This window comes from Pleurodeles waltl, chromosome 4_1 (genome assembly GCF_031143425.1).
Source record: "Pleurodeles waltl isolate 20211129_DDA chromosome 4_1, aPleWal1.hap1.20221129, whole genome shotgun sequence".
In the NCBI taxonomy this organism is placed as follows: Eukaryota; Metazoa; Chordata; class Amphibia; order Caudata; family Salamandridae; genus Pleurodeles; species Pleurodeles waltl.
Genome location: NC_090442.1, coordinates 839,916,478 through 840,204,835, shown reverse-complemented (window position 1 = coordinate 840,204,835; position 288,358 = coordinate 839,916,478). Strand labels below are relative to the sequence as shown.

General features: G+C 45.6%; 1 protein-coding gene across 2 annotated transcripts; it reads right to left on the bottom strand.

Moving 5' to 3' along the window:
- Window positions 1-124,260: 124,260 nt before the first annotated feature.
- Window positions 124,261-269,304, bottom strand: LOC138288215 (lysozyme C-like). 2 transcript variants are annotated; one of them, XM_069229594.1, is made up of 4 exons: window positions 268,995-269,304; window positions 214,744-214,908; window positions 176,705-176,780; window positions 124,261-124,659 (listed from the first exon to the last, which is right to left on the bottom strand). In XM_069229594.1, exons 1-4 carry the CDS (start codon window positions 269,287-269,289, stop codon window positions 124,593-124,595), a joined length of 603 nt encoding a protein of 200 aa, XP_069085695.1. In that variant the 5' UTR covers window positions 269,290-269,304; the 3' UTR covers window positions 124,261-124,592. The 2 variants fall into 2 exon arrangements, with proteins under 2 accessions (XP_069085695.1, XP_069085697.1); XM_069229596.1 differs by lacking the exon at window positions 176,705-176,780.
- Window positions 269,305-288,358: the final 19,054 nt, after the last annotated feature.

Sequence of the window (288,358 nt, the reverse complement as noted above, 5' to 3'; positions counted from 1 at the left end):
TCTGCCATCTTTTCAAATGTCCAAGCTGACAGTGCCTAGAAAGAACAACAGCGACCACAGAGTCAACAAAATCCCAGGTATGTACCCACAGATACACAGAACACGAGACCAAAGACAAAAATCTTCCTGTATGTGTGTCGAGTGTTGGCCCAGGTATGTGGGACGCAGTTGCAAATTAAGCCATGTGGGCCCCTGAAATGGCGGCTGCCTGACCTCTAAACTGGGACAGTGGGATGTGAGGTAACAGCGCTGGCGTTGTACACCGTCACGGTAGGCGGTCGTAGACCACGGCGCAATGCTGCATTGGTTAACATTGGACCCTATGGGTCCCAGGAGCCAATGATGAAGTGCGCCGGCGGTGATGATACGCACCGCCGCGGACGTCACCGCCGCGGATGTGACCGCCATTTTCTCTCCGTTCAATCACTTGATACCTGATCTTCGACAGGAGAGGACCTACACTGCAAATGCTGCTGTGACCTCAGTCTGGAAGAGACAATGGCTGCTGCGTCTGGGGAAAGGGCCCCTGCCTTCACTGCTCAGGAGTTGGAGAAGCTTGTGGATGGGGTCCTCCCCCAGTACACTCTACTCTACGGTCCTCCAGACCAACAGGTAAGTACCAAGGGAGCACGTTGTATGGGCTATGTCTGGGTGGAGAGGGCTGGTTGTAAGAGGGAAGGGGGCAGAGTGCAGTGAACATGAAGGACTGTGAATGCATGTGCCACATGGCAAGGGCAGGGATGGGGGCCACTCACTTCGACGGTGCTCTTGCTAATGACTTCTCTTCTTCCCCTGTGGATGTCATGTAGGTCAGCGCCCACCAGAAGAAGGACATTTGGCGTGCCATCGCCAAGGACGTCCGGACCCTGGGGGTCCACTAGAGACGGGGCACCCACTGTCGTAAGAGATGGGAGGACATTCGCCGCTGGAGCAAGAAGACGGCGGAGGCTCAGCTGGGGATGGCCTCCCAACATGGGAGGGGTGCCCGTCGCCCCATGACCCCCCTCATGTTCCGGATCCTGGCGGTGGCCTACCCTGAGTTGGATGGACGCTTGAGAGCATCACAGCAGACACAAGGGGGTGAGTACACAATCATTCTGGGGACTTTGCGCGCTGTTGAGGGGTCTAGGTGTGGGAAGAGGGCTGTGGGTTTCCCTAGGCCAGGGCGACTTCCATAGGCTAGGCCCCTCCGTAATGCAGGCCATGTGGCACTCCACCCCACCGCAGTAGAGTGCCAAGTACAGGTATACATGCCCCTGTGGCATCCATGTGTGCAGATGTCCACCATAGCGATGTAGGCAATATCCCAGGAATTGCATCTGTAGAGGCCAGGAGCATGGCGTAGTGAAGGGGGCTGCTGTGTCTGTATTGTCCGCCAACGGTAGCGGTATGCCATGCCCTCAATCTGTCTTTCTTCTGTCGTCCCCCCCCCCCTTTTTCTGCTCTCCATGTTCTTTTGTGCATCAGCATCATCAGGCGAAGGTACAGTGGCACCGGAGCACGAGGGAGCTGCATCCCACATGGCAATGCACCAGTGGGACGGAGGGCGAGGGGAGCTTCACGTCGGGCACCGGATCACCAAACAGCGACACGGACTCGTCCGCCGATGGGAGCTCCCTTGTGGTGGCGGCACCATCTGTGCCCCACACTTCTACAGGTACAGCCGCCACCTCCCCTACCAGCACCGCCCTCCCAGCAGCCCCTCAGCGTTCGCCCCGTGCCGGCTCACCCAGGAGGGTGGGCATCACCTTCGCCCCAGGCACCTCAGCCCCTGCCCCTGTCACCCCTGCTGCCCTCATTGAGGAGGCCATTGACCTCCTCGGGTCACTCACTGCTGGGCAGTCTACCATTGTAAATGCCATCCAGGGTGTAGAAAGGGAGTTGCAACACTGTAATGCATTCCTGGAGGGCATTCATTCTGGTCAGGCTGCCCTTCATCGAACACTGCAATCTTTGGCCTCAGCACTGATGGCAGCCATTGTCCCTGTGTCTAGCCTCCCCCCTCCAACTTCCTCCACCCAGACCCAAGCCCCTGTACCCCAGCCTATCCCAAGCACACCAACAGACAAGCATGCACACACCTCAACACACAAAAGTAGCTCAGGCAAACATAGGCACCACACATCCCACAGGCACCCACGCAAGCATCAGACACACACAGACACAGCAACATCCACTGTGTCCCCCTCCTCATCGTCTCCCTCCTCCCTCCCAGTGTCTTCTACACTCGCACCTGCATGCACCACATCTACAGGCACTAGGACTCGCACCAGAACACCCAGCACCACACCCCGCTCACCTGCACTCACCACCCCCACTCCCATTTACACGTCCCCTCTCCCAGTGTGTCTGTGACGCCCCCTCCCAAAGTACACAAACGCGGGCACCCACACACCTAACATCCATCTACCTCACAACAACCTCCACTACCTGCACCTGCACCCAAAACACCTAAAGTGACACCTCCTACAACCACCTCCTCTTCCTCCACTCCCAGACCCCCTCCAGCTACCCATCCCAGTGTTCGTCAGAAACTGTCCCTCAGCAACGTTGACCTCTTTGCCCCCACCCCTCCAATTCATCAGTCCCGTAGTAGCGCCTCAGCCAAAAAGACTCCAGTTCCAGTGGTGCGTGTTACAGGTGTGTGGAGTGCACCGGCCACCAGGGCAGGCAGTGTCACACGGAGCCAAGGCACTGCCAGTCCACCCCCTGTAAAGCATCTAAAGTTGGCAAGTGGCCGACGGGACCGGGTGAAGACTCCTGGAGGCAAAACTACTCACAAGAATCCCAGGGGGATTGCAGAGTCAGCTGTGACTCCTCCAAAGGTGGTGAAGTGCCAGAAGAAGTCTGCACAACCTCGTGAGAGCAGCACGGCAGAGAAGGGCGGCATCCTCCCCGGCGGCCGGGACGCCACCGCCAGCACCGTCGTCACTGGTCCGGAGACCACCGCCAGAGTCAGTGCCCTGGAGGGCCCAAGTATCGTCACTGGTCAGGAGACCACCGCCAGAGTCAGTGCCCAGGAGGGCCCAAGTATCGTCACTGGTCAGGAGACCACCGCCAGAGTCAGTGCCCAGGAGGGCCCAAGTATCGTCACTGGTCAGGAGATCACCACCAGAGTCAGTGCCCAGGAGGGCCCAAGTATCGTCACTGGTCGGGAGACCACCGCCGGAGTCAGTGCCCAGGAGGGCCTCGGCTGCCACAGCCCCGCTGGGCAATGAGGGGCCACCTTGCCACACACCAATGCACAGGTCAGAGACCGCCATGGCAAAGCACCGCTGAACAGGGCAAGTACCGCTGAACAGGTCAGAGACCGCCATGGCAAAGCACCGCTAAACAGGGCAAGCACCGCTGAACAGCCCAGAGACTGCCATGGCAAAGCACCGCTGAACAGGGCAAGCACCGCTGAACAGCCCAGAGACCGCCATGGCAAAGCACCGCTGAACAGGGCAAGCACCGCTGAACAGGGCAAGCACCACTGAACAGGTCAGAGACCGCCATGGCAAAGCACTGCTGAACAGGGCAAGCACCGCTGAACAGCCCAGAGACCGCCATGGCAAAGCACCGCTGAACAGGGCAAGCACTGCTGAACAGGGCAAGCACAGCTGAACAGCCCAGAGACCGCCATGGCAAAGCACCACTGAACAGGGCAAGCACCACTGAACAGGGCAGAGCACCGCTGCAGAAGGAAAAGACTGCCACATCAAGCATCGTTATCCCATGTACAGCTGGGACAGTGACGGCACAGGAACTGTCACGGGGAGCCTAATCCAGTCTAGGCACCATTCCCCCTCCAGAACCAGTGGAGAGATCCATCCACTACCTCTGTCCTCCACAGGATGAAGCACTCTGGGCACCAGTCCCCCCCTCCAGAACCAGTGGAGGCTGATATCGACTTGAGAGACTGTGGCTTTGCACTCCCCAGGATATGGCAGTGGGCAACCCACCCACTGTAGAGACTTGAGAGACTGTGGCTTTGCACTCCCCAGGATATGGCAGTGGGCAACCCACCCACTGTAGAGACTTGAGAGACTGTGGCTTTGCACTCCCCAGGATACGTCAATGGGCATGGAGCCCCGTCATGGATATGGCGTGGTGCAGTAATCCGGCTGAGGTGCCCCCCCCTTCCCTTCCCCCTGAGGTGCCTGTTGTATTTCTATCTGATGCACCAGCAGTGTTCTCTCCGTTTGTGGACGGGTATCTTGTGTGGGCCTCGCCCATGCATTTTTGGCCCAGTGGTGCACGGACATTGAGATGTGCATATCTGCACTACTTCTCGTAATGTATATACTTTTGAATGAGTTTATATATATCTGTATATATTTGAAACATGTATTTTGATACATTACAATGTTTGAACTGATTTCGTTTTGTCTTTGCATTCTTCCGGGGGGGTTGTAGGTTGTTACAGTGATGTTTGGAAATGCATTGGTGTGTGTGTTGTAATGTGCGAGGGTGGGGGCGGGGGTGGGGATGTTGGGTATGTGTCCCCCTGACTTTTGCCTCCCCTCTCCCCTATGTCGTAGGTGCAGTACTCACCGTTGTCTTAGCTGCCGCCAGCACTGGTGTTCGTAGATGAGTAGGAAGACAAGGGCAGGTAGGATTTGTAATTCCGGCTCCATGGTGGCCTCCTTCCTCGTGGAGTGTGTTAAGGTGAGCGTTTTCCCATTGCAAAAGCTGTTTCCGCTGTGTTTTAATCCACTGTGAAACCGCCCCGGAAAAGGTGGCGGATTGGCGGGATGTGATACTGTGGGCGGTAAATTGTCTTCCGCCTGTCTGTTGGCGGTGACCGCCGCGCTGCTTGTCTGTACCGCCGTGGCGGGCGGAGTGCTAAAGTGGCTGTCTTTGTTGGCGGTTTCCGCCACGGTCATAATTCCCTTTTTTTGTCCGCCGCCCTGTTTGCGGTATTACCGCACCTTTAACACCGTCCGCCAGGGTTGTAATGACCCCCAAAATGCCAAAACTTCCCATCCAGACACCCACATCCCCTATCCAAAGGCAATGCTCTCTGGATCAATTGGTCAGGGATATTTGCTTACGCTTTTCCCCCTCTCTCACGCCTTCCATTTCTGGTCAACAAGTTGCGTCAAACTCCACTCAACATGATACTCATAGCACCGACATGGGCACGTCAGCCATGGTACACAACACTACTAGATCTATCTGTAGTACCGCACTCCAAACTACCATGCAGACCAGATCTGTTAACACAAAACAAAGGTCAAATCAGACATCCAAACCCCAATGCTCTCAATCTAGCAATCTGGCTCCTGAAGTCGTAGAATTTGGATATTTAAAACTTCCATCAGAATGTATGGCGGTTATTAAACAAGCAAGATAACCCACTACTAGACAGTGCTGCGCAAACAAATGGAAAAGATTAGTCTATTATTGTCAATCTAAAAACATAGATCCTCTTATAGCATCAATACAAGATATTGTATGCTATTTACTTCATTTGCAAAAATCTAATTTAGCATTTTCCTCAATAAAAATACACCTTACTGCTATATCTGCATATTGCAAACTATTCAACATAGCTCTTTATTTAGAGTTCCTGTCATTAAAGCTTATATGGAAGGCTTAAAACGCATCATTCCACCAAGAACGCCACCAGTTCAATCTTGGAATCTAAATTTAGTGCTTACAACACTTATGGGACCACCTTTTGAACCCATGCACGCTTGCCAGTTTCAATTTCTAACATGGAAAGTTGCCTTCCTAGTAGCAGTTACTTCTTTAAGAAGAGTAAGTGAAATACAAGCTTTTACTCTTGAAGAACCTTTCTTCCAAGTACACAAACACAATGTTGTACTAAGAACAAATCCAAAATTTCTCCCAAAAGTAGTCTCACCTTTTCATATCAATCAAACAGTTGAACTGCCAGTATTCTTCCCACAGCCAGATTCTCTAGCAGAAAGAGATCTACATACTTTAGACCTCAAAGGAGCTCTAATGTACTACATAGACAGAACTAAACAATTTAGAAAGACAAAACAACTTTTTGTAGCTTTCCAACAACCACATACAGGCAATCCTATATCAAAACAAGGTTTAGCAAGATGGATTGTAAGGTGCATACAAACATGCTATATGAAAGCAAAAAGACAACTTGTAATCACCCCCTAAAGCACATTCTACACAAAAGAAAGGTGCAACAATGTTTTTTTAGGAAATATACCAATGGCTGAAATATGTAAAGCAGCTACATGGTCAACACCTCATAGATTAACTAAACACTGCTGTGTGGATGTATTATCACACAAGCCACAGTAGGACAAGCTGTTCTAAGAACATTATTTCAAACAACTTCAACTCCTACGGGCTAGCCATCGCTATTTTGGGAGGACAAACTGCTTTGTAGTCTATGCATAGCATGTGTATCTGCAGCTACACATGCCATTGAACGGAAAATATCACTTACCCAGTGTACATCTGTTCGTGGCATGTTGTGCTGCAGATCCACACATGCACCCTCCCTTCCTCCCCTGAAGCCTGTAGTCGTTTAAGTTAATGCATTTGTACATATGTATATACATTTACATGGACATCTCTTTTTTCACTTATATACTCTATCACTCCTTCCTTTACCCTCTGCGGGAAAACAGTCTAACAATGGAGTCAATGACCATGAGCAGTGGAACTGAAGAGGAGGAGTCACTCGATCCCATGACTCGAAAAGACTTCTTCGAAGAAAAACAACTTGTAGCATTCCGAGCCCAACACTAGATGTCGGAATCGATATGCATAGTATGTGAATCTGCAGCACAACATGCCATGAACAGATGTACACTGGGTAAGTGACCGGCACGTCTTATTTTTCTCACACTGACTACCAGCACTTCTCTGCTGCCAAGTAGAGTACTGGTACTCATGAGCTGTAGGCTCATTAGCTGGTGCTGGTGAGCACTAGGTTGTCAGAGTTGAACATGCCTCTGACAGCTAAGGTGCTTCTGTAGCCCTAAACTGACCCCCGCTGAGCTATTCAGCAGGCATTAAGTGCCTAATGTCTGGGTATTCACCATCACGCTGTGTTTGACAGAACAGGCTCCATTCAGGCCCTGTGCTGTCAATCACATTTACACTATCGTATGCATTTGTGCAAACACAGAATAGAGGCAGCCCCGCTGACGATGACAACTAAGAAAGCCATGGGAGGAAGGAAGTTTGCAATGGTATTAATCCCACCCTTGACTTTAGAACGAGGGTCTGCTTATGTATGTGTGTTTGCCTGCTTGTATGTGCGTGTTTTTGTGTGAGAGAAAAGTGCATGAAAGAGGGAGAGAATCGGAATACTTTAAGGAGGACGGTGTGGAATGCTTTGTGTGTGCATGTTTGCTTGTTTCTTTCTGTGTGTGTGCACGTTCAAGAATATGTAGTATTGCAAAACACGATAGCAAATAACAGTATGGCATTAAGAAGCTGCAAATAGTACAGAACAAAAGAAATGTTAAAATATCATTGTGTTTCGCTTTCATTTTGTGTAACGAGTTAACTTGTTTTGTTTATTTAAACACATTTCTTATGGGACTTTGGTATGTGCTGCAACTGGTATACAAGTCAAAGTATCCTCATGTCTTGCTCTTAGCCCCACCCACCACACTAGTTCATGTTATTGAGTACCTGCACGTTTTTTATCTTATTTAAAGCACTGTATGTGTGTGTGTGTGTGTGTATATATATGTGTATGTCTATATATATATATATATATATATATATGTCTGTATATATATATATATATATATATATATATATATATATGTATATATATATATATATATATATATATGTTCGATGGCATGTGTAGCTGCATATACACATGCTGTGCATTATCCTGCAATCTAGTGTTGGGCTCGGAGTGTTACAAGTTATTTTTCTTCGAAAAGTCTTTTTGAGTCACGAGACCGAGGGACTCCTCCCTTTCGGCTTCATTGCGCATGGGCGTCGATTCCATCATAGATTGTTTTCTTTCCGCCATCGGGTTCAGACATGTTCCTCTTCGCTCCATATTTCGAATCGGGAAAGTTAGCTAGTTAGCGGAAAATTTGACGGTATTGTTCGTGCTTGGTACGGTTTAGTGTTAGCACATCGACACCAAAAAAAAGAAGCGCTCCGGCGGCCCTTCGGGGCTTCCACTCTTCAGCGGGGCCTGGTCGTCCCGACTGCGTCCATCTCCAAACCTCATGGACCGGACCCCCTTCCGTTTCTGCCCGAATTGCCACGCAAAGTATCCTTATACAGACCAACACTTGGTCTGTAATCTGTGTCTATCACCGGAACACAGGGAGGATACTTGCGAGGCCTGTCGGGCATTTCGATCGAAGAAGACACTACGCGATCGAAGAGCTAGAAGACTCCAGATGGCGTCGACACCGGCCGAACAGATCGACGTCGAGGAAGAGGAGAGATTCTCCATTCAAGATTCGGACTCGGACGAGTCCGAAAGTGAGCAACCGAAGACGCAGCAACAAACTGTGAGTAGATCAGCCCCGTCAAAGGCTCACTCGAACATTATTAAGGCCAAGGCGATGCCATCGCAAACAGGCCATGGCTTAACCCGAAAACACAGTGACCAAACATCGGCACCGAAAAAGGCCTCCCAGCAGCCGAAGACATCCGACTCCGGTCGAGATACCGGCTCCGAACCATCTCGGCACTGAGAGTTCGAAACCCCCAAAGTCAAAAAGGTTTCCTCAGAGCCGAAAAAGACCGTACCAAAACCTTTGGTGCCGAAACATGCAGCCTCGGAGCCGAAAACAGGCTCCTATACAGAAGAGTACGGCCTTTTCAGCCAAATGCAAGGGCACAGATTTGAGCAGGAACTAGGCATGGGAGAGCCAGACCATACCCAAAGGAGGCTGCACATACAGAAAGAGACGGGGAAAATCCAAACTCTTTGAAGCGAAAGCTAGCATTCCAGGAAGTGGAAATGCAGCCAAGGGCAAAGGTGGCAAGAGACAAGACACCACCAAGGGTTTCGCCACAGCCTTCACCATTGCATTTACCACACCTGTCCCCGGTAGCAACACCCCCAATGCAGTCGCCAATACACACGGGGATGACACAAGATGACCCGGATGCATGGGACTTATATGATGCACCGGTCTCAGACAATAGTCCCGATTGCTACCCGGCAAGGCCGTCACCACCTGAAGACAGCACTGCATATATGCAGGTGGTATCAAGGGCAGCTACTTTCCATAATGTATCAATGCATGCGGAGCCCATAGAAGACGACTTTTTATTTAACACCTTGGCATCCACTCACAGCTCTTACCAAAGTTTGCCAAGGCTTCCAGGCATGCTAAAACACGCCAAACAAGTGTTCCAGGACCCAGTTAAAGGGAGGGGCCATCACGCCTAGGGTGGAGAAGAAATATAAACCTCCCCCAACAGATCCTGTGTTTATAACACAGCAACTAACACCAGATTCAGTGGTAGTGGGAACAGCCAGAAAGAGGGCAAACTCCCAATCCTCAGGAGACGCACCACCGCCTGACAAGGAAAGTCGGAAATTCGATGCAGCAGGCAAAAGGGTAGCAGCACAGGCAGCCAATCAATGGCGGATTGCCAGTTCTCAGGCTCTACTGGCTCGCTATGACAGGGCACACTGGGACGAGATGCAAGATATCATTCAACACTTGCCCAAGGAATACCAAAAACGTGCCCAACAGGTTGTTGAGGAAGGACAAACTATTTCAAACAACCAAATAAGGTCTGCGATGGACTCGGCAGACACAGCAGCAAGGACAGTGAACCCTGCAGTAACCATTCGTAGGCACGCATGGTTACGGAGCTCGGGTTTTAAACCAGAAATCCAGCAAGCTGTGCTAAATATACCGTTCAACCAAGAACAGTTGTTTGGGCTGGAGGTGGATACGGCAATCGAAAAGCCCAAAAAGGACCCTGACACGGGCAAAGCCATGGGTGCGCTCTACTCCCCACAGAACCGAGGCACTTTTAGAAAGCCGCAATTTAGAGGGGGGTTTCGTTCCCAAACCACATAGCCTTCCACCTCACAAGTCAGACCCACATATCAGGGCCAGTACCAAAGAGGAGGTTTTCGAGGAACATACTGGGGTGGACAGTTTCCAAAGGCAAGAGGGAAATTCCAGAGCCCAAAAAACCCTCAAACCAAACAGTGACTTCAATGTCACAAACCCCCACCACTCAACACCAGTGGGGGGGAGACTTAAAGCATACTACCACAACTGGGAAAACATAACTACGGACGCAGGGGTCCTAGCCATTATCCAACATGGTTATTGCATAGAATTCCTACAATTGCCACCAGATGTGCCCACAAGAGCACACAATATGTCCAAACAACACTTAGACCTGTTACAACTAGAAGTCCAAGCATTGTTACAAAAACAAGCAATAGAACTAGTACCCAACCATCAAAAAGGAACAGGTGTCTACTCCTTGTATTTCCTAATTCCAAAGAAGGACAAAACGCTGAGACCCATATTAGACCTCAGAACACTGAGGCCCTCATTACAACATTGGTGGTATAAGGCGCTTACCGCCGTGCAGAAGACCGCCAATACACCGTCCCGCGGCCGCGGTAGACCGCCACAGCTATTATGACACACATCTTGGAATCCGCCGAAATTCAGACACCCACACAATACCGCCACACCAAAGGTCAGCGATAAACATGCGGAAACAAATCCTCCACCTCCACGCCAACAGAAACACACCCATGCCATTACGACCCACAAATCCATGCGGCGGTCTTTCAACTGCGGTATTCCATTGGCGGTACACACCGCCGCGCTCAAAATACACACATCTCCAAAACATAGCCACATTGGCCAATTACAAATACACACACCTGATACACATACAAACACCACTCCCACACACCCAACACAATATAAAATACACACCCACATCACCCACAAACCCCTACAACCAGAAATTCTGAGAGAAGGCGAGAGAGAGAGCACAGCCATTGACAACCCCATCACACAGAGGCACACAACATCATCACCCACACAACATCCAAGCACAAAACACCACATACCACTACACTCACCACACTCATCAATACATACACCACCCCACACATCACCCACACCACCCCATGTCACGCCAAAGACACCCCCGCTTCTCCGAGGAGGAGCTCAGGGTCATGGTGGAGGAAATCCTACGGGTAGAGCCACAGCTATTTGGCTCACAGGTACAGCACACATCAATAGCCAGGAAGATGGAGCTATGGCGCAGAATAGTGGACAGGGTGAACGCCGTGGGACAGCACCCAAGAAATAGGGAGGACATCAGGAAGAGATGGAACGGCCTACGGGGGAAGGTGCGTTCCACGGTCTCCAGGCACTGAGGGCTTTGGGGGAGTCGTTGGAGGAACGGACACTAGTAAGTCAAATCTTAACCATCACATCCCCCACCCTCCCTGCATGCTATCACACCCCCCACCCTCACCCCCTCCCCTAGCACAAAAACTCCTCTCTAATGTACCCATGACACCAACCACCCATCCCAACCCCAAGCCCTGCATGTCACAACTAAGCATGGACACCCATCACTAAAGCATGCCCACTGCACATACCCAGAACACCTGCCCAACCATCAGTACACAAGCCCCCACACAGGAATGCCTGCACTGGGGTTCACGCACACCCAACCATTGCACACCATGAAACACACACATGCAATAATCATGTTCTTATACCCCCGCAGGAACCCGCAGGAACCCGAAGGAACGTCACCACACCAGAGGGTTCAGACAACACCACTCCACCCCCAGAAGAGGCCCACAGTGACGATAGCAGCTCTGCCCTACTGGATCTTGATGACCAGCCCGGACCATCGTGGGCCTCAGGACAGTCGGTTCCCCTTGCCCAGCCATAGCCCAACACCGAACTTCCACCCTCTGGTAACACCAGCACAGCACCCACCCAGCGGGCCCAAACCTCCCTACCCAGGACAGGTCAATCAGCGGTGTATCCACCACTACAGGGCACCCAGGCTAACCCACCAACCCAACAACAACAGGGACCTGGGGGCAGTGGTAGTGGGCACACGGTCCAGGGGATGGAGGCCCAGGAACATAGGGGAACTGGGAGGGCTGCTGTGCGACAGAGGGAGGACAGGCCAAGGGAACCAACTCTCCACGAGGCCCTCTCCTCCATCATGGGAGCCTACCACCACTCCCAGGAGACGATGGCAACGGTCCTGGACAACTTGCAGGAGACCCTGCGTCTGCAGGAGGAGCAGTATTTGGGGTTCAGGGAGGAGCTCAGGACCATCGGCTCCGCCCTGGGCACCATCGTAGGGGTGCTGACGGACATTCAAAAGATCTTGAGGGACACCGTGGCACTCCAAGGGGCCCCTGAGACTAGCCACAACGATGAACTGCCCACCACCTCCGCAGGCGCTAGTGGACAGGACGCCCCGCCACTGGACCACCACAGCAGCACCCCACTCCCTGCAGACGGACAACCACCACGCAAGCGGTCCCTGAGATCCAGGAACAGGACAGCGCAAGATGGCAAGACCCCCGCCAGGAAATAAGACCACCCTGATTGTCCCCCCACTGTCCCACTTTGTTACCCTGTCCAAATAGGAACTGCCCCAGCTCCACTTCCAATGGCCAAATGTGCAGTGTACCTGTGAGTCTAATAGACTGGACTCTGCCATGGACATTCCTCCACCATCACCCATCCCCATTTTACAACCCCCCATCATTTTTTAGCACTTAAATAAACACCCTTGAAACACTAAAAAAACTGGAGTCAGTCTATGATTTGGAACTTTGTATTATCAATTACAGTGTCATAATGGGTTACCCATTGGAAGGCTAACATACCAATGTCACACATCACAAGCCCTTCAAGGATGCAAGCAGTTGACACGTAGGTTACCACACTTGTTAAACTGAAATGGAAGGGGACAACTCAGTTAACAAATAGTGAGTGAAATGTAGGTACAGGATAGAGGTAGACGTGTGAAAGTTAATGTAATGTTAAACCTGAAAATGTACTCACCTGTGTTTCACTGGAAAAATTGCTGTATGACTGACTCCCTGTTGTCGTTTTCTTCTTCCTCAGCTTCATCCTCATCACTGTCCACAGGCTCCACAGACTCCACAGCTGCTACAACACCGTCATCTGGATCATCCTCTTGCAGAAAAGGTACTTGGCGTCGCAATACCAAATTATGGAGCATGGAGCAGGCGATGATGATGTCGCACACCTTCTTCAGTGAGTAGAATAGGGATCCACCTGTCATATGGAGGCACCTGAACCTGGCCTTAAGAAGGCAGAAGGTGCATTCGATAACCCTCCTAGTCCACCCATGGGCATCATTGTACCGTTCCTCTGCCCTGGTCCTGGGATTCCTCACTGGGGTCAAAAGCCAGGAAAGGTTGGGGTAACCAGAGTCCCCCAATAGCCATACACGGTGCCTCTGGAGTTGACCCATCATATCAGGGATGCTGCTATTCCGCAGGATGTAGGCGTCATGCACTGAGCCAGGGAACATTGCATTTACCTGCGAGATGTACTGGTCTGCCAAACAGACCATCTGGACATTCATTGAATGATAATTCTTCCTGTTCCTGTACACCTGTTCACTCCTGTGGGTGGGGACCAGAGCTACATGGGTCCCATCAATAGCACCTATGACGTTCGGGATATGTCCAAGGGCATAGAAGTCACCTTTCACTGTAGGCAATTCCTCCACCTCAGGGAAAATGATGTATCGCCTTACGTGTTTCAGCAGGACAGACAACACTCTGGACAACACGTTGGAAAACATAGGCTGGGACATCCCTGATGCCATGGCCACAGTTGTCTGAAAAGACCCTCTTGCAAGGAAATGGAGCACTGACAGCACCTGCACGTCAGGGGGGATTCCAGTCGGATGGCGGATCGGTGACATCCGGTCTGGCTCCAACTGGGTACATAGTTCCTGGATTGTGGCACGGTCAAACCTGTAGGTGACGATTAAATGTCTTTCTTCCATTGTCAACAGGTCCACCAGCGGTCGGTACACCGGAGGATTTCGCCATCTTCTCATATGTCCCAGCTGACGGTGCCTAAGAAGGACAACAGCGAAGAACCAGTCACTATTCCCACAGTTACACACAAGACTACACCAGACAAAACCCCTTCCTGTATGTGTGTTGAGTATAAGCCTAGCTATGTGTGACGCAGTAGTAAATGAAGCCATGTGGGCCCCTAAAATGGCGGCTGCCTGACCTCTAAACTGGGACAATGGGATTGTGGGGTAACTGCGCTGGCGTTGCACACCGTCGCGGTAGGCGGTCGTAGACCGCGGCGCAATGCTGCATTGGTTAACATTGGACCCTATGGGTCCAAGGAGCCAATGAACAGGTGCTCTGGTGGTGATGATGCGCACCACCCGGGACGTCACCGCCGCGGACGTCACAGCCATTTTCTATCTCTTCAATCACTAGATATCTGACCTTCGACAGGAGAGGACCTACACTGCTAGTGCTGCTGTGACCTCGGTCTGGAAGCGATGATGGCTGCTGCGTCTGGGGATAGGGCCCCTGCCTTCACTGCACAGGAGTGGGAGAAACTTGTGGATGGGGTCCTCCCCCAGTACATGCTACTCTACGGTCCTCCAGTCCAACAGGTTAGTACACAGGGAGCACGTTGTATGGGCTAGGCCTGGGTGGAGAGGGCTGGGTGGAAGAGGGAAGGGGGCAGAGTTCATAGAACATTAATGCATGGGAATGAATGGACCACATGGCCAGAGTAGGGAGGGGGCCACTCACATTGACGGTGCAGTTGGTAATGACTGTTCCTCTTTCCTTGTGTATGTCATGTAGGTCAGCATCCACCGGAAGAGGGACATTTGGCGTGCCATCGCCAAGGAAGTCCGGACCCTGGGGGCCCACCAGAGACGGGGCACCCACTGCCGTAAGAGTTGGGAGGACATTCGCCGCTGCAGCAAGAAGACAGCGGAGGCTCAGCTGGGGATGGCCTCCCAACGTGGGAGGGGTGCCCGTCGCACCATGACCCCCCTGATATTCCGGATCCTGGTGGTGGCCTACCCGGAGTTGGATGGGCGCTTGAGGACATCACAGCAGACACAAGGGGGTGAGTACAACCTCATTCTGCGGACTTTGCGCGCATTAGAGGGGTCTGGGTGGGGGAGGAGGCCTGTGGGTGTCCCTAGGCCAGGGCGAGTTAGGTAGGCAAGGCCCCTCCGTCATGTAGGCCATGTGGCACTCAACCCCACCTCAGCAGAGTGCCAAATTGAGGTATAGTTGCCCCTGTGTCATCCATGTGCACAGATTTCCACCATTGCCATGTAGGCCATGTCCCAGAAATTGCATGTGGAGAGGTCAGGAGCAAGGCGTAATGCAGGGGGCTGCTGCGTCTGTCTTGTCCGCCAACGGTAGCGGAATGCCATGCACTAAAACTCTCTTTCTTCTGTCTCCCCCCCTTTTCCTGCTCTCCCTGTCCTTTTGTAGATCACCATCAACAGGCGGAGGTACAGTGGCACCGGAGCACGAGGGAGCTGCATCCCACATGGCCATGGAGGGCCACACCATAGACTCTGAATGCACCAGTGGGACGGAGGACGAGGGGAGCTTCACGTCGGCCACCGGATCACCAACCAGCGACACGGACTCGTCCGCCGATGGGAGCTCCCCTGTGGTGGCGGCACCATCTGTGCGCCCCACTTCTACAGGTACAGCCACCACCCCCCCTAACAGCACCGCCCTCCCAGCAGCCCCTCAGCGTTCGCCCCGTGCCCGCTCACCCAGGAGGGTGGGCATCACCTTCGCCCCAGGCACCTCAGGCCCTGCCCCAGTCATCCCTGCTGCCCTCAGTGAGGAGGCCATTGACCTCCTCAGGTCACTCACTGTTGGGCAGTCTACCATTGTGAATGCCATCCAGGGTGTAGAAAGGGAGTTGCAACACGGTAATGCATTCCTGGAGGGCATTCATTCTGGTCAGGCTGTCCTTCAGCGAACCCTGCAATCTCTGGCCTCAGCACTGATGGCAGCCATTGTCCCTGTGTCTAGCCTCCCCCCTCCAACTTCCTCCACCCAGACCCAATCTCCTGTACCCCAGCCCATCCCAAGCACACCTACAGACCAGCATGCACACAAGTCAACACACACAAGTAGCTCAGGCAAACATAGGCACCACACACACCACAGGCACTCACGCAAGCCTCACCCAGAAACAGACACAGCAACATCTACTGCCTCCACTGTGTCCCCCTCCTCCTCTTCTCCCTCCTCCCTCCCAGTGTCGTCTACACACACACCTGCATGCACCACATCTACAGGCACTAGGACTCGCACCAGGACACCCAGCACTACAAGCCGCTCACCTGCACTCACCACCTCCACTGCCATTTACACATCCCCTGTGTCCTCTCCCAGTGTGTCTGTGATGCCCCCTCCTAAAGTACACAAACGCCGGCAATCACTCACCCAAACTCCATCCACCTCACAACAGCCTCCAGTACCTGCACCTGCACCCAAAACAGCTAAAGTGACACCTCCTACAACCACCTCCTCTTCCTCCACTCCCAGACCCCCTCCAGCTACCCATACCAGTGTTCGTCAGAAACTGTCCCTCTGTCAAATTGACCTTTTTGCCCCCACCCCCTCTCCAATTCATCAGTCCCATCGTAGCGCCTCAGCCAAAAAGCCTCCAGTACCAGTGGTGCGTGTTCCAGGTTTTTGGAGTGCACCGTCCACCGGGGCAGGCAGTAGGACCCGGAGCCAAGGCACTGGCAGCCCACCCCCTGTAAAGGCTCTTAAATGGAGAGTGGACGACGGGACCGTCTTAAGACCCCTGGTGGGACAACAAGTGACATGGGATCGAAGGGGATTGGTGAGTCATATGTAACTCCAACAAAGGTGGGGAAGGTCCAGAGGAAGTCTGCCCAGCCTGTTGTGAGTGTCACGGCGGAGAAGTGCGCCATCATGTCCGGCGGTCCAGACACAACCGTCAGCACCGTCGTCACTGGTCAGGAGACCACCGCCAGAGTCACAGCCCAGAAGGGCACAAGTATCGAGACTGGCCCAGAAACCACCGCCGGAGTCACAGCCGAGGAGGGCCCAAGTATCGTCACTGGTCCAGAGACCACCGCCAGAGTCACAGCCCAGCAGGGCCCAAGTATCGTCACTGGTCCAGAGACCACCGCCGGAGTCACAGCCCAGGAGGGCACAAGTATCGTCACTGGTCCAGAAACCACCGCCGGAGTCACAGCCCAGGAGGGCACAAGTATTGTCACTGGTCCAGAGACCACCGCCGGAGTTACAGCCCAGGAGGGGCCAGGATGCCACAGCCCCGCTGGGCAATGATGGAACGTCATGCCACACACCAACGCCCAGTGTAGAGATTGTCATGCCACCCACCAATGTCCAGTGTGGAGATCGTCATGCCACACACCAATGTCCAGTGTGGAGATCGTCATGCCACACACCAATGTCCAGTGTGGAGATCGTCATGCCACCCACCAATGTCCAGTGTGGAGATCGTCATGCCACACACCAATGTCCAGTGTGGAGATCGTCATGCCACACACCAATGTCCAGTGTGGAGATCGTCATGCCACACACCAATGTCCGTATCAGAACCGCCATGGCGAAGCACCGCTAAACAGTCCTGAACCGCCATGTCAAAGCACCGCTAAACAGTCCAGAACCACCATGTCAAAGCACAGCTGAACTGTCCAGAACCGCCATGTCAAAGTACTGCTGAACTGTCCAGAACCGCCATGTCAAAGCACCACTGAACAGGGCAAAGACCGCCATTTTCAAAGCACTGCTGAACAGGGCAAAGACCGCCATGGAAAAGCACTGCTGAACTGTCCAGAACCGCCATGGCAAAGCACCGCTGAACAGGGCAAAGACCGCCATGGCAAAGCACCGCTGAACTGTCCAGAACCGCCATGGCAAAGCACCGCTGAACAGGGCAAAGACCGCCATGTCAAAGCACCGCTGAACAGGGCAAAGACCACCATGGCAAAGCACCGCTGAACTGTCCAGAACCGCCATGGCAAAGCACAGCTGAACAGGGCAAAGACCGCTATGGCAAAGCACCGCTGAACTGTCCAGAACCGCCATGGCAAAGCACCACTGAACAGGGCAAAGACTGCCATGGCAAAGCACCGCTGAACAGGGCATGCACCGTGTAGGAATGAAAAGGCCGCCACATCAGGCATCCTTATCCCATGTGCAGCTGGGACAGTGACAGGACAGGTACTTTCACGTGGAGATTCATCCAGTCTGGGCACCAGTCCCCCTCCAGAACCAGTGGAGACCTGCATGTACTTGAGAGACTGTGGCTTTGCACTCCCCAGGATGGCACAGTGGGCAACCCACCCACTGTAGAGACTTGAGAGACTGTGGCTTTGCACTCCCCAGGATGGCACAGTGGGCAACCCACCCACTGTAGAGACTTGAGAGACTGTGGCTTTGCACTCCCCAGGATGGCACAGTGGGCAACCCACCCACTGTAGAGACTTGAGAGACTGGGCCTTTGCACTCCCCAGGATACATCAATGGACATGGAGCCCCGTTGTGGATCTGGCTTCGCATTCATCTGGCTGAGGTGCCCTACCTTCCCTTCCCCCAGAGGTGCCTGTTTTATTTCCATCTGATGCCCTGGCAGTGTTGTCTCCGATTTTGGTCAGGTATCTATTGTGGGCCTCGCCCATGCATTTTTGGACTGTTGGTGCACAGATATTGTTGTGTACAAACAAGGGGGGGCACTACTTCGCGGATTGTATGTGTAAATAAGAGTGATTTTTAGATATATATATCTGTATATTTTTTTATGACATTTTGCTTTGTGTTTTCATTCTTCCGGGGGGATTGTGGGTTGTTACTGTGATTTTTGATAATGCATTGGTGTGTATGTTGTATAATGCGAGGGTGGGGGTGGGGTTGTTTGGTGGGTGTCCCCCTAACTTTTGCCTCCCCCTTCCACCCGTCTCGTAGGTGCAGTACTCACCGGTATCTTCTGCGCCTACGTAGCTGTTGGTCGTAAAGGAGCAGAACAACAAGCGCAGGGAGTATTTGGAGTTCGGGCTTCATGGTGTCCTCGTGGGATGTGTTCAGGTGAGCGTTTTCCCATTCCAAAAGCTGTTTCCGCCGTGTTTTTATCCGCGGTGCATCCGCCCCGGAAAAGGTGGCGGATTGGCGGGTTGTAATAGTGTGGGCGGTACATTGTCTCCTGTCTGTCTGTTGGCAGTAACCGGCGCGCTGCTTGTCTGTACCGCCGTGGCGGGCGGTGTGTTAAAGTGGCTGTCTTTGTTGGCGGTTTCCGCCAGGGTCATGATTCCCTTTTTTTGTCCGCCGGCCTGTTTGTGGTATTACCGCACCTTTAACACCCTCCGCCAGGGTTGTATTGACTCCCTGAATCTTTACATCAAATCAGATCACTTTCACATGGTAAAACTTCAAGACGTGATTCCCTTGCTCAAAAAACAGGACTACACGTGAACATTAAATCTCAAGGATGCATATTTCCACATACCCAAACATCCTTCCCACAGGAAATACTTAAGGTTTGTAATCCAAGGCGTGCATTACCAATTCAAGGTGTTACCATTCGGGATAACAACAGCCCCAAGAGTATTCGCAAAATGCCTTGCAGTAGTAGCCGCTCACATCAGGAGACAGCACATGCACGTATTCCCTTACTTGGACGATTGGTTAATAAAAACCAGCACTCAGCAACAGTGTCTTCTACACACACAATACGTGATAGAAACTCTACACAAACTAGGGTTCTCTATAAATTATTAAAAATCACATCTACAACCATCCCAAATACAACAATACTTGGGAGCAACACTCAATACACAAAAGGCAATTGTGTCCACAAAGGGTACAGGCGTTCCGTAATACAATATTAAACATACAGCCAAACCAACACTACCAAGTGATATTTGTAATGAAACTTCTAGGCATGATGTCTTCATGCATAGCCATCGTCCCAAACACAAGACTACAAATGCGGCCCTTACAACAGTGTCTAGCAACACAATGGACACAGGCACAGGGTCAACTCCAAGATCTAGTGTTGATAGACCGCCAAACACACCTCTCGCTTCAATGGTAGAACCCTATAAATTTAAACCAAGGGCCCCCATTCCAAGACCCAGTGCCTCAATATGTGATCACAACAGATGCTTCCATTATGGGGTGGGGAGCACACCTCAACCAGCACAATATACAGGGACAATGGAACATTTAACAAAAACAACTGCACATAAATCACTTAGAACTGTTGGCAGTGTTTCTAGCATTGAAAGCATTTCAACCACTGGTAGCCCACAAACACATTCTTGTCAAAACAGACAACATGACAACAATGTATTACCTCAACAAACAGGGAGGGACACACTCCTCACAACTGTGTCTCTTAGCACAAAAAATTTGGCATTGGGCAATTCACAATCACATTTGCCTAATAGCACAATACATCCCAGGTATTCAAAACCAGTTGGCCGACAATCTCAGTCGAGCTCACCAACAAACACACGAATGGGAAATTCATCCCCAGGTCCTACAAACTTACTTTCTACGCTGGGGAACACCACAAATAGACCTATTCGCAACAAAAGAAAACGCAAAATGCCAAAACTTTGCGTCCAGGTATCCACACCCTCTGTCCAAGGGCAATGCGTTATGGATGAGTTGGTCAGGGATATTTGCTTACGCTTTTCCCCCCCCTCTCCCACTCCTTCCTTATCTGGTAAACAAATTGAGTCAAAAACAGACTCAAACTAATACTCATAGCACCAACCTGGGCTCGCCAACCTTGGTACACAACACTGCTGGACCTGTCAGTAGTACCTCATATCAAACTACCAAACAGACCAGATCTGTTAACTCAACACAAACAACAGATCAAACACCCCAATCCAGCATCGCTCAATCTAGCAATCTGGCTCCTGAAGTCTTAGAATTTGGACATTTAGACCTTACACAAGAATGTATGGAGGTCATTAAACAAGCTAGAAAACCTACTACAAGACATTGTTATGCAAACAAATGGAAAAGATTTGTTTATTACTGCCATAATAATCTAATTCAACCACTACATGCTTCCGCAAAGAACATTGTAAGCTACTTATTACACTTACAAAAATCTAAACTAGCATTCTCTTCTATTAAAATACATCTCACAGCAATATCTGCCTATCTGCAGATTACACATTCAACATCACTTTTTAGAATCCCAGTCATCAAAGCATTTATGGAGGGATTAAAAAGAATCATACCCCCGAGAACACCACAAGTCCCCTCATGGAATCTCAATATTGTGTTAACACAGCTCATGGGACAACCATTTGAACCCATGCACTCTTGTGAGTTGCAATACTTAACTTGGAAAGTAGCCTTCCTGATAGCTATCACTTCTCTTAGAAGAGTAAGTGAAATACAGGCATTTATTATACAAGAACCCTTCATACAGATACATAAACATAAAGTAGTTCTCCGTACAAATCCCAAATTCTTACCAAAAGTTATATCACCATTCCACCTAAACCAAACAGTGGAACTCCCAGTCTTTTTTCCACAACCAGACTCAGTAGCCGAAAGAGCCTTACATACGTTAGACATTAAAAGAGCACTAATGTATTACATTGATAGAACAAAACAGTTTCGCAAAACAAAACAATTGTTTGTAGCCTTCCAAAAACCTCATGCAGGAAATCCAATATCCAAACAAGGCATTGCCGGATGGATAGTGAAATGTATTCAGACCTGCTATATCAAAGCAAAAAGAGATCTACCTATTACACCAAAGGCGCACTCCACTAGGAAAAAAGGCGCAACAATGGCTATTCTAGGGAATATACCCATGACAGAAATCTGTAAGGCAGCCACATGGTCTACGCCTCATACATTCTCAAAACATTACTGTGTAGATGTGTTAACAACACAACAAGCCACAGTTGGACAGGCTGTATTACGAACATTATTTCAAACAACTTCAACTCCTACAGGCTAAGCCACCGCTTTTTGGGAGATTACTGCTTACTAGTCTATGCACAGCATGTGTATCTGCAGCTACACATGCCATCAAACGGAAAATGTCACTTACCCAGTGTACATCTGTTCGTGGCATGAGATGCTGCAGATTCACATGCGCCCTCCCACCTCCCCGGGAGCCTGTAGCCGTTATAAGTTGAATGAAAACTGTAAAACTTGTAAATTTGTAAATAAATATTTTTTAAACACATTATGTACATACATACTTACTCCATTGCATGGGCACAATTACTATATTCACAACTCCTACCTCACCCTCTGCGGGGAAAACAAGATGGAGTCGATGCCCATGCGCAATGGAGCCGAAAGGGAGGAGTCCCTCGGTCTCGTGACTCGAAAAGACTTCTTCGAAGAAAAACAACTTCTAACACTCCGAGCCCAACACTCCTCCCTTTCGGCTCCATTGCGCATGGGTGTCAACTCCATCTTAGATTGTTTTCTTTCCGCCATCAGGTTCGGACGTGTTCCTCTTCGCTCCGTATTTAGAATCGGGAAAGTTAGCTAAACATCGAAAATTCTACGGTATTGTTATAGTTCGGTACCGGGTTACTGTTATTGTATCGGCACCAACATCAAGAACGCTCCGGTGGCCCTTCGGGGCTTCCGTTCTTCAGCGGGGCCTGGTCGGCCCGACCACATCCATCGTCGAAGACTGTTGGACCGGACCCCCTTTTGCTTCTGTCCGAAGTGCTACTCGAAGTATCCCTATACAGACCAGCACCTGGTCTGTAATCTGTGTCTATCACCAGAACACAGGGAGGATACTTGCGAGGCCTGTCGAGCGTTTCGATCTAAAAAGACCCTACGTGATCGACGAGCGAGAAGACTGCAAATGGCGTCGACACCGAGAGAGCAACTCGAAGTCGGAGAGGAGGAAAGAATTTCCATCCAGGGATCGGACTTGGACGAATCCGAAAGTGAACGAACCTCAACCGTGCAGCGAACAGTGAGTAAACCTGCCCCGTCCAAAACTCACACAAAGATTTTTGAGGCCAAGGGGATGCCACCGCCAGCAGGCCATAGCTTAACCCATCGAAAAGAAGGTGACCAAACATCGGCACCGAAAATGGCCAGAGATTTGCCAAAGACTTCCGACTCCAGTCGAGATTCCAGCACCAAACGATCTTGAGAGTTCGACTCACCCAAAGTGAGGAAAATATCATCGGAACCGAAAAAGACATTTTCTGAAAAATCGGTACAGAGAAAAGCGGCTTCGGAGACGAAAAGAAGCTCTTACACAGAAGAGCAAGGACTTTCCAGCCAACTGAAAGAAAAACATAGGTTTGAGCAGGAAATAAGTATGGACGAACTGGACCATACACAAAGGAGGTTGCATATCCAGAAAGAGACTGGAAAAATACAAACTCTCCCGCCCATTAAGACCAAAAGAAAACTAGCATTTCAGGAGACAGAAATGCAGCCGAAGGCAAAGGTGGCTAGAGAAAAATCCCCACCACCAAGCTTTTCACCATAACCTTCCCCATCACACTCACCACAACTGTCTCCAGTGGGAACACCTCCAATGCAGTCACCCACACATACAGGGATGACACACGATGATCCTGACGCATGGGACTTATATGATGCACCAGTATCGGATAACAGTCCGGATTGTTACCCAACAAAGCTGTCCCCTCCAGAGGACAGTACTGCATATACGCAGATACTATCCAGGGCAGCTACGTTCCACAATGTAGCAATGCATTCTGAGCCAATAGAGGATGATTTCCTGTTCAACATCTTGGCATCCACCCACGCTTCCTACCAAAGTCTGCCAATGCTCCCGGGTATGCTCAAACATGCAAAACAGGTATTTGAGGAGCCAGTTAAAGGAAGGGCTATCATGCCTAGGGTGAAAAAGAAGTACAAGCCTCCCCCAACGGATCCTGTGTTCATAACACAACAACTTACACCGGAATCTGTGGTTGTAGGAGCAGCAAGAAAGAGAGCAAACTTTCAATCGTCAGGAGACGCTCCACCGCCTGACAAAGAGAGTAGAAAGTTTGACGCAGCGGGCAAACGAGTGGCAGCACAGGCAGCCAATCAATGGCGGATCGCTAATTCGCAAGCTCTACTTGCTCGCTGCGACAGGGCACACTGCGACGAGATGCAACACATTATAGAACACTTGCCCAAAGAACACCAGAAACGTGCCCAACAGGTTGTGGAAGAAGGACAAGCAATATCCAACAACCAAATAAGCTCCGCACTAGACTCAGCAGACACGGTAGCACGAACGGTCAACACTGCGGTAACCATTCGCAGGCATGCATGATTAAGAAGCTCTAGATTCAAGCCAGAAATCCAACAAGCGGTGTTGAACATGCCATTTAACCAAGAACAATTGTTTGGGCCGGAAGTGGACACAGCAATTGAAAAGTTAAAAAAAGACACGGACACGGCCAAAGCCATGGGCGCGCTCTACTCCCCACAAGTCAGAGGCACATTTAGAAAGCCACAATTTAGAGGAGGTTTTCGAATGCAAACACCAGAGCCTTCCACCTCTCCAACCAGACCCACCTATCAGGCACAATACCAAAGGGGAGGGTTTTGTGGCTCCTATAGAGGGGTACAATTCCCAAAAGGAAGGGGAAGTTCCAAACACCCCAAACAAGCCAGACCAAACAGTGACTTCAATGTCACAAAACCCCAACACTTATCACCAGTGGGGGGGGGACTCACCGATTACTATCAAAACTGGACACACATTACCACAGACGCATGGGTCCTAGCCATTATCCAACATGGTTATAGCATAGAATTCACAAATTTCCCGCCAGATGTGCCACCAAGAGCACACAATCTGTCCAAACAACACTTACACCTATTACAAATAGAAGTACAAGCACTATTACAAAAACAAGCAATAGAGCTAGTACCCAACCATCAGAAAGGAACAGGCATCTACTCACTATGGGCCATGTGTACGAAAGCTTTTTCCCATAGACACAGAATGGGTAAAATCCTTTCGTACATCTGGACTTATATTTCCTAATTCCAAAAAAGGATAAAACGTTAAGACCTATCTTAGATCTCAGAACACTGAATCTCTTCATCAAATCAGACCACTTCCACATGGTAACACTTCAAGACGTGGTTCCCTTACTAAAAAAGGAGGACTACATGTCAACATTGGATCTCAAGGATGCGTACTTTCACATACCCATCCATCCTTCTCACAGAAAATACTTAAGGTTTGTAATACACGGAGTACACTATCAATTCAAAGTGTTACCGTTCGGGATAACAACGGCCCCAAGGGTATTCACAAAATGCCTAGCAATAGTAGCCACTCACATAAGGAGACAGCACATGCACGTATTCCCATACTTAGATGACTGGCTAATAAAAACCAACACTCAACAACAGTGTCTTCTTCACACGCAATACGTCATAGAAACTCTACACAAACTAGGGTTCTCTATAAATGACCAGAAATCACATCTGCAACCATCCCAAATACAACAATACTTGGGAGCAACACTCAACACACAAAAGGCAATTGCCACTCCAAGCCCACAAAGGGTCCAAGCGTTCCAAAATATAACATCAAGCATACAGTCAAACCAACACTACCCAGTAAGGTTTGTAATGAAACTTCTAGGCATGATGTCTTCATGCATAGCCATTGTCCCAAATGCAAGATTACACATGCGACCCTTACAACAGTGCCTAGCAAAACAATGGACACAAGCACAGGGTCAACTTCAAGATCTAGTGTTGATAGACCGCCAAACACACTTCTCGCTTCAATGGTGGAACCCTATAAATTTAAACAGAGGGCTGCCATTCCAAGACCCAGTGCCTCAAGCTGTTATCACAACAGATGCTTCCATGATGGGGTGGGGAGCACACCTCAACAAGCACAGCATACAGGGTCAATGGGACAATCAGCAAAAATAACTTCACATAAATCATTTGGAACTGCTAGCGGTGCTTCTAGCATTAGAAGCATTTCAACCACTGGTAGCCCACAAACACATCCTTGTCAAAACCGACAACATGACAACAATGTATTATCTCAACAAACAAGGGGGGGAACACTCGTCACAACTGTGTCTCTTAGCACAAAAGATTTGGCATTGGGCAATTCACAATCACGTTCACCTGATAGCACAATACATACCAGGCATTCAGAATCAGTTAGCCGACAATCTCAGTCGAAATCACCAGCAAACTCACGAATGGGAAATTCATCCCCAGATCCTACAGGATCACTTCCTCCGCTGGAGAACACCAAACATAGACCTATTCGCAACAAAAGAAAACGCAAAATGCCAAAGCTTCACGTCCAGGTACCCACACCCTCAATCCAAGGGCAGTGCACTATGGATCAGTTGGTCAGGGATATTTGCTTACGCTTTCCCCCTCTCCCACTCATTCCTTATCTGGTCAACAAACTAAGTCAAAACAAACTCAAACTAATACTCATAGCACCAACCTGGGCTCGCCAACCGTGGTACACAACACTGTTGGACTTATCAGTAGTACCCCACATCAAATTACCAAACATTCCAGATCTTTTAACACAACACAAACAACAGATCAGACACCCCAATCCAGCATCGCTCAATCTAGCAATCTGGCTCCTGAAGTCTTAGAATTCGGACATCTAAACCTTACACAAGAGTGTATGGAGGTCATTAAACAAGCTAGAAAACCTACAACAAGACATTGTTACGCAAACAAATGGAAAAGATTTGTTTGCTACTGCCACGCTAATCACATTCAACCACTACATGCCTCCACAAAGGACATTGTAAGTTACTTATTACACTTACAAAAGTCTAATCTAGCATTCTCTTCCATTAAAATACATCTCACTGCAATATCTGCCGATCTGCAGATAACACATGCAACATCGCTTTTTAGAATCCCAGTCATTAAAGCATTTATGAAGGGACTAAAAAAGAATCATACCCCCAAGGACACCACCAGTACCTTTGTGGAACCTTAATATTGTATTAACACGACTCATGGGACCACCATTCGAACCCATGCACTCTCGTGAAATGCAATACTTGACTTGGAAAGTAGCCTTTCTCATAGCTATCACATCACTTAGAAGAGTAAGTGAGATACAAGCATTTACTATTCAAGAACCCTTTATACAAATACATAAACATAAAGTGGTTCTCCGTACAAATCCCAATTTCTTACCAAAGGTCATATCACCATTCCACCTAATCCAAACTCTGGAACTCCCAGTCTTCTTTCCGCAACCAGACTCAGTAGCGGAAAGAGCCTTACATACATTAGACATAAAAAGAGCACTAATGTATTACATTGACAGAACAAAACAATTTCGTAAAACAGAACAATTGTTTGTAGCCTTCCAAAAACCTCATGCAGGTAATCCTATATCCAAACAAGGCATCGCCAGATGGATAGTCAAATGCATTCAAACTTGCTATATTAAAGCAAAAAGAGATCTACCTATTACACCAAAGGCGCACTCCACTAGGAAAAAAGGCGCCACAATGGCTTTTCTTGGGAATATACCCATGACAGAAATCTGTAAGGCAGCCACATGGTTTATGCCTCATACGTTCACAAAACATTACTGTGTAGATGTGTTAACAACACAACAAGCCACAGTTGGACAGGCTGTATTACGAACATTATTTCAAACAACTTTAACTCCTACAGGCTAAGCCACCGTTTTTTGGGGAGATTACTGCTTACTAGTCTATGCACAGCATGTGTATCTGCAGCTACACATGCCACTGAACGTAAAATGTCACTTACCCAGTGTACATCTGTTCGTGGCATGAGACGCTGCAGATTCACATGCGCCCTCCCACTTCCCCGGGAGCCTGCAGCTGTTATTAGTTGAATGAAAATTGTAAATTTTTAAATAAATATTCTTTACACATTATGTATATATATACCTACTCCATTGCATGGGCACATCTAGTATATTCACAACTCCTACCTCACCCTCTGCGGGGAAAACAATCTAAGATGGTGTAGACGCCCATGCGCAATGGAGCCGAAAGGGAGGAGTCCCTCGGTCTCGTGACTCGAAAAGACTTCTTCGAAGAAAAACAACTTGTAACACTCCGAGGCCAACACTAGATGGCAGGATAATGCGCAGCATGTGAATCTGCAGCGTCTCATGCCACGAACAGATGTACACTGGGTAAGTGACATTTTCCATATATATACCATTTTAACCTTGTGGACCATTTACTATCAGATTTGAACATTTTCCCTGTGGAGCATGTTTTAAAGGAAGAACTACTGGACATCAGAGAAAATTTCTGGATGTACCGTTTAAAATCTCTGCATCCAGATGGACTGAACATCACTGACAATACCACTTGATTTCTGCATATCTGAAGAGTTCTCAGGACTGCATTGATTCCACATTCCAATTGGAATCTTCACTCATGATGCTTTTTGAAAATCCACCAGTGTCAGCTGTGCAGCCACTGAGAAAACCATCTTGTACTACCTGAGGAAGGCGGAAGCTGAAACGTTGTAGTAGAAATATATTTTTGTTCTTTAATGAGATCATCTGTTTGAGTCACTTCTTTCTTGGATATTACATTTTCTTGTGGCTCTTTGTATCCTTTGGGATCCAGATTTTTGCCCTGGCTGGCTGTTGTTTTCTTGTGATCCTGCATCTTCCAGTATATATATATATATATATATATATATATATATATATATATGCACACACACACATATATTTATATATTTCCTTTAAAAAAAAGGTTGTAGGCACGTTTTAGTAAAATTCTGAATTTACTTTTACAAAGCCATAGAAATTCAGCAGTTATAGTTAGTTTTTTCAAGTAACTGTAACTCGCGCCATAAGGTAACTCTCACTCGCGATCCTGCCATGCACAGTGTTTTCTTCAATAATTTGACTGCTAATGTTTCACTGATATTTTTATTGACATTATAAAAGTTGTCGTTGGTCCTGTAATATCTGGGGTAATTACCAGTGCATGGCGAGTTATAGTTACCTTAGGGCATGAGTTACAGTTACTTGAAATAACTCTTAACTATAACTGCTGAATTTCTATGGTTTTGTATGAGTAAATTCAGAACCTAACTATAACGTCCCTGTAACCTTTGGTGTTTTTAAGTGAATTTCTTTGTTGTTTTTTTTTAAATTCTATTTCCTAACAATAAAGCCCCTGTAAACTTTGGCTTTTTTTTTTGGGGGGTAATTTTCTGTTTTTTAACATAAATTTGAATTACTATACGTTAACCCAACCACCTCCACGCACGGCCTTTGGCCATGTGCGGCAGGGGTCGGCCAATACCCTATAACCACCCAACCCAGCGCCGCACACAGCCTGCAGCCAGGCCCTGTGGCAAACCCCTATAACCACCCAACCCCGCACAGTCTGTCTCTGGGAGTACGAATGGGTGTGAGAGGGGCTGTGAAAGTGTCTGGGTGTGAGGGTGGGAGCCTGGGGGTCTGAATGGTTCTATGAGTGGATGTGTGGCGGTTTGAGTAGATCAGTGAGTGGGTGCATCAGTGTCTGAGTGTGTGCATGAGGGTCTGAATGGGTGCATGAGTGGCTGAGTGCTTTTATGAGTGAATGATTTAGTGTATGAATGTGTCTGTGAATGTTTTTTTCACAGATATTCGTGAATATTGGATGTAGTGAAAAGCAAAACATTTTAGTGTCATAATTTGACCCTAAAAGACCCCTACCTCCAGGTACCTCCACCCTGACCCCTTATACTGCTTTCATGAAAAACCAACACTGGATGCACTTTTATTTTGATAGGTTTCATGCACTAAAAGGTCCCAATAAATCAAATATGTTGTGTTTGTTTGCTTTTATTGCACATCATTCAGTGGCACAATAAACCATATTCCACAGGAGCTTGTGAAATATGGAATATATTTCATGGTGTTCTGTGAAATATTGATTTTGTCGACATGATGATAGACCCAAAAACACTCTACAGAACTTTACCATTATAAGGGGTACTAAGACTATGTGGCATGGAGGACCAAATTCTGTGGCAAGTGTATCTAAATTATGTGGCACATTCTCTTGCGGTATTCTTTTCATCTATTTTAGCAACAACATGTGAAATCTACAAAATTATGCTAATTATGTGGTAAATAATATTTATGCTTTAAACTCTGCAACAACAGAATCCTAGAACTTCTCTGGTCTTAACCACTGTCCTTTGTTTTATAGACCACTTATGCATGAAATATAAACATCTAAATATTCTAATTCCAAGCAATGTCTGCTGTTAGCTGCACTTTGAAGAAAACTGCATTGCAGGCTTATAACCCCCAAAAATGTAATATTACAAAAAATAAATAACAGATAACACATGTAATATGGCCCCATGTTCCCATTCTGGGTTTTGATGATATTTTCAAATAATTTTGCCTTCTGCCTTGTGGTTTATAAACCAACCAAACCTCTCAATGACATATTGGACCATATTATATTCTTACTTGTAAGGGGGCATTTATTGCACTAAATACAATAGTATCAAAACATATTTCACAAAGAACCGTAAATGATGGAAATATTTCCTAGTTCCTTGTGAAATATAAAATTCATCATCATATCAACGCTCCCCAAACCAATCTGCAGAACTTCACTGCTGTCATCAGAGTTACTAGGATTATGCAGTATTGAAGAGATAATTATGAAGTAAGGGTATCTGAATTGTGTGGCAGACATTGCAAATTATGCAGCACATCTTTTGGATGTGTTATTTTCTTCTTTTGGAACTAGAAACTGCATTTGTGTGTAATCTGCCACACAATTGTGTAGTAAATGCCACAGCCACACAGTTGCATAAATCCACTGGCCCTTACCTTGTGCTTCAGTTTCATGAGAGGTAAATATAATCTTTAATCTAATTCCAATCTATTCCTTCTGTTGGCTGCACATTGAGGAAAACTTTTTTTTTTATTTTAACCCCTCGGGTGCCCTGGATGAGGTGGTTACTTCCTCGGTAGTGGTGCTCGTCCTGCTTCCGGCTCATGTCATGAGCGCTAGCTCTCCCTCCATGAGCCTCCCACCCACTGCCCCAAGTCCACCCCTTGGGGCAGATCGGCCTATTTTTGTAAGGCCTATCTGCCCCCAAGGGTGGCAGAAAGCCTAGCAGAGACTGGGAAGATTTTTTTCAAAAAAAGAGGGTGGGGGTAATGCCATACCCCCACCCCAAAAAAATGGGGACAAAGTTGTTCTGCCCACCGGTGGATCAATAGGGCAATTACCCCCGATCCACTCCCCAGGGGTGCAGAAAGCCTACTAGATCTCAGGGAATTAAAAAAAAAAAGAAAAAAAAGTGGGACGGTGGCGGCTACCAACCAGTATGCCCCGACCCCAACTAAGGGGGGTGATAGTCTTTCAGCTCTCCTACTGCACACTAAAAGATCTTATCCCTACAGCAAGCAAGAGGACATTTGATTATTTTGGGTTTTGTTTTTACATTTGGGCCTTGAGAGCTTGTCTTAACTCTCAAAATAGTCCCACTTGGAATGGTGAGGACTGCACTTTTTTCACTTTGGGACGCTAACATGTAGAAAAATCTACGAGACCTAGACACATCTAAAAACTAAAATCTGGGTGAGTCTAGGGTGGGGTGCTTCACATGCACCCCGCACCATATTCCTACCCACAACGCCCTGCAAATCTCCAACTTTGCTTGAAATCACACATTTTCCCCACATTTTTGGATTAGAACCTTCCGGAATCTGCACAAATCCACAACAGTTCTACAACCCATCTATACCGATTAAAAATTCTGCCCCACTTGTCAGCCTGAATTTTTTTTTTTCAAACTGCCCTTTTGGACCCGCTTTGGTTACCCTTCAATTTCAACATGTTTTTGTCTCTTCCCTGTCACAGGCACTTGGCCCACCTACACAAGTGAGGTATTATTTTTATCAAGAGATTGAGGGGGAACACTGGGTGGTAGGAGATTTGTGTGCTGGTGCAGTGATTCCCGCCCTCCAGCCAAAACAGGTAGTTTTGTATTTGATCATTTTGATGTGTCCATGTAGTGTTTTGGGGCATTTCCTGTCACGGGCACTAGGCCTACCTACACATGTGAATTGTCTTTTTTTATCTGGAGACCTGGGAGAAGGCTGGGTAGAAGAAGGTTTTTTGCTCCCCTCAGATTCCAGAACTTTCTGTCACCGAAATGTGAGGAAAAAGTGTTTTTTCCCCCAAATATTGAGGTTTGTAACTGATGCCGGGTAACAGAACCTGGTGAGAGCTCCACAAGTCACCCTATTCTGTATTCCCCTAGGTGTCTAGTTTGAAAAATGCACAGGTTTGGTAGGTTTCCCTAGGTGCTGGCTGAGCTAGAGGCCAAAATCCACAACTAGGCACTTTCCAAAAAACACATCAGATTTCAATGTGAAAACGTGATGTGTCCATTTTGCATTTCCTGTCCCCGGCACTAGGCCTCCCCACACAAGTGAGGTACCATTTTTATCGGGAGACTTGGGGGAAACACAGAATAGCAGAACAAGTGTTATTACCCCTTGTCTTTCTGTAAATTTTTTCCTTCCAAAAGTAAGTGTGTAAAAAAAAATCTATTTGAGAAATGCCCTGTAATTCACATGCTAGTATGGGGACCCCAGAATTCAGAGATGTGCAAATAACCACTGCTTCTCAACACCTTATCTTGTGCCCATTTTGGAAATACAAAGGTTTCCTTGATACCTATTTTTCACTCTTTATATTTCACCAAATGAATTGCTGTATACCCAGTATACAATGAAAACCCATTGCAAGGTGCAACTTCTTTATTGTTTCTGGGTACCTAGGGTTCTTGAGGAACCTACAAGCCCTATATATCACCGCAACCAGGAGAATCCATTAGACGTAACAGTATATTGCTTTCAAAAATCTGCCATAGCTGGAAAAAAGTTATAGAAGAAAACGTGGACAGAAATGGCTCTTTTTTTCACCTCAATTTCAATATTTTCTTTTTTAGCTATTAATTTCTGTAGGAAAACCTCAAAGGATCTACACAAATAATCCCTTGCTAAATTTAGAATTTTGTCTACTTTTCAGAAATGTTTAGCTGTCCAGGATCCAGCATTGGTTTCACACCCATTTCTGGCACTAACTGGAAGAAGGCTGAGAGCACAAAAAATAGGAAAAATGGCGCATGTCCCAGTAAAATGCCAAAATTATGTTGAAAAATGTGGTTTTCAGATTCAAGTTTCTCTGTTCCCGAAAGCTGGGAAGATGGTGATTTTAGCACCAGAAACTTTTTGTTGATGCCATTTTCAGCGAAAAAAACACCACAAGCTTTCTTCTGCAGCCCTTTTTCCTTTTGTTTTTTTAATAAAACGTCTTGCTGTATTATGGCTAATTTCTTGGTCTCCTCGAGGGGAACCCACAAACTCTGGGTACCTCTAGAATCCATAGGATGTTGGAAAAAAGGACGCAAATTTGGCGTGGGTAGCTTATGTGGACAAAAAGTTATGAAGGCCTAAGCGTAAACTGCCCCAAATAGCCAAAAAAGACCTGGCACCTGAGGGGGGAAAGACGTGGCAGTGAAGGGGTTAAAAATCTAACACCTAACATGATATACGGTCCACTTTTGCTATTGTCGCCAGCTTGGTGTTCTGGTGACACATACAAACCACTCTGCCCTTTGACCTTGTGGTTTATGATGTCATCAGAACGCTTGATAGCAATATTACACCATATTGGTTTCTCATTATATACCCCCCTTTCTGATAAATGTAAATATTTAAATAATTAAACAGTGTCACAACACATTATGCTTGTGATGCAGCTGAGTTATATACTGTATATTACTTGCTCATCTGATTTAGGATGTGAATCTGTGAAAGATTCATTGCTGGAAACGAACCACGTTTCTGTCCTGTAGGTACAACTGGCTAGCATTGGGACCTTTCATAGATTCTCTTGTGACCATCCTTCCTCCCCCAACGGAGTCTATTTCTTTTTGTATTTTTTTAACACTAGTCCTGTGGAAATCTGACCAGTAGAATCCTCTAGGTGAGTGGAGATCAGTGCACCCTGTACTCATTACCTCAAGAGAAAGTATCTTCTTATGAGTTAATTGTGTTACTAAAGTTGGACGTTGTTTCTAAAGGAATTTGTTTGTACTGCTATGACAAAGTTACTGTGGGACTCCCAGCATGACGACTGGGAATGAGTCAAGCATGTGCCTAAATATATCCATTTTACTGACTTCCTAAGATTTGAGAAACACAAACTCTGGCGTGCTGGGATATGAGAGTGACTTGTAGGTGACAAACTGTGCAAACAGTTTCAGACGCATTTTAAAAATGTATAATAAGATGAAACGTTAAGTATTCACGCCAGTACTGCTTCGTTCTCTCTTGATTATACTAGAAACCTTGAGCAAGAATTGCATCCAGAACATTGGCATATATTTTAAATTAACCGGATCTGCAAATATACTAGACGCTGAGCTTTGACTTTGGTAACTAGGAAAAATATGTTTTGTTCTACAGCACCTTATAGAGAGGCAAACGGGTTCGCATAGCCAAGCTTAGCAACATTTTAACTTCCAAACATTGGTTTAAAAGGTGCCCCTTGATGTGGCGTCTGCATTTTTTAAAACTGCACTGCCTTTTTAAATACATTATTTTTAAACTTAAATTGGTGTTTGTGATGCATAGAGACGTGGTAGTTATCCATATTCATAGACTTCTAGCATTTAAAGCTGAAGAAATGTGCAACACACTTGCGTAGTGATTAATAACGAATCTTGGTGAATTGAGTACCGAGCATGCAACAGCTCAATTGCATTTCATAATTCTGTAAGTTCAAAGGTTCTTGTTTGTATCACACTGTTCTAAATCGGAAGGCTGCTGCTTGCGCAGATATTGTACAGTGATATAATTGCAATCTATATTAGAAGGATGAATGCTCCCTCACTAGTTTAATTTCACAGCTGGTTTTGATTATATTGCGCAGTTCACAAAATGTTAAACAGAGAATTGTCCATAGTCTCTTTATGCATTTAGCTGATGTTCCCACAAATGTAATATTTTTGTTTAATAAATCCACATTTGCATTATATTTAATAGTTCTTGATTGCCAACAGGTATGCAGAATCTGTGTGAGCAAAGCACTATCACACTTCAGCCAAACAGAATAAAGGAATTGAAGAACTCTTCCTTGACCTTTGCAAAAGTAGGTATATGTTGTGTGTTTTCGTAACTTGCTTTTTATTGAAATTCAAAAAAACATTATCTGTACTCCAGTATCCACGGAAAATGGTGATGAAGATGAGCTAGGGGGTCCAATGCATAAACAGAAAGAATGGGAAAGGACACAACTTGAAAAGTGAGAGAAAAGAATTTGAGGAAAATGACAGTGCTATGCTTGATGCAGTTTGTACATAGGGACAGGTCTGCAGGAACATGGACAGTACAACAAGCAGAAGAGTTACATTATGACTTCTCAGAAGAATAGATAGTCTAAAGCCCTAGGAGAAAAAACATGATCAAAACGGTGGAGGTGAAGGGGCAACTGACACCATGGTGCAGCTGTGCTGTGGATCACTAGGGGATGGGCATAGTATCCTACTCCAGTTAAGGCAGAAATGAGATGACTGCAGGAAAGCTACCAAGAGAAGTGTTCAGCTGAACAATTTAAGTTGATAAAAATAGAACATTTATACATCTGAAGTTTGAGATGCCTGGGAAATTCCAGTTTAAAACCAAGATTCTTGATATCTTCTGCAGGTACAGCACATACGCCATTATGCCATTACAAAAGGGCAGGTCTCCAAGGCCTTTACAGTCAACGCCTTGAGTTTAATATGAGCCATTGGCTGTCTGTTCATTCCCATAACCCCCCTCATTCTGTGCTGAAATACTTGAATAATAATAATGGTCTCAACACACCCTGATCCCCATTCTAGTGTGAGAAGAAACTGTGGCATTTGTGTACACCTAGGAACACAGGAGAGGCAAGCCAGAATTTCAACATAAATGTTAAAACGGCAGAGAGAAAACAGCTACTCAGTCAGTATTTCTAGTGGGATCATGGCAGTAACCAATGTAACCAGCTTAGCCACTTTGATTCTGGCTGACCATTTTAGTTGTTATGCTCTCTGAAAAACAGTTACTGAATTCAACCCTCTATCTCCCTGAGCCCGAAATTCATACAGCAATGCAGAGTTAAATCTGCCACTCCTCTAGTGGGGATCAATACTTGTGTCGTATCTTAACAGAATGGTCTTGGAAAAGTGAGCTGGATAATTTTTGGGGTTGAAATATATAATTGATAACTTGTTAACTTGTTTAAAGTGCCAGGGAATTTGACAGAATGAGTTGGAGGATATCGCAAAAGGAAACAAACGAACCTAAATGGCCACAAATCTGTCCATCACAGCTTAAGGTGAGGCATACTATTAGTCCTATTTAAACTGGAAACATCTCATGGGCTTAATTTCATGTGCCCCCCCCCATTTTTTTCCTTTCTTTTAAACGTTTTCAGACCAGTAAATATGCATGCCATTTGTACATTTTTTTTTTAACTCGGCTACATCAAAGTTAAACTTTTCCCAGCCCATTAAATGAGTCGGACATTATTTTCCTGCACAGACCTTTTTGTCTGGGTCAGCTCTATCTTTATGCACTAATTAACGATGATGCAATTGAAGAATACTTGCAAGTAAGCTGAAAAGGATACCGAATAACATTTCTGCTCTCCAATTAAATATCAGTATTAAAGATACTTGACAGTTGTGCCTTCGATGTCCTCTACTTTTTCATTTGTCTTTATCTTTGGAACACCTTGTAGAAAAATTACATAAAGGGAGATCAAGTAGGGGCACAATAATGCAAATACGCTTGTGACTTTCACTGATACCCTAATTTGTCTGCATTCATTTTTGGAACTATTTACACAAAATTGGCGAATTTTCAGGCTATTTAATTATTTGGTCTAAATAAAAAAAGAATGTCCATTTCAAGAATGCTCGATAATAAGATACAATATTCCATTTCATTAGGACTCTCGACACTAAGGGGGTCATTCTGACCGTGGCGGTCTTGGACGGCCAGGGTCAAGAATGACGGAAGCACCGCCAACAGGCTGGCGGTGCTTCAAATGCCATTCTGACTGCTGCGGTAAAGCCGCGGTCGCCCCGCCAGGGCCGGCGGTTTTCCGCCGCTTTTGCCCCGGCTGGGAGAATCCGCCAGGGCAGCGCTGCCCTGGGGATTCTGACCCCCTTACCGCCAGCCTGTTTCTGGCGGTTTTCACTGCCAGGAAGAGGCTGGCGGTAAGGGGTGTTCTGGGGCCCCTGGGGGCCCCTGCACTGCCCATGCCACTGGCATGGGCGGTGCAGGGGCCCCCTAACAGGGCCCTGGCCAGCTTTTCACTGTCTGCCTAGCAGACAGTGAAAAGAGCGACGGGTGCAACTGCACCCGTTGCACGGCCGCAACACCGACGGCTCCATTCGGAGCCGGCTCCTGTGTTGCGGCCCTCATTCCCGCTGGGCCGGCAGGGGCTAACTTGGTTAGCGCCCGCCGGCCCAGCAGGAATGTCAGAATGGGGGCCGCGGAATTTTGGCCGCATGGCGGCCACGCCCGCCAAGGTTGGAATGACCCCCTAAATATTGGAGATAATGTTCTCCAGTGTAATTTAATGATAATTTAATATCATTTAACTAGATTTCCAGACCAAAATGGTCTAGATATAGCTAGATGGCATGAGCTGGTCCTCAGGCGTTGCACCAGAGTCAATATAGTAAAAATGTATCTGCTGCACAGAATTTATTTTTATGTACTGAACTCTTTATATTTTGCCTTATAAATTTGTGTACAGGGCATAGGAGTAGTTACTTTTAAGTTTTTGTTAGTGGTCCAGAAGTTAAGCAGTCCTTCTCATGTAGCAAACTTAAAATCCCAGCTGCTAAGGGTGGATATAGTTTCCCTGGTATTAGGAATTACCATTGGAACTTTATTCTGCTAATTTCTGTCTACACTAGACTCTGAAAAACATAAATGGATGCACATAGCACCAACAACCATTCATTTTAATAGTCAACTTATTCAAAATCACTCCTCTGTTACCTTCTGTTAGATAAATGATACTTGTGGCCTACGAATGAGTTGTACACTTACAGTGTCTACACTGAGCAGTAGTGTCATTAATTTAGTAAAATGTCATACTGCTAAGCCGAAAAACCTACTGTACTGTTAAACTTTAACAACGTTTACTGCATAATTTACTAAGCTTTACAGATATAATTCGGATGATAACTTGCAGTCTTCACAAATCTAAAAGTGATTAAGAAAAAGAACGTGAATTGGAACTAACAAGATATTTGGTTGAGTGAGTAATAGGAGAAGAATTCTAAATGATAGCACAAATAACAGTTACCTCTGAAGATATCAATTCTTGGATTAAAAGTATACTCACATTGTTGGAGATAAACATCACACCATGCAAATCTGTCTCACATGTTGTCGAAGTGTAAAGTGTCTGCCAATCTTTGCAGACTGTACTGGAGAGCATTGCATGTGCTCACGTAGTCCCCTCTCCCCAAACTCTACCCGTCTACAGTCCCAACCGATGCTAGCATCAACTACCACTTTAGGACAAACCTCAGTTGTGTTTGGAGTTCATTCAATACTTGTCTCTGCTGTTCTCCCTCAGTGCATTGGCTATGTTTCCTGGGATTGTAACTCTTGATCTGTAGCCTTCTGCTGCTCTTCCTCCTTCTTATTGTCCTTGTGAAATGGCATCTTATCGTAGATAAAGATTTAAACCGAAACTAAACAAAGTTAGTCTCAGCATTTTCAATCTCCAAGTATGGGACTAATTGTTTTCACATATTACTCTTCCGTAGAGTTCATGATTTGACATAAGGAGTGAGTATCGTTAAATTAGTTACTCTGTTTTCCGGCAATACATCCCAGCACTGGCTGGAGATCCTTGTTTATTTGTCTCATTGATACTTGCCCAAGTTGAGATATCCTATGTTCCTTGACTCCTGAAAGGGGTGTCTTCAGCTCGTAGATTGAGAAGCTTTCACAACTTTCACTGCAGCAGTTTTAGCATCAACAATCAACATGAATCGGAACCCCCCTTAAGGGACATACATTTGCTGTTCTAAAGTTATTTTTAAGTCTCTCCAGACAAATATCCTAAAATAATTGCTTTTTCATTATGCAGCAGTTTCATGAGACTTTGAGTCACCTTGCGCAGAGTGTACCAGGCAGGTCAGACAGTGTTGTCTCATCTGCGCTCCTCTCCCCAGTATTAATCAGTGACTCGTACCCCATAGAGGCTCAGTAGAGTCACCTGAACCCTGTACTTCAGGCATCAGCAACCATCACTCGGTCTCATCTTAGAGCCTCGCCTCACAATATTTACTAGTTCTGAATATACTTATTATTTTGGGGTGTTTTAAGGGCTCATATGTGCTTCACAGGCGATTGTTCAGAAACAGCCTGCATTGCACAATAGTCTTAGGATGGAAGAAACTACAGTTTTCTCCGATAATGTCCTTTTAGATTGAGCCTAGATGGGGCCACTAAAGAATGAAACTGTTGTTTTAAGAGATAATCTACCAGATCAGTCCATTATGGTCTTCATTGTTAGTTTAGTAATACCAATTACTTCTTGTCTTGAAAAAAGGAAAGGTAAGGGATTCATGTCCAAACAAGGAATGCTAAAGTCAAAATCACCCACATGGCTCCTTTTGAAGGTGTGCCTCAAGTTAGCAGATCTCGGTTTGAGCTTGAGGAACCCAGGTGAATATGGCAGTTTCAACCAATAGAATAATCACTGTGTATGCATTATCCTTGTGTCTTGGAACAGATGGAAAGAATACAGATAGGCAGCTATCTTCTATTGGCGCAAAGGACTTCACAGGGTCTCAGAGGGCATTGGATAAATTCAATATGCAGCTGCTGCCTTCTTGATTTCTGACATTCTTCCTCTTTGAAGCCATAAAAACATCTATCGTAACTAGTAGTGATGTCCCTATGAAACCGAGTTTAACTTATCCTGTGATTGCTCTTACTTTGGTGGTGTATTTTGCTAGCTAGTGCTCTTGGCCCCTTAAAAGAAAAATGAAGCTCCTGAATCAGAAAACGTCATTGGTGGGCCTATCCACTTTAGGCCCTATGGAAATGCACTGTATTTACTTCTTTTCAGAAGTATTGCAGTATTTCAATCCGGACCTTTTTTCCTCTAAATATTGGTTTCCAGACCAAAATGGCACCACCAAAGTAAGAGCAATCACAGGATAATATTGGTTTTGTTGTTGTTGACTTTTGTCATTTGTATAGATTTCCTCAATGTGGCTATGCAACACTGTAGCCTTGATTTTTTAATTGCTACCGGGAACTCACATCCCTTGTCCCCTTGTTTGTATGAAGGAGATCCCTGCCTTGTTCGGTGTAGTTTTACATCAAATGCAGCTACGAGACCATTGATAAAACCACCCAGTTTCTCTTCAATGGCTTGTAGGCGAGTTACTATAGGGTGTAGTTTCTTTGAAAACTCATCTTTGATATGTTCTATTATATAATCAGCTGCTGAACGATCGTCAATAGATGCTTGAGCTAGTATGTGATCCTTATTCCGAGATAGTGCGCCAAGATTGGGGCCATGATTAGGGGAGCTCAAAATGCGGGCCCGTTTGTTCTTTTAATTTACCTCACCTCGTTTTCTTTTACCCTTTGTGATATGCTCTGGTTTGGGTACGGACCTGTCTAAGGGCGGCTGTGTCAATTCTGGTGGCTGGGTAGCATTGTCCTGGATCTCCACAATAGACTCTTGGGTAATTGGAGGTGAGATAGGCAGAGGAAGCTGTAAATCGGATGGGTAAAGGGGTTGTGTTGGAATTTGCAGTGGGGATAAAGACAGACGATTAGCTACCATCAGTGGCGGGGCAGTTAAACGGCGCTCCACCATTTCAATTTCCTTTTCTAATGCTCCAACCGCTTTTTGGAGAAATCCATCTAAGGTCTTATTATTACCGGCCTTCTCCAAGGGTGCCCCCCCTTCCGTCTGCCCATCTTGTCTCTTTGGATTTCTTTTAGGCAGCAGGTGGTTCTTTCCCTTTTTTTTGGCTCCTTGGACAGCCTTTTACTATAGGCACTTGCTTCCCCTGTTCCCACCCTAATTCCACCCACTGGGGCCTTACTGGGAGGACTGGAACGTCAAACAGTACAAATACGGAACGTCAAAAAGTGCAAATACGGCTCACCTATAGCAGTGTATTGGCCTCACGTCTGCGGTAGGTTCAAGCTACTCAGGTTAAACTGTGCAGTTTATTTAGGTGACAGCTAGGCTCTTTGCTGCAGACGAAAGAGGGGGGGCCCAGCCCAGCCTCCTCCGGGCTCTGACGGGCACAGGATGGGCCCGCCCTTGGCCAGGGCTTTGCCCGGGCGCATCCCGCAAAGCAGGAGCGCTAGTTGAAATTTAAAGGGCTCCTGCCCTTGAAGGTGCTGGCGCTGGCTTCCTCTGCCCACAGGCGTCACGATCGGCGCTTCCCGTGAAGCGGGAGCGCTAGTTGAAATTTAAAGGGCTCCTGGTCTTGAGGGTGCTGGTGCTGGCGTTGGCTCCCTCTGCCCCCACGCGTCACAATCGGTGCTTCCCGCGAAGCGGGAGCGCTAGTTGAAATTTAAAGGGCTCCTGCCATTGAGGGTGCTGGTGCTGGCGCTGGCGCCGGCGCTGGCACTGGCTCCCTCTGCCCCCAGGCATCACGAGCAGCTCTTCCCCAGTTGTAAACTTACTAGTTGCCAAGAAATGCAAAGGAGCAGGGCTGTACCTGCAGACACATTTAGCTTGTGATGCAAACACCTCTCAAATCTCTTCCCTTTGGATTGTGAGGCACCTCTAGTATTTGCTTTGAACACGGGGTTCCCACTTGATAGCCCCTAAAACTCTCTCCATTGAGAATCATTTGTTGCCACTTATTCGTTATAGAATAAAATCCTCCCTTAAAGAGTATGTTTGTCTGTATCTTTCAGTCTTGGTAGGAAGATGTGTATTCTTAAAGTTCCCATAACCACCCAAATTCTGAACAGTGGCTGCTTTGAATATTGTTTTTTTTTTCTCCAATTTTTGACCTATTAATCAACTGCAGGCATATGTTCAACTAACGTTTGCTGCAAGGGGTACAAGACATTCTAACATTTGGATATAGTTGAGTGTGAGATATAAACTGTGTAAGCTACTTTATATAGAGCATTTAATTAAACAAAAAGTTATGTTTAAGGTTAAAAAAGTATTGTATACAATTTGATATTTAGAGCTAATAGCATTGACTGAAACCTTAAAATGTTCTTGCAAATTTGGCATTGCTGATTCTGTCCTGTACTAAAGCGGTAACTGTTAAATCAGACTATATTAATTTTACTTTGACTTTTTTCTAGCCTTGGCTAGCCTAACATTATATGCTACAAACTGACACATTACCTTTGTCACTTGTTAGTTAACCCATCCAAAACCACTCTTCTTGGGGTTTTTTGGTGGGTTTTTGTTTTCTTTCTTGTTTTTTTACAGGCCACGTTTTATACTAGGGCCTTATGATTCAGTGATCCGGCCTATTAATTAAGCACACTGTGCTACTCTGTTTATCTGCCTGACTAACTAGAGCAAGGCAAATATTGTGACTGTATGAGAAGGGTCCTCCACCAATGAATGGGAAAGATGTCTACCGGGGTCTTGCACAGAAAACTGAGAGGTGAAGACCTTCAACAGACCCAAGCACCTTCCCTGGGTAAACAAAGTGGAAGACGAAGCAGATGAGTGGACTTGCTGAAGGTGAATACCTCTGAAGGGGGCTTCTTGAAGAGGTGTAGCGGAGACCTGAAGCAGACGGAGTTGCTTGTGTGCGACGGGTGCAGTTGCACCCGTCGCGATTTTCAGTGTCTGCCAAGCAGACACTGAAAATCTCAATGGGGCCCTGTTAGGGGGCCCCACGACACCCGTTACCGCCATCCTGTTCTGGCGGTGAAAACCGCCAGAAACAGGATGGCGGTAAGGGGGTCGGAATCCCCATGGCGGCGCTGCTTGCAGCGCCGCCGTGGAGGATTCCCTGGGGCAGCGGGAAACCGGTGGGAAACCGCCAGTTTCCCTTTTCTGACCGCGGCTTTACCGCCACGGTCAGAATGGCCCCAGAAGCACCGCCAGCCTGTTGGCGGTGCTTCCGCGGTCGTTGGCCCTGGCGGTCCATGACCGCCAGGGTCAGAATGACCCCAAGAGTGTCTTGCTGTGTTTTGTTTTGTGAGACAAACACAGCACACTAACGTACACAGTGGCTTGGGACGTTGCATTTGTAGTTTCATGTTACCAATCGGATTACCTTAATTGAAATGCCTTGGTAAATGTGACTTTGTTTCCAGTATGTTAAAAACAATTTGTTATTTGGCTGCAGTATTTCATCACATCACACTCTTAATTATGGACTGATAGAAATGGGGTCTTTGGTTGACAGTCAGGTTACCCCCTGTTCAAGCAAGGACCCTCACTCTAGTCAGGGTAAAAGAGAATCACCCTCAGCTAACCCCTGCTTACCCCCTTGGTAGCTTGGCAGAGCAGTAGGCTTAACTTCAGAGCGCTAGGTGTAAAGTATTTGTGCCAACACACACAGTAACTTAATGAAAACACTACAAAATGACACAACACCGGTTTAGAAAAATAGGAAATATTTATCTAAACAAAACAAGACCACAACTACAAAAATCCGACATACACAAGGCAAGTTATGAATTTTTAAAGACTAAACTAAAAAAAAGCGCTTAGAAACAAAAATGCTTCGATGAGATGTTAACACGGCGTCGTGACGGAGTCATTCCCAACAAGCCGGCACCAGCGGCGCTGGACACGGAGTCGTGTAGACCCCCAAGTACAGTACCTTTGGTGAAGAGTGAAAACAAGCCAATGCGCAAAGTCGGGGATCGCAGCATCTGAGCGAAACGTTGAATCTGTGCACTTCGAGCGGCGTCAGTCACGACGTGGTGCGGCGACTTCCACGGAGTCGCGGACTTCAGCGGGGCTGCTGCGGCGTCGGGCCTGCGAAGAGCATCGCGTTCCAGCGAAGGTCACGGCGTCGGGTGCAGGCGGCGTTACCAGATTCAGCAGCGGCGTCGGTCTGGAGTTGTCCGAAGTCGATTTCCTTGGATTTCCACCAGCTTTCCTTTCAAGGGCCCAGGTACTGGATAGGGCACCACTTGTCAGAGCAGGAGTCTCTCCAGAGACTCCAGGTGCTGGCAGAGAGAAGTCTTTGCTGTCTCTGAGACTTCAAACAACAGGAGGCAAGCTCTAAATCAAGCCCTTGGAGATTTCTTCACAAGATGGAAGGCACACAAAGTCCAGTCTTTGCCCTCTTACTCTGGCAGAAGCAGCACTGCAGGAAAGCTCCACAAAGCACAGTCACAGGTAGGGCAGCAGTTCTTCCTCAGCTATCAGCTCTTCTCCAGGCAGAGGTTCCTCTTGGTTCCAGAAGTGTTTCTAAAGTCTGTAGATTTGGGTGCCCTTCTTATACCCATTTTAGTCTTTGAAGTCACCTTTCTTCAAAGGGGACTCACACCTACTTGTGAAATCATGCCTTGCCCAGGCAAGGCCTCAGACACACACCAGGGTGTTGGAGCCGGCATTGTCAGAGGCAGGCACAGTCCTTTCAGATGAGAGTGACCACTCCACCCCTCCCTCCTAGCAGAGATGGCTAATCAGGAAATGCAGGTTACACCCCAGTCCCCTTTGTGTCACTGTCTAGTGCGAGGTGAAAAACAACCCAACTGTCAAACTGACCCAGACAGGGAATCCACAAACAAGGCAGAGTCACAGAATGGTTTAAGCAAGAAAATGCTCACTTTCTAAAAGTGGCATTTTCAAACGCACAATCTCAAAATCAACTTTACTAAAAGATGTATTTTTAAATTGTGAGTTCAGGGATCCCAAACTCCACATGTCCATCTACTCACTAGGAGGATCTACACTTTAATCATATTTAAAGGTAGCCCCCATGTTATCCTATGAGAGAGACAGGCCTTGCAACAGTGAAAAACGAAGTTGGCAGTATTTCACTGTCAGGACATATAAACCACATTACTATGGGCCTCATTCCGACCCTTGCGGTCCTTGACCGCCAGGGCCGGGGTCGGCGGGAGCACCGCCAACAGGCTGGCGGTGCTCCTAAGGGCATTCTGACCGCGGCGGTTTGGCTGCGGTCAGACACGGAAAACTGGCGGTCTCCCGCCGGTTTTCCGCTGCCCTGAGGAATCCCCCATGGCGGTGCAGCTTGCTGCGCCGCCATGGGGGATTCCGACCCCCTCACCGCCATACTGTTCCTGGCAGTTTTGACCGCCAGGAACAGGATGGCGGTGAGGGGTGTCGTGGGGCCCCCGTAAGAGGGCCCCACTGAGAATTTCAGTGTCTGCATAGCAGACACTGAAATTCGCGACGGGTGCTACTGCACCCGTCGCACACTTCCCACTCCGCCGGCTCCATTCGGAACCGGCTTCCTTGTGGGAAGGGGTTTCCCGCTGGGCTGGCGGGCGGCCTTCTGGCGGTCGCCCGCCAGCCCAGCGGGAAACACAGAATAACCGCGGCGGTCTTCTGACTGCGCAGCGGTATTCTGGCGGCTCCCGCCGGCACCGCGGTTACCGCGGCCGGCGGGAGTCGGAATGACCCCCTATATGTCCTACCTTATCCATACACTGCACCCTGCTCTTGGGGCTACCTAGGGCCTACCTTAGGGGTGCCTTACATGTAAGAAATGATATTCAACAGATATCAAATAGCACACCAATATTAGACTCTCACCTACAAATGGTCATACTTAAGGGACAACCTAGACAGAAAGTGCTTATCATTATGCACGGTTCCAAAGCCCCTTAGCTGACTAATCTACAGCAGTAGTGTGACATAAAAAAGTAAAGACACAGACAAGCAAATCTACTAAAACTTACCCCACCATCATGCAAATAATATCGCATCATACACACTCTTACGAAGGATACTTCTTACTGCGGATTTCTCATCTTGTGATTATTCACCCCCTCAAGTGTCTGACTGGATCAGTAAACTCAAAAGCAGTAGTTCTGATTGCTGGTAGGTGGTGTTGTGTGGCTTAGCTTTGATATATTTTGGCTCCAGAAGTGACGAGTGAGAAGACTGCATATAAGCACCATCTAAGTGCGCTGAAGTCTGTTCTTTTCTTTCCTCACCTTCAGACGAGGACCTGGAGCTGTACTCACTTCTCTGATAAGTTATTTTTTTCAAAATGTATCTTTTCTTTCCAGTCTGCAAGGGAAATAGGACTTCTCACAAAACAGGGTTTAAACTCTGTAGGAACTGTTGCAAACAACTGTCTGTGACAGACTCCCAGGAGGTATGCCTGTGGTACCTGGGGTTGTCACACAACTCCAGGGCCTGCGACAGCTGCGCCCAGTTAAATCCAAAGGCCTACCTGAACTGTGAAGGTAACATCAGAAGATTCTGCACTGCAGTATGTCACTGTCAAAAGTTGGGTCCTGCTCTTGCTCCTCAATTTATCCCAGGAATAGATCCTTGTGGTTGACGTTTTCTGGTCAGTCAAATAAAAAGCTCAAGAAATCGGGGGGAAGTTGCACCTTACTGCTTGAAGGCCAGAGAGCACAAGGGGATCAACATGACATACTGTCTTGCTTCCAAACTTCTGAAGAGCTGATTCGGAGTTTGGTCCCGGTGCAACCCAAGTTTACAAGTCCATCAGTGACGTTGCTGCAAATCGAGGCCCCAATGATCTGCAGAGTCCTCCAGTTGGTGTCCAGCTGGCAGGTTGGCCATCCATGCCATCTGTGCCTCTTGGACGTGCTTTGGGTTCTGAACTGGCTTTGGTTTCAGCTTCAGTTCCCTGGGCCACTTCCCTAACCAGTTCCATTAACATCGATGTTGAAAGTGGATCAACAGCCTATAGAGGTTTACGGCTCTAAGCCAGCCTCATCTCAACATAGGCTGCATTCTGATCCCACCTGAGCACAGCCCAAATCTAACACTTCTGACTCCGGTACACTGCATTAACCACGCATCAGAGCTCATACTTTACCCCAGCTGTTTGTCTTTAACTATTACTGAGACAGACAGATTTGTCCCACAGTATGATGACAATTGGTATGCAGAATTATAGGTTGCCAGTGGTCTAGACACCTCCCCAGAATGTGTACTTGTCTCTTCGTCTGGCCCTGCCTTAGAAGACAGTGTATTTTTTGTCATCGGCATGTGTCCTTGACCTGCATCTCCCTGCCATGAAAGTAAAGACTAATACCCTGATAGAGGCTCTCCAACCTGGCTAGGCATCCACTGAACTTCTGCCATTCAACATGGCCCCTATAGAGTCTGCTTTGAGCAGTAGAGTTGAGGAATCAGCAGTTAGAGTAGCCACAAGAAAGTGCATTACTGAATGTAACTTCTTCATCTGAATTGTGATGCAAAAATTGAAAATGCGATGAACGAGCTGAGCCATGGACAGCTGACCACCCAATATAGAGAAAAGTGGATTAGTTTTTAGTTTTTGTACATATATGCACCCAAAACACCACAATGTGCTTCCAAAATAGAGCTCTCTTTACTATGACAAACTCACACAAACCTTTTCATACATAGTGAACAAAATTGGAGGAGAGGTGCAGGGGGAACAGAGCCTAGCCACCGTGCCTTGAGGCCGCGCATGGCTTGAGCTCATGGTCGACTGCAACCCCTGGCCACTAGCAGCCATTGCGCACCTCCCATTCACCTCACAGCATTGGGCGCGGCACAAGCTGGCAGCCCTGCATTGCTAGCAGGGACGACAAAACAGCCAAACGCGACCTTGCTACAGCTGAATTGTGTCTCCGCCCTGGGCACAACAGAGTATCACCTGATCTGGGCCTTAATTGGGGGGCGGGTCACTTTGTTGGGAAACGACGGAGCCCCGTTTGGGGGTGCGACCTGCTGCAACCAAGATGACCGCACCGCTGGAACTGCGGTGGCCATGAAGACATCAGATGCAACTCCCGAATGAGGCACCATGCCAGATGGAAGCCCCTAGTGAGACAATAGCTGTAAGTACCATCGATGGGGTGCCCCATACCCTTGAGGACTTTGGGAGAGTCGCCGGGGGCCATTTGGCAGCATCTGTGCGCTGGGTGGAGTCCTCTTGCATCCCTAACGTCTCTGCTACAGATTGCTGGTGATAGCACCGGAGACGTGCCCAGGCGCTCTGGCTGTCAGGGGGGGATCAGGAGGATCGGGGGTGTGGGAGAAGCATCTGAAGTATCCTTAGTTATTATGGCCTTCTGGAGAGCAGGCTGTTAATACTAACTTACCTCTACTGGGCTTTGGTCTTTTCCTTCCCACTATTGTTCTGGTAGCGTCTCCAGTTTAACCCCTGCACTGCCTAGGGTCAACCCTTCAGGTTGTTGTAAGTTTGAACTCTGGCATTGCTCTTCACTGTCTTGCTGGTAACTGTTGTTTTGGGGGCAAAAATCGCTTGTTGTGGCCAGCATATACTTTGTGGTTCATGTTGCATGCCTGGTGCTGGGGGTGATAGGGCTGCCGTTGTCCACTGAAGACTGGGGATCGTGGTTGGTGGCCAGGGATACGATCATCTGGCACTCCCAGGTGGCTGTTAGTATCTTGCCGGTAGCCTTTGCTGCTATAGAACCGCTTGCTGTTGGGCAGTGGTGGTCTGACTGCCCTTTATCCTTGTACCCTGCGGCGGCTCTCCTTCCTTCACTTTTGGGGCTACCATGGGTCGTACATAGCAGACTAAGGAGGATGTGTCCACAAGCCCCTCCCAGGAGGGGACCAGGCAGGGTGCCAGTGGTGGTGATTTGTCGCATATTAACAGTAAGTAGACCTAATCTGAGAGAACTCTAGGAAACTATCTGAGAGGATTAATGCACTGGAGGTCACTGTGCTGCAATCGTTGGCACCAGCTGTTCAGTCGGTAGATCTCCACCTTAACAAATTGGAACCTTAAATACATTGGTTGGCCACTTGGCTACATGATCCGGAGGGGAGGGACCACCGGAACACTGTCCTAACTTTGGGCCTCCTGGTGCGTTTTGGGGGTGACTCTGTGCTGGCCTTCTTGGAGGACTGGCTCCAGGAGGTGGTAGTCCTGGACGGGTTCTCCAAATTCTATGCCCTGGAGTGGGCTCACCAGGTGCTGGCACAGCTACCCCGCCCAGGGCTTCACCTGGTGGTTGCCTGCCTTCTGTATTTTCGAGACTTTGTGGTGGATAATGCCAAAGTGTCTCTGTATCCTGATTTTACCCACCAGGTACAGGGTGTTGTTCCTTGCAGATAAGAAAGGATTGTGTGAATTGGATTTGCTGTTCGTGGCCCGACTGAGAGTCAAGATAGATGATCAGATGCACTTCTTCACAGATCAGGCTGTGGGATTTGCTGGAGTTGTATGACAAGGGTACGAAGCAACCGGAACTGACAGAATAGCAGCAGCCTCGTGCAAGATGTGCCTTTGAATTGGATTTTCTTTTTTTCCCCTTTCTCCTTCTTTGTCTGGCAGCTCTATTCCCCCAAACATACCTTTTCAGTATGGAAAAAGTTGGTCTCATCTTGGGATTTAGTCTGCTCCTTGGCGGCCCTGGATTGCTTGTTACTTGGTCAGGATGTTTCTATGTCACAGTCCTGGGGACATGTTAGGGGCTTGCTGTTTGGTTTTGTTTACTTTTCTTTCATATTGTTTTCTTTCAGTGAGGTGAGTATGGCCATACAAGTTCTGTTGTGAAACTAGTGCGAATGGATAGGATCGACTGGGTGGGGCTGTGTGAATGGGACTAGTGGGTCTCTACCTGGTGTGGACTGAATGGCAGCCAAGATTAAACTTATGCCATGGAATGTGTGGGACCTCTCCCCCTCTAAACATTCTAATGTGTTGGCTTATTTAAAGTGTACAGGAGTACAGATTGCATTTTTGCTGGAAACCCACCTTATGGAACCTGATGGCCAGACTTTCTGTAGGCGACGAAGGGGACAGTTGTACAATACTACTTACGCTGACAGAGCGCCCTCATTTGGGTCAGGCCTGGTGTCTTTTAATCTACATAGGTCAGTTATTGACCCAGAGGGTTGTTATGTGTTGGTGCTGGGTCGATTGGATGGTAGAGATGTTGGCCTGCTGCATGTTTATACCCCAAATGTAGACCAATCTGACATTCTCACTAGCTTTTCCCCCTCTCCTTCTGTTGATTCTTCCCTAATTGTGGATAGTGGGAGGCGACTTTACCTGCGCAGCGGACCTGGGTTTAGATAGATTGCACCAACCCTGCATACCGCACCAGCGTTTAGGTTGGCAGAATCTACTCGAGTCTGAGCTGCACAGTGGGACCTTATAGATTGGTGGAGGGCGTGGAACCCAGAAGCCCAGGTGTATTTCTATTGCTCTGGAGTTACAGAGGGCACACCACCCAGCCCCTAGAGACAGTTTGGGGAGGGGGGTGCACGAGGCTGAAGGGACCAGGCAAGCTGGCCATCTCAAGGTCCAGATGTAGCAGTAGCATTTCTACTAGTGCCCTAGCAGGTCCCTGGTCAGCACAACAGGGCAACTAGTGTCCAGTCCTTAGAGTGTCCATCAGTGTCTAAAAATGTGGGGGAAGACCCCTGGTGCTTTTAGTCATTTTGCGCAGCCTCCACATGAGGGGGAGAAGGGGTTCCATCCAGTACTAACTAGTTCCAGGAGTGTCCCCTTTCTCCTCCATTTTTGGCTCCAGACATAGTGTGGAGTACAAAAAGCCCTTAGTGTGAGACCAGGGCACAGCCTTTACAAATGCAGGTGTGCTCCGCCTCTCCCTCTTCTAGCCCAGGAAGACCATTCAATATAGAGATGCACTCTTGTGACACCTCCACCCTCCCTGTGTACAGGCTATCTGAAAGGTATGCACAAAACCTAGCTGACCCTCTGCCCCAGACGTGGTTTGGAGGGAAGCAGCAAAATACCAGAGTCATAAGCACAGAGAAATGATCACTTTCTAAAAGTGGCATTTCTATAATGGTAATAAAAAATTCACCTACACCAGGAAGCAGCATTTCTCACTGCTGTTACAACCATACCAAACATACCTACACCACCCCTCATAGATCAGACAATACCACTTAGACTTATATTAGGGCATTTCCAATGCAGTCTTATGAGAGACAGCACTCACAGTAGTGAGAAATCAAATAGTCTGTCACTACTAGGACATGTAGTACATAAAGACAAATGGCCTTCCTTTTACATACACAGCACCCTGCCCATAGGGCTAGCTAGGGCCTATACTAGGGGTTACTTAAATGTAGTAAAAGTGGAGTTCCAGGTCTGGCAAGTAAATTGAGATGCCAGGTCCCTGTAGCAGTAAACTGCGCATGCAGGCTTTGCAATAGCAGGCCTGATACAGGTTTGAAAGACTACTTCTGTGGGTGGCGCAAGCTGCGCCACAGGCCCAATGGTAGCATTCAATTTACAGACCCTGGGTATGGGGATACCACTGTACAAGGGACATACAGGTAGATGAAATGTGCCAATCAGGTGTAAGCCAGTCATGCCAAGTTCAGGAGGGAAAGCACGTGCACTTTAGCACTGATCAGTAGTGTTTTTATCAGGACAGGTGAGGAATCACTGAGTGGTAGGAATTTTGTGGATCCTAGCATATTCCTGTAGTTTGTGTGACAGAAATGCAAGAAAAATAGTTTGTATTCAACATTTCAGCTTTGCAGGGTATTCTGGATAAGAAAGCTTTGGGGAATCCTCATAAGTCACACCTCTGTGGACTCCCCCCGGATGTCTAGTTTCCAGAAATGTTTGGGTTTAGTATGTTTCCCTATTTGGCCGCCAAGTCCAGGACCAAAAACACAGGTGCCTGCCTTACAAAACCAGTTTGTTTTGTGATAGATAATTTTGATGTCTCCACAATACGATTTGGGCGGTGGAATTTGGTGCTGAACTAAATTGGGGAGCTCCAAGTCTGCGCCATTGTCCTGTCCCTCAGATGCTGTCTCAGTATCTGATCCTATGTCAGAGCTGTCCTCTATAACACGAGTGAGGGCGTCAGCAGCAGTTATCCAACGAGATGCCATCTCTGCTACACGCTAAACTTTTGCTCTAAAACACTAGCCTACGTAGGCAGTCACAAAATTGCTGGTGTGTGTGAGATAAGTGCAACAGTAGAGGTCACCTTACCTGCGCTTCTTCCATCAATCAGCACATTCTTTCAAGACACAATAAACACCTTGTCACATACCATTCGTCGCAGTCTTTAGCACCTTCTGTGCCCAGTCCAACAATCATTATTGGTGCTCCCACTCCCATGTCCTCCTCCTCCGATTCCCTCATTACCACCCATCAAAAGTGCCCTTCATCTTTCCATAGCTGCCCTCCCACCCCCGCACATACATTTCATTTGTATTATAGCGCAGGTAATGGCTGACTTTACTAATGTACTCAGCTATTTACATAAAATACAGATTTGCTCTTTGCAGTAGGCATATAAACCTTCTGCGCTTCTTTATGGCACTAAAACTGCCGCTGTATTGGCCTCAGTTTCTTCTTTTTCAGGCCATCAGCGTGGATCCGGATCCAGATCCCATCAACCATTTTTTTGCCTGCCCTTTTTCAACTTTTCTGTCAAATTCGACCAGTGTGCCTTTTTTTGCACCTGTTTTTTTAAAACTATGTCCCCAAAGAAACTGACTTGTTTCAAGCCTTATGGTGCCTCTCACAAGAAAATGTCTGTGATGGACTTCCACTTAGTATGTCTGTGGTTCCTGGAACGGGACCACAACTCCACGACCTGCGCGAATTGCAGGACCATGAATCTTAAGGCTATCCAGGAGCGGGCCATGAGCTTTTGGTTCCTTGCCATGAGATTCTGCACCTCTCCAAATCCTGTTCATGAGGGTTGTCCCGAGACTGCTCTAAGTCACTGGCGCCCTTCATTGTCACAATCTTGGACTTCTTCAGGTAAATCCATAAGAAGAACTCCAAGAAGTCAAAGCCCTGTTCAACTTCTCCGCGTTGGTCCTGTTCATCAATCAAAATGCAGTAACAACAGCATGAATCCAGCCCCACTACCAGGTCGTCCCTTTGGCGTCTGCGCCAGACACGGGGCCCACTCCACTCTTCCCTGAGTTTCCCAGACTCGGAACAACCCCGACCCAACTCAAAGAATTTTATGAGGCCACTTGGTATGAGGACGTGGCAGAAGTGATCTGGACCCCTCACAAGACGCTTGCCTTCTCTCTCCCACTGCAGTGGTTACGGAGGAGGGGGCTTTCTTTGCAATTGTGATTTGGAGGGCGGCTGACGTCCTAGACCGTCAGCCTCCCAGGGTTGAGGTCAAGAGGTGCTTCAACCTGGGGTGTCCACCTCAGATCAGTTATAAGTATGTAGGTTAGACAGTTTTGACAAATGCTAAATGTTGTTAAATTAGAGTAAATCTCCAGTAAGTAAAATGTTAACAGTGTGGTGAGTTGAAATTTATTGGCATGGTTTAAATTTTGTAGCCTTGAAAATGCCCCATGCCTGCATGGTACACCGGGGCAAGAAACGTGTTGGCTGGCTCATCCGCTTGTGAACATATTTCTTTCTAGAGGTTAACTCTAATCTAACAACTTTAGCATTTGTTAGAACCGTCTACCCTACATACCTCTAACTGGGCTTTCTTCCATGGGCAATAGGGGTATTACTCACTTTTGGGGTATAACAATTCCAATTAAAATTGTGGCAATTGAGGGGTAGCGTTACTTCTGGACTTTATCTCTTGTTCCCCTCTTGAGCCTTTTCCTCCCTTTAATGAAGCCTTTAGTGATGTCCTGCTTGTGGGCCTGGGCCAAGCCCTGCACAGGCACTCCTGTACACAAGGGCTATCTCCTTCCGCCATCGCCTTGTGCCTGGGGACCTTGCCTTCCTCTCCCAGCATCCCACCCCAGCTGTCAACCTCCAGGGTAAATCATGGCATGTTCCCTAGCACACCACTGTAGAGGGGATCCAAGAAGCTGGATACCTTAGAAAAATATTTTTTTCCTTCACCAGCCTAGCACTGTGGTCCATGAACACCTCGTGTTTTTTGAGCTGTTATTCCCATACTGTGTGGGGTACGTTGTGCAAGTGCTGCATATGGTTTCAAGGAAGCCAGAGCCTTTCTCCCCCAAGCTATTGCTGTCTGAAGAGCTGCAGCAAAGTTCACCATCAGATGTGGATTGGATACAATTGACTTGCTGAACAGAGCCATTGCTTCGATGGTGGCTTTCAATGTCACACCTGGCTTTTCAGGGGATGTTCAGGCATCCCTTATGGGCATGCCCTTAAAATGGGGCTTGCTTTTTATGGTGACAAGGTGGATTCAGTGTTAGAGCGATGTAAAGACAACAGGGTCACTCCTTTGTCGTTGTGGATCACCATGGCCCTGCGATAGCTGCATTCCGGCTTCCAACCCTCCTATGGCTACAGTATCCGCCATGTCTCTTCCCCCTAGCCACCAGGCACCAAAGACCTTTTATGGTTGCGGCTTCCGCAAGCTTCAGAGAACCAGAGACAGTGTTGACCCAACTTGTTTCTCCCCCACTCCCCTCCTCCCCCATCCCAGCAGCCCTCCACAGCAGCCTCATACCTCAAAGGCTCTTTAGCTTGCTCTCATACCATCATGGGCACCCAGTTGGTGGCAGGATTGCACACTGCCTGTCCCAATGGTGGGAGATAACTTCGGACAAATAGGTGCTTTAGATTGCTTAGCAAGGCTATTTCCAAAAGACCCCACCACCTTTGCCACCGCCCATTGATCGGCCGACAGAGGACCATCTTTTGCACTTACGACAGGAAGTACTGGCTATTCTAGCCAAAGGAGCTACCAAGATGGTGCCGGAATCAGAAGTAGGCTGTAATTGCTATTCCAAACACTTCCTGGTGCTGAAAAGGATGGAGATCTCCATCCTGTACTCTGTCTGCGTCCTCTCAACTACTTCCTGAAAAAGGAAAATTTAAAGATGATAACTTTGACCTGGGGTACTTTTGGCCTTCGACCTTGGACACTGGATGATAATGCTGGACTTGCAGGATGCTTACTTCCATATCCCTGCCCTGTCTGCCCTCAGGCATTACCTCTGGTTCATGATAGGCCAAGAGCATTATCAGTTCGCTGTCCTTCTCTTTGGCCTTACTGGAGCTGCTCGGGAGCTTACCAAGGTATTGGTGGTGATGCAGCACATATATGAATGTGAGGGATTCCACTCTTCGCCTACCTTGGCAACAGGCTGTTGGAGGCAGAATCCCCCACTCCCACCTGCAGACAGCCTGCATTCGCTAGAGTTCACTATCAAATTGCCGAAGTCGCACTTAATCCCATCTCACTCTCTTTTATTCCAGCTATTCTGGGTATCCGGGCTATGATTCTGTTTTTTCAGCCTGTACCTAGGATTTCTGTGAGACTGGCTCATACCCATTGACATATACGTGCTCTGCAGTGGGATCTGAAGTCCCAGTGAATGCAGCATCAGGGGAATCTCTCCGACCTCGCCCAGATATCAGAGGGAACTGCCAAAGATCTACAGTGATGACTAACAGGCCACAATTGGGTCAGTGGTATACCCCTCTCCCTTCCCCACCCAGAACTTGACAGATGTGTTTCTACTGGGTTGGCACTGCCTTCTTGGAGTGGGGGAGATCAGAAGACTCTGGTCTCTGCCGGAATCACAGCCCCACATCAGTCTGTTGGAACTGCAAGCCAGTCATCTTGAATTTAATGCCTTTCTTTCATCCCTCCAGGGAAGGCTGGTCCAGGTTTTCACACACTACCGGCTTGTGGCATTGCAACAAGCAGAGCAGTGTAGGGTTGTAAGCCCTGTGTGAAGAAGCCCTACATCTATGGACATGGCTGGAACATCAGGACATCTTCCTGATGGTTCAACACCTGTTGGGCTCTCTAAATGCCAGAGCAGGCAAACTCAATCATCGATGCCTTGCAGATCACAAATGGCTGGGGGTTGTTCAGTACAAAACTGTTTGAAATAGTAAGTAAATCTAAGGATAATCCCACTCCTGATTAGAAATATAAGACGGTCTGCATGAAGCTAATATGAATTTATTCAGTGCAGATAGGTCTTCACAATTGGCACACAAACTCCCAGTGAAAAACGGCCAACACGTATTTCGCCCGCTCCTGGCTTGGAAGCCTGGGGCATTTTCAAGGCTGACAACACATAGCACATGTTAAAGCAAAATCCAGGGACACAAAAATACCATATTAAACCATAATCCAAATGTGCACGGTGTAAAGAAAGGAATGAATAAAATAAACAATGAAAATCGGATCCAGATAGAATGTGGAGGACCCAACAGGGAGATAAGAAAGATAAATCTAACACAGAATTTAAACGGCCCATTGTCAAGCAGCATATAAATGTGTTAGGGAGACAGCATGTCAATTACCAGATAAGTACAACACAGTATATAGCTTGTAACTGCAGCACAGAGGTTAACCATATAGTTCAAAGTATTTTGTTGAGCATTTTGTAGTGGCAATGACACCCATCAACATTTGCTCATAAAATCACATGCGTTAATATACCATAGTAATTTGTTCAATGCCAATAAGACACACATTTTCACAAAAGAAAGGTCAAAAGCAACCATAATCCAAATGTTCAGCTATCACTATGTTCCATGATTGAAAGTAATAGCACACAGAATCATAAAGACATGTATTAATATGTAAAGTGTATCATCCTATGATAAATACCGTTCGATGTGAAGCCCAACAACATCAAACGAATGGTAGTGTTTATTGTCCAATCAAAAGGTGGCAAGCAGGAAATGCGTCACGAAAATAGAAAAATACAGAAAGGGATTTTAGTATAATCAAAAGGTCTTGGCGAACGCCAGGCCTGAGAATAAGTGTAAAGTAGAGCTTTCTTGCATACAGAATTAAATCCAGTAATAGGATGACAAGTGCATGGAGGCCAGTGAGTATATTTATCAGTTAGGAGCTGTTTGGTTGACGAGAGAGCACTTAAAATGCAAATGCAGCACTGAAGGAAAAACGGGTTAGGAAGCCATGTTAGTTTGTGAATTAGAAGCATTGCAGTGTGTGTCTTCGTGTACACCTGAGCTGCCACCCCTTATTTTCACAATACCAGGTCCATTTTCCCAACCTCGGAGTCATTTTTGGTAACCCAAGAAGATCTTATCCTATCTACCCATTTCTCGATAAATAATGTAAGGTTTAATATAAAATCTCCGTCTTAGTGCTCCAAACCGATGCTATGAGCACCACCGATCACAGATTTGGTGGTTGTTTTCTCGAGAAGGGCTTTTTGTTGGAGAATTCCAGGCAGTATGCAGCAGCCAATGTAGATAAGCTCGTGTATCCTCCCTTCAAACTGTGTACTGTGATGTGGACTTCTGGAGAGGGGTGGCATTCCAGTATTTCTGATAGTTTAAGGAAATCTGCATGTGCATCGTCTAGAACTGACAGCACAGAACAGAAAGCCTGGGATGCGGGGTACCATGCTACCACCCTGCTTCTGCCTCTCCAGGTATATGAGTTAGACCCTTGGTGCATGCTCCTGGTTTGGCTTCATGGGGTCCCCGTAGGTTTTGCTAAGCAGGTGAAAGGATTTACCTCTAAAGAGACTTCCCTTTTGCCGGTATAATGACGCATGAGGTACGCCTGAGTAAACTACAAAAAGGCTGACCTCCTAGGGTGAGCTTCCCTCATTTTAGGAGTGGGCTGAAGTGGCAAAGAAATGTACTGATTGAAAAGTGGGGGATGTGACCTTTCCAAGACAGTCCCTTTTGATGTTTTCTAATCTTTCATCTCCAATAGTATATCTTCATTGCCTTTCTAAAAGTAGTTTCTAACTGCATTGTTAACCAGTGCAACAATACACTTTTACTTACATTAAATACACGATTCCTCTCTTGCCTCTCCAGTTCTACAACCTTCAATCACGCGGGGCGTTTACTCACTTCAAACTATGATGACGCCGCTTCTGTAAATGATGGAAAATGTAGACCCCCCAAAAATCTTGATCTACAAACACAAGCTTTTTAGCCTTGGACAATGCAGAGTCCTTCTTCACTCAGAATATCGTCTCCACACTGCAAGCTTGCCCCAGAAAACTGGCACGCACATTCAGATTGTGAGAAACGTGAACACGTCTGCCCTAATCACAATTACACTATTGTTTTATCTCTGGTGATGTTTTTTCGTCACAAAACGTTTATTGATTGAAAACTCAGTAGCCTCCCCGGTTTTTGTTCTTCATGGAAATCACTGTTTCATCCTGGCTCAATAGCATCCTAATTCTACTCCAATAAACGCCCCAAGAACAACCCAAAATCGTATAGACCTTTCAGTCTTGTTTATTGCAAATTATATTCCAGACTAATTATGAAGCCCCTTGAAGATTGAGCGGAGGAGCAGAACATGCTTAACCCTGTTGAAGGATGGTTCAAATGAGAGCTAACCCCTCTTGGCCAAACGTTTGTTCTTTTATACATTGTACATAAGTAGAGTACCCCGAAATAAATAGCACTAAACGTGTTTTTTTCAATTTCACCACAGCCTTCCCTCTGACCAAAACTTTCTGACATAAAAAATAATAATCATACAATGATGTATCCGTTGCCTATTTTATGTTTCCTAAAATCTTTTGAAGAACATCCAATATCTTGTCACCTTATGTAAAGCTGAACATCATATTTGCTTTTAGTATGTACACGAAATCATGTCATCACAGTGTTCCATTGGATGTCTGTTTTAATGTCTCCATAATGCCTCCAGCTGATTGGACGGAACCCGATTTCCCTGTCTCCAGGAGCAGTACAGACCATGCGTTTCCTTTCTTCTGAGGTCTGGATTACTGAAATGAGGTCCACCTGGAATTCTGGAATGAGGCTCCTCCTTAAAATTAGCTGTACTCAAAAACCAATTGACTACTCTGTCTTTTAAAACTTTGCTCTTCAGTACACAGGGTTTTCTGTAGTTTGTGAGGGTTGCTTGGGAATATGCCATGAAACCCACTATGGTAGACTGTTTCTCCTAAAGAGAATATTAATAACAAATGACAGCGTTTCTTAACCTTTTGACGTATTTGGACCCCCACTAAATCCTTGCTGGAATCAGGGGACCCCTGCTGAGTCATCATTGGAAGCTAGAGACCTCTGACCCAAACAATTTGAACCTCAAAACAATATACAAAAACATGTATACACCAAATAAAGGGTCAAATATTGAAAAAGTCTATTTAATTCACAATCAAATATAGAAAGGTTTTTCACATACATTTTCAATTCTGCTTCTTTATTTGTGTAAACTTTAATAATTGTAATCTATTAATTTTAGTATTGTTTAATTTTGTAACAGCCACCGACCACTAGGGACCAGAGGTTAAAAACCACTACTATATAATATAATTCTGACATACCTTATTTAAAAAAATATATATTTCATGCTTCACTTAGCCTGCAGAAAAAGGTTGTACATCATTTTACATACAACTCGGTAGCTATGCCCTGCCTGCAAGTGTGGCCAAACCCTTGGTCAACTCCTTCCTAGCTACGTTACATAAGAGGTAAGGTGTGGTAGGTGGTTAAAAGACCATATCAAATGTTGTTCCTATATTATTGTGCTGTTTGTGGTGAGGCCCATTCAGTACATTTATAAAATGTGGTTTACAACAGATATGTTGTGGTCGGATTAATAATATTAAATACTAACTATTAAAAGCTGATATTTTATTCTTCAGGTAATTATTACAAGGTGATTTTACAGTGATCACATTTATGATTTTTAAATAAACTGTCCTAAGCTAACATTTTTCTTATTAAAGAAAAAGTGTAAGAGCCTAAAGGGCACCCTAGTGCAAACAATATGATTTGCTGTGTAAACCTCAGTATGTAACTGACATACAGGCCAGCCACAGAGCAATGAGAAAGGCTTACATCCACTCCTATGCCATGACAATCAAGGAGGCACACCATTCTACTTCTGACATTTTTTCTATTATTAAAATCTTCCTGGACCTTTGGGTAAGGCTCCCTTTATTTCTACATCTGATAGCAGATTTAATGAATTTGCCTTATTCTTCCTGCAAACAATTACTGATATTTATATTACTTTTTCTTGTGAGGCCAGACCGTCGTGGCACCCACAACTGACAAGCCCCTGCCTTTTTCTGTTCTTTGTCCCTATTACCCTGGGTGTTTTTACTACAACAAATAAGTCCATCAAATTTGGCTCCCCACTTGACCCAGCCCCTGTGCATGTGACAGGGAAAAGAGCTCCTATAATCTATCCTGTTCTAGTTGAACTTTTGAATCTGTCCATCTCCTCAGACCCACAATTGTGGGAGCATACTGTAGTCATGCCACTGTTTAAAAAAAAAAAAATACCTTCCTTGGACCCCTCCAAGTTAGAAAATTTCTGTTAAGGAGGATCTGCTGCACTAATTTTTCTTGATCTCAGCACAGCCTTCAACACTGTCTCTCACAGTTCTTCATTGCAGAGACAAAGCGATTGTGATGTATGTAAGGACTGTTAGGCCTTAGGGTGGTCTTCCCCTCAAAGTGTTGCCTGTCTCCCTCCATTTTCAGACCTTGTTTTTGCTGGGTTTAGAACTCTTTGCACTTTACCACTGCTAATCAGTGCTAAATTGCTTGTGCTCTCTCCAATTGGCATATTTAATTTACACAAAAGTCCCTAGTTAGTGCACTACCTGTGCCCACGGCCTGTAAATTAAATGTTACTTGTGGGCCTGCAGTACTGATTGAGCAACCCCCTCAAGTAACCCTCTAACCAGGTCTCAGGCCTGCCATTGCAGAGCCTGTGTGCAGTTTTGCACTGCCATGTCGACCTGGCAAGATAAAACTCTTTATACAATGTCACCCATAAGGTAGACCCTATATGACCCACATAACAGGGTTCAATGCATTTAAAACAAAGGACATGTACTTCTAGGTTTGTACATGCACTCGTAGTAAAAACACTCAAAAAATTCATTTTTCACTACTGCAAGGCCAATATCTCACCACAGGATAACATTGGGATTACCTTATTGGATCTTATAAGTGCAATTCCCAATCTGGAAGAGATGCGTTTGTCAAGTTTGGCGTCTCTGAACTCACTAACAATTTAAAATCACAACTCATAGTAAAATTTGATTTTAAATTGCAGTTCTGAAAATGCCACCTTTAGAAAGTTGGCATTTTCTTACTTTAGCCATTTGGTGCCTACTTCCTGTCTCTAATACACGTCTGGGGTGGGATGGCAGCTGGGGTTGTGCAGTCCCGCTAGGCAGCCACACACCAAGGGAGCTTAGGTGTGACTGATAGGCTATCAGCATCCTGATGGGCTATGCTGGAAAGGATGGTCTGACAGTTACACCTGAGAAGGCAGTGTCCTGCCATACACAAAGAACCGCATACCCCCCTGTAGTGAGTCTGGAGTCAGGACAGGAAGGAATGGCTTCTGTGAACTTCAAAGACCCTTTTCTAAAGTCTCTCCCACTTTAAAAGCACTACCTCTGATACCACCAACTCAGTACACTTCTGGGCCTGTGGATACTCTCCCAGGAAGAAGGACTGTTGTACTGCTATAAGGACTGCAACTCTGCTGAGTTGTTACTCTTCTGGACTCCAGCTTTGCTGAGATTAACTGCCGCCCTCCTGCCTATAAGTGAGAAGGACTGGACCTGCACCTCTCCATCCCAGAACCAAAGGGATTTCAAGGGCTTGCCTCCTGTTTCGTGAAGTCTCAGGGACAAAAAATATTTCCAACACTCATGCTACAGCTCCTAGATTTGTCTTCAACCAGCTGCAGACCCCCAAGATGTGCCCCTCCAGTTCCGTATCCTCTAAGTATTTTTCTTTGGCTCCTAAAATCCAGCTTGTGGGCTCTTTGTGACCACGAATGGGCCTGCTAGCACCGGAACATCGCCGCTCGCAGGAAGGACTGTACCTGACCCACGTTTCATTATGATCGACCTAAACCTTTAGATTTTGCCCCAGATAGCCCCAGTTGGAGCTTTGTACTATTAAGCACTATATTGCATTTTAATTTTCAGAAATTCATATCTCAGCTTCTACTTATTGAATTTTTGTTGTTATGGCCTTCTTTTACTTATAAAATTAAGTTCTATTTTTCTAACCAAGTGTGGTGTCTTTTTGTGTGGTGTTTTCACTGTTTTACTGTTTGAGGTGTTGCACAAATACTTTACTTATTGCCTCTTAAGTTAAGCCTGCCTGCTCTGTGCCCAGCTACCAGAGGGTGAGCAAAGATTAATGTATGGTGTGTATCTGACTTACCATAACTAAGATTTTGAGTCCTGCTTGGACAGGGTGCATAACTCTGCCAACCTGAAACCCAAATTCTAACAAGAACACATTGATTTCTTTTTCTTTCCTCACAGATCGCTCTTTTCAAGTTTCCATTAAGCTGTGTTTCTCTGCTAGGCTCCTGATCTTCTGTGGTGTGGCTCAGTGCATGTCCTTGAGTCCGATGCTATTAAACATTTACTTGCATCTCTGACAGAGATTGAGTCGTTTGGCTTTGATTTAATGACTCATACTGAAGACACACAAGTTGTTAGCTCACTTTCTCAAGAATAAAGTACTAAACCCTCTCAGTTCCACAACTGCCAGACTTCAACTGCTGATTGAATAAGCATGCATTGCCTCAAACTGATCAGCAGCAACTGTCAGGAGGATGGAAAGCAACTTTAGCTTCTGGACTGCTAGTTGGTAGCCAGGCTCCCCTATCCCAAGTCTACAGTGAAAAATATTGGTTTTTGGTTGGATTCTAATCTCACTATCTACCATCGTATCAAGCTGGTCTAATGCCCATTGCTCTTCTGAGATGCCTAAGAAATCTGCCACCATTTTTCCCTCATATAGCATAGAAAATCGTTGTCGGGGTCACTGTTACCCTTTGCCTATACTATAGCAATGTCCTCTAACTGGACATTTCTCAGACTCTTGCGAGGTGTCTCCAAATCATTCAAAACGTGGTAGCCTGCCACCTTCTCCAAATTCAGAGGCACTGTTCCATCTCTATGCACCTTAAAGCCTCAAAGGGCTGCACTGGTTTGCGTTACCTAACGGGCCCTTTGCTTCTACAGTGTTTATTTAATTCATCGCTAAATCAATTCTATCGCTCTTTCGTCCTCCTACCTTTAGTTGGCTACTATTTTGATAATTCGGATGGCCAACTATGGTGATCAACCTTTCAGATACCTGGCTCCTAAACTGTGAAACAGCTTCCTGCCTCATCTCGGATGGAACCCTCCCGAAGATATTTTCAGGAAACATCTGAAAACTTGATTGTTTTAATTTAATTCATCTGGTTGGTGGAATAGGTTCCCTGTGGTTACACAATTTATAAATCCCAATTCATTGATCCATTCATTCATTCAAAACGTTCACTACCCATCTCATGTTGTTTTTCAGCGAAAATACAACTGAATAGTCCAAGTTGCGTATTTTCAGACAAATCGGAGAATTTCCAGAATATGTTCAAATAATGTGTTGGGACAATATATGTTGGCTTCAGAATTTATTTTTATTTAATAAATTAGTTGCCATTTACTCCACATTACGGTCCATGATTATTAGGGTACATTGATGGGGCTCTGCTATGGAATTCATTTAATTCTGATGCCGGGGCATTTCATGGCTGTTTTCTCTGTTGTTTTTGTGCAAACTAGCTATTTTGCCACATTATCAAAGTAATGTAGCCTTTGATTTGTCGTATTTGAGTAGGAGTGCAACTTCATCAAGTGCAAAACCTAAGTCAGTTCCCTGGTTTCTTGTGACTATGATGCACTTAACTGAAGCACATGTCAAAATTCATATGAAGATAATTTTGTCAAAGGGTCAGGAAAAAAAGAATGCTTTCAAGACCTTTGCAAATTTTGTAGCTTCTTCGTAAATCCTTGTAAATCTTACATAATCCTTGCATTGATTGGCCACCAGGACAGTTCAGTTGAATTGCGACTGTTGTCAGTGTAATTGTATTATTTCATGTCAATCTAGAGAGGATCGTCATTCTGAAGGTCTTTAAGAGGTAGTCGATATTATGCAAGCCATCGACTGTGCCAAATCTTCACCCCCTTGAATTAAGTGGTGTTTATATAAGAAAAAGGCAAATTGTTACCCTTGACAAGAAGTTATGATTGCAAGATTGATTTGGAATCGGGTGCACAAACTCCTTGAAGTGGAGTATATTTAACAAATTATTCAGAGACAAAATATCTTAGTATCAAGATGGAAATCTGGCAAATGGGTTAATTATTCCATTAACTTTTCCATATTCTACCCCATTATGTTTTGTTCCCAAGCATGTACAGACTACAGAGCCCACAATAGAATTACAGAGATGATTTGTAACCCTCTGCCATTAATATTGGTTCTATTTGATCAAATTGAAAACTAAGACACTTATGAAGTTAGAACTTAAAGGATTGTACCATGTAGTGTGGGTCCAAGAGGGTGATGTATGTGCATTAAAGTTCTGTATAGTTTTGATAGTTCAAATACCAGCGTATGTCATTTAGCGACTGAAATGTTCCCTCAGCATTTCATGTTTCTATTGACGAGGCAATGAGGGAGTTTTTGGATGTCTTCTGTATTGTCTATTCAGATGATATTTTGATTTAATTTGACACCAGGCAGACTCGAATATCATATGTTAAGGCAGTATTGCAATGGTTAAGAGAACACTGCCTTTTTGCTGAAATATGTGAATGTCTTTTTCATGTCACAACATCATTAGCACTTGAGAACATTATAATGGATGAAAGGAAGGTAGCAGTGGTAGTTCAATGGTCTACACTAACTTTGGTTAAGGCAATTCAGAGTTTTTGGTTTTTCCATTTTTTTTATAGAAGGTTCATTCATCAGTTTTCTGAAATCATAAGACCCATTACCAAGTTACCACTTAAGGGAGTACTTTTTGTTTAGTCAAAAGAAGCAGAACAGGCATTTTTTTGGGGGGGGGAAAAATACTTTCTAGTGCCCCAGCATTGCAGCACTTTGCAATACCCTAATGAAGTATGCCCTTCGGTTGTTGAGACGGGTGATTCTTATCAAGCTATGGGAGACGTAATATTTAATAGAACCCCAAACACTGCTCAGTTTCAACCAGTAGCTTACTTTTCTGACCAGAGCAGAATTAAATTATACAATCAGTGATTGAGAGCTTTTGGCCAATAAAAGGACTTTTAAAGAATGGTGGTGTTATTTGTTGGGCCCGATCACCCTAGAAGAAGTATATACTGATCGGAGAAATCTTCAGCAACTGAAGTCAGATAGTTATATATACATGTTCAATTTCTGCCCAAATTATAAGAGCTTATATATTAGACCAATGGGATTGAGACCTTGCCTGCTCAAACTGGACCTTGGCATACAGTGTAAATTGATTTTATTGTAAAATTCACATAGTAATTATAGTGGTTGTTGGCCATTGAAGATGGGTGATCTTACATACCTACTTGATTTACCCACCTCTGAAGAGTTAGCACAGAGGGCCTGATTCCGACTTTGGCGGGCGGCGGAGGCCGCCCGCCAAAGTCCCGCCGACAAATGACCGCACCGCGGTCAAAAGACCGCAGCGGCCATTCTTACATTTCCGCTGGGCCGGCGGGCACTCTCCAAAAGAGCGCCCGTCGGCCCAGCGGAAATGCCCCTGCAACGAGGATGCCGGCTCCGAATGGAGCCGGCGGAGTTGCAGGGGTGCGACGGGTGCAGTGGCACCCGTCGCGTATTTCAGTGTCTGCATTGCAGACACTGAAATACTTTGTGGGGCCCTCTTACTGTCGCGCCGCGTGGTGCGGCGCGAGCCGAATGTTCGGCACAAGCCGGGCGTTCGGCTGGGGCCGCACAGCGCGTTTCTAAAACGCGGCGCGCCCCCAGCCTTTCATGCACTTTTCGAGGCCCCAGGCATTGCATGGGGCCTCGCTCTAGCGTTTTCCACCGCCTTGCTGGGGTCTCCTGACCCCCCTTACCTGTTCTTCTTTCTTCCTTCTTGTCCTCTTTCTTTTCTTCTTTCTGGGGTCTTTTTGTTGTACTTTTTTTATGTCTTCTTCCCTTCCCAGGTTACCTTTCTCTTCCCAGCATTCATTGTTCCCTATTCTCTATGGTTTCTATTCTGTTTTGTTCTATGTACCTCTCCCTGTCTAATATGGTGTCCTTTTACTTCCTGTGGGTCACTTCCTGTCTTTTGGTATATAAGGGCTGTGTTTTCTTCATTTCCTTGCGCTGCAACACTTTCTGCTCAGTTAGTGTCTTCGCTCCTGATTTCCTCCCCTTTTGGTTCTGGATTTCAGCATTCTGTGTTTCCTGACCTTTGCTCCTTTTGGATTCCTGTTTGTTTGTTCTTGTTTTTTCCAGGAATCTTCCTGTTTGGAGGTTTTTCCCCTTTTCCTAAGGGTTTTTTTCCCTCTGGCGCTATTTTCTGAAGGGCACGGTCTGTTCTTGGCGTCTCCATTGCCTGCAGCACCGTGGCTACCAGAAAGAGTCGCCCCTTTTTGGGCCAAAGTCGAACATTGAAGATCCACGCCACCAGATCTGCAAATTCCAGGCGCAAGCAGCACGTGAGTCGTGACAGATTGCAGCGCCCAACCATTCCGACGTCCTCAAACACCATGGATGACTCAGTGGCGGCTGCTGCAGATCCGGAACAATCTCTTTTGACCACGATTCAGCAACAAGCTCAGGAATTGCAACAACTACGCAATGAAAATGCTGCGTTATGACAGGCTTTGGCTCTCCGCACCAGTGATGTTCCAACTATCTCCGCTTCCACCCCTTGTTTCTCTGGTGAACCAACCAAGCTTCGCGAGTTCCTGGATGCATTAACAGTGTACTTCGCCTTCCGACCTACCCAATTCTCCCACGACAGGACCAAGGTGGGTTATCTTATCAGTGCCTTATCCGGTCCAGCCTTGGCCTGGGCAACCCCGATGGTGTCCTCCAACGACCCGGTATTGTCGGACTATTCCACCTTTGTGAGTCGCTTCAAACAGATGTTTAGCCGTCCTGGATTGGAAGCCTCTGCTGAAGAGGCCCTATGTGACATCCAACAAGGCTCGCAAGACGTCCTGCAATATATGACCCGTTTTCGTCAGCTGGCGGCAGAGACCACTTGGGTGGAACGTACTCTGGTAACTTTATTTCGTAGAGGACTCAAAGAAGAAATAAAGGATGAACTAGTACATTCTACCAGAGCAGAAGAGCTTCGTGGCCTGATGGATCAAGCACTGTCCATCGAATATCGTCTTCAGGAACGGAGATCGGAAAAGAAAAGGAGTAGAGGGTTTTCCCAGCCAAGTAGCTCACGAGCTTGCCTACAGCGTTCCGAGGAACCTCGCACTCCTGCTAGAGACATCGAAGGGGAACCCATGCAGGTGGATACTACCCGAGGTCCGCTCTCTGCTAGTGAACGAGAAGACAGACGCAAGAGAGGGTTGTGCCTGTACTGTGGTTCTGCTGGTCACATGCTTCGTACCTGTCCTGTACGTCCGCCCAGGCCTTCGGGAAACGCCACCTCCCATCCTCTGTAAGAAGGGAGGGGACGGGATCTACAGCTATACCTTCCATCAGCTCCTTTAATGACAATACAACCGCCTTGTTCATTTTTCCTGTCCTGTTACAACTTCCTGACGGTCGTCAAGAAAAGACTATGGCATTACTAGATTGTGGTGCTAGTGGTATATACATGGACAAGACGTGGGCTGCTGCTCACCAAGTTCCTACACAAGCAAAAGAAGTACCCGAACAGGTACACACCATGGATGGATCCTTGATATCCTCGGGTCCTGTAGACACCACTACCCTGATGTTAAGTCTACAGGTGGGAAACCATCAAGAACACATTTCCTTCGATCTTATCACGTCCCCCAACCATACCATCATTCTTGGAATTCCGTGGTTCATCAGACATAACCCGTATATAAATTGGGTAACCCGGACAGTTTCTTTGTCTTCGCAATTTTGTCATGAGAACTGTTTCACTTCCGACAAGTATTGGTCTCCGAAAAGATCTTTAGATACTGAAGGTGCCACTGGTATGTCCATTAATACGGTCCAAGGGGTCCCAGACCACTATTTGGAGTTTCAGGATGTTTTCCAAAAACCGTCGAAACCTGTGCTACCTCCACATCGAGAATATGATTGTGCTATTCCATTGGAACCCGGCACAATTGTTCCTTTTGGGAGGATGTACTCTCTCACGGAACCCGAAAGAGAAGTTCTAAAAGAGTATCTGGACGAAAATATACAGAGTGGTTTTATTGTTCCATCGTCGTCTCCGGCTGGGGCTCCTCTCTTTTTTGTGCCCAAGAAGACAAAGGATCTTCGTCCTTGCCTGGATTTTCGAGGTCTGAATAAAATAACAATTAAAGATCGTTATCCTTTGCCTCTCATCAGGGACATACTAGAAGCTATCAGAGGGGCTCAACGTTTTACTAAATTAGATTTACGAGGAGCTTACCACCTTTTACGCATAAAAGAAGGCGACGAATGGAAGACAGCTTTCAGGACTCCATTTGGCCATTTTGAATATAGGGTTATGCCGTTTGGCCTCACTAACGCCCCCGCAATCTTCCAGAGATTTATGGACTCAGTGTTTTCAGACCTTCTGAATCAGACAGTCGTGATCTACCTAGATGATATTCTTATTTATTCTAGAAATCCTGAACTCCATTCTTCCCATGTGAAACAAGTTCTTCAAAGACTTCGTGCTCATCAACTATTTTGCAAACCAGAAAAATGTGAGTTCGACATGACGGAAGTCAAATATCTGGGCTATCATTTAAGTCCCACTGGCATAGCTATGGATCAAGAAAAGGTACAAGCTATCCTAGAGTGGCCTTCTCCTTCTTCCATAAAAGAAACACAATGTTTCCTAGGGTTAGCAAACTTCTATCGACAATTCATTCTAGACTTTGCCAGACTGACTAGCCACATAACTCACACCTTAAAAAAGGAAAATTTAAAGAAAGGGTTTGTCTGGACTGAGGCGGCTGAAGCAGCCTTTCAAGAATTAAAGAGAGTCTTCACCCAAGCCCCCATCTTGAGACATCCAGATACCACCAAACAATTTATAGTCGTTACTGATGCTTCTGAGAGAGCCATCGGAGCTGTCTTACTCCAACGACAAGAAGATGATGGTCTTGAACATCCTGTTTTCTACTTGTCTCATATCCTTTCCACAGCTGAACAACACTATTCTGTACTGGAAAGGGAATTATTGGCTCTGAAAACAGCCTGCCTTGAGTGGAGACAGTTTCTGATGGGTTCCAAGGAACCATTTGAGGTGAGGACAGACCACCGTAACCTACAATGTTTACGAAATTTTGTATGCCAGAATAGTCGCCAGGCCCGCTGGGCCTTTTTCTTCAGTCAGTACGATTTTTTTATCACATATATTCCTGGATCTCAAAACATTCTGGCTGATGCTCTGTCTCGCCGATATCCAGAGTGTACTCCTTCCTCATCTCAGTATCTTCTGGAACCCCGTAAGATCATTGGAGTGGCTCAGTCTTTCCTGGAAGAAGTACAACTGGAATACGCCAACCTATCGGACCACGACATTGAAGATCTAAGACCATTAATACATAAGAAACAAGGATATTTTTATTATCAAAACCTGATATTCCTCCCCACTAACAAGGTGCAAGAAAAGGCATTACAAATGTGCCATGATTCACCTGTAGCTGGTCATAGAGGCATCAAGGCCACACAAGAACTTCTTTCACGATTTTTCTGGTGGCCTACCTGGAAGCTGGATGTGGAAAGATACGTTCAGGCCTGTCCCATATGTGCCCAAATCAAGATACCCCATACCCGACCGGCAGGATTACTACAGCCTTTGCCTGTTCCACCGGCCCCATGGCATACCATCTCTACTGATTTTATGTGTTCACTCCCACCATCAGCAGGAAACCGGGTCATCATGGTCACGGTGGATTCTTTCACGAAGATGGCTCATTTCACTGCCCTGAAAAGGCTACCCACTTCTCAAGAACTAAGTCAAATATTCATTGATCATATCTTCCGTCTCCATGGACTTCCCCATACCATAATATCTGATAGAGGACCTCAGTACGTTTCCCGATTTTGGAGGCATTTTTGTAAAACACTAAATATTAATAGAGCCCTGTCTTCAGGATTCCATCCTCAGACCAACGGCCAGACCGAGCGTCTGAACCAAGGACTAGAGCAATATCTTCGATGCTTTTGCAATTCTACCCAAAGTAACTGGAACACTTACCTCTCTATAGCAGAATTTTCCTACAATAACTCAGTCCATAGTGCCTCCAAGGTCACTCACTTTTTCTGTTCATATGGTTTTCATCCTACCTCTTTTCCTACTTCTCCACAATCCAACTCTCCTCTACCCGCTATTACCTATTTCTCCAAACGCCTTCTCCAAATCCATAGACTAATTCGATCTAATTTGTTACATACTAAGAGATATACTGTATGAAGAAGGCTGCTGACAAGAGACGTGCTACCAATCCAGACTATCATCCGCAAGATAAAGTCTGTCTCTCCTCCAAATTCTTACCCTCACGTCTTTCTCAAAATAAGTTCACACCTCGTTACTATGGGCCTTTCCGTATTCTTCAGTTGGTCAATCCTGTCACTGTCCGTCTTCACTTACCTCATACATGGAAGATTCATCCGGTCTTTCATGTTTCTCAGCTTAAACCTTATGTGCCTGACCCTTACTCACGTCAGTTTCCTTGTCCACCTCCTGTACTCGTGGATGATGTTCCTGAATATGAAGTACAGGAAATTTGTGACTCTCGTCTTTTTCACAAACGCCTTCAGTATCTGATTCATTGGAAGGGTTATCCTCTCAGTGAATGCTCTTGGGAAGATGCATCTTCTGTTCACGCTCCTCGCCTGATTCAACGCTTTCACCGTTTATTTCCTCTCAAACCTGGCCCTTCGGGAGGGGGACCTACTGTCACGCCGCGTGGTGCGGCGCGAGCCGAATGTTCGGCACAAGCCGGGCGTTCGGCTGGGGCCGCACAGCGCGTTTCTAAAACGTGGCGCGCCCCCAGCCTTTCATGCACTTTTCGAGGCCCCAGGCATTGCATGGGGCCTCGCTCTAGCGTTTTCCACCGCCTTGCTGGGGTCTCCTGACCCCCCTTACCTGTTCTTCTTTCTTCCTTCTTGTCCTCTTTCTTTTCTTCTTTCTGGGGTCTTTTTGTTGTACTTTTTTTATGTCTTCTTCCCTTCCCAGGTTACCTTTCTCTTCCCAGCATTCATTGTTCCCTATTCTCTATGGTTTCTATTCTGTTTTGTTCTATGTACCTCTCCCTGTCTAATATGGTGTCCTTTTACTTCCTGTGGGTCACTTCCTGTCTTTTGGTATATAAGGGCTGTGTTTTCTTCATTTCCTTGCGCTGCAACACTTTCTGCTCAGTTAGTGTCTTCGCTCCTGATTTCCTCCCCTTTTGGTTCTGGATTTCAGCATTCTGTGTTTCCTGACCTTTGCTCCTTTTGGATTCCTGTTTGTTTGTTCTTGTTTTTTCCAGGAATCTTCCTGTTTGGAGGTTTTTCCCCTTTTCCTAAGGGTTTTTTTCCCTCTGGCGCTATTTTCTGAAGGGCACGGTCTGTTCTTGGCGTCTCCATTGCCTACAGCACCGTGGCTACCAGAAAGAGTCGCCCCTTTTTGGGCCAAAGTCGAACATTGAAGATCCACGCCACCAGATCTGCAAATTCCAGGCGCAAGCAGCACGTGAGTCGTGACACTTACGGGGGCCCCTGCAGTGCCCATGCCATTGGCATGGGCAATGCAGGGGCCCTCTTACGGGGGCCCCGCGTCACCCCCTACCGCCATCCTGTTCCTGGCGGGAGACCCGCCAGGAACAGGATGGCGGTAGGGGGTGTCAGAATCCCCATGGCGGCGGAGCGCGCTCCGCCGCCATGGAGGATTCTGTAGGGCAGTGGTAAACCGGCGGGAGACCGCCGGTTTACCCTTTCTGGTCGCGGCTGAACCGCCGCGGTCAGAATGCCCTTGGGAGCACTGCCAGCCTGTTGGCGGTGCTCCCGTGGTCGGTGACCCTGGCGGTCACCGGCCGCCAGGGTCAGAATGACCCCCAGAGTTTTTCATAACCTATAATTTGAGTGTATGTTATTCCATAGATTTTGATTACTGAAAGAGTGCCAATTTTGTTCAAAATTCTGCTACGCCCTATGTAATGAACTAGACATGGAAATTCATCTGTACACTAGTTGTCATTTCTCAGATGGGTGGACAGATTAAAAGTCTAAATCGATGTGTGGCACAATATTTGAAGCCTTGGTACAAGAGGAGGATTGGAGCTAGATGTGATTTACAGGATTAACATGCAGCAATAGGGAGCATTCATCAATTGGAATGTCACCTTTCTTTTGTATGTATGGCCAACATCCTCATTTTTATTTTATTGATAATTTTTTGTATACATTGGTTCCATCTATTCAAGAACACTTAACTGTGTTAATTAACACGCAGAAAGCTGCAAGGAAAGCTTTGGAAAAAACGAAATATATGTATATGTATTACACTGATGATATGTGAATTTCAGAACCTCAGTATCTAATAAGGGAGAGAATTAGTGGTTGCTCATTTGCATTTGAAAACATCTAAGTTGCAACCCAAGTTTGTAGGTCCATTTCTGATGGAACAGATTATGAATATAGTTAGTCTAAGACTCCAATTTCCTTATGCTAAGAAAACCGCCCAGTTTGTCATATATCTTCGTTAAAACCTCTTGAAAAACATGCCCTGCTTCACATCCCCTGCCAGTACTGCTGAACTTCAAAATGCGTGTGTGGTATATAGTATTTTGGATGGATGCAAGAACTGCAAGTAACAGCTTACTATATTCTGTGGATTGCTAGGGCTTAGTCCTAAAGAACAATTACAGGACTCTTCTTCTAATCTCCATACCCCATATTTATTGCAAGACATTTATGCAAGACATCCTGATAAACCAGCAGCCCTATCGCTAAGAAGGCAGATTTTGGTGGGGGGCACTGTCGGGAAATGGGGCTGGTGACACTGCTTACCACTTAGAATGGGTCAAGTGCATGCGAGGATACTTCAAGCCTGCTTGCACTAATTGTGTTTTCAGGGAAGAAAGGGCTGGGTGTCAGTGCTGTCTGGACTGAAGCTGTTATTAAAAAGTAGGCCTTTCTGACACAGGTTAGTAGTTTTTCTTTTGATGATACGGCCCGCTTCTTTCCAGGTCTAGTCTCGTACCTAGAAGAACCAGGACACATAAAGAAGCTTAGAAGCAGAGCAGAGCTAGAAATCAAGAAGGAAATAACTGATACGATGTAAAGACTGAGGGCCTGATTCCGACTTTGGCGGGCGGCGGAGGCCGCCCGCCAAAGTCCCGCCGACAAATGACCGCACCGCGGTCAAAAGACCGCGGCGGCCATTCTTACATTTCCGCTGGGCCGGCGGGCGCTCTCCAAAAGAGCGCCTGCCGGCCCAGCGGAAATGCCCCTGCAACGAGGATGCCGGCTCCGAATGGAGCCAGCGGAGTTGCAGGGGTGCGACGGGTGCAGTGGCACCCGTCGCGTATTTCAGTGTCTGCATTGCAGACACTGAAATACTTTGTGGGGCCCTCTTACGGGGGCCCCTGCAGTGCCCATGCCATTGGCATGGGCACTGCAGGGGCCCCCAGGGGCCCCGCGGCACCCCCTACTGCCATCCTGTTCCTGGCGGGAGACCCGCCAGGAACAGGATGGCGGTAGGGGGTGTCAGAATCCCCATGGAGGATTCTGTAGGGCAGTGGTAAACCGGCGGGAGACCGCCGGTTTACCCTTTCTGACCGCGGCTGAACCGCCGCGGTCAGAATGCCCTTGGGAGCACCGCCAGCCTGTTGGCGGTGCTCCCGTGGTCGGTGACCCTGGCGGTCACCGGCCGCCAGGGTCAGGATGACCCCCTGAGTCTGTTCGATTACTAAGCATGATGAAATAATGGTAACATCAATTGCCTTCACCTCATGAAGATGCTCTTTCTTAATTATTGGAATATAATGGTCTTTTGCCCAATTCATATCCATATATATATTGTAGTCTCCGAAGTCCACCAATACAAGAAGAAAGTAATATTTGCTTAGAAAGATCAGTTTACCTTGTAAAATCAAAAATGCTTGATGATTAGGTCAGCTTTCTGGCAAGGCTACTTGCTTCTCACTGGTCTCTAATCCCTCCACTAGAGCAGCGTTGTTTCCCAGATTCTTCCTTGGGTGATTTGGATGAGCAGGACATGTGACAAGAAACTGTCACTTTAATTTGAAGTATAATCACAGACCCAACCTGCGACGTCTTTCTCTTTCCTCATTAGACAATGGTCCCATATTGAGACCTAATTGCATTGCCTCTTTCTCACTTGCAATTCCTTTGATAATGGGTTTAACAGACGTCTGAATGAGGGATAGGTATTTAATTATTTATTTATTGCGTGCTTTCTTGGCTTCTGTTGTCACTTTGAACTGATAAAGTTACTAAATCGATCAAGGAAGCTGGCCTTAACATCCTTGCAAGTTCATCTTTTATTTCCTCATTCAATCCATTTTGAAATAAAGTGAATGATGCTGAAGGGGGCAAACTGTAATACCCAGTTGAGGTCTTAAAACGACTAACGTAGGATTGCAAGGCCATAGATCCTTGTTTTAAATTCAAAATATTTTTCTGAGCAAGATAAATCTGATCATGTTGGTCACAGTTCTTCTTGAATTCAATTAAGAATGCAGGAACATTTTGAAGTAAAGGACTTGCTTGAGGAACCAAGAAGATGACCCAGGCTAAGGCAATACCGTGGGTATTGTAACTACAAAAGCTACCTTAGCTCAGTCACTGGCATTTATATGGTCTTTGAATGTGAAGCTATGTGTTGTGAAGAAATCATTTGAAACTGTGTGGATTTCTATCAACTATTTGTTTGGTTAAGCCAATCAAGGAAGGATCCAAGGTATCTTACCGTAGTATTGATAAGGACTGCCTTAAGGCAGCGTTTTCAGTTGTAAGATTCTGAACTTGTGTGGTGAGATTTACCTCTTATAGTGAGCCTTCACCTTCAGCCACGCCTGCATCAAGATGCCATTCCAGTCTACCAAGAGCAGGTTTTCTTAGCAGAGCACGCTGACTTGCTGCTTTCTAGGTCCAAAGAACCCTAAAGCAGAGGAAATCTGGATTTCAAGAAGGAAACAAATTATATCCCCATTGGAAAATAAACCCTTGATCAATACGGTCCAGTAAAAAAATAGAGGGCCATATTTATACTTTTCGACGCACAACTGCGCCAACGCAGTTGTGCGTCAAAAAATTTAACGCCGGCTAACGCCATTCTGAAGCGCCATGTGGGCGCCGTATTTATTCAATGACATTATCCGGCATTAGCCGGCGCTGCGGAGTGGTGTGCGTAAAAAAAAATGACACACACCAGGCAGCTCCGGCGTAGGGGAAAATGGAGCTTGGGCGTCAAAAAATGGGGCAAGTCAGGCTGAGGCAAAATTATCGCCTCAACCCGATTTGCGCCATTTTATTTCGACGCCCAGACGCCATTAACATGACTCCTGTCTTAGCAAAGACAGGAGTCATGCCCCCTTGCCCAATGGCCATGCCCAGGGGACTTTTGTCCCCTGGGCATGGTCATTGGGCATAGTGGCATGTAGGGGGGCCCAAATCAGGCCACCCTATGCCACAAAAAAAAAATACTTACCAGCACTTACCTTAATGTCCCAGGGATGGGTCCCTCCATCCTTGGGCGTCCCCCTGGGGTGGGCAAGGGTGGCAGGGGGTGTCCCTGGGGGCATGGGAGGGCACCTCTGGGCTCCTTCCGAGCCCACAGGTCCCTTAACGCCTGCCCTGAGCAGGCGTTAAAAAAATGACGCTGACGCGGGTAGACGTCATTTTTTTTGACCCGCCCACTCCCGGGCGTCATTTTTGCCCGGGAGTGTAAATACGGCGCACATGCCTCGGAGTCATTTATTAGAAGGGAACGCCTACCTTGCATATCATTAACGCAAGGTAGGTGTCCACGCTAAAAAATTACGCAAACTCCATGAACTTTGGCGCTAGACGCGTCTAACGCCAAAGTATAAATATGGATTTAGTTTTGCGTCGAATTTGCGTAAAAAAAAACGACGCAAATCCGGCGCAAACAGAGTATAAATATGGCCCAGAGTTCCTGAAGAACATAGGGACAGCAGCAGCACCGTAGAGTTCCAAAGGAACAGCACATAAGAATTCCACCGAAGCGAGCCAGGAGCTGCATAAACAAGGCTGTGATGCCCAAAAGACTCCATCTATCTTCCTTTTATAGGGTGTAAACGTAATGAACAACCTGGGTGTTCTGAAAAGGAAGATAGAAATCGTTATCTGCTGGCAGCTTAAACCAGGAATTGAGTAAACAGAAAGGTAAAGTTGAGAATATCTTCTAAATTACAAAAAACAGACATTGATTTCAACCTTCTTTTTAGAGCAGGAGTGGACTGTGGAGAGTATAGCCACACCTCTTAGGATGCTTTGTATGCTCTGAACCAGGAATGTGGAGACGGGTGACCAGCATAGGAATTTTCTACCAAACAATGAGAAAGTCTTGTGTCCCAAAACAACAAGCTGACTGCCACAAATGATCCAAATCCATCCTTGAAAGCTAAAGCCCTGCAGTAAATTGTATTGCAAGCAGGAGCTCTGGAAAAGGTAAGCAGGAGTGCGTTTTTCTGTACAGTAGAAACAGGAGCAGGTCTCTGAAAAAAACCTTACTCTGTTTCCTATCATATAAATGCTGTCTTAATCCTAATTTCTTTCCACTCTTGAAAGCTGCACGTGTAAGGCAAACACACTATGCAACAGCTTTTTAACAATTAACTACAATTCCCAGCTACAGTGTCCACCTGGCAAGAAGGCAAATTCTAGACAGTGACAGTAAAGATTCAGGACAAAGAGTCAAAATTCAGGACAAAAGGTAATTTTTATAGAAAGGATTGAAAAAGAGATACAGAAATATGACAGTTAAAGACGAAACAAGCATTTTTTCCGTTGTGCTTCTTAAATGAATTTTTTTTAAATATATGCAACAAGTTGATCAGCAAAACTAAAAGCTACCGGGAAACCTGTCTTTTACTGTGTGAAGTACATTTGTAGCTCCAGCTTACCAACCAGTTGAAGAACTTGCAGGGGTCAACAGCTTGCCGTTGCTTACCTCTGGTTGTCTTTATTATCAGTCTTATTTGCTTGCTTCTTGTTCAATGGCTTTCCTTGTCCCAGCTTGTCTAGCTGGTGCCTGTCCCTGCCTTGGAGTTTAGCCTGCTTACCATCTCTCTCATTAGCTAGCTTCTATTTGTCCACTGATTACTTTCAGAGAACCTTTTTTTCCTTTTGGATTAAGCACTCGATAAGAGTTTCAACTCTTTTCTTCTCACTTCTGTGTGCTTGCCTCATATTCACACCCTTGTGCTGTGTTTCTATCTTCTGTACTTCTCACCCACCCTCCTCACACTCAGTATTGTTCTCACCCTTGGATGCTTCGCTGCCCCAGATGCTGTCACTTTTGGGTGCTTCTCACTTTCTTCCATGCTTTTCCCTTCTGTGTTATTCTCTACTTCACCCCCTGTGTTGCCCTGTGTGCTTCTTCCCCAACTGCCAGTGATGCTCACTCCTGTGTGCAATGCTTCCACTTCCTCAACCCCACTCTCTCCTCTGTTTCCCCAACCATCTGTAATAGGCTCCCTAAAAAGAGTCCCACATTTGCAGATTGCAACCTTTTGTGAACCATTACTTTGTTAGTAACAGGTGATTAATTTGGGAGAGCTTTGTGGTGAATAAAGCCTTTTATAACCTGTAGGCCAGTTATACTCGATAGGACTGAACACTTTCCACTGCACCTAACCTGCTGGCCTACTTACACTCATCTGCAGGACCATGAATCTCACTTTGCATGTGCTCACTCTCAAATCCTTGTGTCTTCTCTCTGGGTCCTGAAGCTCCTGTTCATTCATGGGGTTCCCCATTGTCTACAGTTGTACAGACCCCAAATTGTGATGTTCATCCTTAGGACTGAATTCTATTCACTTTGAAGAACCCAAGACAGTGAGGCTTTTGCTCATCATCAATTAGTCCTAAAGGTACCCACTCATCCGCAGGACCCTAAGTTCATTTCCACTCTCCGGTCCTCTGAGACTCCTGCTCAGAGACACATCCCTGAGCATCCTACTGACACAAAGACCCGAAGAGAGTTCTGCTCAGTTGTATTTGTCTTTGCAATCCAGTTCACTCCATGGTGTTAGTAAATTCTGCTCAACACTAGTTCCTCTCTGTTCACGGTTCCTGTATCTCTTGCTCACTCTTACCTGGAACCTCCTGCTTACCCCTAGGTTAGGAAAGACCATGAGATTCGCCAATGCTTCTGTTTACTTCCGGCTCTCCTGGTGCTCTTCACCCAGAAAGGCCCTGAAGTTCCCACTCACCACTAGATTTCCAAAGTTCCTGTTGATCCCTAATCCTCACAGGCTCACTCTTAGGTCCCCAGCTAATGCTATGCTCAGTATAGGCCCCCAAGGCTCCCGCTTACCTTCAGGCCTCATAACTATGGCCTCAGTCTTAGCTCCCAGAGACTCCTGCTAACCCTAAGTTCCAAAAGGCTCCTGCTCACCCTACTTTACTTTATGTTTTGTAACACCCCTCACTCGAAGGTTCTGAATATTCTTTTCACCTTCAGCCCCTTAGGCTACTGGTCAACTGTGGGTTACTAAAGCTCCTCCTGTTTTTCCAGTCCTTGAACCTCCTGTTCACACTGCAGATTACTGATCTTCCTGGTCACTTACATGTCCACAAACTACATGCTGATGCCATTTACTTAAAGGCTCTACATAGTCTCCAGGGTTACCTTTACTCACTTTCCAGGTATTTAACAAAATGTCACTTCAATGCATGAAAATACCTTCTGCTCATCCTCATGTATAGTAATGTTGCAGGACCTCAGGCTGTTTGTCCCCTGAACATGCTGTGAGATCTGCTAGGTTCTGTCATCAACCCCTTATAATTGGTTGCCTGTAGATGAAAGCGACTCATTTCCAAGTCAGTGGAGTCACTGAGAGTGACCAAGAGTGATACTTGTCATCTTCCCATTTGAAGGTATGCAGCAAACTACAGAAATGCCTACTAATTGCAGTCTGATATACTAGAAAGTGATGAACATCACAGGTCACCCAGAACAGATTAATTATGTTACTGAAAAAACATGGAAAAACCCAAAATAATTTGTGTCTGTTGCAGATGTTTCTGTGCACATTTTAGGTCGTAGTTTGGGCTCTGGCAGGGCCAACTCATCCCTTCAAGACTTAAAATTATTACCACTGAAGAGAGTACTGCCAATTAATATATGAACAAATTAATGATTGTCATTGTTAAGCAGCTGCATGTCATGTAAGACACCTCTAGTTATGCCCCAAAGTGAAACTTCATTAAACCACGTCTCGGAATGCAATGCTCCAGGGGCATAGTAAAAAATACCAGGGCCAACCTCCTGCAGAATGTGGTGAGGGACCCATATTCCACATACATTCACATACCTTGGGCTGAAAAGGAGCCGTCTGAAGGGAGGTGCCCCACAGGAACAGAATGGCCTTGCGTTACTCCCCTGCAATGCTCTATTAGTTGAAAAAACAGATGGACAAAATGAAACCAGGATGGCATGGAGACACATAGCAGCTATGAAAGAGAGTGAAACCCAGTGTGCCCTCTTGCCATCCCTCTTGCTATATCGCCATCATCTTCACCAATCAGTCTCTAGGTAGCACTCTAGAGTAAGATTGTTTTCAGTTATCAAGATGAGTTATCTCAAGAATGAGCCAGATAAGCCTGGTCTTGCTAGCTTAAAGAAGCTCTTCTAACACACATTGGCTCCAATCCTGATTGGCTTGGCTTTGAAAAAAAAAGTAACACAATACAGTGCATAGCACTGCATTGCATTACCTTCTGTCATGTAGGTGTTACATGGGAGGTGCATGGCTGTCCCTCTGCATTCACCCATGCATTTTGATGTAAACCCATATTTACAAAGACTTGTAAAGATAGGTCTATGCCAAAATAGTGCGTCTGTCTGAAGCTGGTGTAACAAGGAGAAATATCTTTATTTTTCCTCGTTACTTTCTCTGTGCATGTTTGCTGCATTTTGCAGCACACATGAGAGAGGAGATGCCCTCAAAGAATAGTTTTCTTTTTCTGCTTCAAAATCTTTACTCGACCACAACTTTTTGGCACTAGGCATCCACAAGTTCAGCAGTGCTAGGAGAGAGCAGAACTGCTCCAGATCTTTAAAAATAGGAAGCTGTTCGGCTCTTCCCATTTCACACAAAACAGCAACTTCACGCGCTCTGCTGTGTTGCATGAAATGTTAGTAAATATGCTCCTCAATGATTTGACACAGGTGTCCTTAAATAAATGTTGTCGTTGACCTTGTACAGCGTTCTGCTACCTTTTGACTGGGGTCACGCTACAGAAATAGCATATACATACAGACAGAAAATCATTGTTTGTCAAGAAAAGGCTATTTTTCAGATAATGAGAAAGAAATCCATCCAAGTCTCCAGCTTGAGACATTTGTCTGGCAGGTGCAGTGTGGCATTAGAAGATTTTGCGATTAGTGCACACTGGTCATATTATATTAGGCATTCCTAATTGTCTTTTTCGTTTTCCATTAACTGTAAATGTTGAAATAAAAACTAGACAGAAACGGATTACAGTTGAATGAAATCCCTCCATTCATAGGCTATGCTTACCTAACAGTCCGTCCCACAATCAGCTCCTGAAGTGCTCTTGCCTTAAGGCCTGGTGCACTGCACAGCTGCAGGAATGATAGTCATGCCCCCTGGCATGGCGGGCTATAGTGCTGGTTTCACCCAGTGCGACAATCTTTGTTAGCACACCCCTCCAACCCCACCAAAGACCTTTTCTCCAAGGATTCCCTCAGTACCACCATTACACAGTGCCCCTCATCTCTCTCCATAGACCCTCTCTCGTGTATTTCATTTCTTTTATAGTGCTGTTCATCTCAATGTACGGTTTCAAGAGCACTTTACATCACACACATATTATTCAGAGACAATGGCATATAAGTGTGGTAATCAATCTATAGGAAATGCTACTTAAAACAATGTGGGTTGCAAAGTGTAGTAGTTACGTCGTGACATTTATACTGGTAGGAATTATATGCAGGGCCACTGGAATTACGCGGCATGGGAGGTCCAATTTACGTGCCAGGGTTGACTAAATTATGCAACATAATGTGGCACATTTATGATGGGATTACTTCATTATTTAATAAAACAATTAGACATGGTAATACCGTCTGGGCAAATATTTCACAGCATTAGTACAAGCTTAACAACTAAATACAGAAATAAGCAACTGAAAGATGACCAGGTAACCTTTGTAAAGGACCTTTCACTGTGTGCGAACACAAGTCATAATTTTTTTGGTAACTTTTGATCCATTTGACCTAGAAACATTTTTTGTCAAAATCTGCAGATTATGCAACAGATGATGGATTATGTGGCAAATGTGACAAATAAAAAACTATGTGAAGAAGCTGCACCACAGAAGTGCATAATTCCAGTGGCCTTGATTATAGGTTAAGAGTGCTTGTTCTGGAGAAATACAAACTCAGGGTTTAAAACATAACATAGTAATTGGGGTGATCCATACTAATAAATATGTATTATTATCCTAAGGAACCCACTGTACTATCCACTTAAAAACACTTCTTTGATCTGCATGTTACACTTTGTACTTTGCAAGCAGCACATTATCCCTCTCCTCTACTTTATGATGAGTCAAAACTTAGACTAAACTCAGACTAAACTCAGATATCTCTCCAAGAGTTACATTGACATTTTTATGATGCCCTGAAAATTCTAAGCAGGCAACGAACTCAGAAATCTTTGCTTTTAGCCCTGTCTGATATTTCAAAATGCAGTACACTCGGAACCTCACACCTCCCCTAAGCATGGCTCCTGTTTCAGGGGCACTGGCCTCTCGACAAGAGCAGGATGCCATGCCCTAGGCCAGTGGTTCCCAACCTGTGGGCCGGGGACCCCTGGGGGTCCGCAAAGCCTCCTCAGGGGGTCCGCAGCTGCTTACAAAATGTAATAATATTAGGTCCCAGCTATCAGTAATGACTCCTTGGGGGTCCCCGTGTTCCAATAATGATTCAGTGGGGGTCCCCGGGCTCCAGTATTGATAAAATGGGGGTCCACAGAAGTCAAAAGGTTGGGAACCACTGCCCTAGGCCATGCAGGAACAGTAGCAGCACACACTATAACTACAGCATGATCTATTGTTGTTCGGTATGTGACAATTGGCCGCAGACAGAATAACAATGGGCCGGTAGGCCGGAGGAGCTGTTGAAGCCTCTTCAGTTCCCAAATGTGCGAGCAGACCCCGACTGTGAGTGCTTTAAAACTCATGAGGCTTCTTGGGGGCGGCACAGATTGCTGCCATCTCCAGAATTACGGGCAAAAGGGGTCCATAAAAGCAATTATGATGGACAACGGATTTGATTTGACACCCCAATAATTAACGGTCTATGAAAATTACAGATGTAATTAATGTGTATTTATGTTGACGAACACTGGGACCACAGGGAAGTATGCAGTGGGCTGCGATAAAAACAAATTCCCTGAGCATTTATACGAACTCTTCCAAAACTGAGGGTTGTTACATTTTACTGGAGTTATTCTGTAATGGGACAGAGTATTTTGTGGAAGATGGATTGACTTCTGTAGAACTGCAAAATAACCAGTACTATTAATATCCTGGTGGTCCCTAAATATAGAAATTATATATGCTTACTTATATGCTTAATACTTTATACGTTACTTTTGTAAATCCAAGATGGTCACTGTCTCTCTGGGACATGTGAGAGTTTGTGGAAATCATAGTTCATAGCAAGTATGCTGCTGCAGAGTGTGTCCTCCCCATTTACACAGCTTCAGTACAAAAAGCATCAGCAATCCATGATGGCGGCCAGCCTCTTCTTCTCTGAATGGAGCCTAGTGTGAGCAGATCTGGAGTTCTGCCTCTAGTCCTGCCTCCTTACAACAGGGAGAAGTACTAGTGTAAATATATCTGCGGTACTCATTCTTTGGGTGTTTAGGTTTCAGGCATTACAAGCTCTACATCAAATTCCAGAGAGCTCCTTACAATAATATTTTACTAAAGTATTTACTCCAACAATTAATTACAGAAACTTCTGTGACAAATTACTTAATATATTCTTGTAGATATCCACTATATCCCTCAGATATCATTGATCAACAGAAGCGACGAGTCAGAGTGGTGGAGTTCAGTGCCTCTGTTGTCTCGCTTATGCCATTTTCTTTTCTTTGTTTCTAACGCTGGCCCTCATATCTCTGTGTAAGTGATCATAGGTGGAGGTGTGAGAGACAGAAAAGTAGATCCCTCTCAATGGGATTCTAGCACAAAGGTTAGGGCACCTTGACAAAGGGTCTTTTAAATTCTTATGTATGCCTGCTTTTGCAAAATAATGTATCTAGAAAGACACCCCAGCCCTGTTAATGTTTTAACTGTTTTTGATCACCAGCATACACCAGAAATCCTTCACAATTTCCAATCAATCAATGCAACTCTTGCTGCCTGGCTGAAAAATCTTTCTGAAACGCCCTTGAATAATCTAACACAGAACCCGTGAGCTGTACAATTTATGGATTTTTAGGATTGCCCATTAGGCAATCATACTATGTACTCAGTTGAAAATGGAGTGGCTGTGTAAATGTGTGGATGAAAGAGGCAAAATCGGATTGCACCCTTTACCTAATGTCTCTATAATCCTACAGTGTGAACCCGAATTAGTGTTATCTCAGTCACACGTGCATCAGTAACTAACTTCCCTTTTGGCTCTGTTGTGAATGGCCACTGAGGAAGATATTAACCACAAGGGGCCCGGAAGGGTGAGCTTCAAATGAGAACCAAGAGATCTTTTTATTGGCTTTTGTTGCAGATAGACAAAAATGTACAAAACAAGTTGTCTGGTCCGGGATCCCATAGGTACAGGGAAATGGTGATGCAAAAAGAGGAAATGGGCAAAGGCAAACAGGAAGGAAAGAGAGTCAAGTGGCACTTAGGTGTAAATGTGTTTGTTAGCGCGCCTGGTCCTTAGTAAGTAAACTTACAAGGGGACGCGTATAAGTCGATGAACCTTTTGGATCGCATGGAATATCCTAATCATGTAGTGACCACTAGTATCAATAATAAGCATAACCAACCATTAATATTTATCGACAACGTCTAAAACCATCTATTCATGAATAACCACAACTCAGTAAAGAGTTATACAATTTTATTTCCCTATTGGTTACAATACTAAATCATCGAGTTAGACCAAACTTTATTCAATCAGCTCAGAATTAATTTATTAATGAACATCAATAACATGATCTAATCAAAACGTAAGAAATCATATGCTTGAATGCTTTAACATAAGCATGTAAATGAATACGCAACATCAATAGCAGAGTTCAGCAAATAGTTTGTCAGTCAATTGTCACTGTCAACGTCACCCCTAGGAACCTAACTAAGATGTGCATTTAGCATGTGGGACTCCATGCAAAAACAATTTAGGAAAACATGAATTTGGAAAACATCTAATTGAAAATCTATAAAACAGCGTACCTAGAAGAAAAGGTACAAGTTAGTCAGTCACATTTTCATAGCTACCTATCCACAGAATGGATCAGCAATAAAGTCAGTCTTCGTCTTCAGGTCATCAATGGATCAGCAATACATCAGGCCCTCAAAGTATGAGCCCAATGACAGAATCTCGAACAGTGTCTCTTGACGTCATCAACATCTCACTCCTAATCTCCCGCATTGGCCTAAATTCTGAAATCTTAGCCCCTTGTCATAACTTTTTATTAGGGTTTCCCAGTCCATCCCCCTAATTCCCAATTGGTCAGTCAGTCAACAGATATGCCTTTAACCTATAATATTAGTTTACTAAATCTATAAATGTTAATATTAGTCCTTTCACAAGACGCTGATTGGTCCACTATATGATGTCCTCATCATCCGGCTCTTCAGGTATCGAAAATGTTGCACATTTCTCTTCAGTCAGTGCTTCTATTGTTCAAGTCCTGGGAAAGTACATTTAGCCTACTCTACACATAATTGTATCAAACTGTCTTCATCATCTCCTGTCCGCCGGTACATTTCAGAAAATTCTAGCTAAGCAACTTTGACATTGGGTGGCTCAAGGACAGGTCATGCATCAGCTTCTCTACAGCGCGTTAGAGATTCAGCCTAACTCTACAAATCAATATAGGACATAGGTTATACATTTCAATATGACATATTACTACAATATTCTTATATATTATCATTAATTCACACATCTTTAGTTGTTTTAGCATAATTTTGTGTAAATGGCTGCCACTTCCCGTGGTCACAATTTCAAAGTGCACTTTATTTTCTCTACAATTAATTTCTCTATTAGCTTTTCATTAATCAAAACGCATAAACATCATTAATAATTTTCTAATTAGCATATTTGCGTCAGCAGTCCCTCCTCTGATGACTAAATATGTCATCACACCTTTCTTTTACCATATTTCATAATTCTGTCTCATTTGTATTTTGTCTTCTTCTCAAATTTCCCCTATAGATTCTTCCCCTGGGTTGTTCTTCCCTCCTCTGATTATTTTTAGATCTCCTCAATTTAAATTGTTGCCATAATTTGCATATACACCCCATAATCCTAATATACAAGCCATCACAGTTAATATTCCCTGTACAATTTTTAATACGTTCCAAATTTGACCAAACCAGTTGCCCACCGAAGAAAATCCTTTTCCAACCCCCCAAACCCCTGGTTCCTTCAATTCCTTCAAATCCTTATTTGAATTAGTTAAGTTACAGAGTAAGTCCCTTATCTCTTTATCATTATTAGGTATGAATAAACAACAATGCCTAGCATTAATCATCCTACAGACTCTGCCGTCTTTCGCTAACATTATGTCTAAAGCAAGCCTATTTTGAAGCGTCATAGCTCTATGCGCAGCTAGTTCAGTTTCTAACAGGAGTATTGCCCCTGTAAAATTTGTCAGTACGTTATCCACAACTTCCTTATCTTGATTGCATTCAAAATAACTCACACAGATGGAATTACTGCACCAAAAATATCTCCCACAGTTGCAGAAGAGGTTTTCATCCTCTGTCGCTTATGATGTAATTCAGTCATTTTCTGAAACTTCTTCAAATCATCTATCTGATCAATTTTAGGGAAAACTATCCCCAAATAGCATGTCCCATACCATCCTCTAGGAAGATGGTAATAAGCATTAAGTCCACAAATATAATAGATCCCAGGAATTGCAGGGTCCTGACCATTCACCATAAAAGTCCATTTACTCTGAAACAAAAACACATGCCTATATTCACTCATTCCCACAAATAAAGTGGCAGTGTGTGATTTTGGCCTATATATACAAAGCTTCCCTACATGTACTGCATCCAGAGCTAATTTCCCTTGGGTTTTAATAGCAGTGTAAGCATAATCATTTTTATAGGTTTGTTTCTCCAATCCTTTCTCTAATTTTTCCTTCAATGCCTTTCTCCTATCATCAGTATGCCCTATAAAGCTCTTTTCTAAAGGTGTAAGCAAGCATGTTAGATTTTTCTTGTGCGTGTATGCGGTTCCAAAAGTTAATGATGGTTCAAAGAAACCTCTAACTAGTACTATATCATGCTCCTTAGTTATTTTACTCAGATATCTAATAATAGGAATAAATGGGGTTGGCGGGAGCACCGCCAACAGGCTGGCGGTGCCCCGCAGGGCATTCTGACCGCGGCGGTTTGGCCGCGGTCAGAAGTGGAAAACCGGCGGTCTCCCGCCGGTTTTCCGCTGCCCAAAAGAATCCTCCATGGCGGCGCAGCTCGCTGCGCCGCCATGGGGATTCTGACACCCCATACCGCCATCCTGTTCTTGGCGCCTCTGCCGCCAGGAACAGGATGGCGGTATGGGGTGTCGTGGGGCCCCTGGGGGCCCCTGCAGTGCCCATGCCAATGGCATGGGCACTGCAGGGGCCCCCGTAAGAGGGCCCCACAAAGAATTTCAGTGTCTGCTCAGCAGACACTGAAATTCGCGACGGGTGCAACTGCACCCGTCGCACCTTCCCACTCGCCGGCTCCATTCACAGCCGGCGTCCTCGTGGGAAGGTTGTTTTCCACTGGGCTGGCGGGCGGCCTTTTGGCGGTCGCCCGCCAGCCCAGTGGAAAACCCAGAATCACCGCAGCGGTCTTACGACCGCGGTGCGGTATTCTGGAGGGGGGAACTCTGGCGGGCGGCCTCCGCCACCCACCAGAGTTAGAATCAACCCCTAAGTCATTGTTCGAATAAAAGTATTGTATATACTCTTGGTTATAGAATCTTGTTAGTAGCAAACTACAGCTTGTGCCATAAGTTAGAGGGAGACTATGGTACGTAACTCCTTCCTCTACTGGTGAAGGAATTTGCATACACACAAGACAATTCCTCGCATCCATCGTCTCAACAGACTCAACAAGCGATAGAAAACATTAGAAGAAAGCTCTCCTTGGGCATTAGTATAATCATGCAAGTATTTCTCATCTAGCTTAAACCTCTCTATAGCTGTTAATGTAGTAGTTTCAGGAGCAGAAGCAATAGTAGCCTTTTTCATATCCTGAATAGACATTCCGACAATCATTACTATAAACATTATTCCACACATAACTGCCACTCAGACACTCAGATATCTACAGTACTTAATATTTCTAACTTGGTTATTTAGCTCAACCAATGTCTGTAAAGAATCAGAAAGCAGAAGTAACTTTTGGATAAGTGCAATAAAAATCAAAAATGAAGAAAAATTATCTTTTCACAGTTCAGTTTCACATCCAGGAACCCCTTTTTTCTTTTGTCAAAATCGATTAGCAGCTTGTCACATCCGGGTTTTCAATTGTCATACCAGGTTTTCAATTGTCATACCAGGTTTTCAATGTCTCTTTCAGTTTTATTTCAACAAACTCTTTATTAAGTTATCAGATCAGCTCAGTGATTCAGTTATTTGATCACCTTCAGATTACATCAAAATACTGACTCGGAACTTCTCTATCAAAACAAAAATACATAAACTCGTGTTGCCATTCAATGGTAGCTGCATATGCCCACTCAGGACCTACATCTCTTCGACTTGCTATTCTCTTTCTTTTCAACCTTCGTTCACCACCCAATTCTCCTTCACTCAGTTCTTCCTTCCTCGTAGTATCCACTTCTTCTTCTATTGTTTTATGACCAATTCCTTTTTCTTCCCAATCTGTGATTCAGACCAATTATCTCCTTTCTGTCAATATTCTTCTCAAGGTTGGATTCTTCTCCTTTTCTTTCTCTATGGTGTTTTCTCTTGATGGACCTGCATCGGGCTCAGGAGGAGTCGAATTACCTTGACTTTGATCCGTCTCAACTCTTTCACCCTCTTGGTCTGGCACTGCTCTGTCTGTTTTTCAGCACCGTCTACTTCTGGGAGAACCTCTGCTGCACTAGACTCTGCTGCTATGTCTGTTGAGATAGGTTCTTGCACGCCCTCCTGTAATTCTTCACTTTCGTCTCTTACGGGGGTGATAGACCCATCTTCCACAAGCTCAGGTTCAATTTCAGGTTCAGTTGGCTCCTGTTCTGGTTCAAGTGTGGCAACCTGTTTCACTGTTGTTGGTGCTCTCAACAACACTTCTTCATGCTCTGGTGGACACACCACTCTCTTTGAATGACTTGCATGTATCCAGTTCGGGAGTCCTGCACACTTCACAGCTGTCGTAGTCATTAGCTGTCACAGTGTCCTTTCCTCGGGATCTGCACGTTGCTGAACAAAAGGCCCTCCTCCTGGCGTCACCAACTCAGAAAGCTATTATAGCAGAGAGTTATGATGAAGCCAGTCGGGGGGAAGGGAATTAGGGTAGGCAACAGCAGGGAGAGAGATCTGAAAAGAAATGGTTAGAGCAAATATGCGGTTACTCATTCATATCAGTATAACTCATCAATAAGCTCTTGACTAAATGCGGCTCCGGGATATCAGATGGAGACCCCTTTTGAAGTGAGGGCAAAGCCCCTTTCTTTGAATCATGGAACAAGAACAAACTACAACCTCAGAACTAAGAGATGACAAGAGCTTTGGACTAGGATCATACTCTGAATATCAATCCTGTAACATCTATGTAACATAAACCTTTGATCATGGGATAGAAAATCTCAAAACATTAAATGTGCTTTTCACGTATTATGCTTTCCAAAAAACAATGAAAACTATAATTTGCTTAGCTCCAAAAATGCCTTTAGAACAAGAGGGGATGACAAGTGGGGTGCATAAAGCGCTGCAAAGTCACGCAGCGCAGTTTTGGGCGGGACCTGCTTTTTGATGACGACCCAGTCTCCGGCTCTCAGATTGTGACCTGGGTCATGGATTGGTGGCAGGGTGGTGGCCTGCACCTGCTGAGAGAAAGAGCGAACCACATCAGCCAGACCCTTGCAGTAGTCCAACACCATATCATCTGTAATATTGACAAGTGCATTGGCTGGAACTGCTGGCAATCTCATTACTCTACTCATGAGTTTTGCGTGGGGCGACAGCCCTGTCTTCCTGTCAGGTGTGTTTCTCATTGACATCAACACCAAAGGTAATGCGTCTGGCCATTTCAGATTTGTAGCGGCACACATCTTGGCAATTCTTGATTTCAAGGTACCATTCATCTGTTCCACTAGTCCTGATGCTTCAGGGTGATAAATACAATGCAATTTGTGCTCAATGTTTAGTGCTGCACATAAGAGTTTTATCACTTCGTTATTGAAGTGAGTTCCCCAATCTGATTCTAAAGAGATCGGAAATCTGAAACGTGGTATTAACGACCTAAGCAACAGCTTTGCTATTGTGAGACTTTCATTTTTTCTTGTGGGGTATGCTTCAGTCCAGTGACTAAAGACACACACAATCACTAATACGTACTTCAAACCTCCACAGGGGGGCATCTCAATGAAATCCAATTGCATTCTGCTGAATGGACCTCCTGCTCTTCCAATGTGGCTCAGATTCACCACTGTCCCTTTTCCCACGTTCAGTTGCTGACAAACTATGTATCGATAACATACTGCCTCTGCTGCTCACCTGAATTTAGGATTAAACCAATCAATCTTGAATAGTATGACCACGGCATCCCTTCTAATATGTGCCTGGCCATGTTAGTACCTGGCTATCTGAGACAATAAACTATTGGGCAAGACCATCTGACCCTCCTCAGAAATCCAAATTTCATCAGGTCCTTAGACACATTTTAATTTAACCCAAAGTCGTTTTTCTTCCTTGTCTGAATTATCTTGCAATGTTTTCAATTCTTCCAAGGTATCAATCACTTTTAATGCAAAACTTGCACAGGTACTATCTTCTTCAGGCATCAATTCCCACTTGTCTTTAAATGATATACAGTTCAATGCGCAAAACCTTGCGACTTGATCTGCATATCCATTTCCTACTGAAATGTAATCCTGTGTCTTTTGATGTGCACTGCATTTTACCATGGCAATTTCTTCAAGTAACTGTATTACATACAACAACTCTTTCATCTTGTCGCCATTTCTCCCTGGTGTACCAGTAGAGCTCAGGAAATCTCTTTGCGACCACAATTGACCAAAATCATGAGCAATTCCAAATCCATATTGGCTGTCTGAATAGATTGTGACTCTCAGTCCCGCAGAAACATGGCATGCCCTAGTAAGAACTACCAATTCCGCCACTTGTGCAGAATATACACCTTGAAGCCAGGAAGCTTCTAATGTGCCTGTGATTGTGCATACCACATATTTCTGCTCTCAGTGTCCCTGTACCATCTCTGAGACATGAACCATCAACAAAGACAATTTGGTAATTTTCCTCCAATTGTGTGTCTCTAATATCAGATCTTGGGTTTGTACACAGTTCAGTTACCTCAAGACAATCATATTCAATCTCTTCCTCTTTTTCAATTTCAACAGTATCACTCGGAAGCAATGTTGCTGGAGTCAACACTGTACATATTTTCAGTGTTACATTTGGAGCACCCGATATGCTCGTCTCATACCTCGTCAGTCTTGCGCCAGTCAAATACTGCGTTTTTGTCCTTGTCAGTAAGATCTCAACAGAGTGTGGTACTGTTATCGTCACAGGGTATCCCATCACTAATCCCTCACATTGAGAAAGACTTTGACCAACTGCGGCTACTGCACGCAGACAACCTGGTAAAGCTGCTGTGATTGGGTCCAAGGTAGCTGAAAAATAGGCTACTGGGCGAAAAGCACCTCCATGGACCTGTGTCAACACAGTCAAAGAACAAGCATGACGTTCACGACAAAACAATGTGAATGGCTTTGTGTAATAAGGCATTCCCAGTGCTGGAGCTCTGCACAAACTCTCTCTCAATTCAGTGAATACTTTCATCTGAGCTTCATCTAGGGTAATGGGGTCTGTAACTTCCTTATGTGTCAATTGGGGTAATGGATTAGCAATCTCAGAAAAATATGGAATCCACTGTCGACAATACCCTACCATTCCCAGAAACATTCTGACATCTCTTTGTGAAGTCGGGGAATTTTTCTGCAAAATCATGGTAATTCTCTCCCTGGAGATTCTCCTTGACCCTTTTTCAATCTGGTGTCCCAGGTAGTTTGCTAATTTCTGACAATACTGCAATTTCAAAGGTGACACCTTATGTTCGAATTTTCCCAAATGATTTAACAGGGCAACCGAGTCGTACTTACACTCATCCCTTGTCTTGGATGCAATCAGCAAATCATCAATGTATTGAACTAGAGTCGATTGGTACGGTAACTCCAATGACTCCAGATTCTTTTTCAGGATCTGATTATACAGTGACAGTGACACCATGTACCATTGTGGAAGCCTGCACCAGCTGTAGACTCTGTCTAGGAATTTGAAACTAAAAGGAAACTGACTATCCTCATGAAGAGGCACAGAAAAGAAAGCTTGTGACAAGTCAACCACTGTGAACCATTCTGCATCTCAAGGGATCTGAAACAGTATCACTGATGGATCTGGCACTACCGGACAACACTTGACCACCATGTTGTTCACTTTCGCAAGTCCTGCACAATGCGCACTTTTCCACATGGCTTCTTTAAGCCCATTATTGGTGAATTACATGGACTACTTAACACCTCTTTAAAAAACCCTTGTTTTAGAAATTCTCCAATTATATGCGCCACTTTAATTAGGACACCCTGTATCATGTTATACTGTGGTAGCTGCGGGAATACTATGTTTGGCTTCAAAGTGATCTTAATCAGTTCTACTCCTTTAATCAAAGCCACTTCTTTTCCTGTCAAGTCCCACACATTTTCCTACACTGTTCCTTGTAGATCTGCATGCAGTTCTTTCACAGTAAACATTGGGAAAAACTTGATCAATGGGTATTCCTCATTAACATTGTTAATCATGGTCTCAGACACCTGTGCTTCTTCATCATCACTATTAGTTTGTACCTGAGCGTGTAGCTCCTGTGTCCACTAAATATGAAACCCTGTAACCCATCACCTTTCCTTTCACAAAGGGTCCTATCTGATCTACTTCTAGGGACGCTGCAAGCATACACAGTCCTTCATCTGAACTGTCACTCATCCATTCTTCGTTTATTTCATCCTCACTATGGAATGGGAATTGGTGTACTGTGTCATTACTTCTGTTTTGTCTCTGACCTGTGACCTGCTGAGTAAGCACCATCTGTTGCTGTTCCATCGGGGCTTGAGGTATCTGCATTTGCTGTATAGGTACCATGGGAACCTGCTGCTGTATTGGTTGTAATTGTGTCAGTTTTGCACGCAGCACTTGCACCTGCTGCATAGCTTGAAAACTCTATACCCAGTTTTGAACATTTGGAATACATCCTCACATTTTTGGGAGTTTCACAGTTTGAAATGTACTGACATCACCAATTTGCTGAACAACACCATCCTGCACCATCAACGGACACTCCCGCTTCCAGTGTCCCACGTTTCCACACAAGTGACACAGTAACATCTTTATCATTCCCTGCATGTCATTCTGAATCACCATGGTACCCAAATCCTGACAACGTGTCATGTCAATTCCACAACCTCTACCTCTCATCTGAGGCTGGAACATAATAGTTCTCTGCTGCTGCGGCATCGGTTGTACTAAAGCCCCTTGCGCTCCTGTCTGAGCTGGATTTATTTGCATCACCATTGCTTTTACCTTCAACTTTTTCTGTTTCAATTCAATCTCATCACTACAGTATTTTGCATGCTGCAACACCTCATCAATCGGCTTCGCTTGCCAACAAATCAAATGACTTCTAATCATCTGCCCTACCTCTGGTCTCAACCCTTCAACAAATCTGAATACAAATCTGAACACAAAATGCAACATGTCTTTCGGCTCAATTGCTTCCTTACCACTGTACTCTTGAAATGCTTTCAGCAATCTCTCATAATAGGTGTGTATCAACTCCTTAGTTTCTTGCACTGCCCTGTCAATTCTCTGCTAATCAATATTTTTAGGCGAAATTCTCATCTTCAGGAATTCAATCACCTTATAATAATGTTTCATCACCTCAGGTGAGGTTGCACCTGTAACTCTATCCCTTTACGGTTCACTTGTCGGCCAATCCACTGCCCTTTTGCATTCGACCCATAAATCAGCCGGAACCACTATTTCCAACAATGTATTCAAGTCTTCCCACAGACATTTAGAGAGTTTCACGAGTCTGTCCCTCTGCTGATACCACTCAACCGGTTTCTCTCTCAGTTTTAGGTAATCATTTGTGAATGACAGTGTATTGCTCCTGTGCCATGGGACAAAAACAAACTGCACTCCTGGAATTTCTCTCATTGGTAACATTTTTACCAGATCCTTTTCGTTCGGAACACTTTCAGACCCTTCTTGTGAGTCTTGTTTCCATTTATCCTTCTTCTTTGCCCATCTACCTTCCCACTTCTCTAATGCTCCCCAGATCTGATCACTCTGCAACAACTCTTTTGAGTGAGGCTTCATTTCTGCCACCTTCATGTGCTCAAAATCCTTTGCCTCGAAATCTAACCTGTAACTTTGTTTCAAATGTTTTGTTTTCTCAATCTCGATATCATGTTTTTCTGCCAGCTCTGCCAATTTCTGATGTATTCTGCTCACTTCCCTTGTAATCCTTAGACTCAAGTACCTCCGCTCTTCTTCTGTGTAGGATCCTAACATGTTCACTCCCATCGTTCCCTCAACTAGCTCTGTTACTTCTGTAGCTAGCCTTACATGATTTATCTGCTCTTCACCTTTGGATTTATTTGGAGGTGTATTTAAACTGTCCAACCATTCACTCAATTGCTGAGCTGTCAATCCCTGTAACAAGATGTTACTTGCATTTGGCACTGGTACCTGTTGCATCGCTGCACCTGGAGTTTGCGGGGTCAAACGTTTCAAACTTTGACTCACACTCAGACCATTTACTGCATCTGGGAGCGCTACAAGTGGACTAAGATCCATTAATGGTCCAGATCCATTAAAGGTCTGACCCATAGATGACACCATCTGCACATGATCACTCACTCCCCTCCTCACAAGGCTTTGTGACATTTCACTCTGATCTCCTACACTCGCTTTCTTTCGTGCAAATAGAGGTACCGCTGGACCAACAGTAATCAGTAACGATATTGCAGCTGGAGCTGCCCTGACACTCGCAACTTTTGGAAAAGTTACCCCCATAGTCTGATTCATCACTGGGGTGACATCTGACTGTGTCCTTGTTATCGGTGTAAACGTCGGCAAACCCTGTGGCTGTGCCAGAGTCAATAACCTTGGAGTCACATAGTCTGAACTAGCATTGGTCTCTGGAGCATTTGCTCCGATGGCACCACTAAGTTCGAGATCGTCTCAAGAATTGGTACATCTGGATAAATTCTCTATCAATGGTGGGTGCATCTGCGCTTGGACCACAGAAATAATCTCTGCATTAGGAGTACTCTGCACTACCTCTTGTACCTGCCCACTGTCTGTCTGCGCTGGTCCCACTGTCCCTGATGCTTGTGCTGGAGCAGTTGGGGCAGAACTAGTACTTGGACCCCTGCATAGGTCGCATATGGCGGAGGTCGATCCCTCTCCTGTGTAATAAGATCCTCAACATCTGATTCTTCTTCTTCTACATAAGTCTTTTTCTTTTTCTTTGTCCCTGAACTCTCATTACCCTTAACAGTGTTTTCCTTATCTGACTCATCTTCTTCCGTAATTGCAGGAAATAATTTAATTCCTTGTAGTGTCTCTGTTCTCCACCTTTTCTGCTCCCAATCCCACCTTGCTTCTGACAAAGATGTTTCCACCTTCTTTATTCTCCTCTGAAATTTTAACTCTTATTGCTTTCTGGCTACCAGCTCCCAAACCACTAATGCCTCAAACTGTGCTGGCCTCGGTAATGGCTTTGTCTCATATAATGTAATTCGCAATTGATCCAAAATTCTCAAATTAAACGTTCCATGCTCTGGAAATGCTAAAGCTTCCTGTTTCTCTGTCGGTATGCACCACTGTTTTAACTAACATGGCGAGACACCTCGCTCTTCCATTACGATATATGCTGGAGAATGTTCCGGTGGGGTTGGCTCCCCCACTGTCGCCTTAATGTAAGAAACACCCTTTATGGCACTTCTAAACGCATTGAAAAACTTCATTTTCTCTATTGTGTTTATTTCAATTCAATAATGAAATTACTTTTACTCTCAAGATTCCTTTCACCAGCTAACTCAACCAATTGCTTCTTGCGGACGGCTGCCAGTCCGCTCGCCACTCTTCTTACTAACCAACCTATCCCAGCGCGGCACACTCTGACGTCACACTCACTGTCGCTGACAAAGTCTTGCGGCTTGTCCTCCTAGACTTCAACTCACACAAAACTAATGCGAAATATTGCGAGCACTAACCAAAAACCAATAACCAATACAAATCAGCTGGTTTACTACAGGAAGGTACACAATCGCTTCAGAGACCTTATGGATTTTCACTAATGGCCCTTTTGCTCATATAGCTATTCCTCTTTCTCGGTCTCCCACATTCGCAAGCAAAATTCGACCCGTGAATTTCACTCTCAACTGGTCAATGGGCCTGTCCTGGTGCACATAGGACTCGCCAAATCTCAGTCGAAAAATTCCTCTTACTCATTTAACTCCCACACCGACTTGTTGACCACGCCCAATCAACCTACTAAACCCGGCAGATTACAATATATAACCAAGTGTCTCTTACACTTGTCAATATACTCCGGAGTCTTAGACCACGCAGGGTCCATACATCACCAACAACCACATGGACAATTTTTTAGCATAAAGCGCCACACACATATGAAGTTCGACGACTTCCCTACTCAGACTGCGGAGTACGCACACTCCTACTAACCTCAACTGGACTACGCAAACTCACTACTTTACCTCACATATATCACAATTCACCGGCGATTTGCTTAAGCGTCTGCAAGCGCAACCTACCACTTTCATACCCATCTTTACTAGCGGGATCCAGGATCTGGGAAAGTCATTTCTGGGCTTAGGGGGACATCATCTTTGCTACAATTGCCATTTCAGAAAAACAAAATTAGAATCTCATAAAATACGAACAACTAATCCTAACTCAAACTACCACCATAACCAGTAACCACCACATAACTAGTTTTCCAAGGAAACTAACCATCAAGCTGCTACAAAAAACTGTTAACGCGCCTGGTCCTTGGTAAGTAAACTTACAAGGGGACGCGTATAGGTCGATGAACCTTTTGGATCGCATGGAATATCCTAATAGTGTAGTGACCACTAGTATCAATAATAAGCATAACCAACCATTAATATTTATCGACAACGTCTAAAACAATCTATTCATGAATAACCACAACTCAGTGAAGAGTTAAACAATTTTATTTCCCTATTGGTTACAATAATAAATCAGCTCAGAATTCATTTATTAATGGACACCAATAACATGATCTAATCAAAACTTAAGGAATCATATGCTCGAATGCTTTAACATAAGCCTGTTAATAAATACGCAACATCAATAGCAGAATTCAGCAATTAGTTCATCAGTCAATTGTCACTGTCAACATCACCCCTAGGAAGCCTACCTAACCAAGATTTGCATTTAGCATGTGGGACTTCATGCAAAAAAAATTAGGAAAACATGAATTTGGAAAACATCTATCTAAGTGAAAATCTATTGAACAGCGCAGTTGGTACCTCGAAGAAAAGGCACAAGTTAGTCAGTCACATTTTCATAGCTACCAAGCCACAGAATGGATCAGCAACAGTCAGTCTTCGTCTTCAGATCATCAGTGGATCAGCAATACATCAGGCCCTCAAAGTATGAGCCCAATGACAGAATCTCGGACAGTGTCTCTTGACGTCATCGTCTCACTCCTATTCTCCCGCATCTGCCTAAATTCTGAAATCTTAGTCCCTTATCATGACTTTTTATTAGGGTCTCCCAGTCCATCCCCCTAATTCCCAATTGGTCAGTCAGTCAGCAGATATGACTTTAACCTATAATATTAGTTTACTAAATCTATAGATTTTAATATTAGTCCTTTCACAAGATGCGGATTGGTCCACTATACGATGTCTGATACTTTCCATGACCACCCTCTTTCAACCCCTCATTGTTAGGCTGTAAATTAAAACCCACTTCTTTCCTCTTGATATAACGATTACAGCACACACATACCGTTTTTGAATGTTGGGACATATGTAAGATATGCATGTATTATCCTTTGCTGTGCATTAATCTGAAAGTGAGGCTGAAAGAATGAATAGATGGATCTAACTAAATAGCAAATATGCAGCTTTTATATGGCATGGTAGGTAATCAGTTTGAGCAAGTGGCTTTCCCTTCACTCGATCACTTCACTACAAGCCTAGTATTGCACACAGATGTGTATACATTTAGAAAAGGTTTTGCATGGTTAGCCTCCCTACTTTGCAGGCAGCAGGTAAATGCAACAGTAGAAGTAGCAGCAGCAGCAAAGGAGTCATTTTATTTTTCAATCTGTGTTAGATGAGTTTGTGTGTGCACAGGGGCAGGAGGTGTTTATTAATGGGGTCTGTGGCTACAATATTTCGTTACCCGCGGAGACAGAAAGAAGAGCCTTTTGCTTCGAGCTGAGCGCATTGAAGCTCAGCTTATGTATTTACCAGTCAAGTAGCCTCATTTGATGAAATGTTACTTCTTAGGCTGAATACTTTTGAACGTGATTGCAGACATCTGTCATCAAACTAAAACCTTTGTTGTGGTAGGGGTGCCCAAATCCTCAATGGCCCCTTTGAAAGCAGTAGTACATACTTCATAAAACTGTACCCATATTTCCCAATACTAATCCATCACTAATTCTTGTTGGGTTCTGAAGTAGCGTGCTACTCGCCGAAAAGCGATTCGACGCCTCATCAGGGGTAGTAAGCACTATATAAATATTATTACAATACAATACAATACAACCAGGCTTATGGTGGGTGTCAACAACTTCAATCACAACTCCTATTCTGTGCTGCCTCCTTAGACCCCTCCATAAAATCTAGGGTTCTATTTATGTTGATCTGTTTGGCTTATACAGGCAACAAACACCCTTAACAAACGACCTTATTCTAATCAAACATGCAATTATAAGAGGGCAGACAGCACCACAGAACGAACACCTTCTCTGACCTTACTTACTTTTTATAGCTGTATAGCTGTGGGAAAGCAACTGTGCTTTGGGTCCCTCCTTCCCCCAATTCCCCGTAGTCCACCGTTAACAGAATTATCTGTTTCACAGCTACATGATGATACCCTGATCCCTGGGTTGTTTGGTATCAAACAACGCAGAATGATAAATCCAAACTGGTACCAGCATTGGATTTATTGCAAACTGTACCCAGGGGGTCACCTTAGAGATGCCCTCTGCGAAAGCTAACTACCCTGGCATGGTTGCTGGCCAGTCACAACCAGCCTGCCACCACCAGACAAGAGTCTGACTCCCTAGGGTGAGAGATCCTGCTCTCTGGGATATAGAACAAAGCTCTACCTGGGTGGAGGTGCAAACACCTCCTTCCTCAGGAATGTGCACTGCCCTAATAGCGAGCTTCAAAAGGCTTACTGCCCTTGCAACTTGACCCCCAGGCCTGCTGCAGGTAGCAGATGGCCGCCCCCTTTGCAGACCCCCAATTTTGGGGGGAGCAACAGCTGAAAACAGACAAAGGACAGAAGGAGTGGTTATTCCTGGCTTGCACCCCCCCCTAAGGTGTTGCATGCAGCGTGACCTCTCCATTAAATTTTCCCCTATCTTGCGTGGAAGGAAAATAGCTAATCAGGTGTAGGGAAGTAACATCTGCTGACAGGAAGTGGTCACTTAGTGGATGTAGCCACCCTAAGGTAGATGACCCTTTGGTAACTACTAGGTTCCCCCTAAAATGCCCACTAAATACAGTATTTAGTGGGCACCCCTAGACCAAGAAATCAGATTCTAAGGACAAAAGAAGACCCAAAGCTTGAGAACTGAAGTCCTGCTGCACCAATAAAAGGTGCCAAACTCTGCCTGCTGCACCCAGGACTCGACCATCACCGCTGAGGGTTTGCTTGGATATCAAACGGATTCTACAAAGCCCCAGAGCACTCCACTCTTTCAAAATTGACAACGATCTCCCTCCAGAGTAAAGGCATCACTCTATAACTTCAAGGAACCAAAGACTTAGTGAAGGCCACTTCACTGACCAGCTGCTGAGCAAGGAACCGGATGCCGCAGCTGGTCAAACTTCACCTGTTACATCCTGAGGACAAAACCTACCAGTGTGCCAAATTTGGTGGCACTGTGACCCCCCAGTGGCCAGACAGTTTTATAGCCCCAGGTACTGGTCACCTAACGTCGGACACCCAGAAGGACAGTCTATTCCGGACTGAAAAAGGACCAGGATGAAGTCCCAGTCAAGGGACTTCAGGAACCACTGGACCTTCTACCAGAGTGCACCTTCTGACCTGCAAGCGGCCCTCGAAGTGACCAATCTCTTGCTTCGAAGGGCACCTTTGCGCACAGCTCCTGGCTCAACAATTCACTCTGCACCCAGCCACCCTGCGTCCTGCACCGCATATCCGACTGTGCCCTAAGGGTCCCACACCCCTTGTGACCTCAACACCCCAAGGGGACCCACTGGACTTACCTTTAAGTCTGCCTGTGCAGTCGTTTCCAAGTGGTCCCTTGCAGTGGCCTGGCACGAGCTCTATCGACTTTCTGCAGCTGCTTTCACCGGAACCGGGAGTCACCCCAACTTCTCCAGCTGGTCCAGGGTACCCTTTGATGACCTCGACATACCTGCAAAAGGAGACATTGGTCAAAACATGGCCTGATTTACTGTGAATTTTCAAAGTATTTCTCCATTGATTCCAATGTTGTGTATTTACGCACAAAAAAAGACTAACTTTATGAAAAAAAAAAAAAATCATAACTTGAAAAGTACTTACCTGATTTTGATGATCTTGGTCTTAAAAACTTTATAAAAATCTGAAGTATTTTTGTAAATTGGTCTTGAGTTATTCTTTTGAATTTGTGTCGTGCTTTATTGATACTGTGAGTACAACAAATGGTTTGTACTTCTCCAAGATTAGTCTAACTGCTCGACCAAGCTAACATAACAATTAGAGCATTAAGTGATTTAGTTTTTACCTCCCTAAACCAAAGTGTGGTTGCCTGGGCCCCTGCACAGTGTGCCTAGCTTTGCACACCACATAGAGGTCCAGCCTCTTACATTTGGTGAATCAGTGGTGGAATAAAGATTTTGCACTAGCTGATACCACTTTGCCAATGTTGTGAGCACATGAATAGCTCTCTAAATTGTCTTTAGCCTAATTGTTTTTATTTTTTAATTGTCTAGAAGTTTTTACACATTTTTAAAATAATTGTTAGGGTCCAGGTTAGGTCCCTACAACAATAGCAAAAGTCCTTACTTTAGTTGGCCTTATCCAAAAAGGGGTTCCAAATTTTAAAAAAGGTCCCAGCTTCAGTAAATTAAACATGTCAGGTGCTGAGACCCAGAGCCAGGAACTCGACTTGGCCCCTTAGCAGGCATTTTCTTATGACCAGTTAAGGAAACTCTTCAAGCTGTACAACATTCATATTGTAAAGCATGCCAACACAGATAAGTTTTTTTGGTGTCTGGTGGCCCAGCATGAGAAAGAATACCACACAGATAGAGTAACTGAGGAAACCTCTGGGAGGGGAGAAGACCCTGTGGAAAATGGGGATGAGGGTAGCTCCTCCTCCCAATGCCCTAATGCACCCCCAGAATAAGACCTGGCCTTAGCGAGGCTGACCAAAAGACTGGCCTTAGAGTGTCAGCTTTTGCATACTGAAAAACAAATAAAGGAGTCAGGCATAGGACCCACTCCTGGTGGCAGCATCCAAATATTAAAAGGAGTTGTCCTTCCCTTCACAGAAGGGGATGATATAGTGAAATGTTTTTCTGCCTTTCAAAGAGCCTGCATTGGTTGAGAAATTGAGAAAAACACTGGGGCACACTGTTGTGGGAATTATTCTCAGGAAAGTGCAGGGATAGGCTCCTGACACTGAATGAGGCAGATTCTAAATCATATGACCTCATGACGGCTACCCTGATTGAGGGCTTTGGATTTATAACTGAAAAGTACAGCATAAAGTTCAGGGAGGTTAAAAAAAAAAACAGAGACAAACTTGGGTAGAGTTTGTGGACTATTCAGTAAAAATGGTTGGTTAGCTTGTAACAAGGTACAAGATTATGATAGGCTGTACAACCTATTCATGAATGAGCGTCTGCTAAGTAATTGTAACAGTGAGAGGCTACATCGATACCTGGAAGACCAAGGTACACTTTCCTCTCAAGAGTTGGGAAGAAAGGCAGGCCACTGGGTCAAGACAAGGGTGTCCAAAACTACCAATGGTGGGGAGACCAAAAGAAAGAGGCTCCCCCCCCCCAAAGGAAAGATGGGAGCCAAAATAAAACTAACAAAGAGTCTTCTCAAGGCCCCATAAAACCTGAAATGGCGGTTGGGTCTAGAGAGTCCTCACAGTCAGGGGGTGGTTACAAAGGAAAACACTTTGATCCCAACAAGGCTTGGAGCTATTACTGTAGAAATATAGGGCACCCAACTGGAGATCCTAGCTATAAATTAAAAAGAATGCCTCTAGTCAACCTGCAGTAAATGCAGTTGCTAACCTCCAGATGGGATCAGAGGTGTACCCTGACCATGCCAGTAATCCCACAGCAACATTAGTCACTGAAGGTGGGGTAGAGTTATCCTGTGCTGCCTGATCAAGTAACGTGCAAAAATACAGGCAGCCCCCTTTGAATAATGAGGATAAAGTGCAAGCACTGAGGGACACAAGGGCTAGTGTTACCATGGTGACACAGCACCTGGTCCACTCAAATCAGTACCTGGTAGGTAAGTCTTATCCTGTCCCCAACGCTGACAGTGAGACAAAGTTCCATCCCATGGCTATGGTAACCTTTGATAGGGGGGAGGATTAGGAAGGCAGAAAGAAGTAGTTGTGTCCTCATCCATCCCAGTAGATTGCCTGCTTGGAAATTACATGGATCATTCCCCCTTGGCCTGAAGTAGAATTGAAGACTCATGCAGCGATGCTTGGGATCCCAGAATGGGCATGTGTCAAGACTAGGGCACAAAGCAAACTTCAGAGGGAAAAAGGAGAGCCGGATCCTGAGATGGTCGACTAGCCTCCTAAGACAAAAGTCAAGAAGACGGGGTAACCAGTTTCACAACAGATCCAAGAACATAACCCCTCTTTCCAGGAAAAGGACTCACCCTTCCCGGAGAGAACTGAGCCTGCAGAGCTGGGGCCTTACCACGCAGAGCTTTTGGCCCCAGGGGGATCCTCCAGGGAAGTTCTGTGCCAGGGGAAGAGAACCTGTCCCACTCTTGAAGGCCTGAGGCAGCAAGCTGCACAGGAAGAGCCAGGAAATTTCAGCGGTGCTTGCAGGGTTTATTAGGAGGAAGAGCTCCTGTGCACTGAGGCCAGAGACCTCAAGCCTGGTGCAACCAGGAGGGTGGTAGTGCCCCATTAGTTCATAGAATTTCTCTTCACTCTAGCCCATGACATTCCCCTAGCTGGGCACTTGGGCCAAAATAAAACTTGGAGTAGGTTGATTAACCACCTCTACTGGCCAGGAATACCACAAAAGGTAAAGGACGTTTGTCACCATTACACTACCTGCCAAGCCAGTGGCAAAGCAGGTGGACACTTAAAGGCCCTCTTAATGCTACTGCCTATGGCTGGGGTTCCCTTTGAGAGGGTAGGGGTAGACATTGTTGGCCCCTTGATCCCCAAATAGCATCAGAACACAGATATATACTAGTGGTAGTGGATCGTGCCACTAGGTATCCTGATGCTATACCCCTTAGGACCATTACTGATCCAGCAGTTGCACAATCCTTCCTGGGTATTTTTACCAGAGTAGGGTTCCATAAGGAGGTAACATCAGACAGAGGTTCAAACTTCATGTCTGCATATTTAAAACACATGTGGAAGGAATGGGGTGTGTCTTATCAGTTCACTACCTCATACCATCCTCAGACAAATTGGTTGGTTGAAACATTTAACCAAATCCTAAAAGGCATGATTGGAGGACTCCCTGAAAAACTCTAGAAGGAGATGGGATGTTTTACTTCCATGTCTGCTTTTTGCCTGCAGGGGAGTGCCACAAAAAGGAGTAGGATTCTCTCCATTTGAGCTTTTGTTTGGGTATCCTGTTGGGGGACCACTAAGTGTTGTTAGGGAAGGCTGAAAGAAGCCTCTCAAAGAGCTCAAACAAGGCATTGTTGGCTATGTACTGGGCCTACATTCAAGGATGGCAGAGTACATGGAGAAAGCCACCAAAATCTTCAGGCCAGCTAGGAGCTGCAAAAGCTTCTGGTATGAACAAAAGGCTGCTATGGTTGAGTTTAAACCAGGGCAGAAAGTTTAGGTATTGGAGCCTGTTGCTCCAGGGGTCCTTTAGGACAAATGGTCTTGGCCCTATCCCATACTTGAAAAGAAGGGGGAAGTTACTTATTTACTTGACCTAAGCAGTTGCAAAAACCCAAAGAGAATTATCCATGTCAACCGCCTAAAACCCTATTATGACAGAGCTGATGTAACCATGCTCATGGTTACAGATGAGGGACAGTAGGATGAGATTGAGCCTTTCCCTGATCTCCTATCCAGCAACCCACAAAATGGTTCTGTAGATGGTGTGGTCTTATCAGACACCCCCAAAGCACAACAGCAGGCTGATTGCAGGCAAGTCCTCAACCAGTATGCTGAGTTATTCTTCCTGAACCCTGGAAATACAAACTTGTGTACCCATGATGTGGACACTGGTGACAGCTTCCCTGTCAAAAACAAACGTTACAGACTGGCAGAACATGCCAGGGACAGCATCCAAGCAGAAGTTAAAAAGATGCTAGATTTGTATGTTATTAAACTCCCAGAGAGTCCCTGGGCTATCCCAGTAGTTTTAGACCCAAACCTGACTCCAAAGGAGAGAAAAAGGAAATTATGTTTTGTGTGGATTACAAGGGCTTCACTTCTGTTACAAAAACTGATGCACACCCAATTCCAAGAGCTGATGAGCTCATAGACAGATTAGGGGCTGGCAAATATCTGAGTACTTTTGATTTAACATCTGGGTATTGGCAATTTGGCCTGACACCAGGAACAAAAGAGAGGTCAGTATTTTCTTCTCCTACTAGGTATTATCAGTTCACTCTTATGCCCTTTGTACTAAAGAATACATCTGCCACCCTCCAGAGGCTGGTGAATCAAGTCCTTGCTAGACTGGAATCTTTTAGTGCAGCTTACCTTGATGACATAGCTATCTGTAGTTCCACCTGGCAGGACCACCTGATCCACCTAGAGAAGGTCCTTGGGACTCGGCAGAAGGCAGGCCTCACTATCAAGGTAAGTAGGTGCCAGATGGGGCAGGGTAAAGTTGTTTACTTGGACCACCTGGTTTGTGGAGGCCAAGATCAACCCCTCCATCCCAAGATCCAGACAATTCTGGCTTGGGAAGCTCCCATAACTCAAACACAGGCCAGGGCATTCCTTGGTTTGATTGGGTACTATACGAGGTTTGTGAAGGACTGTGGTACCATAGTTGCCCCCCTCACAGAACTTACTTACATGAAAATGCCCAAAAAGGTCAACTGGACAGTGAGTTGTCAAAGGGCATTTGACACTCTGAATAATGCTATGTGGTCAGCTCCAGTCCTACAAGCTCCAAACTGCGCTGGGTAATTCATAATCCAAACAGATGCTTCTGAAATAGGGCTAGGAGCGGTCCTTGCACAGAAAAATTATGAAGGACATGACCAGCCAGTTGCTTTTATAAACAGGAGATTACTCTTTAGGGAACAAAGATGGAGTACCATAGAGAGGGAAACCTTTGCTGTGGTTTGGGCCCTAAAAAAGTTGAAACCATGTCTGAGTGGCTCTCACTTTATATTTCAGACTGACCACAGACCTCTCCGATGGCTAATACAGATGAAAGGTGAAAACCCCAAACTGCTTAGGTGGTCTATTTCCCTACAGGGAATGGACTTTCAAGTGGAACACAGACCTGGGAATGCCCATGCCAATGCATATGGCCTTTCCAGGTTCTTCCACTTAGATGATGAAGACTCTGTAAGGAAAGGGTAGTTTAATTCTCCTTCTTTTGGTGGGGTGGTGTGAGAAAAGGCCTCCTTTGACATGGTTAGCCCCCCACTTTTTGCCTGGTAAATTATGTAGCCTCAAAGTTGTTAGTGCCCAGGGCCCCTGATAACCAGGTTCCCTGGGCCTGATCTCTTTCCCCAAAACTGTTGTGATGTATTGGCACAATTGGAGATACCTTTAGCTGCCACTGTAAGTCCCTAGTAAATGGTACTTGGGTACCTTGGGCATTGCATACTAGGAGTAGGCCCCTGAGGGCAGCAGCACTGATTATTCCCCCCTCTAGGGCCATGCATTCAGGTATACCCAGCACTGCCATTTGAGGCTGAGTGTCCTGATACAAACCCAAAAGACAAACTCAACATGACACTCAGCCTGGGTGTCCTGTCCACCATACACTTCACGCCCTATAGGTAAGTCACGCCTCTGGGAGGCCTTCCAGCCCTAAGGCAGGGTGCACTATATGGTATGTGTGGGCGTAGATGCATGAGCAATATGCCCCTAATGTGTCCTTGCCAAACCTGGGACATAGTAAGTGAACAGGGCAGCCATTTTAATACATGTGCTGTACACTGGTCAGTACAGGTTTCACGGCTACATGATGGCTGCCCTGAACCCTGTGTTGTTTGGTATCAAACAACTCATAATGATAAATCCAAAGTGATATCAGCATTGAATTTATTGCAATATGTACCCAGGGGTCACCCTAGAGATGCCCCCTGGAAAAGCTAACTACCCTGGCATGGTTGCTGGCCGGTCATAACCAGTCTGCCACCACCATACAAGAGTCTGAATCCCTGGGGTAAGAGATATTGCTCTCTTGGATTCAGAACAAGTCCTTCCTGAGTGGAGGTGGTAACACCCCCTTTCTCGGGAATGTGCACTGCCCTCATAGCAAGCGTCAAAGGGCTTACTGTCCTTGAAACCAGACCCCCAGGCCTGCTGCTAGCAGCAGATGGCCACCCCCATTGCAGACTCACACTTTTGGCGGGAGCAAGGGTGGGAAACAAGACAAAGGACAAGAGGAATGGTTAGTCCTGGCTTGCACCACCGTTAAGGTATTGCATGCAAGGTAACATCTCCATTTCATTTTCTTCCATCTTGCATGGAAGGAAAATAACCAATCAGGTGTAGGGAAGTGACATCTGCCCACAGGAAGTGGTCACTTAGTGGGTGTAGCCACCCAACGGTAGATGACCCATTGGTCACTACTAGGTTCCCCATAATACGCCCACTAAATACAGTGTTTAGTAAGCATGCCTATACCAAGAAATCAGATTCTATTGACAAAAGAAGACCGGCAACAAAAAAGACCCAAGATGCGAGAACTGAAGTCCTGCTGCACCAAGAAAAGGTACCAAACCCTGCCTGCTGCACTCAGAACTTGACAATTGCTGCTAAGGGGTTGCTTGGATGTCAGACTGACTCTAGAAACCCATAGAGGACCTCCACTCTTTGAAAAGCACCAAATATCTCCCTCCAGAGTGAAGGCATCACTCTACAGCCCCAAGGAACCAAAGACCCAGTGAAGGCCACTTCACTGACCGGCTGCTGACCAAGGAGCCGGACACCACAGCCAGATCAAACTTCATCCATCAGACCATGAGGACAAAACCTACCAATGTGCTAAGTTTGGTGGCACTGCAACCCCCAGTGGCCAGACGGTGCAATGGCCACAGGGACTGGTCATCTCACTTCGGACAGCCAGAAGGACAGTCCATTCTGGACTGAAAATAGACCAGTAAGAAGCCCCAGTCGAGGGACTTCATGAAGCACCCAGACCTCCCACCAGAGTGCCCCTGTTGACCTGCAAGCGACCGTCAAAGTGTCCTACCTCCTACTTTCATGGGCACCTTTGTGCACAGCTCCTGGCTTACCGATTTGCTCTGATTTGGCCACCCTGCACCTTGCACCGAAGATCTGGCTGTGCCCTAAGGGTCCCACACAACTTGAGACCTCAACACCGACCCCCTGCACTTACCTTTAAGTCCGCCTGTGCAGTGCTTTTCCAAGTGGTCCCCTGCAGTGGCCTATCACCAGCTCCATGGACTTTCTGCAGCTGCTCCCACTGAAACCGGGATTCGCAGGAACTCCTCCAGCTGGTCTAGCGTACCCTCGACATACCTGCAAAGGAGACATTGGTAAACACATTGCCTGATTTACTGTGAACTTTCAAAGTATTCCTCTATTGATTCCTATGGTGCGTAATTATGCACAAAAAAACTAGCTTTATTACTATTTTAAAAATTCATAACTTAAAAAGTACTAGCCTGATTTTGATGATCCTGGTCTTAAAAACTTTATAAAACTGAAGTATTTTTGTAAATTGGTCTCAAGTTATTCTTTTGAGTGCGTGTCTTGCTTTACAGATTCTGTGAGTACAACAAATGCTTTGCACTTCTCCAAGATTAGCCTAACTGCTTGATCAAGCTACAATAAAAATTAGAGAATTAGGTGGTCTAGCTTTTACTACTGTAAACCAATGTGTGGTTCCCTGGACCCCCTGCACAGTGTGCCTAGCTTTGCATACTACATAGAGGGCCAGCCTCCTACACCTCAGGAAAAGTAAAGTCTCTGAAAATTGCACTTGATAAAAATCTCTTGCTCAAATACATGCAGTCTCAACATCATGCTCCCACAGACTGAATTTTTTTTCACAAAGTTCCACCTTCTTTGCCCTCTAAACTACAGGTGCAATTAGTGTCTGCTTCTATTATTTATAGAATTGACTACTGTAACATTTTATATCTTGGATTTCCAGACAGTTACATAGTTGCAGCAAATCCAGAATTTAGCTGTGCAAACCGCAGCACACCTTTAAAGAGAGAACCGTTAAAACCAGAATGCAGCTTCACTGGCTCTCAGTCAGACAGATGAACTCTTTCAGAACTCTGCCTTATGATTAAGATCTAATATGACAACGAGAAGTGATGCTTTTGTGTTCTATTTAGACCCTAATTGCCAAGAAGAACTTGGCTACAACACTGACTTTCCTGATACTCACACCTCGCTTCAAGAGATTTCCTATGTGAGTGTGACTTCTCAATATTTTGGGCCCTCAAACTGTGGAACATCCTCACATCACATCTAGAACTATTCACTCACATCTGGCCCCGGGAAATTATTAACACCTTTTTTTATTTTGTTGATGTTCTTTGCAATGGATCTATTTTTCTACATGGTTTTAGTCTCCTCTTTCTTTTTGGTGTTGCTGACGGCAATGTTTTTTACTTGAATAGGCTGCCCTGTGTTCTCAGTACTTCATTTGTAAAAATATAAGTGTTGAGCTCCAACCCTTTTGCTTACAATCCCATGCCCAGCGCATTTGAATGTCGGCACGCCATTGCTAACGTGTCCCTTTATGATAATTTATTACACATTAGGACTCGTTTTTAGGCCAATGACTCTTTTGACCCAGTTGAGAGACACCTTAGGATGAGATAGCTAATCAATATGTCAATCAATACGTCAATAATGTCATCAATATTTATTACCACAATGCATTTACTTTAGTCAAAGGCATTAATCGATTCAAGACAACACCATGACCTTGCAGTCATGAATAACCACACCAGTTTAGTAGAATTTTACGAATTTTATTCCCTATTTATTACAATTATAAGAGCAAATGCGTTAATCTCAAGACCAAGAAACAAAACAGCATAGTCACGATATGGCAATTTTGATAAGATTTCATTAAGACAAGAATCGCAAACATCAGAACATAACACGGCGTGTCCATAGATCAACTTTAGCAGAGTATCATCAATGCATCAGTTCAACAAAGCATAGTTTCAGTTGTTTGGCAATTTGCGTCAATTTTAGTGAACCCCTCTCCTAACCACTGATTAGCATTAGCATATTGGGCTTCATGCAAAACAATTTAGAACACCAATTTGGAAAACATCTAGCTACGGTCTCTGTCAAAAGTAAGGAGTTGGTACCTAGAAAGGAAAAGCATACAGACAAATCACAATATCATTGTCATAGTTACCCTCCAAGGTTTAGGTCAGCATTCAGATTCAGTCTTCGTCTTCAGGACATCAGTCGATTCACCATCAGTCAGAACTCAGCTCTAGGGCAAAAGGGGCACTCCCCTCATAAGGGGGCAAAGTGTAAATGGGCAAATCTAAGGAAAAGGATGGTACTAAGAAAATCAGCAAAGTCACCAAACAGAGTGACAAACTTTCTGGATAAAATCAATAGCATTCCCTAACCCACCTCCAAATGGCTCCCTGTGTCATGGGTTTTTATCCCTTTTTCGTTGTACATTCCCCTAAAATTTCATTGGCTTATGGTTATACACCACAATCTTTACCCTATTAGAAAACGGTTTATGTCATTAATTTTTCAACCCATCTTATTTTACAGACATTTTATTGGTCCATGTAATTGACGTCTTCGGAGGTCCGGTATGATTTCATCCTTCTGTAATTCTTTGCACATCTTTTGGTCAGTAGCTCCATTGTCTTCACCGGTTTAAATGACCTTGTACATTACAATAATTTACACTGTTGCTTTTTGTCCAATATTTTCTACAAGCAATGTGAATTTTCATGAGAACGGGTCCACTATGGTTACATTCAGCTTCTAGTTTGGAGAAAAACAAGAGGTCATGTCCTTTTGCGTGTCAGCACACTGCATGTTAGGAAAAATACATTTGATATGAGAGCCAGGCAGCTAAGCTTCGGCTCATGCTAACTTACGGCCTACAAGATTCATTTAGCATTATTGTAATAACATTATCATTAGAAATTAGTACAAAACCACGCTTTAATATCATTTTTATCAACATTAGTCATTTCTATTAGTTCCCGTATACATTGACGGCCACTCCCAGTGGTCACATTTCTTGTGCATGTTTAAGCAAAATGTATTAATGCAATTTCTATGCGGCATTATCACATATTAGTTCATAACATTTCATGTTAATATAGATTATATAAGCAACGCTCTCTCAGTCCCTCCTCTGATGACGCTCGTCATCACACAAACCTTTCCCTTCAACCTTTCACTTTTCATTTTTTACTTTACACATAATGCGCATTTCAACATCTTGTCCTTTGTGTGAACTCTCCCAAATTTCATTAAACATCTTCTCCCTTTCATGGTCTTCATTCCTCTTGCTACGATTGGTCCAATTTCTTTTAATTCTTTCAATAATTTTGCATGCTCCCCATAAACCTAATAAACAGAGTAGAACAATTAATAGACCCCTAATATCTTTGCAAGAACCCATTCCAAATATTACTAAACCAGCTCCCTACTCTGGCAATTCCTTTTCCACCTTTCTCCCACACTCCTGGTTCTTTCAAATCTTTCAAATCTGCACGATCTCTAGTTAAGTTAGTAAGCATATCTCTAATCTTTTTACTATTATCCGGTATAAATGAGTAACAATGACGCTCGTTGAGCATCTTGCAGACTCCGCCGCTCTTTGCTAAAAGAATGTCTAAAGCAAGCCGATTTTGAAGAGTCATAGCTCTTTCCGCAGTAAGTTCATTATCCATCAGGAGTATAGCCCCTGTAAAATTTGTCAGCATGTTATCCACAATAGTAGACAACTTTCGAATCTTTATGGAGTTTAATATAACCCCCACTGAAGGAATTATGGATCCAAATATGTCACTAACGATAGCAGCTGCTGTCTCTCTCTTTTGTCTTGCATGTTGTAATTCAGACATTTTAGGTATTTGTTTTAAATTATCAATCTGGTAAATCTTTGGGAAAACTATCCCAGAATAACATGTCCCATACCATCCCTTAGGGAGACGGTAATAACCATTAAGTCCACATATAATAGATCCCAGGGATCGCTGGATCCTGTCCATTTAACATGAATGTCCACTTACTCTGAAACAAAAACACATGTCTGCATTCACTCGTTCCCACAAATAAAGTGTCATGATCCGATTTTGGCCTATATGTACAAAGTCTACCTACATGTAGTGCATCTATAGCTAATTTGCCTTGCGTCTTTATGGCAGTGTAAGCATTATCATTTGCATATGTGCGATTCTCTAGCCCTTTTTCTAATCTTTCTTTCAGTGCTTTGCGTCTATCATCAGTGTGATGTAAGAAGCTTTTCTCCACAGGTGTTAATAAGCAGGTTAGATTGTTGCAGTGTGCATAAGCTGTCCCAAATGTTAGTGTTGGTTCAAAGAAACCTCTAACTAATTTTATACTATGCTCCTTAGCTAACTTATTCAGAAACTCAATCACAGGCACAAAGGAAAATACTACATCTAAATTAGAATAAAAATATTGCACATGTTCCTGGTCATAGAATCTTGTTAGTAGCAGACTACAGCTTATCTCGTAAATTAAAGGAAGACTATGATATGTGACCCCCTCCTGCACTGACGAAGGAATCTTTGTACACACATAACAGTTTCTTGCATCCATCGTATCAACATACTCATTCAGCAAGCGATAGAAAACATTAGTGGAGAGTTCCCCCTTTGAATTCGTTCCCTCATGCAAGTCTTGTGTATCTTGCTCAAACCTTTCCCAGGGTGTTAGTGTTGTAGTCTCAGGTTTTGAAGCACTGTTAGTCGCTTTCTTATCCAACCACGGCATTCCCACAATCACACCCACAATTATTATTGCACACACAATACCATATATAACACTTAACCAACCACACACTTTACCCCTTTTGCTACTACTTCGATTGTAAGCCATGGTCCGTAAAGAATCAGATAGCAGAATAACTCGAAGCAGACAATCAACTTAAAGACAATTTAAAAGCTCTTTTTTTTTTCTTCTCAAAGTCTCTCTTTCTCTCTGCGTATATTTACAGCGTTACGCTCACCCCAGGACCCTTTTGTCAAATCAGGTTAGCAGCTTGTCACATTCGGTTTTTTTCAAAGTCAATTCAGGTTATCAGTGTCACATACGGTAATTTATTAGTCTCATCAGCTTTCAGCTTTCAATTTTCAATTTTAACACAGTCTTTTTCTCAAAGTGAGTTCAGGTACCGTAGTATTGGCCTGGTACTTCTCGATCAAAACAGAATGCTAAGAATTCTTGTTGCCATTCAGATGTCATTGCATACGCCCATTCAGGACCTGCGTACCTTCTATTTGCAACTCTTTTTCTTTTCAGTCTGCGTTCATTTTGCAATTCTCCTTCACTCAGATCCTCCCTTCTGGTTGTGTCGATTTCTTCCTCTATTGTCTCACCTGGGACAATATTTTCTCTTGCAGCTTGTTTCTTTGGCCAGTTATCACCTTTATGCGTCTTCTTCCTGCTCGGCCTTTCAGGACGCTGAACAGCACCCTCCTCTTGTGCTATGGTGTTTTCTCTTGATGGACCTGCAACTGGCTCAGGAGATGCTGGTGTGCTTTGACTTTCCTCTATTATTTCCCCTTCTTCCTCAGGATCTGTAACGGGCTCAAGCTCTAACCCGTATCTGTCTACTTCTGGGAGAACCTCCCCTTTACTTGGTCCTCCTGCTGCCTCTACTGAGATAGGCTCACCGTCACCTCTCTCGGACTCGTTTACTGCTTGAGGGACTAAGCCATCCTCAGTGGGCTCTCCTGCAGTCTCAGCTTCCCTCTGAATACTCTCCGGCCTTGAGACATCCCCTTCTAGAGCTGTTGTTTCGGGTACTTCAAGTTCCTCATAAGTCAGACATGTCACCTTCTTCGTGTGACTGGCATATATCCAGTTTGGAACACCTGCACATTTCACAGCAGTGGTTGTTGTCAGTATTACTTGATATGGCCCCTTCCAGCGCGGCTCCAAACACGACTTCCTCACGTGCTTCTTGACAACCACACAGTCACCAGTTTGCAGGTTGTGACCTGGATCACTGATCGGTGGCAATGTGTTGGCCTCCACCTGGTGGGAAAAAGAGTGGACCACATCAATCAAACCTTTGCAGTAGTCCAACACCATATCATCCGTGATATTCACAAGAGCATTTGCAGGTACTGCGGGCAACCTCACAGCTCTGCCCATGAGGATCTCAAAATCTTTAATCTGTTCGCCATTTTTTTACTGGAGAACCAGAAGAGGTCATGAAACCCCTCTGTGACCACAATTGCCCAAAATCATGTACAATCCCAAATCCATATCTGCTGTCAGTATAGATAGTGACTTTCAGATTTTCAGCAGCGTGGCATGCCTTAGTAAGGGCAATTAATTCAGCCACTTGTGCGGAATACACTCTTTCGAGCCAGGAAGCTTCTATAATACCAGCCATTGTACACACAGCATTACCTGCTCTCAGTATTCCGACTGAGTCTCTCAACCATGATCCATAAACAAACATAATGCAGTCATTTTCTTTTAACTGCGTATCTTTAATGTCAGGTCTGGGTTTGGTACATAGTTCTGTTACCTCAAGACAGTCATGCTCCACTTCCTCTTCATTATTAATCTCAGTATTTTCAACAGGAAATAGAGTTGCCGGGTTCAATACAGTACATCTCTTAAATGAGACATTAGGTGACCCCAAAATAACTGTCTCATATCGGGTAAGTCGGGCATTTGTCATGTGCTGAGTCTTAGTTCGAGTCAACAGAATTTCAACTGAATGTGAACCATTACTGTTAAGGGATGTCCCATCACTATGCCTTCACACTGTGTGAGGCTTTGACCAACTGCTGCAACTGCACGCAAACAACCCGGTAAGGCTGCTGCGACTGGGTCCAAGGTAGCTGAAAAATATGCTACTGGGCGGTTTGCACCTCCATGGACCTGTGTTAAGACAGACAATGAACAAGCATCACGTTCATGACAAAACAGTAGAAAAGACTTACCCAAAGCTGGTGCCCTGCACATGCCCTCTATCAATTCCAAGAATGAATCAAGCTCTTCCTCGGACAAGACTATGGTATACGGTTCATCCTTAGTTTCCTTGCCTGTCAGCTTTATCAATGGTTTAGAGGTAATCGAAAAGTTAGGAATCCATTGGCGGCAGTAGCCCACCATTCCCAAAAACATCCTGAAATCTCTCTTTGTTGTGGGGGGGGGGTTCATCTGCAGTATAGCTGTCACCCTTTCTTTTGATATTCTCTTGGACCCTTTCTCAATCAAATGTCCTAAGTATTTCACCTCTTTTTGACAGTACTGCAACTTCTTTGGGGACACTTTATGTCTGTTCTTTCCCAAATGGTTTAGTAAGGCAATTGTGTCAGACCTGCAGTCGTCTTTTGTTCTGGACGCAATCAGCAAGTCGTCAATATATTGTACTAGAGTCGAACTGAAAGGCAGTTCTAAAGACTCCAAGTCCTTTTTTAATATCTGATTGAAGATAGATGGTGACTCAGAAAACCCTTGAGGAATTCTGCGCCAACGGTACACCTTGTCCAGGAATTTGAAACTGAATAAAAATTGGCAGTGACAGGTCAACAACGGTGAACCACTCTGCATCACACGGAACCTAAAACATAATCACTGCTGGATTTGGTACTATGGGGCAACATTTTACCACAATCTTGTTTATTTTTCTCAAATCCTGCACAATTCGAACCTTTCCACAAGGCTTTTTCAGACCCATTATTGGTGAATTACATGGGCTGCTCAATACCTCCTTCAGAACTCCTTGCTTTACAAAGTCCGCAATTATCTGCAACACCTGTATAAGGACATCTTGTGCCATTTTGATACTGCGGCACCTGCGGAAACACTGCATTCGGCTTCACCTGTACTTTAACCGGTTCTACTACTTTTATCAGTCCCACTTCCTTTCCTGTTAAATCCCACACTTTCTCTGTCACTGTTCCCTGTAACTCAGCTGGTAAGTCAGTCACTGTAAGCATCGGGAATAAGGTTATCAACGGGAAATCCTCATTTGCGGTCTCTGTCTCTAACTCTGAGAACTGACCATCATCCCCTTCATCATCACTGTTTGTCTGCACCTCAATTCCATCATTAGAACAGGTAATTGAACACTTTGTTTTGCACAGTAAGTCTCTTCCCAGTAGGGACACAGGACTTGAATCGCAGACTACAAACTTATGCAGTCCCTGAAAGTTTCCAATGTCAACCTGAACTGGATCAGTAATTGGATTTGTCAAGTACTGGTTTGCTACTCCTACCACTCTTATGGTACGTCCTGATAGTTGCAATTTCGCAACCTCTGCACTTCTGAGTGTAGAGCGTGTAGCTCCTGTGTCGACCAAGAATGAAACCTTGTGACCTATTACTTTTCCTTCGACATAGGGTCTCCTCTGATCTACTTCTAGGGACGCTGCAAGCCTGTACTCCTCATTGTCTGAACTATCATCCGACCATTCATCATTCATTCCATCTTCACCACGTAATGGGAACTGCTGTACTGTATTATTTTGACTCATCACTTGACCTGTGACCTGCTGAGGAAGCATCACCTGTTGCTCTACCATTGGAGCTAATGGCAACTGCATTTGCTGTCTAGGTACCATAGGAACCTGCTGTTGTACCTGCTGCATTTGTGCTGGTTGAACACGCGGCATTTGCATTTGCTGCATGGGCTGTAAACCCTGCATCTGTACCATGTTATTTTGGAAGTTCTGATTTTGACCTCTCATTTTTGGGCCTCTCACATTTTGAAATGTACCGAAATCAGTGCTTTGTTGAACGACACCATCATGCACCGAATTCGGGCATTCCCGCTTCCAATGCCCCACGCCCCCGCATGCGTGACATGGTGACATCTTTTTCATCCCTTGTACATCATTTTAAACCACAACAGTATTCAAGTCTGGACCACGATTTACAAAACCTCGACCTTGGCCTCTCAGTTGCGCCTGAAACACGTTATTCCCTTGCGGTTTCTGTTGTACCATTTGCTGGATTCCATTCACTTGCATACCTGCCTGTGCTGCCCTTATCTGCATCAACATCACTTTCTCCTTCAATTTTCTCTGCTTCAGCTCAATCTTGTCACTACAGTATTTTGCATACTCCAACACCTCATCAATCGGCTTTGCTTGCCAACAAATCAAATGATTCTTAATCATCTGGCTAACCTCTGGTCTCAGCCCTTCAACAACTCTGAACACAAGATGGTTCATGTCTTTCAGCTCAATAGTCTCAGTACCACTGTAATGTTTGAATGCTTTCAACAACCTATCATAGTAAGCATGGATTGATTCTTTAACCTTTTGTGAGGTCCGGTCGATTTTCTGCCAATCAGTCACTTTCGGCGACACCTTTTGCTTCAAAAACTCAATCACTTTATGATAGTACTTCATCACCTCCTCAGATGGTGCTCCAGTCACCTTATCCCTTGCCTGCTCCTGTGTTGGCCAGTCTACACCTCTCTTGCACTCAAGCCATAAGTCGGGTGGAACAATAATCTCAAACAAGGTATTCAAGTCTTCCCAGAGACACTTCGCAAGTTTCACAAACCTGTCTGTCTGCTGATACCACTCTATCGGTTTCTCCCTCAATCTGGGGTAATCATTTGTGAAAGACAGAATGTCTCCCCTGGACCACGGTACATGGACTAAAACCCCTCCAGCGGTTTCTCTCATTGGTAATATCTTTACTGTCCCAGTATCCGGTGAAGCTTTAGTCGGACTTGATCCCGGACTGTCACCTTTTTCCTTATCTCTTTTCTTTGCCCATCTGCCTTCCCACTTTTCTAAGGCTCCCCAAATCTGCGCACTCTGCAATATTTCTTTAAGATGCGCTTTTATTCCGGCTGACCTCATGTGATCAAAATCCTTAGTGTCAAAATCTAATCTGTAACTCCTTTTCAAATGTTTAGTATTCTCAATGTCAATATTGTATTTGTCTGCCAGGTTCGCCAACCTCTGATGCACTTTGCCCATTTCTTTAGTGATTTTAGGGCACAAGTATCTCAATTCGGCTTCTGTGTATGATTCTAATCTGTTTACCCTTATTGTCCTTTCCACCAGTTCAGCAGCTTCCACACCCAGTCTTACAAAGTTTAGGTAGTCATCCTTCCCAGATTTTTCTGCCTTCTCTGCAGTTACTGCAGTCTTTTGTGAAACATATGTTTTTTCTAACCACTCTTTTAATTGTTGCACAGAGAAACCTTGCAACAAAATATTCCCTGCATGCATCATTGGCGACTGTGAAGCATTCGTACTTATTGTCTGTGAGGTTAGCATACCTAGCCCTGCCTGTCTTATTGCCTCCAAAGGTGTTTCGACCGGGCTAAGGTCTTGCAAGGACCATGGTCTTTCAACTGATTGCTCTCCCAGGGCCATTAACTGGGGAGTTCCTATAGACCCTCCTCTTATTGCATCTTGGGTCATTACTCCCTGATCACACATACCAGGCTTACCTTGCGCATACAATGGCATCGGTGGACCAACAGTAATCGGTAGTGATATGGCAGCTGGTGCCTGACCAGGTCCCAAACCCCGTGGAGCAGTAACTCCTAAGGCTTGACTCCCTGAGGCTGGGGCAGGTACTAACAGAGGTCCTGCTGCTGTACTATACCCTGGTATCAGCTGTTGCTGCGGCTAAGGCAGCAATTGTGGAGTTGGCTCAATCTGCACTAACCTCGATTTTGTATTTATCGGGTCAGGCGGCACTACCAGATTCGTAGTAGTCTCTTGTACTGGGACGTCTGGATAGATTCTCTGTATCTGCGGTGGAGGTTGCAACTGTATCTGCATGTCTGGCGCAGTGGGTACACTGACACCATTCTGTATCAAACTTGTATCACTAGTCTGTACTGTATCAGTAACTCCTTTCTCCTGCGTCTGGTTCCCAGGACCAGCACTAGTGCTCGGGGCATCATCATCTACTGCATAAGGTGGCGAGCGATCATGTAACAACTGATTAGGAAACTCTTCATCATCTGAGTCGTCTTTCTCTATCCAAGACCTCTTAGTTTTCTTTGGTTTACTAGAGTCTATATCTGTCTTACAAGTGGCTTTCTTTCCCTGTGTTTCGTCTCCCTGTGTTATTGCTGGGAACAATTTAAGTCCGTCGACTATCCCCGTCTCCACATTTTGCTCTCATTGTCCCATCTAGCCTCAGCTAAGGTCTTTTCTGCCCTTCTCATTCTCCTCTCGAATTTCTGCTCTCTTTCTCGTATGGCCATTAAATCCCAGACTGCTAATGCCTCGTACTGAGCTGGCCCCAGAGGTGGCTGTTGTACACTTAACATCCACCACAAATTCTCTAGAATTCTTGTACTGAACGTTCCGTGCTCCGGAAACGCCAAACATCCCTCCTTTTCTGTCAATTTGCGCCACTGTTTCATCCATAGGCAAGGCGCGACACCCTTTTCCTCAATGACTATAAAAGCTGGAGCACCCTCAGGCGGTGTAGGCTCCCCTTCACTCGCTATAATGTATGCGTCTCCTTTCAGAGCGCTTCTAAAAGCTTTAATGAAATTCATCTTTACGTCTTTTTTTTCTTGTCTGTATTTAATCAGGAAGTGACTTTAATTCCCAGGACACTCTTCACCCACCTTTCTTAACCTATTGCCTCTCACGGACGGCTGCCAATCCGTGCGTGACCCCTCTCGGCAACTGACCTATCTTAGCGCGGCACCACTGACGCCACACTCACGCACACTGCAGCTGACAAGGTCTTACGGCTTTTCCGCCCCTCACTGGATTCACACCAAACTAATGCAACATATTGCGAGCACCTTTAACAACAACAACTCAAATTTGCTGGTTTACTGCAGGAAGGGCACACAACCGCTTCAGAACTTTACAGAGATTTCACTTGAGGCCTCGGCCGCTACTCTCTCCTTCTCAGTTCCCACACCCACAAGCAGAATTCGACCTGCAAATCCTACTCTCGACTTCTCAATGGTTTGCTGTGGTGCACTTTAGAACTTGCCAAATCTCCATCGAAGGTTCCATTCACACAATTGACTCAAACTCGACTTGTCAACCACGCCTGATTGACCTATTAAACCGCACAAATTACAACATAAACCCAAGTGTCTCCTACACTTGTCAATATACTCCGGAGCCTTAGACCGCGACGGGTCTGTACAATGACAGCCAACCACGTGGATAATTTTTTTGCACAAAGCGCCACACTCACATGAAGTACGCTGACTTCCCTACTCTCATACTGTGGAGTATGCCCACTCCTACTAAAACAACATTACCTGGCCTAAATACACACAAACTTCACAAATCACCTGCAAAATGCATAAGCTGAGCAAGCGCAAATCCTACACCACACATGCTAAAACGCCAAGAACATTCCCAACTCACTTAGGCAGGCTCCGGGATCCCGGGAAAGTCAAGGAGAATTTAGAAACACATCATATCTCCAGTTTGCATTATCTCTGAAAAACAACCTAAACAATAATTCTACGTCCTAGGGCCCCAAGGGCCAAACTGTCGCTCTGCTACCAGAACTGCTAACGCGTCCCTTTATGATACTTTATTACACATTAGGACTCGTTTTTAGGCCAATGAATCTTTTGACCCAGTTGAGAGACACCTTAGGACGAGATAGCTAATCAATATGTCAATCAATATGTCAATAATGTCATCAACATTTATTACCACTATGCATTTTACTTTAGTCAAAGGCATTAATCGATTCAAGACACCACCATGACCTTGCAGTCATGAATAACCACACCAGTTTAGTAGAATTTTACGAATTTTATTCCCTATTTATTACAATTATAAGAGCAGATGCGTTAATCTCAAAACCAAGAAACAAAACAGCATAGTCACGATATGGCAATTTTGATAAGATTTCATTAAAGCAAGAATCGCAAACATCAGAACATAACACAGCGTGTACATAGATCAACTTTAGCAGAGTATCATCAATGCGTCAGTTCAACAAAGCATAGTTTCAGTCGTTTGTCAATTTGCGTCAATTTTAGTGAACCCCTGTCCTAACCACTGATTAGCATTAGCATGTTGGGCTTCATGCAAAACAATTTAGAACACCAATTTGGAAAACATCTAGCTACGGTCTCTGTCAAAAGTAAGCAGCAGGTACCTAGAAAGGAAAAGCAAACAGACAAATCACAATATCATTGTCATAGTTACCCTCCAAGGTTTCGGTCAGCACTCATTCTTCGTCTTCAGGACATCAGTCGATTCACCATCAGTCAGAACTCAGCTCTGGGGCAAAAAGGGCACTTCCCTCATAAGGAGGCAAAGTGTAAATGGGCAAATCTAAGGAAAAGGATGGTTCTAAGAAAATCAGCAAAGTCACCAAACAGAGTGACAAAGTTTCTGGATAAAATCAATAGCATTCCCTAACCCACCTCCAAATGGCTCCCCGTGTCATGGGTTTTTATCCCTTTTTCATTGTACATTCCCATAAAATTTCATTGGCTTACGGTTTTACCCCACTATCTTTACCCTATTAGAAAACGGGTTATGTCATTAATTTTTCACCCCATCTTATTTTACAGACATTTTATTGGTCCATGTAATTGACATCTTCGGCGGTAGCACGTCCGGTATGATTTCATCCTTCTGTAATTCTTTGCACATCTTTTGGTCAGTAGCTCCATTGTCTTCACCGGTTTAAACGGCCTTGTACATTACACTAATTTACACTGTTGCTTTTTTTCTAATATTTTCTACAAGCAATGTGAATTTTCATGAGAACGGGTCCACTATGGTTACATTCAGCTTCTAGTTTGGAGAAAAACAAGAGGTCATGTCCTTTTGCGAGTCAGAACACTGCACGTTAGGAAAAAGAGGCAGCTTAGCTTCGGCTCATGCTAACTTAAGGCCTACAAGATTCATTTAGCATTATTGTAATAACCTAATCATTAGTAATTAGTACAAAACCACACTTTAATATAATTTTTATCAACATTAGTCATTTCTATTAGTTCCCATATACATTGGCGGCCACTCCCCATGGTCACATTTCATGTGCACGTTTAAGCAAAATGTATTAATGCAATTTCTATGCGGCATTATCACATATTAGTTCATAAACATTTCATGTTAATATAGATTATATAAGCTACGCTCTCTCACCATATACTAAGGCTGGTTAGCCTGTAACTTCCCTGCTATAAAGGGACCAAGACTACATGGAGTCGACCTTCTTTAAAGGTAGAATAAACTATTGTACTACGTTTGGAGCATCAAACACAATATTGCATAAAGGGGACACAGGCAAATGAATACAACACTTTTACACACATACCTTTGCCTAAACTTGATTAATGAGAGGAAAACGTACCAAAGCCCTAGTTTAAATCATATGTGCCGAGAAATATCAACAAGCCAATAAAGTATTTTTTCATAGGGCATAGCTGACAACTTGTAGTTCATCTGAATATATATATGGACATATTGATTGCTAGATTACAGCATAAATGTCTTCTTTTATACAGTTTTTAGGTGATATATTTATGTTTTCTTTTGTTTAGTTTTAAACATAATAAGAATCTCCTGAACGTCTATTCAGTAAATCGAAAATATATTAAGCTAATTTTGGACAAGAAAAAAAGTGAATCCAGGGGCTTAAGTAATGTGCATATTTCAGTATATGTAGTAATTGAGACAGCTCTCACATTCACATTATGGTATTTTTGACCTTTCATTTTTAGAAGTGATTTATATTTTACTGTGATATTATATAATACATTTTAATTAATCAATACATTTTATTACTAATTATGCACATTTTAAAAACCTGTAGCAGACAAATGGTGTTCAGCAAAATATATGGATTTTTTATAGTGTCCATTAAAACGTTTGATGGCATTCAGGCGTCTAATCCTACTCCATATGTAAATAAGACTATAGGCGCATGTTACCCCATATATTAAAAGTATAAAATTCATTGATGCAAAACTTACTCTTTTGTAAAGACATTTCTGTGTGCATTTGTTCAGATCGCGTGTGAATATTCTACTGCTCCTCTATGTGAAAAAGACAGTTGGCTCTGATGGGAGTGGTGGTCCAAGACAGCTCCTTTGAGGTCCCTTAGAATATTTGTCATAATTATTGATTTTCCATTGTATTTCAGTGTGCCCATTTTTACCTTTCAGACGTGGTAGTGAAATCTTCAGTTTTCTCAGTCTTTTGAACCCTTCATTTTTTTGTCATTTTTCTTATTAAAGTTGTATATTTTATTAAAACATGTGGGCATTGTAAATTCTTTATTTCTTCCTGAATATGTGTTTGGTTAGCTTGATAAATACCTAGATGTATTTTCCATTAGGATTGCCTTTTGCTTAGGCTGGTCTTCCTAAAGGGAGGCAAGGTTGTGCTCACTGAGCCCTATTTGCTGTCAAGTGTTCTCCTACTTCGGCAATGTAGGAACTTAACAGCTTCTCATACCAAGGCAGTGATATGTCTCATTGAAGGTGTAATTCCAACAATCCCTTTCTTAGTCACTGCCTACCTGAAGTTGAGTTTCCCAATATTATTTCCGAATGCAACAAAGCTCACCTCCCTACTAGTGTGAATTTATTTGGCTTTGCCAGTACTAGTCCAGGCGGTTCCCCACAAAAGGTGAGGGGTCACGCTTTTAGTGTATTGAATAATTGTCTCCTTCCAAATGTAAAGAGTGCATGATTCACAAATAGGAAAGTGGGTAAAATGACAGAGAATTGATCCATGGCTCTTAGTATCACGGTGTCCAACAATCACTCCCCAAACTCTAGTTCGTGTCACCCTCTGTTTGCACCACATTTTATGTACCATTCGGTATTCACACACCTGTAAAAACACGTATTCATCTGCATTTATTGCTGGTGATAGGGTCCTTTATTTAAACCATGATGCTGCTCCTGTTGGTGCTTTAGGCAGGGAGGGCTGTGAGGCAACAACACATATCCGTGTTAATCACATTTCTGCTCCAAGCCTGCAATGCAGTGTGGGGGCAGGAATGACTGAATGAGAATAAGGTGTGCCAAAAATCCTGTAGGCCGATGCAGTACTGCAGAAATCATTCATGCACTAGATGTTCCAACTCACACACTGTGATAGTGTCTCAAACAATATCAGCTGTCTTCGCATGGTCTCCTGGAGAGCTAATATCACACATGGACACAAAGTGAGATGGAAACCCCTGGAAAGAGTTGAGTTCGCTCTTGTGTTTTGAGGCTCAAGGCAATAAACGTCCACCAACGGTTTTACAACCTCCCTAGAGTTATTTGTGTATGTGGTAGAGCTGGTCTGGATAGTGCCAGACTGTAAGCCTCGTTCCTTCCATGGTTGGCAAATCAGTGATGGGTTGAAACCTTTACAACCCACTCCAGACACTTCAACTTCAAGGCATTTCTAACAAGTAAAATTATTCCAAAGATGGCTGGTTTCTGTGCACATCAGTGCAGTGTAACGTGTGAAAACAATATTGCAGCATAGGTGTTAGTAAAATATTTTAAATCTTATACCTCATCTGAGTATAACATTTTTATCTAGACACCAGAAAATGCGTATAGTTCAATCTTGTTTCTACATAGGATGGGCTTAGTTTCAATTCACTGAAGAAGGCCGGTATTTCTAAGCTGTCCTACAGGTTTGACAAGATGGAAAATGCCTTGATCTCACTGGGCCACAAAAAAAGGAAAACATTTAAATCATTTCTCTGTGTTACTGTCCTCACGTTAGATAAACAGACATTTACCAATTTAAAAGTGTGCTTGAAAACTTTATTATTTGCAGTGATGCAGGACAGAAATATATTGCAATATAAATGAAAGAGAATAACAGAATCAAGTCCAGCCAACACAGGACACATACGCAAAGCCAACATATAGAGCATTGTAAATGCAACCACAGCGCCTGCTAATGATCTGCACATAGTATCAAATCTGCATTATTGTCATCGCTTAAGAGGATGAAAATAAGCATCCAGAAAAATAGTTCAAGTGGGTATTCTTAAAAATGGTTTAAGGAATGATGCATAGCAGAATGATTATCATTTTGTTGTTTCTTGTAACAAACGCTTGTGATTAATATCCAGCAATTTATAGTTCACAGCCTTTGATCCATTCAGAGAGATCTTTTTCTTTGCAATACGTATTCCATGCAACCCTGTAGGACAAAAAATATGTCTGGTTAGACTCAATCACATGGAAAAAAACAGAGAAGAAATAGCACATAAAGAAATATCGCTGTACTGAATTAATAAATTCTATGAATACCTCAAGAGCCAATGAGAGGGCAAATTAAACACTTATTTTAAAAATGGGGCACATTGTAATGATGTACAGGACAATTCACAGACAAACTAAAAATAAAACAATGCTGCCTGCCTCCTTTCTCCTACCAAGTACTTATTCTCAACTCTTTCATATGCCTGGGATGAGCTAGCTACTCATACAATTGTTGGTGATGGAGCTGGTTATACGCATCATCATTAGATCCCTATCTAATTTGAAAGTGAACGTGCAGGCTGGTTCATTGTTGTTGCCAGTAGCCTGGGAAAGAGTCATGGATGGCCAAATGTAGGTTGGGCAAATAAATTCCTAGAAAAAGTGGAATTATTATGTAGTGGATGCGATGTGAAAAAGTGGGGCTTTATTACTGTAGGAATTCCCCATTTAAAAGATTTTTTGAATAAAACAAACTGGTAAAACACCTCATTACACACCGTGTGCTGATGCAGAGTTCTTGGATGAACTCAGTGAGTCATGATTTCCCGCACTGTTCTACTTACTGTATTCCTCTTCTTCAACAAATACATTTATGCAAATCAGAGAAATATCGTGTCATACCCTGGTTTGCCTGTGCTGTCTGTTCCCTATTGTTGTCACTGTTTTCTATTTGGGCACGTGCTATGTACTCTGCTGTGCTTTGTTCAATGTTTTCTGGTTGGGCAGGTGCCTTGTACTCTAATACTCGTGCTTCACCTTTTTCTAGTTGGGCAGGTGCCATGTACTCTTCTGTGCACTTTTCACTGTTTTCTAGTTGGGCAGGTGCCATACACTATGCTATGCACTATATTTAGGTAAGCTATGCACTTTAGTTGGAGTGCAATGTTACAAGATCCGCAGTGCAAATACTCAGAATTTTTGTTTGAACAAACAAGTGGTGCTTTTTAGTTAAAAGCGCTGTTTCCTGCTGACCTCAAGCTTTCCTAGTATGCTTGCTTGTTGTTTATTTGTTCCAATAACCTGGATATCTTCACCTGAAAGTTGGAGTCATCAACCATTCTCGGGAACTCCGTCTCTTCGAGACAACTTTGAACTATTTTGAACCCTGGAACCTGATTGATCAGCTGGTGCCACTGTGCCCCCATTGCCTTGACTACAACCATTTTTTGCTGTTGTTTAAGGTCCATCTATTCCAGCCCGCTACACAGACCTGAGGTTAGTGCACTAACTGGGCACTTCTAGTTTTGGTATCCCCGTTTTCTTCAAGGACACCCTAGCAATTTGAGTTTGAATAAGAACGCCTTGGCTAAAGAAAAAGGACTAGTTGCGTGAAGTAACACAGCAGCAAGGAAGATAAAGATTTCAGTATATTCTGAGCAGAGGGGTAAAATATATAAGCTCAGGATTCAGCAAAGGGGTCAGTGCTCAAGGGCCCTTCACTCGAATTTCTTCTAGTAATTCCTGTTTGGTATGTTTCATTAAGATCTCACACTTTCAGGCTGACTGTAAAGCATTCATGTATGGTTGTCTAAAATGATTGTGTTCTTGCTGCAGATACCTCTCCTGGCTGAAGGAGTGTGCCTTGCCACTAGAACTGCACACCGATGAGGGACTCGCGGCCTGCTAAACCGCCACCCGCGACTGCAACTGGTGAGCGCGCCACTCAAGGCTGCGGGCCGGCTCCACCCCCCCGGCCCTGGGCTGCGGGGAGCTAAGAGGCGCTGGGGATCAATCGGACCCGCGCCCCGGAGGCTGCGCTGCGTTGAAGCACTCAAGTGCGCCCCCCCGAGACTGTGGCTCCAGCGTAGCGCTGAACCCGGCTTGGGGCCCATGTTACTTTCTCTTCGGCTGGACACCGCCTCCCCTTTTTTTTTTTTTTTGCCCGGTAAGCTCCGGTAAGGGTGGATGAGGCCCCCGCGGCGCTGGAATATCACACCTGTGCTGAGCTGGGCCTGTACAGGCTGAGGCCCCCCAAGACTCGACGAGTGGCCTGCGCGCTGCTGTGATGAGGCCACCAACGCGCCTGCACCGACCGGAGTAACCAAGTTGGAGACCCCTGGCAGGGCCCCAAGCGCCTACACAAGGCTGCAGGGGGCTGCACACCCTTCGGCGACACGGACGAGTCGCTGTGTGGCAGCAGACAGCTATCCCTCCCCCTTTTGGAGCCTGCCCATGTGTAGTGAACAGCAGCGGAACTGGGTCGCGAGAGTAACTATCGCTGGCCCCCAAAGGGGCGTCTATCTCATCGCTGACCCGCTTCTGCACCGACAAACCACTGTATACAAGGCATGCTGAGGCACTGGGTTGGTGCGCCCACTGCCTACACAGAGTACTCCTCACATCCTGGACACATCGCCGCCCTGGCACTGGGTTTGTCATCACAGTGTGTCATAGCACTGGCACACGATATCCGTAGATAAGGTGAGCACACTGCGCAGCGCTAAAATACAGCACCAAACACTGGGTATCAAATAACATGCCTCACTAGCACTAACTTCTACGCCTGGCACCGGAAAGGTAAGGTGGTAACCCCACCCTCTGCAAGACATTAATGGCCTAATCGTGCTTATACTACTAGTTGCCCCCCCAGTGCTGTGGACACTAAATGGGTAAACCGAAAACCCCACCTGCACCCCCGGGCAATATGGATATCAGCGCCACCCCTTCTTCAGAGGCCCAATGTGCCACGCAACTAGCTCTGCAGAAGATGGAGCTAACCTTGCAAACACACACAACACAGTTCGAAAAGATTTTACAAGCTATCCTTGACACTAAGTCCACCCTGGAAGCCAGAATTGGCTCAGTGGCAGAAGAATTCAACGTACTGCGTGCAGACCAACATGCGTTGGCTGACAGGGTGAAGAAACTGGAAAAAGACAACGTATCCCTCCCTTAGAATGTGAAAAACCTTCAAGCACAGGTGTCTCATCTAACAACTGAAATCGAAGACTTAAAACGCAGGGCAGAGGACGCAGAGGGAAGATCACGACGTAATAACATCCAACTAGTTGGGTTCCCTGAGCGTGCAGAGGGCCCTTGCACGGAACTGTTTGTGGAACAATGGCTCGCAGACACAATTCTCAAAGATAATATCCCGAAGTTCTTCTCAATCGAGCGTGCCCACAGGGTCCCGGGCAGCCCCCCCCCGCCGGGGGTGCAACCCCGACCGCTGATAGCAAGACTCCTGAACTATCGTGACAGGGACCTTATCCTACAACTATCCCGTAAATTAGGGCCCATAAGATTTGAAAATGCCGAGATTACATCTTATCCAGATTACACAGGGCAGGTGCAAAAGAAACGTAGCTCCTTCTACCAGGTTAAGGAACGTCTTCATGAACATAACATCAAGTACGCACTGCTGTTCCCGTCCAGACTACATGTGCAAGACGACACACGTACACTCTTCTTCACTACACCAGAAGACGCTTGGACCTGGCTACATGCTAAAGGCCTGGCCGACCCTGTGGTCACCAATAACCCCATGGAACAATGGTCCTCTCCCACAACTCGACATAGGCAAAGTAAAAAACACAGCGGCAAACTGACACTCGAACAATCTTGTACTGAACGTTCTCTCCTCCTGCAGGCTACGACCCGCTTTGTCAACACTTCACCGACAACCCTGTCCACTCAAACCGAAGGGGAACTAGACCGCGAAGTAAACTCAGATTCGGCGGATTCTGATCAAGGCCCTACTTTTACTCCACGCACGGCAGACGACATTTGTTAAACAACTAAGAACTAACCCCCCGAGTGCCTGGCGCTGTGCTCAACCCACTATGCCACGACCTGCTTGGTTCAGTTGTCTGGGGCCTGTGAGGTGAAGCCACGAGTCCCTTAACATAACATTTTAGTCAATCATGGTCTTGGATGGCAAGTCCCACAGCAAGTGCAACTCGGGCCAGGCAACCCAATGTCTTGGAACCAATATTCGCCAGCACCCCCCACTCCATATGGACTGTTCCTTCACGTTGGCAACTACCAGAACTTATTCTAGCCTTGCCACAACCTCAGTTGAAGTTATATATAGTTATTGTTTACTTCTTCATTCATTGGTCTAATCCCACACTGTTCAGCAGGGACCACGTTCATATTAAACCATGTAAACTTGCCATACCAACAAAACCATGCTTACCAATAAAAGAGACGTGATCTGGCTAACCCCGGAGGGCAATGGGCACATCATCAACACAAGAGGGGGGGATGGCACACATCACCGTCACCCAGCCAAACCTAAAAAACCTCCATGACCTTACAAACTCAACAATATACCCCAAAATATAAGATACTTACATGGAATATTAGAGGCATGGCAGCAATGCGTAAGAGGCATCCGATTTACACTATTCTTAGGAGACATCAGGTACACATAGCCCTAATGCAAGAGACACATCTATCTCAATCCACACTGGAAAGTACAAGATCAAAATGGAAAGGGCAACTATATGGCACCACCTCTTCAACATTTGCTCGTGGGGTGGTGATTTGGATCGCTCCAGGGGTCCCATACGCCATGTCTCGAACGCAAATCGACCCAAACGGTAGATACGTGATATTAGAAGGCGACCTAGATGGCTCTCCTCTAGCACTGATAGCGCTATATGTCCCGAATACAAATCAACGTGACTTTCTGAGTACACTTACCACTGGCAATCTTAGCGACCCTATGGTGGATTGCATATGGAGAGGGGACTTTAATTGCATCTTAAACACTCAAATAGACCGCTCATTTCCCCGCTCAACACTGCTCCGTCTACCCATGCATCTACGGATCTGTCTAAGTGGGTCTCCAACAATGGCTTGAGAGACGTTTGGAGATTGGGACACCTCACTAACCGTTTATATTCCTTCTATTCCCCTGTACACAGATTGTATACCAGGATGGACATGCTCTTTACATCCGTATTCGTAACTCCAAAAGTAAATGCATCCGAGTACCTAGCCCGCTCTATCTCCGATCATAACCCGCTTTATATAACTTTAGATTGGGGCAGCACCCACACTTGCATACCAACTTGGCGGCTGCAAACAGAAGCCCTCACTGAACCTCCCTTTCACGCGGAACTAGCCAAGTGTCTAGCTGACTATTTTTCCCTGAACAAAAACACAACATCAACTCATGCTACTGAATGGGATGCCCACAAAGTTGTAATAGGCGGACACTGCCTTGCAGCCACAGTGGGGGTTAGGAAGACACTAACCAGAGAACTGCAGGCACTAGAGACCAAGCTCCGCAAAGCTGAGGTTGAAGCCTCCCGGAATGAGTCTACATTAGCTGCACTCAACTCGCTCAGAGCTAACTACAGAGAGGCAGACTCTAGGTTAAGCAAACATGACTATAGACACTACATGACGAAACAACATGCTGAGGGAGAGAGGTCAGGCAGACTGTTAGCATGGTTGATTCGCCAACCAACACAATCCTCCCCCATAGGCGAGATACATTTGAATTTGGGTAACATCATCAACACCCAGGTAGAAATAAATGAGGCCTTCTTTGCATGCTATTGTGCTCTATATACACCTCCTCCCCAGCCAACTGAACAGCAATTAGCTGAAATTCTGTTGGTGGTTCCCCTAAATCAACACATCATCGACAATATAGATACTAAAGATGGTCCCATTACTATAGAAGAACTCCGCCTAGCCCTATCACAAATGGCTCGCAGTAAAACCCCAGGATCAGATGGCTTGCCGGTAGAGTATTTTGGCTCCCATGCTGCTCTCCTCCTACAACCACTATTAGAGGTATTCAATGAAGCACGAAATAAGCTACAACTCCCTGATTCCATGCGCGAAGCCCTGATAGTCGTTCTCCCAAAACCAGGGCTGACCCCCTAGACGTGAAATCGTATAGAACACTTTCCCTATTAAACACAGACTGTAAATTGTTAGGGAAAATACTGGCTAATAGGTTACTTCCCTTCCTACCAAATCTGATACATTCCAACCAGTCAGGATTCATCCCGGGAAGGAGCACCTTTTTAAATATTAGAAGACTAATTCACATTATGAATCACGTTACGGAGGCAGAAGCAGTGGCCCTTTCCCTAGATATAGAAAAAGCGTTTGATACGCTGAGCTGGGACTTCCTCATGCGCACGTTTGAAGCAATGGGCTTTGGACACGGCTTCTCCAGCTGGATCAAAACGTTGTACTCTAAACCTATAGCCCGTGTCAAAACGGGTCAAATTATATCTGAAGCATTTCCTATAGACAGAGGCACTAGGCAAGGTTGCCCACTATCCCCCTTATTATTCGCAATAGCCATGGAACCATTAGCAATCAAATTACGTAGCAACGCACGCATATGGGGCATCTCAGAATTTAACTCATATCACACTATATCCTTATATGCAGACGATGCCCTAATTTACCTGTGCAACCATTCCACTTCCATGGCAGGGGTAATGTCATTACTGAATTAATTCGCGCTAGCCTCCGGATTGCGCATAAACTGGTCAAAGTCATGCATCTTCCCACTTACTCCAGTGACAAGCAAATCTCACCTAGCATTGACGCAATATCAATTAGCATGGTCACACACAACTTTCAAATACCTAGGCATACAAATTAATCACTCCACAGCCGACCTAAAAGAGGGCAATCTCGACAGAGTGCTGAGATCCACCCGCGGTTTGTTGCCATTTTGGTGCTCGCTCCCCTTATCCCCTATGGGTCGGGTAGAGATAGCCAAGATGCTCATCCTACCCAGATTTCTATACTACTTTACAGCCCTCCCGCTGTCCCTGCCTCGCTCGTTCTTCCATGGGCTGCACTCTCTGTTGACGGACCTGCTCTGGGGTAGGGACAGACGCTGAGTGGCGCTATCTATAACACAATACCCACAGGAGGTGGGAGGATTGGGCATGCCAAACTTCGAACTGTACTATGCTGCCGTACAGTTGTTCTGGCTCACTACATGGCTTAGTGCACCTCTATCCCCAGAAAGTGAAGCGCTGCACTCATACACTGCACCTCTAACGATTCTAACTTCGTTGTTGGCTGACCCTCCCCACCCGCCGTTAAAATCCATTCTGCTAGAAGCTGCGAGATTTTGTTGGGACAGATACGTTCAAGGCAAGTCCCCCTCATCTCCTTACTCCCCTCTATTGCCGCTAACTCAATTACCGGGGGCCCAAGCTCTCTCACAACACCATGATACGCGAGTCGTACACACATTGAACGCAGGGGATTTCTACTCAAATTATACAATGCGCACCTTTGAGGAACTTGTAGCGGCAGGGATCATGCAATCAGGAGCCTTCTTGACATACAATGCCACCAAAAGTCTACTTATTAACCTATGGGGCACCGGCAATAATGAACCACGTGAGTCCCATCTGCTCACAGCAATTCTTTCTATAAGAGAAACAAAAAGCATCAGAACCAAATTATATAAAGGACTACTAACAGAGGCCTGCCCGGAACTGATACGTGCAAAAGCCCGTTGGGACGCCGTCCTCTCTACGCCATTATCTCAAAAAGCCTGGGACGCAGCCCTCACACTGGTTAAGACAGTGTCCCGCAACACTAGATTGGAGTACACCCAATTTATTTATGTCCACCACTCATACTTATCTCCGGCTCGCATACAACGGATATATCCGAACACAAACCCAGTGTACCCTAGATATGCCACTCCAGTGGCTGACTTTTACCATATGGTCTGGAACTGCCACTCCACTAATACGGCTTGGCAACAAATCACTAACATCACAGCAGATATTGCGAACCATACTCTCACTCCCACACCTGAATCCTGCTTACTCAGCATACGCCACCGAGCCAAGGATAGCAAACACCCACATAGATTTATAGACTTAGCATTCGCAGTTTTTAAAAGCCTGATTGCCATGCACTGGAAGGCTCCGCACGCTCCCCGACAGTCCGCCTGGCTTCGCGACTTGCTTAGTCACTCGCAGGCTGAGACGCAAACACTACGCCAATTACAACAGAAGGGCCTGATACAGTGTGGTGACGAAATCTGGGACATCTATGTGGTGAGCATTGAAGCCAGAGATGATACATACCCTCCCTTCCCCTTTCCACCCACCCCTCCGATTGACGTAGCCCATACCTACTTCCGAAATTGGTACGCGCATGTTGGTATTCAGTTGTGACTCTAACCACCAGTTACACAGTTTTAAGTTATATTTCAACACAACACAATGCAATAGCACCGTACTAGAGTATAAAAGTATGTAGACGGATTGTAAAATCTTGAATGCTTTAATAGTGTATTGTGTTGATGTTTACGCACAATGTTTAATAAACAGATTTTTTTTTTAAATCATCGTTCATCAGCCAGGGTAGCTTGAATCCAGTGCCGCAGCAAGCAACTGACCCACGCCTGGGCATACCCTTCCCACTTAGGGCAACTTTAGTAACACAAAAGGATGATGGACGGCGTGTTCAAACTTTTCAAACACCCACCCCCAGTCACAGATCTGGGTTTAATCCGTCGCTCTTTTGCTCACCATGCCACCCCGGTTTGGACCCAGTCATATGCAAATCAGTCTTGACCCTGTTCCCCCTGGGAACAGTACAGCTCGTACTGTCAGGCCAGGTGCTCTCTGGACTGGAAACAAGCATCCTGGAACCGGTTTCAGGGTATCACCCTTCATCAGCCAGGCTAGCTTGAATCCAGTGGCACAGTGAGCAAGGGAACCACATCTGGGCATCTCTTAACATGCTGAAATTGTGATTTGGCCCGTTAAGAAATTCAAAAGGCCTTTGTACAACAGGCCCTATCTACCACAGTGTGGAACACATGATTGCTAAGCTTTGGGGGTGAGAAGCTTCATCCTTAATATGAAAAGGCCAAGCTTACTCAAAGTGAAAACAACATAATTCCTAACAAAAGAAGCAGAATTGTGAGAGGAATCTCAAACTTGCCATTGGTTGCTTCTCAGAAGTGAAAAGCCCTTCTCCAAGGAAGGTGGTGTGTTAACACCAACATCAAAAGAATATTGCAGTTAAAATTTAAATATTTTAAGAAGGCCATATCAATTTCTGTAGTTTAGGAGGAATACAATCTAGTTAATAAATTTACACCAAAAATATGAATAGCAAGCAAAAAGAAACTAAAATGTCAGTGTTATCCACTGGCCCACACTCCATATTGTGCAAGTGAAACACAGTCACTGAATCCCCCAAAATGTATAAGCGACGAAAAAGTGGCTCTAAAACAGTAGCAGTGAACACTGCCCTTCGTTTGCAGTACCATAGCTAAGGCTTTCCTCTAAAACACGAAACAAAGTGGGCAAAGCACATTGGCTTGAGGCCTTGCCTTCTTCAAATATTCAATTATCTATAGATCAGCAAGAAAAGTATCATCTGAGGTGGTTAGCAATACGGTTGTAAATTTTGAGGGGGATTCATAACGGTTTTGTTCAGGTTGAATCAGACACTTACCTGGAAAAAGTGTTATTGTGACTGTGTGCACATTAGGCATGAGTTGCACAACTATAATGTGATATTTGTGTGTAATGTATGTGCTGCATGCATTTATAACACACACTTACAGTTGTACTTACTACAGAAAAGTGCATTACTGGAGTATTGTTGGTGAATTGGTATTGGAAAATTAAGAAATGTGTGCATTCTTAGAGCAGAATCAGAGGATGGTCAGAAGCAATGAACCTCACATTACTTCACCACAAAGTTGTAATTTTTGGTGCACTGTCACACCTATCTGAGCACTTAACCTGCACACAAGCTGACTATATATAAATCATGCTGAAGGTGTGAAGAAAGTGCATCGTTGTGTCCAGCTTTACAAGATATCTGTTGGAAGATGGGCCATTTATGTTACAGTTAGTTTATAATAAAAAACAACAACTCTAAAAATGAAGTTATCTAGTTGTCCTAACCATTGCATATGGTGTGAAAAATTGTCATTATAACCTTACCTAAATGTACTCAGGAGCATAATTAAGCTTATTACCAAGAATTAACAAAGATTTGTTGCTCAGGGCCATTGCCAAGGTTTGCTAACCAAAAATTAACACCAAACGTTTAACAAGCATTGGCAAAGTCAAAAGCTCTGGCCTTTGCAAGATGTGCAATAGTTATTTTTTTCTTTTTCATTGCAAGCATATGCCACAAAAAGAACAAAATACAACTTAGTTGGCTGCCACATGTTTGCATTAAAATGTAAAATGAAAAAAGATCACTAATATGGCTATTTTACTAGTGATATTTTTAAATCAGCCGTGCAGTTGTGCCGTTGATTTTATCATTATTGTTATTAGTAAAAGAGGCATGAATAAAACACCTCATAATCAAGTACTCAAATTGAAGACAACTAAAACGTTACTTAAACATGGTATAACTTTAAAAATGAGACATATAATAAATCACCATCTGAATGGGCATCCAAAGTGCAGGCTTAATAAATAGCTGGTATTTAAAGTTAATATACAAATTAAAATATAAAGCACTCTTAACAGCAGTTTAATCATGAAGAGAAAGAAATTATTTTTAGGCAGAAGTGAACAAGGTGCAGACACTTTTTATAGCCCCTCAGAGTGAAGGGAGCCACGGGGTAAAGTGGGCTGACCCACTGCCCCATATGCCCAATCCTGTTGTGGGGAGTCTCAAAATGTGATTGACAATTTAACGGGCTTCAACGATGGTTGAAGCCCTTTAAGCAAATGTCACTCTGTTAGACCTGGCATCCTTGGTGTGGTTTCCCCTAGACTTTTTGCCTTCTGAGCTCCTGTTTTGCTTGCTTCATTTTTGCTGCCTTTAGGATTCTGGGCACTTTACCACTGCTGACTAATGCTAAAGTGCATATGCTCTTGTCCTAAAATATGGTAACAACCAGTATATTTAATTTACTTGTAAGTCCCTAGTAAAGTGCACTACATGTGCCCAGGGCCTGTAAATGAAATGCTACTAGTGAGCCTGCAGCACTGATTGCGCCACCCACTACAGCAGCCCTTTAAACAGGACGCAGGCCTGTCATTGCTGACCCTGTGTGTGCAGTTTTAAACAGCTGTGTCCACCTTGCAAGTTAACCCACTTGCCAGGCCCAAACCTTGCTTTTTAATACATATATGTCACCTGTAAGATAGGTCCTGAACAGCCCCAAGGGCAGGGTGCAGTGTATTTAAAAGGTCGGACATCTACCTTTAGGTCTTACATGTCCAAGTAGTGAAAAACTCTTAAACTTATTTTTCACTACTGCAAGGCCTATCTTTCTCATAGGTTAACATTAGGATTATATTATTACATTTTATAAGTGTAATTTCTAATTGGGACAAGATAGATATTTTGAGTTTGGAGTCTCTGGACTCACAATTTAAGATCACAACTTATGGTCACGTCAGATTTTAAGTTGTACGTCTGAAAATGCTACTTTTATAAAGTTGGCATTTTCTTACTTGACCCTTTCTGTGCCTTCTGCCTGCCTCTGAGTACATGTCTGGGGTAAATGACAGCTGGGATTTGCGCATTCTCTCTAGACAGCCACACACAAATGAAACTGAGGACATCCTGATGGCCCATCACCAGGCTGATGGGTCTTCCTGAGCTAGATGGGAGGGAGGAACTGACACTTGCACCTGAGTAGGGTTGTGCCTCTTCCCACACAAAGAGCTGCTTAACCCCCTGTAGCGTGTCTGGAGCCAGGGAAGGAAGAGCAGGGACTTTGCACACTTCAAAGGCCTCTCTTTGAAGTCTCCCCCACTTAAAAGGCACAACTGGGTATAGGTAGTGAACCCCAAACCCATCCCCATCAGTACACTTCTGCACCTGAGGACATTCTACCAGGAAGAAGGACTGCTGTGCTGCTGAAAGTACTGTGATTCTGCTGGACTCGGCTAGACTTGCTGGACTCCTGCTTTGCTGAGCCTGCCCTGCTGCCCTCCTTGCCTGGTACTGAGAAGAACTGGATCTGAATTCTTGTATCCCCAGAACCAGTTGATTTCAAGGGCTTAATGGCTTGCCTCCTGTTCTTCTGCAGTCTCGGGGACATCAAAGACTCCCTGAAAATCTACAACAGCACCTTGACTCTTCCATCTGTAAGTCCTACCCTGCCAAGAGGTGCCAAACCAGTACAGGCCTGTGCCCTTGGAAGTGGGTTCTGCAGCTGTGTTATGAGAAAATCCATGCATTGCCATCACTGCATTAATAGAAACTGCTGCATCTCTCCTTGACGGCGAAGCATCACCGCTGAGGATGAGGACTTTGCATCACTGATTGCGTATCTCAGGATCGATGCATTACCATAGGCCCGGTGCATCAGCTTCGCATAGCCAGCTGTGCGGCTCAGCGATGACGTATCCCCTTTATCGCAAAGGGTTTGATGCCGCACCTCGAGGACATCGCATCAACGACTGTGCGACTCAACAATGATGCATTCCTGAGTGCACGGATTGGAACCTACACATCGTCTTTGCATCGCCTCTCCTGCTCCTCGCATCAGATCATTGACACAGCCCTCCATACAAGGTACTCTTTCAGTTGGACAAGTTTGGTCCCTGTAGCCAGCCCATGCTCCATTGCAGTCAGCCTGAACTTTTGAATTTACTCCAGGCTAGCTTGACCACATAGCCCCTGTTGACACTTTAGGCTTTCAAGCATCCCTTAAGATTGCATGATGGGTCTGCTGAGGCCGTGGATGTGCTTGAGACAGGAGATTACCTGATGGGACAGGATAACACTAAGACCCCCTTCCTGCCCCCTCTACCACTTCCCCTCTCCTTCACCCCCTCCCCAGTGCCCTAACTGGATAGGTTGACACAAGCAGAGCCTTAGCAGATGATGGGCGGTCGGGATCATGTGAATGTGGTGTGGCAGGTCCAGCCTCCCAGAGTGGTGTGCATGTGGATGTCCATGGCCTTACCCTGCCTGGCCCTGCCCCCCATATACTAGTTTGGTCCCAATCTACCCCCCTCTGCCAATAGACTGAATATGCCCCACCCCCCAAAAAGCCCCAAGTAGGGCAGGATGCTTTTAGCAGTAATATTCCAGTGCTGCAGTTTTGTCCATAACTTACATGTTAAATTTAGGGTTATACACTATGCAACACTGTTTGAGTGCACTATTATGAGTAAAGCCTCAGTTGTGTATTGTTTCAAAATGCCAATACAGATTTTTGTTTAATCGCCCTACAGATATTCTTTAAAAAGTCATATCTCAACTTCTACTTATTGGATGTTTGTCATTTTGGTCTTACTTTGTTCATTAAATTAAGATCTATTTTTCTAATCTTGTGTGGATAGTCTTGTGTGGTGTTTTCACTGTTTTACTGTATTAAGTGTTGCATAAATACTTTACACATTGCCTCTTAAATTAAGCCTGACTGATCTGTGCCAAGCTACCAGAGGGTGAGCACAGATTAATTTAGGGTGCGTATCTCACCTACCCTGACTAGAGTTGTGATCCCTACTTGGACATGGTGCGCACGTCTGCCAAATAGAGTCCCCATTTCTAACACACTCTGAGTGTGTATAATATATATTAATATTTTGGAAAAATATTTTGCTGGTGAGACAGCTAAAGCCCCTCAAATTCCAGACATAAAAGGGAAGGAAATAAAGATATGGCAAGGAAATATAAAACATATGCAAATCAGGGGTTGAAGAAAAAAGAAGGGGAAAATGACCCATGCTGTTTTCTCAGAGTAATGATAGTTGGCAATGACTCTTGGAAATAATGTATGATAAAGATGCTTGGTGAGGTTTTTAAATATATTGCCCCAGCCCCATCCCTTCCCCCAGTTTGGTTTCTAGTTTAAATCATATTCTCCTTTGCATCCTTTTCCTGATAGTATCCATGTTTCTGTAATGGATTTCAGTCACTTTTATTTAGAAGCAAGACATTATCAATGAACATTCCTTTTGTTAATGCCCATACTCAGCATTAGCTATGTGTTCCTATTCACACACACAATTAACATAGAGTGCAGGCAAACAACAGTAATTACCCGCAACATTCTAGGAATTCTGTTTTTTATAGAGGGTGCTAACAGTATGTTACTATCAAGGATCATTACCATGGGTCATTAACAATCAACCGATGCTCATCACTGAAGCTGGTGGGAGATGCAGATTGAATGCTCATTACCATGAGGATGAACTATCAAGTCAAATACTTATTGTTTACATATTTCCAGGCGCCTGACCTATTTATCTAACCTTTTCAGGATACTCTAGCTTCTCAGTTATTTGGTGCTAGACTACTTACAATTGTGACTGGTTATAATGTATGGCAACCTACCTCTGACTATACATACATCCAAAGCACTATCATATATTGTTGAGGCACATAGCATTATCCTAGCTACAAACTCTCTCATATCATGAAGGTCATCATTTAGATCTTCTTCTGTGGGTAGTGTGAGGTCATTGAGATGGTAATTTATCCTGTGGGGTTGTCTGATCCTTTTATTGGGAACTTCCTCATCAAGCTCCCCTACATGACTAATAATACACATAATGAGGTGGGAAAGAGAGCATGGAGTATCAACAAAACATATATTAGATACGCGAATAGTGCACGGATCAGTTAGGAGAGATTATGTACATAGTCTATGAAGTCTCTTCTGCAATTCGTAATTGAGTTGCCCTGCTTAAGTTAGAGAAACCAGAATATAAAACAAATGCGTTGTTGCTTTCCCATTCTTGGCACTAGTAAGCACCAATGGAGTCTAGTATTTCAGTTGAGAAAATCGTAGCTGGAAGAGGACTTCAGTAACCTTAATACAGTTTTGCAGAAGCACAGGAAAGCTATTTTGTATTTTAGAAAGGGTACTTATTTAAATAACAAGATATAGTAGATAAAGAACCAGCCCAAATAACTCTTTCACCTAGTACAAACCTTTAATAATCTATGCTACCTAGTGCCTCAACCTACTCTTTCATTAATATTCAAGGTACCCACAGTTCTATAGCAATGACTCAAGATGTAATGGTGCTCTCATACTCTTGTAAAGGAGAGGGAGCTAGAAGGGACCATTGAAACACTTCACTTTAAGAAACGTTTAAATTGTGGAAATCAAAGTCATGCTGATAAAAAAGTCTTCATGTTACAAATATGATGCTTTAACAGCCATTCCTATTTCAAACATAGCCCAGCGTAGCAAGGTATGGTTCCTCAATGGCTGAAAAAACACTGCATTCTCCACTGTTATTAAAACAAAACTTAAGAGGTTTTTGCTATTATTAAATCTACAATGGTTCATTTTACCAAAAGTCCCTCCATGGGCATTTTGGCAATGGAATTGTTGGAGTGGGAAGAAACAGGGAAGCACAAATGGTTTATATTGTTTCAACTGCTGTTTACTGCCTGAATGATGAAAGCTAGGAACTGAAAGAAAATATCAGGCCCACCTTGTTTATGTGGTTATTGAAATGGTAGGAAACTGTTGCATTGGATAGGTTGGTTGATAGGAAGGACAAAAAACTGTTTTCTAACAATGAGGATTCCAGTATTTAAATACATGACATGAGAAACCACAGAGTTTCCCAGCTCCTCTGAGACTTAGGGTGCTCAGATTCTTTGACTGAACTGCATCTGAGTCTGTTTCATCTGAGGGCTTCACAGATGCATGATGGATCATTGTTTTACTCAGAGTTATCTGTAATGGGGGTGGGATGGGCGAAGGAGGGAAGGGTTTTGTTAGCGAAGGGGTCGAAGAAGGTTAAAGTTTTATGGGAGATGTACATACTTATATTTGCAATGTAATTTAACTACTTTTTGTTAACCAACATTCTTTGAATCAATGAAAACAAGTTACAGAAAAGTTTCACTTGACTCAGAAAACCTTCAGAATCATTGACGAATAGCAGGTTGCCTAGATTTTTAAAAATGTGCAGAATATTGTAGCATTCTAGCTTCAGAAACATTTGAAACAGCACCAACAGTTGGACAATTACCGGTCAGGTTTTCAGCCTCAACATGGGACCAGATAAAGAAGAGCTTTCCTTCCTAATACTTCTTGATCAGCCGGCTGCATTTCATGTGGTGTATTTTGTACTCATACCTATCTTCAAACAATTTTAGGGGCCTTAATCAGGACTAAACTGGATTATGCAAATGCACTGATTTGGGTTGCCCCAAAATCTCAGATTGCTTGGTTACAACTGGTGCAGAATGTGGGCACTCATTTAGGGACAGATGTATAATTATTACCAATAGCGATTACCAAATTGCGAATCGCAATTAAGTAATCGCTATTGGAATGTATGAAACTCCAGGAGTTTCATATAGTGATTCACAAGGGCTCGCAAATGGACCTACCTCATTAATATTCATTAGGTAGGTCGCAATTTGTGACTCATTGCAAATGGCTACAGTCACAGGGATGGTGGACTGCTGGGCTCAGCAGACCACCATGCCTTTGGTTGCTTTTCAATAAAGCAAATTTTTTTTTTTAATGCAGCCTGTTTTCCTTAAAGGGAAATGGAATGTGTTTAAAAAAGAAAAATGAAAACCACTGCCTGCTCTTAAAAAATGTTTTTCGCATGCATCCACAAAGGGGAATGGGTCCCTTGAGGACCCCTTTCCGTTTGCGAATGGGTTACTACCGACTTCCAATAGGCAGTAAAATGCGAATGTTTTGCGACCGCATTTGGGTCACAAAACATTCCTACATACGTCTGCGATTTGGTATTAGCAAAGGACACCCTTGACACACCCATTCCGAATACTGAATCAGTATATAGGGCCTGATTACAACTTTGGAGGAGGTGTCAATCCGTCCCAAATGTGAAGGATATACCACCAGCCGTAATACGAGTTCCATAGGATATAATGGACTCGTAATACGGCTGGTGGTATATCCGTCACATTTGGGACGGATTAACACCTTCCTCCAAAGTTGTAATCAGGCCCATAGTCATAAACCCAATTTGCAATTCGGTAACAACTTACCAAATCTCAAATTGGACTTGATACATACCCAAAATGCATTTTTGCGATTGCAAACGGCCCAACTATCGCAAAAATGTTTGATACATCTGGCCCTTAGTTCTGAACATCAGTAGGTTTACCAGTCTAGAGTGCTTATAGAGTTCTTGTAGAGCGCGTGGCTACCCAAAGGTCTACCAGTGCTAGAACAGACAACGCAGTATCTCATTAGGGCTTGAGACACTTCACTACATATCAGTTTCTAAAAGGATTACTTTTCATATCTTGTGCATTGTGTAGAAATGTGTGTATGGAATACCCCCTGTATTTATTTAGAAGAAAACACTGCAAGCTACCTGTTATCTGTTTTGAGATCAAATAGTATGGGATTACTACCGGCCCTGCATCAGGCCAAGGCTGCACATGGATGAATGGAAGGTGTTCAGGACAAATTCATGGTGAATGAGAGATGTGCCGGTATCTCCTCCTGCCACTTTCCTGGCATCCCCCCAAATGTAAAATCCACATGTGGGCAAAATGTATTTGTACAATGCGTAAACATTGAGGATGTTTCTTTTTCTTCTTATGTTTTTCTTCTGTACTGATGTTTATATTTATGAAACTTCTAAAGGAATGATATAATACATGGAAAGAGTTGTTTATGGAACAATAACAATAAAGCAAGTATTACGAATGAACATGAGTTGAGACGCAATCTGTATTTTTCATTATAAGCAGTGGCGGCCGGCAGCTTTAGAAGGGAGGGGGGCGGGCGGGACACACACACACACACACACACACACACTCATTCTTTCACACACAGACACGCACGCACATCCATTAACAATACTCATACCATTCAAACATGCATTCACGCACCAAACATTCATTTTAAAAGATCGCACACACTCATTCTTTCACACACGCACGCACATCCATTAACACTCAAACCACACAAACTTGCATGTGCGCACCAAACATTCAATTTAAAACATCACACACACACACATACACACACACACTTACCTTCAGCCTCCAGGTCTCAGGAGGTTTGGGATTGCTGCCTTCCCTCATTGGCTGACCTTAGGTCAGCCAATGAGGGAAGGCAGCAGTCCCAGCCTCGTCACAGAGTGGGATGGGGTCAGTGAGACTGCTGACCCAACCCCACTCTGTGACGAAGTATCACTGATTGACACTCGCCAAGGGCACTTCAGGGCTTAAACCTGAAGCGCCCAGGGAGAGTGTCAATTGGTGACGCTTTCCTCATCACCCAGGGGAGGGCCTCGAGGCACCTTTGCTGAGACGAGGAGGTCACGCCCATAGGAGCTGAGACATCCTCAGCCCAGCAAAGTTCAGCTCAGGCAGCCAGGAGTCTGCGCAAATCGCGCATGTCTGCTCCTGGCTGCCTGAGCTGAACATGGAGAGTGTCTGTCAGGCTGACCATTGTTCAGCCTGACAGACACTCTTCATGAGGGGCAAAAGGTGGGGGGGGGGCGTGGCCCCTCCGACCTGAAGGACGGGCCGCCACTGATTATAAGCACAAGGTTCGAAAAGGAGGAATCCATACTGAGGCTAATTAAGAGCGCGAGGAGAAACCCTATACCGAATCAGGTGTAGTGCATTCTACAAAACTTATGTGTGGCATACAAATTAAACACGCACAAGTTTCCCTGTGTGAATTTGTGCATGCAAAAATGCACTGCTTTTACTGATCTGAGCAGGTCGGGCAAGAAGAATTGTGGATAAGACATTTGGTGTTTATGATGCTCGGTTCTCTTTAACTGTAAAACTTTAATTAATTTGTTCAATTGTTTTGTGAAGTGCTTCCTGGTGACAGGACGCCATTTGTAAAGAAAGGGGTATTCTTTGGAAAACTTCCCATACTATGAAGCTATTTGTCGATCAGATTTGTCCTAAGAAGAGAGATTTCCCTTGACATATTATCTTTGACCTTTTAGTGAATCCTTGCTTGTGTAATGCCGGCCACCACCAGCATTATTTAGTGTTTAGTCGGCAGCCCGTTGTCTTGACTGTGACGTCTGCCATCCTGGCAGATGAGCGAACACCATATTTAGAAATCTCCCCTGTCCCACAGAGAACTCTGTGTCTGAGGATGAGCTGCTGCATGGCAGCTCTTGTTAAGGCACTGTTACTTTGCTGAGCTGCCGCCATGTTTAATGCATCCCCTCAACCATTTTATTTATAACAGACTTCCAAAGAAAGAGCTTGTTTTTGAAAAACAAAAAAAACAATAGCTGTGACACCCAGAAAGTCAGAGTGTGGGGATCATTTTAATCTTTTCCTGTTCGGGGTCACCAGACTTGATGGCCCGGAATAGGAAAAAATAATGTTGGATCATCCGCTCTAATGACCTCTATTCCCTGCTGGTCCCATAATCAAGGTTGCGTCAGCCAATGTTTTCTCCCGGCAGAACCAGAGGAGACTCCGCCAGTGGATCAACAGTTCGCAGGCGCAGAGGGTACTGCACCACGTTTTGCCCTGTCAGCCAATTCTAAATGAGAATGTATGTTTCCTATCAAGGCCGACTTTAAGGGAGTGTGACCGGTGCGGCAACACTGGGTGCAGACCTGGAGGGGGAGCGCTGACCTGGGGGTGGAGTTGGAGGGGCGTTGTGTTTAGCAATAACTTACGATATGAAAACACCTGAAGCAGAGTTTCATGTGCGTCTAGCTAAATAACAATAAAAATGTCAAGATAACTGATTAATGTTCCTGAGAGAGATATGGAGTTTTGTCCAATGGCAGTTTTGACTCGTCATAAGGGTTAATATGCCTGCTGCAAAGAACAGATTTGTATTTTATGTGTATAGCTGAGTGGCTTACTAAAGCCCTGCTTTACCAGCTCTTTAAATCAAATGAAATGTATATGAGCGAGAGGCTTTGGAGAGATGAGGGGAACTTTTGCCCGGTGGTAGTACACAGTGCTTGAAATGGAAAAAAATAAGTGCAGGTACTCTGTATAAGAGTACCTGCTTTTTCTGAGAAGTGCCAGTACTCTCCAATTAAAAGTATTACGTTTTTCTTGAAAAGAGCAGGTACTCTCCCTCTCAAAATAAAAAAGTGCCGGTACTCAGTACCGGACAGTACCGGCCCATTTAAAGCACTGACATGGTGGGGGCAAAAAAGATTGTCGCACATGGCGCCACCAGCGCTAAAGCTGACCCCGTTTCCTATTTTGTTTTCTCTCTTGACAATCTATAGAACCGTGAGGCCTTTACAGCACTTCGATATGTTATTTTTGCTATCACCAGGAGATGGCAATAACGTTCCTTCCTAATTTTATGAAAAAAAGTTGCTTAATTTAGGTCGTAAGGCAAGGCGATTTCTTGCAGCCCGCTAAAAGTGTACCATGCTATGCCAATGCCTAAAAAAATGTGTTGGAATAGAAAAGCCTTCTTAGGCAGGGACCACATAATCCTTGTGTGTATACTGTCTATTGTTTTCTTCTTTAATATAGAACATGCCGGTTTTTGGTAAATTTGTAGTAGCACGTGTCAAGCACAACATATTCTGCCAGTCCTGTTGCATAGATGGTGGGAAAGCCAGGTGATGACTTTGTAGCTTAATGTTAATGTTTGTAGTGCCTAGATAACTAACCGGTTGCCTAGTGTTATTTCCTTTGCTTTAAGCAAAATCCGAAGTTAAAGCTTCTGAAACATCAAATTTACTTGCTCATTTGAAAAACTTAGTTTTTCCATAGTAGGGATATATACACACTTTTGTACCTACGTTTTCAAAAGCCACAGATAACACCGTCCTGCAGTTTCATATACATTTTAGTAGGAATTATTACCCAACTAAGTGATGTTTACGTCACCCATCCTATAACAATGAAACGCCTGGGTAATCCCCCAAAAGATGTGAACATGTAAACTTATGGTTACTCTCAGTATGCGGCATTAAGAACATTGACCATCAAGTTATCTTAATAGCTGTATCTGCTGGCCAAGTGTATTAGGTTTGAAGGCACCTGCTGCAGAGATCTCTGTGTATTCATCACCTTTTATGGTATATTTGCAGGTTTAAATAATCATCAGAATCTTAGAGGGTTAATATACCTGCTACAGATCAATGTGTGCAAATCAGCTGGCCACAATCTTAATGAGATGGCACGGGAAGGGTCCAGTGTTTTTGCAGATATACTTGTCTAACATCTGCAAGTAAACATTTGTTACATCCGTGGCAACAGTCATGTCAATATCCTACCGAAAGCTGCATGCATTCAAAAAATAAAGGGGCGTTCATTGTACTGAAGGTCTGCGTTTTCCTGGAACAACTAACCCAGTAACCACTAAGCACTTAAGACGCCCAGACCGATCTCACATCTCTGCGTTCACAGTCACATGGAGGGTTGTTCCACAAGTCACCTGGCAAACCAGCCACGAAAGGCAGCAGCTGGGACCTGCGATCCTGCATGAAAGAGTATGTTGAACCTGGATTCTCCTTTGATACCCAAATGAACAGCATGACCATCGGAAAAGGATTGTGAACAAACCTAATAACCAGCTCCTTCCCATATAGGACAGGAAGAGTTCAGTGGCTTGCTGATTTCTTAGATTCTCATGTTTCAGTCAACAACTACAAGATTGCCAAGGAGATTGTTTCCCTTTTTATGGATTTTGCTTCCTCACTTGGAAGTTCTTAAGGAAATACTTGAAACCTTTCAAGTTTACTGTTCTGTACAAGGTGGTGCTATGGCTATCGAGAGGGGGGTAACATGCTGCCCCCTCCCCGCCAGCAGCGGCAGCTGCAAACCTTTTAAAATAAAACAATAATGAACTACGGTTATTATCGTTTTGTATTAAAAGGGGCAGGGCATTGGGGGTAATGAGCCCTGAGGGGAGTCCACAGAGCACTCCCCTCAAAGCACATGAATGTTTGGCTGGCCGTCTTGGGCCGGCCAAACACACATGCGCACTGGGTTCTCTCCTGCCTGGCACTGCGCTGCCGGGCCTCAGAGAGCAGGCACAGGCTCCCAGTCTGCCTGGAAGCGCCCTGGCTGGGCGCTCCTAGACAATCCTAACGCTGCTCTGAGCAGCGTCAGGCTTGGCTGCAGGGCAGGCTGGGAGCCTATGCCTGCAGCCTGAAGCGACGACGGAGGAGTGGAGCAGCACGGTGCGGAATTAAGGTACATTTTTATTTGTAATTTTATTTTATTCCCCCCGCACTGCCCTGCCCGCCACTATATTAGTCACCAATTGGCTGCATACCAAATTGCATGCTCTTGCTGCCGGTGCCGATGGAGGAGTTAGCGACCAGAACACCCACAAATTTCTTCAGCAAAGTTAACCATCACACTCCAGGAAGTTCTTATATCAGCTTTTTATTGTTGTTTCATAAAACAGTGCTTCCACCACCCAACGCGCTTTGACCTCAAGCAGGTCTTGATCACAGACTTGCTTGAGGTCAAAATGTGTTGGGTGGTGGAAGCACTGTTTTATGAAACAACAATAAAAAGCTGATATAAGAACTTCCTGGAGTGCGATGGTTAACTTTGCTGAAGTTATATATATATATATACACACACATATATATATGTGTGTGTGTGTGTGTGGGTGTGTGTGTGTGTGTGTAAGGGAGTTTTTACGATTTTGTGTGGGTAGGGGTATTTGGGAGGCAAAGGTATTTTTAGGGTTCAGGGTGGGTAACGGTATTTGGGTAGTATGGTTATTTTTAGGGTTTAGGATGGGTATGGGCATTTGGGTGGTAAAGTTATTTTTAGGGTTTAGGGTGGGTAAGGGCATTTGGATGGTAAGAGTGTTTTAGGGTTTAAGGCGGGTAAAGGCATTTGGGCGGTAAGGGTGTTTTTAGGTTTTAAAGTGGGTAAGGGCATTTGGGTGGTGTAGGAAAGTGCCACTATTAGCATACTTCCCCCCTCACGTTTTGCCTACGTGTTGATGCCAACTTTGATTGAAAGTGTGCTGGGACCCTGCTAACCAGGCCCCAGCACCAGTGCTCTTTCCCTAAAACTGTACCTTTGTTTCCAAAATTGGCACAACCATGGCAAACAGTTAAGTCCCTTGTCAAAGGTACCCCTGGTACCAAGGGCCCTGTGGCCAGGGAAGGTCTCTAAGGGCTGCAGCATGCATTATGCCACCCTAGGGGACCCCTCACCAAGCATATACATACTGCATTGCAGCTTGTGTGTGCTGGTGAGGAGAAAAAGACAAAGTCGACGTGCCCACAAACCACTTTCTGTGGCATAGGTAAGTCACCCCTCTGGCAGGCCTTACATCCCTATGGCAGGGTGCACTATGCCCCTACAGCGTCTAAGTCCATTCTTAAGCATTGTAAGTGCAGTGTAGCCTTATTGAGTATATTGTCTGGGAGTCTGGCATTACGAAGTCCACAGCTCCATAATGGCTTCACTGGATACTGGGAAGTTTGGTATCAAACTTATCAGCACAATAAACCTCCACTGATGCTAGTGTGGGATGTATTGAAAAATGCACACAGAGGGCATCTTAGAGATGCCCCCTATATGTTAGCCAAACTGCTAGTGTAGGACTGACCAGTCTGAACCAGCCTGTGTGTTTCAGACAAGTTTCCTACCACATGGGGTGAGTGCCTTTGTGTACTCTGTGGTCAGAAACAAAGGCTGTCCTGGGTGGAGGTGCTTCACACCTCCCCCTACAGGAACTGTAACACCTGGCGGTGAGCCTCAAAGGCTCAAGCCTTGGATCACAGTGCCCCAGGGCACTCCAGCTAGTGGAGATGCCCGTCCCCCAGACAAAGCCCTACTTTTGGCAGCAAGTCCGGTGGGAAAATTAGGGAAAATAGGGAGTAGTGACCACCCAAGCCAGGACCACCCATAAGCTGTCCGGATCTGAGGTGATCCCCTCCCTGCAGAATCCTCCATCTTGGTTTGGAGGACAGGGACCAATAGGATTAGGTTTGTGTCCCCTTCCCCAAAGAGAGGGGGCACAAGGAGGGGGTAGTCACCCTCAGGGACAGTAGCCATTGGCTACTGCCCTCTAACCCCTAAAACGCCCCTAAATCTAGGATTTAAGGTCCTCCCTGAACCCAGCTCACCTGATTCCTGGTGACCTAACAAGAAGAAAAAGAAGAAGAAGAAGGACTGCTTAGCTGAACCCCCCAGTAGAGAAGGACAACAACAACTGCTTTGGCCCCAGCCCTACCAGCCTGTCTCCTACTTCAAAGAACTTGCAAAAGACCAGCAATGCGTCCAGAGGGACTAGTGACCTCTGCCTAACTCCAGAGGACTGCCCTGCAAACAAAAGGACCAAGAACTCCCAAGGACAGGGGCTCTGTCTAAGAAAAACCTACAACCAAGGCCTCCCACCTCACTCTGGATGCGTGAGTCCTGACCCCTGTGCACCTGACGCCCACAGCCCGTGTCCAGGTGGTCCACCAAGCAAAAGAGGGTCCCCAGGCAATTGCAAGCAAGTGCCCATCCTGGGTTGACTTCTCCACCCCTCCATGACAACACCTGCAGAGGGAATCCCGAGGACCCCCCTGACCTCGAAGCTCCGGACGAAGATATCCAATGCCTAAAGACACACTGCACCTGCAGCCCCCAGGCCTTGGAGAAACCGACACCCGGTGCATCTACATTCAGTAGGCGGTCCTCCTCCCTGTCTGACTGGTGGTGTGCTGGAGACACCCTCCTGGACCTCGCTTGCAGCCTCTGAGTGACCCCGGGGTCTCCTCATAGACCAGAATTGGAAATCTGACGTCCTGTTTGCACCATGCACCCGGCTGCCCCTGTGTCACTGAGGGTGTGTGTTTTGTGCCTACTTGTGCTTCTTCAATCCTCACTGGTCTGCCCTCTGAGCCGTGGGTACTTACCTGCAGGCAGACCTGATTCCAAGTACCCCACTGTCTCCATAGGAGCCCACGTTAAAATTGCTCAACTTTGACCTCTGCACCTCGCCGGCCCCGTGTTGCTGGTGGTGGGTGTTTGGGGTTAACTTGAACCTCAACCGGTGAACTTCCTAAAATCCCGAGACTGAAACTGTAAGTGTTGTACTTACCTGTAAAACGATCTAACATTTCTTTCTGTGTCCATTTTTAAAATAGATTATTACCAATAATTCAAAAACTGTATTACTTACCTATTTCAAACAAAGTACTTTTGATACCTGTGTATCTATCTATTGAAGTACTTACCTGTACTTACCTGCACTTGAATCTTGTGGTTCTAAAAATAAATTAAGAAAGTATATTTTTGATATATAAAAAAACCATTGGTCTGGAGTTCAGTCATTGAGTGTGTGCTTCTGTTGTTTGTGTGTGACCCCGGGGTCTCCTTATAGACCAGCATTGGAAATCTGATGTCCTGTTTGCACCCTGCACTCGGCTGTCCCTGTGTCACTGAGGGTGTGTGTTTGGTGCTTACTTGTGCTCCTTCAATCCTCCTTGGTCTGCCCTCCGAGCCGTGTGTACTTACCTGCAGGCAGACCTGATTCCAAGTACCCCACTGTCTCCATAGGAGCCCACGTTAAAATTGCTCAACTTTGACCCCTGCACCCCGCCGGCCCCGTGTTACTGGTGGTGGGTGTTTGGGGTTAACTTGAACCTCAACCGGTGAACTTCCTAAAATCCTGAGACTGAAACTGTAAGTGTTGTACTTACCTGTAAAACGATCTAACATTTCTTCCCCCCAGAAACTGTTTCTGAAAATTGCACTGTGTCCATTTTTAAAATAGATTATTACCAATAATTCAAAAACTGTATTACCTACCTATTTCAAACAAAGTACTTTTGATACCTGTGTGAAATACATATCTATTGAAGTACTTACCTGCACTTGAATCTTGTGGTTCTAAAAATAAATTAAGAAAATATATTTTTGATATATAAAAAACCATTGGTCTGGAGTTCAGTCATTGAGTGTGTGCTTCTGTTGTTTGTGTGTGTATAACAAATGCTTTGCACTACAATCTGATAAGCCTACCTGCTCGACCACACTACCACAAAAGAGAGCATTAGTATTATCTACTTTAGCCTCTGTTAAGCCTCTGGGGAACCCCTGGACTTTGTGCACACCATGGCCCTCATTATGACATTGGCGGTAAAACCCACTTACCACCACACTGACTGCCACCAACATAGCTCCACCACGGCGGATATCCGTTCACCATATTATCACACACACACACACCAATCCGTCACCATTCAGCCACATACACAATTCCGCCACACCAAAGGTCAGTGATAAACTGGCGGTATCAAAACCCACACCTTTACGCCAACAGAACAACGGCCATCACATTATGACCCATGAATCACCACGGCGACATTCAATGGCGGTAAACCATTGGCGGTACATATTGCAAGGCTCAAAATGGACACAAACAAAACACAACCACATTGGACAATTTAAATAACACACACCAGACACCCATACACACACCACACCCACACCACTATAAAACACCCACCCACATTACCCACAACCCTTTACAACTCCAAACCATTGGTACGAGACAGACACCAATACCACAGACAAAACCAGAGCCACACACTACTTACACCTATATACCACCCACGCACCCCACATCACACACCCCAACACATTACCCTACACACCCTCACCTACACACCTCACACAACACCCATGGCACCACAAAGACACCCCCGAATCACAGAGGAGGAGGTAAGGGTCATAGTGGAGGAAATCATCAGGGTAGAGCCACAGCTATTTGGAGCACAGGTGCAGCAGATATCGATAGCTAGGAAGATGGAGCTATGGCGGAGAATCATGGACAGGGTCAACGCCGTGGGACAGCACCCAAGAACTAAGGATGACATCAGGAAGAGGTGGAACGACAGGGCAACGCCGTGGGACAGCACCCAAGAACTAAGGATGACATCAGGAAGAGGTGGAACGACCTACGGAGAAAGGTATGTTCCACTGCAGCACGACAGCAACTCCCTGTACAGAGGACTGGCGGTGGACCCCCACCTCCTCCCCCACAACTAACAGCATAGGAGGAGCAAGTCTCAGCAATCATGCATCCTTAGGGCCTGGCCGGAGTAGGAGGCGGACTGGACTCTGTTAAGCCAACTCTTTACTACTATCACCCCCCTACCTGCATGCCATCACAAACACCCACACTCACCCTCACCCTCACTCCCATCACTCCACCACGTCCCACATAGCCCACCATCGCATCTCACTCATCCCAATGCCAGGCCCTGCATGCCATACCAATGCATGGACACCACTCACAGCCCTGCATGGACACCTATCACTAAAGCATGCACACTAGAGAGAATATGCTATCCCACCATATACCAACTTACACAAATGAAAGCTGCCAGGGCAAATACAACCAAAGAGGGCAAGCCACGGATGCACAATATGCCAGACACAGAAACAATAACACATCATTTACATCCCCACAGGTACCCCAGCCAATGTCACCGGACAGGAGGTGCCAGCACTATCCAGCCCCCCAACAGAAGAGGCCCACAGTGATGACAGTAACTCTGGTCTTCAGGATCTGGATGACCAACGTGGCCCAACAGGGACCTCTGGACAGTCGGTCACCCAGGCCCAGTCACACACCACCACAGAGCCTCCCCCATCAGGAAACACCACCACAGCACCCACCCAGCGTACCCATACCTCTGTCCCCAGGCCACGTCAATCAGCAGTGTGTCCACCTCTACATGGACCCAGGCCACACCTCGCACACAAGACAATCAGGGACCTGGGGTCAGTGGCAGTGGGCATACGGTTCAGGGGACAGAGGCACAGACCACCAGGGACCCTGGGAGGAGTGCTGTGTGCCAGGGGGAGGACAGGCCCAGGGAACTGACTCTCCAGGTGGCACTTGCAGAGATCCTGGGATCCTATCAACATTCCCAGGACACGATGGGCCAGATCCTGGACAATGTGCAGGAGAACAGGCAGCTGCAGGAGGGACAGTACCAGGGGATCAGGGAGTACTTGCAGGCCATTAACACCACTCTGGTCTCCATAGCAGGGGTACTGGCAGACATGGCCAATATTATGAGGGAGGCAGTCACACAACAGCAGGCCCCTGCCACTAGCCAGACATCTGAACAGCCTTCCACCTCAGCTGCCACTAGTGGACAGGAGGCCATGCCACAGGACCAACAGGCCACCAGCACCCCTCCCCCTGCAGAAGGTGAACCACCCCGCAAACGTTCCCTGCAATCCAGACAGAAGCAAGAGATACTTGCCGAGACCCCGCCAGGAAATGAGACTCTCCTGATTGTCACCCTTGTGTCTGACCCTGTCAACCTGTCCACCTCGATCTGCCATTGCTCCCCTTCCTATGTCCCCTTGGACAATGCACCTATACTACAGACTGGAACAATACCCTGGACTTTCCTCCATTATCACCCCATCCCATTGCACTTGCCCCTCAATATTTTAGCACTTCAATAAACACAATCGGAAACAAAAAAAGTATGGAGTATGTCAAATTTTTCAAGTATGTATTCATTTAAACAGGTACAAACATTGCAATTCAACTGTACAGAAAATGAGCATAGGTTAATGACCTGTAGCTGGCTGCAGTGATCACACCAAGAGCATATATGAGGTCACCAACATCTGTAAAATGAATTGCCAAAGGGTACAGTAAGTGGCCATAGAAGTGGAAAAGAACAGCATGGCAGTGCCACAGAAATTCCCAAAAATGTCATTGAAATGTGAAGTAACACTGTCTTACCTGTTTGTCATTGGAAGTATTGTCTGATGACTGATGTTCTGTTGTCCTTATCCTCATCCTCTGGCTCTTCATCCTCACTGTCCACAGGGTCCATTGCTGCCACACAGGCATCTCCAGCCTCCTGCAGAAAATTCACATGGCGTCTCAGGGCAAGGTTGTGTAACATGCAGCATGGCACTATTATCTGGCAGACCTTCTTGGGTGAGTAGCACAGGGATCCACCTGTTAGATGGAGGCACCTGAACCTGGCCTTTAGGTTTGCCCATGTGCCTAATTATAACGTTCTTCTGCCCTTGTCCTGGCATTCCTCACAGGGGTCAGCAGCCATGATAGGTTGGGGTAACCAGAGTCACCTGCAATATTGAGGGACAACATTTAGCCACACACTATCCCATATGGCCCACACCATACCCATACACCAACATATACTGGTTGGGGACCAGGGCTCACCTATTAGCCACACCCTATGCCTCTGTAGTTGGCCCAGCACATTTTGGATGCTGCTATTCCTCAGGACAAAGGCATCATGCACCTACCCAGGATACTTAGCATTGACATGGGAGATGTACTGGTCTGCCAAGCACACCATCTGTACATTCATAGATTGGAAACTCTTCTGATTTATGAGCACCTGTTCAATTTGACGGGGGGGACAAATGCAATATGTGTTCCATCAGTCGTGCAAATTATGTTGGGGATATCTCCCATTGCATAGATCTCGGCCTTCACTGTGGTTAAATCTTCAAACTGGAGAAATTCAATGTAGCCGCACATGTGTTTAATCAGGGCAGACAGCACTCTTGTCAGCACGTTTGAGAACATTGGCTGAGATTTTCTATTGCCAAGACCACTGTCACTTGGAAAGAACCAGTTGCCAGGAAATGGAGCACTGATAGAACTTGCACAATAAGGGGGATCCCAGTGTGGTGACAGATAGCAGATATCAGGTCAGGCTCCAAATGGGCACACAGCTCTGTGATTATGGCCCTGTCAAGTCTATAGGTGAGGATGATGTGCCTGTCCTCCATTGTTGCCAAGTCCACCAAGGGTCTGTACACGGGGGTATGTCACCATCTCCTATTCATCCGCAGCGGTAGCAATCTATGGGACAAAAGAGTGAGGAGCCGGTCACAGACTGAACAATGGGGTATAACAGAACTTTGCATGCTGTTAACTTGTAATGGGTAAGTGTGAATTGTCCCGTATGTCCAAATTTAACCAGTGACACAGCAAAAATACTGGGCCTGCCACCCCACACTCCTGAAACGGCGTCCGCCTGTCCTGTGTGGAGGGACAGGTGGAAGTGAGGTAATTCCGCTGACGTTGTATGCCGTTGTGGGAGGCGGTCGGGAAACGCTGTCCAACTCCTCATTGGTTATAATTAGGTCCTATGGGTTAGAGTGGCCAATGGTGATCTACGCAGGCAGTGACGGTATGCACTGCCGCTGACGTGACCGCCGTTTTCTATCTGATTTCTCACTTGCTACCTGATCTTCAACAGGAGAGGACCTACACTGCATGTGCTGCTGTGACCTGTGTCTGAAACCTACCATGGACCGTGTGACTCGGGAAAGAGCCCCAGCCTTCAATTCGGCGGAGTTGGAGAGACTGGTGGATGGGGTCCTACCCCAGTACGGACTGCTGTATGGGCCTCCAGACCAACAGGTGAGTACACTGTGGGCACGATGCATGTGGTATGAATGCATGGCGTGGTGTGTGAAGGCCTCGTGTAAGGGGCCTGGGTAGATGCCCTCTGGGCGGTGTATTGATTATGTGCTGGGCCATGTGTGTGCAAATGGTGATGTGAAGAGGTATGGTGGGCCATAAGTGTAACAGGCAGGACTGTTTGACTAATACTATTTTCCTGTGTGTATTTCCTCTGCAGATCAGCGCCCATCAAAAGAAGGGCATATGGCGTACCATCGACAAGGACATGTGGGCCGTGGGGGTCTAAGGCAGGCGGAGCACCCACTGTTGGAAACAGTGGGAGGACCTGAGACGCTGGGTACGGAAGACAGCGGAGGACTAGCTGGGGCTAGCCTCCCAATGAGGAAGGGGTGCCCGTCGAATCCTGACCCCCTGATGGCCCGCATACTGACAGTGACCTATCCAGAGCTGGATGGGCGCTTGAGGGCATCACAGCAGCCACAAGGGGGTGAGTACAGTGCCCATCATTACTACTTACGCCTGGTGGGGTGGTATCCGGGTGGTGGATATGTGTCAGTGGGTGCCCCTAGGCCAGGCCTGACATTGCAGCGTAGGTCCCCTGATGCCTAGTGTTCTGAAGGGATAATCCTGCTACCTAGCTCGTAGGCATCCACTGGTCAGGGCTGCATGGGTCCCAGGTGTGCTGCATTTGCCGGTGTGTGCCCCTCCCCATGCCTTGGTGGCTAGCAATATCTTCTATGCAAAGTGCGTAGGCCTCTTCCCTGTATGTGAGGGTGCTGTGTACGCCAACGGTGGTGTTGGTGCAGCCACTGACCAAGTGTATCCTTTGTCTCTTCCCCCCCTTATTGTTTTGTCACCCTGCCCTTATGTGCATTAGCATCATCTGGTGGAGGAGCAGAGGCACTGGCAACAGAGGGGGCTGCATCCCACAGGACCCAGGAGGCAGAGTCCACGACGCTGAAGGCACCAGTGGGACAGAGGGCGAGGGGAGCAACACAGTGGAGACTGGAGGGGACAGTTCTCATACAGATGCCTCCTCCGATGGAAGCTCCCTGGTGGTGGCAGACACCTCTGTGACCACCCCAACTACAGGTACAGCCGCCACCCCCGTACCAGCACCGCCCTCCCAGCAGCCCCTCATCGAGTTGCCCGTGCCCACTCACCCAGGAGGGTGGGCATCTCATTCGCCCTAGGCACCTCAGGCCCTGCCCCAGTGAGGAGGCTATTGACCTCCTGAGATTTATCTCTGTAGGGCAGTCAACCATTGTAAATGCCAGCAAGGGGCTGGCAGCCCAGATGCAACAGACTAATGCATTCCTGGAGGGCATTCACATTGGCTTGGCGGCCCAACAGAGATCGATCCAGTCTCTGGCATCCTCTCTGATGGCAGCCATTGTCCCTGTTTCCACCCAACCTCTTCCCAATCCCATTCTCCTCAACTCCAACCTATCCCAAGGACACAGGCAGACGAGCATGCACACAAGACAACACACAAGAGTGGTACACGCAAACACAAGCACCACACTTCATCTCACAGGCACTCACACAAACACCATCCAGATGCAGGCATACCAACATCTACAATTTCCACTGTCTCCCCTCCTCCTCCTCAACCTCCCCACCAGTTCTGTCTACACTCACACCTGCATGCACTACATCATCATCCACTACCAGCATCACCACCACACCAAGCAGAACACACACCTCAGTGGCAGATACCTCCACAACAGCCATGCACATGTCCCCTGAGTCCTTTCCCACTGTGTCTGTCCCCACCCCCACCTAAGGTACACAAACGCAAGCACTCAGACACCCAACAGCCATCCGCCTCACAAAGGCATCCAGCCCATGCACCTGCAGCAAAAATCAGCAGACACCTCCTACAACCACTCCCTCTTCCTCCACTCCCAAACTTTATCCCTCTTCCCACCCCAATGTCCCTAAACAATTGTTCCTATCCACCACTGACCTCTTCCCTACCCCTCCCGCTCCCCCCCATGCTGCATGTCTGGCCAGGGTGGGAAGAACTCAGCCAACCATCTCAGCCACCCAGTCCACGCTCCCAGTCGTCACCACACCCACTTGTGGTGGAAAAGGATCCAAGGCACATGTCCTGAGGGTGAAGGAGCCTGCACCAATCAGTCTCAAGGGAAAGGAGGCTGCCACAGCTGCCAGAAAGAGCAAGAAGCCTGCCCAAGCTGCTGCCAGGAAGACAAATGAGCCTGCCCCAGCTGCTGCCAGGAAGACAAATGAGCCTGCCCCAGCTGCTGCTAAGAGGTTAAAGGAGCATTCCCCAGCTGCCAGGAAGACTAAGGAGCCTGCTCCAGCTGCCAGACAGACTAAGGAGCCTGCCCCAGCTGCCAGGAAGAGCAAGGAGCCTGGGGCAGAAACTGTGACGGAGCCACTACCTACAACCATGGTTGTGCAGCCGTCAGAGGTTGCATGGGATGAGCAGGAGCCTTCTCCCCTGCAGCAGCACCACCACCACGAGTAAGCGGCTGTCTGAGGTTGCAGGGGATGGGCAGGAGCCCCCACCAGCAGCTGCATCACCACCACCAGTGAGCAGCCGTCCAAGGTTGCAGAAGATGGGCAGGAGCCTCCTCCCCCCCAGCAGCAGCACCACCACCACCACCACCAGTGAGCAGCCGTCTGAGTTTGCAGGTGATGGGCAGGAGCCCCCCCCAGCAGCACCACCACCACCACCAGTGAACAGCCATCCGAGGTTGCAGGGGATGGGCAGGTGCCTTCCCCCATTGGCAGCACCACCTCCTCCAATGAGCAGCTGTCCAAGGTTTGAGGGGATGGGCAGGAGCCTCCCCCCCAGCCGCAGCACCACCACCACCACCAGTGAGCAGCCGTCTGAGGTTGCAGGGGATGGGCAGGTGCCTCCCCCCCAGCAGCAGCACCACCACCTTCAGTGGGCAGCCGTTCGAGGTTGCAGGGGATGGGCAGGAGCCTCCCCCCACCAGCAGCTCCACCACCTCCAGTGAGCAGCCGTCACCGCCGGCGGACGGTATGTAATCCTGTCCCCATGGGCTGCTGTGCGGCCTGCCCCCTGAAAATCCAGTGGGTATGACACCCACCTGAGAGACTGACCTTGCACCCCCAGGCTCAAGAGCACAGGGCCCAATGCCCCCTCCAGAACCAGTGGGTAAGACACCCACCTACCCCAGACTCCCTGTGATCAAGAACACAGGGCACAATGCCCCCTCCAAAACCAGTGGGTTAGACACCCAGCTGCCCCAGACTCCCCAGGATCAAGAACACAGGGCACGATGCCCCCTCCAGACCCAGTGGATATGACACCCACCTACCCCAGACTCCCCGGGATCAAGAACACAGGGCACGGTGCCACCTCCAGAACCAGTGGTTAAGACACCCACCTACCCCAGACTCTAAAGGATCAAGAACACAGGGCACAGTGCCGCCTCCAGAACCAGTGGCAAGACACCCACCTACCCCTGACTCCCCAGGATCAAGAACACAGGGCACGTGCCCCCTCCAGAACCAGTGGGTATGACACCCACTCGAGAGACTGTGGCCTTGCACTCCCCAGGACAAAGCAATGGGCATGTTGCCCCCTCCAGAGCAAGTGAGCAAGTCACCCACTCGAGAGACTGTGGCCTTGCAATCCCAGGACCAAGCATAGGGCATGTTGCCGACTCCAGAGCATGTGGGCAAGTCACCCACTCGAGAGACTGTGGCCTTGCACTCCCCAGGACAAAGCAATGGGCATGTTGCCCTCTCCAGAGCAATTAGGCAAGTCACCCACTCAAGAGACTGTGGCCTTGCAGTCCCCAGGGCAAAGCACAGTGCATGTTGTCCCCTCCAGAACCAGTGGTCTTGTTCCATCTGCTGGATGAGGTACCCCCCCCATCCCCCTTCCCCCTGAGGTGCTTGTCTATTTCCCAACTGATGCCCCTGCAGCGTTCTCTCCGTGTTGAAGCAGATGCCATGTGTGGCCTTGGACTTTGGCCTGTGGCCATGTCGACAACGTACATTGTGGACTGGGCTGTGTCCCTTTTTATGTACATATGTATATATCTATTATCTTGCCTCACTTATTTATCTTGATGTGTTGCTCTCATTACATTCACTTTTTCAAAATCGATTTGTCCTTGCATTATTCATCTGAGGTACTGGGTAAAAATGTTTTAGTAATGCAGCTGGTTGTGTGTATGGTGTTGGGTGTGTGTGTGGTGCATGTGTGGGTCACTCTCCTTTTCCTCCCCCTTCCCTTGTGTGCTAGACGGCTGTACTTACTGTCGTCCTCTTCGCCAGCATTGGTGTTCGTGGTGGAGCTGCACGTAGAAGATCATGGTGAGTTTTTTCCCTTCTGAGCTCTGTTTCGCCAGGCTTTTGATGTCGTTGGTACTGCCCCGGAAAAGGTGGTGGTTTCCTGGGTCATAATATGGTGGACGGAACATTGACTTCCGCCTGGCTGTAGGCGGCTACCGCCGTGTTGCCTGTTGTTTCCGCCCTGGCGGTCGGTGTGATACATTGGCTGTCTATCAGAGATCTTTCCGCCATGGTCATAATTTGGCGGTAATTACCACCAGCCTGTTGCCGGTATTACCTCCACTTTAACACTAACTGCCAGGGTTGTAATGAGGGCCTATATCTCATTTTGATATAGGATATACAGAGCCAGCTTACTACAGGTGGTAAGGGTGTTTTTAGGGTTTAGGATGGGTAAGGGCATTTAGGTGGTAAGGGTAATTTTACAGTTTTAAGTGGTTAAAAACATTTGGGTGGTGAGGACATTTTTATGGTATAGGGTCAGTAAGGGCATTTGGGTAGTAAGGGTATTTTTATGGTTTAGGGTGGGTAAGGGTTCTTGGGTGGTGTAAAGTATTTGTGGGATTTAGGGTGGATAAGGGGATTTTTGTGGTAAGGATATGTTTAGGGTGGGCAAGGGCACTTGTGTGGTAAGGGTATTTTTAGGCTTTAAGGGTGGGTAAGGGTATTTGGGTGGTAAGGGTGTTTTTAGGGTTTAGGGGTGGGTAAGTTTAGGGTTCAATAAGGTGACATATACATATATATTCACTTGTATTAAAAAAACATAGAAATTGGGGGAGATTGTTTCAACACCATACAGGATGACCACCTGATGCGGGCGCTCCCACCGCGCTACGAACATTTGTAATCACTGCGTCGCCTCACACTTAGAAAATGAGGTAAATACTTCATACCTCTTGTCCTTATAACCTAGACAGTTCCCTGGTCGTACATTGGTGAAGAAAACGGTCACCTTCTTCATGGTATTCTTCAGTTCCTCGGTGGCTGTGGCGTTTTCACAATGCGCCCGCCATTTTGAGACTGCAAATGTTGCCCGGTAAACAGGAGAACTCTTCATTTGATCTGAACTCGCTAAGGAAGACGTTTTTCCCAATTATTTGAGGTACTTTCTTCAATATTGACCTAAGAGTTTGACATATGTGAGCAGTTTTTAAGTAGTAATGCTTTAAGGATGTAACTTATTAGGAAGTCCTTCACACATTTGACTGAAACTTATTCTTCATTTAGTGGGACTATCTATAGACAAGGAATTCTTTGTTGGTGGAGGTGCCTACTTGGGAGCTCCTATCTATTTACTAAAAGAGATACATTTTCAATGAAGAGATATTTTTGTCAAATACCAAGGATCTGCTACACCTATAGTTTGGGATCAGTCATTTTGTAACCTTTGCATCTGAATATCAATTCTTTGGTTGAGTGCCCTCATATAGGAAGATTGAAGAACTTTTCTCATACTTGTAATCTAAAGTATACCCAAAAGAAGTATACTTTTATTGGAAACTTAAAGATAGATAATCCAACTCCCTCTGAAGCTGTACACTCAACTGATTCTCGTAATGGTTCTTCAGCTGGCTCATCTAGCAAATCTCAATCACCAATTTCTACGAAAAAATACTAAACCCCCCAACACAAGACAAAGTGGTTAATTATATCTCTATGGAATTGCTTTTGGAGGAAATTAGAGCTCTTCGACCATTTGTTGAAGAAACCAATAATCTAATTCAACACTGGGATGTCAAATGATCTCAAATGGATTCAAAAAATTCTGTATTGGAGCATCATGTGCCAGCTGTACAAGATAACGTTAATAAAATTGCTGTATTGGAAAAGGAAATCAATCAACTTAAGCAACAGATGGAGGATTTGGAAGACAGAAATAGGCATAACAATTTAAGGATCTATGGATTACCAGAAGGAAATGAAGGTCCAAACCCTGTTGTCTTTTTCATGTCTTTTATACCAAAGATACTGGACTTTCCATTTTTAATATATAGAGAACACGCAGGCTAGGACCTCGTTTGACTAATTTGTCTTCCCCTTCCAAGCCTAGAGGAGTAATTTTATTTTTTCTGGAATTAACAGCCTTATTAATAGTTCTAGACACGGTGAAACACAAAAACAGTTTACTTGGTCTGGAAATAAAATCTTCATTTCCCAAATTTCCTAATGTCACAGCTCAGAGAAGGAAGGAATTTTTTACACTTCACCCGATGTTGAGATCTCTGGGTGCTCGTTATGGATTGTTCCATCCTTGTACATTCAAAGTCACATACCAAAATAAGACTACTACATATACTCATCCAGCTGAACTTAAGAAATGTATTGACCTACATATATCGTAAAAAATGAATACTATCAGTTCACCTTCTTATTAAGTCCTATTATATGATCACATGCATAATTGTTTATTACTGAATTCTCTTACAATATATTGATGTTCTACCTAAGATAAAATTAATTTTATTCTCTCTTGCAGAATCATTTCTGGAAGAGAGAATAAAATTCTCCCCTTCTACCTTTGTTTGGTTTTGTTGTGGCAGTGCTCCTTTATGTTGGTATGCCATCGTCATCTGTGTGTCACCACCCCAACATTGTGTGCGTTCTTATTTAGCCAGGCACATAAATCAGTCATCTTCATAGACATGTACTGTCTCTCTTTTTCATCTCTCTTTCCTGTTCTTTTTTGTTTCTTCTCCTATTTTTCCCTTTTCCTCCTTTCCTATCCCTCCTATTGTTTGAATAATTATATCTCATTGTTTTTCTATTTTTTTTATACATGGTGTTTTTTGCTTCTTCAGAATATATTAATCTACATTACTTATAAATGTTTTAATACTTTTATCATTCAGAGTTACTTCATGGAATGTGAAAGGTTTTAATAATCCTGTTAAAAAACTGAGAATTTTATCTCATTTAGCCAAGCTTGCCCCTGATATTGTGTCATTACGAGAAACACATCTTGATAAAACAGAAGATTTGAAACTTATACGTAGTTGGGCTGGTCATGTATTCGTATCCCCTGCTGACAATAAGAAAAATTGTACTATTATTTTATGTAATAAACATCTACAGTATAAGGTCCTCTCACAGGAAACAGATCAGAAAGGTAAATGGATTATTCTACGATTTATGATCGATAACATTCTGGTAATTATCTTTAATATTTATGCTCGACTCAGAATGATTTGAACTTTTGGCCTATGATCTCTCATAAATGTCTTCAATATTTTGGAACACATATGATTTTAGGTAGTGATTGTAATCAAATTATGGATCCACTTTTACATTGGCAAGCTCCAATTAAATTTTCTTCTCATAAAATGTATAAACATTTTTTTTTCTACTATAATGAGCTCCTCATTTATAGATTCCTGGAGCATTGCTAATCTCACTTCACGTGACTACACATTTTACTCACATACACATGACTCACTTACTAGATGAGACCATATATTCTTATCTAAACCTATAAATCAGCATATAATTCAATCTTTTATTGACCCTATAGTACTTTCGGATCATGCCATGGTGTTCACAGATTTGGACTTGGCTCCCTCATATACTCAATCTCATAGATGGCGCTTTAATAACTGTTTGCTACATGACTCACACTTTTCTAATTTCTTTCTTTCATTTACCTCAGAATTTTGAAAGATTAATGATCATCCTAATTTGTCACCCTCTACTATTTGTGACTAATTTAAAGCAGCTGATTATTCTTCCAAAAAAAGAAACTCCACATTAAAGAGCATAACTTCCTGATATTTAGAGTTTGGAAACTAAATATCACACATCTGAACCACATACAGATTTAAATAATTTTCTTAAATCTAAGTTACAATTTAACACTCTTTCTACAGAGGAAGTCTCTTCCTTTCTTTTAAAAAGTAATACCTGTTATTATGGTAGAAGGAATAAAGTTGGCAAGCTATTAGCTAATTATCTTTAAGATAGAAAAAAATGATTTCAAATAGAGTCAATTTCTAGACCTGGTGGTACCATACTGAAGAAACATGATGATATTTTGACTGAATTTGTTAATTACTATCAGACATTATATTCCCAAGAAACACAGACTCATCATTCTCAAATTGATGAGTATTACTTGCACACTCATGTTGCTAATTCTTCTAATCTAAATTGTGCTTCCTTAGAAACTGATACTTCAACTACAGAACTTTTACCAGCCCTAAATACATTTAAAAAAAGGTAAAACACCTAGACCTGATGGTTTTACTGTAGAATTTTATTTGCATTTTTCACATATTCGTATTCCTCACTTGTCCTCTTTATTTAATTACTTTCTTGCATCTGAAAACACTTCAGGTACTTTTCAAGAAGCTACAAAATGTTTAAAACCGAAAGAAGGATAATACTCTTCATTATGTTAGAATTATGACCTATTCCCTTGATCAATGTTGATTATAAAAGTTATGCAAAATCACTAGCATTAAGATTAGAATATTTCCTTCTGCAACTTATTGGAAAGAAACAGTCAGAGTCTTTAAAGGGTAGGTTAGCTTCTGACAATACCAGATTATTCCTTAATGTTCTCAGTAAGGCCGTCTTTCTTAATAAATCTTTAGCTGCCATAACTATTGATGCAGAAAAAGCATTTGATAGAATTAATTAGGATTTTATGATTAAAACTTTATCATGGCACGGTTCTGGCCCTAAATTTTTTTCTTTTATAGTGTTAATATAGAAGTCCCCACGAGCTTCGGTTCTAGTCAATGGTACAGTATCTCCGTATTTCTCTCTTAAACGTGGTGTTAGACAAGGTTGTCCTGTCTCGCCCTTATTGTCTGTTTTAGCTCTTGAACCCTTTCTCACTCGTATTCATCTAAATTCTGATATTTCTGGTTTTCCATATGGAGAAAAACTGTTAAAACTGGCTGCATATGCAGACGATATTCTCTTTCTGCCCTATTAAATGAAATAGATCTCTTTCCGATGCCTCTGGTTATAAAAATAATGAAGATCAAACTGAAGTCCTTCCACTAAATACATTTACTTTTAAACATTCATTTGTTGATTCTGGTTTTCAGTGGCCCCCCTTATCTAAGATTAAATATTTAGGTATTTGGTTTACTTCTTCTGTTAGAGAAACAATTCATATTAATTTTAAAGAACTCCGTCATAAGATTGACCACTTAATTTCCTCCTGGAATCCTTTTTATTTATCTTGGTGGGGACGCTTTGATTCTATAAAAATGATGATTTATCCTTTATTACTTTATACTATTTCTATGCTACTGGTATCTATTCCAAATACTATTTTTAAACCAATATATTCTATATTGTCCAACTTTTTATGGAAAATAAAAAAAAACAAGGATATCTCTTGCTTGCTAACAGAAGTTGAAATCTAAAGGCGGGATGAATTTTTTAAATTATGCTAAATATCATGCTGCTTTTGGTTTATGTCAAGCTATTTTTTGGCTTTCTGAATCTGTTCATCTCTTTTCTCCATTATGGTTACAAATCGAATCAACCTTGTTGAACCCCTTCACGACGAATGAGATTTTGTCTTTTACGTCAAAATGTTCTCTTATTTCTACTCCAGTTTTTAAATATTCACACTCTTTATTGCTGTCATTCAGTCAGCAATCATGTCAGCAATCATTAACTCCTCTTATTTTCTTCGCATAATCTTTATGGTAATATACTCTAGTTACAATCAACAATAGACCTATTTTGTTGGCGTACTTGGAAGTCTAAAGGCATTATATGGATTAAGCACTTTTGAGGGGATTGTTCCTCTCTCTTTTTCTCAATTTCAGTAGAAATGTAACTGCCCCTCCTCATTCCAAAATCAGTTCAACACTTTAATTGATGTAGTTCTAGATTATTTGCTTTCTATACAAACTGAACCTGCTGTCATTTCCCATCCTTCTGCATTCACTACTTTAGTTAGCTCAACACCTAAAGCTTCCACTATTTATAACGTTTTATTACCTCTTAATACCAATCGGGCCAAGTCTAAACCTGACCTCTCATGGGAACAAGATCTGGGAGTTGATTGGGATGCCATTTTTTGGAATAAGATTTGGTCACTTATTTGTAAAATATCTAGAACAGCTAACATCACACAAATTTAATTTTTTTATTTATCACAACCTTTACTTTACACCCCTTCAATGTTCAACATTTTTGCCCTCCAATTTACCTAAATGCTGGCCGTGTGACTTTGCCAAAGTGGATCTAATGCATTTATTATTTTGGTGCCCGAACACGTTATCTTTATGGCATAAAATATGGTTACATCTGACTCAGATATTCAAACTAAAACACTGTTTTAACATTTAATATATTTTTGGGGTACTTTATCTAGTGAATTATTTCATAATGCATCAGAGAACAAAGTATTTGATATTTTTCTTGCTATTGCTTTTCAACAAATTTTATATAATTGGAAATGTTCTTCTAAACTTTCATATATGGCATGGTGGAATAGTGTTTTGCATCATCATAAATTAGATACTTTATTTTTACATCAATGCTCTAATTTTTTTACATAGAATAGACAATTTTGCTGCTGAGACAGATTGCATATTGTCAGAAAATGTTCATCTTCCGTGAGCTTATCTCTCTGTCATTTAAACTTTAGTTATATCCACTACATTTCTAAGTTATTGTTCTACTATATTGTTCAAGTTTGAACATTTCTTTTAATCTGTTTCAAATGTGAGGATATCTTTTTTTTTGCCCCTATTTATAGTTACATGATTAATACGTTCCCTTTTTCCCTGACCTCTCCTTTCCTTATTTTCCCCAGAAAAACTCCTAAAAAACTTTTATTGTATTTTTCAATGTTTCAATTTAGATTGTTTAGTAAGAAGTCACATGACTTTTCTATGTTTTTCAAAATGTCTAAATACATTTTTTTAAACTCCTAAAAAACATAGAAATTCACCTTAGAAACCAAAGGTTACAGGGACATTATAGTTAGGTTATGAATCTACTCTCAGAAAACCATAGAAATTCAGCAGTTATATATAGAGTTATTTCAAGTAACTATAACTCGCCCCCTAAGGTAACTATAACTAGCATCCTCACCATGCACAGTTTTCTCATCAATTGTTTACTGCAAATGTTGCAGTGATAATATCAAAGATGCCATAGAAGGTGTCATCAATGATATAATATGTGGAGTGATTAGCTGTGCATGGCGAAAGAGTGGGTTGTAGTTATCTTTGGGCGTTAGTTATAGTTACTTGAGGTAACTCTAACTATAACTGCTGAATTTCTATGATTTTGTATGAGTAAATTCAGAACCTAACTATAACGTCACTGTAACCTTTTTTCTGTGAATGTCTATGTTTTTTTAATGTGAAGTAATTTTAATTACTATGCATAAATCTGACCACTGACAAAGGGCGTGCGCGGCGGGGGTTGGCCACAGGGCCTTATAAACTACCCAGCCCAGTGCTGTGCACGATCTTTGGCCATGTCTCTGTCAGTGGATCTGTGAGTTGTGTGTGTGTGTCTGAATAGGTCTGAAAGTGGGTGCGTGAATCTATGAGTGGGTCTAAGTGGGTACACGAGTGTACGAGTGGGTGTGTGAGTGGGCACATGAGTCCCTGGGTGAATGAATTAGTCTATGAATGAGTCTGTGAATGTTTCTATTACATTTTATTTCACCATGTGTGATATTTGCAAATTATTCACTAATATTCTCAAGTAATTGGTGAAAAAAATCATTTTAAACCCATATTTTGAAATAAACCTATATAACACCCCTGAGGTCAGGTCCACCCTAACCCATTACTACTTTTCATTTAGTTTTTCAGTCCCAGGGACTGTGTCCCGGGACATAAAAATGGTGGCCACAACTTTCTGTTCAGGTTATGACCAGCCAATTACAGAGCCTCTAGATAGCTATATTTCTTTTTCTTTTACTATCTCAAATACTACTGAACAGATTTACACCAAACAAGAAAAAGGCTTCTTTCTGGACCAAAAGCTAAATTTCTGCCAGATTTGGAGAAATTCCGTTCAGCAGTTTTTGCTGTAGTCATGTTCAAAATCCCCACGGGAATGAACATAGGAAACACAACTTTTTTGGCCACTCCTATTTCTCAGTCCTCGCTTGAAGCATCACCCCGAAATCTCCCATGCATAACAAGATTCTCGAGAACACTTTTTGGGAATGTTGGTGAAGATTTGTCAAATGGCGCCAAAGATGTGGGCAAGTCAAAAAATGCTTTTTTTATGGAAACATGGTCCTAACGATAACTACCTACTGGCGAATATATACATTTTTTTTTTTGTTGTTGAATATGTTTATTAAATTTTAAATGTTTACACAATTAGGGTTACACAGTTACATTATTGTGCCGCCTCTCCTCTGCTTCCGAGGAGGGGCGGTCACAACAGGATAATCAATAGTGTAACAGACAGTACTCATGCAACAACATTAACATACTGAAATCCCGCCACCTTACACATAGAAACACTTGGGTCATTTTTTACTACAATCTGTCCTGTTTAATTGCCACGTGACTTTGGGTAAGCGTGTTTATTGGCACTAGTGGATCTAACTCTAATATTGCGTGTTGACTGAGTTGAGAGGAGGGGGGCACGTTTATTTCGGGGTATGTGTGTGACTCGGTGGTGTGCATTATTTGCATGTTACTGGTGCGTGTGTGCATTCCTCACCGGACCCCTATTATTACTTGTGGTGGCTCCACTGAGGGGGGGCGGGTTCCATCTCTGCTAAGTGTTGTGCTCCGAGTTTGGTTGCTTGATCTGGCGCTCAAAGGGTGTCTAGTAGTTCTTTGCTTTCCCTTCCTCACCGTCTGTGTCATGGCGGCCTTTCATCATTTTTGGCAGCTAGTCGGGTGATCAGTGTTTCCCAGATCTCCTCGCCCATGTGGTTTTGTCCCGCGCGTGCAAGTTTACTAAGCACCAGGGCCTCCGTCCTGGTCCAGCACAACGTAAGGGAGCGCCAGGCCTTCAGGTCAGGGGCCCTGGGGGCCTTCCAGTTCATTGCAATCAGCCTTTTGTATAGCACGAATGCTAGGTCTGCAAAGTTATGTTTGTGTTGGTATTTCTTTTCTCTGACTCTCAGCCCTAGCAGGCAAGATTTGGGGTCTGCTGCGAGTGTCAGGCCTGTTATTTCCGCTACCTCCTCTGTCAAGCCCCTCCATTCCCTGTGTATGTGGGCGCATTCCCATACCATTTGGTAGAAATGCGCTCCTGAGGTGCCACACTGCTGGCAGGTCGGTGTAAACCCAGGGAACATGCGGCATATCTTGGCTGGGGATAGGTATGTTTGATGCATATAATTGAATTGTGTGTAGCGAAACCTGGAATTTCTGGACACCCCTCTTATGTGATAGAGGGCTTTCAGCCACTCCACTTGCGAGATCGGGTTGGTGAGGACTGCATTCCACCTGTCCCTTGGTCTCTCTTGGGTGAGCTCGGAGGGCTTGTTCAGAGGTTTGTACAGATTGTTTGGCTATCGAAATTCAACATGTGGTGAAATGTGGGGGAGCACTCAGGTTCCGAGTCCCCCGTGGCCCATGTCTTTTGGATCAGGTGGGCAATTGCATAATAGGACAGAAATTGTCCGGGGTTCACTGCTGTTAGGGCCTGGATAGCTTCGAATGTCATCAATTTCCCGTCTTCGAAGCAGTCCCCAACCGTCATTATCCCGGCCTCTGTCCAGGTCTTGAGTGTATGTGAGCCCACCGTATCCACGCAGCCTGTTATCAATCCTAGTGCTAGGAGTGGTGAGTATAGGAGTGTTTTATGGTCTTTTTGTATGTATCTTTGCCAGCATAGTTGCGTTACCTCAGTAAGCGGGTTGCCGGGGGTCCCCTTTGGTGTCTTATTCATTAACCATGTAATCAGCGGTGCCCCGTCCAGCCGGGCTAGAAGCCATTTGCACTCCGCCTATGTTGGCCTGTGCAACCAGTATCCACTGTAATTGTGCAGCTGCATAATACAGTTCGAAGTTAGGGGCTCCCAGTACGCCCGCATCAAGCGGGCACTGCAGGGTGGCAAGTGCAACCCTTGTCCTACCGCCTCTCCATATTAGTTGCAGTAATACTGTGTTCAGGCCTTTGAAAAAACTCCTGGGGACCCAGATAGGCAGGGCTGCGAAATAATATAATAACCTAGGCAACAGCAACATATTTGCCACCACCACCCTGCCCTGGGGTGACAGTGGAGGTTTATTCCAGAAACTTAGTGACCCCTTCATGGAGGTCAGTGCCCTCCCTAGGTTCCTGTCTCTTAGGTCTTCTTTTTTGTGGTATATATGTACCCCCAAATATTTAAATGTGCCAGCCGTGGCATTCTCTTGTCTTGCCGGGGACCATATGGTTAACGGAAATATACATGATTTGTCCCAGTTTACCACCAACCCCGATAAGTCCCCGTATTTAGTTAGCAGTGACATTACCAAAGGGATTGTCTCAGGCCCTTTTCGCACATATATTAACGCATCATCTGCATACAGCGATATGCTGTGATACAAACCGCTCCTGACTACCCCCCATCTCCTCTGCGCAGCATGTATGCGAATGGCCAGCGGCTCCATTGCCATGGCAAACAACAGGGGGGACAATGGGAAACCCTGTCTTGTGCCCCTTGTGATTGGAAACTATCTGATATGTCCCCGCCTGTTTTCACCCTGGCGTGTGGTTTGGTGTACAGTGTCTGCACCCACTGTATAAAATTGGGCCCTATTCCCATGCATTGCATTGTGGCAAACAGGAAGTCCCACTCCAGAGTGTCAAATGCCTTCTCGATGTCTAGCGATAGTACCACCTCATCATGAGCCTCCGGGGGGGTATCCCCCAGTACTCCCAGGAGTCTGTGGATATTTAAGAAGGTGTTGCGTTTTGGGATGAAGCCGTTTTGGTCTTCATGTATCACAGTGTGCATTAGCGGGCGAGCCTGTTAGCGAGGATCTTGCCTAAAATTTTACAGTCTAGGTTCAGGAGTGATAGTGGTCTGTAGGATTTAACATCGTTGGGGTCTCGTCCATCCTTGGGAAGAACCACCACCATAGCATCTCTCAGTGTAGGTGGTAGGGTTTTACTGACCCATGCCTCTTCAAACACTTTCTTCAAGTGTGTTTTCAGGTGCAACGAGCATGTGGAGTAGTACTCTACTGAGAGTCCGTCCGTGCCTGGGGCTTTATTCCTGGGCATCTGCAGCACTGCTCTATCGATTTCCTCCATTGTGAGTGGGGCGTCTAGTTGCTGCCTGTCTGCTAACGATATTTGTGTCATTGGAGAGTCCTCCAGAAAGGACCTCAGCTGCAGGAGAGTACACGTGGTGCATTTGGTGTATAACTTAGTGTAGTACTCCCTGAAAGCCCCATTAATTTCATCCTGCGTAGTGAGTATTTTACCTGCTTGCTCTTTTATAGACCCAATCGGAGAGTGTTGCCGGTTCTCGCGGAGGAGCCATGCTAGCATCCTACCAGACCTGTCTCTCTCTGCATGTAGTCGCATTAAGCGATATTTATGATCGTGTTTTCGGAGGCGGTTGTCTGTTTCGTTATATTTCGTCCTTGCCTCTTTCAGTGTTGAGTAAGGAACTGCTTTATTTGCCATCGCTTTTTCCAAGTCTCCCATTTCCTTCTCTAGTTTATTTATCTCCGAGTGCAACTTGCGCCTAACTCCCCAGCGGCGAATATATACATATATATCTATATATATATATCTATATATATATATATATATATATATTTATTATATATATATATAGAGAGAGAGAGAGAGAGAGAGAGAGATATATCTATATATATATGTATATATATATAGATATATATATATGAATAGATATATAGCTATATATATATATATATATATATATTAGGGACTTTATATGGCAGTCAGTTTACAACTGTCTAGAGTGAGGGTAAGGACCCTCACTCTAGACAGGGTAAAGGAATCCAATACTTATATGCATTTCTGCCTTTCAAGTAGGCAAACATCAAAGGAAAGCCTTTGTAGTGCACAAGACCCTTCCTCCTCTCCATGTCCTGACCCCAGACACACTCTAGAACAGAGGTCTTCAAACTGGGGGGCGGGCCCCCCTAGGGGGGCCCCAAGTGATCCTAGGGGGGGGCGCCAGACTCTGGCCAAAAGAAGCATTATACAGATAACAGGCCTTTGTTTTAAGCAGAAGCATGTTATTGCAATGTTATTGCATTTAAAAAAAGGTAACAGTACTTAACAGCAATGTTTAAATAGGCCTAGACATATTCAAACATTGCCATCTTTATAAAATAATTGTGAAAAATTCTGAGGTGGGGCCCAATGATTTTTAGTTTCCAACTTGGGGGGCGCGGCATTAAAAAGTTTGGAGACCCCTGCTCTAGAAGGTTAGAGACTGTATTGTGTCAGGACAGGCACAGCCCTTTCAAGTGCAGGCACATATGTATATATATATATATTTATATATATACATATGTATATGTATACATATGTATATATAGATATATATAGATATATAGGTATGAAACAGAGGTTTTACTTTCCTGACATATCCTTACGATTTCACTATAAAGGCATGTGTGGTAAAGGCATATGCGTGGTAAAGACTTACGCAGTAAAGGCAATATGTGGTAAGGGCATGCATTGTAATGACATTTGTTGTAATGTCATACAGCCATTGGGAGAAGTCTGCAATCATAGAAGGGACTGTTGTTATTATGCACTATATAAATGGCTATTATAAGAAAGGTAATTATTTTAGAAGTGCTCCCTCCACGTTTACCTATTTGGTATTGCTGGCTTTTAGGACTCTGTGTGCTACCACACTGCTAGTTAGTGTCAGAGCATGCATGCTTTCCCCCTCAAACAAGTACTATGCATTAGTTTTGCCTAACTGGCTTACGTAGCGTGGAATTTAAGTGTCATACGTGGGGTCAGGTTGTATTTTCACACCCACATATATATGAAAAAAGGGTGTTAGGTGAGCACCATTGTGCTCAGTCTGGGTTTAAGTTTAAAAGCACTGGTTTGTTGCTTGTCAAGTAATAGTGCCTTTGCCAGATAAAAAAAACCCTACATTGCTATATTAGCTATGTCACCTCAAAAGTATGTCTTTTAAGTCTTCTGGCTGGGTGCTCACTATATAAAAGTAGGGCATGCTAGAAATTAAGCAAACATATGTTCCTACAGGTAACAGTTAAAAGAATGGTTGCCAAAAGTGGGATGCGTGATGGCTATCTGGACTTCAGCTATCTGACATGGCTACTGGATCGCCACCCTGGAAACTCCCTGCGGTTCTACACCTCTTTCACCCCCTCCCAAATGCGAGGACACCTGCGGAGCTCCTGCTGTGCATGGCCCATCGTTGTTACCACAGGTGTCTGCGTCTCAAGCGTACGACCGTCCCTTATGCTCTGGCACTGGCACTATTGGGCACACAGCAGGGTTCCCGACTCACAACCACTGCTGAACTGGAGCCCTGGCATGCGGCTGATTTACACACACTGGGCGATCTCTATATTGAAAGTAAACTTACTCCATTTGACATACTAACAACGGAGACAGGCCTACCAGCAGGGCAGATTCTGCTGTACAACTCCCTGATAGCGAAACTGTCGCGTCGCTGGGGAGATGTGGCATCTGAACCCCAACACACGTACATGCAGGTCATGGGACAGGGCAAACACCTATTACGGTGTTTCACCGACACACTCAGAACGCACACACTACACACTTGCACTGCGCTGCGTGCCAGCTGGGAGGAATATTTACTTGAGCCCTGCACTGATAAAACATGGGATGCAGCGCTGTCCAGCCACACTTACGTCCCCCGCAGCTCCAGATTCGACCTCATCCAATTTTATATTTTCCACAGAGCATACCTCACACCAGCCAAGATTAACAGATACTTTGGCCATGTGGATGCTGCCTGCCACACAGCAGTAAATTAGTGGGGGCGGAACTCCTCCACATGCTGTGGTCTTGCCCCTCTTTAAGCACTTATTGGCAAGGCTTATCAGCTTGCACGTCGCACCCACGGTTATCTGCTTGGGAATCTTGTATCCTGAGTCTTTTCCCACGAGTTAAAAAACACAGAGCCTCAACAATATTTTTAGACCTTGGCCTCCTAATGGCCAAATGCTTAATCACTAGGAGATGGAGGGCCACTGAGCCCCCATCCATTGATGCATAGGAGGGTTCTTTCCTGGTATGGGCAGAGGCTGAGGGGGTGGCACTGAGATGAGAGGACACTTTGGGCTTGCGTAAATACCCCCTGTCCGCCAGTTGGAATGAGATGCTGTCTCGATTGTGAGAACCGGAGCATGGTACAAACATGGAGAAGGCAGGCGCCCACACTATGGAACTGGTGATGGAATAGGCCGTTCATGCGCTGGGTTTGCAGACTAAGCCCTTACTGCTGTGATCCCCTGTGATTGTTGCCTTTGATTGAAGCGGGTTCCCTACAAATTGCATTAACAGTGGCCCCTGGGGCCGGGTGAAGGGAGGTGCGAGTGGATACGATGGGGGGCTCTTTTAGATTGCAGGGTGGAAGCGTTGCAACCGGACTCCAAGTTTGTTAACTGTTTTAGTAACCTTACAGTTTTATATAATGTTAGTGCTGAATCTTCACATTTATAAGCGGTTATCTATATATGCCAATTATTATATAGATGCTCCATGGAGACTTGTTATCCGTGGGAGTACACTTGCTGAGTGAAGGATGAAATCAACCCTACTCCCAGCTTATTTATATTTATCGTTGCATGTAAAATCCAATTGAGACTTGCCAACGTTTGCTAGTATAACCCACATGTGCTGTGAATATTCTCTTGACTATTCCACTGCACTGTATCCAAATTTTTTGGCAATGTATCAGTATTATGCACCTATACTGTAATTTCCAATGTTGGAACCACAAGGTACGGAATTTAAAAATAATAATAAAAAGATACACAAAAAAAATGAATGGTTGCCAAGGTTTAGGTAAAGCTACACTTTCAATAAAAATGGCTCGTTATGAACAAAACCCACTTTATTGTAAATTAGCCTGGGGAAAAATACTACAGTTCCCATTTATCATTAAAAGTCTCTATTAAAAACAAATTTCCGATTCCAGCAGGCAACCGTGGGCTGGAACTGCTCTCCAAGAATCAAGTGTTTGGCCTCTTGTTGCCGCTACAGGGACATGAGAAGCAAAAGAGCTTCTGGCCCCAAGAAGGACCAGCTGAACACAGTAAAATAGACCCTGCAAGAGTCCTAGATGACGTAACCTGGTGACTAGAACATTTCTGAGGACCTGGGGCTATTATAGTGACCAGGAGGTTCTTATCCAGTAATGTGAGGAAATTGGAACTTAGTCATTCTTTCCACCTCTCGGGAACTGACACAAGGTGCTGAGGCTTCTTGAGGGAGGGTGTCCCCATGGAGAATAAGATATACAGGTTTGTACCACTCCGACCTCTTCACCATGAAGAAAAGTATTCAGCGGGATCTCACAGTGAAGATAAATGACCTCATAGATGGCTGCACAGTTAAGCTTCCAGCCTTATCCCGCTGGAGGAATTTGAAAAACAAAAAAAGTCAGAAGGTAAAACCTTGGACTAGAGTGAGGTGGTAAATCTACTCCAGTGGTGACCTTGGCAGCTATGAAATCCTGCTTTATCCTGCTTGGAGTGTTTGGTGACAAAACTGGAGGCTGACACAGGGGCATTGCGCAATTTATCTGACTGTTTGGGTTCCTCACCAGTTTCAGAATTTTCCCTAGCTCAATTAAACACTTTTGAGCTCCAAAAAACAGTGACCCGTGTGATTTGCTTCATTTACCCACCTCTGCCCCTTTGCTGTTGGCCTGAAAATGCACCTTTGTCAACCATGAACTGGGGCTTACAAATGGCATTTTTAACTTTCTAGGAGCTTTACTGACATGAAATGTTCAAAATTTATATTTCGGTTTCCCCTATTCATTTTTTATAAATTTGGCATATTGTTGCGTAATACATTACACTTGATTTTTCTGAATTGGTAAAGGAATTTCATTGTCATGCATTCTTGAGTAAGTTCGACTGATAGAATGTAACACATATTTCTCTGACGAATTGCCTGCTGCTTGTGTCATTGCTACCGGGGGTTGAGTTAAGATTGTCTTCGAGCTGCATTGCAACCTAACTAGAATATGTTTATTAGGTTGGTATGGGTAACCCCCTCCCATATTAATAACCCATTTCTGACAGCTATTATTAGGCTTAAAGCTGGGCAAAAACAAGCTGAAATTCAGGCTACTGTATAAAGCAATACAAATATGGGCAATCCAGTCACATTCTGGCTAGCAGGCAACTCTATTTGTAATTGACAGCACATGAGTAGTAGGGGTAAAGGAGTTACTTTGGCAACAAGTGGATCCAGGTTATGTCAACTCTGCACAACAGGGGCCTGACCCACTAGCACTTCTCTTTTTTGTTTATGGGGTGAACAAGGTCTTAATATTAGTTTTTATGAATCACTAAGCAATTCTCATTTTTGCACTACATTCACTTACCCATTGAATTGTTCTGGTTTTACCATTATTCACAGCATAAACATGCAATGTTGTACCGTGATTTTGAACTGAAAACTACAATGTGTAATTCCAAGGTCCAAAAAGTTACCCATTGTCAGGCCTATGTGTGGCATCTCCAGCTAATTTGTGCTTTTTGCTAAAAGGCCAGGACTGGCAGATGTTGTACTTGACATGGGTCCACGTTGCAGTTATTAGTTAGTGCAGGTTTACATAGTATGCCTCCAATGTGTTTATAACCAGTATCTCAGTAGCCTGCTGTAGTTAGAGTACAAGCCCTCTAGAGTCTACTCACATATGCCCTGGAGTCTGCTATGTTAATGGTACAGAAGGAAGATGGGAGGAGGCTAACAACAGAAAGCTACTAGGTCTACATGTTACTTATATGTTTTTGGACTACCACAAAATAAATTCTATGGGCCTGATTTACAAAAGTTAGGTTAGATGAAAAATCTATCTTAGACCAAAAGTCTAACTTTACTACTTTTCGGTATTCACAAAGATAAAGTTAGACCAAATGTCTAAGTTGGACCAAAAGTCTAACTTAGACCAAAAGTCTAACTTTATTACTTTTCAGTATTCACAAAGGTAAGTTAGAGCAAAACTCTAACTGTACTTGTAGTAAAGTTAGACTTTTGGTCGAAGTTAGGCTTTTTGTCTAACATTACCTATGTGAATACCGAAAAGTTAGACTTCTGGATTAAGTTAGACTTTTGGTCTAAATTAGACTTTGGGTTAACTTTACCTTTGTGAGTACTGAAAAGTAGTAAAATTAGACTTTTGATCGAAGTTAAACTTTTGGTCTAACTTTACCGTTGTGAATCCACCCATATTGTTTAAAAAGCATACCTTTAGAAAGAGATGGACTCAAATTCAAACTGAAGAATTTGTGTTATTTTCACATTCTACATGCTATTATTTAAGAACGCATCGCTTGACACCTTATACATACCATGCACTCATGCCTTGGGATGACACAACGGTCTTGGCACATTGCACAGCTTGAGTGATGTTATCTTGAAGAAATGCTACAAGTAAATCAAAATGGAAATTCATGTCAATACTTGCATTCAGAGTAATTGATCTTTGTTTTACTGGTCAATAATAGTTATAAAGTATCAGTAATAAGCATATGGGATGTATGCACCACTTCACTTCAGTGAAGTGGTGCATACACCCCATATGCTCAAATTTACCACAGGACTTCGTACTATAAGGGCACTGAGATAGTTCAATTGAGCCTGTTGCCCTATGACACCCTTAAGTAACAATTTGTAAATGGATATCCAGGACTTGAAAAGTGTGTCTCCATGATAAAGAATTATACAGTAACTCCACTCCCGATTCCCACATTGGGAAAGATTTGTACGTCTTGAAGGACAGTGACTCTCTTGGCCAGTATTGTGTCTCGCAGTTGGAAATCTTCTTTTTTTCTGCAACATATTAGCCTATCATCTTAGATCTTCACATCACACTCCTAGGGACCATTGGAGAATGGGATTTCTTGGTATGGTAGACTCCCTTTCACAAGAAGTTTGCATTCCCAAGAGTGCTAACAAGTTCTCTCTAAACAAACTCCCTTTGACCATCACCTGCTACATGCAAAACAGCAGTAAGTCTTTAGGGGGACAGCCCCCTGAACCTTACCCAGGTGCTTCCCCACCAGTATCTAAGGATCAGTCTCAATTTAGAGTACTTTGGAGCACAATGGTTGGCACTGGACCCTACAAAGCCATTTGTACTCCAGTGTATAATATACAAACTCTAATGCCGCTTTTTAATGATGAATTCTGCTATACTTTTTAAAATATCTTTTTGACATATATTTTCTAGAAGCACTCATGTTTACTAGGTTCAGGTGCACATTTAAAATACTACACTTAATCCTGTCTAAATTGGTTGTAACTGTGCTCTGGGAAGATTAAGCCCAGCTACATAATAATCTAATCTGTATTGTAAACTGTGCACAAGCTAACATTAAGAATGTAACTTTTTATTGAAATGTCAACACAGCCAAAACATAAACAAACCCAAGTGACCGGTAGGGACCTAAAAAAGCAGAAAAGAATCACCTTCAGGTAAAAAAGACCCAGTCTTTAGAATATGTTCACCAGTGTAAGTCTCTGGTAGGTAACCAGTGCAGTAAAGGCATTCCATACATATGTCTAGAAAACAGGTTTATTCCAGAGAAATGAAGAGCAGCTTAACATCCACATGGTTTTATCAACCAATCTGCCTCAACTGAATAAAACCTCATTCTAAATATAATAATTTTCCACTAACATTCTAATCTTTAAATTGAATACCCCCTTGTTTTAACAAAAATAATGCAATAAATAAATAAACAAAGTTAAAGACAATACATGTACACAACTTAAAAATGAATAACAAATAACAATTAACACTTTAGATAGTTTTTAAACTTCCACACATGGGACTGGAAAATGGGTTTATTCCAGAGAAAGAAGAGCAGCTTAACATCCACAACGTTTAATCAGTTGATCTGTCTCAACTGAACTTAAGTTCATTCTAAAGATAGCAATTCTACATTTTACACTTATATTCTAATCTTTAAAGTTACATAGTACATAAGCAAGATATAAAACACCTTCCTCCTTTTTACAAAAAAAAATACAACAGAAACACATAAAGAAACAAATATATACAGAGATGGATAAATGTACATGACTTGAAAATTAATAACAAGTAACAACTAACGTTTAGTTAGTCTTTAAACTTTAAAGTGACAGAGCACATAAGCAATACATAGCAACCAGCATTTGAAAGGAGGGAAGGAGAAAACAGAAAGCCAAATTACATCAAAGGAGATCAGAAACATAAACATATTGAACCCTTCATATGTCCTGCTAAAGTACCTGGGGAGTTGACACAGATGGAAGACAAATCCAATTTGATTCGCCAAGCATCTTCTGAGGCTGCTCCTCTGATACAATTGAAGAATTGTAGGCCTAGGGCCCTCCACTATTGCTCTTAGCCTTTTTGAGGAATAACTTAGCAGAGCCCATCTCTGTGTAGGAGTATCCCTTCTCCTTGTAGTCCACCAGGGAAAGGTGCACAACTTGAGCTGGTATTTTTTTCTCTACATTGAGCAGAGCCATCTTTGCCTCCAGTGTAGCCAAGTTCAGATCCGGGAACAAGAACAAACAATGGCTGACAAACATATTACTTATCCACTTGATTGCCTCTTTCAGGATCAACTCCCACAGTTCAGCAGTCCATTATATTGCCATTGCCTGTCCACTGACATCCTCCTCAATAACCAGGGCTTGGCAGGAAGCGTTCTTACTCCCTTGATCCATGTGAGAATCCTCTTCGCATTGGGCTCTGCACGATGGCTGGAATATGGAGCCTACCTCAGTCTCCAAATCAATGGATAGGACTGTGACAGGGATCCCCAAGATCTGTAGCACTGATCCTCACTGCAGGTTATCTAATGGCTCTATTTTGTGGTTCTTTTGCAGCACGTTCTCTCCTAAACGTCTCTTGTCTGCTTCTGATTTCAAAGAGGAATTCAATTAACAGCATCCTGTTCTGCGGCAACAAATCGCATTTTCATTTTCTCTTGTGGTTTCCTAACTCTCACTGCTTCTCTGATAGTGAGAATACATTTATTTTCTGCCCTAACTCTGAGACCTAAATGAAGAGTGTTTGTAAATTGTAGTATTGCTTTTTTGATGTGTGTGAAATTTACCTCCTTCACCATAGATTGCAAGGCTTTTCCACATTGGCCTGTCTGATGTGTTGCAACTGGGTTAGGTTGTTGTGTCTTGTTTAACATGTTGATCAGCGATACAGCCTTCTAGGATGTCTGCTGCTTTAAAGAAATAAGCTTGGTAAGGAATGTTCGGAAATCCCCAGACTTGAGATGTCTCCAGATTACCTTGGAGGCGGGCAGTAGTAGACATAGGTGGCAGGGCTTTCTCCCTTTTCTGGGTGCCAGGTATTGAAATCCCTCAACTTCAAAATAGCATGTTGCCATCCTCTCCAGCAGCTATCTCATCTCTGTCATATGGCCTTGAAGAGGGCATGTGTTTTGGCTCTGTTCCCCAGGTCACTAAAGTCAGCAGTCTGTGACAAGTTTTTATGAATGTACAAGAGTGAAAAACTAATGTGGAAAGCCATGCTGACATGCATTTAAATGTGCCATTTGATTATATTTCAGAATTTGACTTAGGTGCCTTTTTATTTTAATCACGTTAGAAGGGTAAAGTTGATGTTAAAGTGTAATTTAGACTCCAAACTAATAGCCAATGTCAACATTTATTTGCACTTCTAATGTTTAGTGAAAGAATAATGACTTTAAAATGACTTGCAAATGAGAAAATGCAGTTCTCTATTGTACTTAATGTAATGCAATATCATAGGTTTTACAATATTATAATGACATGTTTACCTTTACTGATGAAATATTGACAATGATGAATTTATAATGTTTGCATATTATGGGGGTCATTCTGACTCCCGCCGGCCGCGGTAACCGCGGTGCCGGCGGGAGCCGCCAGAATACCGCTGCGCGGTCAGAAGACTGCCGCGGTTATTCTGTGTTTCCCGCTGGGCGGGCGGGCGACCGCCAGAAGGTCGCCCGCCCGCCTAGCGGGAAACCCCTTTCCACGAGGATGCCGGCTCCGAATGGAGCCGGCGGAGTGGATATGGTGCGACGGGTGCAGTTGCACCCGTCGCAAATTTCAGTGTCTGCTATGCAGACACTGAAATTCTCAGTGGGGCCCTGTTACGGGGGCCCCTGCAGTGCCCATGCCACTGGCATGGGCACTGCAGGGGCCCCCAGGGGCCCCATGACACCCCATACCGCCATCCTGTTCCTGGCGGCCAAAGCCGCCAGGAACAGGATGGCGGTATGGGGGTCGGAATCCCCATGGCTGCGCCGCTATGGAGGATTCCCCAGGGCAGCGGAAAACCGGTGGTACACCGCCGGTTTTCCGTTTCTGACCGCGGCTGTACCGCCGCGGTCAGAATGCCCTTGGGAGCACCGCCAGCCTGTTGGCGGTGCTCCCGCGGTCCCCGGCCCTGGCGGTCCATGACCGCCAGGGTCAGAATGACCTCCTATGTGTCTTTCATTAACAAGTATTTTTCCAATACTTTATATATTTCCTTGAATTAGCATAACTAAGGCCTACAAAGCTTGCATTTCGCAGTAATGTAAGCATGGTGAATTGTTTTGTCATAACATGAATTCCTACTTTGGATTCCTTTCCCATGAGAAGCAAAGCCCTACTTGTATAAAGCCTACTGTTTAACTGTAAAAGAACTGTGTTGAGTTGTACCTGAAAATGGATATATTGCAGGAACATGGCCTACTTTTGTTTCAAACCCATTGGAGTCACAAGGGAATAGGAGATGTTCTCATGACAGACCTGAGAAAATACAGACTGTTGCAACCTGAAGTTTCCAAATATTTGATTGGATGATGCCCATTTTTCGTAATATGAACTCCATGGAAAACAACTGGAAAATCTCATGTGAATTAAAATACCAATGGACATTGGAGCTTTGGTCAGTCCCAGTTCAGCTTTTGTTCTGTCTTGGCCTGAGAAAGACACTCTCATGATCCTTGCAGATGCCTTGCTGACCTAATATTTTACTAATGAAGATTCCCTGAATGCAGTATCCCTTGGAGAGGTATCTTTCGCTCTGCCATTTGCCCTTGCAAGTGGAAATGCCCTTTTTAGGTGACACTCTCCAGGGGCTGAAGCTTATTTTACTTTTTCATAGTTAGTGTCCTGTAACCCGAGGTATTCTATTTCCCAAATTAGTTTTGTTCCTTTTTCTATTTTTATATTTTGACCGCATGTTTTACTCGCCATACTTGTATGTCCCTAATTTGATTAGCCATAGGGTTGACTTGTGCCCAGCCAATGTTTATTGACTTAATTAGTTTTGAATTGAGTATATGAGCACCACATGATTTCTGTGTCTCAGATTTTTTTGTTAACTTTATTTATCATTCTTCTTGAATGTTTAGTTTTGTTAATGTGTTAATGTTAGTAAGCCTGAACCTATTTCATCGCCTTGGACCACCCTTGATGATTATGTATCTTTATAACTTGGCTTTGCGTATATTCTACATGACTTTGAGCTTGTGTTTGTAATAAAGCTTTGAACTGTATTCCTGACTGGAGTTTTGTTTCCGTGGCCACATTGGTCATGGTGTCTAAATTATTGAGGTGATGTTGAATAAATTGTTTACGATTCGCCATACATCTTACGGGGTAAAAAGGTTTGTCAATCTTGCATTTGATTCCTGCGAAGGATGAAAAGATGTGTTTGCAGCCTCACATGCCATCCAATGTGTCTCCATGGCCCATGTTCACCTGCGGGGCTCCTTTCATCTGTACTAGTTCTCTCTACAACAGATGCCTCTGAATTGCTGGTGCTGTAAGCCTCCCACAAGCACAAGCGGGAGGTGCCACCACTACCTTCCTGCCCCCGAGCCACTGTTTGGCCTAGGTAGACGGTAGATGTGATACCTCTATGAGACCCTGAGGGACACGCCTCTAGTTGACAAAACTCACATTTGTATGCATCACACTCCAAAGCATTGCTACTACCAATATCTAGGTTTCACAGGCAGTAAGACTGTTGCAGGGGTGGGGAACATAAGTGATATCATGAACGTCCCAAGAGTACACATGAAGAGTGCAGCCTCGGCAAAGTTGCATTTAAATAGTGTAACAAGATCTTAGATGCTACGTTTCAAGTAAGATGCTCCAGTCAGACTTTTTAAACTATGTGATATGCTCTAACCTATTTTTGTTGGATCCAGTTAGGAGATAGCTGTAGAAATAATTGCTGCAGCATACAAGCATTAACAGAAATAAACATTATTAGTAAACTCAAATGTTTATTACTTATTCTTCAAATGTGACTATTATCAGTAACCACATTTTGTCTTTACTTTTAAACATTTTACTGAAATTAATACAGAAAACCATAGAAGCAAACATCATTCAACAAATAAAGAAAACAAAACCCTTTTCTATATAACACCCCTCACATTTATGTATTTATATATGTATGTATGGCTTTATGTGAAATGTGGCCAATACCCCATTTATCTTTTTTGATGCCACAATCGTTACTGCTACAATCTCATCTCCGCCTGGCTTCTTGAAAACAGCTTAAAAGACTTAATTTATGACAGGCCTAATACTGACTTGTCTTTTTTAGAAAGATGATTCTATAGAAGCTTGACATTTTAAACTCTTTTCAAATCCTTAGCCCAGATTGTTTTTATATAATGCACATATCTTTTAATTCAGTTAGAGTCTTACCAGCCCATGTTTTATAAGCAGGATGTTTTACCCAATGTCCAATTTACAGTGGCTTGACCTTTCAACGTTCTGCAATGTGTAGTATTGCATTGTTCAAATAATTTAATGAACTCTGTAGATTTAGAAAATTGGTCTGCATTTTCTCTCCCTCCAACTGAAGACTTTGGTGCTCATTCTGAGTTTGGCGGTCTTGAGACCGCCAGACTCGGGGTAGCCATCGGATCGCCGCAGTAGTGGCGGTCCGATCTGCCAAATTCCGACTGCAGACGAAACGCTGCGGTAATACTGCCAACACCGCCACACTTCCCGCTGGATTACGAGTTCCATTCCACCAGCCTTTCCAGGGTGGTTCACACCACCCTGGAAAAGCTGGCGGAATGGGGTTGCTGGCACAGCTCCATTGTGCATTTCACTGCCCGAATTATGGGCAGTGAAATGCGTGACGGGAGCTGCTGCATGCGCTGCACCGCCACCTTGGCGCCGGCTCAATCCTCAGCCGGCGTCAATTTTAAGGCCCTCTTCACCGCAGGGTCGGCGGGCGGAAATCCCTGTTTCCACCCGCCGGCCCTGCGTTGAAGTCATAATAGGGCTGATGGTGTCCTGACGGCACCAGCGGTCTGCCGCCCACCAAACTCAGAATGAGCACCTGTATTGCCTGTCTATGTTGGGGAGAAAAGGGTGACAGAAAGGTTGTCTACCTAATTTACCCTAGCTGATCCTAGTTTTCAAGTACATTTTCGGTATCATGCAAATATATAGGTTTTTAGGCTGCACTTCTTTGGGGAAGACAGTGCAGATCACAAAGTACCCCACATACTATTATCTTGTTGAGATGTGTATCTGTTTTACTTTTTTCTATATGTCCATATTTTAAGTACCCTCATGTGTGCAACATAATAGTACTTTAATGTCTGGGCACACTGGGCTGTCCCTTTACTTGGAAGCCATAAATATCTTAGAGACTGTAAAGGCAGCTATAGACATAGTGTATCTTAGCTCCGTTTCAAGCACTTCTAAAATTCCTTATCTTCTTTTGCAATTCCTATACCTCTCATGGACACTGGTACTGGTAGGACCTGAGAGTGGGAAATACTCAGTGAACAATATTAATTGTCACTATATTGATTCTCCTCTGTATAATATGCATAAATGTTTCCATTTCATTAAGTCTTATCCCTTTTCAAGGTTGGCCAGTTAGCCTACACAAGTCACTTACTGAGTTAATGAGATTTACGCCTCATACAGATGATGGTCATCTTTCAGTTTCTCTTCCAGGTTATTGATGCCTTCTGATCCTGCTCTTAACCCCTTCGCTGCCAGGCCTTTTCCCCCTCCTGTGCCAGGCCTTTTTTTGCCTATTTGGGGCAGTTCGCGCTTAGGCCCTCATAACTTTTTGTCCACATAAGCTAACCAAGCCAAATTTGCGTCCTTTTTTTCCAACATCCTAGGGATTCTAGAGGTACCCAGACTTTGTGGGTTCCCTTGAAGGAGGCCAAGAAATTGGCCAAAATACAGTGAAAATTTCGTTTTTTAAAAAATAAATGGAAAAAGTGGCTGCATAAGAAGGCTTGTGGATTTCCCCCTGAAAATGGCATCAACAAAGGGTTTGTAGTGCTAAACTCAGCAGCTTCCTAGCTTTCAGGAACAGGCAGACTTGAATCAGAAAACCCAATTTTTCAACACAATTTTAGCATTTTACTGGGGCATACCCCATTTTTGCAATTTTTTGTGCTTTCAGCCTCCTTCCAGTCAGTGACAGGAATGGGCATGAAACCAATGCTGGATCCCAGAAACCTAACCATTTCTGAAAAGTAGACAAAATTCTGAATTCAGCAAGGGGTCATTTGTGTAGATCCTACAAGGGTTTCCTACAGAAAATAACAGCTGAAACAGAAAAATAATGAAATTAAGGTGAAAAAAACACCAATTTTTCTCTACGTTTTACTCTGTAACTTTTCCCTGCAATGTCAGATTATGGAAAGCAATATACCGTTACGTCTGCTGGACTCCTCTGGTTGCGGGGATATATAGGGCTTGTAGGTTCATCAAGAACCCGAGGAACCCAGAGCCAATAAATGAGCTGCACCCTGCAGTGCGTTTTCATTCTATACCGGGTATACAGCAATTCATTAGCTGAAATATAAAGAGTAAAAAATTGCTATCAAGAAAACCTTTGCATTTACAAAAAGGGCACAAGATAAGGTGCTGAGGAGCAGTGGTTATTTGCACATCTCTGAATTCCGGGGTCACCATACAAGCATGTGAATTATAGGGAATTTCTCAAATAGATGTCTTTTTTACACACTCTCCTATATTTGGAAGGAAAAAATGTAGAGAAAGACAAGGGGCAATAGCACTTGTTTTGCTAATCTATGTTCCCCCAAGACTCCCGATAAAAATGATACCTCACTTGTGTGGGTAGGCCTAGCGCCCGCGACAGGAAACGCCCCAAAGCGCAACGTGGACACATCCAAAATTTTGGGAGAAAACAGAGGTGTTTTTTTGCGAAGTGCCTACCTGTAGATTTTGGCCTCTAGCTCAGCCGGCACCTAGGGAAACCTACCAAACCTGTGCATTTCTGAAAACTAGAGACCTAGGGGAATCAAAGGAGGGCTGACTTGCGGGGCTCGGACCAGGTTCTGTTACCCAGAATCCTTTGCAAACCTCAAAATTTGGCTAAAAAAACACATGTCCCTCACATTTCTGTGGCAGAAAGTTCTGGAATCTGGGAGGAGCTACAAATTTCCTTCCACCCAGCGTTCCCCCAAGTCTCCCGATAAAAATGATACCTCACTTGCGTGGGTAGGCCTAGCGTCGGCGACAGGAAACACACCAAAGCGCAACGTGGACACATCCTAAATTTTGGGAAAAAACAGAGGTGTTTTTTGCGAAGTGCCTACCTGTAGATTTTGGCCTCTAGCTCAGCCGGCACCTAGGGAAACCTACCAAACCTGTGCATTTCTGAAAACTAGAGACCTAGGGGAATCCAAGGAGGGCTGACTTGCGGGGCTCGGACCAGGTTCTGTTACCCAGAATCCTTTGCAAACCTCAAAATTTGGCTAAAATAACAAGTTTTCCTCACATTTAGGTGGCAGAAAGTTCTGGAATCTGAGAGGAGCTACAAATTTCCTTCCACCCAGCGTTCCCCCACGTCTCCCGATAAAAATGATACCTCACTTGCGTGGGTAGGCCTAGCGCCGGCGACAGGAAACACCCCAAAGCGCAACGTGGACACATCCTAAATTTTGGAAAAAAACAGAGGTGTTTTTTGCGAAGTGCCTATCTGTAGATTTTGGCCTCTAGCTCAACTGGCACCTAGGGAAACCTACCAAACCTGTGCATTTCTGAAAACTAGAGACCTAGGGGAATCCAAGGAGGGCTGACTTGCGGGGCTCGGACCAGGTTCTGTTACCCAGAATCCTTTGCAAACCTCAAAATTTGGCTAAAAAAACACATGTCCCTCACATTTCTGTGGCAGAAAGTTCTGGAATCTGAGAGGAGCTACAAATTTCCTTCCACCCAGCGTTCCCCCAAGTCTCCCGATAAAAATGATACCTCACTTGCGTGGGTAGGCCTAACGCCGGCGACAGGAAACACCCCAAAGCGCAATGTGGACACATCCTAAATTTTGGGAAAAAACAGAGGTGTTTTTTGCGAAGTGCCTACCTGTAGATTTTGGCCTCTAGCTCAGCCGGCACCTAGGGAAACCTACCAAACCTGTGCATTTCTGAAAACTAGAGACCTAGGGGAATCCAAGGAGGGCTGACTTGCGGGGCTCGGACCAGGTTCTGTTACCCAGAATCCTTTGCAAACCTCAAAATTTGGCTAAAAAAACACATGTCCCTCACATTTCTGTGGCAGAAAGTTCTGGAATCTGAGAGGAGCTACAAATTTCCTTCCACCCAGCGTTCCCCCAAGTCTCCCGATAAAAATTATACCTCACTTGCGTGGGTAGGCCTAGCGCCGGCGACAGGAAACACCCCAAAGCGCAACGTGGACACATCCTAAATTTTGGGAAAAAACAGAGGTGTTTTTTGCGAAGTGCCTACCTGTAGATTTTGGCCTCTAGCTCAGCCGGCACCTAGGGAAACCTACCAAACCTGTGCATTTATGAAAACTAGAGACCTAGGGGAATCCAAGGAGGGCTGACTTGCGGGGCTCGGACCAGGTTCTGTTACCCAGAATCCTTTGCAAACCTCGAAATTTGGCTAAAAAAACACATGTCCCTCACATTTCTGTGGCAGAAAGTTCTGGAATCTGAGAGGAGCTTCAAATTTCCTTCCACCCAGCGTTCCCCCAAGTCTCCCGATAAAAATGATACCTCACTTGCGTGGGTAGACCTAGCGCCGGCGACAGGAAACACCCCAAAGCGCAACGTGGACACATCCTAAATTTTGGGAAAAAACAGAGGTGTTTTTTGCAAAGTGCCTACCTGTAGATTTTGGCCTCTAGCTCAGCCGGCACCTAGGGAAACCTACCAAACCTGTGCATTTCTGAAAACTAGAGACCTAGGGGAATCCAAGGAGGGCTGACTTGCGGGGCTCGGACCAGGTTCTGTTACCCAGAATCCTTTGCAAACCTCAAAATTTGGCTAAAAAAACACATGTCCCTCACATTTCTGTGGCAGAAAGTTCTGGAATCTGAGAGGAGCTACAAATTTCCTTCCACCCAGCGTTCCCCCAAGTCTCCCGATAAAAATGATACCTCACTTGCGTGGGTAGGCCTAGCGCCGGCGACAGGAAACACCCCAAAGCGCAACGTGGACACATCCTAAATTTTGGGAAAAAACAGAGGTGTTTTTTGCGAAGTGCCTACCTGTAGATTTTGGCCTCTAGCTCAGCCGGCACCTAGGGAAACCTACCAAACCTGTGCATTTCTGAAAACTAGAGACCTAGGGGAATCCAAGGAGGGCTGACTTGCAGGGCTCGGACCAGGTTCTGTTACCCAGAATCCTTTGCAAACCTCAAAATTTGGCTAAAAAAACACATGTCCCTCACATTTCTGTGGCAGAAAGTTCTGGAATCTGAGAGGAGCTACAAATTTCCTTCCACCCAGCGTTCCCCCAAGTCTCCCGATAAAAATGATACCTCACTTGCGTGGGTAGGCCTAGCGCCGGCGACAGGAAACACCCCAAAGCGCAACGTGGACACATCCTAAATTTTGGGAAAAAACAGAGGTGTTTTTTGCGAAGTGCCTACCTGTAGATTTTGGCCTCTAGCTCAGCCGGCACCTAGGGAAACCTACCAAACCTGTGCATTTCTGAAAACTAGAGACCTAGGGGAATCCAAGGAGGGCTGACTTGCGGGGCTCGGACCAGGTTCTGTTACCCAGAATCCTTTGCAAACCTCAAAATTTGGCTAAAAAAACACATGTCCCTCACATTTCTGTGGCAGAAAGTTCTGGAATCTGAGAGGAGCTACAAATTTCCTTCCACCCAGCGTTCCCCCAAGTGTCCCGATAAAAATGATACCTCACTTGCGTGGGTAGGCCTAGCGCCGGCGACAGGAAACACCCCAAAGCGCAACGTGGACACATCCTAAATTTTGGGAAAAAACAGAGGTGTTTTTTGCGAAGTGCCTACCTGTAGATTTTGGCCTCTAGCTCAGCCGGCACCTAGGGAAACCTACCAAACCTGTGCATTTCTGAAAACTAGAGACCTAGGGGAATCCAAGGAGGGCTGACTTGCGGAGCTCGGACCAGGTTCTGTTACCCAGAATCCTTTGCAAACCTCAAAATTTGGCTAAAAAAACACATGTCCCTCACATTTCTGTGGCAGAAAGTTCTGGAATCTGAGAGGAGCTACAAATTTCCTTCCACCCAGCATTCCCCCAAGTCTCCCGATAAAAATGATACCTCACTTGCGTGGGTAGGCCTAGCGCCGGCGACAGGAAACACCCCAAAGCGCAACGTGGACACATCCTAAATTTTGGGAAAAAACAGAGGTGTTTTTTGCGAAGTGCCTACCTGTAGATTTTGGCCTCTAGCTCAGCCGGCACCTAGGGAAACCTACCAAACCTGTGCATTTCTGAAAACTAGAGACCTAGGGGAATCCAAGGAGGGCTGACTTGCGGGGCTCGGACCAGGTTCTGTTACCCAGAATCCTTTGCAAACCTCAAAATTTGGCTAAAAAAACACATGTCCCTCACATTTCTGTGGCAGAAAGTTCTGGAATCTGAGAGGAGCTACAAATTTCCTTCCACCCAGCGTTCCCCCAAGTGTCCCGATAAAAATGATACCTCACTTGCGTGGGTAGGCCTAGCGCCGGCGACAGGAAACACCCCAAAGCGCAACGTGGACACATCCTAAATTTTGGGAAAAAACAGAGGTGTTTTTTGCGAAGTGCCTACCTGTAGATTTTGGCCTCTAGCTCAGCCGGCACCTAGGGAAACCTACCAAACCTGTGCATTTCTGAAAACTAGAGACCTAGGGGAATCCAAGGAGGGCTGACTTGCGGAGCTCGGACCAGGTTCTGTTACCCAGAATCCTTTGCAAACCTCAAAATTTGGCTAAAAAAACACATGTCCCTCACATTTCTGTGGCAGAAAGTTCTGGAATCTGAGAGGAGCTACAAATTTCCTTCCACCCAGCATTCCCCCAAGTCTCCCGATAAAAATGATACCTCACTTGCGTGGGTAGGCCTAGCGCCGGCGACAGGAAACACCCCAAAGCGCAACGTGGACACATCCTAAATTTTGGGAAAAAACAGAGGTGTTTTTTGCGAAGTGCCTACCTGTAGATTTTGGCCTCTAGCTCAGCCGGCACCTAGGGAAACCTACCAAACCTGTGCATTTCTGAAAACTAGAGACCTAGGGGAATCCAAGGAGGGCTGACTTGCGGGGCTCGGACCAGGTTCTGTTACCCAGAATCCTTTGCAAACCTCAAAATTTGGCTAAAAAAACACATGTCCCTCATATTTCTGTGGCAGAAAGTTCTGGAATCTGAGAGGAGCTACAAATTTCCTTCCACCCAGCGTTTCCCCAAGTCTCCCGATAAAAATGATACCTCACTTGCGTGGGTAGGCCTAGCGCCGGCGACAGGAAACACCCCAAAGCGCAACGTGGACACATCCTAAATTTTGGGAAAAAACAGAGGTGTTTTTTGCGAAGTGCCTACCTGTAGATTTTGGCCTCTAGCTCAGCCGTCACCTAGGGAAACCTACCAAACCTGTGCATTTCTGAAAACTAGAGACCTAGGGGAATCCAAGGAGGGCTGACTTGCGGGGCTCGGACCAGGTTCTGTTACCCAGAATCCTTTGCAAACCTCAAAATTTGGCTAAAAAAACACATGTCCCTCACATTTCTGTGGCAGAAAGTTCTGGAATCTGGGAGGAGCTACAAATTTCCTTCCACCCAGCGTTCCCCCAAGTCTCCCGATAAAAATGATACCTCACTTGCGTGGGTAGGCCTAGCGCCGGCGACAGGAAACACCCCAAAGCGCAACGTGGACACATCCTAAATTTTGGGAAAAAACAGAGGTGTTTTTTGCGAAGTGCCTACCTGTAGATTTTGGCCTCTAGCTCAGCCGGCACCTAGGGAAACCTACCAAACCTGTGCATTTCTGAAAACTAGAGACCTAGGGGAATCCAAGGAGGGCTGACTTGCGGGGCTCGGACCAGGTTCTGTTACCCAGAATCCTTTGCAAACCTCAAAATTTGGCTAAAATAACAAGTTTTCCTCACATTTCGGTGACAGAAAGTTCTGGAATCTGAGAGGAGCCACAAATTTCCTTCCACCCAGCGTTCCCCCAAGTCTCCAGATAAAAATGATACCTCACTTGCGTGGGTAGGCCTAGCGCCCGTGACAGGAAACGCCCCAAAACGCAACGTAGACACATCCCATTTTTTGAAAGAAAACAGTGCCTGTCTGTGGATTTTGGCCTGTAGCTCACCTGGCACCTAGGGAAACCTACCAAACCTGTGCATTTCTGAAAACTAGAGACCTAGGGGAATCCAAGATGGGGTGACTTGCGGGGCTCGGACCAGGTTCTGTTACCCAGAATCCTTTTCAAACCTCAAAATGTGGCTAAAAAAAACACATGTTCCTCACATTTCTGTGGCAGAAAGTTCTGGAATCTGAGAGGAGCCACAAATTTCCTTCCACCCAGCGTTCCCCCAAGTCTCCCGATAAAAATGGTACCTCACTTGTGTGGGTGGGCCAGGTGCCTGGAACAGAATAAGGCCCAAAACCTGAAGGGATAGAAGGGATAGTTGGGGGAGCCACGCAAGCCACACCTCCCTGGACTCCTTGGGGTGCCTATTTTTTTAAAATTTCTGGGTTTTGTAGGTTTCCCTACATGACAGCCGCACCCTGGACCAAAAACATAGGTGGGCCCTCCCCCCCCAAACACAGGCATTTTTGGAATATATCACTTTGATGTGTGCACATACGTCCGTGATGTGCCAAACACTAAAATTGTGAAAAGAAACACACTTAGGTTATGTGAAGAAGACCCCTCACCCACCAACCAAGTTGGTGGCATGCTTCATCATCGGGGTCCCACCGAGGCACCTAGCGTGTCACAGGTGTGCTGCGACGCCTGATTACAGCGGAGCAGGTTTTGTCTTTTTTTACAACACATACTGGTTGGATTTGGCACGAGGGTGAGTGATGGTTCAGTGAATCAAATTTTATTAACAATAGATTTCACAAAAATGAAATGCACTGCTAATAACTGAAAGGCAAAAAAGTGAACCAATGACTCACAGCTCGTGAGCTGTAAAGCCGCGACAAGGCACCAACTGCTTTACAGGCCATTCACACACCTTTCATACATGACACGCACAAGACAATTCACACCGCCAGCCACGGGCCCAGCACATTACAACACTCACATCGACAGACCGCGCCACTCAAGGGCCCATCACTTACATACGCCCACATGCCTGATACAAGAATCACACCAGCTGATGGGAGTGTGGACTGCCGTTCGGCTGGCACCGCCAGCCAAGCGCCACCCCACGCACACCGCCAGCCAAGCGCCACCCCACGCACACCGCCAGCCAAGCGCCACCCCACGCACACCGCCAGCCAAGCACCACCCCACGCACACCGCCAGCCAAGCGCCACCCCACGCACACCGCAATCACTTTTTTTTATTTATAAACAACAAAGAAACTACTAATTATAAAATAAGCACAAAACTACAAACACAAAAGCTCTAACTAAATACACAACAGATGCCAACCGTGAAACATATGAAAATATAAAACAGACAGCTTACGCTCAAGGTATTTCCCAGAAATTCTTTTGGGTATGGTAACTTCTGTAACAGCCGGGAACACACAGCCCAGGCTTTGAAGGGCATTCGGGGCAGTACATCCGGCTCTCCCTCCGGATTAATCTCCGGGCACATACTCTACATTTCTTTGTGGGCATGTCTTTTTTGGGAGTGGGAGGAATGTGATCTGGAAAGTGCCGATCTTTCAATCTAGCCACATCCTCCACCACTTCTACTCTAGGAACTCTTTCCGGTTCCACCACAATAAGGCTTTCTATCACCGACTCCTGAAATTTAACAAATGTCATCCTTGACTCGGGTGAACAATCCTTGTATACAATAAAGGCATTAAAAGTTGCCAAATGAAATAAATGTAGGGCCAACTTTTTATACCACACATATGACTTACGAAGAGCAGTGTAAGGTTCTAACCTCTGATCTACTCTATCAACACCACCCATGTGCCTATTGTAGTCCAAAATGCACGCAGGTTTGCGCACTTCCGCAACCTGACCCCAAACAGCCACAGGGGAAGTACTCTCATCATGGATGGTCGATAGCATGTACACCTCCCTCCTGTCTGAAAATTTCAGAGCTAGCAGCTCATTATTCCGCAAGGCACTGCACTGTCCCCTCTCAAGTTTTTTACAGACAAGCTCCCTTGGATAGCCTTTCCGGTTAGAACGGATTGTGCCACAAGCAACAGTGTCCACCCTAAACAACTCCTTGAACAACTGCACTCCAGTGTAGAAATTATCTACGTACAAATGGTGACCTTTGTTAAACAGCCGTCTAGCAAGTTCCCACACAATTTTTTCACTAACTCCAAAAGTGGCCGGACAACCAGGAGGGTCAATACTGGAATCCCTACCAGTGTAGACCCGGAAATTATACACATATCCTGTACTGCTTTCTGACAGCAGATACAATTTAATCCCATACCGTGCCCTCTTACTAGGAATGTACTGCTTAAAAACTAAACGCACCTTGAAAAGGACCAAAGACTCGTCCACACTTATCTCTTTGCCTGGGACATAGACCTCTGAAAACCGATCCACAAAATGATCAAGGACAGGCCTAATCTTAAAAAGGCGGTCACAATCAGGGTGATCTCGTGGCAAGGCTAAAGCATTGTCTACAAAATGCAGCATACGAAGAAGAAGCAAATACCGATTACGTGTCATAGTTGCAGGAAATATAGCAGTTGCCATCAAGGGACTAGTAGACCAATAAGAAGCCAGTGACGGCTTCCTGATCAACCCCATCAAAAAAGACAAACCTAAAAACCTTTTCATCTCTTCCAGATATGTGGGAACCCAATGAGTAGCTCTAGACTGAGGTTTAAGTCTGGCAGCGTTGTCCCGCAAATATTGCTCTGCATACACATTTGTCTGCTCCACAATCTCTTCCAAAAATACATCGTCCATAAACAAGTGAAAGAAATGGACAGGCAGAAAGTTTTCCGTATTAACTCTACACCCTGGGAGACCAGTAAATGCAGGTAACTGTGGCTGCTCCATGTTTGGGGCAATCCAGGTGTCAGGTCTTCCAATGGGAAACCCTGCAGCCCCAGGCTGCTGCACTCTTGGCACATCAATGTCCTCCTCTAACACAGGCCCTTCATCTGCACTGAGAGTAGCTTCCTCATCAGAAGAATACTCTCGGACAGAAAACTCACTTCCAGAATCTCCTGCTTCCTCCTCTGCCTCAGATGCAGAGTCAGTGTCGTAATCATGGTCTGAAGACGACTCAAAGAGCATGCGAACAACCTGCTGAGCGGTCACTTTGCGGCTAGCCATGATCCTAACAACAAATGGATTGCCAACAACAACTAGCACTAAAATAAGTAATAAACAAAGTGTAGCTTTATCACAAAGAGTTATGTACTACAAAAAACAATACCACACAGTTGCCTGAAATAGCTACTCACCAAGCAACTACTCTGCAATCACCAATGATATCCCACTAAAAAGAAAAAAGAAAAAAGCAATTTAGACATATGACAACACAAACACCACTGTGCTCAAATCTAAGGACAATGTCAAACACACAATACTGCATTTAGTACACCACCTACAAACATGTCAACAATACTCCTTTGGAGTAAATTGCGTTCACTTACCTAAAACATGCAACTATGCAAACCGCAGGACAACTACTGCCAAAACCGCAAAGATCCAGAGCAAAGGAAGCAAAAGCGTTGAACTAGAAGAAAAAGAAGAAATAAATTGTTATAATCACAAATACAAATACTTTGCCAGTTGACAAACACCCCACCACCAAGAACTTAGCAGTTGTCCCTGGTACCTAAGTGGATCCTGCCCCCCTCGGGGTAGATGGGCGTAAAAGATTTGGCCAATCTGACCCCAAGGGGGGCAGAAATGGGCAACACCTCTGTGCCCCCTTTCAGGTGGCGACCCTTCCCCAAGGGGGAACCCCCAGCACAACACAAAACAAAAAAAATCCCTGCCCTCCTTGGGGGCAGATGGCCCTACAAAATTACGGGCAGAGATGGGCAATACAAATTTTCCCCACCTTAGGGGGGTGACCGTTGCCCAAGGGGTGCCCCCAAACACACACCAAACACAATCCCTGGCACCTAGTGTGCTTCCACCCCCCCCCCCCCGGGCCAGATCGTCCAAAAAATGGCTGGTCTGCCATCGGGGGGGGGGCCGAAACAGAAAAAAAAAAAAAAAAGCTCCCCAGGGGAGCGACCCTTGCCACAGGAGTTGCCCCCAAAATAAACAATAAAAACAAAATCCCTGGTGTCTAGTGGTTTTAAAAATCGGCGGATCTGCCCCCAGGGGGGGCGAAATACAAATAAACATTGCCCCCGGGGGGGGCGACCCTTGCCCAAGGGGTCGCCCCCAAAAACAAACATTAAAAAAATATCCCTGGTGTCTAGTGGTTTTCGCCCCCCCCTGGGGGCAGATCCGCCGAAAAATCAGCGGATCTGCCCCCAGGGGGGGGCGAAATACAAATAAAAATTGCCCCCTGGGGGGGGGCCACCCTTGCCCAAGGGGTCGCCCCCAAAAACACACATAAAAAAGGTTATCCCTGGTGTCTAGTGGTTTTCGCCCCCCCCTGGGGGCAGATCCGCCGAAAAAACGGCCGATCTGCCCCCAGGGGGGGGGCGAAATACAAATAAAAATTGCCCCCGGGGGGGGCGACCCTTGCCCAAGGGGTCGCCCCCAAATTTAGCCACAAAGAAAATCCCTGGTGGCTAGTGGAGATTCCTGCTCCACGATCGCGGGCCCTGCGATCGTGGAGCAGGAATCTTGAGAAAACAGACACAGGGGGAAAGGAAAGACCCTTTCCTTTCCCACCGTGTCTGTTTTCTCAACCCCCCCGCCCCCCAAAAAAACGGAGAGGACTCACCTTTGAGCTCCTGCTCCGAAGACGCGCTGGAAGCAAATGGCTTCCAGCGCGCCGGCAACACTAGATGACGTCATCGGATTGCCGTGGGGGGGGGCGGGGGTGGAAGGGGAAGGTCTTCCCCTTCCATCCCCACCTGGGGGGGGAAGGGGGGTGCACGGGGGGCGCGCTAGCGCGCCCCCAAGTTCCCCTGTGCCTAGGACGAGATGATCTCGTCCAAGGCACAGGGGAACTGTAGCCTTGGACGAGATCATCTCGTCCAAGGCACAGAAGGAGTTAAAGTAAATATTTCTATCTTGTAAACATTCATTTTGAATCACTTCGCAGCTGTAACCTCTACCAAACTCAGTAGTAGACCTGCAAATACGTTTATTTTATGGGACTTCCTCACAAATTACATTTCCTTTATAGTTTTGTTTAATTTTGGATTCTAATTTTCAGCTGCTCTATTGAGGGGAAAAGCAGAATAGGTTGGAGGGAGCACCCCTTAATGATTCACTTTCCCAGATTTGCCACCAGTGTCTTTCAACTATTTGCTTGGACCCTAACTGTTGGGTGTGGAATGTCAACTATAATCGAGCTAATTGTTGGTCTAGTTTCACCTTCACCAATGTTGCATTCAGGAAACTCCAGATCACCATAACAAATTCTTCCTGAGTGTCTTGTGTCACTAGTACATTTGGCATTACTTTAAGCCTATTTTTTCCATTATAAGGTATAACACCCTAATGTTAAGAGGTTTTACTAAGTGAATTGCTTTCTTTACATTCTCCTCAGGAATAGGTTAATTTTGTTCTACACTATTTTATTGTCAGGGTTGAAGTGAAAGGAGGAAACTAATTGCTTAGCCAGACAGTAGATTTATTTACTTGTGAAAATGTCCTTTTTTTAAAAATACCTTCTTGTAGCTGGTTGGTCTCTTCTTTATATTTTCTCCTTTCCAAACAGCCCATCACCTTCAATCCCCAACCCCACCCTTAGGCCCATGGGCCAGACACAACCTTCACACCCACACCCATTCCTGGTGGTTCTACTGATAAGTCATCTTTAGTATGTCCTATTTTTCAACTAGTATGTATCATGGTCTTCTGCATTTTCTATTTTCCCTAACTTGCCCCTATCTACTTCAATGTAAACTTTTACCAAACATACATGCCTATATGTTTTCTTGTGAACAGTTTTCTTTAAAATTCCATTGATTTCTACAGTTAACGTCCTCCTGTCTGTATCTTTTTTCTGTCATTTTTGTTAGTAACCCTTTTCTCGTCCTTCTTTTACATCTCTTGTGTAATTAACAGAAGATTGTCAGTGATGTAAAAAAGGAATCGATGCATTAGTATTTACAAAATGTAGGTTGACGGAAGGCTTTGCTGAGCAGTCAACATTACATGAACTGAGATGGTCATTATTGGCCCCAAAAGGATGTCATACAAGATTCCATGATGTTGTGACAGTGCAGATCAGCAAGACACCACCAATACCTTATGTCATTTCAATTCCCTTCCACCTCTTACATGTTTTTCAGATCCGTTTGTAGCAATGTCCATCTATTATGAAAAAATATTATAACATGAGATGGATGAATACTTGTTTTTTTGAAATGTCAAGTAAACCTTTGAAAGAGATTCTCTTTAGATAGAAGATAGATACATATAACCTAACATTAGTAAATTGTTGTCTTTAAACTTGTGCCAATGGTTGCAGGTATCTAAATATGTGTGCTATATTTTTGTCTAGACCAAGACATACTCCAGGTGCCTGAGGAGGAGAAGATCAGCATCCTGTGGAGGGGTAATGAGCGACGGCTGGGACAAGTGTTCTCAATGTCAACTACTACATTTGTTAAGGAATTCATTCAAGCTCAGTTAGAAATCCCTTTATAATATATGCTGACTCCTATATTCTTGTCTCATCCTCTCTTGGATTGGTGCAGAGTGTCCACTCAATTACCAGTTCCTCCTTTCTTTGTATCCCAGCCAGCTCAACAATTATGTTTTAATAGCTCCCATTACTGTTCCATCTTCTACCTTCTATTAAATGTGTGACTAAGCCTACTAGTACATGATGAGTCTGCCACCCAAAAAATCCATATCCAAACCTTTACCCAATCAAAGCCCCATAATATTTGTAAATTACTTTACCCTATACTTCCTTGCCCCATTTCCAAGGAATAACATTTCGTTGAACATTATTAGGGGTGGAGAGTGTAGTATGTGACTTCGATGACATGACATTAACTATCCTCAAAAACATGCGCCGCCAACATGCCGGGAATTACCCAGAGTTCTCTCTTCTTTTTTGCATAATTTATGCGTCACTCTAACCCTGAAAGAGATTTGTTTTGACTTATACTGGTGCTCACTTTTGTCTGGACGAAGCCCTCTGAAGAGCTATAATGAGAGTGAAACATTGTCAGGAGTTGCTTTTACTCTTTCCAGGTTGGCTTGGATGGTATTTTACCAGTCCAAAACTATAATACTGTGCCTGGAGTGGAGAATGGCTTTTGTCATTTTACAACTCGGCGATGATGGCACTGGGTCAATCCTATGCTTAAAGATTTTGTTGTACAAATGGCAAAACATTTTGTCCATATCTAATTCAACGTGGACAGCACTGCACTAATCCTATGCTTAAAAACTTTGCTAGATAAACAGACATTTGAGGTGAGCAAATTTAGAGTGTTGCCTGGTGTTGCAGGGTGCTCCTTAATGGAGCTGCTCTCCACTTAAACTTGGGAACTACCCAGAGTTCCCTCTTCTTTTTTGCATATATATATATATATATATATATATATATATATATATATATATATATTTCGACATGCGGGGGGACCACCTGGTCTGATCACGGCATATAATGCGTGGCAGCCTGTGCCCCCCCCCCCACTGCCCCGGGCCAAAACTCTAATTGGAGCGAGGGGGCCATGCAGCCCCCACCTGCTACCCTCGGGACCACCACCCCCCCAGGAAAATCTTTTTTAAAAAAAAGGAAGGGTGTTCCTATGGGACCCCCACTAGCCCCAGGGACCACCCCAACGGGCTATCTTCACTCGCGGCCCGCCTCTTGGAGCCACTGATGGCACTGGGGATCACCACCCCACAGGGTCGGCTCCTGCTATGTCCTGGGGTGCCTACTTTGGGTTTTGACAGCACGACCTGTAAAGCAGGTCCCACTGTAAAAAAACTGATCTTTCATCTCCGTCCCCTGCACACGTGTAGCAGACAGAGAGATCGCACCCTCGCCATGTACTGCTAATTACCCCACAAATTACGGCACTCATGACATCTTTGATAACATCATTGATAATATCAATGTAACATTTGCAATAAAACTTTTGCTGAAAAAGCTATGCATGGCCGGGGTGCGAGTTATAGTTACCTTAGGGCCGAGTCATAGTTACATGAGGTAACTCTAACTATAACTGGTGAATTTCTTTGTTTTCATACATTTAAAATGTGAGCCTAACTATACCATCCCTGTAACCTTTGTTTTTTTAAGTGAACATATATATGTATATAATATATATATATATATACACACACACAGGAAAACCACCACAAAATATGAAGTCGGCATTCCAACGGGGTGAAAACAACTACATTTATTTGACAAAAGGCAGGGGTGTCGGCTGAAACACATCAATGTTTTTTGCGACCTTGCTTAAATAAATTTCTCTGTTTCACCCGGTTTGAGTGCCGTCTTCATCTCATATGGTGGATTTAACTAATTTCAAGGTGCAGTAAGCTGAGACACCATTCTCAGCATCACCGGCTGTTAGGCGCATGCAGGAGACTGCTCCATCTTTGTAACATATATTATATATATAATCACTCGCCAAACTTGAGATGTCAGACCAATTGCCCAGGTCATCCTCGGTTGTTTCAGAAGCACTATAATCTTTTAGTACGAAGTGTTGGTTCATTTTCTATCCATGTTTTGAAACAACAAGCTGGTAATTCTGACTGTGGTAACTGTGCCAGCTGCACAGAAAACATGGTGTTAACATTGGCTACTGGGCATGTTTGATACTTTTTTGCTAGCTTGCTGGGATCTGCCCAATGTGCCCTCTTACCACACCAATAGGTCAGTTTGTCTTGATCCAAGTACACCTCTTTTGGTGCATCTAGATAGTCTTAGACCAACTTCTCAATTGGCATTGGCGCTGCCATGTGCTGTGTCTGTGTTGTCTGCACCTCTGCACTCGACTTAAGTCTTGCTGATTGAAGGCATCCCATTGAGGAGGTTGGCAGGAACTTGAAGTGGTTGTTGCTGTGGTTTTTGGAGAATCTTGTGATGGTGTTGGTCGCTGCTGCAGAGACTTTGGGTCAACAGGACCACCCTCTCTGATGGGTGAAGATTGCACCTTAGAACTTCTGCCCTGGACTCAAATTTACAGTTGTTCGTCATCTTGATCACTCACTTTATTGGGGAACCAAGTCTTGTAAACTAAGACATCAGTTTCTGTGAAAGAAATTAAAGTGGCCAGTTCTTTTTGTATCATGGATCCAGTATTGGGACACAGATGTAGTCTCTGGAGGACTCAGTCTCTTTTTCCAGCCTTTGATCAGTGTTCAAGCAAAGGATTAATCAATCCACCAAAGAAGCTGTTTTTTCATTGACATTGGTGAACATTTTTTCCACCTTTGACGATCCTGCTTCCATGTTGCACTCTCCCTTCCCCGAATGTCACCAGTCTGCATGCATCGGAGGGTTGGCATTTTCAACATCTAAAAGCCGATCATCTGTATGTATTCCCTCTATGGTCCCCAGGGGTATGATGCTTAGGGCCAGATTTAGGTAGCTGTTTGCATGTCGCAAACTGCGAAAAACGCAGTTTGCGCCATGCAAACAGCCTAACGTGAGGCAAATCCCCAAATTCCAATTCGGTACTGACTCGCAATTTGGGGATGCGACTCGCAAATAGGAAGGGGTGTTCCCTTCCTATTTGCGACCGCATCGCCATGCTGAGTTGCTTTGTGACCGCTTTGTTCACCTTCTCTGAAAAAAACGAAACCAAATGGTTTTGGAAGTTTTACTTTTTGCAACTCTTTTTCCTTTAAGGAAAACGGGCTGCAAAAAGAAAAAAAAAACTGCTTTATTAAAAAAGCAGTCACAGACATGGAGGTCTGCTGTCTCCAGCTGGCCACCATCCATGTGAGTGCATGGACTCGCTATGGGGTTGCAAAATGCGACCCACCTCATTAATATTCATGAGGTGGGTCTTTGCGACCCCATAGCGAGTCGCAGGTGTCTGAGACACCTTTCTGCATAACATTTTGCGAGTTGCAAATTGCGAGTCGTATGACTCGCAATTTGCAACTCGCAAAATTTTACTTTGCTACATCTGGCCCTTAGACCTGCAAGGGAAAAGCAGGACATGTGATCGTCGGGCTCTCAGGGCCCTGTCACAATGTCATAATTTCAAAAGAGAGTAGCATTTAAGATCAGGCACTCCACTATGCCCCTGTTTGTTCACCTCCATTGTCATGGCTTTGGAAGTTGGAGTCCCCTCTCCTTTGATTTACATAATGGTTGCTAGACTTGTACTACTGAAACAGGTGTTTCAGCATGTAGTAGGTTGTGTTCCAACATATTGGTACGTCCTGTATGAGAGCTTGTACAGACAGTTTATTAGTACGGTGAATAATTGTTATCTGTTTCCGGGCTTCGAATGAATGATGGAAATGAGTATATATATTCTTCAGCAGATGGCCAGTATGTTGCTGACTTCATCTTTTTTTAAAGAAAGTCCTGCATGATTAGGTTGATGGAGCATGCTATGCACATGAGACTGCAAAATCAACCAACAGCCATGGCTTTGACTATATTACTGCCATTGTCAGTGGGAACAAATCCTATTGTGAGATTTCTCAATGGCAAACATTGCAACTGTTACATGCAGCTGAATGCCCTGAAAAAGTATAATAAGGGGTAAGACCAGCAGATAGTCTTTGCTTAGCTCCCTGGAAAGAAATCCAGTATGCAGTGATGCACATGGTCCACATGTGGGTCATGAGGTAGATGGACTGAGCAGCATTCTACTTCACAGCGTTCCCAACCGATGGCAGCACTTCATGGTGCAGTGCCGGCACAGGAACTGTGACAAAATAGGTCCAGCTGGGAACCTTCCATTTTGGGCAAAGGGTCTCCACAAATTCCAGAAAATCCAATATTTCCACAAAAGAAAAAGAAAGGAAGTCAAGCACTAATATTTTAGCCAGCTTCCCATTGTAGAAATGGGCTTTTTCATGGTTTTGCTAGTACAGCACCTCCTTGGGTACACCCAGCCTTAATAGTAGACTGTTTTTGTTGTGGTACTAGTGCCACAAGCGACATACATGTGCCAGCAGTAGGTAGGCTGCTTGGGTGTTTTTCGGTGGAAGTCACTGTATCCCTTTGTTCCTTAACCAATGCAGAGGGCTCTCATTGTGCCCTACCCTTTTCAATATTTACATTCAGCCATTGGCACAGGTCATTAAATATTCAGGGCTTGTGCTGGTGTCATATGCTGATGACACCCAGCCAATTCTTTCACTCTGAAAATTCCACGCAAGACAAGGACATCTTTCAAAAAGGTATGCTTCCTGCGGCAGAGTGGATGAGCGACAGCTGTATATGCATGAACGCAAATGTAACAGAAATACTGGTACTAGGCAAATATGTCCACTCCTGGGGTGACCACCGTTGGCCTTCTTACCTTACCCCTCCCCCCCAAGCCATCCATAAAAAATTTAGGAACCTAGATGGAAAACACCTTGTCTATTGAAGCTCAAGCCAAAATGGCGGGCAGTTCTTGCTTTGCACTTTTGAGAAGTCTCAAGCCCATCCTGAGCCTTTTCGACTCCCGCATCTGACAAACCATATTCAGGTGGTAATTTTGTTCCAATTAGATTACTGCAACAGTCTTATCTGGGAGCCAACAAATCAGTCACAAAAAGACTCCATCTGTCCCAAAATGCTACAGCGTGGCTGCTATTCTTCTTCCATAAATTTTGCCCCAACCTCTGGTCTCCTTTGCAAGCTTCATGGACAAGTGCATTCACTTTAAAACCATGTGCATCACTCACAAGACCTTGCACTCCCAGGGGGGCCCTATCCTGTTCAACCTCATATCACCATACCAACCCCTACGACCCTTGCGCTCAGCCGGCCTCAACCTGGCTATTGTACCCCGAATAAGAACAGCAAGAGCTGGTGGTTGCTCCTGCCGTGCTCTTTGGAACTCACTCCCTCTCTGCCTTGTGAAGACCCAGAATCATCTGCCTTTTAGGAAATCTCTTAAGACTTGGCTCTTCTCCATCTAGCCCTCCCCCGCTCCATTAGGTGCGGGCAGCTGCAGCTCTTATGTCCTCTGGGTCCAGTGCCGGGAAGCTGTGTATTTGGGGCAGCTATATATTTCACAAGCCCCTTAACATAACATACTATAACAGAGGTTGCTGTGTTGTGGGAGGAGACTTACAAGGCTGCTTTGTGGAATGCTGCTGGCATCCTCTTCTTCCTCCTCCCCATCTTCTTTAGAAGTTGCTTCTCTCTCACCAACAACAGTATTGTTTTTAGGGCTATTCCCACATGAGTGCATACAGCTATTTCAAATGGGATAGTTAGCCTCTGATACCATAGTGCCTACCTAGCTTACAACTACACGCTTTCTTGTGGCAAATGGAGAATATTGTGATGTTATCCTCATGCTAGTTAAATCAAAAGGAATTCCAAAAATGGAGATAAGAGCTTTCTTATTGTGCCGAAGCCTGAAGAACAGGAGGTTAAGCTAGGTGGTTGTGTAGTTTGCCTTTTTGTAGGGCATGCTGCAACTGTTGTAGAGGTGGTGGTGGAGGCTGCAGGTTTCTGGGGCTTTGCAAATATGCAAGCAAGGGGGCATGTGTGTAACCAAACACCTCTGAGCAGGTTGAGTACAGGAGAGCCGTGCTTCCCCTGTGCCACTCTCCAGAGACAATCTCTGGCTCAAAACCCTTGTCATCACCACCTTCCTCACCTGCCAGGCCTTCAGGTTACTTCCTTTTCCCTTGTCTCCCAGACTCTGCCATGGTCCAATCTATGTCCAGATCATCAGAAGAAGGGCTTGTAGAAGATAGGGGAGTACTCTTTCTTTTCCTTGCTGAAGATTGTGAATCTGATGAGGGAAGAGCCGTCTTCTCATCAACATTTTGCTCATCAGGAAGATGAACTTGCTCTTCTGCTCTTACTTCCAGAAGATCTGTTTTCGACTGTGGCTCCTGTTTGTGACTTTCCTGCAATGATTCTGTTTGCGGCTGGAACACTTTAATTTCAGATTCACTGCTCTCTATGACAGCAGTTACTGCAGCACTGAGAGGCATGGCTTAGGCTTTGGTGCTGTTGATGCAGGGATGATCCTCCCAGCCTCTTTCCATCCAGAGAAGGGTGCAGTAGGTACGTCATGTTCCTGAAAAAAGATGAGGGCTTTATACTACCAGTGGCAACAGGCTGCTTCTTCTCCTCCACGTAAGTCACTTTCTTGTCAGGAACCTCTTTCTTAGTGGCTATCTTTTTAGCACTCGCATTTGGCACCAAACAAGAGCAGAAGCACTTAGCAGAAGATGACCAAGACATTACTGTCAGCTAATTTGTATCAGTACTATGCGTAATGTCTTACTGTGAACCTGCAAGCAACATAAAAAGTCAGTGTAACATAGGCAATCAGAATATAGACAATGTAACAAGAGTGGAATCATCATCATAATCATCTCAAACACTTAACAATAGTTTACCAGAACCATGCATAAACTATTTTTTTCACAACAACATTACACAGGAAAAAGGTTAGTTTGTGTCCCTCCAGAGCCATGGGATCCCTATGAGAGGCAGGCCATGCAGAGAAAATGAATAAATGATGTATTTAATTGCTGGTGTCCATCCAGGGTCATGTGACCCCCTTTAGGAGGCTGGAGGTGTAGGGAAAAAATTATGTAATTATTTTTTTTATTGCTGGTGTCCACCGAGGGCCATGGAACCCCTATGGGAGACAGGAGAAGGCAGGCAAAGATAATAAAAACAATAAATAATTGCTGATGCCCCACCAGGACCATGGGGGCTCTTTGGGAGGCAGCCCAAACCGACAAAATACAATAAATACTTGGTAGCGCCGCTTCAGGGCCCATGGAGACTCTGTGGGAGGTAGGCAAAAATAAACAATAAACATTAAAAAATTGCTAGTGCCCTTGGGGACTCTATAGGAGGTGGGGGGGAAGGCAAAAATAAACACATGAATACAAAAACAACTGTACTGTACTACAATCAGCCACAAGTACACAAACAGAAAAATGAACAAACATAGCCCTTTTTTACCAATGTTCCAAAAAATGGCTTATAAAAGTTCAAGTAAAGGACTGAAACACACCCTGACTAAATAATGATGGTAGATAGCTCGTAGAGGCATGGAGAACAAGACAATATAGCCACCAAACAAACATACTTAACTGGCTCCACCAGATGGTGGCCAGTGCAGAAGGAGACATAAAGAACAAAAGACAAATTGGTGGCCTATGTTAAACACTGTACACACTGGCTACACATAACAGTCAATGCCACGTGGCCGGCAAGGAAGAAGGCATGGAGAACAAAGGAGACAGTTGCCCTGTCTTGCTTGGAGCACCTTCCCACTGAAAAATATCGTGTAGCATTGCAGGGAAAGGACAGAGTCGATATTATTTACCCAATGTGTCTGGGCCCACAGTGCAACTGCTCCTTACCCAGCACCGTTAAATCATCAATGCCAAAAACGAAAATTAAATTAAAGTTTTAAAATTCCCCAACTGCAATATATCAACCATGTCACACATACAAAGTACAAAAAATATTGTGTGGAAGAAGGTAGCTGAGAACGAAGGAAGATATCTGGCTATAGTGCGGATAAAAAATAACACACATTTTGCATTTAATCCAAAGGTGTCCACCAAAATTCCCTAAACGTTTTAAACAAACATATAGCACAACAGAAGTGAGAAGAAAATATGAAAAAATACCCCCTAAGCCTAATGCATGACAGACTAAACTCTAAACAGTAAAACAACATCACAGCAAAATAAGCAAATCACTGCAAAATTAACAAAGCCCACACAATGAAATGGATAAAAGTATTTATTCACACCTGACATCCATTATTAAAAAATTCAAACATTTTTGCTTAAAAAAGTTATTCTCACATGAGCCCCTACTCCAGTCCGAACTCCAGACCACCCACCAACAAAGATGAAAAAAACAAAAAAGGAACAACATCTTCTGGTGCATATCCTCCCTCAAACACCATTTTATTCTTAAATGTGCTGCACTGAACTTACTTGAGTTTCCTTAAAAAGATATGATTACAAGGGTGTGGATGCAACAGATATTGCCGACAAACAGAGTGATTCTTTCCCTCCAAAATCTGTAACCATGCATCACAAGAGTAAAGAGAAATTACCAAATTACTCCTATTACTCCAGCATAATTAAAATTACGACCAGGCCTATTATATACTTGGTAGGTGCTCCTGCTTCGTGGTTGCAGAAACGAAAAGCGGCTTTTTTCCTATTCATCTGTCAGCAGCTCACCCTTTGTTCTTCATGGTCACTACATAGTCCTTATTCTGCCTTAGAAGTAATGTTATGAACCCAGCAACTCGTCTTATCATTCTCTTTTTTTCATAAAAACATTGTTTCAACAATTCAGTTGTTCAGTTTGAACAAAGTGAGTTCTCTTCATCCTTAACAGGGTGAGTTGCTCCCTAATTTCATTAATCAGTCTTTGGCTTGAATGTTTCATTTTATTAGCGTGTGCCAAATAAGTTACAGGCATATTTATAGCCCCACTTGCTTTGCGTTTGCAGGACGCAACGTGGTGCTTGTGCGATGCAACTCTTAAGGCAGATTTAACCCAATGGAGTGCCAATTGCTGCATTTCGTTACTCTGCCCTGGCAAGGTGTTTCATGGCATTGCATGGGTGTTCCCACACAACTCACATAGATTTTGATTCATTCCCAGATTTACCAGAACTGGTAAACCTGGAAATGCGCCAAAATGCTATGCTTTCCCAGGGGAAGTGTTACAAGGAGAATATCTTTATTGGTCCTCGTTACTTCCTCTTTCTATGTGTGCTGCATTCTGCAGCACACATTCATAGAGGAATAAGCCTCAGGGGATTCCTCAGGGGATTGTTTTTGTGCAGGAAGGTGCCCCTTATTGCACAAAAACAATCCTGCATGCAACAGAGCAACCCTTGCACCATGCTGCAAGGCTGCCTGCATTGGCGCTAGGCAGCCAAAAAGGCACCAGTGCAGGTAAAAAGGCAGGAATGCACCCTATTGCCTTAAATTCAGTGCATTCCTGTCATTTCCCTGCCATGCAGTGCAGCACAGTGACTTGCTGTGCTGCACTACATGACTTGGCCATAAATATGGCCCTTAATTCTTTAGTCAATTGCCCCTTACTATTGCTCTTTGGGCCCAATTTATGGGTTACTACCTTCACTCCAAAGTTACTCCACCCACCATATTTAGATATGTGTTAGGCCAGCGGACATATTTAACATTTCCAGGAACCACTGCCACAGCGATTCCTCGAAATCCACTGAAAGTTTGACTCTGTCAACAAGACGAAGCGGTACGTCAAACTTTCCATTTTTTTTTATTTTCAATAACAAAACCCCAAAGTGGCATCTTGTTTTTTTTAAATAAGAAAAACAATACCTCCACCACTAGGGGCTATCTCCCATGGCGAGAGGGGAACTTTGCAGTTTTTACTGCACTTTGACACAAGGGTATTCCTGGCAGCAACAGGCAGTGAAAACTGACATTCATGTTCGTCCATCTAAATCAGGTGAACAGACATACAGGTCAACCTCCGACAGCCTTTACTCCATCCGAGGGGTGTATCCACAGCGCAACATCTGTTGGGACCGAGTACCCTTTCCGCCAACATATCAATTAGGCCCTTTGTCTTACTATTCGCTGCTAGGACAACAAATTCTCCCACTTGTACAGGCCTTCAGTGCATCCCAATTTGATGCTAGTCTCCCTTTTCTCATCAAGGTAAAAACAATCCGTAACTCCTGTTACCACCTTACATAAATTAGGTACCTCAGTATAGCCTCATTTAGCCTCCATTTATAAGGACCCTTACTGTGTTCTCCGCCTCTCCATCTGATCTCCACAGGTGTATAATCAGATATCGATGTAAAGATAATTTCTGTTTTCTGAAAATCCATTATCAACTTTCCTGCAACAAAGATGTAATCTATCCTAGTGTAGACTATGTACTTATGAGAAAGAATAGAAATCTTTAATGTCAGACTATAGGTATCTACAAGAGTCAATGAGTTCCAACTTTTGGATGAGGTATTTTAATTTTTTTGATTGAAGCCTTGACAGAAAGGCTATTGTAATTGGATTAGTCCCCGTCAACAGTAAAATCCCACCAATTAAAAGCTCTCCTTCTGTCTACTGGGTTAGTTTAGGCAGAAGGTTTGTTAAGAACTTATCTCGACTGGCATTTGAAATGTATGAACTGACTAGCATCTATCCTCTTACCATTCAAATCTACAGTAATCATTATACAGCTCCCATTTTGGACCCTTTCATATTGTTAGGCTGAATTACTTTCTGGGTACTTTCTTACCAAGCCTTATCTTGGGCGCAGAGCTATTATTTTTTTTATGTTTGCAGTCATGCTTGTTGGGGGGGGGGGTTTGGTCTGGCCACGATCCCATACTCTTGTCTGGTTATTGGCTCCCGCGTTGACAGAGTGTGCTGTCTAGCCCAGCTCAACAATAGTGGCAGTAGGTAATTCAAGTAGGAGGGAGGCGAACAGGCCACACACACACATCTCACACATCTACATGCACACTCACTCACACCCCCATGCATACACAAGCATGCATACATACACCCATTATTCACAAGCAAACACGCACACACAGTCTTGTAAAGCCTGACATTGCACTCCACACACCCATTCACAACAGGCACTCACAAATACACATACATTCATACATTCCCACATGCATGCACATATCAAACATTAAAATTAAAAAAACCTTCCTGCTTGCAGCAGATATTTTGGCCTCGAGGTACTTGCAGGATTAGGACTTCAACCTCCTCTCACTGGCTGACCTTAGGTCAACCAATGAGAGGAGGCGGTCATCCCTACCTCGCCACAGAGTTGGATGAGGTCAGTGAGACTTGCTGACCCCACCCTAGTCTGTGATGAGGAGCCACTGATAGACACTTGGCCCTGGGCTTTTCAGGGCTTGCTAGAGATGTCTGCGTTTTCATATTCTTATTTAGTCCAAGACACACTGGTTCTTGTTATTGCTAAACAAACAAATTGCTAGAGATGTCAACATTTTGTTCCTTTAATAGATTCCATTAGAGGAATACCCATTTGACATTCCCAGCAACCTCATTCACCTACCAAGTTGCTGATTAGTTTCAAAGCACCTAGCAACTTCCTTGTACTTGCTGCTAGGTCCCTGCTGAAATGCTAATTCAGTGCATCTAGAAACTTTGGTAAAGACAATAAATCCAGTTTATAACTGCCATTTCGAGCCAGACCTATTGGATTTGCCAATACTTTTTATTTGGCGTTGAAAGAAAGCTTAACCTTTAATAAGAAATGGAGAAATATCACATGGTCCTAGCCAGACTTCTATTATATTTGCCTGTTTCTGTTCCTTACTCGTTTCCTGGTCTGCCCATCATCTGTCATCTTTCGTGTAGATACGCACTTCACGCACTGCATCCAGATCCTTGTCACCTAACAGTATCAGTAGACCGTTCCCCACCTCTGCCGATGTTAAGGTGCTCTCTGTAATTCTACATTTCTAATACAGACTTCAGGGGAAGAGGGATCTCTAACTGGTGTGTTTTGTTCCACCACTAGGATGCAATACTGTCTTCTCTTCATGAGCATGGTGCTTACATGTCCTGGAAGAGCAACACTCGACTGTCTTTGAAGTGTACATGAAATATGGATCTCACATTCAGTATTATTCATTCTTCTTTGGATATCTTCACTAAAATGTTTCAGCAGCGATCTGTCTTCTTTATGCCTTTTGTACTCACCGTTTGTGCCCTTGAAGTTCCAATCTGGACTGATTCATAGTGTAGTATTGCTCTCCAGAGCTTACCAAGCCAGGTTTGGTGATCCCTGCCTTCTATGTGTCCTACCACATTGAGGAATCTTTTATTCTCCATTATTAGCATTTTCTCCAGGTCTTCAGATCTATCGAAAAAGTAGGCGGGGTTTCATGCATGCTATGGATGTCATGGCAGTATTTCCCCTGCACAATAAGTAAAGCAGAGGCCCCAACTGAGAGTTGTGCAGAACAACTGTGTGGAATTCAGCTCTGCACAATTATAAGTGCCACAGTGTACCTGCACCTGCATTAGAGAGGAACTCTTGACTCTATTTTACCAACAAAAAAAAGCCAGTAAAATTAGACTTTAAATGGGCTGCAGTTGAGCCTGGTTCCAGTGTCTGGCCCATGCCTAACACTCTACCAAAGCACAGGAGAGAATGTTAAAGCCAAGGAACATCTTAATGTTCTTTCAATCAACCTTTTCTCTTATCCTACTGCACTGCACTTCACCGCCCTGCACTGGACGACTCACAGACATTTGCCACTTACTGAAAGCAAGTTGTAAATGTCTACAATTACCCCCATAGAATTGTGAATTCCATGTGGAACACCACTGATAAATGCAGGTCCTCCCCATTCCGGGAGTTTAACTTTCCAGATTTTTTTAAATTGTATAGTGAAAACTTGACCTGAAGGTACTGGAGTGCTTTACATGACCATCAGTTATGTTACACAAGGACACATTAATTTTTGGTAGTCACGGGGAGATTAAGGGGGTCATTACGAGTCTGGTGACCACTAGACTGCCAAACTCGCGGATAGCCGTCGGACCACCGCCAATGCGGCAGTCCGAGCATTGGGGCCGTCAGGGAACCGTCAGCTCCACCAGACTTGCAGATAGCCGTCAAATCACTGCCAATGCGGCAGTCCGAGCGGTGGGGCCCCCAGGGAACTGCCAGCTCCGGCAGGAGGTGGTGGCGGTTCTTATCTGCCAGGACAGCGCTGCAAGAAATGCTGGCCTGGGGATTATGACCCCCTTCTCAGCCAGTGGTTTCATGGTGGTACCACCGCCATGAAAATGCTGGCAAGGAATGGGTGAAGGTGGCCCCGGGAGGAGGCCTACATTGTCCATGCAGTTGGTATGGGCAGTACAGAGGCCGTCCTGGCCAGCACCCTCGCAATGTTCTCTGTCTACATTGCGAGGGTGCTGGCGCGCCCTGCAGGTGACAGCATTGCCGCCGGCTCGATTACGAGCCGGAGACAATGGTGTAGCCTGTTTTTCGCTAGGCCAGCGGGCAGAAACTCAGGTTTCAACCTGCTGACCTAGTGGGAAGCTCTTAATGGGGCCGGCGGGGAGGTACCCTGTGTAGCAGCAACCTCCCCGTCGGAAGTTCGGCAGATGGTAAAAACCGTCCGCCGAACTTATAATGACCCTCAAAGTGTCTGATTTAGATCTTGTGGCGGGGTTACCCTGTCACAGTTCAGTAGGCTATAATGGAACTGTAATACAACAGACGAGATATCTGTCATGTTTGTGATGGAGTAAAGGCCGTCACCAAAATCTAAATCAGGCTCCAAGTTATTTACTGAGAATCACAGGATGCTGAGTAAATGCTGAGACTCGAATTTAGTGCCCAAGCTCCACAGGAGGCATCTCTGTCCTTACCACTTCCTCTCCCTTTGTAATAAAGGCCATTATGTGCAGAGATTCTGGCCAGTAGCGGAAATTCCAGCAACCCAGAATCTCTGCACTTAATTCCTCCTTTGTAATAAGGCTCTTTGAGTGTCATTATCTCAAAAAGTATTGCTTAATAAACAAACATTTCGAAATCGATGTGTAGATGATAATAAATTTTAAAAAAAAACGAAGGGACACCAGGGAGTAAACAAAGAGGAGCACATGCACGCCACTTAAAAACGAGAAATGAAGCAATCAATTAAAGAAAAAGAAGAATGGCCTGCAGTATGACAGAAGGGTATCAGGACCTACAGAGACTGCAAAGAGAGGCGGCTCAAATATGATAAGGGTAAAATAATGCAACAGCACTTTTAAGTTTTTGTCTTTATGTTTTCCCTAGACAAACCTCCTTTCCCCATAAAATATGGGAATGTTACTAGCTTGTTCCCACAATGAAAATGCCATGCTCACTTAGCAGGAGCACTTTTTAAAAGTGTTTCCATGGTAGGAAACTAGACACAAGAAATATCTGAAAAATCACAACTCGTAAGGTTCTGGCGTTCACCTACTGTTTCAGTAAAGATCTCCCATAAAGGACCACAAACTCATCCCAATCCTAAATTTGTGATCGCAGTAATTCTGGTGGAAGTACTGATAAAGTTCTCAAAAATGACAGGTCTGCTCTTGCTCACCATATGTTGTTCTTATTTGAATAGTGTGGTCACTAGCCTCTGTTAAGCTACTTTAAAATACTGTGGATTGTTTTTCTCATTTTTATTTGCCACATAATTTACATTATTTGAAAAATACATCACACAAAAAGATGCATTCATGGCTTCAGTGCATGTACACAACACAAATCAAGATAAAAGTAATTTTTAGTTGTTTTTCAGACCCTCTCCCACTTTATTAGTGGCATTTGCCATCAAAGGGAGTTATGGGCTCAACCATATTCTAGGGAGATCTTCTGATATTAATCCTCCAGGGTCTTTAGAATAAATATAGTCAGGGACACCATGATTTCCCTTTAATCTTAAGTGCCCTTGGTATGGTTAAAAATATGTGCGTGGATGTCCGTAAGATATAGGCCCTCATTATGAACACGGTGGTCGAAACCCCTGTGTTCATGCTGGCAGTCAAACTACTGACCGCCAGTGCCCCCTGATCCCTGCCGTATAATGAACATTCCTGTGGGCCGGCGGGTGTAAACATTGTTTCCGCCGACCCAGAGAAATGCCTGGCCGGGACATTGACAGCGGCTCCACATGGAGCCGCCGCCAATGTCTCTGTGCGGCGGGTGCAGCTGCACCTGTTGTGCAGATCAGTGCCCGTAAATCGCCAAATGCATGGGCAGTGCAGGGCCCCCCGGGGGTGCCCAGGAGCACCCCTTCTGCCAGCCTTTCCCTGGTGGGGTAACCTGCCAGGGAAAGGCTGGAGGCTTATGGATCATTATCCTAGGGGCATCACGGCTGCCCTGTTGGATAATGATTCCGACAGCCGCCAGGCTGCCTGACGGAGGCAGCCTGGCGGGGAGTGAGGGCCACATATGGCGGCCCTCATAGGGTTCATTATGTGGCCCGCCATGCCGGCTGGCTGGTTTTCCCGCCGGTATGGCGGGCCACACCGCCAGGTTCAAAATTACCACCATAGTGTCCATTTCAGCCTTACCTAAGTGGCCTCTATGGATCCAACAAGCCTTTCTTCAAGACTGTCTCTAGACCATGGTTAAAGGTTAGTGACTAACCATTTGTAATTTCCCTATTAGCCGGACATACAACATGAAACATAACATGGATGTAGGCATTCTCCCCCTTCAAATGAGCATGTCATAATGCCCTAAGCTAGTATTCTGTAATACTTCATAAGAAGTAGGGGGGGCATGACTCTGTAGTCACACTTTCCTCGAGGGTGGCATGTCCCATTATACACTTACATTCCACCCCCAATCTCTTCCGGTCTGCCCTCATTATTTAGGAAAGTCAGAAAAGAAGCAAAAAAAAGTGAGAGATGAATACACCAACCAAATATAGTGCTTGATCTGAGCCAGTGTTTGCTGGTAGGGACCACCAGCGCTTATTTCTCCTCATCAGATGTTTCCGGAAGCCAATAGAGGGAACAGACACAAAGAGGAAAGAACGAGGAAGAGAAAGATGGAAACACTGTCACAAAGGGAGAGAGCAGGACCCTGCAGTAGTGAGGTAAAGTGGGATGAGTGTCTGGTAGGGTATTAAAGAGGCCTGAGGTAGATACTAGACTATGCTGCCTTGGTATTTAGCGCACTGCGTTATACATTACTGGCCGTGGGCTTCTGTGCAGAGCTTTGGGCAGCAGCAATCACAAACGGCACTCCAAGCAGCTTCGATGTTTACTTCGATGTTTACTTAAGGCTTATACAGTTTTATCAAAATAACAAATTATCAGGTTGTGAAAAGTGACACGTTTCAACCTATATGGTCTTCTTCATTGGCCCAAATCATTACAGAAGCCCCCCTCCCTTAGAAAATATACCATTAACCATCATAGGCTTGAACGAAATCTTTTATACCTCCAAACACATACACAGACTGGACCATAACCATTATTCTCAAGACTTTCTATATTGGGATAGTATTACCAAAACAAATAAATTAAAAATGTATATTGATTACACTAATCTAAACAAACCTCCTGGTGACAGCAACCCAGCCATTGGTGGCCACATTCTAGTAGGTCCCCTCTTTTTCAATTTTTAGTTTGGAGTGCCATTTGTGAACTGTGTTATTTTTTGGATTTATTACGGGTCCTGCGCCCGTAGATGTGCACCGACTCTGCGAGGCACAATCAGGAAGAACAGCAGGAACTGTGTATATATATATATATATATATATATATATATATATATATATATATATATCCAAAACACAGCTTGCCGGTATATCCTGAGGCTGAGTCTGCAGTGATTTGATCAGGGTTTCGGCTACCCTTAATATCGCAATCACACTTTCCCAGCAAGAAAAGAACCACTCAAATCTCCTTATGAGTGCAAAGGGAGAGGCTTCATTAAAAAGCACCTTTGGACTCATAAGGAGATTTGAATGATTCTTCTCTTGCTATGAAAGTGTGTTTGCGAGATATATATATATATATATATATATATATATATATATATATATATATATATATATATATATATAGTGATTGTGAACCTCTATGTTTTTTTTAATTCCTGAATTTTTTAATGCCTTCATATTGGCCACATGAAACAACAAATTAAAAGTTATGGCAGTTTTCTTGAACTTCCGTAGATTAAAACAATGTTTGGTGGGGAAAATTAGACTTACCACTGCATGGGGTGTGGCAGATATTGTGACTTTTTGGCGTGCGGTCATCTTTACACCACCGACGGCTATTAATTTGGAAAATTCCGTAGTCCTTGCTCTTGTCACCTGGATTAAAGTTTACTGCTTCTGTGTTGAATCCACTTTCATGGTATGCAGTGCACACCCCTGTGAAAAAGTACAACATTAAAATATACAATATAATTAATTGTGCAGTAGCTCCACGTTTATGGACTTTGGTGGCAGACTATGTAAGATTTGCCGCCATTTTAAGGTGTCTACATAAAAAAGATGAACGTTGTCTATTAATTTCAATGTACAAAATCGTTCACTGCTTACTGCTTATTACACATTCACACTGTGCTTCTGTAAGACCGAGTGGTGCACCTGGTCTGCCATTTTGTATCAGCAGGTTACACTTGAGGAAGCTAAAAAGATTTCCCATCTGGCTCATTCGCCCCTCCTGTCACTTGTTTGACCTGGGTCTGTGGTAGGGCTTAGGGGGTTTAGAAACAGTATTTCTCTAAGGCTTGAGTTAGTCCTACTCATTCTCTACCCTTGTTACCCTTGGGCAAAGGTAGAGATTAATGCCCACATCAAGACCGCTCCCCAGGCAGCACAATATCCTAACCCACCCCAGACATGCTACCTGGTCTTAGTGGGCCTTTGATTGAGGCTCCACTCCACCCGCCCTTCTTTCAGTAAGAGTCTGAGACCCTGGGTGGAGGTGAAAGGTCGCAGTTTATTAACATTAAGTCATAAATCATTAGATGGTCATAAATCATCATAACAGTGATCGATGATTGATACACACCGTAAATTCTTCAAGAACATCATAAATCAATCAATAGTCCTAAATAATTGATCTCCAGCCTTAAACCAATTTGGCACCACCGAAAATCATCTTTGATAGCACCATCTGACACAAGTTCCTGTACAGCCGCTGGATGTGAAGGACCCTCGGGTTGCATGAAGCAGCTTCTAGGCTTCACTTTCTACCGATGAAGGCCACTTCGGGCTGTGCCTGGGCTGCAAGTACTATGGGGGTCATTCTGACTCCCGCCGGCCGCGGTAACCGCAGGGCCGGCGGGAGCCGCCAGAATACCGCTGCGCGGTCAGAAGACAGCCGCGGTTATTCTGAGTTTCCCGCTGGGCGGGCGGGCGGGCGACCGCCAGAAGGCCCTTACCGCCATCCTTACCGCCATCCTGTTCCTGGCGGCCAAAACCGCCAGGAACAGGATGGCGGTAAGGGGGTCGGAATCCCCATGGCGGCGCAGCAAGCTGTGCCGCCGTGGAGGATTCCCCAGGGCAGAGGGAAACCAGCGGTACACCGCCGGTTTCCCGTTTCTGACCGCGGCTGTACCGCCGCGGTCAGAATGCCCAGGGATGCACCGCCAGCCTGTTGGCGGTGCATCCGCGGTCCCCGGCCCTGGCGGATTTTACCGCCAGGGTCGGAATGACCACCTATGTCTGCTTTTGCGAGTATCTCCTCTGACTCTCTCTGTTGCCCCCCCAGTGTCCCAGCTGTCAGGCTTCCATAGGACCACTGTTGGCAACTCTTTCCTTTTTCACGGAATACCGGCTGCTCTTATGTGTTAGTGATGCAGTTGAACTGTGCTGTCTCCGCCATGCAGCCAGTGGTTTCACAGCCAATGGCAGCTCCTCCTTTTATCACTAGATTTCCTTTGCTCCAGGGCATTCCCCTAGTTTGACAGCACCTGTATGTCCGTAACTACTCTATAGCTTCCTCTCTTGTCCCATTCTGTTGACCCTGCCATCAGGCATCCCAAGGTCTACCAGTTTGGCAACCTTATTATTCCCAGGTCTTTTGCCCATATCGTGGTTCATTTACTTATATACATTATATGTTGTTTCCCGAAATCACATAGTGCTGCTGCCTCCTGAGAAGGGAGGTGGTCATTTAAGTCGCTTAGACTGAATAACATATAAGTCCCTAGCATGTGTAAGACAAAGTGTCCACCCAGGGTTGCAGCACTGATTTGCTACCCTGTGCGCCTCAAAGAACAAAAATGTCTCCCAGCCTACCACTGCAGACTAGCAGGGCAGTTTTTAAAACTGGTAATTTGACTTTGCTCGGTATCCGATGCAAGCGCTCACGCCCGAGCATAATGGCTAAGCAAATGTGCAATCAGCTAGGCAGCAGCGATTTCAGTTATGGCGCAGTGCCTGCAACTCCTCTGAACAACTAGAACACTATGCATATCCCCCAGTTCTATAACAGCCCGAAACTACGGGAGCTAAGCATTCTTTGGCCGGTGGCATTTCCCCAGCTACATGTGCGAGTCTGTGCGCATTCTCTCACTTTCCATCGCGTGCGTACCGTTAAACTAATAAAAGGAGATCTTCATCTCTGTTGCCTCATCTCAGTACAATTCCCCATGTGGTTTTACCTTTTTTAGAAAGATGGCCGGAGAATAAATACCTCTCCCGCAAGCAGCTCTTTGCCTAGCTCACTGTGCTTCTTTGCTTAATCTCTTGTAAAAGAGTGTCTGACGTCCATGCTGTTCATCTCTCTGGTAGGGTTTTCTCCCATGATGGCGTTCCCTTTTCTATTTCTGGGCAGACTAAGGGGGTCATTCTGACCCTGGCGGCCGGTGACCGCCAGGGTCACCGACCACGGGAGCACCGCCACAAGCTGGCGGTGCTCCCAAGGGCATTCTGACCGCGGCGGTTCAGCCTCATTGGGTGAGTTGTTACATTTCTGGCCTAGACCATGGGTGGAGTGTGGTAGACCATTCAGCATGGGAGTTCACAGTGATGTGATCTCGGCAGAGAAGAAAGTGCAAGAGGTCAGACACCAGAAGGGAGCCGGGTGTTTCAATAATAGATGTTCAAATGAACCCCAGAATGTGACCCGCAGCATAACTCACTCAGCAAGTATCTAAGCATTTCAAGGTTTGTGGAGGAAAGGAGACAGGGGTCCGAGACTAAAAATCACTAAAATGAAGAAGTCTGGAAACATGATTTATTTGATGATACTAATGCACTTTCTTTCGTTGTGCATGACAAGTGTTTTTTTTTAAAGTTATTATGAATGGCTCATCCAGCAGGGAAGCAGATTTTCAGCCAAATTACGGACATTTAATGCAGAAGAACTCTGCAGTCAGAAACTTGAAATTGTACATAAGAATTAACGACCGTTCGACAGTAAAACAACCGGTCACTCTTTAGCAGGGTGCTCCGTCAATTTTAGGAGGGAATGTAGGATGGATGACTTGCTTCAGAGCAATATGAGACAAACTGGTATTGGAAGGACCCACGCTGAAATCAGTCCTCTTCGTCTTACTTGAGGAATAAATATTAGAGGCAGTAATTCAATTTGCAAAACGAGTGTGTTCACTATAAAGCATGCATCTAATTCCAGCAAGCGACGCTAACGTGCCTACGTATGCCCACCGTGCTTACATATATTTGTCCCTTATTTTCGCACAAACTGCTTTATGCTCAGCTTTATGGCAATCAGCGATTATGTTTGAACATAGACAGTCAAGGGTGTAGTAGTGAGTAATGTGTCAACAGCATAGTATGTCAAACTAAGTCCTTGAAATCCTACAGTTTATGAAATTTGCGAATTTTGTAGTCCTTCGTTGAGGCATACAGGGTGTTACTGCACGTACCTGCATACATGCCAACAGACCTGACTGAAGCGGAAGACTCACGAATTTCAAAACCAAAATGGCTTTATTGAGCTGTCCACCATCTGAAATTGCATCTTCTTCAATAAAGGTCAATGGGGGAATAAAAAATGCTTTAGCTTATGAGATAAGAATTTTCAATTCTATAAAGGACACAGAGACGAGGATTTTTTATTCTCTTTTTTACTGTAGACATTTCAGCAGCCAATCACAATACAATAAACAAAAAAACTACATTACCCATGTAGCCAATATATCACTCATATCACATGCCCCAATCATATTAGACCAGCCCATATAAGTACAGATAACTCCATTTTGCATTCTCTTTCTTTGCAGGATAAATCATATTAATACAGAATTCGCTAGCTTGAATAATAACCTTAACTTCTAAAAGTCAATGCAATCCAAACAGCGATCTTCAATTTGCAGATCATCCAACAGGGATGTCGAAGCAGACCCTCCCAAGACTTCTTCTGTTGTTAGTCTTGATTGTGACTAGACCAAGATACGTCTTGTGTGAATCAGACCACTTCAATTATGTTTCTAGTTGGTAACTGTGAAGCCAGGAAAAAAGCCACAATATCCATATCCATATCCAGGAAACGTTTGCAGAATGGAAAATAATGACATGAAACACATAATTATAAACTTAACATACAGGACAGGAACCCGATAGCTCACAATTTGACAATGTCATACATAACAGACATATATCAGGATAGGATGATCCTCATCTCTGTTTCCTTAATAGAATTGAAAATTCTTACTGCATAAGCTAGAAAATGTTTTATTCTAAGTCAGGACCAGAGGCTCTGAATATGCTTGTTCAAAACTGTGCCACCACCACTGAAGCCACATCCACAATGGGTTTATAATAAAAGGACTTGAGAGTTGATTCAGGAGACCAGTCTGCTGCTTTCAAAATATCCTCTAACCGCGAGCCCAACGTGAAAGACTTTTAGGCCATAGCACTGCAAGCTGAGTGAGCTCCAAAAATGGAAACATCAATCCTGGTTTTGTCCAGTAATCAACGTATCCACTAGCCAAAGTGGCAGCTGAGACAGGTTTGAATGGCTTCTGCAGAGCAATGAGTACTTGTCCTCTAGGATCTCCCCTAAATTCAATAGTCACAGCTTCATAAGCTTTAAGGCAATATACCACGCATAGTTTAGTGTTAGTAAGAAATGCCGGATATGCTACTGTCCTAGTGTTAAACTTAGGGGGTCATTTCCGCCAAGGTACCGCCGACAAATGACCGCACCGCGGTCAAAAGACCGCGGCGGCCATTCAAACATTTCCGCTGGGCCGGCGGAAATGCCCCTGCAACGAGGACGCCGGCTCAGAATTGAGCCGGCGTAGTTGCAGGGGTGCGACGGGTGCAGTTGCACCCGTCGCGTATTTCAGTGTCTGCAAAGCAGGCACTGAAATACTTTGTGGGGCCCTCTTACGGGGGCCCCTGCAGTGCCCATGCCATTGGCATGGGCACTGCAGGGGCCCCCAGGGGCCCCGCGGCACCCCCTACAGCCATCCTGTTCATGGCGGGTTTCCCGCCATGAACAGGATGGCGGTAGGGGGTGTCTGAATCCCCATGGCGGCAGAGCGCGCTCCGCCGCCATGGAGGATTCAATGGGGCAGCGGTAAACCGGCGGGAGACCGCCGGTTTACCCTTTCTGACCGCGGCTGAACCGCCGCGGTCAGAATGCCCTTGGGAGCACCGCCAGCTCGTGGCGGTGCTCCCGTGGTCGGTGACCCTGGCGGTCACCGGCCGCCAGGGTCAGAATGACCCCCTTAGTCTGCCCAGAAATAGAAAAGGGAACGCCATCATGGGAGAAAACCCTACCAGAGAGATGAACAGCATGGACGTCAGACACTCTTTTACAAGAGATTAAGCAAAGAAGCACAGTGAGCTAGGCAAAGAGCTGCTTGCGGGAGAGGTATTTATTCTCCGGCCATCTTTCTAAAAAAGGTAAAACCACATTAACATCCCAAAGAGAAGAATATCTGGAGTGTGGGAGCTTACACAAGTGTATGCCTTTCATGAGTTTGCACACTACTTTGTGTTTTCCCACATGCATCCCTGCAAGGAGAACATGCCCCTCCGAGATGGCAGATTTATCATTGTTAATGGACCTGAAAGCCAGGCTTGAAGATGCTAAAGAAGAAAGGGAGTTGATCACCAAGCTGCCCTCTGCCCTAGCGGGATCTGAGTTTCATTCATCACACCAATGGACCAATCGATGCGATGCTGAAGCATAACGTTTGTGAGTGCCATACGCCCATGCCTGGTTGATGTAGAAGGAAGCCTGTGGAGAAATGGCTGCCACTTGCCTTCTAACACGAGAACCCTCCAGGCTACTAAGCAGAGTTGTCCCGGTAGGATCAAGGGAAAGACCTTGAACTCGAAGCAGCAACTGAGCCAAGTGAATTGTAGAAATCAAGGAAGAGGAAGGTAGATGGGGATCGTCAAGGATGCGTCTTGCAGGTCCAAACAGACCATTTAATCACCTTCCTGCAGAATATCCCGTAAGAGATGGACCCCCTTGTAAGGAAATGCCTCCTTGGCATGGTTGCCCCCTGACTTTTTGCCTGTGCTGATGCTATGTTTACAATTGAAAGTGTGCTGAGGCCTGCTAACCAGGCCCCAGCACCAGTGTTCTTTCCCTAACCTGTACTTTTGTATCCACAATTGGCAGACCCTGGCATCCAGATAAGTCCCTTGTAACTGGTACTTCTAGTACCAAGGGCCCTGATGCCAAGGAAGGTCTCTAAGGGCTGCAGCATGTCTTATGCCACCCTGGAGACCTCTCACTCAGCACAGACACACTGCTTGCCAGCTTGTGTGTGCTAGTGAGGACAAAACGAGTAAGTCGACATGGCACTCCCCTCAGGGTGCCATGCCAGCCTCTCACTGCCTATGCAGTATAGGTAAGACACCCCTCTAGCAGGCCTTACAGCCCTAAGGCAGGGTGCACTATACCATAGGTGAGGGTACCAGTGCATGAGCATGGTACCCCTACAGTGTCTAAACAAAACCTTAGACATTGTAAGTGCAGGGTAGCCATAAGAGTATATGGTCTGGGAGTCTGTCAAACACGAACTCCACAGCACCATAATGGCTACACTGAAAACTGGGAAGTTTGGTATCAAACTTCTCAGCACAATAAATGCACACTGATGCCAGTGTACATTTTATTGCAAAATACACCACAGAGGGCACCTTAGAGGTGCCCCCTGAAACTTAACCGACTGTCTGTGTAGGCTGACTAGTTCCAGCAGCCTGCCACACCAGAGACATGTTGCTGGCCCCATGGGGAGAGTGCCTTTGTCACTCTGAGGCCAGTAACAAAGCCTGCACTGGGTGGAGATGCTAACACCTCCCCCAGGCAGGAGCTGTGACACCTGGCGGTGAGCCTCAAAGGCTCACCCCTTTGTCACAGCCCAGCAGGGCACTCCAGCTTAGTGGAGTTGCCCGCCCCCTCCGGCCACGGCCCCCACTTTTGGCGGCAAGGCTGGAGGGAACAAAGAAAGCAACAAGGAGGAGTCACTGGCCAGTCAGGACAGCCCCTAAGGTGTCCTGAGCTGAAGTGACTCTAACTTTTAGAAATCCTCCATCTTGCAGATGGAGGATTCCCCCAATAGGGTTAGGATTGTGACCCCCTCCCCCTGGGAGGAGGCACAAAGAGGGTGTACCCACCCTCAGGGCTAGTAGCCATTGGCTACTAACCCCCCAGACCTAAACACGCCCTTAAATTTAGTATTTAAGGGCTACCCTGAACCCTAGAAAATCAGATTCCTGCAACTACAAGAAGAAGGACTGCCTAGCTGAAAACCCCTGCAGAGGAAGACCAGAAGACGACAACTGCCTTGGCTCCAGAAACTCACCGGCCTGTCTCCTGCCTTCCAAAGATCCTGCTCCAGCGACGCCTTCCAAAGGGACCAGCGACCTCAACATCCTCTGAGGACTGCCCCTGCTTCGAAAAGACAAGAAACTCCCGAGGACAGCGGACCTGCTCCAAGAAAAGCTGCAACTTTGTTTCCAGCAGCTTTAAAGAACCCTGCAAGCTCCCCGCAAGAAGCGTGAGACTTACAACACTGCACCCGGCGACCCCGACTCGGCTGGTGGCGATCCAACACCTCAGGAGGGACCCCAGGACTACTCTGAGACTGTGAGTACAAAAACCTGTCCCCCCTGAGCCCCCACAGCGCCGCCTGCAGAGGGAATCCCGAGGCTTCCCCTGACCGCGACTCTTTGAATCCAAAGTCCCGACACCTGGGAGAGACCCTGCACCCGCAGCCCCCAGGACCTGAAGGACCGGACTTTCACTGGAGGAGTGACCCCCAGGAGTCCCTCTCCCTTGACCAAGTGGAGGTTTCCCCGAGGAACCCCCCCCTTGCCTGCCTGCAGCGCTGAAGAGATCCCTAGATCTCCCATTGACTTCCATTACAAACCCGACGCTTGTTTCTACACTGCACCCGGCCGCCCCCACGCTGCTGAGGGTGAAATTTCTGTGTGGGCTTGTGTCCCCCCCGGTGCCCTACAAAACCCCCCTGGTCTGCCCTCCGAAGACGCGGGTACTTACCTGCAAGCAGACCGGAACCGGGGCACCCCCTTCTCTCCATTCTAGCCTATGTGTTTTGGGCACCACTTTGAACTCTGCACCTGACCGGCCCTGAGCTGCTGGTGTGGTGACTTTGGGGTTGCTCTGAACCCCCAACGGTGGGCTACCTTGGACCAAGAACTAAGCCCTGTAAGTGTCTTACTTACCTGGTTAACCTAACAAATACTTACCTCCCCTAGGAACTGTGAAAATTGCACTGTGTCCACTTTTAAAACAGCTATTTGTGAATAACTTGAAAAGTATACATGCAATTTTGATGATTTGAAGTCCCTAAAGTACTTACCTGCAATACCTTTCGAATGAGATATTACATGTAGAATTTGAACCTGTGGTTCTTAAAATAAACTAAGAAAATATATTTTTCTATATAAAAACCTATTGGCTGGATTTGTCTCTGAGTGTGTGTACCTCATTTATTGTCTATGTGTATGTACAACAAATGCTTAACACTACTCCTTGGATAAGCCTACTGCTCGACCACACTACCACAAAATAGAGCATTAGTATTATCTATTTTTACCACTATTTTACCTCTAAGGGGAACCCTTGGACTCTGTGCATGCTATTCCTTACTTTGAAATAGCACATACAGAGCCAACTTCCTACATTGGTGGATCAGCGGTGGGGTACAAGACTTTGCATTTGCTGGACTACTCAGCCAATACCTGATCACACGACAAATTCCAAAATTGTCATTAGAAATTGATTTTTGCAATTTGAAATTTTTCTAAATTCTTAAAAGTCCTGCTAGGGCCTTGTGTGTTAAGTCCCTGTTTAGCATTGTCTTTTAGAGTTTAAAAGTTTGTTAAAAGTTTGAATTAGATTCTAGAAACAGTTTTAGATTCTTAAAAAAGTATTCCAACTCTTAGCAGAATAATGTCTGATACAGAGATGCAGGTGGTGGAACTCGACACCACACCTTACCTCCATCTTAAGATGAGGGAGCTAAGGTCTCTCTGTAATATAAAGAAAATAACCATTGGCTCCAGACCTACCAAAATTCAGCTCCAGGAGCTGTTGGCAGAGTTTGAAAAAGCCAACCCCTCTGATGATGACATCACAGAGGAAGAAATTAGTGACTTGGAGGCCAATGTCCCTCCTCCAGTCCTAAATAGGGAGAACAGGACCCCTCAAGTCCTGTCTCCAACTGTGTTAGTCAGAAATAGTGAGTCCCTCACAGGAGGGTCCCACATTTCTGAAATCACTGAGGATGCTCTCAGTGAAGATGACCTCCTGTTAGCTAGGATGGCCAGAAGATTGGCTTTAGAGAAACAGCTCCTAGCCATAGAAAGGGAAAGACAAGAGATGGGCCTAGGACCCATCAATGGTGGCAGCAATATAAATAGGGTCAGAGATTCTCCTGACATGTTAAAAATCCCCAAAGGGATTGTGACAAAATACGAAGATGGTGATGACATCACCAAATGGTTCACAGCTTTTGAGAGGGCTTGTGTAACCAGAAAAGTGAACAGATCTCACTGGGGTGCTCTCCTTTGGGAAATGTTCACTGGAAAGTGTAGGGATAGACTCCTCACACTCTCTGGAAAAGATGCAGAATCTTATGACCTCATGAAGGGTACCCTGATTGAGGGCTTTGGATTCTCCACTGAGGAGTACAGGATTAGGTTCAGGGGGGCTCAAAAATCCTCGAGCCAGACCTGGGTTGACTTTGTTGACTACTCAGTGAAAACACTAGATGGTTGGATTCAAGGCAGTGGTGTAAGTAATTATGATGGGCTGTACAATTTATTTGTGAAAGAACACCTATTGAGTAATTGTTTCAATGATAAACTGCATCAGCATCTGGTAGACCTAGGACCAATTTCTCCCCAAGAATTGGGAAAGAAGGCGGACCATTGGGTCAAGACAAGGGTGTCCAAGACTTCAACAGGGGGTGACCAAAAGAAAGGGGTCACAAAGACTCCCCAGGGGAAGGGTGATGACACAACCAAAACTAAAAATAGTAAAGAGTCTTCTACAGGCCCCCAAAAACCTGCACAGGAGGGTGGGCCCAGAGCCTCTTCACAAAACAATGGGTACAAGGGTAAAAACTTTGATCCCAAAAAGGCCTGGTGTCATAGCTGTAAACAGCATGGACACCAAACTGGAGACAAGGCCTGTCCCAAGAAAGGTTCCACTCCAAACTCCCATCCAGGTAACACTGGTATGGCTAGTCTCCAAGTGGGATCAACAGTGTGCCCAGAGCAAATCAGGGTCCACACTGAAGCTACTCTAGTTTCTGAGGGTGGGGTGGATTTAGCCACACTAGCTGTCTGGCCGCCTAACATGCAAAAATACAGACAGCAACTCTTAATTAATGGGACTAGAATAGAGGGCCTGAGGGATACAGGTGCCAGTGTCACCATGGTGACAGAGAAACTGGTTTCCCCTGGCCAATACCTGACTGGAAAAACTTACACAGTCACCAACGCTGACAATCAGAGAAAAGTACATCCCATGGCAATGGTTACTTTAGAATGGGGAGGGGTCAATGGCCTGAAACAGGTGGTGGTCTCCTCAAATATCCCAGTGGACTGTCTGCTTGGAAATGACCTGGAGTCCTCAGCATGGGCTGAGGTAGAACTAAAAACCCATGCAGCAATGCTGGGTATCCCTGAACTGGTGTGTGTGAAAACCAGAGCACAATGCAAGGCACAGGGTGAACAAGTAGAGCTGGAGTCTGGAAGAATGGCCCAGCCTACCAAGAGGAAAGGAAAGTCAGTTGGGAAACCAACTGCAACACAGCAAAAGAAAGGGAACCTCTCTTCTCAGGAAGAAGTTCTGCCCTCTGAGGGAACTGAGCCTTTGGAGCTTGAACCTTATCAGGTTGAGCTCTTAGGCCCAGGGGGACCCTCAAGGGAGGAGCTGTGTAAGGGACAAGAAACCTGTCCCTCTCTTGAAGGCCTTAGGCAGCAAGCTGCTGAAGAGTCCAAAGGCAAGAAAAATGGAACGCATAGGGTCTATTGGGAAGATGGACTCCTGTACACTGAGGCCAGAGACCCCAAACCTGGTGCCACTAGGAGAGTGGTAGTGCCTCAGCTGTTCAGAGAGTTCATCCTAACATTGGCCCATGACATTCCCCTTGCTGGACATTTGGGACAAACCAAGACGTGGGAGAGGTTAGTCAACCACTTCTACTGGCCCAATATGTCCAACATGGTTAAGGAGTTTTGCCTCTCCTGCCCCACCTGTCAAGCCAGTGGTAAGACAGGTGGACATCCAAAGGCCCCCCTCATTCCACTTCCAGTGGTGGGGGTTCCCTTTGAAAGAGTGGGTGTGGACATAGTTGGTCCACTAGAACCTCCCACAGCCTCAGGAAATATGTATATCCTGGTAGTAGTGGATCATGCTACCAGGTATCCTGAAGCTATTCCCCTTAGGTCGACTACTGCCCCTGCAGTAGCCAAGGCCCTCATTGGTATCTTTACCAGAGTGGGTTTCCCTAAGGAGGTGGTGTCTGACAGAGGTACCAACTTCATGTCAGCATACCTAAAGCACATGTGGAATGAGTGTGGAGTGACTTATAAATTCACTACACCATACCATCCACAAACTAATGGCTTGGTTGAGAGATTCAACAAGACATTAAAAGGCATGATCATGGGGCTCCCAGAAAAACTCAAAAGGAGATGGGATGTCCTCTTGCCATGTCTGCTTTTCGCTTACAGAGAGGTGCCACAGAAGGGAGTAGGATTCTCACCCTTTGAACTTCTGTTTGGTCATCCTGTAAGGGGACCACTTGCCCTTGTTAAAGAAGGCTGGGAGAGACCTCTCCATGAGCCTAAACAGGACATAGTGGACTATGTACTTGGCCTTCGCTCTAGAATGGCAGAGTACATGGAAAAGGCAACCAAAAACCTTGAGGCCAGCCAACAACTCCAGAAGTTTTGGTATGACCAAAAGGCTGCACTGGTTGAGTTCCAACCAGGGCAGAAAGTCTGGGTTCTGGAGCCTGTGGCTCCCAGTGCACTCCAGGACAAATGGAGTGGCCCTTACCCAGTGCTAGAAAGGAAGAGTCAGGTCACCTACCTGGTGGACCTGGGCACAAGCAGGAGCCCCAAGAGGGTGATCCATGTGAACCGCCTTAAGCTCTTCCATGACAGGGCTGATGTGAATCTGTTGATGGTAACAGATGAGGATCAGGAGGCAGAGAGTGAACCTCTCCCTGATCTTCTGTCATCAGACCCAAAAGATGGCACAGTAGATGGAGTGATCTACTCAGACACCCTCTCTGGCCAACAGCAAGCTGATTGTAGGAGAGTCCTACAACAGTTTCCTGAACTCTTCTCCTTAACCCCTGGTCAGACACACCTGTGTACCCATGATGTGGACACAGGAGACAGCATGCCTGTCAAAAACAAAATCTTTAGACAGTCTGACCATGTTAAGGAAAGCATCAAGGTGGAAGTCCACAAGATGCTGGAATTGGGAGTAATTGAGCGCTCTGACAGCCCCTGGGCTAGCCCAGTGGTCTTAGTCCCCAAACCTCACACCAAAGATGGAAAGAAAGAGATGAGGTTTTGTGTGGACTACAGGGGGCTCAATTCTGTCACCAAGACAGATGCTCATCCAATTCCAAGAGCTGATGAGCTCATAGACTAATTAGGTGCTGCCAAATTCTTAAGTACCTTTGACTTGACAGCAGGGTACTGGCAAATAAAAATGGCACCTGGAGCAAAAGAGAAAACAGCATTCTCCACACCTGATGGGCATTATCAGTTTACTGTTATGCCCTTTGGTTTAAAGAATGCCCCTGCCACCTTCCAAAGGTTGGTGAATCAAGTCCTTGCTGGCTTGGAGTCCTTTAGCACAGCTTATCTTGATGATATTGCTGTCTTTAGCTCCACCTGGCAGGATCACCTGGTCCACCTGAAGAAGGTTTTGAAGGCTCTGCAATCTGCAGGCCTCTCTATCAAGGCATCCAAATGCCAGATAGGGCAGGGAACTGTGGTTTACTTGGGCCACCTTGTAGGTGGAGGCCAAGTTCAGCCACTCCAACCCAAGATCCAGACTATTCTGGACTGGGTAGCTCCAAAAACCCAGACTCAAGTCAGGGCATTCCTTGGCTTGACTGGGTATTACAGGAGGTTTGTGAAGGGATATGGATCCATTGTGACAGCCCTCACTGAACTCACCTCCAAGAAAATGCCCAAGAAAGTGAACTGGACTGTGGAATGCCAACAGGCCTTTGACACCCTGAAACAGGCAATGTGCTCAGCACCAGTTCTAAAAGCTCCAGATTATTCTAAGCAGTTCATTGTGCAGACTGATGCCTCTGAACATGGGATAGGGGCAGTTTTGTCCCAAACAAATGATGATGGCCTTGACCAGCCTGTTGCTTTCATTAGCAGGAGGTTACTCCCCAGGGAGCAGCGTTGGAGTGCCATTGAGAGGGAGGCCTTTGCTGTGGTTTGGTCCCTGAAGAAGCTGAGACCATACCTCTTTGGGACTCACTTCCTAGTTCAAACTGACCACAGACCTCTCAAATGGCTGATGCAAATGAAAGGTGAAAATCCTAAACTGTTGAGGTGGTCCATCTCCCTACAGGGAATGGACTTTATAGTGGAACACAGACCTGGGACTGCCCATGCCAATGCAGATGGCCTTTCCAGGTTCTTCCACTTAGAAAATGAAGACTCTCTTGGGAAAGGTTAGTCTCATCCTCTTTCGTTTGGGGGGGGGTTGTGTAAGGAAATGCCTCCTTGGCATGGTTGCCCCCTGACTTTTTGCCTGTGCTGATGCTATGTTTACAATTGAAAGTGTGCTGAGGCCTGCTAACCAGGCCCCAGCACCAGTGTTCTTTCCCTAACCTGTACTTTTGTATCCACAATTGGCAGACCCTGGCATCCAGATAAGTCCCTTGTAACTGGTACTTCTAGTACCAAGGGCCCTGATGCCAAGGAAGGTCTCTAAGGGCTGCAGCATGTCTTATGCCACCCTGGAGACCTCTCACTCAGCACAGACACACTGCTTGCCAGCTTGTGTGTGCTAGTGAGGACAAAACGAGTAAGTCGACATGGCACTCCCCTCAGGGTGCCATGCCAGCCTCTCACTGCCTATGCAGTATAGGTAAGACACCCCTCTAGCAGGCCTTACAGCCCTAAGGCAGGGTGCACTATACCATAGGTGAGGGTACCAGTGCATGAGCATGGTACCCCTACAGTGTCTAAACAAAACCTTAGACATTGTAAGTGCAGGGTAGCCATAAGAGTATATGGTCTGGGAGTCTGTCAAACACGAACTCCACAGCACCATAATGGCTACACTGAAAACTGGGAAGTTTGGTATCAAACTTCTCAGCACAATAAATGCACACTGATGCCAGTGTACATTTTATTGCAAAATACACCACAGAGGGCACCTTAGAGGTGCCCCCTGAAACTTAACCGACTGTCTGTGTAGGCTGACTAGTTCCAGCAGCCTGCCACACCAGAGACATGTTGCTGGCCCCATGGGGAGAGTGCCTTTGTCACTCTGAGGCCAGTAACAAAGCCTGCACTGGGTGGAGATGCTAACACCTCCCCCAGGCAGGAGCTGTGACACCTGGCGGTGAGCCTCAAAGGCTCACCCCTTTGTCACAGCCCAGCAGGGCACTCCAGCTTAGTGGAGTTGCCCGCCCCCTCCGGCCACGGCCCCCACTTTTGGCGGCAAGGCTCGAGGGAACAAAGAAAGCAACAAGGAGGAGTCACTGGCCAGTCAGGACAGCCCCTAAGGTGTCCTGAGCTGAAGTGACTCTAACTTTTAGAAATCCTCCATCTTGCAGATGGAGGATTCCCCCAATAGGGTTAGGATTGTGACCCCCTCCCCCTGGGAGGAGGCACAAAGAGGGTGTACCCACCCTCAGGGCTAGTAGCCATTGGCTACTAACCCCCCAGACCTAAACACGCCCTTAAATTTAGTATTTAAGGGCTACCCTGAACCCTAGAAAATCAGATTCCTGCAACTACAAGAAGAAGGACTGCCTAGCTGAAAACCCCTGCAGAGGAAGACCAGAAGACGACAACTGCCTTGGCTCCAGAAACTCACCGGCCTGTCTCCTGCCTTCCAAAGATCCTGCTCCAGCGACGCCTTCCAAAGGGACCAGCGACCTCGACATCCTCTGAGGACTGCCCCTGCTTCGAAAAGACAAGAAACTCCCGAGGACAGCGGACCTGCTCCAAGAAAAGCTGCAACTTTGTTTCCAGCAGCTTTAAAGAACCCTGCAAGCTCCCCGCAAGAAGCGTGAGAATTACAACACTGCACCCGGCGACCCCGACTCGGCTGGTGGCGATCCAACACCTCAGGAGGGACCCCAGGACTACTCTGAGACTGTGAGTACAAAAACCTGTCCCCCCTGAGCCCCCACAGCGCCGCCTGCAGAGGGAATCCCGAGGCTTCCCCTGACCGCGACTCTTTGAATCCAAAGTCCCGACACCTGGGAGAGACCCTGCACCCGCAGCCCCCAGGACCTGAAGGACCGGACTTTCACTGGAGGAGTGACCCCCAGGAGTCCCTCTCCCTTGACCAAGTGGAGGTTTCCCCGAGGAACCCCCCCCTTGCCTGCCTGCAGCGCTGAAGAGATCCCTAGATCTCCCATTGACTTCCATTACAAACCCGACGCTTGTTTCTACACTGCACCCGGCCGCCCCCACGCTGCTGAGGGTGAAATTTCTGTGTGGGCTTGTGTCCCCCCCGGTGCCCTACAAAACCCCCCTGGTCTGCCCTCCGAAGACGCGGGTACTTACCTGCAAGCAGACCGGAACCGGGGCACCCCCTTCTCTCCATTCTAGCCTATGTGTTTTGGGCACCACTTTGAACTCTGCACCTGACCGGCCCTGAGCTGCTGGTGTGGTGACTTTGGGGTTGCTCTGAACCCCCAACGGTGGGCTACCTTGGACCAAGAACTAAGCCCTGTAAGTGTCTTACTTACCTGGTTAACCTAACAAATACTTACCTCCCCTAGGAACTGTGAAAATTGCACTGTGTCCACTTTTAAAACAGCTATTTGTGAATAACTTGAAAAGTATACATGCAATTTTGATGATTTGAAGTCCCTAAAGTACTTACCTGCAATACCTTTCGAATGAGATATTACATGTAGAATTTGAACCTGTGGTTCTTAAAATAAACTAAGAAAAGATATTTTTCTATATAAAAACCTATTGGCTGGATTTGTCTCTGAGTGTGTGTACCTCATTTATTGTCTATGTGTATGTACAACAAATGCTTAACACTACTCCTTGGATAAGCCTACTGCTCGACCACACTACCACAAAATAGAGCATTAGTATTATCTATTTTTACCACTATTTTACCTCTAAGGGGAACCCTTGGACTCTGTGCATGCTATTCCTTACTTTGAAATAGCACATACAGAGCCAACTTCCTACACCCCTCCATCTTGAAATGCGGGTATATTGAAAGGCGTTGAACTCCTTTAGATTTAAGACTAAGCGGGAACCACCTCCTCTCTTGTGGACCAAGAATATGGCTCTGATGAAGCCTCAGGGATGAGGGGAAGAAAGGTCAATGGCCTCTTTCTCCAAGAGCAACTGAATTTCCTTTGAGATTACCTTTTGCTCTTATAGGTAATAATGTAGTTCTGGGTGGGGGGTGATTCATTTGGGAGGGAGAGTGGTAAAACACCAGTTTGTAGCCTTGGATAGACTTGTGAACCCAGGGATCCTGGGTCATCAGTTGCTAATTTAGCAAAAACAACTTTGTCCTGCCCCCCAACGTTTCTTTGTCCTGCCCCCCAATGCTTCCTCGGAGAGAGGAATAATTCTCACCGGTGTAAGTGGAGGCTCCATGTTGATGACTGTTGTAATCTTTCAAAAAGCATTGTTGACCCACATGAGATTGTGTGGGGTAGAAGGTACATTCAGCTGACTTTTATATTGCCCATAACCACATCCGTGGTAGGAGAAATCTTGCTGGGGGCCCTGATGGAAGTCACGGCCTGACGATCAGCCTCTAAATCGTTCAGCCCTCCGAAAAAGAGTATTGAGGAATACTTTTTCCAGGGACAAGTGGGCTTTGCCCATACAGTTGAACGTTGCTGTGAATTCAGCTAGATCTTTAATAAAAAGACCACTGAAGAGGAGTCCCTGCACCACTGGCCCCACTTCGGAAAAGGCTAAATCGTTTAGTTGTGGTTCAATTTGCATCAAAATGGAGCAATGGCGTTCAGTGGAAAAAGCCACATTAGCATTTCACAGCTAGCACATGGCATGCTGCACCCAACCAACAAAGAGCTGTAGGTCAATGGGAGTGCTGGTTTCTTTAGCATGGAAGGCTAACTCCAAAATGTTTGTAAGAGGTCCAGAGATGTCCAGGAGCTTGTTCTGGCAAGAACACCAGGCTCTATGGAGGCCCTTCATAAGGGTCCCTTGCACACTTTGTTTTAGAATGTCACCATTGTAGGGTCCACTTCTGGGGTCTCAGTGACCTTCCCTGCTGTATCAGGCCTGGGGCAATCAGTGTGCAACCTGGCACACATCTCCTTATCTAAGCTTTGCTGGATGAGTTCTTAAATACACTTGGCAACCTCCTGTTGAGGGGGCCCAACTTCAGGACAGAGAATGTATGATCTCTTCAGGATTGAACATCAGCACTTAATGGAGTCTTGGAGCATGTTTCTGAGGGATGCTCGCAACATTTCCTTTTACTGGGCCCAGGGTATTGTCTTGTTCACAGTCACTGAGATCTGCGGACGAAGAGTCCGAGTCAGCCGGCTTGGAAAGGTCCACAGAATCTTCCCACTCCTGGGATTGAGGTACACTATAACCATGGTCATCCATGACTGTCACTGACTTTTTTTGACTGTCTCTTTGTGTGGCTACCTTTTTGTCTGAGCTTTCCCTTTAGAAGGCTTGCCCAGAGGGACTTATGGATCCTCTGAAGAGTGACAGGAGGAAGCCAACCCTTTTGCTGGGCAAAACTCCTAAAGTGCTTGTTGAGGAGGGCCAAAGCCTTGGCCAGGGCTTTATTGACTGACATTTGGACACTATTATCCAGTGCACCTACCAAGTTTTCTTCCAAAGAGGGTTGAATGTCCTCCTGGTAATACTCCTTGTACTCAAAGGCTTCATATTGGGCCATGTTGCACCACATTTGATGTAAATAAGGCAGCAAGGTGCCACAGTAAGGATAGCCAAGGACTACAATCGGGGGAGTGCAAGAAACCAAGCAGGTGAAGTTTATTCAAATCATTTTTAAGGTGTGGAGGGAGCCACCTGCATCACTCTAGGCAAAGCCTATGCAATTTTACTACCCTGGGCGCACTCGGATGCACAAGGGTGTGAGGGAAGCATTAATATTTATAATTGATAATCTTTTTCTGGGCACAGAAGAGGGAAGAAGTGCTGAACGCTGTAGGTAGGCATTTCTCTGAAAGTATTCAGGGCGAAACTCACCAGGCCCAGAAGCCGGTAGGAAGCGCCACTCTCGCTTTATTTGAAGTTGCAACCACGTTCAAATGAAGGACGGTGGCTCCACATAGGCGGGTGAGTGCTCGGAGACCTGCAGGGCTAGAAATAGGACTGCGGACATCAGGCTGAGGGAGGGGCCCGCTCCCACTCCACTTATGAGAGCCCAAGAAGAATCGCCAGCTTGGGAGGTCGCAGCTCTCCCTCAGTAAGGGAAAAAAGGTTAAATGCAAGTTATAATACTTCTTACTGAAAAACAACAGGTGCTGAGTCTGACCAGCGACATTGAGCATCATGTACGTAAGCTAGCAGTACTTGTAAAACGCAAGCTGCGAAATGCACATACTCATGAAGTAATAAAACACAAATCCAGCAATATCATATGAGGCAATAAAAGCACCTAACTGTCTGTGAAGCAGGAAAGAAAGAGGACACAAAAGTGAGTCATCTGTACCTATACGGGGTGCTCTAATATGATTGGGGCATGTGATATGAGTGATATATTGGCTACATGGGTAATGTTATTTTTTGTATATTGTATTGTGATTGGGTGCTGACATTTCTACAGTAAAGAATGAGAAGCATAATCAGAGTATACGGTGCTGACATAGAATTATCTTCTCCTGATTCCTGTTTCAAAATTCTTCTACTTTCCTCCCCTAACGTTTTGGCACACATGCAAATGTCCTTGTAGTGAAAGGTGAATTAATGCTATGAAAATACACTTAGGCAGGATTCCAGCAGCCTAAATGAAGGTGTAATCTCTGTTCCAGGGCTCCCGGTCAACCCAGTCCTCCCTAGGTCACTATAACCATTTGGAGGACTTCATAAACTAAGAATATTGTGGAGGCAAACCAGCAGCTTGTGCACTGACTTCAATTACTAAATTAGGAATGATAGCAGCTAAGAAGAACCCTCGATTTTGCTAGGTTACAGCTGAGGCCGAACTCCACAGTCTGATATGTTTTGGGTATTGCACGCCCCTGACATTTTGTGGCTATAACATACCCAATTGTGACACCTCAAAATCGCAAAAGTGCTTGCTGCATCATGCCTTAGGCGCTGACTACATGCAGCACTGCTGAAATCAATGGAATACAAACACATGCGTAAAACAGCAATGAAATTAATTGATGCGGTGACTGGACAGATTTCTCTCTATTTTTTATTGTTCTACGGGAGTGAGAGGGTATTTGTTCAATAAATGGGTTGGTCTGGACAAAGAATAATTTTCTTTGCTGGCGATTGGAGGGAGAGGGGGGATTCCTGCACGCTCTAAGTAATGGATGCACTCGAGTGGTTATCCATTAGGCCCCAGTGAAACTCCAATTGTTTTCTTTACGTATAGTGGTGATGCTGAGAACAACATAGGCCCATGTCTGTGTGAGAGCGTGTATTTTTAAATATGTTTATTTTTGGTTTTCGTATTAATAACGAGTGATGAACTAATGTGTAAAACGAGAAAACTTTTAAAGTTGTTGTTTTTCTGTTCTTGGTTGAGCAAAATTATATTCAGATGCTGTAGTTATTTTCCATGATTCGAAGCTTCAAAATAATAAATGTTTTCAAGCTTGTGTAGATGTATCCACAGCTACCCCTAGCCGGTTGCGGTGACATGTCTTACAAGGTCATATATTAACTGAGCGTTGCATACGTTGAAATGTTCTATTGTTTGAGAATGTTACTAATATCTGGTCTTTCCTCAAGGATGGAAGTAAAGTAGCAGAGAAAGTTTCTTCCTGAGAACAAGATATGCGAGAGGCGATGAGACAATGGGGTTACAGACGAGACGGAAGGAGAGTGTATCTAACGAAAGAAAATGTTATAGTTAGCGTAGGTTTGTCAAGTTTAGGTCATCAAATTAGTTGTTGATTGGCTGAAATGAAAACACCCCATACATTGACCAATCTGGAGTTGATTAGATTTTAGTATAATAATCTGTGTAGACTAACTATAGAGAGAGAGAGCTTCGAGTTCGTTGGGAATGCGTGAACTGAGGGTTCATTGTTCCTTGATAGCAGACAAGTGTTGAGATTAGCTGTCGTTAGGCCTAAAACTGTTGATGGTGTCCTCAAGTGGAAGCTGATCATTTGCTGTTACTACTATTGTGGTAATGTATGTTTTTAACTGTGAATTGTGTCTCTCTTGCTTTTCAGGTACCAACTGCAACTAATAATTATATTGCTGCACATTATTAGTTATATATATATTAACATAATTGAGTTAAGTATTTTTCTAAATGAGTGTTTCTAAATTCTTTTCACATGAAGCCCAACATGTAATGCTAATGTGTGGTTAGTTAGGAAAATAATCATCTATTGCTTATGATCTGGTTTGAATTCATTTGATGCTGAACTTATGTATTCCGTACCACCATTATCGGTTTTTGTATTATTAATAGGTGTGGTTCTTTTGGAGATAATTTGTTTAACTGTATTAATCAAATTGAGGTGCATATGTTGTTTTAATGAGCTTCTATTGATTCTATATGCTTATCGTTTGTGTTTGAGAGTTATCTTTTTGACTTTAGCATTGTTAATATAGGGAAATAAATGTATGTATTCTTGTTAAAAAACTGGTGTGATTATTGACTGAAGCTTTATAATATTGAATATTGTTGATTTGTTATTGATTTATTTATTTTCACAATTCCCATTGGTGACATCCCCTCAAACCTATGTCGTTTTGATCCATCGTCCTCTAGCAAAGGATCCATTATATAGTATTGATAAAAGTTTGGATCCCGTAACGCGCTCGCACTGTATCACTTGAAAAAGAAGACTGAACAGGCTTTAAGTGAATGCTCGGTTGCCACAATAAGCAGCACAAGTTTCAACTCTTAGGTTACAGAATGGCAGCTTGAATGCCTGGCTCTGATAAGGACTTTTGATTGGTGCCCTTAAGTTAAACCATATGAGGCTACTTACAAACACACCTGCTTTCATATTATTCTTTATGCCCTCCTATGAAGACTTGGATATTCAACTGAGCTGTATAACATACAATATGAGCAGGTTTACCAGAAGCTCACAGCAGCTTCAATTACAGTTGTGTTTCTGCTTCCACATCGCTACCGTTCGCCCAGCCAGCAGATGGCTGCCCTTGTGAATCCACGTGCATGGATCATGTATTCTATTAACAAGACTGTATCGCTGGGACATTATTAGTTCAGGTAAGTGGCTCTCCATTTGGCATACCCACTTTAAAAGGGAGGGGCTAAACCCCGACAGTTTCAAAGGTGCAATAATCAAGGAAGAACCACAGCACTCAATATAATTTCAATGTAGTAAGATTAACAATGATGAAGTCACACAAATTCCAATCTGATCAAGTCTCTTTAATTGATGAATGCCATTTTCTTCTTACAAATCCGATTAATATCACCAGTTTCAATAAGGTAAACAAGTCCTTCAAATGCCAAATAACTCATTGACATCCAACATGTGTTTCGTCATGACATATGACATTTTCAAGGCAACCAGTAGCAAAATAGGATGCGGCAGACTGTATACAAGAATCATCCATATCAAAGCAGCTGTTCGCATAAGACAAGGTTCTCTGGGATATGTTTTAGTGGTACATGTCGCCTCTTCCTGGGCACCTCCATTCTGGCTGCAGGTGTATGACGAGCCTGGTGGTCCCTCCTGCGCCATGTCTGCAACTCTTTATTTTATGGGAGGGTGGGGGTCACTGCCTGGGGCACAAGGCCCTGCATCATAGTGTTCGGGGACCACATTTGAGTTTGGCAACTGACTTCTGACTCCGGTCTCTGCATTTTGGTGTCAGACGGGGTTTACACCCTCCTCCTGGAATTGGTTCAGTTAATCATGCATGTGGGTTTTCCCGCGTCAAGGTATGGCTAGCTGTGGACACCAAAGGGGAGGTGATGAAAGTGTATGCTTTCTGTTTCCATGCCCCCCTCCTCAATGCCTGTACATCCTGGAGCCCTCGGGCGCGTTAGCCGCGGTTCTCTCATGGTCCAGCTTCACCTCCATGGCCTGCTCTTCTTCTACATGAGAAGCACCACATGACCATGGATTCCAGGACCAATAGATCAATTACATTAAAACTGCTTACACATAATGGTTTATACATCTAACCCTGCTGCCGATTTCTGTTTTCAGGATTGCTGAAGAAAACTTTTCATAACATAAGGTGTGGTCTCTTTCAGAGTGCCTCGATTCCCTAGCTGTAGTGAGAGCCTGGCATTTGCTGCAAAACCCAACTTGTTCATTGATTTGGGATGGGTTTGGTCGACATGAGGACCAAGTCGGTCGCTGAGATGCCAGGTGTGATGGTGGGACTCAGCAATTTGTGCTGCAGCAACGAAAGATGAACCTGGGGCATATTTTCATGTTGTGGTTGCTTATACACTTTGCTGTAGCTTGAATCAACAGACAAAATCAGGTCCTGGGTGTAAAGGATTTGCTCGAATATTAGGCTACAGTTCCTCTACGATTTGTGGTGTAGAAAACCTACCTTAAGAAGCTCGTCCTTTCAGAGATGACTTTTTGTTTTTGATTAATTGTTCATTTACTCATTTCAAATTGCACAACATTATGGGGTACATTTAACATTTCATCTTTTAATACGTTTTAACATTTATTGTAAAAAGGGGCGGGAAGTGCACAGTTTCGGTATGAAAGAGTATGTCCTATGGAAAAAATGATCTTAATATCCTGCCATACATCACAATCTACCTCACAGAAAACTGAGTTTCAAGAAGGGGAAATATTTTCTTATAGGTCAGAATTATCTGGTTTCTTTCACCAGAGTTGTGACTGATCAACCAAATATTTGTACACGTTTAGATACTTATGAAAAAGTAGGCCTGATGTTAAAAGTTAACGGTGGGGTAGAAGGCGTACGTTTTAACATACTGAGGCTATAATGCCGCATTCCAAGTGTTCATTTCTAGAATTATACAATATTCCACCAGCGAGATGAACCAAAACCATTTTCCTGCCAATCTGTGTGTCAGTGAACGGCAGAGTGAACGCTGGGCTGGGCCTATATATTTGTATCATACAATAATAGGACATCATAGCCTGTTGTCACACCCCGTCACTGCTGGCAATGTCAGAGTCACTTTGTGCGTCATGATCACCACTAAAGTGTATTTTGGGACAGAGACCATAAAACCACATGTAAATAAACCCAATGACATATGTGCACACATAAAAAATAACTATGCAACAAGTTATTTGAAACCAGCTATAAACACAATTACAACAAGGAAAGTGTGCTTTTTTAGACTATATCATTTGATCATGAACAAAGAACAAGACGCAAGGACTCAGCACAATGAAATCTGAAGGAGTGACTGAACAATTACTCTAATGGTCTGAACTGTACAGACACAATGCATATCATCTTAAATTTGCAGGCATCCCAGAGAACCAAGAAAAAATAACTAATACAATTACTGCGCTAAATGTATATGCTTCAGAGCCTTCAGACTGCCCTTACTGTGACCTGCAATGTCGGATCTGGGGCTGACTCTACAGGCGATAAGGTTACAAAAACATTAATGTTCAAAATGTCTGAAAAAAAGAAGTCGTATATTTATTATGGAGATACGGTTGAGTGACATATGGTTTATAGAGGGCTGCCCTGTCTTAAGAACATTAAAGTATGCAGAAAGTGATGGATGGAATGCTTGAATTAAACTCAGCCACTGTTGATTACCTGGGCCGCAACTCTACCCATGTTATTTTGCACACTATGCCACAGTTTCGACCCAGCTTGGGTTATGACTGATTTACACGTGTCGGGTCCAAGCTGAGGGGGCATGATGTGCAAAATAACGATGGAGTGGTATGCGGCCGAGTAACTACCTGGGGCTGAGATTAAATCCAGAATTCCATCCATCACTCTTTTGTATTCTTTAGTGTGTTGCCCTAAGTGTAATGGATATGCTGAGAAGTGAGCCCGGTGCAAATTGTCTCACCGGTTCCAAGCGATACCTGATTGATAAGCTCATAACTAGGGCGAAACCGATCCTGGGTTGTTTTTCCGGTTCAGGGAGAACATGGATTGGCAGTTCAGACTGGACTGTTCCCATTGGAGCAAGTTCAAGACTGATTTGCATTTGGCTGGGTACACACTGAGGTACATTGTGTGCTAAATATCGCAGGACATGGATGCAGCCCCAAGAAATTACCACTGGCTGAGCTTAATCCAAGCATTACAGCCATCATGTTTTTCTGTACTTAGGTTTGTCATCTTAAGTGGAAAGGATATGCACATAAGTGGGTCCCATGCACACTGTGTTACTAGAAACAAACTATATCCGGCTCGTGAGCCCTAACTAGGCTAAAACAGGCCCTAGGTTGCTTCTGTTCAGTCAAGGGAGGACCCGGCTTGGCTTTTCATCAGGGCTGGTTCCATTGGAGCAGGGTCAAAGCTGATTTGCATATGGCTATGTATAAACTGAGGTGGTATAATGTTTCAAAATAATAATGGACTGGGAAGCACCCCAAGTAATTACCAATGGCTGCATTCCAGCATTTCATCCATCACTATTTATATACTTTAGTCAGTCTCTAGAGAATGGCAAAGGTGCCTGGGGAAATAAGCAGAGATTTTTTTTCCACTAAGAAGTTAGTTCATATTATTTACTGCAATAGATTAACACAGTTTATATCATCTACCTATTCACACGTTGAATTTTGTGATATTGTAATAGAGGTCACTCTTCTCTAGTCACTTAGAATGGCTCTCTTGGGGAAATCGTCCATCTATTACCATAGATTGATGATTCGGTGTTACTGATCATACACTAGTTGTGAGATCTGTAATTGTGAATACGTTATTCACATTTTTGCATTCTACTTAGGGTGCATTTTGAGTTTTGCTGATGTGGGACGTCTTAATAAACTGTGGAGCACAAGGGAGAGCTGTGCAGGCTTTCCTCATTAAATCTATATCAACAAACAGGTGCAGGCTTTTCCCGTTATACCTATATCAGCAAACAGGCCTTTGCAAGTAAGCAATGTCATTCATTTGAATAAGTACATTATTCTACCCCATAATGTCACCATCTAACAGTGGGACAAAAAATACAAAAGGTATTGTTTAGTTATTCGATCTTAGTCATAGCTTAGTCTGTTCCCTGCACCACATCTGGCATATTTTTCAAACAAAACCAGAACCTGCTGGCAAATTGAGCTGAACTGCTGGTGAGTGAAGATTCGAATGTTGCCTTCAGCTGAGCAAGGAACCTCAATGTGGGAAAACTAAATGATGTAAGTTCCTGACACTCCAATCCCCTAGCAGCCGGAAGGCGCAAACAATCACCAGGCACGCAGTGTCACAGTATTTCCATGTGTATATAACATACTGTGGAGGGAAGGATGGAAAAAGTAGAACCAGAGCTCATCCTACCCTTCAACTTAGTACCATAAACTTTGGGTGCCCGGGAAGGGAATCAAAAATAGTTAAACCTTGTGCAATATCTCATGGAAAAGTATGATATTTAAAGGGCGAGGGCCCTCACCCATCCAGAGGCAGCATGCTTCATCAGAAGATCCCTCCTCACATTGGTAGAGCATTCTAACCATGTGAGGTGCAACCTCTAGAAGGCAAGATAGTACTTCCAGGCCCAGCTGAACCAAGGTCTTTGCAACATGTGGCCCACTGCCAGCGCTTGTGTCTGTCCAATAGCAGGACAGCTTGGACCATCACGGGGGATAACTGTGTAGTGAAGCTCCATCGCAATGAGGACCAGGCCAGATGCTTTGTTAAAAGCAGCTTGGTGCATAATCACCAAGCTGCTTCCCTGCAAGCCAGAGTGAATGGAAATCCCCTGAAACCATTCCACAGCAGCATTTCCTAGATTTCTCCCTGTGCCCCCAAAACAGTAAATGGCCTCTCCAGGGACACCAATAGTTTGCCCAACGAACAATAAGCAGCAGAAGTCCTGCGCTTACATACTGCTTCATTTGCTGGTAAATCTAGATGGAATATTGCAATCTGAGGGGCTGACTTAAATTTTGGCGGACAGATTACTCCATCTCAACGGTGGCAGATATCCCTTTGACCGAAATAAAAATTGCATTATTTCCTATGGGATTTATATTTCGGTATACAGGTTATCCGTTACCGTTGTGATGGAGTAACATATCCGCCAAAGTCTAAATCAGGCCATAAATCACTGGTAGAGTCACTTCGGGTGCAAATAATGGCACATTTTCTGGGGATCCAAGAAGGCAAACAAATGAAAAATATATCAAGACATGAACATCAAATATATGTCAGGCATAGTATCAACAAGGGATGCAGCACTGGCTTGCTCTACTTACTTTTTTAAAATATAGATACAAGTATATATTTAATAATAATATTTAATTCGTAAACAAAGTGGCAACATTTATTTTAAAATACAGTAGAGGCTGGTATTACTGATTGAAATTTGATATAAAGAGCAATCCACAATCTGCTGAAGGTTAGTCCTAGGGAGGAGTTTGAAAAATAATGGCAAGTTGTAAATTCTAAGGCACATATGGCCAGCAAGAAATTAGCAAAATGTGGTATGCTTTTAAGATTTGGGAGATCATCTGTCCTAAAGAATTGTGACACAAGGTGTTTTTGAAGCACATTACATCAGAAATTCGGTGAAAATTGAAAGGACATAAAGGGGTAAAGTGGCCTCCCTCAACCCTGTATTTAGGAAATGTAATCAATAGTTTGCTTTTTAAGAGACATTTTGCTGTTAACACTCGTCAAACATGATAGGGTCTAAATTCTGTTACATAAGGAATTCTGGAGTTCTATCGATAATTGTTTGGTATACTTAGTGGCAAATGGCCAGCTGTTAGAGCAAATTTGAGAAACAGTGAAAGTGTGAACTTAGCTACCTCTGAATATCATGACATTACATCCCACATGTTAAATTAATAACATTTCATATGTATGTCCAATTATATGCACCTGTAAATCAAGCGATTTGACCAGTATCATACTATTTCCCTGTAGCCGGGATAGGAGCTCAAGATCTCTGTGTTCCAAAATCAGAAGCTTAGCACAAGACCAGAAGGGACTACTATAGCAAAAAAGGGTGCTACATTCCATTCTTTTTTTAACTACTACAAAGCAGTTACCAGAAGTATAAACAATAAAAGAGTCATCATAAGGTGAGCAGAAGACCAACAAAATGGAAAGTTGGCAACAGGTTCTTAAGGTTAACAAAGGTATGGGATTCCATGTATAGATTCAGTGCATTTTAAGGCTGACACACAGAAAAACCCATCATTGCACAAATAAGCCAAACACTTTCAGTCTCGGGCCATAAACGATGTTGGTACAACTTTCAAGGCACTGGTGTTCACAATGCATGGGTTAGCATACTGTACTTTGCAAGCTTTCATAATACTCCTATTATGCACTTGTACTAAACTCCCTAGTGGTCCAAGTAGAACATTGTATTGCATTATAATTGTATTTGCATGTGTAGAACACTACAAGTTTCCAAAAGGGCCCCTGTACGCACATGCGGTAGTCTTCCAGAATTCCCAATCTAGTCAACTGTGGAGTTATAATAATAACAAATGTTGCTAATTCTTCAGTCAACACACTCTGAAAAATAAATTTTCAAGTTCCATTTTGTGACAGCTATCACATTTTGAAGTCTTTGATCCAACTTTTGCGCGGCATACTTTGCCCATTTTATAATGTTGCAGTTAGCAGAATACATCATGTTCCCCAGGCTGCAGGGCTGTGGCACACTTGATGTTCTATCAGACCACACCCAGATGTTAAATCAATGGATAACAGTGAAGAGAAACATAAAACTTAAATAATACAGCAATGCGTTGGACTATATCTGCTGCATCACTGCATAGTCTCCTTCCGTACACAGAAACATGAAAGGGAGTTACACAGCCTTATAGTTTCTCACCTAATGGATCTTGCTGACTCGTTTGGAGACTTCAGCAGGAAGGTTGTGGAGATCACAATGCGCCAATACAAAGGCTGCATCGGTGCTCTTTAGGGCCCCAGGATCCAGGAAACATTGGGCCCAATTTACAAAGGTAAACTTAAATGTTTGGTCTAAACTTAGACCAAACGTCTAAGTTTACGATTCGTGGTAATTCACTAAGGGCATTTACGAGAAGCATCTTTACGTCCACACTCGGGGCTGTCTTCAACTAAGTTTAGACCAAACATCTACGTTTACCTTTGTGAATTGGCCCCATAGTGTTTCTGCCTTATGTGGTCAGCAGAGGAGGCCTTACTGCTGATGAGACTGTGACTGTGGCAGATGCAGCCAATGGAAAAAGCTGGGTTTCACTCTCAGGTGCAAAGCTCAAGGGTCTCTAGACTGAAGTTTGAACTGGACCCTTTGAAACCTGCACCCAGTGAAACAGACTGTACAATTGGCAAATGATATGCAGCCCAGCGGCCAGAATGAGAAGCTTGCGAATGGAGTTCCCAAGAGAAGCAGGCCTTGATTGAACTTAGTCTCTAGTGTCAGAGAGGTTTTAGTTCCTGTAGGGCCCTTACATCCTTGGACAGGAACAACATGGACTGGCTGGAAGAAGTTGTCTGGTACCAGGAAATAAATAGTCTTGCAACCAGGTACTTTCATCTTCCCTAAAAATACTTACAACACTTGTGTAGGTCCAGAGTAGGGGACACCTTGTGGCCTAGGAAGGGTGAAGCCTCACTATCTCAGTCGTCGAAATGGTACTCTGAGACCCTGTACTTACATCCTCATTAGCATTCCTAGTAAAGAAAGAGTAGGACTCCTCTAGGATCTGTGCACCCTTACTTAGCATTCCAGGTCTGGTGCCTCACTGGACTAATACATCCACTCTTGGAATCTGTTTTTGATCTCGTGGCCACAGATTTGAATCCTGGTGGGTTCACTTAGCAGATCATTCTTCCAAGGTTGATAACATGAGGCATACTGAGTTGGGTAACTCTAAACATCTGTTAGTTCAGTGCCAAGATACCCCTTAGGGTGAGCTTGCTCTTTACAAATATATATTTTATACAAGATAGGGGTTTCTAGAGAGACCGCACACTAAATGTACCACAGAGTACAGGCTGCACTGGATGGCTGCCCCAAGTTATTTGTTTTTTTGTGGTTGAATTGCTTCACCCAGAGAGTGACACAACATGTATTGCTTAATTCTGGAGCTCTATTTCATAAGCTCCCCAACCGGAGGAAATAACTGGCTGGAGCAAAATAAAGCAGACAAAAGGAATCCGAAAAGTTAAAGTGGTATTGTGGCAGGGACCTCCGTTTAGATTTTGCTGAGTGCAGAGGAAGCTGATTCTGAGCCAAATGGTTCAGTGGAGAAAAAACATAAACTAAGGGTGTGTAAATACAGAGGGTTGGGTCTATGATGTGAATGACAAATACACAGGGGTGCCGTACCAGCACTCAAGTTTCTGAAATTAACTGCTAAGGAAGTATTTTCTAATATTGGCCCTCATTATGAGTCTGGCGGTCTTGAGACCGCCAGACTCATTGTGGCGGTCGGACCACTTTGGTTGTAGCATTCCGACTGCCATATTACGACCGTGGTGGAGTCGTCATGGTCAGCTCGCCGACTCCGCCAGGGTGCTGGCAGCCTGGTGGTCCCGGCGGATGTAATCCGCAAGGGCAGCGCTGCCCTCCAGATTATGAGTCCCCATACTGCCCACCTTTACATGGCAGTTCCACCACAATGGAAAGGCTGGCGGAATGGGGGTGTCTGTGGCCTCCTGGGGTCCCCTGCACCTGGCATGGGCATGCACAGACCCGCTGCGCATTCCACTATCCCGAATTATGGCAGTGGAATGTGCGACAGGTGCTGCTGCACCCGCTGCACTGCCACATTGCCGCCGGTTCGATTACGAGCTGGCTGCAATGTTAAGGCCCTGTTCACCGCTTGGCCGGCGGGCAGAAACACTGTTTCTGCATGCTGGCCCTGCGGTGAACTCCAAATAGGGCCAAAGGTGTTCGGACCGCATAGAAGGACTCTTGACGGTTTGAGTTTGGAGGGCAGCCTCTGCCACCCACCAAACTCATAATGAGGGCCATTGTCACCAAGCAGCAAGCAGCAGGATATCTATATATTTGTTAAAGTTTTTTTAAAGGGAAAGGGTCAGGATGTAAAAAGTAAAGGTAACTACACAGATCCATGAAAGTCAATTCACCAAACTGCCAGGGGTAGCAGAAGTGACATCACATGCCCTTTGACATCAGTTTCACTCACACACACTTATGCTTACACATAAAAACATACACACACACTCTCTCTCATGTAAACACACAGTCACACTGAAGGAAGCACACAACATACATTAAAAATCATTTTTGCGTACCACACCTGCCAGGGAAGGTTATGTTTCCCAGCTAATTGAACTCCATTATTTAATTACACGAATAGTGAAGAATGAAACATTATTAACTATAAGTGTAATAAAAAATTGAGAGAAAAACAAAGAGAGTAGAAGCCTAACTGACGGACGAGCAGCCACTGTGTTAATGAAACTGATTTTGCTACCTCTGAGGGCAGCAGTCGCAACAACAGTGTTAGGAGTCGCAAGGCGCAAGCCAGGGGTTGCAGGAGCGATCCCTAGGGGGCCTTAAATGACATCCACAAACAGATCCTGCACATATATTTTGAGGTCTGCTACTGTGTCACTCTTGGGCCACTTACGGTGACCTCCTTAGAGAACCCTTCACAGTGAACTCCTCAGAGCCCATCAGTTGCCCAGTCTGTTCCTCTGCAAATAGTTTACCTTCCTTTAGCAGCTTTTGCCAGTAACTGTGCAGCATTGATCCACTTTTGCCTGTAAGGTTTTTGCACAGACAAATCGACGGGTGTAGCCTAACGCTAATGAAGTAGGACGTTCATCTATGGTGCTCCGGCCGAGCTTCACCATGCTATGCCATCCTGAGTCACCCAGCTGATCTGAGCCCCTGAGAAACACCTAGAAGTGACCCCTAGGTGCCCCCTGACCTGTGGCCGTGAAGTCCATGCTAAACCAGAGTAAATTTAAATGGCCATGGCTGCTAAACAAAATGGCAGAGCAGCACTGCCCTAACCGTGCTCTCTGAGTGGGACCTCAGGAGCGGTGCCGGCTGCAGTGAGCCCCCGAGCCTCCCCTGAGACACACAAAGAGCGCAGGAGCAGGATAGCCGGGTGGGGGTGGCCTTGAGGTATTGGCAGGGTCCCTGAGAGGGCCCAGACCACGGGATCCAAGTAAGTGAATTGGTGCGCCTGGGAGACATAGTAACCGGAATGCGAGGTTCTCTACCCTGCAGTGAAAGCAATCTGCGCTGTACAACTGAGGGAGGCTGCGCACTGCTGCTCGAGCCTCCCTCCTGTGTGCAAGTCAAGCGGACAAAGCCACGTGATTAGTGGCTCAGTAACAAATGAGCATCTGGCACCTGACCGCAACAGCTGTGGAGCGAGAGGAAGACCCCCAGCTACAACCGGCGGAGGGACCGGTGGCCCCCCAGAACTTGTGGCACACCTTGTTGGAGGAGATTGGAGCTGTAGGATGGAACACTGGCCTGAGGGAGGCTATATTGCTTCAGGTCGGGCTCCCCCTTTGCCACACTGCGGGAGTTGATCGGTGTGGTGCAGAACCCCATAAAGCCCCAAGCTTTGTGGAGATATGTGGAGCATATTAATCTAAACAACCACCGGGGCGAGGGCTAATACATAAAGTGTGCTCACTACCGTGCACCCGAGACCCCCCCCACCACCTTTTTGTATCCACATGACTGTATTTTCATGCCATAGAAGTACGAAGCCTGAAAATTAATGATCCAGGGGGCCTTCCGGTGATTTTCCACTTCCTCTGCCCCAAAGGAATAACCTGCAGTGCTGTGAACTGAGCTTTGTGGGTGATACAACTAGTGCGGGGAGACCCTTGCTACACATGCTGTAGTGCGCTGCCTCTAAATGGCAACTCTCCCTTTGACCCAGAACTAAGGAATAGAAGCTTCAGCATACACTGGGAGCTCTTCCCCCTGGTGGATTGCGGGGTGTGTTGGAGTGGAACCCCCAAAAGATAATGCTCTGCATGCAGCACCGGAGCCCACTGCCTGGAGGGCCAGCGTCACCATGGGTCAAAGGTCAAGGTCAAAGGAATCAAATGACCCAGCCCGTTCCTAAGAACCTGTCCCCAATGTATCGGGCGACGTGACCATGGTGCCCAAGACGACAAATGGGAGCAACACTAAACACAATATTGCACACTACCGTGGCATCATGTAAGCCGCTCAAACTCAAGATAGACACCTTGGGCCTCCTGAGGGATGACCACAAACGGCTGACGGAATGAGTAACTACTGCGGAGCACATAATAGGAGATGTACATCCGGAAGTCAGTACCCTGTGAGAGACAATGGCCACAATGGAACATCATGTAAAGACTTTAGAAATACGAGCAGAAGACACAGGGCCAGAAGGAGCAATATAGACCTAACTGGACTACCTGAATGCATTGAGGGGCCAAGCGCAGAAATGACCTTGTACCTGGAAACATGGTTCTGCATTGAAATAGCTCCAAAGAGCCTCTCCCCTTACTTCATGCTTGAACACATACACTGGGTGCCTGCATGGCCTACGCAGCCCAGAGCAGGCCCCAGATCTGTAGTTGCCAAGGTTATTCATTTTAAAGATCGGGATCACATCCTCACTCAGGCCCGAAATAAAGGGGAAATAAAAGTTGAAAATAGAAAAGTGATGATATTTCCCGACTTCACCGGGGACATGCAGTTACAACATGCATCCTTCAATGAAGCTAAAAAGCGTCTTCGTAAGTTGGGTATTAAATACGCCATGTTTTTTCCAGCTCTCCTTAGAGTTGCACATGATAGCACAAAAAACGTTTTCACCTCCCCACCCAGCTAAAAAGTATCTCCCCACCCAGACCTGGAACTGGATAGATCAATATCTGCCAGATTAGCCAGGCATGAACTGACCATAGTGGGGATCTATGTGCCCAACACCCACAGGAGGGTTCTTTGCAGACTTATCTGGAAATCTGGCTCTACACCTATTCCAATCTCTCCCATGGGCAGGGTCTACAATAACATGGCTGACCCAGTCATTGACCGCACCCACCCACCTCTGGCCAACTCCCCGGTGCTCAGAACAGCTAGGGTCTTTAGAGATTGGCAACAGAGGTGGGGCCTTGTAGACTCCTGGAGGCAGCTGCACCCTGGACAGCAAGACTATTCTTTCTTCTCAGGGATGGATGATTTAAATGTCCGGTTGGACACCTTTCTGTGTTCCCCTGAGGTACAGGGACACGTACATCATGAGAAATATCTCCTTTGCACGATATCTGATCACAACCTGATCATGATAGTGTTAGATTGGCACAGAGAGAATCCTCTGAGTCCAGATTGGCGTCTTAGAAACCCTAAAGAAGGTCTCATCACCCTCCAAGAGATCCATACACCTATTAAAACCATGGCCTGGGCAAAGTTCGAGGGATGATGGGTTCCCAGTGCAATTCTACACCATGTTCCTAAAAGAATTGATATTGATATATATGACTCTGCTCGAGAAGCTGGTAGACTTCCACCTACAACCAGGGAGGAGCTAGTGATCCCAGTTTAAAGCTGGGCAGGTCCCCTCAGTATGTGTGTTACTATTGACTGTTATCATTATTAAATATGGACTTCAAGATATTGAGGTGCATCTTGGCCATTTGCCTTCTCCCACATATGTGAATACTTACTGATCAGTGTGGCTTCAAAGCTGGGCGCAATACAGTCTTAAATGTCCGTTGATTATTATTGATCATGGAGACACACCCATCGGAGGAGGATGGAGCAGTGATTGTATTGATTGACATCAAGAAGGCATTTTATGCCTCCGGTGGGACTACTTATACTGATTACTGGATAGAATGGGGCTAGGTGGGGCTTTCAGCCAGTTGCTATACACTAACCATACTGCATGGGTACGAAGCGGAGAGGTGATATCGCACAAGTATTCAGTAGTCAGGGGCACAGGGCAGGGTTGTCCTCTCTCCCCACTACTGTTCGCAATTGTGATCGAGCCACTGGCCAGGGGAGCATGAATGGGGAACCTCTACTCTGGACTAGACTGTCCCATAAAAAAGCTCTCTATGTAGACAATTTGCTCCTCTTTTTGAAAAACAAAATGTGGACCCATCTGGGGCGATTTCCTTGCTGAGGCAATTTGGAACCCATTCAAGTCTCTGCATTAACTGGCAGAAGTCACTAATTGTTCCACTTACGCACAACATGCCTATCCTGCACAAATTGCATGGATTGTCATGGGAAGTCTCCTGCATGAAGTATTTAGGAGTTAGAATGTATCTTGACAGGTGAAATGTCCTAGATGGCAACATAGGTGCAGTGATTAGAGTGTTACACTCCAATATAGGTCGAATATCAATGTCAAATATGGGGACTCTCCCCCACCTACTTCATTTTTTCACTACACTGCCCCTTGTTATCCTCCGCAAAATGTTTGCTGAAATGGACACATGTTGGTGGAACTGATCTGGGGAGCGGGGAGACACCGGTTGGCATTAGCGAAGCTGTGAAGGACCAACTCAGACAACACCCCGGCGGCACCTGACTTCAAAGCATATCACCTGGCTGCCCAGGTTCCATAGTTCAACTAGTGGCTAGACACTCACTTACATCCCCCACAGGTTGTGCCGATTGGCGTGCCTGAACTTTTGCTGCTCTCCCAACTCCTCTTGATCCCCACACACCTTACGCTGGGGTGCTCTGGGAAATACACACTGTAAGACATTCCTGGTGGCGCCGCTTGCAGCATACTCAATTCCACTGACCTTATTCACCAGTGCAATGCCTGGCCACGAAGAGTGACAATGGAGCATTATAGAGGATTTATGACTGGGTGGAGCTGGGAATTACCAGAGTAGGAGATGAGTACCAGGGTGAAACCCTTCCGAATCGCTATCCAACCAAAATGAATTACCCTGGAGACAGATCTTGCTCCATCGAGCGGTAGTGGCACCGCACTATTGGAAGCCCCTGCCCATTTCAGCAGTTAAGTCCCCTGGACCATTGACATTTTACTGGGACATACCCCATTTTTACTATTTTGTGTGCTTTCAGCCTCCTTCCAGTTAGTGACCAAAATGGGTGAGAAACCAATGCTGGATGCCAGAAAGCTAAACATTTCTGAAAAGTAGACAAAATTCTGCATTCAGCAAGGGGTCATTTGTGTAGATCCTACAAGTGCTTCCTACAGAAAATAACAGCTGAAATAAAACAATAATGAAATTGAGGTAAAAAAACAGCCATTTTTCTCCACGTTTTACTCTGTAACTTTTTTCTGCGATGTCAGATTTTTGAAAGCAATATACTGTTACGTCAGCTGGACTCTTCTGGTTGCGGGGACATATAGGGCTTGTAGGTTCATCAAGAACTCTAGGTACCCAGAGCCAACAAATGAGCTGCAACTTGCAATGGGATTTTATTCTATATCGGGTATACAGCAATTCATTTGCTGAAATATAAAAAGTGAAAATTGGTATCAAGAAAGCCTTTGTATTTCCAAAATGGCCACAAGATAAGGTGTTGAGAAGCAGTGGTTATTTGCACATCTCTGAATTCTGGGGTGCCCATACTAGCATGTGAATTACAGGGCATTTCTCAAATAGACATATTTTTTACACATACCTTACATTTAGAAGGAAAAAATGTAGAGAAAGACAAGGGGCAATAACACTTATTTTGCTATTCTGTATTCCCCCAAGTCTCCCGATAAAAATGGTACTGCACTTGTGTGGGTAGGCCTAGCGCCCACGAAAGGAAATGGCTCTAAACACAACGTGGACACATCACATTTTTTCACAGAAAACAGAGGTGTTTTTTGCAAAGTGCCTACCTGTGGATTTTGGCCTCTAGCTCAGTCAGCACCTGGGGAAACCTAGCAAACCAGTGCATTTTTGAAAACTAGACACCTAGGTGAATCCAAGATGGGGTGACTTGTGGGGATCTGACCAGGTTCTGTTACCCAAAATCCTTTGCAAACCTCAAAATTTGACCAAAAAAACACTTTTTCCTCTCATTTACGTGGCAGAAAATACTGGCATCTGAGAGGAGCCACAAATTTCCTTCCACCCAGCATTCCCCCAAGTCTCCCGATAAAAATGGTACCTCACTTGTGTTGGTAGCCCTAGTGCCCACGAAAGGAAGAAATGGCCCGAAACACAACATGGACACATCACATTTTTTCACAGAAAACAGAGTTTTTTTTTACAAAGTGCCTACCTGTGGATTTTGGCCTCTAGCTCAGCCGGCACCTTGGGGAACCTAGCAAACCAGCGCATTTTTGAAAACTAGAAACCTAGGGGAATCCAAGATGGTGTGACTTGTGGGGCTCTGACCAGGTTCTGTTACCCAGAATCCTTTGCAAACCTCAAAATTTGACCAAAAAAACACTTTTTCCTCTCATTTTGGTGACAGAAAGTTCTGGAATCTGAGAGGAGCCACAAATTTTCTTCCAGCCAGCGTTCCCCCAAGACTCCCGATAAAAATGGTACCTCACTTGTGTGGGTAGGCCTAGCGCCCACGAAAGGAAATGGCCCAAAACACCACGTGAACACATCTCATTTTTTCCACAAAAAACTGAGGTGTTTTTTACAAAGTGCCTACCAGTGGATTTTGGCCTCTAGCTCAGCCGGCACCTGGGGAAACCTAGCAAACCAGCACATTTTTGAAAACTAGACATCTAGGGGAATCCAAGATGGGGTGACTTTTACAATTTTACAAAGAAATACTTTTAGCACTTTTTTTGTTTTTTTTTAACATTCTCGTCGTTCATTTTCAAACAGTATCTAAGAAGTACATCGCAGTACAAGCAATAACAGAAGGTCAGCCTTAAGTCTGGGCATAAAAGCATCGGGGACGGAGGGAACTAGGTGGTCCAAATGGAGGACCCCCGTGTACCAGGAATCTATGCACATTACATATCATTTGTCAGCTGTACCAGAGCCTTCAGACTGCCCTTACTGTGACCTGCCCTGTCGGATCTGGGGCTGACCCTACAGGCGATAAGGTTACAAAAGCATTAATGTTCAAAATGTCTGAAAAAAAGAAGTTGTATATTTATTATGGAGATGCGGTCAGGTGACACATGGTTTATAGAGGGCTGCCCTGTCTTAAGAACATTAAAGTATGCAGAAAGTGATGGATGGAATTCTTGAATTAAACTCAGCCACTGTTAATTACCTGGGCCGCTTCTCCACCCATGTTATTTTGCACACTATGCCACCTCAGTTTCAATCCAGCCTGGGTTATGACTGATTTACATGTGTCGGGTCCAAGCTGAGGGGGCATGATGTGCAAAATAACAATGGAGTGGTATGCGGCCGAGTAACTTCCTGGGGCTGAGATTAAATCCAGAATTCCATGCATCACTCTTTTGTATTCTTTAGTGTGTCGCCCTAAGTGTAATGGATATACTGAGAAGTGAGCCCGGTGCAAATTGTCTCACCAGTTCCAAGCGATACCTGATTGATGAGCTCATAACTAGGGCGAAACCGATCCTGGGTTGTTTTTCCGGTTCAGGGAGAACATGGCTTGGCAGTTCAGACTGGACTGTTCCCATTGGAGCAAGTTCAAGACTGATTTGCATTTGACTGAGGTTCATTGTGTGCTAAATATCGCAGGACATGGATGCAGCCCCAAGAAATTACCACTGGCTGAGCTTAATCCAAGCATTACAGCCATCATTTCTTTCTATACATAGGTTTGTCATCTTAAGTGGGAAGGATATGCACATAAGTGGGTTCCATGCACACTGTGTTACTCGAAACAAACTATACCTGGCTCATGAGCCCTAACTAGGCTAAAACAGGCCCTAGGTTGCTTCTGTTCAGTCAAGGGAGGACCCAGCGTGCCTTTTCATCAGGGCTGGTTCCATTGGTGCAGGGTCAAAGATGATTTGCATATGGCTATGTTTAAACTGAGGTGGTATAATGTTTCAAAATAATAATGGACTGGGAAGCACCCCAAGTAATTACCAATGGCTGCATTCCAGCATTCCATCCATCACTATTTATATACTTTAGTCTGTCTCTAGAGAATGGCAAAGGTGCCTGGGGAAATAAGCAGAGATTTTTTTCCACTAAGAAGTTAGTTCATATTATTTACTGCAATAGATTAACACATTTTATATCATCTACCTATTGACACGTTGAATTTTGTGATATTGTAATAGAGGTCACTCTTCTCTAGTCACTTAGAATGGCTCTCTTGGGGAAATCGTCCATCTATTACTATAGATTGATGATTCGGTGTTACTGATCATACACTAGTTGTAAGGTCTGTAATTGTGAATACGTTATTCACATTTTTGCATTCTACTTACGGTGCATTTTGAGTTTTGCTGATGTGGGACGTCTTAATAAACTGTGGAGCACAAGGGAGAGCTGTGCAGGCTTTCCTCATTAAATCTATATCAACAAACAGGTGCAGGCTTTTCCTGTTATACCTATATCAGCAAACATACCTTTGCAAGTAAGCAATGTCCTTCATTTGAATAAGTACATTATTGTACCCCATAATGTCACCATCTAACAGTGGGACAAAAAATACAAAAGGTATTGTTTAGTTATTCGATCTTGGTCGTAGCTTAGCCTGTTCCCTGCACCACATCTGGCATGTTTTTCAAACCAAACCAGAACCTGCTGGCAAATTGAGCTGTACTGCTGGGGAGTGAGGATTCGAATGGTGCCTTCAAATGAGCAAGGAACCTCAATGTGGGAAAACTAAATGATGTAAGTTCCTGACACTCCAATACCCTAGCAGAGGAAAGGACGGAAAAAGTAGAACCAGAGCTCATCCTACCCTTCAACTTAGTACCATAAACTTTGGGTGCCCTGGGAGGAAATCAAAAATAGTTAAACCTTGTGCAATATCTCATGGAAAAGTATGATATTTAAAGGCCAAGGGCCCTCACCCATCCAGGAGGCAGCATGCTTCATCAGAACATCCCTCCTCACATTGATAGAGCATTCTAACCATGTGAGGTGCAACCCCTAGAAGGCAAGATAGTACTTCCAGGCCCAGCTGAACCAAGGTCTTTGCAATAAAATGGAAAGTTGGCAACAGGTCCTTAAGGTTAACAAAGGTATGGGATTCCATGTATGGATTCAGTGCATTTTAAGGTTGACGCATAGAAAAACCCATCATTGCACAAATAAGTCAAACACTTTCAGTCTCGGGCCATAAACGATGTTGGTACAACTTTCAAGGCACTAGTGTTCACAATGCATGGGCTAGCATACTGTACTTTGCAAGCTTTCATAATACTCCTGTTATGCACTTGTGCTAAACTCTCTAGTGGTCGAAGCAGAACACTGTATTGCATTATAATTGTATTTGCATGTGTAGAACAGTACAAATTTCTGAAAGGGCCCCTGTAAGCACATGCAGTAGTCTTCCGGAATTCCCCATCTAGTCAACTATGGAGTTATAAATAATAACAAATATTCCTAATTCTTCAGTCAACACACTCTAAAAAACTTCATTTTCAAGTTCCATTTTGTGACAGCTATCACATTTTGAAGTCTTTCATCCAGCTTTTGCGCGGCATACATTGCCCATTTTATAATGTTGCAGTTAGCAGAATACATCATGCTCCCCAGACTGCTAGGCTGTGGCACACTAGATGTTCTATCAGACCACACCCAGATGTTAAATCAATGGATAACAGTGAAGAGAAACATAAAAATGAAATAGTACAGCGATACGTTTACAAAAATCAGTCCCTAGAGGTGGACTATATCTGCTGCATCACTGCATAATCTCCTTCCTTACACAGAAACATGAGAGGGAGTTACACAGCCTTATAGTTTCTCACCTAATGGATCTTGCGGACTCTTTTGGAGACTTCAGCAGGAAGCTTGTGGAGATCACAATGTGCCACTACAAAGGTTTCATCCATGCTCTTTAGGGTCCCAGGATCCAGGAAACATTGGGCCCAATTTACAAAGGTAAACTTAGACATTTGGTCTTAACTCAGACCAAACGTCTAAGTTTACGATTCGTGGTAATTCACTAAGGGCATTTACGAGAAGCATCTTTACGTCCACACTCTGGACTGTCTTCAACTAAGTTTAGACCAAACATCTACGTTTACCTTTGTGAATTGGCCCCATAGTGATTCTGCCTTATGTGGTCAGCAGAGGAGGCCTTACTCTTGATGATACTGTGACTGTGGCAGATGCATTCAATGGAAAAAGCTGGGTTTCACTCTCATGTGCAAAGCTCAAGGGTCTCTGGTCTGAAGTTTGAATTGGACCCTTTGACCTGCACCCAGTGAAGCAGACTCTACAATTGGCAACTGATATGCAGCCCTGCGGCTAGAATGAGAAGCTTGCAAATGGAGTTCCCAAGAGAAGCAGACCTTGATTGAACTTAGTCTCTAGTGTCAGAGAGGTTTTAGTTCCTGTAGGGCCCTTACATCCTTGGACAGGAACAACATGGACTGGCTGGAAGAAGTTGTCTGGTACCAGGAAATAAAAAGTCTTGCAACCAGGTACTTTCATCTTCCCTAAAAAACACTTACAACACTTGTGTAGGTCCAGAGTAGGGGACACCTTGTGGCCTAAGAAGGGTGAAGCCTCACTATCTCATTCGTCAAAATGGTACTCTGAGACCCTGTACTTACATTCTCATTAGCATTCCTAGTAAAGAAAGAGTAGGACTCCTCTAGGATCTGTGCACCCTTACTTAGCATTTCAGGTCTGGTGCCTCACTGGACTAATACATCCACTCTTGGAATCTGTTTTTGATCTCATGGCCACAGATTTGAATCCTGGTGGGTTCACTTATCATATCATCCTTCCAAGGTTGATAACATGAGGCATACGGAGTTGGGTAACTCTAAACATCTGTTAGTTCAGTGCCAAGATACCCCTTTAGGGTGAACTTGCTCTTTACAAATATATATTTTATACAAGATAGGGGTTTCTAGAGAGACCGCATACTAAATGTACCACAGAGTACAGGCTGCACTGGATGGCTGCCCCAAGTTATTTGTTTTTTGTGTTTGAATTGCTTCACCCAGAGAGTGACACAACATGTATTGCTTAATTCTGGAGCTCTATTTCATAAGCTCACCAACCGGAGGAAATAATTGGCTAAAGCAAAATAAAGCAGACAAAAGGAATCCAAAAAGTTAAAGTGGTATTGTGGCAGGGACCTCCGTTAAATTTTGCTGAGTGCAGAGGAATCTGATTCTGAGCCAAATGGTTCAGTGGAGAAAAAACATAAACTAAGGGTGTGTAAATACAAAGGGTTGGGTCTATGATGTGAATGACAAATACATAGGGGTGCCGTACCAGCACTCAAGTTTCTGAAATTAACTGCTAAGGAAGTAGTTTCTAATATTGGCCCTCATTATGAGGCTGGCGGTCTGGAGACCGCCAGACTCATTGTGGCGGTCGGACCGTTTCGGTTGTGGCGTTCCGCCTGCCACATTACGACTGTGGTGGAGCCGCCATGGTCAGCCCGCCGACACCGCCTGGTTGCTGGCAGCCTGGCGGTCCCGGCGGATGTAATCTGCCAGGGCAGCGCTGCCCTCCGAATTATGAGTCCCCATACTGCCCACCTTTCCTTGGCAGTTCCACCACCATGGAAAGGCTGGCGGAATGGGGGTGTCTGTGCCACCATGGGGGCCCCTGCACCTGGCATGGGCAGTGCAGGGGCCCCCATGCACAGACCCGTTGAGCATTCCAGTGTCGGAATTATAGCAGTGAAATGCGCGATAGGTGCTGCTGCACCCACTGCACTGCCACATTGCCGCCGGTTCGATTACGAGCTGGCTGCAATGTTAAGGCCCTGTTCACCGCAGGGCCGGCGGACGGAAACACTGTTTCTGCATGCTGGCCCTGCGGTGAACTCCAAATAGGGCCAAAGGTGTTTTGAACGCTCAGATGGAATCTCGACGGTTTGAGTTTGGAGGGCGGCCTCTGCCACCCACCAAACTCATAATGAGGGCCATTGTCACCATGCAGCAGGATATCTATATATTTTTTTTACTTTTTTAAAGGGAAAGTGTCAGGATGTAAAAAGTAAAGGTAACTACACAGATTCATGAAAGTCAATTCACCAAACTGCCAGGGGTGGCAGAAGTGACATCACATGCCCTTTGACATCAATTTCACTCACACACACATGCTTCACATAAAAACATACACACACTCTCTCTCATGTAAACACACAATCACACTGAAGGAAGCACACAACATACATTAAAAATCATTTTTGCTTACCACAGCTGCCAAGGAAGGTTATGTTTCCAGCTAATTGTACTCCATTATTTAATTACACTAATAGTGAAAATGAAACATCATTCACTATAAGTGTACTAAAAAATTGAGAGAAAAACAAAGAGAGTGGAAGCCTAACTGACGGACGAGCAGCCACTGTGTTAATGAAACTGATTTTGCTACCTCTGTGGGCAGCAGTCGCAACAACAGTGTTAGGAATCGCAAGGAGCAAGCCAGGGGTTGCAGTAGCGATCCCTAGGGGCCCTTAAATGACATCCACGAACAGATCCTGCACATTTATTTTGAGGTCTGCTACTGTGTCACTCTTGGGCCACTTACGGCGACCTCCTTAGAGAACCCTTCACAGTGAACTCCTCAGAGCCCATCAGTTGCCCAGTCTGTTCCTCTACAAATAATTTACCCTCCTTTAGCAGCTTTTACTAGTAACTGTGCAACATTGATCCACTTTTGCCTGTAAGGTTTTTGCTTAGACAAATCGATGGGTGTAGACTAACACTAATGAAGTAGGACGTTCAACTATGGTGCTCCTGCCGAGCTTCACCATGCTATGCCATCCTGAGTCACCCAGCTGATCTGAGCCCCTGAGAAACACCTAGAAGTGACCCCTAGGTGCCCCCTGACCTGCGGCCGCGAAGTCCATGCTGAACCAGAGCAAATTTAAATGGCCATGGCTGCTGAACAAAATGGCAGAGCAGCACTGCCCTAAACGCACTCTCTGAGTGTCGGCAGAACTGAAGCGGCCCGACCCCACAAGTGGTACCTCAGGAGCTGTGCCGGCTGCAGTGAGCCCCCCGAGACTACCCCAAGACACACGAAGAGCGCAGGAGCAGTATAACCGGGTGGGGGTGGCCCTGAGGTATTGGCAGGGTCCCTGAGAGGGCCCAGACCACGAGATCCAAGTAAGTGAATTGGTGCGCCTGGAAGACATAGTGACCGGAATGCGAGGTCCTCTCCCCTGCAGTGATAGCAATCTGCGCCATACGACCGAGGGAGGCTGCGCACTGCTTCTCGAGCCTCCCTCCTGTGTGCAAGGCGAGTGGACAAAGCCACGTGATTAGTGGCTCCGTAACCAATGAGCACCTGGCACCATGACCGCAACAGCTGTGGGGCGAAAGGGAGACTCCCAGCTACAACCGAGCACCTCGACGGAGGGACCGGTGGCCCCCCAGAACTTGTGGCACACCTTGTTGGAGGAGATTGGAGCTGTAAGATGGAACACTGGAATGAGGGTGGCTACATTGCTTCCGGTCGGGCTCCCCCTTTGCCACACTGCAGGAGTTGATTATTGTGGTGCAGAACCCCATAAAGCCCCAAGCTTTGTGGAGATATATGGAGCATATTAATCTAAACAACCACCGGGGCGAGGGCTAATACAGAAAGTGTGCTCACTACTGTGCACCTGAGACCCCCCCACTTTTTTGTATCCACATGACTGTATTTTCATGCCACAGAAGTACGAAGCCTGAAAATTAATGATCCAGGGGGCCTTCCGGTAATTTTCCACTTCCTCGGCCCCAAAGGAATAACCTGCAGTGCTGTGAACTGAGCGTTGTGGGTGATACAAATAGTGCGGGAGACCCTTGCTACACATGCTGTATTGCGCTGCCTCTAAATGGCAACTCTCCCTTTGACCCAGAAACAAGGAATAGAAGCTACAGCCTACACTGGGAGCTCTTCCCCCTGGTGGATTGCGGGGTGTGTTGGAGTGGAACCCCCGAAAGATAATGCTCTGCATGCAGCACCGGAACCCACTACCTGGAGGGCCAGCGTCACCACGGGTACACATACAAGGTCAAAGGAATCGAACGACCCAACCCGTTTCCAAGAACCTATCCCCAATGTATCGGACAAAGTGACCATGGTGCCCAAGACAAGCAAATGGGAGCAACACTAAACACAATATTGCACACTACCGTGGCATCATGTGAGGCGCTCCAACTCAAGAAAGACACCTTGGGCCTCCTGAGGGATGACCAGAAACGGCTGATGGAATGAGTAACTACTGCAGAGCCCATATTAGGAGATGAACATCCGGAAGACCCTACCCTGTGAGAGACAACGGCCACAATGGAACATCATGTAAAGACTTTAGAAATACGAGCTGAAGACACAGGGCCAGAAGGAGCAATATACACATAACTGGACTACCTGAATGCATTGAGGGGCCAAGCGCAGAAATTATCTTGTACCTGGAAACATGGTTCTGCATTGAAATAGCTCCAAAGAGCCTCTCCTTTCTTCATTCTTGAACACATACACTGGGTGCCTGCATGGCCTACGTAGCACAGAGCAGGCCCCAGATATGTAGTTGCCAAGGTTCTTCATTTTAAAGATCTGGATCACATCCTCACTCAGGCCCGAAACAAAGGGGAAATAAAGGTTGAAAATAGAAAAGTGATGATATTTCCTGACTTCACTGGGGACATGCAGTTACAACATGCATCCTTCAATGAAGATAAAAAGCATCTTCGTAAGTTGGGTATTAAATACGCCATGTTATTTCCAGCTCTCTTTAGAGTTGCACATGATAGCACGAAAAACGTTTTCACCTCCCCACCCAGCTAAAAAGCATCTCCCCACCCAGACCTGGAAGGATCAATATCTGCCAGATTAGCCAGGCATGACCTGACCATAGTGGGGATCTATGTGCCCAACACGAACAGGAGGGTTCTTTGCAGACTTATCTGGAAATCTGGCTCTACACCTAATCCAACCTCTCCCATGGGGCAGGGTCTACAATAACATGGCCGACCCAGTCATGGACCGCACCCACCCACATCTGGCCCACTCCCCAGTGCTCAGAACAGCTAGGGTCTTTAGAGATTGGCAACAGAGGTGGGGCCTTGTAGACTCCTGGAGGCAGCTGCACCCTGGACAGCAAGACTATTCTTTCATCTCAGGGATGCATGATTTACATGTCTGGTTGGACACCTTTCTGTGTTCCCCTGAGGTACAGGGACACGTACGTCATGAGAAATATCTCCTTTGCACAATATCTGATCACAACCTGATCATGATAGTGTTAGATTGGCACAGAGAGCATGCGCTGAGTACAGATTGGCGTCTTAGAATTTATGACTGGGTGGAGCTGGGAATTACCAGAGTAGGAGACGAGTACCAGGGTGATACCCTTACGAATCGCTATCCAACCAATATGAATTACCCTGGGGACAGATCTTGCTCCATCGAGCGGTAGTGGCACTGCACTATTGGAAGCCCCTGCCCATTTCAGCAGTTAAGTCCCCTGGACCATGACCGGTAGGAGTAGAGAGGTCAGCCTCCTCTACCAAGTGATAGGAGCAGATATCAACTTGCCCCTAGGAGACCTACAACGGAAGTGGGAGGAAGATCTAGGGATCCCTATCTCCGATTAAAGCTGGTCCACAATATTGAATCATTCATATAAGGTTTCCCAAAATGCTAGATTTAAGTTAATCAACTTTTATGTTCTACATAGATCATACCTAACTCCAGGGAAAATTAGACGTACATTCAGCGCGCTCGATGCGGCATACCCTAGATGTGGAGATAGAGGTTCAGAAATGGTCCATATGGTGTGGGACTGAGTTGGGTAACTCTAAACATCTGTTAATTCAGTGCCAAGATACCCTTTAGGGTGAATTTGCTCTTTACAAATATATATTTTATACAAGATAGGGGTTTCTATAGAGACCGCATACTAAATGTACCACAGAGTACAGGCTGCACTGGATGGCTGCACCAAGTTATTTGTTTTTTATGTTTGAATTGCTTCACCAAGAGAGTGACACAACATGTATTGCTTAATTCTGGAGCTCTATTTCATAAGCTCACCAACCGGAGGAAATAATTGGCTGGAGCAAAATAAATCAGACAAAAGGAATCCAATAAGTTAAAGTGGTATTGTGGCAGGGACCTCTGTTTAGATTTTGCTGAGTGCAGAGGAAGCTGATTCTGAGCCAAATGGTTCAGTGGAGAAAAAACATAAACTAAGGGTGTGTAAATACAAAGGGCTGGGTCTATGATGTGAATGACAAATACATAGGGGTGCCGTACCAGCACTCAAGTTTCTGAAATTAACTGCTAAGGAAGTAGTTTCTAATATTGGCCCTCATTATGAGTATGGCGGTCTTGAGACCGCCAGACTCATTGTGGCGGTCGGACCGCTTCGGTTGTGGCGTTCCCCCTGCCACATTACGACTGTGGTGTAGCCGCCATGGTCAGCCCGCCGACACCGCCTGGTTGCTGGCAGCCTGGCGGTCCCGGCGGATGTAATCTGCCAGGACAGCGCTGCCCTCCGGATTATGAGTCCCCATACTGCCCGCCTTTCCATGGCAGTTCCACCACCATGGAAAGGCTGGCGGAATGGGGGTGTCTGTGCCACCATGGGGGCCCCTGCACCTGGCATGGGCAGTGCAGGGGCCCCCATGCACAGACCCGTTGAGCATTCCACTGTCCGAATTATAGCAGTGGAATGCGTGACAGGTGCTGCTGCACCCGCTGCACCGCCTCATTGCGGCCGGTTCGATTACGAGCTGGCTGCAATGTTAGGGCCCTGTTCACCGCAGTGCCGGCGGGCGGAAACACTGTTTCTGTACGCTGGCCCTGCGGTGAACTCCAAATAGGGCCAAAGGTGTTTGGAACGCACAGACGGACTCTCGACGGTTTGAGTTTGGAGGGCGGCCTCTGCCACCCACCAAACTCATAATGAGGGCCATTGTCACCAAGCAGCAGGATATCTATATATTTTTTTAACTTTTTTAAAGGGAAAGGGTCAGGATGTAAAAAGTAAAAGTAACTACACAGATCCATGAAAGTCAATTCTCCAAACTGCCAGGGGTAGCAGAAGTGACATCACATGCCCTTTGACATCAATTTCACTCACACACACTTATGCTTACACATAAAAACATACACACACTCTCTCTCATGTAAACACACAATCACACCGAAGGAAGCACACAACATACATTAAAAATCATTTTTGCTTACCACAGCTGCCAAGGAAGGTTATGTTTCCCAGCTAATTGTACTCCATTATTTAATTACACTAATCGTGAAAAATGAAACATCATTCACTATAAGTGTAATAAACAAATTGAGAGAAAAACAAAGAGAGTGGAAGCCTAACGACGGATGAGCAGCCACTGTGTTAATGAAACTGATTTTGCTACCTCTGTGGGCAGCGGTCGCAACAACAGTGCTAGGAGTCGCAAGGAGCAAGCCAGGGGTTGCAGTAGCGATTCCTAGTGGCCCTTAAATGACATCCACGAACAGATCCTGCACATATATTTTGAGGTCTGCTTCTGTGTCACTCTTGGGCCACTTACGGTGACCTCCTTAGAGAACCCTTCATAGTGAACTCCTCAGAGCACATCAGTTGCCCAGTCTGTTCCTCTGCAAATACTTTACCCTCCTTTAGCAGCTTTTACCAGTAACTGTGCAGCATTGATCCACTTTTGCCTGGAAAGGTTTTTGCTTAGACAAATCGAAGGGTGTAGACTAACGCTAATGAAGTAGGACGTTCAACTATGGTGCTCCGGCCGAGCTTCACCATGCTATACCATCCTGAGTCACCCAGCTGATCTGAGCCCTTGAGAAACACCTAGAAGTGACCCCTAGGAGTCCCCTGACCTGCGGCCGCGAAGTCCATGCTGAACCAGAGCAAATTTAAATGGCCATGGCTGCTGAACAAAATGGCAGAGCAGCACTGCCCTAACCGCGCTTTCTGAATGTCAGCAGAACTGAAGCAGCCCGATCCCACAAGTGGGACCTCAGGAGCGGTGCCGGCTGCAGTGAGCCCCCCGAGACTCCCCCGAGACACACGAAGAGCGCAGGAGCAGGATAACCGGGTGGGGGTGGCCTTGAGGAATTGGCAGGGTCCCTGAGAGGGCCCAGACTACGGGATCCAAGTAAGTGAATTGGTGCGCCTGGGAGACATAGTGACCGGAATGCGAGGTCCTCTCCCCTGCAGTGAAAGCAATCTGCGCCGTACGACCGAGGGAGGCTGCGCACTGCTGCTCGAGCCTCCCTCCTGTGTGCAAGGCGAGCAGACAAAGACACATGATTAGTGGCTCCGTAACCAATGAACACCTGGCACCATGACCGCAACAGCTGTGGGGCGAAAGGGAGACTCCCAGCTACAACCGAGCACCTCGACGGAGGGACCGGTGGCCCCCCAGAACTTGTGGCACACCTTGTTGGAGGAGATTGGAGCTGTAAGATGGAACACTGGCATGAGGGAGGCTACATTGCTTCAGGTCGGGCTCCCCCTTTGCCACACTTCAGGAGTTGATCGGTGTGGTGCAGAACCCCTTAAAGCTCTAAGCTTTGTGGAGATATGTGGAGCATATTAATCTAAACAACCACCGGGGCGAGGGCTAATACATAAAGTGTGCTCACTACCGTGCACCTGAGACCCCCCCCCCACCTTTTTGTATCCACATGACTGTATTTTCATGCCATAGAAGTACGAAGCCTGAAAGTTAATGATCCAGGGGGCCTTCCGGTGATTTTCCACTTCCTCGGCCCCAAAGGAATAACCTGCAGTGCTGTGAACTGAGCGTTGTGGGTGATAGAAATAGTGCGGGGAGACCCTTGCTACACATGCTGTATTGCGCTGCCTCTAAATGGCAACTCTCCCTTTGACCCAGAACCAAGGAATGGAAGCTACAGCATACACTGGGAGGTCTTCCCCCTGGTGGATTGCAGGGTGTGTTGGAGTGGAACCCTCCGAAAGATAATGCTCTGCATGCAGCACTGGAGCCCACTACCTGGAGGGCCAGCGTCACCACAGGTACACATACAAGGTCAAAGGAATCGAACGACCCAGCCCGTTCCCAAGAACCTATCCCCTATGTATCGGACGAAGTGACCATGGTGCCCAAGACAAGCAAATGGGAGCAACACTAAACACAATATTGCACACTACCGTGGCATCATGTGGGCGGTCAAACTCAAGATAGACACCTTGGGCCTCCTGAGGGATGACCAGAAACGGCTGATAGAATGAGTAACTACTGCGGAGCACATAATAGGAGATGTACAACCGGAAGACCCTACCCTGTGAGAGACAATGGCCACAATGGAACATCATGTAAAGACTTTAGAAATACGAGCAGAAGACATAGGGCCAGAAGGAGCAATATACACATAACTGGACTACCTGAATGCATTGAGGGGCCAAGCGCAGAAATGACCTTGTACCTGGAAACATGGTTCTGCATTGAAATAGCTCCAAAGAGCCTCTCCCATTTCTTCATTCTTGAACACATACACTGGGTGCCTGCCTACGTAGCACAGAGCAGGCCCCAGATATGTTGTTGCCAGATATGTTGTTGCCAAGGTTCTTCATTTTAAAGATCGGGATCACATCCTCACTCAGGCCCGAAACAAAGGGGAAATAAAGGTTGAAAATAGAAAAGTGATGATATTTCCCAACTTCACTGGGGACATGCAGTTACAACATGCATCCTTCAATGAAGATAAAAAGCGTCTTCGTAAGTTGGGTATTAAATACGCCATGTTATTTCCAGCTCTCTGTAGAGTTGCACATGATAGCATGAAAAACGTTTTCACCTCCCCACCCAGCTAAAAAGCATCTCCCCACCCAGACCTGGAAGGATCAATATCTGCCAGATTAGCCAGGCATGACCTGACCATAGTGGGGATCTATGTGCCCAACACGAACAGGAGGGTTCTTTGCAGACTTATCTGGAAATCTGGCTCTACACCTAATCCAACCTCTCCCATGGGGCCGGGTCTACAATAACATGGCCGACCCAGTCATGGACCGCACCCATCCACCTCTGGCCAACTCCCCAGTGCTCCGAATAGCTAGGGTCTTTAGAGATTGGCAACAGAGGTGGGGCCTTGTAGACTCCTGGAGGCAGCTGCACCCTGGACAGCAAGACTTCTTTCATCTCAGGGATGCATGATTTACATGTCCGGTTGGACACCTTTCTGTGTTCCCCTGAGGTACAGGGACACGTAAGTCATGAGAAATATCTCCTTTGCACAATATCTGATCACAACCTGATCATGATAGTGTTAGATTGGCACAGAGAGCATCCTCTGAGTCCAGATTAGCGTCTTAGAAACCCTGAAGAAGGTCTCATCACCCTCCAAGAGATCCATACAGCTGGTAGACTTCCACCTACAATCAGGGAGGAGCTAGTGATCCCATTTTAAAGCTGGGCAGGTCCCCTCAGTATGTGTGTTCCTATTGACTGTTATCATTATTAAATATGGACTTCAAGATATTGAGGTGCATCTTGGCCACTTGCCTTCTCCCACATATGTGCACACTTACTGATCAGTGTGGCTTCAAAGCTGGGCACAATACAGCCTTAAATGTCCATCGATTATTATTGATCATTGAGACACACCCATCGGAGGAGGCTGGAGCAGTGATTGTACTGATTGACATCAAGAAGTCATTTTATGGCTCCGGTGGGACTACTTATACTGAGTACTGGATAGAATGGGGCTAGGTGGGGCTTTCAGCCAGTTGCTATATACCAACCATACTGCATGGGTACGAAGCGGAGAGGTGATATCGCACAAGTATTCAGTAGTCAGGGGCACAGGGCAGGGTTGTCCTCTCTCCCCACTACTGTTCGCAATTGTGATCGAGCCACTGGCCAGGGGAGCATGAATGGGGAACCTCTACTCTGGACTGGACTGTCCCATAAAAAAGCTCTCTATGTAGACAATTTGCTCCTCTTTTTGAAAAACAAAATGTGGACCCATCTGGGGCGATTTCCTTGCTGAGGCAATTTGGAACCCATTCAAGTCTCTGCATTAACTGGCAGAAGTCACTAATTGTTCCACTTACGCACAACATGCCTATCCTGCACAAATTGCATGGATTGTCATGGGAAGTCTCCTGCATGAAGTATTTAGGAGTTAGAATGTATCTTGACAGGTGAAATGTCCTAGATGGCAACATAGGTGCAGTGATTAGAGTGTTACACTCCAATATAGGTCGAATATCAATGTCAAATATGGGGACTCTCCCCCACCTACTTCATTTTTTCACTACACTGCCCCTTGTTATCCTCCGCAAAATGTTCGCTGAAATGGACACATGTTGGTGGAACTGATCTGGGGAGCGGGGAGACACCGGTTGGCATTAGCGAAGCTGTGAAGGACCACCTCAGACAACACCCCGGCGGCACCTGATTTCAAAGCATATCACCTGGCTGCCCAGGTTCCATGGTTCAACTAGTGGCTAGACACTCACTTACATCCCCCACAGGTTGTGCTGATTGGCACGCCTGAACTTTTGCTGCTCTCCCAACTCCTCTTGATCCCCACACACCTTATGCTGGGGTGCTCTGGGAAATACACACTGTAAGACATTCCTGGTGGCGCTGCTTGCAGCATACTCAGTTCCACTGACCTTATTCGCCAGTACAATGCCTGGCCACGAAGAGTGACAATGGAGCATTATAGAGGATTTATGACTGGGTGGAGCTGGGAATTACCAGAGTAGGAGACGAGTACTAGGGTGATACCCTTCCGAATCGCTATCCAACCAATATGAATTACCCTGGGGACAGATCTTGCTCCATCGAGCAGTAGTGGCAACCATTAGAGGCCACTGGTGCACCGCACTATTGGAAGCCCCTGCCCATTTCAGCAGTTAAGTCCCCTGGACCATGACCGGTAGGAGTAGAGCGGTCAGCCTCCTCTACCAAGTGATAGGAGCAGATATCAACTTGCCCCTAGGAGACCTACAACGGAAGTGGGAGGAAGATCTAGGGATCCCTATCTCCGATTCAAGCTGGTCCACAATATTGAATCATTCATATAAGGTTTCACAAAATGCTAGATTTAAGTTAATCAACTTTTATTTTCTACATAGATCATACCTAACTCCAGGGAAAATTAATTCAGCGCGATCGATGTGGCATACCCTAGATGTCGAGATAGAGGTTCAGAAATGGTCCATATGGTGTGGGACTGCCCTGCTCTCTGTGACTTCTGGGACAGGGTGGTGGCCTGCATAAATGAAGTGACAGAACGGATGTGGCTGTGAAGTCCACTAGCATGTGTACTGGGAGACTTCCATCATCCCACTAAACACAAATTCATAGATCTTGCCCTGATATTGGCAAAACGTGAGATAACATTAAAATGGAAGGCCACTATTAGCCCCCAAATCCATAAGTAGAGAGAGACCCTACTGCTATGGGCGGGATATGAAGATGCAATCATATTCCTGGAGATGAGAAGGGGGGCACCACGGTGGATAAGGCCAGAGCTTGGGACACTCTGGTGAAATGCATGTGCATACAGTGCATACAGTCACTGATTCCCCTGATAACTCCATACTTATAGATCAAACCCTGGGAGACGACTAGTAACCAGATGAATGTATGAGATGGGCGCTGAAAGCTTAGGGTTGGTTGCACAAGCCTGTATGACGGCGTCCCTTAACCCAGGAACGGCTTTTGTCAAACTATTCCTGTACAAACTGGGAGGGGTTGGTTGGGGTGGGGATGAAGGGAGTGAATGTTTCATAACTAACTGTGTGGGGTTTGAATCATAATTAAACACTGAAAACTGACTGATCTGTGAATACTCGAGTTTTCCAACGTATTCCGAATGATATAATAGCACTGGTACACCATATGCCTTCTATGTCGCAATAATTGGTTTAATCACACAGTCAACGATTGAATATGTTGAAAACTATAAAATTCTGTTAAAAAAGTGGTATCTAAAAATGGATTTGCATTGCATAGCGCCAAGTCCCTGTTAATGAGAGGAAGGGGGAGTAATTGGTCAATATATATTCAGTAGTACAACCATCGACGAGCAAATTTAAATACGGAATTGTAGTGGGGGGAGGCACACCAAGCAGTCTTTTTGATGGCACAATCTTACATAAAATATTATTATTATCATTATAAAAGCTCTTCCGGTATTAACTGCACTTAACAATAACGCTAGAGTCGCTCTCACAGACTCTGTGATGACAAAAGCACACAATATAATTACAAGTTATGCCACAGGATCCCCGCTGGACCTCAAACATAACCTGCTTTACTGTTAGATGTAAAGAAAAAAATCCTAAATGTCCTATTCACACCGTGCAGTTACAGCATGTATAAGGAATTGAGGAAATGGAAAATTAAAAACAAAGAGGAACAACTTCTCTTTACTGAAACAACTGCAGTATCGTAAACGTTTCTCAGAACAAATCACTCCTATATTGAAATTTCTGCAACCCAACCAATTTTAAAGGCTGGGGGGTCTCCTAGTGGCTTCGTTGCAGCACGACGGGTCTGACTCCGAGCCATGCGGACGATACTTACAGTTTGGAAGGCTGTATCCTGTGTATCCATCGAGCTCCATCCTCTTCATGATGCTTGCCAGCTCACACCGCTCAAAGATTTTTCCATGCGCTGCTGGAAGGGTGAGGCAAAGGCCCAGGATCAGTATCAGGGGCAGCATCCTTGGTCCAGCGGCGCGCAAATACGACCTCTTGGGAGTCTGTTTCCGGCTACTGAGATTTACCGTTTGCACTTTCTTTTGAGTTCTTAAATACGGAACTCCACCTCCTCTACAGTCATTTACCACTTCTTTGTCTCGTACTCTCTCACCAAGCATTATTATCGTTACTCATATTTCATGTTTGTTGTGGGAGGGGGGCTGGGGCAGAATGGATGCATCCTAAGAAGCGTAACTGGGAATCTTATCAGAGTGGAACGGACTACATAGTTAACCCCTTCGCTGCCAGACCTTTTCCCACTCCTGTGCCGAGCCTTTTTTTGGCTATTTGGGGCAGTTCGCGCTTAGGCCCTCATAACCTTTTGTTCACATAAGCTACCCACCAAATTTGCGTCCTTTTTTTCCAACATCCTAGGGATTCTAGAGGTACCCAGACTTTGTGGGTTCCCCTGAAGGAGACCAAGAAATTAGCAAAAATACAGTGATTTATTTTTTTAAATGGGAAAAAGGGCTGCAGAAGACAGCTCGTGTTTTTTCCCCTGAAAATGGCATCAACAGAGGGTTTGCGGTGGCAAGATCAGCATCTTCCCAGCTTTCAGGAACAGGCAGACTTGAATTGGAAAACCCAATTTTTCAATACTATTTTGACATTTTACTGGGACATACCCCATTTTTACTATTTTTTGTGCTTTCAGTCTCCTTCCAGTTAGTGACCAGAATGGGTGAGAAACCAACACAGGATCCGAGAAAGCTAAACATTTCTGAAAAGTAGACAAAATTCTGAATTCAGCAAGGGGTCATTTGGGTAGATCCTACAAGTGGTTCCTACAGAAAATAACAGATGAAATAAAACAATATTGAAATTGAGGTGAAAAAAACAGCCATTTTTCTCCACGTTTTACTCTGTAACTTTTTCCTGTGATGTCAGATTTTTTAAAGCAATACACCGTTACATCAGCTGGACTCTTCTGGTTGCGGGGATATATAGGGCTTGTAGGTTCATCAAGAACTCTAGGTACCCAGAGCCAATAAATGAGCTGCACCTTGCAATGGGTTTTTATTCTATACCGGTTATACAGAAATTCATTTGCTGAAATATAAAAAGTGAAAATTGGTATCAAGAAAACCTTTGTATTTCCAAAATGGCCACAAGATAAGGTGTTGAGAAGCAGTGGTTATTTGCACATCTCTGAATTGCGGGGTGCCCATACTAGCATGTGAATTACAGGGCATTTCTTAAATAGATGTCTTTTTTACACACTGCCTTACATTTAGAAGGAAAAAATGTAGAGAAAGACAAGGGGCAATAACACTTGTTTTGCTATTCCCCCAAGTCTCCCGATAAAAATGGTACTGCACTTGTGTGGGTAGGCCTAGCGCCCGCGACACCAAAACGCAACGTGGACACATCACATTTTTTTTTAAAGAAAACAGGTGTTTTTTGCAAAGTGCCTACCTGTAGATTTTGGCCTCTAGCTCAGCTGGCACCTAGGAAAACCTACCAAACCTGTGCATTTTTGAAAACTAGAGACCTAGGGGAATCCAAGATGGGGTGACTTGTGGGGCTCTGACCAGGTTCTGTTACCCAGAATCCTTTGCAAACCTCAAAACTTGACCAAAAAAACACTTTTTCCTCTCATTTTGGTGACAGAAAGTTCTGGAATCTGAGAGAAACCACAAATGTCCTTCCACCCAGCGTTCCCCTAAGTCTCCCGATAAAAATGGTACCTCGATTGTGTGGGTAGGCCTAGCGCCCATGAAAGGAAATGCCCAAAAACACTATCTGGACACATCAAAATTATCAAATAGAAAACTACCTGTTTTTGCAGGGGGGCACCTGCGTTTTTGGTCCCGGGCTCAGCAGCCTTCTAGGGAAAGCTACCAAACCCAGACATTTCTGAAAACTAGACACCCGAGGGAGTCCAGTGAGGTGTGACTTGCATGGATCCCCCAATGTTTTCTTACCCAGAATCCTCAGCAAACCTCAAATTTAGCTAACAAATCTAATCTTTCCCACATTTTTGGGTGGGATCACCGCACTGGGACACATTTCATAGCACCCAATGTTCCCCGCAGTCTCCCGGTAAAAATGATACCTCATTTGTGTAGGTGGGCCAAGTGCTTGTGAAAGGGAAGAGCCAAAAACATGTCGATATTGAGGGGGAACAAAGGGGTCCAAAAGGGCAGTTTCAAAAAAACATTTTTAGGCTGACAATTGCAGCATAATTCTTAGCTGTATAGATGAAACAATGCTGGGTGGTAGGAATTTTGTGGATTCCTGCAGATTCCTGGAAGGTTCCATCACAAAAACGTGGGAAAAATGTGTGATTTCCAGCAAAGTTGGAGGTTTGCAGAGAGAACACTGCAGGGACATTAGGTCGAAAATACACAGGCACCTCAGGGGGACAGGGAATGGGGGGGGCACCTCAGCCGGACGATGGTACAATGCCACTGGTCCTGGAGGGGGCTACATGCACATTGCTCTGTCCTGGGGAGTGCAAGGCCACAGTGTAGGAAGTTGGCTCTGTATGCACTATTTCAAAGTAAGGAATAGTATGCACAGAGTCCAAGGGTTCCCCTTAGAGGTAAGATAGTGGCAAAAAGAGATAATACTAATGCTCTATTTTGTGGTAGTGTGGTCGAGCAGTAGGCTTATCAAAGGAGTAGTGTTAAGCATTTGTTGTACATACACAGGCAATAAATGAGGAACACACACTCAAAGACAATTCCAGGCCAATAGGTTTTTGAATAGAAAAATATATTTTCTTAGTTTATTTTAAGAACCACAGGTTCAAGATTTACATGTAATACTTCAAATTAAAGGTATTGCAGGTAGGTACTTTAGGAACTTTGAATTAGCAAAATAGCATATACAGTTTTCACATAAATGTCATATAACTATTTTAAAACTAGACAGTGCAATTTTCAACAGTTCCTGGGGGGAGTAAGAGTTTGTTAGTTTTTGCAGGTAAGTAAACCACCTACGGGTTCAAGTTTGGGTCCAAGGTAGCCCACCGTTGGGGGTTCAGAGCAACCCCAAAGTTACCACACCAGCAGCTCAGGGCCGGTCAGGTGCAGAGGTTAAAGTGGTGCCCAAAACGCATAGGCTTCAATGAAGAAGGTGGTGCCCCGGTTCCAGTCTGCCAGCAGGTAGGTACCCGCGTCTTCGGAGGGCAGACCAGGGGTATTTTGTAGGACACCGGGGGGGGACACAAGTCCACACAGAAAGTACACCCTCAGCGGCACGGGGGCAGCCGGGTGCAGTGTGCAAACAAGCGTCGGGTTTGTAATAGAAAGCAATGGGAGACCAAGGGGTCTCTTCAGCGATGCAGGCAGGCAAGGGGGGGGCTCCTCGGAGTAGCCACCACCTGGGCAAGGGAGAGGGCCACCTGGGGGTCGCTCCTACACTGGAGGTCGGATCCTTCAGGTCCTGGGGGCTGCGGGTGCAGTGTCCCTACCAGGCGTCGGGTTCTTAGAAGCAGGCAGTCGCGGTCAGGGGAGCCTCGGGATTCCCTCTGCAGGCGTCGCTGTGGGGGTTCAGGGGGGGCAACTCTGGCTACTCACGGTATCACAGTCGCCGGGTAGTCCTCCCTGAAGTGTTTGTTCTCCATAAGTCGAGCCGGGGGTGTCGGGTGCAGAGTGCCAAGTCTCACGCTTCCGGCGGGAAACATGAGTTGTTTCAAAGTTGCTTCTTTGTTGCAAAGTTTCAGTCTTTAACAGAGCCGCTGTCCTCGGGAGTTCTTGGTCCTTCTAGATGCAGGGCAGTCCTCTGAGGATTCAGAGGTCGCTGGTCCCTGGGGAAAGCGTTGCTGGAGCAGTGTCTTAAGAAGTGGGGAGACAGGCCGGTAGAGCTGGGGCCAAAGCAGTTGGTGTCTCCATCTTCTCTGCAGGGTTTTTCAGCTTAGCAGTCCTCTTCTTCTTAGGTTGCAGGAATCTGAGTTCCTAGGTTCTGGGGAGCCCTTAAATACTAAATTTAAGGGCGTGTTTAGGTCTGGGGGGTTAGTAGCCAATGGCTACTAGCCCTGAGGGTGGGTACACCCTCTTTGTGCCTCCTCCCTGAGGGGAGGGGGGCACATCCCTAATCCTATTGGGGGAATCCTCCATCTGCAAGATGGAGGATTTCTAAAAGTTAGAGTCACCTCAGCTGTCCTGACTGGCCAGTGACTCCTCCTTGTTTTTCTCATTATCTCCCCCGGCCTTGCTGCCAAAAGTGGGGCCGTGGCCGGAGGGGGCGGGCAACTCCACTAGCTGGAGTGCCCTGGGGTGCTGTAACAAAGGGGGTGAGCCTTTGAGGCTCACCACCAGGTGTTACAGTTCCTGCAGGGGGAGGTGTGAAGCACCTCAACCCAGTACAGGCTTTGTTACTAGCCACAGAGTGACAAAGGCACTCTCCCCATGTGGCCAGCAACATGTCTGGTGTGTGGCAGGCTGCTAGAACTAGTCAGCCTACACGGATAGTCGGTTAAGGTTTCAGGGGGCACCTCTAAGGTGCCCTCTGGGGTGTATGTTACAATAAAATGTACACTGGCATCAGTGTGCATTTATTGTGCTGAGAAGTTTGATACCAAACTTCCCAGTTTTCAGTGTAGCCATTATGGTGCTGTGGAGTTTGTGCATGACAGACTCCCAGACCATATACTCTTATGGCTACCCTGCACTTACAATGTCTAAGGTTTTGCTTAGACACTGTAGGGGCACAGTGCTCATGCACTTGTGCCCTCACCTATGGTATAGTGCACCCTGCCTTAGGGCTGTAAGGCCTGCTAGAGGGATGACTTATCTATACTGCATAGGCAGTGTGAGGTTGGCATGGCACCCTGAGGGGAGTGCCATGTCGACTTACTCGTTTTGTCCTCACTAGCACACACAAGCTGGCAAGCAGTGTGTCTGTGCTGAGTGAGGGGTCCCCAGGGTGGCATAAGACATGCTGCATCCCTTAGAGACCTTCCCTGGCATCAGGGACCTTGGTACCAGGGGTACCAGTTACAAGGGACTTACCTGGATGCCAGGGTGTGCCAATTGTGGAAACAAAAGTACAGGTTAGGGAAAGAACACTGGTGCTGGGGCCTGGTTAGCAGGCCTCAGCACACTTTCAATTCAAAACTTAGCATCAGCAAAGGCAAAAAGTCAGGGGGTAACCATGCCAAGGAGGCATTTCCTTACACAACCCCCCCAAACGAAAGAGGATGAGACTAACCTTTCCCAAGAGAGTCTTCATTTTCTAAGTGGAAGAACCTGGAAAGGCCATCTGCATTGGCATGGGCACTCCCAGCTCTGTGTTCCACTATAAAGTCCATTTCCTGTAGGGAGATGGACCACCTCAACAGTTTTGGATTTTCACCTTTCATTTGCATCAGCCATCTGAGAGGTCTGTGGTCAGTTTGAACTACAAAGTGAGTACCAAAGAGGTATGGTCTCAGCTTCTTCAGGGACCAAACCAAAGCAAAGGCCTCCCTCTCAATGGCACTCCAACGCTGCTCCCTGGGGAGTAACCTCCTGCTAATGAAAGCAACAGGCTGGTCAAGGCCATCATCATTTGTTTGGGACAAAACTGCCCCTATCCCATGTTCAGAGGCATCTGTCTGCACAATGAACTGCTTGGAGTAATCTGGAGCTTTTAGAACTGGTGCTGTGCACATTGCTTGTTTCAGGGTGCCAAAGGCCTGTTGGCATTCTACAGTCCAGTTTACTTTCTTGGGCATTTTCTTGGAGGTAAGTTCTGTGAGGGCTGTCACTATAGATCCATATCTCTTCACAAACCTCCTGTAGTACCCAGTCAAGCCAAGGAATGCCCTGACTTGAGTCTGGGTTTTTGGAGCTGCCCAGTCCAGAATAGTCTGGATCTTAGGCTGGAGTGGCTGAACCTGGCCTCCACCTATAAGGTGTCCCAAGTAAACCACAGTTCCCTGCCCTATCTGGCATTTGGATGCCTTGATAGAGAGGCCTGCTGATTGCAGAGCCTTCAAAACCTTCTTCAGGTGGACCAGGTGATCCTGCCAGCTGGAGCTAAAGACAGCAATATCGTCAAGATAAGCTGCACTAAAGGACTCCAAACCAGCAAGGACTTGATTCACCAACCTTTGGAAGGTGGCAGGGTCATTCTTTAAACCAAAGGGCATAACAGTAAACTGATAATGCCCATCAGGTGTGGAGAATGCTGTCTTTTCTTTTGCTCCTGGTACCATTTTGAATTGCCAGTACCCTGCTGTTAAGTCAACGGTACTTAAGAATTTGTCAGCACCTAATTTGTCAATCAGTTCATCAGCCCTTGGAATGGGATGGGCATCTGTCTTGGTGACAGAATTAAGTCCTCTGTAGTCCACACAGAACCTCATCTCTCTCTTTCCATCTTTGGTGTGAGGTTTGGGGACTAAGACCACTGGGCTAGCCCAGGGGCTGTCAGAGTGCTCAATGACTCCCAATTCCAGCATCTTGTGGACTTCCACCTTGATGCTTTCCTTAACTTGGTCAGACTGTCTGAATATTTTGTTTTTGACAGGCATGCTGTCTCCTGTGTCCACATCATGGGTACACAGGTGTGTCTGACCAGGGGTTAGGGAAAAGAGCTCAGAAAACTGTTGCAGGACCTTCCTGCAGTCAGATTGCTGTTGGCCAGAGAGGGTGTCTGAGTAGATCACTCCATCTACTGAACCATCTTTAGGGTCTAAGGAGAGGAGATCAGGGAGAGGCTCACTCTCAGCTTCCTGGTCCTCATCTGTTACCATCAACAGATTCACATCAGCCCTGTCATGGAAGAGCTTAAGGCGGTTCACATGGATCACCCTCTTGGGGGTCCTGCTAGTGCCTAGGTCCACCAGGTAGGGGACCTGAGTCTTCTTCTCTAGCACTGGGTAAGGGCCACTCCATCTGTCCTGAAGTGCCCTGGGAGCCACAGGCTCCAAAACCCAGACTTTCTGCCCTGGTTGAAATTCAACCATTGCAGCCTTTTGGTCATACCAAAACTTCTGGAGCTGTTGGCTGGCCTCAAGGTTTTTGCTTGCCTTTTCCATGTACTCTGCCATCCTCGAACGTAGGCCAAGTACATAGTCCACTATGTCTTGCTTAGGCTCATGAAGAGGTCTCTCCCAGCCTTCTTTCACAAGAGCTAGTGGTCCCCTTACAGGGTGGCCAAACAGAAGTTCAAAGGGGGAAAACCCTACTCCCTTGTGAGGCACCTCTCTGTAAGCGAAAAGCAGACATGACAAGAGGACATCCCATCTCCTTTTGAGTTTTTCAGGGAGCCCCATGATCATGCCTTTCAATGTTTTGTTGAATCTCTCAACAAGACCATTGGTTTGTGGATGGTATGGTGTGGTGAATTTGTAAGTAACACCACACTCATTCCACATGTGTTTCAGGTATGCTGACATGAAGTTGGTACCTCTGTCAGACACCACCTCCTTAGGAAAACCCACTCTGGTAAAAATACCAATGAGGGCCTTGGCTACTGCAGGGGCAGTAGTCGACCTAAGGGGAATTGCTCAGGGTATCTAGCAGCATGATCCACTACTACTAGTATGTATAGGTTCCCTGAGGCTGTGGGAGGTTCAAGTGGACCCACTATGTCCACACCCACTCTTTCAAAGGGGACCCCCACCACTGGAAGTGGAATGAGGGGGGCCTTTGGGTGCCCACCTGTCTTACCACTGGCTTGACAGGTGGCACAGGAGACACAAAACTCCTTGACCTTCTGGGACATGTTGGGCCAATAGAAGTGGTTGACTAATCTCTCCCACGTCTTGGTCTGTCCCAAATGCCCAGCAAGAGGAATATCATGGGCTAAGGTCAGTATGAACTCCCTAAACTCCTGAGGCACTACCACTCTCCTAGTGGCACCAGGTTTGGGATCTCTTGCCTCAGTGTAAAGGAGTCCATCTTCCCAATAGACCCTATGTGTTCCTGTTTTCTTTCCATTGGACTCTTCAGCAGCTTGCTACCTAAGGCCTAAGGCCTTCAAGAGAGGGACAGGTTTCTTGCCCCTTACACAACTGCTCCCTTGAGGGTCCCCCTGGGCCTAAGAGCTCAACTTGATAAGGTCCTAACTCCATAGGCTCAGTTCCCTCAGAGGGCAGAACTTCTTCCTGAGAAGAGAGGTTCTCTTTTTGTTGTTGTGTTGCAACTGGTTCCCCAGTTGTCTTTCCTTTTCTCTTGGTAGGTTGGGCTCTTTTTCCAGGCTCCAACACTACTTTTTCACCCTGAGCCTTGCACTGTGCCCTTGCCTTGACACACACCAGTTCAGGGATACCCAGCATGGCTGCATGGGTTTTCAGTTCTACCTCAGCCCATGCCGAGGACTCCAGGTCATTTCCAAGCAAACAGTCTACAGGGATATTTGAGGAGATCACCACCTGTTTCAGGCCATTGACCCCCCCCCACTCTAAAGTTACCATAGCCATGGGATGTACTTTAGTCTGATTGTCAGCGTTGGTGACTGGATAAGTTTGTCCAGCCAGGTATTGACCAGGGGAAACCAGTTTCTCTGTCACCATGGTGACACTGGCACCTGTATCCCTCAGGCCTTCTACACTTGTCCCATTAATTAAGAGCTGCTGCCTGTATTTTTGCATGTTAGGGGGCCAGGCAGCCAGTGTGGCTAAATTCACCCCACCCTCAGAGACTAATGTAGCTTCGGTGTGACACCTGATTTGCTCTGGGCACACTGTTGATCCCACTTGGAGACTGGCCATTCCAGGGTTAGCTGGAGTGGAGTTAGAATTGGTACTTTTCTTGGGACAGGCCTTGTCTCCAGTTTGGTGTCCAGGCTGATTACAGGCCTTTTTTGGATCAAAGTTTTTACCCTTGTACCCCAAATTGTTTTGTGAAGAGGCTCTGGGCCCACCCTCCTGTGAAGGTTTTTGTGGGCCTGTAGAAGACTCTTTACTATTTTTACCTTTGGATGTCTCAACACTCTTCCCCTGGGGAGGCTTTGTGACCCCTTTCTTTTGGTCACCCCCTGTGGAAGTCTTGGTCACCCTAGTCTTGACCCAATGGTCCGCCTTCTTTCCCAATTCTTGGGAAGAAATTGGTCCTAGGTCTACCAGATGCTGATGCAGTTTATCATTTGAACAATTACTTAATAGGTGTTCTTTCACAAATAAATTGTACAGCCCATCATAATCATTTACACCACTGCCTTGAATCCAACCATCCAGTGTTTTCACTGAGTAGTCCACAAAATCAACCCAGGTCTGGCTCGAGGATTTTTGAGCCCCCCTAAACCTAATTTAATGCTCCTCAGTGGAGAATCCAAAGCCCTCAATCAGGGTAGCCTTCATGAGGTCATAGGATTCTGCATCTTTTCCAGAGAGTGTGAGAAGTCTATCCCTACACTTTCCTGTGAACATTTCCCAAAGGAGAGCACCCCAGTGAGATCTGTTTACTTTTCTGGTTGCACAAGCCCTCTCAAAAGCTGTGAACCATTTGGTGATGTCATCACCTTCTTCATATTTAGTTACAATCCCTTTTGGGATTTTCAACATGTCAGGAGAAACTCTGACCCTATTTATGTTGCTGCCACCATGGATGGGACCAAAACCCATCTCTTGTCTTTCCCTTTCTATGGCTAGGAGCTGTCTCTCTAAAGCCAATCTTTTGACCATCCTGGCTAGCAGGAGGTCATCTTCACTGAGGCTATCCTCAGTGTTTACAGAGGTGCTGGACCCTCCTGTGAGGGAAGCAGCATCTTTGACTGTCACAGTTGGAGTTAGGGTTTGAGGGACCCTGTTCTCCCTAACTAGGACTGGAGGGGGGGAATTCTCCTCCAAGTCACTAGCTTCATCCTCTGGGAGGTCATCCTCAGAGGGGTTGGCTTTTCAAACTCTGCCAGCAGCTCCTGGAGTTGTACTTTGGAAGGGCATATGCCAACTTGTATTTTCTTTATTTATTTATTTAGCTCCCTCATTTTAAGATGGAGGTAAGGTGTGAGGTCGAGTTCCACCACATTCTCTTCTGCACTAGACATTATGGCCCTCATTCTGACCTTGGCGGGCGGCGGAGGCCGCCCGCCAAAGTCCCGCCGTCAGGTTACCGTTCCGCGGTCGAAAGACCGCGGCGGTAATTCTGACTTTCCCGCTGGGCTGGCGGGCGGTCGCCTTCAGGCCGCCCGCCAGCCCAGCGGGAAAGAGGCTTCCACGATGAAGCCGGCTCGGAATCGAGCCGGCGGAGTGGAAGCTGTGCGACGGGTGCAGTTGCACCCGTCGCGTATTTCACTGTCTGCGCAGCAGACAGTGAAATACATTTAGGGGCCCTCTTACGGGGGCCCCTGCAATGCCCATGCCAGTGGCATGGGCACTGCAGGGGCCCCCAGGGGCCCCGCAACCCCCCCTACCGCCATCCGGATCCCGGCGGTCGGACCGCCGGGATCTGGATGGCGGTAGGGGGGGGGTCGGAATCCCCTCGGCGGCGCAGCAAGCTGCGCCGCCTTGGAGGATTCAATGGGGCGGCGGTACACTGGCGGGAGACCGCCAGTGTTGCCGGTCCGACCGCGGCTTTACCGCCGCGGTCGGAATCCCCATTGGAGCACCGCCGGCCTGTCGGCGGTGCTCCCGCGGTCCTCCGCCCTGGCGGTCTTTGACCGCCAGGGTCAGAATGACCGCCTATGTTTCTAAAAGTTGGAATACTTTTTAAGAATCTAAAACTATTTCTAGAGCTTAATTCAAACTTTCACAAAACTTTTAAACTCTAAAAGAAATGCTAACAGGGACTAACACAAGGCCCTAGCAGGACTTTTAAAAATTTAGAAAAATAGCTAAAATTTCAAAATTCAGTTTCTAATGACAATTTTGGGAATTTAGTCGTGTGATCAGGTATTGGCTGAGTAGTCCAGCAAATGCAAAGTCTTGTACCCCACCGCTGATCCACCAATGTATGAAGTTGGCTCTGTATGCACTATTTCAAAGTAAGGAAGAGTATGCACAGAGTCCAAGGGTTCCCCTTAGAGGTAAGATAGCGGCAAAAAGAGATAATACTAATGCTCTATTTTGTGGTAGTGTGGTCGAGCAGTAGGCTTATCAAAGGAGTAGTGTTAAGCATTTGTTGTACATACACAGGCAATAAATGAGGAACACACACTCAAAGACAATTCCAGGCCAATAGGTTTTTGTATAGAAAAATGTATTTTCTTAGTTTATTTTAAGAACCACAGGTTCAAGATTTACATGTAATACTTCAAATGAAAGGTATTGCAGCTAGGTACTTTAGGAACTTTGAATTAGCAAAATAGCATATACAGTTTTCACATAAATGACATATAGCTATTTTAAAACTAGACAGTGCAATTTTCAACAGTTCCTGGGGGGAGTAAGAGTTTGTTAGTTTTTGCAGGTAAGTAAACCACCTACGGGGTTCAAGTTTGGGTCCAAGGTAGCCCACCATTGGGGGTTCAGAGCAACCCCAAAGTTACCACACCAGCAGCTCAGGGCCGGTCAGGTGCAGAGGTCAAAGTGGTGCCCAAAACGCATAGGCTTCAATGGAGAAGGGGGTGCCCCGGTTCCAGTCTGCCAGCAGGTAGGTACCTGCGTCTTCGGAGGGCAGTCCAGGGGGGTTTGTAGGGCACCAGGGGGGACACAAGTCCACACAGAAAGTACACCCTCAGCGGCAAAGGGGTGGTCGGGTGCAGTGTGCAAACAATCGTAGGGTTTGTAATAGAAAGCAATGGGAGACCAAGGGGTCTCTTCAGCGATGCAGGCAGGCAAGGGGGGGGCTCCTCGGGGTAGCCAACACCTGGGCAAGGGAGAGGGCTCCTGCACTGGAGGTCGGATCCTTCAGGTCCTGGGGGCTGCGGGTGCAGTGTCCCTACCAGGCGTTGGGTTCTTAGAAGCAGACAGTCGCAGTCAGGGGGAGCCTCGGGATTCCCTCTGCAGGCGTCGCTGTGGGGGCTCAGGTGGGGCAACTCTGGCTACTCACGGTCTCGCAGTCACCAGGGAGTCCTCCCTGAAGTGTTTGTTCTCCATAAGTCGAGCCGGCGGCGTCGGGTGAAGAGTGCCAAGTCTCACGCTTCCGGCGGGAAACACGAGTTGTTTCAAAGTTGCTTCTTTGTTACAAAGTTTCAGTCTTTGGTGAACAGAGCCGCTGTCCTCTGGAGTTCTTGGTCCTTCTAGATGCAGGGCAGTCCTCTGAGGATTCAGAGGTCGCTGGTCCCTGGGGAAAGCGTCGCTGGGGCAGTGTCTTTAGAAGTGGGGAGACAGGCCGGTAGAGCTGGGGCCAAAGCAGTTGGTGTCTCCGTCTTCTCTGCAGGGTTTTTCAGCTTAGCAGTCCTCTTCTTCTTAGGTTGCAGGAATCTGAGTTCCTAGGTTCTGGGGAGCCCTTAAATACTAAATTTAAGGGCGTGTTTAGGTTTGGGGGGTTAGTAGCCAATGGCTACTTGCCCTGAGGGTGGGTACACCCTCTTTGTGCCTCCTCCCTGAGGGGAGGGGGGCACATCCCTAATCCTATTGGAGGAATCCTCCATCTACAAGATGGAGGATTTCTAAAAATTAGAGTCACCTCAGCTCAGGACACCTTAGGGGCTGTCCTGACTGGCCAGTGACTCCTCCTTGTTTTTCTCATTATCTCCCCCGGCCTTGCCGCCAAAAGTGGGGCCGTGGCCGGAGGGGGGCGGGCAACTCCACTAGCTGGAGTGCCCTGTGGTGTTGTAACAAAGGGAGTGAGCCTTTGAGGCTCACCGCCAGGTGTTACAGTTCCTGCAGGGGGAGGTGTGAAGCACCTCCACCCAGTACAGGCTTTGTTACTAGCCACAGAGTGACAAAGGCACTCTCCCCATGTGGCCAGCAACATGTCTGGTGTGTGGCAGGCTGCTAGAACTAGTCAACCTACACAGATAGTCGGTTAAGTTTTCAGGGGGCACCTCTAAGGTGCCCTCTGGGGTGTATGTTACAATAAAATGTACACTGGCATCAGTGTGCATTTATTGTGCTGAGAGGTTTGATACCAAACTTCCCAGTTTTCAGTGTACCCATTATGGTGCTGTGGAGTTTGTGCATGACAGACTCCCAGACCATATACTCTTATGGCTACCCTGCACTTACAATGTCTATTGTTTTGCTTAGAAACTGTAGGGACACAGTGCTCATGCACTTGTGCCCCCACCTATGGTATAGTGCACCCTGCCTTAGGGCTGTAAGGCCTGCTAGAGGGGTGACTTATCTATACTGCATAGGCAGTGTGAGGTTGGCATGGCACCCTGAGGGGAGTGCCATGTCGACTTACTCGTTTTGTCCTCACTAGCACACACAAGCTGGCAAGCAGTGTGTCTGTGCTGAGTGAGGGGTCCCCAGGGTGGCATAAGACATGCTGCATCCCTTAGAGATCTTCCCTGGCATCAGGGCCCTTGGTACCAGGGTACCAGTTACAAGGGTCTTACCTGGATGCCAGGGTGTGCCAATTGTGGAAACAAAAGTACAGGTTAGGGAAAGAACCTAGTGCTGGGGCCTGGTTAGCAGGCCTCAGCACACTTTCAATTCAAAACTTAGCATCAGCAAAGGCAAAAAGTCAGGGGGTAACCATGCCAAGGAGGCATTTCCTTACACACAGTCTATCAAGTGGGTGGTTTGCCCACTGCTTTGTCCTGGGGAGTGCAAAGCCACAGTCTCTCTAATGGGTGGTTTTCCCACTGCTTGGTCATCGGGAATGCAAGGCCACAGTCTCTCAAGTGGGTGGTTTGCCCACTGCTTGGTCCTGGGGAGTGCAAGGCCACAGTCTTTCAAGTGGGTGGTTTGCCCACTGCTTGGTCCTTGGGAGTGCAAGGCCACAGTCTCTCAAGTGGGTGGCTTTTTCCACTGGTTCTGGAGGGGGCATTGTGCCTAGTGTGCTTCATCCTGGGAAGGATGGGGTGAGTGGATGGCTTCTTCCACTGGATCTGGAGGGGGCATTGTGCCCCGTGTTCTTCATCCTGGGAAGGATGGGGTGAGTGGATGGCTTCTTCCACTGGTTCTGGAGGTGGCATTGTGCCCTGTGATGCAGATCTTGGGGAGTGCAAGGTCACAATCTCTCACCCTGGTGTCACACTTACAGGATTAGGGGCTGCTGGGAGGGCGGTGCTGGTACGGGGGTGGTGGCTGTACCTGTAGTTGGGGTGGCCACAGAGGTGTCCGCCACCACCAGCGAGCTTCCATCGGAGGAGGTATCACTGTCCCAACTGTCACCTCCTGTCTCTGTTGTGGTGCTCCCCTCGCCCTCCGTCCCATTGGGGCCCTCACCATTGGGGGATTCGGCCTCCTGGGCCATGTGGGATGCAGCTCCCCCCGTCGCTGGTGCCTCAGCTCCTCCACCAGATGATGCTAATGCACAGAAGGACAGGGTGACAAAATAAAAAGGGGGGGAAGAGACAAAGGATACAGTTGGTCACTGGCTGCTCCAACACCACCGTTGGCGTACACCACACACACACACACACACACACACTAAACAGCCTTACGCATTAGGCAATGCACTACCAGTCACAATACTAGTCACCAGGCCATGGACAGTAATACCTAACACCAATAACAGCATACCTGAGACCCACAGACCCCTGCCCAGTAGTGGATGTCTACTAGCTTGGTTGAAGGTGGTTCACATCATACCCTACCCAACATGGGACCTACCCTGCAATGTCTGGCCTGGCCTAGGGGCACACACAGGCCCACATCCCCCACCCGGAGAGCACACCACCACGCACAAGTAGTATATTGGGAAACTACTCACCCCCTTGTGGCTGCTGTGATGCCCTCAAGCGCCCATCCAGCTCCGGATAGGCCACCGCCAGTATGCGGGCCATCAGGGGGGTCAGGGTTCGACGGGCACCCCTTCCTCATTGGGAGGCCATCCCAAGCTGGGCCTCCGCCGTCTTCCTTGCCCAGCGTCTCAGGTCCTCCCACCGTTTGTGACAGTGGGTGCTCCACCTCCCATAGACCCCCAGGGTCCGCACGTACTTGGCGATGGCACGCCATGTACCCTTTTTCTGATGGGTGCTGACCTGTAGAAATATACATGTAGCAAAGGTATCAGTCAGGCCATCCGGCCTGTTACACTCATGTCCCACCATAGCCCTCCCATCCCCTTACGCACAGACATTGCCCACCATATATGCAGTACACAACCCAGGGCCCTTCCACCAACCCCCCCCACACGAGGACCTCACACACAGCACTCCATGCATTCATGCCCCATGCATCGTGCTCACAGTGTACTCACCTGTTGGTCTGGAGGCCCATACAGCAATCGGTACTGGGTTAGGACCCCATCCACCAGTCTCTCCAACTCTGCAGCGGTGAAGGCAGGTGCCCTTTCCCCAGTGACACGAGCCATGGTCGGTTCCAGACACAGGTCACAGCAGCACTTCCAGTGTAGGTCCTCTCCTGTTGAAGGTCAGGTAGCAAGTGGGTCAACAGATAGAAAATGGTGGTCACGTCCGCGGCGGTGCATAACATCACCACTGGCCACTGTAACCCATAGGGCCCAATGGACCGCCTCCCGCAACGGCGCACAACATCACATGTCCACATGTCACTCCATACAGGACAGGCAGATGCCATTTCAGGGGGGGGGCAGGCCATGGCACCTAACTGCGTCACAGTACACATAGGCACCATTTGGGCCTATATAGCCATATTGTGTTACAGTCACAACATGTAATGCAGTGTAGTGTTTGGAAATATGGAAAACTGATTAGCTACTCACTGTTTGCCCGCTAGATTGCAACCACTGCGGATGACTAATAGGTGGAGACATCCCCCCCCTGTACAAGGCCCCCTGGTGGACTTCGCAACAATGTAGGACAGGCACATCATCCTCACCTATAGACTGGACAGGGCCACAATCACAGAGCTGTGTGCCCAATTGGAACATGAACTGATATCTGCTATCTGTCAGCCCATCAGGATCCCTCCTCTTGTACAAGTCCTATCTGTGCTCCATTTCCTGGCAAGTGGCTCCTTCAAAGTGACAGTGGGCTTGACAGCAGGAATGTATCAGCCAATGTTCTCAATAGTGCTGACTAGAGTATTGTCTGCCCTGATTAAATACATGTGCAGCTATATTGGTTTCCCCCAGGTGGAGGATTTGGCCACAGTGAAAGCTGATTTCTATGCTATAGGACATATCCCCAACATTGATGGTACACATATTGCATTTGTCCCCCCCCGAGAAATGAACAGGTGTTCAGAAATCGAAAGAGCTTTCACTCGATGAATGTGCGGATAGTGTGCCTGGCGGACCAGGACATCTCGCATTGTCAATGCAAAGTATCCTGGGTCTGTACATGATGCCTTTATCCTGAGGAATAGCAGTATCCCATATGTGATGGCTCAACTCCAGAGGCACTGGGTGTGGCTAATAGGTGAGCCCTGGTTCCCACCCAGGGTTTGTTGGTGTATGGGTATGGTGTGGGCCCTAAGGGTTAGTGTGTGTCTAACAGTTGTCCCTCGATATTTGCAGGTGACTCTGGTTACCCCAACCTCTCATGGCTACTGACCCCTGTGAGGAATCCCAGGACAAGGGCAGAGGAACGTTACAATGAGGCACATGGGCGAACAAGAAGGATAATAGAAAGGACATTCGGCCTCCTGAAGGCCAGGTTTTGTTGCCTCCATCTAACAGGTAGATCCCTGTACTATTCACCCAAGAAGGTGTGCCAGATCATTGTGGCAAGCTGTATGTTGCACAACCTTGCCTTATGTCGCCAGGTGCCTTTTTTGTAGGAGGATGAGGCTGGAGATGGGCGTGTGGCAGCAGTGGACTCTGTGGACAGTGAAGATGAGGAGGCAGAGGATGAGGACAACAGAAGTACTATTATAAGACAGTACTTCCAATGACACACAGGTAAGACACTGTTATTATATGACAGTTTTGTATTTGACATTGTCACTGGCAGGCTGATTTTCCAAATTCTATGGCCACTTACTGTTCCCTTTGGCATCTCTATTTTCAGATATTTGTGTCCCACTATCGCTCCTGATGTGTTGACTGCAGCCAACTACAGGCCATTCCTATGTATACAATACTGTACAGTTATATTGCAGTGTTTAAAGCTTGTTAAACGAATACATGGTTAAATGATTTGACAGACTCCATACTTGTATTTATTCAAATGGTGTTTATTTAAGTGCTAATGATTAGAGGGGGATGTGTAATGGGCTGGGGTGATGATGAAGGAAAGTCCAGGATAGAGTCCAGTCTATTTGTATCCCAGATGCATTGTCCAAGGGGGCATATGAAGGGGAGCAATGGCAGTTCAAGGTGGACGGGGTGAAAGTGTGGGACACAAGAGTGACATTCAGGAGAGTCTTATTTCCTGGTGGGGGTCTTGGCAATGTTCTCTGGCTTCTGCCTGGATCGCAGGGACCGTTTGCGGGGTGGTTCTCCTTCTGCAAGGGATGGGGTGCTGGTGGCCTGTTGTTCCTGTGGTGGGACCTCCTGTCCACTAGCAGCAGCCGAGGTGGAAGGCTGTAAATCGGTTTGGCTAGTGTCAGGGGCCCGGTGGTGTGCCACTGCCTCCCTCATGGTGTTGGCCATGTCTGCCAGCACCCCTGCAATGGCGACCAGGGTGGTGTTAATGAACTTCAAGTCCTCCCTGATCCCCAGGTACTGTCCCTCCTGCAGCCACTGTGTCTCCTGCAACTTGTCCAGTATCTTTCCCATCGTCTCCTGGGAATGGTCGTATGCTCCCATGATGTTTTGAGTGCCTCCTGGAGAGTCGGTTCCCTGGGCCTGTCCTCCCCCTGTCACACAGCAGTCCTCCCAGCTTCCCTGTTGTCATGTGCCTCTGTCCCCTGAATCGTGTGCCCACTGCCACTGACCCCAGGTCCCTGATCATCCTATGTTTGTGGGGTGGCCTGGGGTCCCTATAGTGGTGGACACACTGCTGATTGACGTGTCCTGGGGACAGAGGTATGGGCCCGCTGGGGGGTACTGTGGTGGTGTTTCCTGAGGGGGGAGGCTCTGTGGTGGTATGGGACTGTGCCTGGGTTACCGACTGTCCGGAGATCCCTTATGGGCCAGGTTGGTCATCCAGATCCAGGCATCCAGAGCTGCTGTCCTCATTGTGGGCCTCTTCTGAAGGGACTGGATGTTGCTGGCACCTCCTCTCCGGTGACGCTGGGTGAGGGACCTGTGGGGATGTAAATGCAGTGTTATTGTTTCTGTGTGTGTCATCTTGTGCATGGGTGTGCTGCCCTGTATGGTTGTTATTGCCCTGGCAGCTTTGCCTTGTGTGAGTAGTGATTTTGTGGGCTAGGTGATTCTCTCTAATGTGCATGTTTTAGTGATGGGTGTCCATGCAAGTTTGTGAGAGGTGTCCATGCATTGGTGTTGCATGCAGGGCTTGGTATTGGGATGGGTGGGGTGTGTGTAAGGTGGTGGAGTGATGGGAGTGAGGGTAAAGGTGGGTGTTTGTGATGGCATGCAGGTGGGGGGGGGGTAATAGTAATAGAGAATTGACTTACCAGAGTCCAGTACCCTTCCTACTCCAGCCAGGCCCTCAGGATGCATGATTGCCAAGACTTGCTCCTCCCATGTTGTTAGTTGTGGGGGAGGAGGTGGGGGTCCAACACCAGTCCTCTGTACAGCTATTTGGTGTCTTGCTGCTGTGGAATGTACCTTCCCTGTAGGTCGTTCCACCTCTTTCTTATGACATCCCTTGTTCTTGGGTGCTGTCCCACGGTGTTGACCTTGTCCACGATTCTCCGCTATAGCTCCATCTTCCTTGCAATGGACGTCTGCTAAACCTGTGATCCGAATAGCAGTGGCTCTACCCGGATGATTTCCACCACTATGACCCTTAGCTCCTCCTTAGAGAACCTGGGGTGTTGTTGCGGTGCCATGGGTGTAATGTGAGTGGTGTGGGTGAGGGTGTGTGGGGTGCTGTGTTGGGGTGTGTGATGTGGGGTGCATGGATGGTGTATAGGTGATGGTGGTGTGTGTCTGTGGTTTTGCTATCGCTCTTGTCGCACTTGTTTGTAATGGTAAAGGGTTGTGGGTAATGTGTGTATGTGTTTTATAGTGGTGAGTGGGTGTGGTGTGTATATGGGTGTCAGGTGCGAGTAGTTTGAATATTCCAATGTGGTGGTGTTTTGTATGTGTGTGTGTATTTTGAGTGCAGCGGTATGTAGCGCCAATAGTTTACCGCCATTGAATGTCCGCCGCAGTGATTCGTGAGTCATAATGCTGTGGGCGTAGTTCTGTTGGCGTAACGGTGTGGGTTTTGGTACTGCCAGTTTATCACTGACCTTTGAGCTGGTGGACTTGTGTGTGT

Bases quoted from the DNA above. Each gene is read 5' to 3' on its own strand.
- LOC138288215 (XM_069229594.1), bottom strand. From the start codon at position 269,289: ATGCTTGGTGAGAGAGTACGAGACAAAGAAGTGGTAAATGACTGTAGA. The intron at 214,909-268,994 runs GTAAGTATCGTC...ACTTTTTCACAG, and splicing joins AGGATACAGCCTTCCAAACT to GGGTGTGCACTGCATACCAT. The intron at 176,781-214,743 runs GTAAGTCTAATT...ATTTACTTGTAG, and splicing joins CTGCCACACCCCATGCAGTG to CATTTCTTCAAGATAACATC.